Genomic DNA, 284,620 nt, shown 5'->3' on the forward strand with positions numbered 1-284,620 from the left:
CGGCGTGATTACGCTGCTCGTCTTGTGAATGGAATAATAGAGAGAGGCCGAGTCTGGTGCTAAATTCTCCTGATGGAGGCGAGACAAGAGTGTGTGGTGGGGAGGAGTCCGAGGCCCTCCCATGTGACCGGGAGAAGATTAAGGACCGACGATAGATAATTAAGGAAGTGCCAGGACCTCTTTTCTCTTCACACGGCTGTTTTATTAAAGGGGATTCTGTAAGGAAGAATATTAATATAAACTACCAGCCTGTGTGACTCAGTGATGAATATAAATTGGGAGCTGTGGGGGGAGGAATGCATTAGGGGGCGTTTATCAGGAGCGCTGGGGGGCACAGTGATCATGAGAACGGCTGTACCGAAGCTTTCGGCTCTGTTGATCTCTGCGGAGGAACCAAACCCATGTCATCAGCACCAGAACACTTCCATATACATATATTCAAACTGCAGGTCATACTGCTACACTGCTGTCCATTTCATGCTTCCTATTCCCTGTACTCCTGACATGTTAGGAGGAAAACAATGTTCTTTTACTTCCTTTACTTTTCTGACAGCTGTAGTTACTTTGCAGATTAAATCTTAAGGATTAAGACAAAATTTAGGTGCACTTTGTAGTTTTGGTGAAGAAATGTTAATCAGAAGAGAAAGATTTTTTCTAAAAATCATTATGTTATGATGATCAGGGCTCAGTAGTTGATGGCTGTCAGCCATCGTTGATGGACGGCCAACCCTGAACATACTGTTTTTACATACATACATTTTATATATGTACACACACACACATACATATATATATATATATATATATATATATATATGTGTGTACACATTATGTCACTCGTGCATTTGGAAACTGATGACCACAGCCACTGTAGTTTGCTTTTCTTTTCATTTGACTGTCGATATACGTATATATAAATGTATATTTTCTCTGTACTTTCATACTCAAGTGTGTCATATACTTTATATTATGTCATATAACTATATCATATACATTTTAATACTTTCTGCATGAAAGTTATAAGCACAAACTGTGAAAAACGTAATATGTGAACTTGTCAGACAAGACCGTGTACATTTATTAGACACAATTAATAGACTAATCAAGTAATAGATTAATAATTTTGTCTATTAAATGTCAGAAGTGGTGAAAAATAACAACTCTGCAGCCCTGATGTTGTAAACTTTCTCTATTTTCTGACATTTTACAAACTAAAGTAGTAGTAAACAGTTAATCTGAAAAATAATTTTCATTAGTGCAAACTGATTATTAGTGATCATGATTAAAGTGATTCTATTGTAATTTCACTTTAGATATAGAAAATTAGTCATTTTGAGTCATTTATCTACCAATACATCAGATCTGCAATAATAACAGCAAACAATTTAGAAACCTGGATGATAAATTTAATCTAACTTCCACGAATTTCTGCTTTTTCAAAAAATGAGGATTTGCTATTTTTCCCTCCTTTTGATAAAACTGAAAATTGAAACTATTCACTGTAATTGAGACTAAACAAAGAGGAAGAGGTCATTTGGCTCTTGAACGTTCAAATTAATCAGAAACTATTCAGACAGATTAAACAATAATTGTAGTTTTAAATGCCAACAGAGAATTTTAGAGTCAGCAACAGGTCTACGCTCTCCTGTACCGTAAATGTATCTTATAGTAAATACAGAACAGAAGCAGAACCTGCTCTCTTCTGTCAAACATATGGCTGAAAGTTGTAGGTTTCCATTATCAGTGCAGCAGGCTCATCAAATGTAGGGGTTGTTCAGATGTAAGTACCTCTCCACATTTCAAAGATAAGTGTACAGCCTCGTGCAATTTGGAGGATACTTTTACCCAAAACACCTCCCAGAACCCGCAGACGTATACATTTTAAATATGGACGAGCCCAGAGGGAGAAAACCCCACTGAGAGGGAGAAAACCACACTGAGAGGGAGAGTGACAGCTGAGCTTAGCTCACCCTTAAATACAAATACAATACAAATGTTCTGTCATCGAGAAGAGAACTGGATTTCATTAATGATCCATTCAGGAAACTAATTCGATAAAACTCAGTGAGCGTGACTTTAAAGAGAAGAACATGTCTCATATTTCTTTTGTGATTTAAATATTTTGTGTTCACATCTGACCCTAAAACAATTTAATAATATTCTTGTAGCAAACCTCCAAATTTGACTTTTTTCATATATCAAATTGTTGTTTTATGAAGGAAGAAAAAAATCCAGAAAAGTTGTGTTTTCAGTGGGCAGATTTCGTTAGGATCAGGAAAATATAACTGGGTCACAAAGTACCAAAAAACATTTTTACAAACACAGAAAATCCTCACTTTTGATTGGTGAACAGTTCTGGATGGGACCTTTCACACTGGGTGGTAAACTCACTAACATCTGACCAGTAGCTCGTTTGAATGTTTTGTCCAACAGAACCAGCGGTCAGTCGGTTGACTAACTGTTGCTGCTCCAAATGCAAACGGTAAAGCTCTCATAAACATGATTCATGAACCACTACTCGACTCCACCTGATACTTTTTTGGGAAGTGAGGTTTTGAAACTATAGTATCACATTTTTTGTTACCTGTTTTGCACATTTGAGCCAAAATTGAACCAAATCAATTGTGGGACACCTACAACAAAGTATTAGTGGCCACGATAACACAGTCCTGATTTTATAGCAGCAGCTGGCCATTATTTTCATGTTTAATTAATCTACTAAATGTTTTCTTGATTGTTTGGTGATACGTTCCCAGAGCCTGAGGGGCTATTTGCAAATGTCTTGTTTTGTCTGAACAACAGAACAAAACCCAAATAAATTCAGTGTTTTATCGTAGAACACCAAGCAATCATCACAACTGAGAAACAGGAACCAGTAAACTTCTTGCAATTATGCTGATAACAAAATTGTTGTTGACCCACATATACTTCAGTGTTAGAACGTGTAAATGTGTCCAAGCTCTGCACTCTGGTACAATTTTGAAGGTACTTCACTTGAGTGTTTCTGTTTAATGCTTCCAACACTTCCACTGCATTAGATTTAAAAATGAAATGGTAATAGTTGATGTGACAGCTACAGTTACTCAAACAAAATGATTCATTGCTATAAATTCAACTATGGATCAGGATATAAAGCAGTTTAAATGAGCGACCAGTGTCTCGAATGCTTGCACTTAATCACTTGCTTGCATCTTGATGCATCCTTTTTTGGCCGTTGCTTTGTCAACCCAGTGGTCAGAATATAAGTAGTTCATTTTTATGTTGAAACTTTAAGTTTGTTTAGGTCGAATTTTCTATTTCTCTCTTGTCACAACTCTGTGCTAATGCTCTGGTGAGGTTAAGATACAGAAACAACTTAGGGTTTGGAAACATCATGGTTTGGCTCAAAGCCCCCCTCCAGTGTATTTTTATATTTTTATGATATTTCATTTTTTTTTTTTTTTTTTGGTCACGATGATCACGGAGGGAGATGGTCCGACTTTCCTGTGGAAAATAGCTGGTTGTGTGGTCGCCACTCAAACGGCTGGAAATGTCCCAGGTGTCCTTAGAAATATCCAGTGGTGTGACATGACTGTTATGACGACACCACCTGATGTGCATCATCTGTGCTTTGTTTGAGCCGAGCGGTTTCTTCCTCACTTAAAGTTGAGCTTTGAAATATTAAAATATGATAATTATATAAGGGAGTGCATCTTTAATAGTGGTGGATATACTTCATTCAGCCCTCAGGCGGCCCATGTCAATCACATCTTTCCAAAAAGTCCAAAAGTCACAGACTCTTCTCGTCAAAGATCATTTAAATTTCAGTGTAAACTGAGTGCTTGACAAGTTTCTCCACCCAAACTGCTCTGCTTTAATTCAGTCTGCTTTTGTTTCAGTCACAGTCTTACAATTGTATTTTCTCTCTTTGTTAATTATAATGATACATTTTACTGCATGCCTTCTTGCAAGAAAAACATACCCAGAGGGACAACAGAGTCTTGACCTTGTTCTTGTAGCATAATAATTGGCAACTGGCTGCTTCAGCTCCTAAAGGAAACTTGTCAATACATGACTGTCTGTGTACCAGCACCAACAGAGTAAAGGGTTGTTTAAATGAGGAGAAAGACACGATATTACACTCGTTTTCATGGTCTAGTTTTTATTGTTGGGTAAAATGACAAGCGTGTTTTCTCTATATAAATAACAATCACATGAAGGAACATACAAGACATGGCTATATGGAGGTGAAAGCGGTGTGTGTTGTGTGTGTGATCACAATGAGTACAGGATGTAGATAATGACAGCTGTTTGTTTTAATTTCTTAAAAAGGAGGGTGATTACCGGCTCGGAAAATGACCAGAACCTGCGTGAATCTGTACATCGATGGGAAACTAATGGACTCACAGTCAGCCGCTATGTACAGAACATAAATAGAGAAAGGTCAGAGGTCGTCATCAGCAGTACAGTCGGGTTTAAAGGTCTGAAACAACATGTGACAGGGGAGAAAGGATTTATTAAAGTAAAATACATACAAGTTAACAGGAAAGACAGAATGATTTATATAATCTGTACACATCAAAAATCCGTACTAAATTTGAGATACAGTTGCCCATTGTGATTCACAGAGTCAAAGAGTGCCAGGGTGAAAATGCATAGAAATGTGTCCAGCTAGGTTTCATTGACTTGCCAGCTAGGTTTCTACTGCAGGAGCATTCAGAAAGTTTCGTATAGTCAGAGCTTATCCTCAAAGACCCTCTAGACAGTACATCTACCCCACTCCCCAGTGTGCTAGCTCATCATTACTTCACATTAAAACATCCACTTGGAACATGCTGTCAAATAGAGCAGACAATGCATGTTTTTTTTTTTTTTCCTCCACGGTTCTTTCTTTTATAGTCTACGATTCTTTTCTTCTCTTTTGGTCCAGGGATATTGAAATTATGAGAGGGTTTCTTCACGCACAAGTGCTCTATTGACTCATCGCTAAATTTCACAATGTGTAGTGTATAAAGCTGGTACAATTAACTAGTATCGCCACAGACTTTCATTTTTCTGCTTTGGACTAAAAAGGAAAAAAAAAAATTATATGTATGTATATTTCAAAAACCTTCCAACGCTGGTTATTTGATCAAAGGTTATAGATCGCACGACCATAATGAACCACTCAGTCTGCACTTCAAACAGGTTGGGATCACAGCAAGGGCTCGTTTTAATTAGACTGAGTCGGCTGCGTTGGAACGGACAGATAGACGAGAGCGGTAGATTTGTGAGAAACCACGCTCACCACGAATGGAGGGGTCAAAGGAAGAGGTGTAGTCAGCAGTCACACTGGGAATAATTACGCTAATTCCTCTGATGGAGGGGAATTTTCCTTGAAGGCACAGGAAAAAAGTCGGGGATGGGTAAAGTTAAATTACAAGAGTTAATCCGGACATATACAGTATATATATATTGAATTCTGCCAATTCACTTAATATTAGTTTTGTTCAGAGATTATCTACAGCATTCCCACACACTGAAATAATAATGCAAAGTTGCACATGGTTACGGATTCATACCAATTTTCCTGAAAAAGATTACCAGCAAGCAACTTTATGTCCACTTAAACTCATTATTTTAACTTGGCTTTCAGACAATATATAAATCAATTACTCCCTCACTGTTTTTTTTTCTTTTTTGGATTACAGCCCCCCATCCAATGGATTTTAAAAAATGCTCAATTTGGTTTCTGAATATGTGGTTTTCACTATTGCGCTCCCACAAAATTAAAGACTCTGCAACAGAATTCAGTGCAACAGTACCTTTTTGAGGAAAACAAAGCTCATTGTGTCTCGATGTTACGACCTAAGACTCTCCAACCCACACCACTACGTTGCCTTTGAGGACATCGGTGATCTCACAGTTGAGCTTGTTGAGCCGTCCGTCCAAGATGAAGAGGGACTCTCTGGACGGGGTCATGAGGTACTGTCCGAACAGTCCGCTGCCCGCCATTACCCTGTTCCTACTGCTCCATGGCCACTCGAACGACTTGGTGGCCTCTTTCAAGCTCTTGATCATCTTGACCTTGCCGCTGCTCAGCTCCACAAACAGAGCGTCAGTTTGAGGGCCGGAGCTGCCGAACACGTTGTACTGGTGGACCTCCGTGAAGGAGCGCTGGAAGGCCAGATCAGACAGGTGGAGGTTGGTGTGGATGTCGAAGGGCTCCTGGATCTCTCCCCGCTCTGAGATCATCTGGATCCTCATTAGGCCATCGCCATCGTCCACAGTGACCAAGTAGTGGCCGTCTGGAGACACGAAGGGAGTGCCGGTGACGTCGCGGTTTTGGCCGATCACACTGTCTGTCACACTGTCCAGGATGAGTTGAGGCTGTGTGGCTCCGGTGGAGTCGGGCCTGCAGTTGACAAAGTAGTAGCCGCCAAGATGGGTGTACGCGACAGACTTGGGGATGCAGTTATACTCCCGTAAGCTGATGTTTTTCACATACGACGTCGTCTCTAGGTCGATCTTGTGGAGAACAGGCTCATTTCGATGAAGGATGAGGCCGAATCTGTGGGCAATTTAAAGAGAAAAACAAAGAAAAAGATTGAATCAATAACACATTTTGACTTATTGTATTCTGCAAATTATAACCGTGACTCTAGAAACACCAAAGACGGTCAACCGGTCCACCACTCCAGACTGAATTATCTCAACAACTATAGGAAGGATTGACATTTCATTCTGTGCAGGAATTCAGAGCTCTTAGAGGATGAAGCTAATGAGTTTGGGGATGACCCAACTTTAATCTAGTGCCACCAGCAGGTCAGAGTTTTAAATAATACAGTGAAATATATCATCTGCGAAAAGGACTGATGCTAAATTTTCTACAGGCAGTGATGGTCAGATGACGTATCTTAATGACTTCTGGTTTTTAGTTAATTGGCTCGACAACTCGGAGGGATCGCCATCAGATTTGGTCGAAACAGTCATGAAGGCCTTGAAATGAATGGAATAACTGTGGTGATCTCATCACTCATCCAGCAGCATCATCAGGTCTTATTTTTAACTTGTCCAGTACTTAAAGTTAGGGAAGACGATTCTGGAAAAAAGATCTCATTCCCAGGACTTCAAAACCAACGCTGTGGGTTAGAATTTTGGGCTGAACACCGACCCATAGCGTTGGAGTTTGACGACTTGGGAATGAGAGTCAACATTCAATTATCTTTCTCAAGAATCCAGATTTCAGGACCAAATACCCACAAAACCTCCAAAACATAAGCCTAAGAAATGATTAGTGCTACTTTCTGGCTGAATCTGACATCCAAAATGATTAAAAAGATACCAAGTAGAGTTGGTTATACTTTTTTTTAACTGTCTGCAACAACGATTCAGCCTTTTCAGCTTATTCAGACAAAGTGAACTCTTAGAAATGCTGAGTAAAAGTAATTTTAAAAAGGTAATTTAATCACACACAATTTCTGAAAACTATTTTTCAAGGCTTTAAACTGATAATGGACTTATTTTTCTTTAACTTATTCTGAAGTAGATACTGACTGCACAGTGTGATGGCTGAAGAAAAATGTCACCATCAGTGTATAGATTGGCTCCCAATGAGAATCTCTTTTGTTTTGCTATTCAGTTGGCCACCAGGATCAATTTTTCATGGAAAAACGAAGGTTGAATTACAGCCCGAAAGAAGCACTTCTGCCATTGTGCAACCAAAACAGACGGTAGCATTGATTTTCCCAGCTGCTATCCCCTGCTAACGATAGAGCGACTGGAATAACTGCAAAAGAAAAAGAGCCCCGCTGATGGAGGAGGTGAAGAAGTTGAAGAAGGAGAGTGATAGAAATCGAGGTAACGGACGGTTGTTCACTCGATGGAGAACAACAGTGTTTGTTTCAAAGTCTGTTTCCCCGTTGATACGTGTTTCCTCTTACCACTGGGACTCGACGCGGTTCAAACTGGCATTCTTTCTACGTGATCAGTAAGCCACAAAAGCTGCCTACTTTTATTTATTTTACTCTGCCTTTCATGCTATTGCTGCTATTGTCTTTTTCTGCTTTGGCTAAGTTTCCAAGGTTCGTAAATTCTCAAACAGACAGTGGCAACATCTCGTCGTATCAAGATGAAGTCAGACTCGGAGAAGAAATATAAACTGATATCTACGGGGTAATTATAAAAACTGAACTTGCAGAATGTTAAAGAAATGTTCAGGATTAAAAAAGGTCCATTTAAGCACCTCAACAGCCAAATTCTGGTCCCTGACAATCTTCATATTGGTACTACAGCATCATCTACACATTCCCCCTAATAGGATGATAACAGTTTGACATGTGGGGCATTGATCAGTGAAAATGCTTGTCATTAGAAAAACCCAAAGAATCTGTTAATGGCACATTACGTTTTAATAGCTGCGCAGCGTAGAGGGGGAATATGCACGAAGCTGACAGGCCTCAATTAAATGTGAATAGCAGCTGATCGATGCTGACAGGCACTTCAATCTCGCAGTCATTCATCATCTTTTATGCCATTTGAACACCAAGCTCTCTGTACCTGTGAACAGAAAATGGCTGTTTGAAAGCCACAGACATGTTATCATCCCTGTGGTGGGAACCATTGATCCACAGACCGTTTTGTCCAGTGGGTACAGACCTGAGGTCAGAACAGAACAGATCTGTGCAGGCTTTTTAAAATGTAGTCATTGACACAGAAACACAAGTCTGTGCACACACATATATTATTTAATAGACAGAGTATAATGTTTTATTAAGAGTCGGGCAGACACTGTACATGCTCAGGTCAGTTTTTAGCCTGGCTTGTCTTGTGATCGAGCCAGATTTCTACAGACAGATTGTTGTTGACTCTTATAGCTGCCGGACAGCAAGTTTGGTTGGTTTTCTTGCAGTTTGAACAGCTCTGTGGTCAGATTTTGCAAAAAGATCCATTTTAAACTGTAGTGAGCTTGTTTGAACCTTTTTTCGGCTGAGGGTAGTTTTGACTGAAGCTTTGTTGTGATACATAAAAACTGAAATTTGCTGAAAAAAGACACATGTATGCAGCCAGCTGCTACAGTGTTGGTCAGTAATGTTTTCCCCTTGTGAGTCTGAACCCCTAACCCTGTGTCATCATGCTCCTGGAGACAGCTGTTGTAGCTGGATTTAACACTAAGAGAAGCAGTTATTTTTGACAGGTGTTTGTCTGTGGCCAAAGATTAGGGGGAAGCCCTAAGGTACGTTAGGATCGAAATGAAGGCCGAGTTGAATGTTGGGCGTGGTACCAAGGACATTATATTAATTGTAGACACAGCCTTATAGGTGGAGCCCTGTTCATTCCTATGAAAGCTGCTCAGTGGTGTTTTGAAGCCAAAACAGCTCAAGTTCACTGGTATGAAAATGATCAGATCTTCCGTGTTGCGCGGCCCATAGAGCGTCTGCACTAGAGACTTCTGCCGGCCGAGCCGGCTAACTTCTGGTTTAGCACCCGGCTAACTTGAATGGGGATAAAATCGTGCAGCTCTTCTAGACTTTTCAGATTTTACTGGACCAAATGCCTCAAATTCTGACAGTGATACGAGTCATTTCGAGACGGATGACGCTCAAAAAAATTTATTGACCAATTTACAGATGCTGCTTTCACAATGTTAGCTTATGGGAAAAGTATTTTTGGGTCGCAGTGCATCATATGATGTAGTTACACAGTTTGGCCACTACAAAAGCTTGGTGCTTTTCCTGGGGGCTTGGGTCCAACCCATGAGTACTGAGCAGTCATGGGTTGGAACATTGACATGTTGACGGGCGTCGTTGCTTGTGTGATCCCATTGCAAGATGGTCTCTAGTTTTTATTCTTACTTTCCGTTGAAAGTAGAATTGCATTTAAAAACTTACTGGGAACTGTCAATGTGCAGTACTGATCAGTGGTTTCCTGTTTACATTCGGTGTGAGTATAGAAAGTGAGTTATTTCCAGAAAAGAATAATAAAACCCAACCAATTAAAATGTACAGTGTCGATTTTAAGGAATGTCAAAGATGACACGTGGAAGAGGCTAAATCTGAGGTACGTCCATGTACACCTGTCCAAAATCTAAACAAAACTGCTTTAAACCCAAGCACCCCGTTTAGATTAAAATGTCGACGTCACACTTTGACTGTTCATCTTTTCTGTATTATCTGTTTTCTATTTTATTGAAAACTCTAAAAAACAAATGTCACAAAATTTCCCTCCACTTTAACTTGAAGAAGAGAAATGACCTCAGCCAGGGTACATTTATTTTATGAGTCATTTTAGAAATTAGTCTTATTAAGACTCATGAATGACTGACTGAGGTGAGATTTTTTTCCATCTTCTAATTTAACAGATGGGAGATTGTAGGTCTCAACCTGAACGTCAAACCAGCCAAATGGGCTTCATGTGACTTGGAAAGCTTGACGTGTTAGATTAAAATCAAAGGAAGTCCTCTGACACTAAACAGACTGCTGCTTGATCCCTCTGTGTCCCACCTGTATTAAGAGACAATCCGGACACACATCAGAGACGGGTGAGAATTCAGAGAAGAGTCATTTTTAAAATGTACTGTGCAGTTTAAACCTGAAAACAATTTTCCTTTCTCCTCCACTGGGAGACAGAGCTGATGTTATTAGACCAATATTACCACAGCCTGTCGGACACTGTTGAAGCTGTTTTGCTGTGGATTGTATTCAATATCGTCGCTGTTGTGACGGATCAATGGACAGTGCTCGCATACTGTGATGTGTTGGTAACATGCTTGGAAGATAAAGGTCAGCGGTGCATTTATCCTGTGATGAAAATATTTTCACCACCAGCAAGATATTTTTTTCATGATTGATAAATTAATAATCAAACATTGTTTGTCCTTGCCTGAATGTGAACACAGCTGGGTTGTTTTATTGGCAGACCCAGATTGCTCTCAGCCAAACTGACAGCTGCTGTTTGTCGTTTGTACCAATGATTAATGCATTAAACATCCACCCTGGTTCTGCACAACAGGATTCTCCTCAACTACTTCACATTTCATCATCTTATCTTCGTGTCAATATTTTCAGATTAGAGCTGACTGGGTCTCAACACTTTGCTCTGCATGTTCACTTGAACATCCCGAGGGTAAAAGTCACGATCGGGGAACAGAACAATGAATGCTGCACAGTAAAAGATATCTATAACACAGCAATTCTTGTCACCCGTCCTCCAGCAGAAACGCATCCAATCAACATCTCGCTCGGCTCGTTTTGCCCTGAAGAATGTGGGTAAAATAAGAAATGCAGAGTTGCGGAGTTGCCTGACTGTAAGTCGATGGTTTTAATGAATGACAGCCCCCAGAAGTTCCTGCTCGCTTTATAGTAGCTGCTGAGGGAATCCCCAGTCATTGAACAATCCCCGGAAGTTGCTGAATATATGTCGGCTGTTCACACACTGCTCACGCTGCTAAATCGACCAATCAATGCTGCGTTCCTGCCAGCAGACAAATGGCAGCGCTGGTACTAGATCAAGAAAAATAGATAAATAAATAACTCACAGCCACAAGGCAGCAGTTAATTTAAACTTTCCTAATATCTGTGATGAAACAGCTGTCCGAATAAAAAACATCACCCATGCGAATGTATAGACCCGAAGCTCCTTGTGTACTTCAGCTGTATACTGATTAATTCCCCTGTTAAACATACAGACGCCTGCTTCACAGCACAGTTACAGGCTGAGTTATGTGTCTGTAACAAAACTACATGGAGAGCCAACTGCGCTTCGATGTCTACTTCCATCTGCTCTCAGCTAAATGTAGACAATCAACTAATACATTGTGTCAGAAGAAACACACTGACTGAGCCGGACAGACAATCGAATGCAACATAACTGTACAGTAAAGGTAATATATATTTTAAAATGAATCAACACAATTAGTTTTATTATTACCATTTACTATTATTACAAATCAATTCATACCAGTTAGAGTTACATAAATGACTTTGTGTTCAGTAAACCAACAGTAGATGTGTCAGCTGTTGGTTTGTCTTTTGTTTGTTAACAAAAACTGCTGAACTGATTTCTATGAAACTTGGCCCAGAATAGACCACGTTCACTTTTGCTGTGGATAAAGGGACGGATACTGTAATTCTTTTCTTACTTTCTTTAACAAGTGTTTTTTGACATTTTTGTGATTATTAATTGAATAATTTGTAGTTTTAAACTGTTGGTTGGACAAAAGGAAGAAGAGGAAAACAACTTTGGGTTCTTGGAAGACTTTTATCTTTGGAAACACTTTTAGCTTTGCACACCAGGGTCAACTCTTAGCACAAGGCTAAGGACAGCCCTTGTGCTAAGAGTTGACCCTGGTATAGCTTAACACCTTTTCACCCACACTCTGTTAACCTAAAATGATCTTAAACCATGGGCACACTGCATCTCTACTGCATTTATTTGATACATTACGATACTAGTTACTTTGCAGAATCAGATTATTCAGTGTTTACAGGCTATTAATTGTGGGTGGGACATTGTATGAGAGGATACTCCATCAGAGCCAAAGTGTAGCACATTTTTAAATCAGTTTGTTTTATCAGCAATCTGACAGAAAAATCACTGATAATCGGAAAAAGCTGAATATTGGCCACGATAATTGGCCAGAGCCGATAATCACGACTAAAGTTTTCTTTTTGTTTTGATGTGTGATTACTGTGTTTTCTTTGGATCCGTTTCACACTGGCCCCTTGTAGCCCTGGGTTTCATTTTCAGGCGATAACCTCACAAAACTGAAGCTAATCTAGATTAAATGGTAAATGGTCTGCATTTCTATAGTGCTTTTCCAGTCCTCTCGGACAGCTCAAAGCGCTTTACAATACATGCCACATTCACACACACATTCATACACTGATGCCGGAGGCTGCCATGCAAGGCGCCAATTGCTCATCAGGAGCAATTTGGGGTTCAGTATCTTGCTCAAGGATGCTTCGACATGTGGCTGGGGGGAGCCGGGATTCGAGCCAGTGACCCTCCGATCGCTGGACGACCCGCTCTACCTCCTGAGCTACAGCCGCCCCATTAAAGTCAGGGTTAGCTCACTTTGGATTGTGCCAGTGTGAACGCTGGGCGACACTTTCAAGGCTTTAGAAGCATTAGCTAATTGGGCCAAGCAATACTAATGTTTAGTAGTGTTTCATAAAATCTCTAACCTAGATCTTCATGAATGATTGATACGCCGTACCAATCGCTCCAAGAAAGAGGATTAGCCTCCTGCTACCAAGGGAAACCCAGGTTCCAGTTAAGTGACTAGACGTGCTGGATGATGTGCCCATTGATGACATCATCTTTGACACATGTTGAGCATTTTTCAAAGTTTTTATAAAGAATTAATTGTCAGAATAATGAAAATAGCAGTGCCCTGTCCTAATATCAGATCTATGTAGCTACCTGACAACAGAATTGCAGATTTAGGTTGAGAAAGCATTTTACACAACCAGTGAGCTGCGTAACATGTATACCATGTGTCTTCAGGTTTTGTTTCATATTTTAGCCACGTGCACAATATACATCAGAAGAGGACCTGGCAGCAGCAGTAACCTACCAGAAGCTTCTTTATCAGAGCAAACTGGTTAAGCAACTAGTTGGCGAAGACGGTAATTGTCAAGCACAACATCGCAAAAATGCAGCTGAAGTTTCCTGCGATCTTCCCTGCAGGTCTCTGTGGATCTAATTACAGCTGTGCCAGCAGCCTCCACCTACAGCACACACACACTAGCCTGCTTACTCCCTCTCTCCAGGAGCCCGTTAACATCCTGAAATCCCCCGGACCTCCTGCTTGTTCCCGGCCTCTCTGTGACATTAGTCAAGCGCTTGGGAGCATCTATTCTCCGTCCACGTTAAGCCCGAGTGTGACAACTGCTCATGACTTCTAAAAACCACATCAGCGCTTGGACACATTCTGCATTCAGCACGTCTCTGCTTTGTTGTTGATTAACTGAAGTGTCAGAGAGGAGGAGAGGTGCCAGCCGCCTCCCTCTGACTGCCGTCTTTGTAGCTTTATGCAGATTTTTTAAGTCTAGCTTGTTGAAAACAAATAAATGAAAACAATAAATAAATCATCCTGGTTCAGGCGCACTAGTGTTTTTCAAGAAGAACCAGCCTCTTGTCCTGAGGAAGCCGGTGTTGTGACTATCAGTGATATTGTCAAAGAGAAAATGTCAGCAGCTATAAACATTTCAGCTGATTCAGGTTTTTAAAGTTCATGTGGACTCTGTGTTGGTTTAAATAATCTCTATTTTTAAGGACATACAACATGCAGAGCATTTAAAATGAGGTCGAGCTGAGTTGAGGCTGCAACCACTGCTCGGTCCAAATGATGGTCATCAGCATTTCCGTGCCATTCTGAATGCTTAGCAAGACAATTACACTGCCTGGCCTTGTTGCAGTGACACAACTGGTGCAAGCAACCTGCTCAAACATGTCCAAACATGTCCAGCCTGCAGGTAGGGCTGGGTGATAGGACAAAAGATATATAAGTTCATATAGGTTGATATGCATCATACTATATTATTAAGTCACTTTGTGTTGAGCTTCCTTTGAGCTTAAATGTTCCTGTTTGTACATTCAGAGGCAGACATGAAGGGAGGAGAACTGGTCATTTAGCTGTTTCTGTTCACTTATTGGATGATGATGCTTCATGTGATACGCGTTGTGGTAACTGAAGTCTGTGTTGGCTCTGGGTTTATGTCAGAGTAAACAAGACAAACACACCAATCTGTTTCCTGTCAGACTTTAAGTAGCCTTATGCCATTTGAGACAGTCTCATTTAAACTGTATTTTCATCAAGTCATTACAAAGTGCCACCTTGGACTTTGGCAACTTGTAACAGGTTTCACTCTTTTCTGGCATTTTATAGACTAAACCTACAAAATAAACGAGAATGGCACTCAGTAGAGTGCATACCTCCGCCAAGGCCCAACAGTCCCCGCTTGTACTCACTCATAGATACCAGCCACCAAAATATTTTGTCACTGAGAATTTAACAGAAATGCCTGAAAATGCCTGAACTCACAATGTAAAAAAATCAGAAAAGAATTCCTGTTTCCGTCCCTTTATCTGAGTCTATTCTGAGCCAAACACATCCTCCAACCATAAACAAACCAGCTAACAAGCAGGCAGGGTGAAAACAACCTGCTCGGCAGATGTAATAAACAGATGATAATGACAATAATTATTAGCTGCAGCTCTTGTGTTCCCTTCATGGTTTTAAGTAGCCAAAGAATCGTCATACCACAAACACACGATCAAGTCATTTATCTACGCAACCTCTTACATTTCAGGCTGTGTGACTGTTGCTCTCTCTGACAACACAAGGAAGTTTCCTCAGAAGCAGCATTCATTTCTCTGATCTAATTATCCGACTTCTGGTAGCAAAACAATAACATCTGGTGCGCACTGCTGTGTCTATGTGGGGAAATGGGCCGGTCCCTCCTAAATGACTGGCACATAATTGGCTTTAAATACGACCCTGATTCCAAAAAAAAGTTGGGATGCTGTGCAGTAATACTTTTTGACATGTGCTCAATTGGAAACAGTACAAAGACAGTATATTTAATGTTTTACCAAATCGACTTTCTGGTGTTTTTGGATCATTCTGCAACTTAAATTTGACAAAAATCAGTTTGTTACATTCCAACAGGTAAACGGGTTCAGTGGTAACAGGTGATAGTAACACGATTGGGTATGAAAGGGGCAACCTTGAAAGGCTCAGCCGATCAGAAGAAAGGACGGGACGAGGCTCTCTACTTTTTGAAAACATCATATTCCAACTCTGGAACATGTTTTGCAGAAATAGACAGAGAAATGGAAAAAAATTGATATGGACAAAGACGAACCTTATTTATCCACAAAACGAGTTCTGCCAACTTTTTATCACTGATCAAATGATATTACTACATGAGCTCAGGAACACTTTGTTAAACCAGAACAGAAAATACAGTTTGTTTGCAAATGACTGCATTCTGTTTTTATTTACGTACAAAGTTTCTGATTGTTTTTTATGATGAAATGTTTCTGTTGTGCTCAATGTTTGCTTAATTAATCTGATGAATTACTGATCTTTTAGAAACTAAATAAAAATGTCTGTGGCTTTTGGATTTATAAAGTCAGATCTGAAGAGTTAGCTCCACAGCTGATGTAACAAGGGTTTATTTTTAGATCTATTCCAGGTGATCTGCCACATTTCCTGCAGCACAGATGACAACCGGGCCTCCCTCCAAAAACCTTCATTACCACCTTAACAGACAGGCACTCACTCTCACACAAAATGTTCATCCAAATCATTATTGAGTGGAGGAGGGAGAAAAAGAGAATAAAATGCCGATGGGGTGAATTTAATTTGCAAATCAATTTGCATTAGGAGTGTTCTTGGATCATACTGGACCTACCTGATGTGGTTAATGATGAGGCTGGAGGCGGGAATGAAGAAGTCGTCCACGCGGTCGAAGCGCCTGCCGATCGGCTGTGTGTGAATGGTGTGGTGGGAGACTCTTCCACTGGCCTGATTGATCACCTGGTGAATACCAATAGAGGAGGAGGTGGGCGTTCAACATGAGCCTGATAAATACATTCAGTGCTGCTGGATTCTACCAATGTGGAGCTGAAGTTGCAACAAAAATACAGACAAGTTTTTTTCATTTTTCATGGAGTTTCATCTCATAAAAGCAGTGTACAATAAATAAATCACTTAATATGTTGCTATCATTTTTATCTTCGATGGAGTGCTTTGATTTGGGATACAGCTCCTCAGCGTCTTCCCTTATTACTGAGATGTTGGAGCTTCACAGTAGGAGGTGATGTGTGCCGCTGTCACCGGTGTCTAAATAATACTGGTGCATGCATGGCAGCGTGCAGACTTGTGCTTGTGTGTAGGCAGGGTTTGCTTTGATTGTGCCACAATGCACAAAGCAAATTACCACAGACCAAAGTCTGTTTTATGAATCTGTGTGCAGGGGATGACAAGCAGGAGCGTCAAGAGAGTAAAAAACACTCGAGATGAATCAAGATGACACAGAGGAAACAAAATCTACTTTAAAAAAAGTACTATTGCATTACATATTTGTTAATTCTATTATTCTTTAAATCTGTGTGCCGGTGACATGAAGTGTAACCAGTAAATATGTTGACAGTGTGTGTTGGTTTTATTCCAGAACACAGGATCTGAAATTAATTGTTGACTTTCAGCTTTAATTTTAGTATGTTTAATTGTCTTGCTGACAATAAAAGGGTTAAAATCTTTAAATGGATGTGACTGGCGCTAGACCAATAAAAATAATACTTTTACATTAAATGTTTCGACTGCTTCCCTTTACAGCTAAGTTTTAATGAAAAAAACACCAAGTGTGGATTTTTTTTGGCAGCAGCTTAACATGGATCAGGAGTACAGAAAAGAGACCAGCGGGATGGGACGATGAAAACAGAGGGTGGTGAGTGAAATTCATGATATACATTTTGTGATAGAGCCCCCGCTGCTAACTGCCATTTCCAGCTGCATTTATGAACACAAACTAGCAGTAAAAAGCATCAAACAGCCGGTGAAAAGGACACAAATAAAGGCCTCATCGGCTTTTGATTAGCAACTACCAAGGCTATTATTTGAGACCTGGCCATTATTTGAATACCGGCTTGTAAATGAGAATTCATGGAATATGTCAGCCAATAAGTGACATTAAATTGCTGTGCACAAAAGCCTAAACGTGTTTGAGATAACTGAAAAAGAGCTGAGCAAATATCATTGTCTTAGAACAAAGTCACGTTTATTATTAGCTGATATATTAATGTGGATCAGACTATAGATGAGTCTATGAGCCTATTTATTAGAAATGGGACCCTGATAATTCCCAGCAGTCCCGTACACCTGTATGCAACTCAACAGATCCATACAGGGTTAGTAGTGTAAAGCTGATGCACAAAGTTCAAGTATCAGGATCTGTATCATGGTATCGGTACATCTCTAATCATCGCTTTCACCAAATCCAGTGTGTTGAGTTCTGAGCCAAAACAATAGAAAATGTGTCACTGTCCAAATACTTTCACATTACACTGTAAGAGACTATTAACTGCCCGTCATCAAGCAAGACAAAACAGCTATTGATAATTCCAGAGAGGCTGAAGTGATTGATGTCACATTGATGGCATATTGGAGAAGGGGGCAGAACAGGACAAGTTGGAGGAACGTGCATTTAATAAGTTGTAATGTCCTTTCAAGATGTTCATTATAGAGGTTATTTACATTGAACTGTACAGGCTTCGGTGTGATTATGTTCTTTTAAGGCAACGACAAACTGCAGCAATAGTTACTTGATGTATTGAAGGTAGAATAAACTCTGTCACTGTGAGTGTGTTCAGTGATCATTGTGGTTTTATGACCTTGCATTGTTGACATACCTACAGAATTGTTCACGCTCTGTGGCCAGTATTCCAGCCTTTATAAAGACCCTGCATGTATGCTATTTTATATATAAACTGACATTTCTACAATACGTGTCATATTGCCTTCACATTAAATGTTTCTGACATGACTTTAATATCAGGAGGTGAAGGGAATGGTGCTGGAGTTCAGGGTTAGGGTTAGATTGAGAGGGCTGTGTGGCGACCAGAGCAGGTATTTAATGTCTTTTCAAGCAAAAGTCTTAAATGTGAGTATTTTCTGCTTTTATCTGTTTTCATATTGATGTTAACTGAGTTTTGGACTGTTGGTCGGACAAAATGGGCAATTTGAAGACATCACTTTGGGCTACGTTTCATCAATGAAAACAATAATACACAGGTTAATTGATATTTGACCAGAAATGTATAGGATGTCTGCAATGCTGCTTGCTGAGCTTGGCTCATATCCTGACAATACTGAATGTCTTCCTTTACATCTGAGGTCAGAGCTGACACACTATGTCTTGGTTGCCAACAAAGCTTCCTCAATCCCCACCATATTACACCCCTCTGATCTCTTTGCTTCTCTGCTTTTCTACTATCACACCAGGATGAATCTCTGCAGAAGAATAAATAACATTTGAGTGTAATAAACGGTGAATTGTGGACTTACTTGGAGAGTCGGGAAGTTCTCCTCCATGTCTCCCCAGCTGAGCAGCCACACCTGGTCATGAGATTTGTCATAGTGAAGCTTCACCGGATAAGGGTCGGTGCTGACCGTCTGCAGGGGGACAAACACAACCAACAGAGCCTTTAGAGACGGCAGGGCCACAGAATAACAACTGAAGGCAATCAGCTCTGCCTCTGCACAGATCCCTCTTTGATGTGCACTGGTAGCGCTTTTGAAAAGTTTCCTGCAGACTAAAGCATCGTCAGTTGACAGGAGCAAGTCTTCTTTTAACAAGGCAGACCGGAGGTGGGCTTTTTATGTATAAGGTGTTTGTGGTGTTGAGCTGCATTTCAAATCAAGTGGTGACAGACACGATTGCTTTACCACACTGAGGTAATTGCTTTCAGTCTTTATCCGTTTCTTGACACTTGGCGGCATTATTGCAAGTCAAAACAATAGATGAGTCGTATGTGACAGAAAAGCGCTCTTCGTGCATTATGTCCACCTGAGTGCAGATAGACAGCAGCTCAAAGGGAATAGAGGAAGCACAGGGGAGAAGAGATGCACGCAGCAGCTACACCCTCAACAGCAGCGAGGAAAAGCAATCATCTTTTTTCAAGAAAATTATTGCAACCCTGAATTCCCACAATCCCTTCTGACTGCAGCTTACTTTCCTTGCTATTTGTTTTGCTACGGAGCCCTAATAGTATTGTTTACCTAGGCAAAATATATATTGTTTCATTGAGAGAGCAAACAGCCCCTGAGAGGGTTATTGCAAATAAGATGAGAATATCTGTTGAATCCTAACTAATCTCTGAGCATGTAGTCATCGGAGGAAACAGGTGTTCGTGTTGTTCTTTTTCTCTTGACTAACAACTTCTTTCTGGCTGAGGAAGATTATCAAGATCCTCCGCCAATATGCTCGCACAGCTCTCGCGCTGACTGCGGATCTGTCAGAGATGAAGCGCAGAAAACATTACGGCGGCTTCAAACGTTCACCCGTGTGTGCTTTGCAATTAATTGGCTATAACGCACAAAATACAATCTGCTCATTAAAAAGTCTTCACTGAGTATTTAATTAGTAAGAAATTTGAAAATGAAATTTGCTCATTATTATTACTTCACTCACGTCAATCATATTAATGATTCAATGAGAGAATGGAGGGCAGGGAAACCAGAACTTTTGTCTCTTACGATTTATGACGGGTTCAGGTGGTTAATTAACAACTGATAATATAATGCAATGAAGCTAAACCTCCGGGCGACTGAATAATGAGCTTGTGACACCAACCTGCTTACTCGCAAGTCCCTGAGAGGCTGGCGAGCTGTAAACAAACATCACGGTGTCAGAAACATCTGCAGGGATCTGAGCAACCCTGGATTATCCTGACACACCCAAAAACCCACTGACACAGAAGATTTAACTCAACGCTGAGCAATAGAAACGGGCCGAATGTTGTCAGGTAGGAATTGTGGTACTTTCTTAGAGTGCCTGGCAAAAATAAATTCCCTCAGGAAAATAAATGGTCCTGCAAGGCAGAGTGCTTGAGGGATTGCCTTTTACACTATCTGCATGGAAACTGCAGGATTACCATGTTACAATATCTATGAAGGGTTTCCAGGTTACAGTATCCATGAAGAGGAGAGGCTCAAGGTAGCTCAGTCACCACGCCAGTGTAGCGGCTAAGCGTAGGCCGTGACTGTTGCAGAATGTATGAAGTCGGTCAGGTCAGGGGTTAGCAGTTGAAGTAAAGCTGAGAAAAGTGATCTTAAAGCTGAAGTAACGGCTCTTCAGATTGTCTGGCTGGTAGTGATGCTCTACCAAGGCTGTGAGAAAGTTAGAAAACAGTCATGAAGAAAAATCCAACACATGTGGAGCCTGTAATCACATGTTTGTAAGCACGTTATCGAAGCTGCATTACTGCAAATTGCTTTATCAAATCTAATAAACCAAGGCTTCGCAACTTTTGCAAATACAATTAGACATAATCAAAAGAATTGAGGTGTGCAATCGGCTTTTGTTAGCAAAGATCTTTTTGAATTGTCAATGTTTGATTAATTTTTACAACCTGGAGCTACAACCTGAAAATGAGATGAGCAGCAGCGGTTATGAAATGTTGATTAAATATAATCTGATACATTAAACTAACAGGTGTAACCTACTCACACCTTATTTTTCACAAGCTACTTGATTCTGCAGATGTTCAGAACGAGTAAAAATTAATAAACTCGTAATATTGGGATGATATCCATAAACATTTCACTGGGAAGCAGCAAAATCGTTTTTGTAGAAAGATCCGTTGATGGTCAAAGACAGATGTTTGTATCAACCCAGGACGAGCAGACAGCAGCTAGCAGGGAGCTAATATCATATTCTGCTGGTGATATTCGTCAGTTAAACCAACATGGGGAATTTACAACCCTGCTGAATCTTTTCTACATTCCTCTTTGTTAGCGTCAGAGCTAAAGGAAAACTGGAATTTTGCCAAAAAACAACCTGAGTCAGTGCTTGAAGTGGGCCGGTACTCACCGGTACACATTGGTACTAACAAGCTGCCGGTACTCTCTTCTGCCCTCTCCATGTCAGGTTTTCTGGGTGATTCATAATGGCCCCAAATAAACTCCATCACCGGAGACAACTACGTGGTGCTTCCTGCTCTCAGCCTCCTGCTTTCTTTGTGTGAGACACTAAAAGTAGGGATTCAGAGTCAGACTGGTCATTGGGAGAAATCCCAGTGCTCCCAGTGAGCTGTCTGTCTGTCACGACGGCGGCTCTGTAGGCGGCTTGTGCGGCTGTGAGCAGCCAACACTGATGTATTTTTCCACTTCAAGCACTAACCTGGTCAAAACTGGTTATCGTTACCCGATCTCAAATCAATCTGCTAATCAAATTGTTTTGCAGTTTTTGCCCTCAGTTGGGCCTTTGTGTCTTCTGACAGAGCAAACTTTTCTTTGACTACCGTCAGGTTGTGATTGGAGTCAGACTGGAGTCATTTTAAAGACATCGTAATGACACAACACTCTACACTTACTGGCTTTAAATCAGACCAGGCTCACACATCCTAAGCAATGCCTGTCTGTCTTTATGACTCGGTCATGTTGAGCACCAGTTGTCAAGCAACTAAGTGGCTGATTCACATTCACAATGTGCAAAGACTCTTACTGCAGTTTAACATTTACTGACTGACTGCAGGTGATTAACTCTTACTCAAACAGACAATGTGACTGATGCTGAGCTGACTGTGAGGTCATCGTTTTCTTCCATTACTGATAAAAGTCTTGTTCAGTCACATGCCTGTCAAACATCAGCAGGGCCAGTATCATCACACCACAGCACTCACTCTCGTGTAGTAGTATCCTATGAAAAATTTGACTCAATCAGAATATTTTATATCCTACACAGCAAAGGTACAAGCTCTTTCCAAAAAGTCTGGACATGCATCAAATAATTGAGTTTCTGGATGAAGGACGACGTATTGTATCAAACTGAATCGAAAAGTACGATTTGATGAAAAAATGTGTCCTTCATTCAACAAAGTAAATCATAGAAAAAACCCATATGAAGGAATGATTTATCAAAGGTTCTGGTGGAAGATGTGTTCAATCAATGTGGGAACATTTGGGTTTTTTTCTGGTAACTGTTGGACAAAATAAGTCAAAGAGGAAACTCTCCCTGCAACCTTGAGCTTGTTTGGTATGGAGGCAGATTTTCAGTTCTGTGAGAAAAAACTTTCAGAAAAGCACAAACAGGAAAGATTATTAAATTTCTTCCTGCTCGGTGTAAAATTGTTAACCCTCTCACATCACACATGAATGAACATGAACCCAGTTTTCCAGTTCAGCATGAAAACTACCTGGACAGCCTTCTGAGACTGGATGTCAACTATGAGCACTCGATCCAGGGTTGGCTGTGTCGCATAAATAAACTTGTCCTTGATGTTGACCGCTGACGACCACACACACCTCTGAACCTCCTCTCCTGGTGAGGTGGGGCACACCGCCTCCTGGAAAAAACACAAAACACACACACATTCATCGTTAACTAATTGTTTTTTCATATCACAGGGAAATACGTCTCATTAAAAAACAATTATCTTCGTCCAGTTGTTATTCTGTGTTGTTTACTACGCGCAGTCTTATCACCTGCGCTGATGTGAGTCGTGTTATCTTGGCAACTTAGATAAATGAGCTTTGCAAGGTCCGGAAAAATCTCTGTAATCGCTCCTATTTGTCCACACATAATCCACAGAACAAAGCCTGCAGACGATCTGCGGCTGTTCAGCTTCCAGTCCTGGCAGCTCTCGCCTTCCTGGCCAACATGAACCTTAACCGGCCGTCTGTCTCGGGAGCTTCCCCCCGGCCCTTCCAAGCCTCCAGGCTCTGCCCAGTCATCTGTTCCAAGCTGTGTGGGACGATTTAGGGAGCTGCTGGCCAGGAAGGATGAATGAAGGGCTCCGTCGTGGTGGGATGAACTCTTTCTCCCATATTTACAACCGCAGAGGCAGCCCATGACAGGTTCCTTCCCACAGGCCAACTCCTCTCAGTTAGAAGGGCATTAGGTAATGCATGAACTTCATTGAACTCAATCAGGGATGAGGGGGAGCTGCAGCATCACTGACATAATTTATCTCATCTCTACTCCAGCCCCACACTCATCCCGTCCCCTGTATTTTATCTGCAGAAAGGCAGGTTAATTCTGGGAGGCATGCAGCTATAAGATCTCGTAAAAAGGTTGTCTTCATGAAGCAGATGCTAAAACAATGATGACGCTGTGGCATTTTTGTCTCTGTAATGCTGTATTGTCTTTCATTGTCCAGTTGTAGCTCAATCTCTGTGTTTTCAATCTCGGAAAGTCAGCTTTTTAAAGCCAAAGATCCCTGCAGTTGCTGAAGAAATCGTTGAGTCATTGGTATTGAACCCTGTGAAACCCCTTCAGACCCACACTGTGGTCATTTTGTGCTACAGAGCTGTAAATATCTTACTTATTGCACCTTTAAGAGGTGAGAAAAATCGAACATCTGATGCCCAGCCGAGGGTGTGAATGGAGGCGGCTGTTATCATCCTTGTGTTTATGTGTTGCATATGTCTGTATGTGTGTGGGTGCAGAGCATGTATGTGATTTATGTAGAAGCTGACGGCTTCTTAAGACTGCAGATATATTTTTCTTCCTTCCCTTTTCTATGTAAATGCCCACACTCTCCAGATACAGAACAGTATACATTTTTCATGGATTCACTAAAATCCTCACTGCATAGAACATTGCAGCACTGGACCCACACCAGAACCAACACAACACTGTACTGTGTCTCTTGTAAGAAAAAAAAAAAGAAAGAAAGAAAAAACACGAAAGGATTTCTGCTCGTTTCACTTGTGAATGTGGATGATGACATTTAAAGAGCTGTGCTGAGAATTATAAGGGCTGTGGTATTCCCCAGTTCAGCCGTTGGATGATTTGTAGTGCTAATATATGTGACAACATCAGGCTGCTGGGAGAAAAACTGCAGAAAACATGACGAGGCGACACCCAAAGCCTCAAAAGAGGAACTTTTCAGGAAAGTAGCAGCACACTCACTATTTTCTCCAGGTGATACTCCAAGGTTTTCAAATCCAACGGCTGTTTTTTTCCAAGGACAGACAACTCAACAACTGGCACTTAACCTTTCACACTTCCACATCACATTTTGAAGTACTGATTCACCAAAGTACATCACGTACACACGAGGCTCACAGATTAGTTTAAACCGATTTTCCCCTAACCTCCCAGAGTTGCATTTCCTGCGGTACCAACACGTTAATCATCTCAGTTTACAGCGAACGCGGCCCTCTAGGAAAAAACTACGAGCTCAGAAATGCTTCTGGTGATAGAAAGTGCAAATGAGCTGTTGATTATGTACTCGAGTCCCTTTAGGTACGTACAAGAAAACACACAGCAAAAGGCCAACAAATGGGCTTTTTAAATGTTTAAAATAAACTAATTCAAATTGAGATTTTTCAAACCAAAAGTAAAGAGAATTATATTCATTATACACTGCCAGTATAGACCTGTAGTAGCCTCTGTACAGGTATAGATTTGGTTAGATGGACAATATTTCGTCAGCTCGATTGAAATCATTCTGATTAAAGATTCAACCCTTTACATGTATGTTAAATAAAGTGATCTGATAAGATGTTTATTTAAATGCCCCACAGCATTTAATCAGTATTAGGGTTGCCGCTGCAGTGTTTAAGTTTTCCCACCAACTAATAAACCTGTGACAACACCGGTGATACCCGGTACACCAGGCGTTATACAGAACAGACGCTGTGCTAAACTACTGCTAATGCAAACCGAACTGTTCCTACTTCTGCAGCTTCACATTAAAAGCATTTGACTTGTCAAGCACGAGGTAACCTTTATTTTGAAGAAGGCTAGTCACAGGAAGTACATTATTTGTGTAGTACAGCATTTACTGCCATTGTTTATCAAAAATAAGTCTACAGAGCAAAAGTTCTGTTCTGTTTTGCTACCGCCGTGTTTCTGTCCCTCCTGGAAGCAACATCACGTAATGTTTGTCCACCGTGAGGCGAAAACGTGGAGATTACATTTATTACAACCAGACAGAAACAATCAGATTTAGCATTTACATGGTTATCAAGTGCAAGTATTTTTCCTTATGAGCGTATTATTAAAGATTTACGCCACTCTTCTTGACCTGATTGAAAATTGTGTGAGATGGTGCCGGCTCAGATCAGTGTACTGTGTAGGGCTGTTGCTCTGATTATTAGTGGAGTCCATGTAAACACAGCATATGTTTAAACACATCAATACTTGAGAAAAACGCTCCCGTTCAGATTCTTCTCAGCTACAGAGGAAGGCAAAATAAAGATGCCTTCTGTACTATGCACCTCTACTACCCTTGGACATCACTGTGTTTTCCCAGCTATTGTGCATATCACAGTAAAACACTCTATATGGTAGTTAAGGATAATGGATAGGCTGTGCAATTACCATAAACAAATCAATCAGTGCTCCTCTGCGGTGGAGAAAACATGAGCGCTGTGCTGGGAGCGGCCTCGTGTGTTCACACAGCAATCCCCCGTGACAGCACTGGATTGATATCCTAATACAAACACACCTCTCAGAGGAATGCTGCGCTGATTGCTGTGCATTCATGGCATCGCTTTATGTGTAACAACCGTCCAATAGGCACTGGGATCCTGGATGAAAGGCAGCTCAGAGGAAGGCGTCCATTCGAGAACACATGTAAATCTACCAGGTATCCATCAGCAAGCCGCTTTGAATATTTTGTTGCTTGGGAGATAAACGGTGAGTCAGCGGGGGAGGCCGAGTGTAAAGAGTCCGCTGAGAGGTGCGACCGGCTCTGACTGCATGTGGTCTGCTGGAGGACTAAATTACACAGAGCGACTCAACACTGCAAGGTGGAGCCTGTTTCCACTGGGTGTCTTTCTGTAGCTTGAAATACCAGAGGTGGGAAGTAGCAAGTACAAATACTTTTTCAGGTATCTACTTGAGTTTTTATTTTTCTCACTCCTTTGATTTTTCCTCCCTACATTTTAACACAAATATCTGTCCTTTCTACTGCTCACATTTTTAAAACAGGCTTGTAACTTGGGTCTTAATGTATTTGAGGGGAACTGTTGATAATCGTTTATTTGCGATGCTTTACCAACTCAAGCTGTCGGTATTTCACGTCCTGAGACTCTTTGGATGACATTAATGACATGAGGTTTAGATAGCTTTGCGCAGAAAAGTCCTTCAGAGGGATACTAGATTACATTTCAGCCTGTACTTTCTTACTTTTACTTACAAGAAGTTGAATCTGTTCTTCTACTTGAGGAGAGAATGTGTGTACTTTTGCCACTTTTGAGCAACACTAGCTCGAAGAACATGTGTTAACTATATAAAAAATATATACTACTGTACATGTAATATGACCGGGGTCACACATACGACTCTCACCATAACTCCACACTTTATTTTACCATCTTTCAGATCGTTGTTTTTGTTTTACAGGCCACAACTTTGCTGCTCTGGTTCAGTCTGAACGCTCACATCTTCACAGTTTCCAACAGCAGCTTTTTCCAGCAAAAAGATCTGTGATAAACTCACAGTACCGCCACATATTTCCCTCAGGAGTTAGTGAAGACCAAAAACAGTTAAAAAAGGAGAGTGAATATTGGACTAAAGGACATAAACACAACTCCAAATGAATGCTAATGTTGTTCTGTGTATGCTGGATGTGTAAACAGGCAACCGACGCCATAACAACTTCATAATGTGATATTTCTGTATTGAATAGCTCTTTGCACAGCCCTTCTGTGGCCCTAAAAAAAATACAAAAACAACATAAAAACCATGAACGTCTCAACTCCTCTGCTTGAAGCTTAAACACACTCAACATTTCAACAACTTTTCATACATTATAAATATATAATGCCCTGTTTCTGATGGCGGTCTGTTACTATAGTTTATTTTTCTCGTCTATATTCTTCGTTGCTGTAAGATGTTGGATGAAAAACAGCATTTTAAGTTTTCCCAAACCATAAAGCAACATTTTAAATGCGATCCATTTTCATTCGAGGTTGTGTTCAGTGCCATCTGACAAATGTAAACTTCACTCTCCTCTTACTTCTGATTTGCTCTATTTGGCTCTTGGGCTGCTTAATTTTTGACTTTCTTCACAACCTGCTCTAAAACTCTTAAACTTGGAAAAAAAAAAAAAAAAAATGGAGATACAGAGTTTTCATATGGAGGGACCACAGGTTGTCTGATCTGTGTACATGTAGAAATGTGGACATTTCTTGATTGAAGATGCATCCTGATGCTTGGATGCAGTGACAGAACCAATCTGGAGTTTGTAGCCTAAACAAAATTATTTGTTTTTCTGGCCTCAGCAGGACAATAAAGTTGTAAAGTTACGTTGCAGTGTCGCTCTGTTGCATTCGACTGTGGGCGCATATGAGGCTAACATTACTTTGACGTGCTGGGAGACAGATGGAGGATCAGCAGCAGTGATGAACTCACACCTGTCATTGTTTGGGTGTTTGGTTTCTTTATTTCCTGTTTTATTTTGTAGTTTTAGCCCCATGTGTCTTGTGGCTTTTTCACTTCCTGTCTTTGTCTTTTCCCTGCTCTTCTCTGCGTACGCCTGTTTTATTTCTGAATCATTCCTGTGTTTGTAATCTAGTGTTTTTCCATCACTCTTTGTCAGTTCATCTGTTTTCATTCTGTCTCCTGGATCTCCTCCTGTGTTCCTGTGCCTGTTCCTGTTCCTGTTCCTCTTCCTCCTGTGTTCTTGTTCCCCCTGTGTTCCTGTTCCTGTTCCTCTTCCTCCTGTGTTCCTGTGCCTGTTCCTCCTGTGTTCCTGTTCCTCCTGTGTGCCTGTTCCTGTTCTTCCTGTGTTCCTGTGCCTGTTCCCCCCGTGTTCCTGTGTGCCTGTTCCTCCTGTGTTCCTGTTCCTCCTGTGTTATTGTTCCCCCTGTGTTCCTGTTCCTCCTGTGTTCCTGTTCCTCCTGTGTGCCTTTTCCTGTTCCCCCTGTGTTCCTGTTCCTCCTGTGTGCCTTTTCCTGTTCTTCCTGTGTTCCTGTGCCTGTTCCTCCTGTGTTCCTGTTCCTCCTGTGTTCCTGTTCTTCCTGTGTTCCTGTTCCTGTTCCTCGTGTGTCCTCTGTGGCTTCTGGTTTTGAATTTCTTTTCAGTTTTTTTCTTGGACTTTCATTTGCCTGCTTTTTCTTGCTTGCATACGGGATTTTTGGACTCAAAACAGACATCTGGCAACATTTTGGATTTTATGAATTTACTGGAAAGCATGAATGGAAAAGATGCACGCTGTGTGTAAAACCTGAAGCGCTGACAACTTAGTCATCCAATTCTGACAGAAGTGCGTGCAGCAGTCATGTTTGCCACATTTAGGAAGCCCCTCGTCTTAGAGCTGCTGTGTGAAAACGATATTTTTGTAGATTACAGCACACGTGTAACGTGTAACGCACTGCAGAAGGGTTCATGATTCGTTTTGCAATGTTTATGTCCGGAGGAGAGTCACACAGACACCGGTAGTGAAAAGCTGCAGCTTTATACATCGTAAATCTGATATTGGAAAAGAACTTTAAATAAATGAGGAGTTCAGATTTATCTGAGTGCTTGTATTTAGTGATGAAAAATGGTATTAAATGTGCAGTAATATGCTTTAGACAAATGAGGATGTGACACATTGGGATGCATCAAGATGCATCGAGGAGTGTTTATTTGGATCGTTGGCGGTTGAAGATTCACACCTCTAGTTACATGCCGTCTTTTTTATGTCATAGTGAGCAATTATCCATCCTAATGAGCAAATCTACTCTGAACCTTCAACACTCGGATTTCAGTGGTTGTAGGCTGTGTCCTCTAGATTTACAAGAGCCACAGTAAAGCCTGTTCTTGAGCAGGACACTGAACCTGTATCTGCTTGGCTACATCTGAATCTCAGCTAAATCCCAGTACAAACTATATTGACTGCTGATGATTGATTTCAGTCGCTGTTACTGGGTCAGGCAACAGGAAGCCTCAAGAGTGTCAAGACCAGCCGATAATAAATCACATATTAACACTTTCCTCTTTACTTACAGTGGTTCAGTGTTAAAACAGATGCATCATAAACGTTTCGGTATTTATAGTTTCATGGTGCAGAATATTCTAAAGTTTTTGATTTATGCCTGTCGAGGATTCAGAGGATCGCTGTTCAATGCCCCCTTTAAAATTTCTATTTCATTACATTAGAAAATCTATAGAAGTGTGAAAGGGAGCAATCAATCTTCATTCCGAGTTATGTTTCTGGCAATCTGACAAATGTAAGTCCAATATTCACTCTCCTTTTACTTCTGATTTGCTCTATTTGGCTCTTGGGCTGTTAAATATTTGACTTTTTTCACGAACTGATTACAACATTTTCTCTCTGCTGTTTGGTGCTGAGCAGGTCGTGCAGTAAGTTTCTGCTGCAGCTGGAAACGAGCTTGATGAGAGCTGTGTAGTGGGCTGTAAAACCAAAACAATGAGCTGAAAGATGCTGAAATGCCTCATAGAGCTGAGAGGAATTGCAGACTGGTGATTATTTTCGGGGGGGTTGCCACTATAAGCCACCATTTGATCCATTGTTAATTTAAAAAGGGAAGTCAGCTATGACTCCCAAGCAGCATTTTGGTTAAATAAAGAAAAAACAACATCCAAAGCAATTAAAAGTCGGTTGCGTACCACAACCACCAAATTTGTAAAAAAAAACCCTGCTATCCCCCGTCTACACCGCAGCCATCACGTCAGCCTCACAGCTGCTCGACGAGCTGCTCCTCAGGACACTGAAGCGTCTGTGTTCACTGGTTCTGTGTTGAGGAGCAGCTAAACGTTCTGTGCAGTAGTTTTATTTTGATATCTGGGACTATTCCTGATTTTTCAGTCGACACTGATGAATATGATTGTGTCAACTGATCATGATTGCAGAGGAAAAGGATGACAGTGAAGTTGTGTAGTGGTAGTAAATGGAGAGTGTAGGTTCCCTTATTCGTCTGACTTCCTGTTACTCAGATTATGAAAAATAATTAATAATTAGGGCTCCCATATAATTAAAGAGCATTTTTACCTTTTTTTAAAAACCCTTTTTTACAAAAAGTAAAACAGCATGAACAGCGATGCAGAGTATGGTCTTTTAAATGATTTAATTTTTTTGTTACAAACTTCTGGCAGGGCAAATCAAACATCATTGTGGGCCAACTGTAGAAAAATATGTTTATTCAGTGCCTCTTTGGGGGTATCAACCTCGTGTTAATGAACTGAAGTGTAAACAAACACTTGAGATGAAGACAGAGCTGCTGCAGGTGCTCGGATTAAAATTAGATTTTTTTTGTTGTAGTGTGAAAAACTCGTCTGACATTAAAACATTTAGCCGTTTTGATTAGTGTACTTTCATTTTCTAGGTCATCGTGACATGAATTCACGACCGCATGTTTCGTGGACTTGGCTCGAGCTGATTATGAGCCAGAATTCTTTCCATTGCAATAACAGCTGAGGTTCACAGGTATTGTGCCAAACTAAACCACACTGCTTGAAGCTGAAATAAAAAAATAAATATTGATCATTAAAACGTATCCTAAATTACGCAGGAGACTGCTGCATTTTCTATGTTGGCAATAGAATGTTTCTGTTTGAAAATCAGCGGTTTGCAGCACCGGGATCCTTAATAGTAGATAGAAAGGGATGATGTGTGCCAGCGGTGAGGCTCCGGTCCTCCTCCTCACAGCTTCCTCTCACACACATGGCTGGGATAGTCCAGTCCACCTCCGAATGAATCACTCAAACTGAGTCAGTGTTCAGAAAAAGCTAAATGTTTCCTTTGCCCGACCACTCACCTGCAGAGCCAGCAGCTTCTCACTGGGTTTAATGTGCCGTTGGATCTCACATGCCACAGGCTGAATGACTTTAATACCGTCCTCATAGAAAACATAGAACATGTTGCCAATGCCGAGACCTGGAGAGGAAGCAGAAAACAGCTCTGTTACAGTACAAACCTAAAATAGCTTATGAGTCTGCAGTGTGAACATTTGCAAAGGAAATAAGCCTACAACGTCGCTATCTACTCTCACAGCATCAAATCATTTAATCCTTCTCACCACAGTTCAGTAACCCTATTACAAAAATTCAATTAACTCAGTTTAATGAATGTTATAGTGAAGCAGGAGCAGTCTAGACATACCTTCTTCTCGCCACAAAATGTTTGCCACTGTGAGAGAGAAAAAGAGGAAAGGATGGTTGGAAATCAATGAAAGAATCAATAAGGTCCCTTTGTGAGAGTTAACACCCAAACACTAACTCCAATTGAGGCAAACAGGAAAGCAGAGCGCATGAAAGTTTTATGGAAACGGTCTCTCTGACACCTAGTGCAACAAATAATCGATAGAGCCCTCTGCTTGGAAATAATTTGATACCAAACACTGGAAAATGGAGTGCAGTCAACAAACTACAAGTGCTGTAAAACAGCTCATGATTTTTGGATGCTGCAACCCAAGTATGCTCACAGAGAAAGACCTAAAATACGACTAAACCCATCTCATCTCAGTTCAGATGATATGTGGGATTTTCTGTGTTACAGTAACATTTTTTTCCGACTACACTTGTGAAAAAAATCCTCTTTCCTCAGGATATAAATTTGAAACTGAAGAATTTCTTTAAAAAGTGAGAATGGAATAGACTCTGTCCTGAGGTCTGTATGCTAATGACAATGAAGATGTGGAAAAATGTTCAATTATTGATCAAACTGTTCTGATGGAGAAGCTAACTCTAGAATCAGCCTGTTAGAAAAGTTAGCAAAGATTTTAGCCTATTGGAGAAGCCAACATTGTTGTTGGTCTGTTAGTGGGCTAACATTAATGTTAGCCTATTAAGGGAAGCTAACACTGATGTTAGCTTTCTTGAGGAGCTAATACCGTTGTTAGCCTGTTGATGAAGCTATTGATATTGGCCTACTGGGGAAGCTAACACAGATGTTAGCCTGCTGGAGGGACTAACGTTGTTAGCCTGATGGATACGCTAACGGTTGGCTGTTGGAGAAGCTCACATCAAGGATGCAGACATGAGTTTAGGAAATTCTTCTGTCATAGAAAGATAAGAATCTTTGATGATTGACAATCATTTAGGACATTTTCCTTTAATGAGGCCTCAGGTCACCGTCCATCAATGTGATTTTTTCCCTTCTTTTTGTTAGGCTGCCTTTGAAACCCCTGAGTACTCCACATGTTTCAGGCTCCGATGATAATCATAAGTCATTAGGAGGGATTAGTGTGCTCTTCCTTCAGTGGCAAACCCAGTTATGGCTCCTACAACAGGTAATTTCTCACTAAATTCACTTAGTGGTGACTAATGACATGAAATGTGGAATGAAAGCCACAAAACACCCTGAGTGCTTTAATGGGCGACCTAAAACACAGACCAGCTGCTGGTTTTAAAAGCAGCCGCTGGGCACTCTGAGAGAAAAGATGCTATTACTTAAAATTACATGACTAAAGGGTGTAGCAAGGAGAAAATCTGGAGAAATGATAAAGTTATTTTCTATGCAAATATCAGAGCAACTTGCTGCTCATCATTCATATCCCCCAACCCACCGGCAGCACTACTATCCTCTCACACTGGCTTTTTATTTGTGACCTTCTCTCTCATTGTTCCTCTGTCCCCCGGTCTTCCCTCTGCTTCCACCCCATCTTCCATTTTCAGGCATTTTCAGTCTACAAACCAATCTCCAGCCCAATTCACATCCGATTCTAATCTAGCCTCTATTGCAATGCTCATTCCCGCAGCCTCTTGCTCGGGTGGACAGATGCAGAGAAAGAAAAGGAGGGGGAGACAAAGCCAACGAGACACCACTGTGCCGTTAGTCAGCCTTAATCTTTCAAAAGTGCTTTGTCGAGTGTTTCCTGTGCACTCTTGCATACCTTTTAGCTCATTAAAAGTTGCACAAAAGGAGTGAGGTCTATAGATAGAGGGACAAGGAGAGGAGGACAGGAAGGACAAAACAAAAAGGAAAACAATACAATTTATCTGAGATGTGCCAAAAATGGAAAATGGAGAAAATGGGAAAGAGGAGTTGAGATGAGATCTTGTGTGCCCCGGTCTTTTCCAATAGCCCACAGTATTGATGCTATTCATCACTTGGCAGAAAGACTGTGGCTGTTCTGCGCATACAAGGGGCCCATACATCAACTTCATCATCCATATAACAAAACAAGCCGGCTGCCACTGTAGGCGGTGAGTTCACTCTTTCTGCTCGTAATAACTGTGTTTCCACTGGGCCCCAAACATTGGGAGTGCCACGCTCACCAGCCAGCCTGGACTCTGCCGTTCCTACCCGTCAGCAAGGTTACATAAATTCAATTTGTTTACAAGAGCACGCTACTGCGACAGTGGGCCAAACAGCCTGTGGTGTTCACCATCGCAGCATGGCAGGAGACAGCGAATGCATAATATAGGTAGAGTAATTGGGTCACAGTAGATGGAAATGCAAAATTTAACTCTGCCTTGGGTGTGCAGGGTTTTGCTGCTCTTTCCAGCGATTATCCCAGAAGTTTCTTAGAAACATTGACCCCTGCAGTAAGTTCTGCTTTAATTATAAGCAATGCACGAATACTCCATTACCGACAAACTCCAAGTGTTGGGAAAATGCCGAGCGCCTGCTCACTGCTGTAGGCAGTTACAATGAGGAAGCGGAACATGAACGCAAATGACACAGAAAAATATTTCCCTCTTCTTGCTTTTTTCTTCATCTGCATTGACACTAAACAAATATCCTTTCAGTGCAGTGACTGATAACAGGGCAGGTACATCATATTTTCTTTACTGCAGCTGTGCCAGAAAATAACGTAGCTGCAGCTGCCAAAACCTGTTTTACAGTTCAGCCAGGCCTGGATCAAGATGCCTCAGGACCCCCTGGTCTTAGCCAGAGCCTGTAAACCTGAAGATCAGCACAAAGGTGTCTAAATCAACAGCGCCCTAAATACTATCCAGTACTTCCCCCTTTTTCCTTCTTTTTAAAATGTTCTTGCTGTTGATTCTCCACAAAGATATATCTCATGATTCAGTTTTTCTAATCAGAATAGGATTGTACTTCACTGTTTGTTTTAAGTGGGCGAGTCTCAGTTGGAAAAAGATGATGTTGCTCACTTTCATGCACCAATGAGGACTGAGCAATTTATTTAATGTACTTGGAGAAATGGTTGAGTGAAGCCTCATTTACAGTGAAGCCAAGATTACACCATGGTGAAAAATACTAATATCTAAATCAGCAAACCAATTAAGCTGAAGCAGTTGTCGTCATATGAAACCAGACAGATCAACAAAATCAAAATCAACGTTCCTAAAGTGTCCAACAGGTGGAAGAGTTTTCAGTTTTCACTGAGTGACTGCTGCACTTACACTACAAGCAGTTTTTCAGAGATCAGTTCTGGCACGAAGAGCTTAAAGAACCAGCCCGTCAGTATCAGAACAACAGCAGAGAAACCGTCTTCTGTCATCGGCACAGAGGGTCAACTCTCACATCACTGCCTGGCAAGGGTCCAACATACATACATCCCTGCGCTGGGTGGAAAAAGGTCTCCATCTTAGCGGTGTTCAGCCTCAGCTTGAAACAAAGTTAGCTGGCTAGCTAAACTGAGGAAGCTAAGCTAAGAATACAAATAATTAATAATGGCTTGATTGAGAGAAATACAGATGTCAGCGGTCAAAACGCTGCTGCCAGCAATCTAACCGAGTGTCTTGTGTTTAACTGAGCTTGTTTTAACAAGAAATAATGAGACAATGAGACATTTCTTCTTCTTTTCATTTTCTCACGTCATGAAGCCGAACAACTCTGAGAGGACACGACTTCTTTGCACTTACATGGGAACTTTATATCACGATGGTGGAGGGCTTAGTGATCAATGACGGCCATCACCGATGCCCAACCGCACGTACGACTGGCTCAGAAAGTTCCCATGTTGATTGTAAAGATGGGACATGGCGCCCAGTGCAAAGTGTGACTGATATGTTTTTAATCATTTTTGGAGATTGGAGCTCTGAGGCACAGAGGAATGACACATCAGGCTTTGGCTGCACAGGCAGAACCTGTTGGTTTGGGTCTTTTTCATAAGATTTGTAGATAATTAGAAACAAGTAGAGTGTCAACGTATCCTTTAAACAATGGCAGAATAAATATGGATAGTAGAAAACGTAACATTCATTATTCAGGGTAAAGACTCATAAGGCATTGTGATATATCTCTTTGCCTCGACTGCAGGCCGAGTGAGTTTTAGGGGGTCACAGAGAAGGTCATGAATCCTAACTCTCAGAAGATAAGTAGAGTTACAGGGTATATTTCTCTGGTGTGATTTGCAAAATGTAAAAGTAGCAGGGAAAAGTCGCAACAGGTCATTTTAAATGATAAGATCATTTCATGTCTAATTCAAAGTGGACACCAACTGATGGTGTCTCGACCTCTCTGGTGTTAGAGTGAATACTGATGAAGACACATCAGCTCCGCTGCTCTGTGCTTCTCACCTGGCTTCTTCGCTCTGCACTACACACAGTCATGACTCACCTGGTGATCCCACAGAGGTCTGTAGTTGTTCTCATTCATTCTTCAGCCAGATTTTTAACAGCTTCTTTTTACGTTGCTTTAAGCAACTCTGTGCTGCATATATTCAACAGTCCCTACAGATTGAGTGCTAACTTCAACAACAAGTCCCCAGCAGGACTATTTACATTCAGGTGGAGTGAGAAAGCTTTCAAAATAACAAGACTGACTGCACTAGAATTAGAGCTGGAAGCCTGTGGAGGACTGAAGGCTGGATCATCTCTTTAAGAAGAAAAGTATTCAAAAGACTTAATCCTTGGAGAAAAATCCATGAGAGTTTTTGAGGGAAAAGAAGCAGAAGCTTAAAACACGAAGCTTGAAAATAAATGTTAAAATTAAAGTGTTTGTGCTCATCACAAACAAAAACTGTGACGGGAGACATGGAGAGATAAATATCTACCTCTGCATTAAATATCAACCACCTACAGTGATGGATTCTTACCAGTTCATGAGCTAAACATGGACTTTTTAATGCTTTATCAGATTTATAACGGCTTGTAAAGTCACTTAGGGGCTTTACAGTCCATTCAGTTGCGTTTTTGTTTTTTCCTCTCTGCTCTTTGTGTTTTGAATGTACGCATTTAAAAAAGATCAGTTTCATTAATCTTTTACAGAATGCATCATCAGAAATATTCATAAGCTGTCATGTTGTAACCAAGGCTTAAAGGCGTTTAAACTTTCCACTGGATTTACAATATTCATTTCAGAAAGCCTTTAGCATGAAACCCAGTCGACAGGTAGTAGGCTGCTGACACTGTGGAGAGCGTCACTGCCTGGTTCGAGCTCCTTGTTGCTGACAGCGTGTCCAACACTGTGTGAAAGCCTGCTGTGATGGGGAGGGACACTGCTGATGGAAACATGGACGCTATTTTGGCACGAGCTGATCTTCTCTATTCAAAGGATACGGAGCAGACAGCACGGCACGCCGCACAGAATAAAGCAGCTCTGTGGACACTTTGGTGTGGAGCCGTGGTTCTCATCCGTGGGCCATCGAGGCCCCGGAGATTTCAGAGCTTTGTTCCAACCAGTCACTTCATCAGCAGGTTTTACTGATTAAATTCACAGATCTGAATCTGTGACATCAACAGTGCTGGAACAAACGTGTAACAACTGTTAGATGTCAAGAAATGGTTGAGAAAGACTTAAAGAGTAACGACAGCGGCGTATGTAGCAGACGGCACTGGGTGAGGTTCAGAGAGCACAGGACAGCCGAGTCTATAAAATGTAGACAATGAAAAAGGGCAATGAAAGGATTTACCAGATGAAATGACATGACATATGAAGTGATCAATAATAGTGATCAACAATTATCTGCCATTTGGATACAAATATAACAGGTGAAATCATCTCAGTGACTAAGTGAAGATGTTTTCACTGTGCAACATTCAAAACTCACTTTCCAGCCCACTGGAGTTTCAGGACTTTCTGTTCCCGCTGAGCTACGTGAAGGTCACACATTACTTTACTGTGAGTCATGATGCATTGAAGCATTGAGCGAAGAAAACAGAGTATGAAGTCGACTACAGTAAAGTACAGATACTGGAGTCGTGAGCAGAGATATGACAGTGTGACCTACACTCTCCTCACAAGTCCACCTGGTTCTCATTACCTCATAAGACAGCACTGTACAATAAGTCGCAACTTAGCTGTGATGTTGTTTTATAGTCCAGAGTCAAAGATACGTGATAGTGACTTAATATTTGAGTCATAATTGTTTACGTGATCAACTGTTTTTATGAAACCAAGTTTATAAAGACGTCTGTCCTTCACTGCCTCGCTCAGCTTCTAGTTTCTCTTCCTTTTGTTTCTTCCTCGTGGATTCAGACAGATCTGATGGTCGACACTGTTCAGACAAAACGTTACAATCAAAGAGTCTGATGGAACGACAGGACGAGAACTAAACATGAATGATGATCTGTTGCTATACAGACTTTTTTTTCTTCTTCACAAACTAGTAATTAAACATTAAATACATTATTTCCTGTCTATTAGTTTACGTACCTCTTCTATTAAAACATATAAAATACAGCGTTCTCTTATAGGATGAGTTCACCCAAAAATGAATCTTCAATCATGATCTACTCAAACTCACACTGATGGAAAGTCGGGTGAAGTTTCGTCGTCTACAGAACATTTTCTGGAGCTTAACAGCAAAACAGCGTTGCAGCATTCTCCGAAATGACTCAAGTAGATGGGGACTTTTTTTAAAACGTAAAAAAATAACTGAAATTAAAATAAACTCTGTACACGAGATCCCAAACTGATTTGAAAATACGTTATTTACACGCTATTTGAAGTCACAATCTTCACTGTAGCTGCTAAGCTAATAGTATAAGCCAGTCTGAAGAGGGTGCACCATGCATCGAGGTTGGATCTCTGCGTTTCCGGAGACTTGGATTTCCCATCTACTTCAGTTTTTTTCGGAGAATGCCGCAACACTGTTCTGCTGTGAAGCACCAGAAATGTTTGGTGGACAATGAAACTTCACTCGACTTTCCATCTGCATAAAGCTGAATAACTAAAGACTAGATTCTCATTTTTTGGGTGAACTTATCCTTTATTATTCTTTCACAAACTTAACTTAAATTCCTCCCAAAACTAAAGGTCATTTATTCATATTCAAAGTGGATATTGAAAGAAGATCTGAAAAACCAAAACTTTTATCTCTTTGTTGTCCAGAAGCAGTTCAGCAATGTCGTCTACCGTCAGCGTTGGTATTCTCTGCTGGTCCCACCTGATTTTATCATCCTGCTCTCTTCCATTAAAGTTATGTTGACCGTCTGCCTGAGTCCATGTGAATGCTGCACAAGTTACCTCTCTTTAGAGGTCACATCACTGTAAGCAATGTGTATCCAAAATGAAACTCTATTTATGAAATCCTGCATAACCTTAGCTAACCAGTCAACTGTAAGCCCATTAACATTTTTCAGCAACTGTGAGTGCAGAGATGTTAGTGTGATGTGGTGAAGCCATTAATTAGCTGTACAAAGTGATGACAATTTTAAATGTAAGAGATAAAAACGTCCACAATCTTATTAGAGTCTTAATAATAAGAAAGGGTTTAACAGTAACTGTAACAGCACAGCGACGGCAAATAAAACACCAGTGCTGCTGCCGAGTTGTGTCCTCTACGCTAATTACCTTTCTAATGAGGACCAATTAGGAAAGAAATGGCCATACAGTGAAACTTCATACAAACTAATCATGACTGCTCAGTACATCACAGCTCACATTGACTTAATTCAGCCGCAAAGATAACAAAGAAAGAAAAGAAGAAAGGTGCGAGTGGAACGTCTTCCTCAAGTCAGTCACTGAAAGATATAAGTGGCACTGAGGACGATGCAGGATGATTGTATAATTATTATCCCTTTATTTGGTCCAGAAGGGCCCTTCAGATACACAGGGCAAAGGGGAATCTGCTCGAGCTGGTATATCCACTATACGCTGCTCTGCAGGTCCCTGGGATGAGGCATGAAGTGCAGCATAATGTAGAGACATAAAGTGGAGACACTAACGCAACAAACGCTCATTGTGAGACCCGCAGATCCTCTGACATTGCAGGAATAATTGGCACATTGTGAAGGGCAGATATTTATGCCAGTTTAGCAGCAGACTGTCAGAGATGGATGGTGCTCTGCCTGCTGGTGACAGACTCCGTGTTAAAGACATCTCAGAACAGTGACTGCTCAGGTTTTCCCACACAAAGAAGCGCTTGGGTAAATTTGGGAGAAAAACAATTCACTTTAATGCTGCGCCCGTGAAGAGAAGGCTCTGACCTTCAAGCTCCTCTGTGGTGAATTCATCTAAAGAATATCATTCATGCCTCGCTCATGAAATCATGTTTTTCAGTTCATCTCCTGCTTAATACCTTATTCAGCCCTTTGACAACTGGCTTAGTTATTTATTCAGCTCTCTTATTCAAGTGTCTGAATGAAAAGCCTAAGGCAGGTCATAAACAAAGTGCTTTCACAGAATGAGATCATTACTTCTCCACAAAGTCAGATTTCTAAAACATTTCCAAGTATAATCACGACGTGTCATTTGAATTTGTGTCTGTTTCAAATCAATGGTATTAGATCAAGAGGAGTCTGGCGCCGCAACATGCCCACCAGCATCTCAACTTCTGTGCACAACTCTTGGTTGAAAGAGTTCTCGATTTTGCTACTTAAAGGCAAACGCCACCCGTTTTAATAATGTGCATATCTTTGCCCTGAGCCCGAAGACAATTAAATCAGCACTTGTGAACATCTAATGCTTATTGCAAAAGCTGGGAAAACCAGAAGGACTAGCAAAATGTTACAAAATGTGGAAAATGTGACAGAGGGAAGTAGTTAAAAGTGTTTTAGAAGTCGTATCTTCGTTGGGTCTGGTGGAAGGATGATGATATGCAAAAAGTTTCATGATCCTATTCATGATGCTGGGTTCAAGTCAACGTTTAGTCAAGTAAGGTCAAACTGTAGGATAAGATGCAGACGATAAGAAAGAATTCCACTTCCACGTAGAAACCCTGATCTCAGTGTGACGTAAAGGCAGTTAGTTTTACTGCAATCCTCAAAATCCAGCCTGCTGGCAGAATGAGTAGCATCGTGAAAGTGAGGCTTACTGAGAACTAATCTATACACGGATGTTGTCATTTTTCTGCAGTCATTACACTGTGCAATCAGTATTCACTTCAGAATGACACGTTAAAGCAAAAAAGTTGTTTTAAGTGTGATTGAAAGGTGTTGTATTAGAGATTAGATGTATTAGACACTTGTGGAGTGTGTTAGTCATGGTTTGGTTTAGAGATGTTGGGTTTTGGTGTGGTGAAGGTCAGATCTCCATTAATTACATTTCTCCCATCTTATTTTGTCCCTGTAGTCTCTCCCTGAAGCCAGGATGTCAAAACAGATGCTGATCCATAGACGGGTATTAACTGGGCCAATGACTTTAGAGAGCGTCTCTGGCCAGAACATGGTGCCATATGGAGCTAATCTGGTTTCACACTCTAGTTGTACTCCAGCCTGTGGGTTCGAACGAGGTGTCTGACATGACTGTGATTAATGTGACAAAAGTCGGGAACACACGCGTTTTAAATTCATGATTTTTTGACAACATTTTTGCAGGTCAACAACTTGTACTGTAACAAATGGCATACATGCAAACCTACAGCTGGTTGTACAGTGAGTATTTGCCCCTGTCTATAGCTGATGGACACCAAGTGTTGTGGCAGGACATTGGATGAGAGATGGTGAAGATGGAATAGAAACACAAAAAAACACTTAGAAGCATACATACAGATTTTTCAATGCTGTGTTATTGAAAAACTGAGTACTGAATGAAGGCATTCATTAATGTGACCTAGAACATAAGCAGTCTCACTCATACTTCATTGCTCAGGTTATTCTGACAAAGAAGAACGTACATACCAAGAAACATTCATTTCATATCCCATTAAAAACTACTTGTAGCTTTTGTTGTTGAAAATATGAAACAGATAAACGTTTTGTTTCTGTTCTTTTCACTGTTTTCTGTCATGTTTCTGTTGCCGTCTCATCTGTATTTATTTATGATCTTTGACACGTCTGCTTTTCTCTTTGTCTGGCTGAAGGGAAAATGACTGTCTCATGTTGATGTCGGTATAAAGATCTTGAGGTTTTTATTTAAGTCCATTCTAGTCTAAAAGATTTTAAACTTAAAATATGTGTATAGAAACGTTTAGAACAATATTTGCATTCATTAGTGAATAAGTACGTTTTTACAAGTCTTTGTCAAACAGAATTTAATTGTTTAAATATTTGAAAAGAAGCTACATAGAGTCCAGGATAAACATGCACAAATCATTTCAGTGTGAGACTCAGCAGTATCTGCAGCAGCGCCAGGCTGCCTCTCACAGCAGGTTGGGTGTAAACTGTGCTCATAAAACGAACACATTCAACAACTTCAGCTGAACGAACAGCCCCACATTAATTGCAGGATAATCTGTTTGCACTAAGCAAAATGTACGGTGTGTCCACTGGTGTTTTATTTTTAATATTTGCTGTAACAGCTGCTTGTTAAACATATTAATATCCTCTGACAGGACAAAAATCAGTCAGGTAGAAACAGTTTCTGTGCGACTCTTTTGCCTGATGAAGTTTGCTGTGTGAACACCGAGCATCACAAACACACACGAGCAGCTCAGCCTCTCCTCGTTGCTCTGTTCTGGCCTAATGTATCGACGGCAGCTGGCAGCTTTCCGAGGAAATATCACCCAGCCGCCCCCTTATTGGAGAGCCCAATAAGAACATCTGTCCATCTCCGGTGGCTAATCAAATGCCAAGATAATGCAAATGACAGGAGAGGGTCAAAACTCAAACCTGCAGCCTTCTCACAGACTTAATGAGTTTTATCTTTGTTTGTTTCACCGTCTTATATGAGCAGCACCTCAGCCATAAACAAGGCTGCAGTCAAATATCGCCCTGTTTCTCTTGTTGCCCTTCAGATTTAGTGTGTAGAAAATCTACCCTCCATCTACTTTTATTGGTTTCACACCTTTATCTGATCCTTTGATTAAATATTTACCTCAAAATTATTGATTAATAAGTGTGTAGCTATTTCACACATTGAAGAAAAGTCAAAGATGTTTGAACATTGATGAGTATTTTTCCTCAAACTGAAAACGTTCACACTCTGAGTGGACATGATTTTAAAAAAAATACTATACCATCTACTTTCTTTGTCACACCCCTCGCTCCCACCATTTTATACCAAATTAGTGTCTGTGCAGGTTTTTTAAATGCAGCTAAACTAGGTGATTAACTCTTTCTGTTTCTTTTCTTATGTGTCAGGAACAGGAAACAGTAGGAAGCAGCAGATCATATAACTCATCGCACTACGTTCATTAAGCTTGTTTTATAGTATTGTTTTATTTATTTAAGTCTTAATCGTTAACATTCTGATTAGGGATGTCAGTTTTGGTTCAACACAACCATTAACTGGTAACTAACTGGCTAATTATTGATGGAAAAAAAAACAAAAGCTAAATGATGTGAAATACAAGGAGCTTTCCTTTAATCTGGTGCTCAGACTCCTCGAGTGAAGCCGTAGCAGACAGTGTGTCTGTATGTAATTAATCTATAGACGGACATACGTAAAGTATCCTCCGCGGTTAACCACTGTGAGTCCTTCTTTCTGGAGATGATGGTGGAAGTAGCTCTGACATGACGACTCTCTCTCTCATCTCTGTTGAGATCTGCATCTGCTCAGAACTGATCAGGCAGCTGAAGCGCTCGAGTAGTGACACCGAAGCCACTGACAGTGTAACGGTTGCAACTTTTTTTTATCTGCTGACTGAACGATTGTTCGAGTGCTGCTTGAACAGGGATGGATGGAAAAATGTTAACAAGCCAGCAGCTTTAACTTCAACATGCGTCATGTCTGAAAAAACAGATGTCAGTGGGTGTTACTGTCTGTTTTGTCCCGTGTGAAAGAGTTTTCTCACAGACGGTTGTTCGCTGTAAAGATCTTTGTGACGGCCCTGTGTTAAAAGCACTTTTAACTACTGCAACACCTGAGAAATAATTTGACTTGACCCTTTCTGACTATTAAACTAATTAAACTCGTAAAGCTGGGCAATCTCATATTCCTCTTTCTTTGTCCTGTGATTTCTATGTGAACAAAGACAGGAGACAGGCTTTGAATACATAAACATGTCTGCCTTTGGCTTAAAGAGTTACTGAGTTCAGCCCTATGTTCTTTATTTCAAACTGGAGGTAAGCAAAGTGAAACTTCCTGAGAATAATTCACAGGTACAAACTGCTACAGACGTCAGTGATATTGGATCCAAAGCCAATTAACAGGATAATTTTTTCAGCTGCTAAAGAGACCTGAAAATAAAGCTTTTCCTTCTGATATGTAAGATAACAAAGAAACATGAGACAACTAACAGATCTCCAAAGAGACTAAATCATCTGCGATCAAAACTGCAGGCGCATCAGTACAAAGTAAAAACTGTAGAAATATTATCATTAATATTATAAGGAAACAGTCTGGAAAATCATGGCAACATATGCTGCACAAAGACGAACTGCAGTGACAAAAAGAAACAATGACGTATACAGGCCATTAAAAACACTGTTTAACTGGTAGTAAACCATATATGAGCCATCTTAGAGCATCAACAGCTCTTAAAGCTTAAAGCTCATTTTTTGCTGATTATCTCGTGTGGCCATCAAAACTCATGACTGAACTTATCTTACTGACACTTATCGTCTTCTGTGTCTCTAAAGGCTGCGATAACTTATCCTCTGTGCCAGAGAGCAGCGATTTCCAAGAAGCTGTACTTGCACCCTGCATGCATTTCTCCTGTTGCCGGGGTGACGTGGAGAGTTTGTAGAGTAGCTCAACTAATTTAGAAAAAAAATGATTTGATTTAATAATATCCGCCCACATATTGAGTCAGCTATAACAATTTAAGTGTTATTGCATTTAAGAGTGCTTGAAAACTAGATAGCAAGTGAGCAGAGAAGATGAAAATCTGCTGCTGAAAATAACAACAAACCCTTTTTATGTGTGAAAATATTAAGAGTTTACAATTTTAGAGCTCAAACTATTCATTGTATTGATTAATCTATTTGTCAATCAACCTAGATTATCTTTACTACCTGTCATGTGTATCTTTATAATGTGTATTTTTGACATTTTAAAGGCCAAAAAAACGTTACTTTACGACAATTGGCAGCTTAATCAATCATTACAAATATTTAATGGGAATTGTTACGACTACAGTAACACGAGCCTCATCCTTAAGACTTTTCTGGGACGTGACGACGTTTTGAAGTTATTATTCAGATAGACTCTGTGCTAAAATTCCTCAGCTGAAGAAATTCTTTTAAGAAACTCTTCCGAGCTAAATGACTTGTCAGGATGTATATTTTATATTATTATTGAGGCTGACAGAGAGGGAAGATATATAGTCAACTTCTATTTTGTCACGTTAGTACTATTTGAATAAAAGTGGTATTCTCATAGGAAAACTAGAGTGGGTCAAGTATATTCATGCCAGACTACAACAGTGTAGTAAAGTCTGTTTTTTTCTTTCTACATTTTATAACGTAGCAGTGTAGCCACGTCTGGCTGTCTGCTGACATCCCTTTGAACTCCTGTCCTGTGGGGTTTCTCACTCTAAAAATGTCTGCAATATCCAACTCCAAGTACCATTTTGGCCTGCAGTAGAGCTTCAAAAGCTTCAAAGCACACAAGTGACTCCTGACCTCGCCAAGCATGATCCTCTGATGCATGACAGGCTGGGTGGAGGAAGTGTCGTACCACGGGGATGACATCTAAACGAGTCGGGTCCAGCAGAGGTGTGGGACAGAGCACACGAGTTGTGTGACTCGACTGCAAAGTTGCTAAGTGTGCTGTTTGGGAAATCTAATTACCCCACAGGAAAATACAACAAACTAACAACTGGTCTTGAGCCCCAAAGACAGATTCTGACATTTCTGAGAAGGTCAAAGTTAATTACCGTGTGAGACTCTGATCACGCGGACGGTACAAGTGGAGATTGTTCGTGTCGAGAAATGCTTCTCAATTTGAATAAGAAGGTCACTCGTGTCACAACCCTAATGTTACACAGTGCGTATCGACAGGTGGCGACTAATGTCAAATATCACCTTAATCAATTAGTACAGCCCAAAATCACTGCGGTGGAGCATGATGGAGGGGAACGTTTGGAGAATAGAGTGTCAAATGATTAGTCTGTTCAATCAATCAATCAATTGATAGATAGTTTCTGACAATAATTTTAATAATCAAGTTTGTAATTTAAAATGCCAAACATTCAGTTGTTTCACCATAACAAATTAAATCATTTCCTTTTTCTCTGATTTATATCGTTGTCAATTGAATATTTATGGGTTTGGGACATTGGCTATTTATAAAGACGGACGACATGACAGCTCGTCCATTGTCCAAATGTGAAGCCAAAACATGCTGATCGCCCCCTGGTGGCTGACTGCAGTACAAGTCATAAAACCCTCCCCGTCCATGTCAACACATGGTCCAAACTAAAAACTCAAAGTCAAATAAATTATTCCCAGGGATGGTTTCTGTCATTTTAGGTTGTTTCTTTTAATCAGTGTGGATTTAATTAGTAATTTGATGTTATAAATGGTGGGCCTTTATACATGTCTTTATACATGGCCAGTCAAAATGATCTAATTTACAAGGATTAAAAAATGAATAAGAAAAGCAGCAAACCTCAGTTTGAGAGGCAAGAAACAGTGGATATTTGGCATTTTTGAGATTAAACTTATGTTCTGTTGATCGACTAATTAAAGCCGGGGTTGTTCAGATTGTTCAAGCTGGTTTTTACAAGGTACATTTGAAATATCCCATCGCTCCCTTCAGACTTCACTGAGTGTCTAACAAATACAGAAATAAACACTCATGCCCACAAGCAAAATAGCCGTCATGTTGACATTACAGTTGCTCTTTACTGCTGTAGGTTTGCGCTTTGTGCTAACTGGGTTAGCCACTGAGCAAGTCTGTTGCCACGGGTCTGTTCTTGGGGTCAGGGGCCAAGTGCTTCGTGCTACTTTGTTAGCGGCTGAACGACAGTCTGCCGCTGCTGCTGCTCACTCGTTCTTTGACAGGGGCTGTGTGCCGAGTGCTACTGACTTAGCCGCTGAACAGCAGGCTCAGTGGTTGTGTAGTGGGTCACTAATCATACACAACTACCTCATGTCTCTCTCACAAGTTAGAAACACCAACATTACCATCATTAACAATCAACATGGCTGTTGTGAGTACACAGCGGCGTCCAGCTGGTAAGATAGTATTGGCAGGTTTTGCCTGCACTCGCTGCCGTTCTTGTTCAACAAGCTAAAACAGTTTTAGTAATATATCTCACGGGCCGAATGAGACTCTCGGTTGGGCTTATTAGAGGCCTGCAACAGCCACAGATACTGGATTTTTTCCTTTTGTCTTACAGGGCATTTGAGTAATTCATTGTTGTCAGGAGATTTTCTACAATTATAACAAAAATGTCATCTTGAATGACTTACTAACCCTCGCTTTAATCAACTTATTATTTCAGCACTAACGAAAATAATTCTTAGTTGCAGCCCTTGTGTGTACCAGCTAGAATGAGATAAGATACGAGACACAAAAGACTCTTCCTGAGTGGACGGGAGAGTGCATCAACAGTTGTTCTGCTTCCAAACCAGGAGATGTGGAGGGTAAAGATAGTATCACCATTATTTCCCTGGCAGAGGCTCTATCACTGCATCACAGGATATAAACTATTAAGACTTGAGAGGATAAATTATTAAGAGCTCCATTTGCATGGCTCCATTATCTCCTGAATAAAAACAGAGACGGACATCATGACTTATACATACGAGTTTTTCGCGCAGAGTCCTCCACAAATAGCGAAGAGATGTCCTCGTCCACGCCAGCCTCATTTTTGGCGATGCAGGTATAGGCGCCGGTGTCTTCAAAGTGAACGTTGCTGATGTGAACCTCGCTTCCATTAGCTTTGAGGAACAACAGAGAGAATAGAAAAAAAAAAGTTTGCTTCCAGAAAGAGATAAAAGGCGACTTCCACTCTATCATCCTGTGCTGCCATTACTCTGTTACATAACAGCTCTCTAATATGTGAGGAAGGAAGGTGAGAGGTTTGTTTCGAGGAGAAATCAGAAACGTAGGAGTTCAAAGTAAGAATGTGGCACAAGTGTGTGTGTGAACACTGGGACAGGCTCTGATTTAACGTTTCTGTGTACAAACTCAAAGGAAAAGCATTTTGCTTTGCAGTTTATTGAAAGAACGTGAACAAACTGAAACAGAAAATAATCCTGGGGCTACACAATAAACCTCATTACCAAATTACATTACTTTACATTATGAGCCCTTTGATTACCTAAATTTACTCATTGTGCAATTTTATGTCAACATCTTTTCGATGAAAATACCTACAATGATGAATTCTGCCAATGAATGCAAAGTCTGTAGGCAAGGGACACCATCATTGGTTTCAGAAGTGTTCTGGTTTACATTTATAGTCCGTCCCGGGGACCATAAAAATTCCTACTGGGACACACATATATTTTGTGTAAACTTTGACATGGGTGTTATTTGCAAAGTCATTAAATAAGAGTATCTAGATGTTACTTTGTCGTTTGAATAACTTAATAACAACGTGTGAATGGCGAAATTATAGAAGGCTTATGTTCTCGCAGCACCTCGCGATAGGGCAGTCAGCCTGTTCGTGCAAATGCTTTCTACGTCATCCACTCTGCTGCTGGCCGCTGCCTGACTCGCGCCAATGCAACGTTCATAGAGCCAGAGCGATGGACCATCATTAACGACAGTTAAAAAAAGAAGAAAGAAATGCTGAGGTGGTTGAATAAACAGCCCCCTGATGCAAGCCCCAATCCTGCCGACTCCCGAAACGAAGACATCCCAAGACCTGGTCATGATTCATCGTCTTCCCCTGTGGTAAGTTAGTTGTCTTAACTGTCAGTGTTAGCTAGTGCTCAGCGATAGCTAACGCTAGCAACTGAATTGTGCTTATAATGCATACAGAGCAGGCAGTTGAGAAGTGGTGGCAAAGTGGCCAGAGAACACGCCGACGCATGTTCAACGACTCTGTGTGAGACCCTGCATGTTGAGAAGAGAAGTATAACACCTGAGATCGCGGTTGTATGACACATATCCCACCGCTTCACTCAAAAGCCAAGTGTCTGCTTTATCACAGCCGAACCCAAAAACCTATCAGCCAATCGTGTTCTTGCACTGACCCAGTTGAGACTCATGACCGTTGATGCGGCTGCAGATGGACTTCTAATAGGTACAGAAGACTTTGACCAGATTTGACTGTTGATCTAAACATGCAGTTTTATGTCAAGGTGACCATCGAAAGTGAAGAGAGGACTCTCTTTGTGTTCATTTGGACTGGGCCTGGATCTTGTTAGCCTAAAATAACAGCCTGACGTTGCCAATATGGCTGCCAAGTGGCAAGACTTGCCTGAAAAGACTTTGAAAAAGTCAGAAAATCTATTATTCATTATCCAGATATCTGCTGTCTTCACTGAAAGCCTTGAAACACTGGCGGTTGCCTCCAGAGGCTAAATCCTGTCAGACAATAGCCAATAGACTATCAGATTGCCAAAAATAAGCAATGACATCTAATCTGATCTTCAACCAACCAGTCACGCTGGCATCTTTCACTGCTCATGAAGTTAGCGAGCCAGACAAACATCTCTCTGAGACAGCATGAGGAAATGCATATACTTTGCTGTCACTTAAGGATATCTTAAATAAAATCTTTTTACACATCTACAGTTGATTATTATTGGCGGTGGCAGTATTAGTGAATAATTAGCAGTAACAGTGACATTCATTTTAGTGGTAGTTACAGCAGAAAGCAATCGTAGGAGCAACTGTAGCAGTAAAAGTGTCAGTAAAAATAATAATGGGAGCAGAGGGAATAAATATATACGAGTGTAAACTCTCGACTCCTCTTTACCTTGCAGGGTGAGCTGCTTGGACAGCTTGGTGGTGATGTCCATGCCGTTCTTCAGCCAGGCCAGCTGGGGGCTGGGGATGCCCTCAGCGTGGCAGCGAAGGCTGGCAGTGACGCCCGGCTCCCTGGCTTGGCTTTCTGGGTACACTCGGATGACAGGAGGAACTGAAAGAAGGGGAAAAAGAGGAGGGGGCGACAGGTGGAGAAATGAATAAATGTTATTTATGATATATTAGTACCACTTGAGGAGAGAGGCGACCTCATTGAACGAGAAGTTTCAGAGGAGAAGCCAAGTCCTGAACTTATGGTTTGGCTAAAGCATACACTATCAATAAGATCGAGTGCGTATTCAGCATTGCTGAATGCCTTTAGATAAGGTTAACGTGCTCTGTGAAGCCAAACAAATCAGATAGATAAATAAGGGAGAGCCCTCTGTTCGGACATTATCGATTTTGCTTGGTTGCTATTGATTTTATGTAACCTTTTGTCAGGAGGGAGATGAGGGAATAGAAGCAGAGAAAACGAAATGTGCAATGAAAGAAAAGGCAAAAACTAAATGCCGCTCTAATCTGCTAACTGGTCCAGAAGCTGACTGTCCACATTGTGTCACTGTTCCAGTCCTTTACCTTGCCCTGAAGCACAAACAAACACAATTCTCCCACATACTGTACGTCCAAGAAACTTAAATCAACATGAATCAATAAAACATACAAATACATTAATAATATGCATTTATGCATTGGCTGAGAGTGTGCCACAAGTTTTGCTCTACACCCGGGGGCTAACTTGTTAGAGTCTTGCTCCACAAAACATGGAAAATATCAAAAGAATGAATTTGAATAATCCTTTAAAGGGAGAAGTCGTCTGTGAACAGCATAACAATGATAAAACCTTTCAAAAGGATAGTTGTGAATCTCCCACAGAAATGTTGACTGAAACTTGGACAGTGGCAGTCGACTGTTTACAGAGTGACCGTAAAAAAGCAGCATGACTCATTCCACAACAGCCTGTCACATATAAGGATGACAGCCTGGCAGCAGTTTAAGTAGGAACATCAAATTTTGCTATCTTGCCATCTTGTTTTGAGCAATCCCTCGCAGCCTCTGTGGCCCAAATCAGTGTCCTCTTTTTTCTTCTTTCTGAAACAGACTTCAGAGACACGAGTGGAGGATGGAAGCGAGAGTCTTGGCAGAAGCGAAGAAGGCAGACGTGCTGCAGAGACCATTTCCTGTGGGCACTGGGTTAGAGGAAGTCTTTACTCAGCCAGGTGAGTGAAAGGACTGAGGATTGTTGCCTGGGCCATCTGGTAAGCAGGGCACTCCCTGGCTTGGAGCTCACGTCAACCTGAATGCCAACACGCCATCCGCAGTGGGCCGGGGAGGGCTCGCACAGCACCCAGGTTACTTTAGCAATTACAGTCGCAGAGACACTCCAGTGCGCCGATGCCTCTCAGCAGTATCAAAAGGTTGACTGAATAGGACCCACCGGGACAAATGATTCTGTCTTTTGAGTGAAGATGATTTCTCACGCTTAATATCCGCACACATGCTCACACAAGCATACAAAAGCTCTGGCCCCATTTCTCTGTGTGCTCATGTTCGTTCTGTGGTTGTAATTGTCCGTGTGTTTACTGTAAGTCACTCTGCGAAGGCCGCGCTTCTTGAAATTGTTGTTTGAATCGATAGCAGCTTCTGTAGATGAATATATATATATATACATAAACGCAGTGCTCAAAGAATTTCTACAGGTTTACATTTTAAATGTGTCTTTCACTTCAAAATGATGAGATCCTGCTGTCTGCATAACAAGCGTCCGGGTTTCCGATACGTTTCCTGCCATGCTGTAGGCGAGTCTTTAAAGCAACATTATGTAACTTTTTACCCTAAAATAATATAAAATCATTTATACATTGAATTGTAATATAGTGAGTGGTGTCTCTGTCACAGCCACTCCGCCGCATCGCTTGTCTCTGCACTGTGGGAGTCGCCAAATCGCACCAAATGCAAATTACTATGTAATTTTGCTTTAAAATTCACTTTTCAGGTTACGTAGTACACACAACAAAAATATACACACACTTTTGTTTTTGCTCTCATTTTTCAAGAGTGTTTGTGGTGACATGTTTGTTCAGTTCTTTTCTCCAGTGTTTTTGTGTTCAGTAACAAAACCACAAACAATCAAGTATTTATATAAAAAAAAGACTGCACATTTTAAAATGGACAATAATGGGGACCGGTCCACGGCCCGCCTGTGTCATCATCATATGCCACACCTGCCAGGTGGATGGATTATCTTGGCTCAGTGTGCTCAGGAAAACAACTTCTACAAATTTGTCCTCAAAGTTTAAGAGAAATCATCCTTTAGTGTGAACACAAAGTTCTTAAATCTTTTACTCCAACTCATTCAAAAGGGAACAAAAACATTTATATTTTTGTAAATGCAACAAGTGTAGTTGGTCAATAAAACAAGAACTCTGATGGAAATTTGATCAACTTAATGAAATGAAATCAAACGTCTGACCGTGAAAGAGGATTAGAGCTGAATTCATAAATTGAGTTGATTAGTAAACTGTATCTCCTGGAAATTAGCTGGAAACTGTTTGATAACTGGATTATTTGATGAACTTTTCAAGCAACAATGCCAATTATTTGCTCGTTCAAGCTTCTTAAATGAGAGGATTTGCTGCTCTCCTTTGTTTTAAGTGAATATTCTGCGGTTCTGGACTTATGGTAGGCTGAAACAAGCATCTGAAAACTTCCCCGTGGACGAGTAAATCTGCCAATTAAATTATAACAAAAACAATTTTAATTTCATAGCTGTATTTTTCTTCCTTTACTGAAGATGTAGAAGCTAAACCACACAGGGGATACACAGGATGTGGAGGAGGTAAAGAGGTAAAGACTGACCTGCACTGACGGAGACGGTCAGGGACCTGGATAATTAGGATCAAGAATGAATGGAGCTGAATAACCAGGTTCCTCTACGCTCCATACAAACTTAATATACCAGGTGATCTAGATCAAGATATTACCGTGCATATAAATGTGCTAATTATGGAGGCAAGGCAAACAGTCAACACTTCCCTTCTCTCAGGCTCAGTTTTCAATAAACTGATCATCAGGAGATAAATACGTAACATATCGAAGATTAAAGATGTAAACTTTAGGCTTTGTTTTACTGATTTATCAACTTTTGATCGCTGTGAGACTGAATGACACGATGTGTGGATACGTTTGTTTGTGTTTGTGTGTGGTTGCGGAGAGATTCTGGGGTCATGGCACACCTGGCATGTACCTTTGTTTCCTTGCCCAAAACCACAACAATCTATTAATCAACAGTCGTATAGTGTGAGCTTGGATCGACCAGGTTCCCCTGAGCACCTCATTAATAAAACCTCTCAGGCAATCTCACAAAGCTGCTTTAATTAGTGTGTTGGAATTAAAACATAATAGACCTGCAAGCCTAAAAAACACAAAAGCCCCCAAAAAACAAAAATGTATTACGACCACAGTGGTCAGTTAAAGTGGAATGGTGTCAGGGACGGAAACTTCACTTGAGTAAAATGTGTATAAAAGCAAAGTAAATGCATTGTGTATTCTGTAATCTGTATGCGTGGTGATATTTGCCCTGTTGAACTTAAACTGACATGATGGTTTTGCTTGAGAACAGTGATGGACAGCGTTAGTGGAAACAGAAGAAATAAAATGTCGGGACATATCTCCACCAGCTGCTTCAAGGGTGTTCAGTGCTTTACTACGCTCATCCATCCGTGCCGATGTTTGAGATGGTAAAATGTAATCAGAAATGTCTGTAGGCTTCACTTTGTTCACTAAAAAGGTGACAGGGCTGCCAAGCCAGAGTTCGAGACTGAGTTTCAACATTAGTGAGTGTGAAACCGCTGGATATCTTTGATGAGTGGCATTTCAACCTTTGTAAGCACGACACCACTGGATGTTTTTACGGAGACCTCGGGACAATTTCCAGCCATGTTTGTGGCAACGAAAGCAGAAACTTTAAGCTGAAACATGATCCTTACCTAACGCTGACCAAGTGGTTTCTGTGCCTCGACCTAACCAGGTGATAAACATAGCCATGACACAACATGTAATCGAAAATGTAACCTAAAGAAATGTAAGGTTGCAACTTTTAGAAAGGTAGAATTTCAACATCTCTGTGGTTTGCAGACGTACATCGCCAACATTTATTGTGGGTTGCTACAACACATTTTGAGATTGACACTCTCACTGAACAATTCAAGACGACGATCTCACATCACTTGACTTCACTGTGCAGGTATTTTCAGAGTGTTGTCCTCTTTTGAATTGTTTTGATTGCGTATTTTATTGCGTATTACTCTTAATATGAGTGAAATAAAGGAAATCTCAATGATGTTGGAGGCTTAAATTAAGGTGATTTAAAAGATGCCATATATGGTTTATTTTTATAACCTTCAGGCAGATGAGAGCAGACAGGATCTTATGGCCAGGATTGTCTCTTGTTTGGAGCCAATACAGTGTAAAGAAATCTCTTCTGATGCTATTGATAGAAAATGGATAGCATGATGTCGAGCTCAGATCTCATCTCAAAACCTTTTTGGGTAAATTGCCTGTGTGATTTGAGAAGATGGAACTGGTTGGTGCTGAAGATGTCAGCCTATGATCCAATCACAGCCGCTCACATCACTACAGGAGTCAGAAAGGTTACAGTAAAAGTGTGGGTGCAGCGTGTAGAGGTGTAATTACAGAGTATGTAAGTGGAGGTCTCATCAGTGCTGTGAATGGGTATATAGAGGTTGGGTGAAGTGGTGCAGAAGTTGAAAGTTGAGTCCTCTGTAGGTTTCATGGACCTAATTCAACCAAACATCTGTGATGGGAGGGACCCACTGTGAGCCAAAAACTTTAATAACCCAGCCTAGTTTCCTGAAACAGGCAAGTGATGTTCCTGTGCAGGTTTCACCCCAGTTCAGCGCGGCATAATTAACTACGCTGGGAAACACAGAAATGTTGTTCATGTATTTGTATGAAAAATGAGCATACAGAGTAAACAAATGGGCGTATGAATGGAGTGTCCAAATCGCAACAAGGCCAAGTGCAATATCCAAATCACAGAAGCTGATGAACGTTTTGATTGAGGTAAAATGTGTCACAAAACAGCATTATAGTGAAGTACTGCCGAGCTGCAGAGACGTCCTGACCGACAAATCTTGTTCTCCAGATGTAAGAAACCTGTTTGTTTGGTACAGACCTCAACAAACGTCACATATCATCATGATTTCTTCAGTGAAAATGTTCATTCCCATAAATCGTGAATCATATCACAATCGTAATATCTGCCCAAACAATCAAAATATGATATTTACACAATGTGGTGTATCAGACCGACTAAAGGGAAGAAGTATTAATACTATGGAATTAATTAATATCAGAAGATAACAAATTGAAATGTTCTTGATCCTTGGGTTTGGATTTTGGGATGGTATGCACAGAGGCACAGATGTCCGATGTTCAGTGATTGTTGTTGTGCCTATCGGTGGTTATGTCACGTGATTAGAGGAACAATTGACCAATCAGAGCTAAACTGGCGGGACAGGAATGAAGACACCATCTTCTTATTTAACTAGCTACATTAATGAAAAATAGCAGCAGAGCTGTCGAGGATCGTATAAGTCAACTCACAGAACATATTCAGTATAAAAGTACTGTTACCTGGCGAGGCAGCTGTGATCTCACAAATCACTCTTGCCAGGCTTCAAGCTAAGCGTTTATGGTGGACCACACAATGGTTCAACCAATCAGTGTCCTTCGAGCAAATACTGGCAGCTAGAGAGAACGGCTACGGTGTGGCTGAGATGTGACAATCAGCGAGAGAAGCCACTGTTCATTTGAAAACCACAAAGGTGGCTCATCAAGAGGTCAGTGTTGCTGCTGCGACATCAGTTATATCACCTGGGACATTTATTTCATGTAAGAAGAAGAATGGAGGAAGGGCACGGAGGGCTTCTGTTGATGGAAAACATGTCTGTCTCCTCCTGCCTGGCTTCAGTAACACTTTAAATCACCAACAGGCTTCACTGCTGGGAGCGCTCACCTGCTGTTGATGTAATTGGTTGAAGTTAGCCTTTTTCAAAGTGCGTGCCCTTTTCCAAACAGTCTTTTCCAGATGGTTCTGTGTAACAAACCAACAGATGTGTCAGGTTACTAGTACCAGAGCTTTCCTGTCAACTGAAAATATGATTGGCCGGTTGGATACGTAACTCTGTATTGATTAGTTTGATTTAGTCTGAGAGATTATCAGGCTAATGGAACTGTAGACTTTTTTTGGACCACCAATTTGCCTAAAAGTTAAGATTTAAAGTTTATCCTTGACCGTGGAAGACTTCACCTCGTGCTGAATGTTTTGTCGATTCTAAAAAGTATGAAAATGAGACGTATTAGACGAGCAGATGGAGTGCTGCCGACAATAATTTAGAAAAGACGGAGATATTAAAGGGACAATAAGAGACCTCAGAGCACTAATACCCAATTATTTCTGGTGGGAGCACAATATCACTGTTGATAAACATCAATGAATAAATGCTGTTTCACTAAGTGCTGAATTTCTGCCTTTCATAACCACAACAATAGAGCCCAACACTTCTCACCTCCTTCTGAAGCCGAGAAGCTATTTAAAAAGCTGTGGCACCACAGTTTGCATTGAATTAGCTCTTATAGATCTTTCTGTCAGGTATCCGCTCTGAATATCTAACTTACTTATCTCTACTGTGAAAATGTGACTGCTGTCCATCAGTTACTGCCCCCCTGTTGCTCTGGGGGATGGGAGCGACTGTCAGAGACTCGTGTAGGAGGAGCCAATCCTATCAATGTTGCTGCAATCCCCACCGGCCGCCCATAGAGCTCAATAAAGGTCATTCCTTAGTTAGAGGCCCATTATTTGAGAAAAAGCTCATGTCAGTGAATTCCCCCTGTGACTGTGAGAGAAAGTACATCCTGCGGGGGTGGAGACGCCTATTAATGCTGTTGCACTTCCAACTAGTCACTGATAGAGATTAATAAAGTGTTGTAAATTATTTTATCCCCCCTGAGGTAGAATGAAAGAATGAAAGTGTGTTAAGCCAATAGTGACAATCTATTTAATTAGAAGACAGTTTGGAAATGGAGAAAGGCTAAAAAGCCTGTGGATAACCGTCGATGCTTCACTGTTGCATTAGAAACTGAGAGGAATACTTCATGTATGTAATTAAGATCAAAACACATTCAGATGATATTTTCAGGAGAATTTGGATGATTGTTGTTAGTTTAAAATAAGCACTGACGACCATTAACGACACAGAGGGGTTTCTAAGTGAGTTAAGTGATAAAAATCAGTATAATTATTGATAAAATACATTTTTACAAATAAGAGTGCAGACTGTATGCAGGTATGACGGTGGTCTCTGAAACCAAAAGATCCACTGATATTTAAAACACATGAGCTGAGACAAAAGAAGCGTATTTGAAGTTTCAGGCTGTCGGCTTTACTTTGAAATCAACAGGAGCAGCTGTAGGTGGCTACACAACAAATGATATGACATTATAAAGTCAGTGAAACTGAAGTTGTCTTCATCTTTAGTTTGAAACAGAGTGATATGAAATAGTTACTAGAGGGATTTAAATCCAATCCCTCAGATTTGATCAGTCACAGGTGTCGTGGTTTAGTGAATACTGACACCTCCTTCACCTTTTTCAATCAGGAGCAGATACTTTATGACTCAACCACATTTTTTTGGAAATGTTCAATAAGTTTTCACCTTCTGAAATTCATATGTGCCTCCTTCATGAGACTGTGTGGTTTGATACATGTATGATGAACAGGGTGAACTCGTAGATCTCTCTCAAATCTACTTTATCTGCACAGAACATGTGTTGACTGATGTATTGCATCATGAACAGTTTTAAACATGGACTAATTAGATTACAATACGAAGGTCACATACATAATGATGAGAGGTTTTCTGTGTTGTATTTTGAGATACGTGTTTTCTGTTTCTTTGTATTTACAGTCTGTGTCAGGAGGATATAGTTTCCAGTATCCAGTCTCTGTTAATCAGCCTATTAAACGTTATCTTTGTGATATTACTCCTCGTTTCTTCTGACGTCACTCCTCCTTCAGTCAGGGAGGTGGTTCATTCACAGATGGCTTCTATCAGCGCAGACTGTTGAACCTCACTGAAATGTTGTCGTCTGTGCTGGTTGTGATTATGCTGATGAGGGTTCTAGATGAAGCGTATTAGTTCTTTGACTTGTTATCTGTGAGTTTTTTCTACTTTTGAGTCTTGTTTTTCAGGGTAAGCTAGCTGCCTCAAATCCAGTTAATCCTGTGCAATATGCTAGCATTGGACACCTATTCGATTCCAACTCCAAACAAATAGGGGTTAGCATATCACCATGGTAACCGCTAACTGCTGCAAACTGTGGCTGCTGTTAGCTAGTAAGCTCAGTTAACTGGGCAGCTAACGGTCTTATAAGCTGACTCTGAGCTCGAAGCACTGGGGGAGTGCTGGTGACCACCACCGCCTGAGGTACAAAGAGGCTACAGGCTAGCTGGTTAGCATGCTAACCAAGAAACTGCAACAAAATACATATATAATTGATATAAAACTGTTATTTCTTCACATTCTATTAACAGTGGGTTTTTTTTATGTTTTAAACATAAATTATTTGATATTGCACCTTTAAGGTTAAGTATTCTCTGGCTGTGTCCAAAATATATGTCAAAACTTCTTACTTCCTTTTACCTTCATGCAACTGTTGATACATTTGATGTTGTTTTAACTTTAATTTGTGGATCATTTTGGCTGTATTGAGACATATTGCATACAAGTCGGAAAAAGATTTTCATTTTTTCAATTTTAAATTTCAACCTCAGCCCACGTTTTTGGCCCACAGACACAACACATGCTATTTCCCTTGTGTCCTATAGGGGCCTGATAATAAAACTTGCATGGCATCGTGTTAACAAACTGGTTCAAACCCTGAACATTAATAAACATTTGGTAGATATTATCAGGACTGATGTTGGTTGAAAAATGTAACCCAGTGAAAGTTGGAAATGATATTAATATATAGTATTTCTTATGGCAGTTTTAGACATGGAGATGAACTTGTTCACATGACACTGAGAGGTGCTGATGGATGTGTGTGTGTGTGAATCATGCAGTTCAGGTGTGTGACATCATCAGCGTCTCTGAGTAATCACCTGACACATCGGGTGTTTGTTCGCTGTTGCTTTCTGACATCTCTCCTCGCTGTTAATGACGGTTTTCAAAGTAAAACCGAAGGCTTGGAAAAGCAGATACGCCTCTGGCTTTTCTTTTGAAGTGACTCTACTCGTATACTGATACTGAATGACATTACATGATAACTTGAATATATTTATGAAATCACTGAAAGCATCTTAAAAAGCTTTGGTCACATCCAGTTTTTTGCTTGCAGACATCAATAAATGTTCTTCCTACACTCACAGTAAATCTGCATCTTCCAGCAGCTCCCTAAAAGCCTTATTAGCTACACAGAACCATGAAAGTCTGCTTCGCCTTCTAAACAGGAAAAAACGGTTCTGTGCGTTTTGGAAATACTTCACTTACAAACTCCACCAATGTGCGAGCAAATCACCATTCCCTTTGCTTGGACAGTCATAAAAATGAAGGGAGCGAGACGGTTGGTGGGATTTTTCCACTCAAAACTCAATTCAGACAAGATGAGAGAGAAGTTGCATTCTGATGTGTTCCTGAGAGCGTCAGGAGAGCCACTGCCGGGAGAATGCGACACAGCAGGGCTGACAGCTCCATCATAAAGCTCCCCAGCCAGTCGTCAATCACTCAGCAAGGCTCCCGTCGGCCATGGCTCTGTAGAAGATGAGCAGGCGTGGAGAGACACACACCCATACACACAAGAGCACAGACACCGTGGCAGGACACCACTTCGCCATCACACTACTGGGAGATTTCCAACTAAGCCTGGCAGACTTGTTACAACTCTTCAATCAAATTGGACCCGTGGCTGTTGCTAAAAAAAAAAATGGCGGTCACAACGATTGGATTTTGTGAACTGACCGGGTACGTGTGAACAACACACACTCAAAATATCTCACATGATCCTGGATCCTCTCCGTCACATGTATTCAAACACTCCCTCACACAACCACCATGACGTACTGCCAACCCACACTGAGGTTCACAGACACACACCATGACAAATATACACACACCATGATGAAAGCCTCCTCTCTCAGTTGTGATTACACTCTCACCTGAGCTCCATGCCTCCAAGGGACATGTGGGAGTAATCCAGCCCAGACCGTTTTGTCCAGAGCCTGAATCAAATGCAATACATGTACATCACATAGCTGCTAGTTAAGCACTTTTCAAGGGTAAAACAAAAGAAAAAAACCTAAAAAATAATACCAGAGCTGTTCTTAAAAAGTTCTGCGACAGAAATTAAGAAGCGTAACGGATCTCCGGGGAACGCCACGGTGCCGTGTTTGCATGCTCTTTCTTTTCTGCCTCAAAAAGAAGTGTCATCTTGTGTTTGTGCTCAGGTTGGGCTCATTTTCTTCTTCTTCCTTTGTGTTTTTGTATGATGTATTATTTACTGCAAGGAGTCAGAACAGGAGTCAGAACAGTCACATTAAAATTTAGCAAATTGAGTCCACAGAGGATTCACTGCTTTAAAGAATCAAACGCTGTGAAAAAAACACTTTGCATTATACACCATTATTCGAAAAATTTAATAATTCTAAGAAAACCACTGTCAGAATAATTTTTTTTATGTATTCAACCAAAGTTGTGATATTATTTATACGTAGTATGAATATCAATTAAAAAAATAAATAAATAAGAGGGTGTTGTAAGATGTAGAAATCGAGGGCATGTCAGATGCCTCTATGGCCACATATCAACACATTTGTGAAGCTGGAACCATAAAATATTTAGTATATTTGCTTTAAAAACAACCAAAAAATATTCAGATATTAACAGTTACAGTGAAATTTTCTGTTGATCAACTAATAAATGAGTCAGCTAGTCTTTGCAGCTGTTATTCCTCCTAATTACTCCACTGCAAAGAGTTAATAAACTGGTGACAGAGTTATCGTAAGCAGTTTTATGGCCCGTTGAAAAATATCTTGCCTGGTAAGACCGAAAAGTTAATTTTGGACCCTGCACACACTCAAGAGTTGCAACCTGACACTCCAAGTCAGCAAACTCCAAACTCAAACAGGAGTTCAGAGTATATTGGCCCCTCAGTGCAGGAGTATAGAGCAAGAAAACTCTGTCAGAGGGTGGCTGGGGGGTTTGGATAGGTCTTACACCTGACTTTGCCTCAGGAGAGGGTCAAGTCAAGTGTGAGACCAAGTTTTAAGGGTGACTTTTTCAGTTATGTAACATAAGTCAGGTAACACAAGTAAACTACCTAAGTAAGTGAACTTATGTAAGCAACGTAGTAATTTAAACCCAAAGCGTGATCGTTCCTTAAACCTAGTCAAGTGTTTCTTGTGCCTGAACCTAACTAAGTCATAATATGACATTAATTGTGAAATGTTCGTGACCAAGGTTCATTTTGAAAAGTGTAACCAGTCTTTGCATATGTATTACTGCTAACTAGACTACAGAGCCCTGGGTGTGCAAATCCGATGCTGAAGGGGTAAGTAGAGCTTTGAAGCTTAAGGCCACTGATCAATCTGCCTTATTTGACAAGCTTGGAGTGAGAACGTGTTGGCACAGCAACAGTCAGCGTTGCCGCTCTCTATAAGATGCAGTCACATGTAGGCAACCCTCTCGCTCTGCAGGGAAAACTCCAACGTGTGAATATCCCCATAACAGCCCAGCCCCGATCAATTCTGCTTCCAGAGCTGCTGCTGTGCATCGAGGTGGGCTCAAATACTATTTATCCACTTGGATATATCTACTTGTAATGGCTCCACCTCTAGCCCCGGAGCCTTCCCACCAGAAATATGGCATTCCAGGTCCCGGGGGACAGTTTGTAGCCAGGGATCAGCACACCGCATCCTTTGCCTGCCACCTGCAGATTACAGTTAGGGCTTACATGGGGCAGTCTCACATTACTTCCTAACAAGGCCCCACAGGTATAGGCTTGGCCATCGGGCAGATCAGGTCTTAGTGTGCTGCTCTCCTCACTCAGGAGGCCAGGAGCTGTGAACCCTAGCAACATCACTGCCAGGGTCACCAGGACACACTACAAGCCACGAGGATACGGTATATTTAGATCATTAAACAGTAAAAAGGCATTCATGAAATGAGACGGACCTGCATAATTTGAAATACTGTATCATTGATATAAGAGATGATGCTGCCAGGCACAAGTAAACACGTTAGGACCCATTTTGTTACATCTTACCCATCAGAAATACTTAAATTTCAAATTATATTTTAAAATGAATGCAGCTTTCCAGGCCTGAAAAATAAATCTATTTTCCAGCAGCAGAAGAATTGCTTGGTGTATTTGACGATTCGACCAAGACTTTCATTAATTTACCCCAAACAAAGATTTGTTTTCTGCTAAAGTGGTCGGGAGAGTGGACAAACTTTGCAGCCACAGTACAAATTAGATGCAACTTTATTGATTTGTGTGGGTACAGTGAGGTGACTGCCTCAAAGAAAGAGCTATAGATCCAAAAACGAGGGCCGACACCAACATGCTGAAGATAACAAATAACCACAACAACACAAACATCTTGGAGAATATATCGTAAAAAGAGGACATCATTACTGTGTCGTCACAAAGAGACTGACACAAAATGCCTGTGATGAGTCAGTTTGGGTGTGTAAGGAAGAAAATAATCCTTTATACAAGCTCACAATGCAGGAGCTACTCTCTGACTGCCTCAGACAGAAGTCAGGCTGCTGTACGAGTGCCTCATTCTTCAGCTCTTCTGAATAAAACTAAAATACTGTAAATCTTGTCGTTCTCTTGTGGCCTTGGAGTGACGGACAGCATTCTGAATCCAGTTCTTTTTCAGCTGGTTCTTAATTGAGTTTTAGAAAATCTCAGTAGTCATGGCGGCTGATAGCTGGTCCCTGCAGACTCCAGACAGACTTAGAATGTGAAATCCATAGTCTGCAGTAAAAAGGTCATCTGGAAGTTTCAGTAACAATTACGACCAAAAGTAATCTGCCTCTTGAGATTCACTCTGTTTCCATAAACACAATACTTGGTATAATAACCTGTATATCGTTGCAATTAACCTTGGAGTAATTTTTCAGAATGATAATGAACTAACTGTCTGTCAAATTGAATGAAGATGTGGAGCTTATTCACATTCAACTCATTAGGACCCGAGTGGGAGAAAGCACACAGTCGGTCTCAATCCAGCCACTACACCTTTGCCCTCTCTGAACAATCTCTGTTTCAGCATTCACATGGCAGGTTCATCACACTGAAGAGCGCCTCAAACCAATTAGCATAAAGTGGCTTTTAAAACTCTTGACAGAAAACGGGCATCTGGCTTATCTATTGGTTCTCCAGTGGTATCTAATTCTACTGGTCATCCTATCTGCCAGCCAAATATCAAGAAGGATCTGCATTTGTTAAAATGAATGCAATATTAACAGATCTCGCTGCTCCTGAATTTCTTCAAATTTGTTACAAGTGTCCAGCATGACTCGATGATAGTTACGATAAAACCGCATCACAGCAGGAGTAGGAGTCACATTTAGCTCGTTACGTCAGTGAGATATTAACAATATTTTGTATTTAAATCAAATGCTAATATGGATTATCCTTTTCGCGGTCACTGGAGCCGATCCTAGCTGACATTGGGCAAGTGGTGGATAAGTCGCCAGTTCACATAGGGACAAACAACCATTCAAGGATAATTTAGAGATTAACCCAACTTTCCTTTTTGCATGTCTTTGCATTGTGGGAGGAAGCCGGAGACTGCAACATGCAGAGTCCGCACAGAAAGGTCCTGCCCCAGCCGGTCTCGCTGAACATCTTTTGCAGTACTAATTGTTACGACTGCCTCCTGAGAGCTGCATGGTGTCACACAGTTCCCCCATTTCCTTAAAGCATCAGCACTGATGAGGAGTTTCATCCACAGCTATTCACACTAACACAGGGGAGTGCTGGACCTTTGTGTCCTAGAAATAAGTACTTCAAGTAAACAAACTTGTGCTGTAACCTGCATGTCATGGGCAGACAGCGTGTCGTTAGTGGTACTGAAGAGTAAATACCACTCCAGCATCTGACTGGGCCAAAGTGACATTTGCAGGTACGCTTACATGCTGCACGAGCTATTTAGCCATCTAGCCTGCAAGCTAACGTTGGCAGAGCACATCTCTTCATAGAAGATTTGATTGGTCGCTCATCTGACAGGATATGTTGTACAGTAGGAAGAGACGTGTGTTCATGTCTATAAGTTAGATCAGAAGAAGCATTTTGCAGGAAACTTAGTGTTGTTGTTTTGTGTAGACGGCTGCTGTGCCTGTCTGCACCGTCTGTGACAGAACGCCAACGTTCACTGTATTCGTCTACGTTACAGTAATGACGGTATTACTGTAGCGGTGGCAGCTTAAACAAGGGGGCGCCATCGTGACACCATAGAAACTAAAAGTGACTTACAGAACAGACATGTTTGCCGTATCAGACGTAAACAAATGCAATTACTTTGAATTGGACTTTAAGAGTGAAAGGAGACTTTGTGTTTCTTGTGTCTTACCGTTCACTTGCAGAGTGTGGGTCTGAAAAAGTTTCTCGTAGCCATCAGCATGACAGGTATAATTGCCCATGTGAGTCGTGGTCACCTTGGTGATGTACAGCGAGCCATCATCTCCAAAGTCCTGCCAGTGAGAGAAAGTGAAAGAGAAAAACAAAACTCTTAATGACTTGAAGCAATGGTGATGTTGTTGCTACAGTGCAGCGGTGATGGTTAAAGGCATTTAAAGCTGGAAATGAAACGTTTCAATGGGAGTGCAACGAGCCTGCAGAGTGCAGAAGAGAAGATAAACTATTTCATCGCATAGGAAATGAAAAATATAACAATGTTACAAGAAGGCACATTGTAGAGCAATGTCCATCAATCTACGTCAAAAGTTAAAGCCATTTTGCGACGAAAGTGAGGAAAATAACTGTCAAAATCCCAGTTAAGAAGAATTGTTTTCTGGTACATGTCATTTTTCCAATCAGAGGAAAGTGATCTGATGGAAGGAGACCGAGGTATAATTGATTAGGGTGGAAGTTACACAGTGTAAGCTGCTCTCCAAAACAAAAACAAGGAAAAATAGAGCTGCAGACACACAGTCAATCAAAATAACAAATATCATCCGAAAAGGCCAAAATTGTTACGCTTTGGTTAACATGCACGATCCACGACTACACAAAACATGCTGCACTTCAATACTCGTATGGCGTATTAAAATAAAAAACAAACAAACAGAAGAACCTATCCATGACGCTAACTTACGTAGAGCCAAGTGAATTATGGTTAATTCATGCTGTGTTGTGATTATTAAGCAAGTGAACAAAGAAATGTGGTGCTAGACAAGAAAGAGAGCAAACAGAAGAATAAATGACTCTGCAGATAGAAGCCCCCAAAGCTAATGAGCCCGTCGACGCTGTTCCGGTGTGATGAATCCGTCTGGCCAACAGCGAATGTCTGCTATTTTGTTCAGATCATGCTGCAGTGAAAAGCATGAGCTTTTTGGATTATAGTCTTGAGGTGCTGTTATATTTTGAAATAGTGAATGAACTGTTTGAAAAGAGGGTTCTGATTGTTCCTAATAAAATGTCAACTTCTTTTCCTGTTCTGGGTCCAAACTTTTTAAATAGCTACAAGTTTCATTTTGGAAATTGTGAAAAATAAAAGTTAAAGTGTTTAACTTTTTTTTCTTCTCACAAACTATGAACTATTAACTTCGAACGAAATATAATTTACTTTTTAGAATCATATATAGATTTGCAGAATAACGTGTTGTAAAGTACCGGTGGGGCGGATGGAGGTTAATTTTCTTGTTCATGTTCAGGTGTTTATCACCAAAAATGCAACAATTAGTCGATTAATCGAATTGTGGATTAAAAGAAAACTATTTAAAAATAATTGAATATTTCTTATTCAAGCAAAAATGTCGAACATTCCCTGCGTTTGTAACTTACTGAAGTAACTGAAAAGTCTTTGGCTTTCAGACAGTTGGTTGGACAAAAGAAGCAATTTGAGGAGCTCACTTTGGGCTGACGAGTGTTTTTCACACATTTTTGACATTTTAAAGAATGATTAATCCTTTAATCATGAAAATAATCAGCAGATTAATCAATGATGACAATCATTAGTTGCAGCCCTAGCTATCACTTGAGAATTACTCTAAAAGGTTCATTTTAAACTTCACTGTAAATCAGAGCGAGACATTTAAAGTTCAATTTGTATTAAACTATATCAGAAATAAAAATGGTTCCCAAAGCTTAATTTTTTTTTTAATGAGTTAAACTTCAGACTCTACATTATGTGATGAAAATCATTTTAGCACATTATTAAATCAAGTGATTGTATTATAAATCGTCAGGGACCATTTATCACAGCCTGTGCATATAATATGTTTTCACCACTTTCTGATGCACAGCAGCTTTTCAGAAATGAACCTGCTGACATTTAGCATTCATCAGGGTTTTTTCACTGCCCACTAACTTGATGAAGGCCATGTGCCAAAACCTGTTCACTCCTGATCGCTGCCACGCATTAAAAAATCAGTCAGAAAGATTTAATTTGAACTTTTGCTGTTAAGAATGTCCACGAGTCTGCCCCCGTGCTCCTCGCTCTTTTACTCAACAGAGCAGTCTTTTATTAAAAAACGACTCAGCCCTAATTACCAGCACTCTTTCACAGTAGTTCATAACAAGAAAAGTGCATTTTCTCATTAAATAGCTTTTAACATTTCAATCACATCTCTGCTGGCTGTTTACATCTTGGCATTCAGCTTCTACTTAAATGTCTACAGACAAGCGAGGAGAGTCAGCCGTCGTGTTTACAGGAATACAGTGTGTTTATCGGTTCGTCCTGGTTTGCTGCGATCTAACCTACGAGCTCGGCAGCGGCTCGAGCTGAGTGAAGCATCAGAGCTTCACAATATGAGGGGAAATCGATGGTGCGTCTTGGCCTCTTGGGCTGAGAGCATATTGTGTCACCTTCTTAAATGAAAAATGAATGGGGGGAGAAATGAAACTCAGAGGGGTGGAACGAGCCACGGTGGAGGCTGTCGACATGATTCCTCCACCTCACCTCACCACCCTCACCTTAGCTATCAGCAGCACCCAGCACCCAGCTCTCTGCAGACAAAGCAGGCCGGCGTACGACTACTCAGAGGGAAGGGAGACAAGGGCAGGTAGAGGTGGATTTACAAATAGGCCATAGCCCTCAAGAAACTATAATTAATAAAGCTGTCAGTGGCAGGTCACCTCTGAAAGGACACTAAAGAGCCACCTCATTGGCTCGTTGGCTAACCTCTGGTAGTGACGAGGCATTTCAGAAAATGGCCTTTGAAGGAAGTTTGCAGCCTGGGCTTATAAAACTTTGTCAGAGGGACACAATATGCTGAGTTAAATGCCCTGCGGTGTGTACAAAGTAAGAGACAATGAAAGCACACTGAGGCAACAACTCAACGTAAGGGTAGTTCAGCACTAAAGGCGTGGTTCACCCAAATGACAAAAATCACATTTTCTAACTGAAATCCACCACAGAGATAGTTTCAGCACTTTCTGAGTGTTATCCTTTTTCACTTATGGCTTTTTAAAGTGCCATCTAAAAAAGATGCAGCAGCATGTGCTTTTTGAGGAACATTGTTCTCAGTCACTCGACATCATCTTCAGACGTCCCTGTCAACAGTTTCCACTGGAGCTACTTCTTACCAAAGAAACTGGCCAAACAAAACTTGTTGGTAGTGTAAGAGCACCCAGAGGAACAAGGACAGTTCCTGGAGCGAGATGTGCAAAGCATGACCAACAACAATCTGTTCACCTCCATTGTATTGAGGTTGGAATGGACATTTCAAAATCGAATTTCAAACCTCAACTCAGGCAAATCATTTAATCTTTAAGTGATGCTTTTATTTCCATAGAAACCTTGTTTTCTTGTTGAACTATACACCTTAGTCAACCTTAAAGTTAACAAAAAAACAAAAAACAGCTAGCGGTGTGTCTTTTGCTTCAGCATATGTATGTGTTTCCAGTAAAACAGGCAGCTAGTGATGGACTTGTAGAGTACAGTATACCTTCTCCATAAAATAAGATCTAGTTTGACCCAAACTGGTGAATAAAGTTAGAAAGTTGTGTTTTGTACAGTAATCCATGAGACCCAGCGCCCAGAAACACTCTGCTCTGGCAGCGGCATAAAAATTAACAAAGCGTTTATTGGATGAAAGATGAAGATATTCGCCCCCGAGTTCAGGATGAGTCAGCGCTTTCTTTTATCATTTTTCAGGAAATGTCTAACTCTAAAATATGTTTCTTATATAGCAATGTTTTTGCCATTATTGGGTCTGATACGCTGTTGTGTCGGATACGTTGTTGGGTCTGATACATTGTTGGGTCTGATACATTGTTGGGTCTGATACGTTGTTGGGTCTGATATGTTGTTGGGTCTGATACGTTGTTGGGTCTGATACGCTGTTGTGTCGGATACGTTGTTGGGTCTGATACATTGTTGGGTCTGATACATTGTTGGGTCTGATACGCTGTTGGGTCTGATATGTTGTTGGGTCTGATACGTTGTTGGGTCTGATACGCTGTTGTGTCGGATACGTTGTTGGGTCTGATACGTTGTTGGGTCTGATACGTTGTTGGGTCTGATACGCTGTTGTGTCGGATACGTTGTTGGGTCTGATATGTTGTTGGGTCTGATACGTTGTTGGGTCTGATACGCTGTTGGGTCTGATACGCTGTTGGGTCTGATACGTTGTTGTGTCTGTTACATTGTTGGGTCTGATACGTTGTTGGGTCTGATACGCTGTTGGTCAGCTTGTTTCTCTGAGTCATAGACCTCCACTGTGGTCCAAAAGATAAAAAAACACACTATGATGAATATGAGTGACATGTTGCTTCATTATCATGAACGCAGCCACTGATGTTTACTTTGCTCTGCTGGTTAGGAGATTATTAAACCTTTTGAAATATTGAGAACATATCGGTGGCCGGTGTTGAATGAAAATGCATGAGGCTGAGGAGCACAGACAGGCCGCGGGAGCTGAAGCATCGTGAAATGGACAAACAAATTATGTTTTTGGTCTTTTCACTGGATTTGTTGACAATAACAACGACACAACATCGGCAGTTTAATCCTTTATCCTTGGCTTTCACCAGATTAATTATTTTGGAAAAACAGTTTTGCATGAGAATGACAGTTGCTGTAGAATTAATTTGCAGGAAAAAAAACAAAAAACGAAACAATATCCAACTGATTTGATGTCCTCAACCTGTGCACTTTTTCATCGCATCATGCTTCTTTTGTAAGCTCCTCACTAGCTTTGTGGGCTTTTTGTGAATCAAACATAAGAGTGGGTGATGCGATGTCAATCTGTTTAGACAAAAAATTAAAAACAGCCTACCTGGGACGGGATCTGTTGGAGAGAGAAACAGGTCAAACATTCAGAGGTTCAGTTTGATTACAGCATTAAGGCATGAGAAATAGGCAGGCTGGTGTTGTGGTCAGAAATGAATCATATTATGTAGCAGACAAAGTACAGTATCCTGTACCTCTCTGTAGATCTACTGTCAGGATAATGCAGTAGGAGTAAGTATGACTACGAGAGTGTTGTTCTGTGCTCCTAAACCACATGATTAATTCAATAAAAACACTTCCTGACAGAAGTTCTCGATATAACACAACAGGCCTGTGAGTCGTAACATTCATGTTTTATCTGCTGTATAATGTTGCACAGCTTTATTTATTGATCCTGCGGACACACAGCACAAGCTGCATCATACCAGGAGGTACACGCTGATCAAACCTGAATGTAGATATTATATAAATCACATACATTTAATGTTTCATAAAGTACATCCTCCACAATGCTGAGATAACATGAAAGGCACCAGAATGAGGCACCAAAGCATTGGGAGATAAAAACACATATTCGGGTGGACAAGATAAGAGAGGAGAAGAAAGATTCAGCTCAGATTGTACTGCTTCCTGCATCATATCTATTCCTGTTGAAGCTGCCGCCTTCAAAACACATTTTCTATTTTTAATAATTCCATGTTTTTTCATGATGGAATTCAAAGATTTTTGTGCTAAATCAGATATATTTTTTACGGTGACCTTGCAACCAACCGGGTAGGACTTACAAGTAGCTGATGATTGCTTTGTACAAACTTCACAATATTTCTCCTAAATGCACTTTGACACTCTGAGGGAAACTTTTTAAGAATTAGGAAATATCAAATGCTTTTTCATCTTCAGAACCATTTGCGGGACTGCAGAATCGGCACCCCTAAGGGCAAACATGAATGTATACTACACACAAACACACACACACACACACACACACACACACACACACACACACACACGACTGTGTCTTTGGCTCGGCCACTCAGGGAGGATTGAAATACTGACAGCCTTGGATGATGATGCAATAGCCAGCAACTGTCAACTTCATGGAATTACAGTAAGCTGCTTTGTCAAAATTTAGAGAGGCTCTATTGAACTCCGGGATACAAGCGCACCACTGGGATTAATGCGCGATTCACTAAGTCTGAATGTCGACAAAATTTCTAAAATAACCACATTCTCAACTGGGAAGGCCTGCAAGATTAGAATGCATAAACCTCCCATGTGTACTCACAGGAATATGACTCTAATTAAGGCTGGCAGTGGATGCTCACAAATATTAACAGCCAGCAATTATATAGAAATTGTCTGCAAGGCAATTTAGAATTAGTCTGTGGGTGCCAGGTGCAGACGAAATCCATTCTCCTCTCTGGAAGGAACAACAATGATTGACTGGAAGTCTGAGAGCCAAAAATAAATCTGGATTAAGCCGCCGTTGGTGTGCCGCTCGGGTTCTGTCGGTAGTTTCTCTCCGTGCTGCCTGGTTTGCACACAGTTTTCTGATGAGCCACAAGAGACTCCCGTGCTCGTGCTGATTCACTTGCTGGTGGTGTTCTGTGTTAGTGCAGCTGCTCTGGAGGTAATGTGTGCAACAGCAAGAGGTTGAAAACTCAGGCTTTGTTAGACACCGACCAAAAAATCAAATCTGACAATAGCAGACCTCCAGGGTCAAAGTACAGCGAGTTCTCTCAGTCTGAAGAGACAGATTAGTCCCTGTAGAAGTTAAACTCAGTCTCACTTCATGAATCTGCACTGGCATCAACCCAAAAAGATGTTCGTACCAAAGAGACAGAGGGAAGAGTAATTGTATGCAACAGCATCAAATACAGACAATATAAAGGTCCTGGGGAGTACCAAAGTGGTTCAGGGTTGATTAAAATGCAAAACATTAGTTGCATCCTTCTTTCTGCACTGTCCTATCTATGATGTATAACTCAGGCTATGAGTTCTGTGGACTGAAATCAAATCTTGGATGTTTTCTCCAGGAGTATGATGGTTGCAAAACCCCAAAGGCCATGCTTTGATTGATTACCAACAGCCTGTTCTTCCTTCCAGTGTCTCAATAACGCCGAAAAATGAAGACTGTGTGATTCCACAGTGGAAAGACAAATTTTTGAAAAGAAACTGATGTAAAAATTAGAGCAATGCCGAGAAATTTAAAGGATAGAAAGTCCTTTCAAGTCCTTTTCTCTATCAGAAGTCATTATTCCATTATTCATACTAATCTATTTTCCCTTCAATGGGTACACTGAACAGCATTTGGCAGCAGAAGCTTTCATCCCTGATCTGACATTTGAATTGAAAATCCACCTGTGCAAGATCTGATATTAGTCACCAGGAAGCTGATGAGTGTGTGTGAAGTGCAGACAAAGACCACCCCTGGTCGGGACGCTGAACTCGGCTCTGTGTCTTCAGGCAAAATCAGGAGATGAAACAAAAACTACTTCTATTGAAAAAAAAGACAGAAAGAGTAAAGCAGTTTGGGGGAAAATATTTGAAAGATAGATCAAAGCCGGCTACGACCTTACAAGACCTTGTACCTTTTTTCCTCCCACAAATCCTCCAAAAGATATTCAGAGCGTTTTTAAGAAATAATCTGACTTGACATTTCTTTTCTGTTACACCCAGAACTTGCATACATCTTTTTTGAGCCGTGAATTGCTTAAAAGCAGTCAAACTACATAATGGAAAACGACTTGAAAAAGGGCAAATGGTGGAAAAGCTGTTAGTCTCACACGCACGACCTAAAAATCACCTCATAACGTCGACGGCACGCTTTATGGGAATCACACATCACCAACAACCAGAACCAGAGCTCTAGTTTAGAGCCAGTTGATGGTGCCAAGGATGGCTGGCGACAGCTGGGCGCCTCTTACTCATTTTAAGGGTCATCAACATTTAATGTTACATTAGTGGCTTCGCTGGGTCTCCCTTTATCTACTGCGACAGTGTTGACTTAATTATGCACAGCAGTATCACACTCATCTTGGTCAGCCCTGACACACAGAGGAAGAGGTAAGGCGAGGGAGGCCTGCCTTTTCTGTACCCGCCACAGAAGTGTCCTCGCTCCTTTTGATGTGGATGAAAGTGACACAGAGGGCTGTCTGAGGCCACGGCTGAGGATTAACACTCACACACATCCTCAGACACATACACACACATACAGTCTTTCAACGAGTTGTAAAAGTAGGTCCCTCCTCTAGGGCTGAACCCCTTCGGTATCCCCTTCATCTTCTTTCTTTGTCTGAAATCCCTGTCCCTCCCAGCAGTCTCTAAACACAGACACCAGGAACACAAACTGACATCCTGGATTACCGTCAGACCAACAATACAAAACCAGCACCAACAGTCAGATAAAATGTGCTGAGAATCTGAGCCACCGCCAGCAAAATAAAATCGAAATATGATGAGAAAGAAATATAGGGTGAAATTATCTGAAATGTACGGCTCTTACAGCAAAAAAGTCGACGGCTCTGAAACAGTAGTTAAGAAGTGACGTTGCTTCACAGCGTGAAAACGCATTAATTAGACCTGTGCAAACCCCATTATGTCTATCTATCTATATCTATCTACAGATTTATGCATCTACACGTATCTTTCTCTCCTTACCAGAAAAAAATTCATTTCCAATGTATGTTAAAAAAAAAAAAAAATCAATACAAGCTGTTTCTTCTTTGTAATAAGTAAATAAATCTTCCAATGGACCAAGTGAAAATTCTTAAGGAAAGTCTAACCTGCCTCACTGAAATGCTCCTTTTTAGGTGACTGTTTCCTCCATCGTATCCTCCCTGCATGTAGCTCGCTGTCCACATTTATTCTGCTCCATCATGCAAACAAACCGTGTACCTATCAGCTGTATGCTGGAGATCAGACTGGAGACTTGACCACTTAAGTAAAAGAAGCGTGAATTTGCCAAGGCCGCCCCTTTTTTCTTTTAACAGAGAACACACAGTTAAACTCTGATATTTAAACATTTCTCTAGTGGACATCAAATACAATATAGCCAACAGCAATAAGAGATGGGGGGTTTTCTGACCAGAAACTTTTAACTTACTGGCAATTTCCCTCCAGCCAGCCGGCTGGGGATGGGTACCGAAACCTTGTATTAAACGGGACCCGAGGCTGAATTAAGAAATGCTGTAGCATTGATCAGTTCTGACGTTAACGTTTCTTTTTTCTGTACTTTTTAATGTTTTGGTGTAATTTTTCTTCACGTTGTTGCAGCCTGTTACCAGTGACTCAGCAGAGGGAGGAGGACTGATACTGACGGATGTCTGTGTTCATTCTCTGTAACTTCACTCAGTATTTTGATGAATTATTTTATTGACAGTGTTTTCACTGAGATATTATTGAGTTTATGGTGATTTTGCTGTGTAAATATTATTGTTGCTGCTCCAGAAACAATTTATTTAATTCTGTATCTGTTCTGAATGTATTATTTTGTGTTACAATAATATTTTTCTTTTAAAAAACAATTATTTAAAAAAAGACAAATCCCTCCAGCTGGCACCTTCTTTAGGTTTTTGATGTAAAAGGAGACGGTACTGTTCTGATAACACGTCATATAAACTCCACGAATCCACCGTTCGTCATCCACGTGCTTTCAACGAGTGACAGAAAATAGAAACATGGCATCGGGCTCAAAATGGCGAGCCAGCTATGACTCCCCAACAGGAAGCAATGAAATCGAGCTGATTTTGCATTCAGTTAGGATGTGATGTTAAATCAAAGCAACAGTCTCTAACTGTATGTAGAGAAATTAAGTCTAATTGGTCATCAAAAATTGATTCTTATGGTTGGTGGTTCAGGACCGTCGTCAACCCGAAGCATCAGTATTTGAGCCCAACAATCAACTGTCTTCTCTACAGAAAGTTACATATTGTTGCTTTAAGGGTAATGAGAAATCTTTTAATAAAAAATATACTTGGTAAGATTTGGATTTTTTAAGTTATCTTCCCATCTAACGACCTGTTAACAGGTCATTAGAGAGAGTGAAGACAGCCAGCTCTTACATTGATGTCTTCCAGGTTCAAGGAGTTCAGGTACTGATTGTTTCTCTTCCACAGTATAGGAGGCCTTTGCTCCCCAGCGATGGCACAAGTCAACACGGCACTCTGGCCAACTGTCACAGTGGTGAGGCTCACTTTCTGGTCGTCTGGAAGGGTTAGCAGGTACACATCTGTTGGAGAGAGGAAAAAATAACCCAATGTTAGATGACGAGAAGATAATTTAAGTTTTGAGACGTTAAATGCTGAGATAAAGCGGCAAAAGTCTGGTTTAACTTTTAAGTTGAGTATGTTTGCTTGAACATGGAAAAATAACAGTTTAAGTCACTCACACTAACTGAAATTTGATGGACCTTTCTTTCTTGCAACAGCTCATAATACAGAGGAATAAACTCGCTGAGTTACTTCACAAAGCACGGATTCATGTTCTGCCCACATTTTTCTCTTAATGAAGTCTGAAAACAAGAATACAAAAACTCAAGAGTGTCTCAATTAGCTGCTGCTGTGCTATAGAGGCAGATGTTTTTTTAGTTAAAGACGCACTGAGGCAGCACAATTATTGCAATTTGCAAAGTAATGGGAAAGAATTAAGTTAAATGTTCTGTAAATACTTTGCATAATTTATATAATGATGCCATAATGGGAGTTCTAGTTTCTCTATCGGTCTCTCTGAGGACCCGGGGGCCACCACCATGTACCTCTTTTTTAGCTAACAGGACAAAAAAGACACCCTTGGGAAGCACCAGTGCTGCTGGTCTGTGGATGCTGCTTTGTAACTAGAAGTTGGGGTGTTTTTAACATGCTTAGAGTTCTGAGAGCTTCTAACAGGCTAGCCTCTCCATGTTGTTGTAAAAGCCCAGGAGTGCATCCGTTCTGAGAGTAACATGAAAAATAAAGAGCCTGCACTGCCAGAGAGGTTCTCCATGGAAACGCAGGCCTAGACCTTGGCCGGAGTCAGTGCTGTCCTCAATTCAACATTCCTCCAGAAAGTTATTGCATGTTCCTAGCGATGATGAGATCTATTTGTGCCCTCTGTGTTTAATTTTTACCCATTAGTGAGAGCAAATATTGGCACAAAGACAAGCTCGGGTGGGATGGTGAGAGGTCAGCGTGGCTTTGGTTGGTTAACGCCTTTTGTGCGTCCAGTGTTTTGATGAGACAATGAGCACAATGTACACTCATCCATTCTTTGGTGGCATTATGTAACATGGCCTGTGAGAGAATGCTTTTTAATCTTTCTCTTGGGTAATGAGCAACGGAGCAAAAGGAAACAGAGACTCAATTTGTTCTGCTCCTAAGGGCATGAAATACAAAACCTAATGAAAGAGCAGGTCCAGCAGACAGTGTTCACTTGCCACAGCCCGGAGAATAAGGATGAGAGCACCTTCAATTACAGCGTGACTCCGGTGGCCCTGTACCAACGGCTTCTGAATGCTTTTTTAACCTCCTAACTTATTTGCTGTGTTTGGTCCACTTGTTGTGTCTTTGAACTGTGAACTCAGCGAGCCTTTCAGATCTGGGCCAATCAGTCTGGAGCCGTGAGATACTTCTTTTCAGAGGGAAGCACCGAGTTAAGACTTCTAATCCATCATTTGACCCAATGAAACCCTGCTTAAGCCCGGCAAGATCTCTGCCAAGATTGCTTTAAAATTAGAGGATTAATAACAGCCGTGTCTTCTGAGTGGAGTACAACTTTCAGTTTAGATGATGATGATGATGTTAGGGAGAGTGGATCCAACTCTGGTCATTTATGGGGTTAGATTTTTAACACAACACCAGCAACTTAACGGTTTGTTTTGATGTTATTATTTCACATCTGTTTTTTGTTTTTATATATTTGCAACATAAAAACTCATTTATTTCAGTTTTTTCACATTAAGTGGGCTGCATACTCAGAAGGTCATTTGCATTTTCTAATCTTTGTGTTTCCCATTTGTCTCTTCACCGTCTGGTAATAGACTCAGTACTGGAAACTGTGGTTTTCAACTTGCTCTTTCAGCAGGAAATCCTGGATCCTTTCCCTTCCTCCCGGGCTGTCGGCTGGTCTGTCTGAATGGTCAAAGGTTATCGCCCCCAAAAATGAATTGTTACATGGAACCATCTGGAAAGGCGCCACTAGAAACTCGCATTTTTTTAAAATACCTAGCAGGTGATTAGATGAACCATCCGTCTATCATGGGCTAACTTCAACCAGTCAAATCAACAGCAGGAGAGCGCTGACAGCCGAACCTGTTGGTGAATCCATCTAGAGCCAAAGTCGGTCGAGAGAAGAGTGAAAACACGTTTTCCATCGAGAGAAGCCTTTAGTGACGTTCTCTGCTCTTCTTTCAATTAAATATACTAACTGTAGTACAGTATATACTACTACACTTCTGATATAACTGATGTTTGAGCAGCTACACTGACCTCGTGAGGAGCCACCGTAACTGCTACCACACCTGTAGCTATCATCATCATCATAGTTTGAAGCCTGGCAAGATGGTTTCGTGAATGAAATGTATTTCAGTAATACAGCTGGGAAAGAAGTTTGAATGAGCCATTGGCTCGCTGCATCTCACTGACACTGACAATAATTCTTGTTGGGTTTGGATGATACACTTTGTTCTGTGTTTAACTGTAGAAGAGAGATAGGAAGTTCAAAATAAAGTGTTTCAGTATTATTATGCATATCTAATCATCTCTCTCTGGCTCTCTCTCTCTCACACACACACACACACACACACACACACACACACACACACACTCACACACAGTTAGAGATGAGAAAACAGTTTAAACACTCACTAATGAGGCAATCAGTCTTTCATTTCTCAAAAGCAAACATGAACGTATTCATTCATTAGTCAGTCCCTTTCATTGGTTGATGATAAAAATGTCTTGTGATGGCCTGCACAGAGGGAGATTCATCTTGTCATGAACGTAACCCGTAACTAGAAAAGGGAGGTTTAAACGGTACATGAAAAGCAATAACCAACTTCATAAAGTGACTGAAACATTTCCCCTGTGCACATCATAATGTGACAGGAATCATTTGATGGAGCCCGTTTCATCAGTTTAGAGCTGCTTGTATGTAATAGAGGGGTGATATGAGCGCCAACATGGCCACACAGAGAACAAACGACTGGAAAGAGATGAAAAATGTTGAGGAACAGCAACTTTGCCTCATTAAAACTGTGTTTGATCTAGTGAGGCTAAAGTGGAGCAACTTTAAGTGTGTTAAAGTTCAGAAGAAGAGTAATTCTAACAACAAACTGGGTGACTGATGCTGCTGTCTTTAGCTGTGATTTTAAAACACATTCGCTCTTCACACCTTGACAAAGTGGATCTGAAGCAGGAAATTACAACAAAATGCCCGTACAACAGTAAGACACTGTAGAGCCGTCCTACTTCTCAATATCAAATTCTGGTGGATTTTTCTCATTTGGCAGTGAAACTTAAGAGCTGAAGCACAACGTGTCCTAAACTGAGGTGAGAGAGTGCCTTTCAGAGAAAGCTGAGCTAAATTGCTTGAGACCTTTTGACTCTATTATTTGTTTGGCATCACAGACCCACTGGGGGGGGGGGTATTGTGCAAGGATCGTTTACAATGGTGATGACGACATTAAATATGATGACAAACAATCAAACACTCTTCAAAGTATCTGCTGTGATCTTCATGGCGCCAAAAAATAGGTTCAGTGAGGCAACAAACAAAATGTACAAATTATAAACAATCAAACTATTTTGCAAGATTAGTTACCACTGATGTCAGAGGTAAAAGTGAATGCACCTCTAATACTGGTAACAACCTCTTATTACCTTCTCTCCTTCAAATACATTTGAATTTTGGCGTTAAACCTGTTCGAACTGTCTCACGTTTAAGTTGGGTGCAGATTTACAGGGTTTGAGGTTAAATGAAAGCTAGTATTAATAGTTAAATGTGGCAAGAAAATGGTGGTTAAAGGTGACTGGATTTACCAAAACAAATGCAAATATATGGAGATGTAAAGCAGACAAACTCTTAGGATGGCATATAAAGGCAAAAGAAGAACAGAGTGAGGAAATGTAAACACATTAAATCAGCCCTGATGCAGAAAGTGAAGAATCAAGAAAAGTTTATCTTCCACCATCACGCATGGCTAATCCAAGAGCCTCCTCCTCCACTGACACTATTAACACTACAGCCAGCAGATCAACACACCATGCAGCCACTTGGTGCTCCTCGTGGAGTTGAGGTGGTGGTGGGCAGACACGCTGACAAAAATCTCCTTCAATAATGTCCTCCCTAACCATTCAATTACAGCCCCCTTGTATCTTGATGCTTTGGAATACGCTGCAAGCAACAAACTCGATTTGCCGCTGATCCCCTGGGGAATAGAAAAGTGTGAAGTTATCGGGAGAATTCAAAAGAAGAAAGTGGGCAGACAGGCGGCCAGGCAGGCTCCGTCATAGCTTTGGCTAGTGGATGGAGGAAGGAGGGGAGGGAGGAAGGTAGAGAAGGCAAGTATCCGACCTGAATGAGAAACCCTCCTCAGAGAGATGGAGTCTGGGCTGTTGGAACTGACTCAAACACTGCGAGTCCAGCACCTCCTCTGTGAGAGATTTATCAGCGGAGGAAGTGGCCTTGGCTCCTCTTTTTGGTCTGATTTGAGGCCTGAGGGGACTCAGCCTCCTGGGAAGGATCAACCTTCACCGTCCAACCTGTAATTAGTGATTAACGGTGGAGTCCAGACTTTTGATTTACTCTGCTCTGCTCCCAGAATGGGATGTTGGTCAGTGCCACGGCGAGAGGTAAATCACCTATTGCACTGGAGGCAACAAGCTTGTCAGGGAAAATAGCCTGGGCCTGCAGGACGTTGTGAGGGGCCGGCTGTATGAAGACAAATTGCACCAAGGTTGCTTAGCCAACCCCCTTACTCCATCCTCTATCATGCTCTGTCGCTCTCTTTCTCCAACACATGCTCGCTCGCTCTGTCTCTCTTCACAAAGTCTCTCGTTCCTCTAACACACTCCCTCTCTCCCCTCAATGATGTTCAATATTACTGGGGCTGAACAGTTGTGTACCCCCAATTGCTTTGAGTTTGACATTTTGATGTGGAGATAAAAGTACTTTCCCTGATGCTGAGTATTCATAGCCCATACGCAAACACTCAAAGGGGAAAAAACACCCGAAAAACAGAATACACATTCATGTGAGTATTCTCTGATCTTGATGGTTGGGTTGATTTGTGCCAGCTCTCTCCCAAAGCAAGAAGAATGGAGTTTCTGTTTTTGATTCGGAAGATGAGCGACTCAGTGGACTTGAATGTTTGACAGAGAAAGAAAATAGTTTTGAGTGCTGAAACACACGTACTCCCTTTGTTTTCCCAAGGAAAATACTTATTTTTGCTTTTAATGTGGAGCTGCTGCTAAACAAAGTGTCTCCCTTTACAATGAGGCAACAATAACAAAACGCTAATCTGTGGATTTTCATTACCCATAAAGACGCACATGTTGCGTCACGTCTTCTTCGCACTGTTAAAGGTCGTATTTTTTTCTTCAGCTGTTAACAGAGACATGACTCAGTTTAGCAGAACAAAGATGTCCCCTGACTGTGATGTTGAGTGAGGAAACACAAATGGAAGCAAGTCAGACGAAGAAGAAAGAGAGGCAGTCCCCACATAAAGAAAATCAGGCCACACAGAACCATATTGTAACAGTTATAATGTATAGCTTATGTAGGTTACAGCCTTCTATAGGCAGTTATTATAGTCTGTCTCTTTAATTAATAATAATAACAATAATACAAGCGGATAATTAAAACAGAAACAGAAAACTTTTCAACTTTCCCTCCCTTCCTGGTGTTTCTCTGTGGTATCACTGCTTCAAGGACAGTTAGCAGAATGGCTAACACTAACAGCCTGGCTACTGTCCAAAGCAAAAATCAACCGTAAGAATCCCACTGTGGCTGAAAACCCTGATCTCAGGTCTATGAAAAGGCAGAGTGAAACACCGCGTTGTATTAATAAGCAGGCAGGTTTTGTAGCTTACTGATCTGGTAGAGTGAATGCTGGTTTTGAGGCGGTGAGGCAAAACATGAGCGGAGAAACAGACTTTGAAACAACAGCGGCGCTCTCCATCGAGTGAATGCGTGTTTTACTTCAGTTTCTCTCACGCTCCCTCTTTACATCCTTTCCCTCCTCCATCAGTGGGGTTAGGTTTAGGTTTGCACAGTTCCAGCCATCCATTATCTGAAACTGCTTATCCTTTACAGGGTCACAGGAGGGCTGGAGCCGATCCAGCTGACACTGAGCGACGGCGGGGTACACCCTGGATAAGTCGGCAGTTCATCACAGGGCTGACATACAGGGACAAACAACCGTTCACCCTCACATTCACACCTACAGACAGTTCAGAGTGACCGATTAACCTAACTTCTGCATGTCTTTGGATTGTGGGAGGAAGCCGGAGTACCCACAGTTATTCCAGTTATTCCCCTGGTTAGCTCCCTGGGGATAGCAGCCAGGGAAAACAATGCCTCTGCCTGTTTTGGTTGCACAATGGCCGACATGTTTCCTTTGCTCCTTAATAAAACCTTCATTAACTGGATGGCAAAGTGAAAGCAAGACTCATACGGAACCAAACTATTTGTTGATGTCTGAAAGTTTGACCTTGTTTTGTTTTATTGTGAAAGCCATTCATAAAACCAGTGGGGTTTTTACATTTCACCAGCACATTTCTTGTCTATTAGGTTTTATTATTTTATTACTTGCGCAAAAATAAACAATCTTAATACATAAATAAACACAGACACAACACCAGACAGGAAAATATGAAACAGATGTGACGTCGGAGGCTTGTTTTCTCAACATAACAGACTCGTAATTAAGATCGTCTGAGCATCTTTGAAGGTATTAACTTCAGTCAACATCTTCTGAGACAGTCATACTCCACATCTGCACCGCTGAATTGATCAATGTAAATAAATTCATGTTTGTTCACATGGAGAACTCAACAGCTCAACTTTAGGTCGAAGAGCTTTGGCATCATTTTGAGGGCAGAACAACCTTTGATGTTGATTCTGAGCTTTTCCACTTAAATGAGATTATTTTAAAATGCTCCCAATCCAGGAAAAATACCCTGGGCACGACTACAGTGACCAGTGCTTCAGGATCTATCAGCATCTCCTGCCTCATCATTCTGCCTCTAGAGAACCAGAAGAAATAATTGTGTTTCTGCAGAGTTATTGCTATAACACGTTAAAAAATGCAGAAATTACAGGTGTTAGGTAAAAGGCGCGAGGACAACAATTACCCTCCTTCTCTCTCCTCCCACAAACATTATAAACATCAAGATGGCTGTAAAATATTAACAAATGGCCTGAGTGAGTGCATTACCTCTGGCTGATCACCCTCAAGTCTGTTTCCAAAGCAGCTGTTGGGAGAGATCCTGAGGGACGGCCAGCATTAGTATGCAGCAGAGCCTAAGAGGAGCTCTAATTGGATTAATTTTATCACAGCTACCTTGTGGAAAACAACTAATGAAAAATCCCCTATCTCACTGCAATAAGTAAATCATAGAGCACTTAAGCTATAGCATAAGAGAGACTGTGATTCAGTGCTTCCATCATATTTCACCCACATACGCCCGCACGACTTTAAACTATATCAGATTGCACTGTTTTGTATTTTATTGAGAGTTTAATGTTAAGTAAAGCTTGTTCCTTCTCTACTCTGAGTAATATAAACCTGTTTGTGTGTGTGTGGCTTGTGCATGTGACAGCACTGGATGAGCTGTGATGTAAGTTAGCTGAGTTACGTAGCGTCTTGTCCATGAGTGGATCCTTCTTCTCAGTGATACGAAAATAAATTAGTTCCCATGTGAAACTGTTAGCAACAAGGTCTGTGTACAAGGTCTGTCCATCCCAATGCCGATGGGAAGTCAGGTTAAGTTTTATAGTCCATAAAATATTTCTGGAGCTTCACAGCAAAACCGCATTGAAGCATTCTCCTAAACAACTGAAGTAGGCAGGGACTTTAAAAACTGAGGAACAGAAGAGAACCAACGGCTCCGTAGAGCTCAGCCTTTGTAATCTAAATCTTTGTCAGCCCCGAGATCCCAAACTGAGTCAAAAAGACGTTATATACACACCTTTCATTAAGCCAAGCTCTCATTGTAGATGCTAAGCTAACCACATCTGAAGTCAGTGCATGAGCGTGACCACGCGTCTCTGTTGAAAATATTGTCTTTTTACATCAATTTGGGATCTCAGAGTTCTGGAGACTTTGATTATGCCACAATTTAAATTTTCTTTTGGTTGTTTAATTCACATATTAAAACAAATCCCCATCTAATTCAGTTGATTAGGAGAATGCTGCAGCACATTTTGGATGCGAAGCTCCAGAAATGTTTTGTTGAATACAAAAATTCACCCGACTTTCCATCCACATGGGGCTGAGAGAATAATTGCTACATTTTCTTCTTGGGTGAACTTATTGTTTACGTAAGCTGGTCATGATCTCTGCAAAGACACATTGCTGCTGAGTTGTTGAGGTATTTTTTGGAGAATGGAGCTCCACAAACAAAGTGTCATCTAGTTCCATTATATTGAAGATAAGGCAGACATCTCTGTAGCCATTACCTCAAAAACTGGAAACTCACACCAAAACAATCTAGATGTGTAAATAGTGTTACAGGTACAGGTAAGAGGAAAAACGTGGCTTTTTGATTGTGGGGTGAACTGTCCCTTTAAAAGGTACAGTACAGTCAGCTTGCATGGTCTACTGGTTTTTCAGCAGCTTCAGCATCACAACGCAATTGAATAGCTGCACGGCTGCAAATGGTGCATGCCAACACCTCCAGCTGGATGACAGGAGATGGTAAATGTTGAGAAAAGGGGATGGATGCAGCAATCTGTTTACACTGAACTGCTAAACAATCCTGACAGCCAGAAAAGCACATTGAACCTCGCTCAGTCAGAGGCTTTTTCTTACTGTGAATTTAAACCGGCCGGTCTGTGGTGTGTGAGCACTGCTGAAGCCTTCAGGCATTGAACCCACAAAAAGTCAGACCTCTGTAACCACATCACTGTCCGCAGAGCCAGCTGCCCCGTCAACAGCAGGACAGTCGCTGGACAAACGTCTTTAACAGGCTGAGTAAAAAAAAAATTAATGGACAAAAACAGCTTCCAAGTAAACTCCATGAAACGTATGCATTCACCTCGGCTCTGCATCACTGTAGTAAAAATGCAGAGCTCATACTGAATCTGGGGCTCTTAAGTGATCATTATCGACTTCGTTAATAAGTTCACCACATATAGAAAGTGTAACTGGGATCTGAGTGAGCTGAGCTGCTGCCTGCACAGAGCACACATTAAACACCTGCAAGCAGGAAAAATAACGCTTGGAGCTTTAAAGGATGCATGAGGTTTTTGCGGTGACGCACTTCTCTGGGGAGCGGATGTGGATTGCTGGAAAGACTTCCCCTTTATTCAGATTTATTTTTCTGTCAAACTATTTTGAGTTCCAGCATTTTCATCATTCTGTGTTCTTTGTTCTTGTCTACGGTTACAATGATGTGAGATTTTCACGATACAGTAACGCATAAAATATTATCAATTAACGGTATCAGGGTATATGATATAATATTATTATTATTATTATTATTATTATTATTATTATTATTATTATTACTACTACTTTCAGTTACAATTACATTTAAAGGAATGAAAACAGAATGGTTTTATTCTTGGTAGAACAAATACTTTACTATAATTTCACAAAAAAAAAAGACCGTAGCTGTCCCTCTACCATCACTGCTTAAAGTCCCTATTGGGCGACCTGCAAGATGTCAAAGACAAATCAAATATACTCTTATATTATACAAAATTTGGTTTTGCCTCCACTGATCTCTGAGAAAAAGTAGAGGGACATGGACCCAAAGCACGGCAGGACGTTCAAAAGAAGCAGTTGATGTGAGTCCGAAATGTCGGAGGTGAAGCAGCCAGTTTTTTTTTAAAAAGAAAAAGGGATGGTGCGACAGTGCTGGAGCTGAGGCCAGACAGATCATAGAAAAGCTTTAAGCCTCTGCTCCTCAAGACATGAAAGATACGAAAACAGCAAAAAAAACTGAAGATGTTTCAATCCAGAGTGGCAGGAGAAGTTCAGCTCACATTCAGACGTTTCCAGCAAAAGCATTGTTTTCCTGTGGTAAGTGAACCTGGCGTGTGCTCATCTCATGTGCTCCTCTCGTGCACGTTGCATCACTTTTTTTCTAAGAGTTTGTGGACTCATGAAAGTTATAATATTCCCATTGTTTCCAGCGCATGTCACTGTGCTGCACTACTGCTTTCACTCTCGGCCACAGAAATTTGTGCACGTGCAAACTGTTCTGCAGCATTTGTGAGAGCAGGCAGGACAAATCATAGGGGATCACAGCGTTTGTGCATTTTGCGTGGTTGAATGTAGATTACACGGTTTGTGGTTATCTTAAACATACTTCTGGTATTTGATCTATAACTCTGTAATATCAGTGGCTTGATTGGCTGCCCAAAAATTAGGCAGCATAAACTCTGACAGACAGACAGACATGAACTTAGATATTTTTTAAAACACTGAGTGTAATTCAATACCTTAGATATGCGAATGTACACGGTATGATAACCATCTTTTTTATCATCATGGTAAACCTTAAAGCTGGTTGACGCTGTAACTCCTGTGTGATGCATCTTCAACCTTTAACATTTATTTTAAGTCATTATTTTAACTGTCATCTTACTTAGTTTATATTAATTTCACAGTGCTGAGTTGTGAATTATTCCAGTTCATGCAACATAAATGAGGAGCTTAGAGTTAACTAAACCCAGTCAGGTTTATCTGTCACGACCTTGATTAAATTACACATTAGAAACAGATTAATATGTTCATTTCCAGGCAAAAACAGCTCCGTCTGCAAGTGTGGGTCAATATGTAATTGTTAAAAAAACACAAAGCCTTCACTTTGTCATCAAGCTGAAGAGGAAAGAACAATCGTCCTCCTCAGAACGGTTCAGAAAATTGGCTCGTGTTGAGAATCACTTGAATTAGAAAAGTAATTCAACTTCTTTTAAATCTCTCTAACACATTCTGTCACATGTTGGAAAATGAACCATGAATTATAAAACCATTTTAACACCACTTCTCACAGTCTGTGAATGGAATGCTCAGCAGGGGTTTTGACAAGTAAAAGCCTGAGTATCCATTAATTGTCTCGGTGCCACGAGTGCTGAATAACAGCAAACTTGCCTTAATGGAAGGAGCCTTCCCCGGAGGAGGCCGCCTGTTGGTTTGGATGACTAATTATAATCTTCACAGAAGTAGAGAGTGTAAGTCAACTCATTTCTGAGCTGGGCAAACTTTCTGCAAATGTAGGGATTACACCAGACTTGGAAACACACAATAGAGCTGTCTCACTTAAAACAAAAGACGATGAGAAGGACGACAAAATACACTGAATTAAATGAAACAAAAAATAGACAAAGAAATGCAGAAAAAATGCAGAAGAGCCAGAAGGAAATCACTAATTTATAGCCCAAATTATCTTGTTTACCCAAATTACACCCACTCAAAAGAGTTTACACATGCCATTTGTTTTCTTTAACCAACATTTCAGTATTGGCAAGTCAATGTGGTAATTCCCAACCACAGACAGCAACAACAGTTTCCTGTTCCCATCACTGTTCTGACCTCTAAACAGCAGCTGAGCAAATAATCTCACCACAAGGTCCATTTAGGGGTTTAACTGGATGCTCAACATACGACCCTGAAGAAGGCGCATGATGCTACTCAACTCATTTTTAACATGAACTGTGAATATTTTTAAGAATAAAGGCTTTTAAACCTTTTTCCAGAGGAGTGGCTTGTGATGTTTTAAGCTAAACACGGACATGAAGTCAGCTGTTGGTAGTTCACGTTTCTGCAAACATCGGATACGTTCACATTTGTGTCATAGGCTGTGTCATGTGTGTCATATCACATTCACATTACAATTATATGAGCTAAGATATTATACGAGTCCTGAGAAGGACAGGATGGTGATGGAGTTACAGCTGCATCAAACCACCGGATACTTTTAAAGGAAACCTCAGGAGAATTTCCAGCTAGAATTATAAGGCCATAAAAGATGTTGTCTTAATCATAACCAAGTGGTTTTTGTGCCTAACCCTTACCATTTAACATCTATCATCCATGACAACTGGACCCATGCAAAGCTATCTGCTGACGGGGATCGTGTGATAACACAAAAGCTTCACAACAGCGACTAAATGGACCTCGTGGTGAGATCGTTTCTCATTTCAGTCAAGTATTTTTATTATCCTTAACTTGAGTACATGTTGGTAAGTGACCAGCCCTGTCCTTTTTACGTGAAGTGCTCAAACACCCTTTATAAAATGACATATATGTAGTGTAGATACAGCATGTCTCGGTCTCTTTATCGTGATCTCAGGTCAAAATTAAATCCATCTCAAACCCTATATTTGATTTACTATAGACTTTTTCTTACTTGTTAGTTAAGTTGTCAAAACATAACCTTGCCTTTTGTAGCTACAAGAAGAGAGTGTGAGAATAAAATATATTAAAAAAAGCATAATGTTACTGTACGTTTGGATCAGGGATGATCCTCCCCGATCCAAACGTACAACATTCATGTTGTTTTCCTTAAAAAGACACCGTCAGTCTCCACCTTCAACTCCTGCAAACTGTTTGAGGGCCACATCAACATTACAACATGATGGATCACATTACAGTCTATCTAAGTTTCCCACCAGCCCCTCAGGAATATCGCAGGTATATAACAAGACTTGTAGCCTCAGCAGAAACCAAAGAGCTGTATCTCCTGGCTGTGCATTTTGTCAGCAGGTGTCAGGGTTCAGATCAATAACTTGGCACCCAAGAAACATCAAGCAGGAGTGAGAACCATCCCACGGTGCAGCACAAATAGCATTACCACTGCGCTTGATGGAAAAGTACAATTAAGGTCATCGCGGTGATTCAGCTAAATGTGTACTGAATAAATAATCTGTAGTCATAACTGCAGTACATAAAGTAGGACTGGAACTATGCTGTTGGCAGTGTTTAAATGTAGCTACTCTGAGAAATGAGGCCTTTTCACATGTGTTTGAAAAAAGCAAGGTGCACTGCAAGTCTGCTGCGTGTCCCCCAAGAAGAGGTTTTGTTGGGGATGAGATTCAAGCCAACAACTTGCCTGAGGGAGCATTCAGACAGAGGATTCTTTCCAAGCACTTGCACATTCATTTCATTGTTGTCTGTGAAGCAGCATGCCCAGACCCTTAGAAAATGCATTTAGTAGGTGTACCCAAACTAATAACATTAAACAGTGCGGTGCACAGGCAAAGCGCCCTGTGTTTGTCCAGCCAACTTCAAAGGGCTTAAAAAGCACACTGGCACACGGACGCAGTCACAGTCTGCCTCGTTTGCAGCAGCTTCTGTCTGAATGCAACCCAACCGAGATAATGCAAACTTACAGACACCCTTCATTCCTTCAGTGTCTGGATATGGTAGCTGAAATAAAATATATCACTGGTAACTCTAACATCAGGAGAACAATGTCCCCGTCTCTTTCCACATTCAGGTTGAGATATTACTTGTGGCAAACTGTGAGCGTGACCTTTTCCTAAGTTCATTTCGCAGTGATCACAGATGCTGACTGGTCGGCTGCAGATGACAGACCTCCCTCCCAGCGCTGACTGAACAAAAGTGCTTTTGACTATCTTGTTTTGCCAAAGTGCACAGCTCCAGAGAAACCAGCAGATGAAGCACATGTAAAAAACATGCAAAATGTGTTTGGTTTTCTTTTGAGTGCACCTGTATCACTTTTATCCACATGCTTTCTGAACTAATGCTGCACTTTTGTTCCATTCCTAAAATGTGAAATCTTGTCAGCTTTCACTGAGATAACAAGCTTAGAAATGTTACGTTTGTGTCTTTCTCTGTGATTTGTTCTGAGTCTCTGATTTGTTGAAAGCATTGGCCTGAACTGGGTGGAATTAAGGACGGTACGTACATGTTGAACATTCAATAAATCAAGAATTAAGTAACAGCTGAGGTTTTATTCTCATGATATATAATAAATATCTGGCTGTGCTGAGGGAAGCATTGAGTGCAGCATTAATGCAGAATGGATGTAGACTGGAACATAAAAACGTGCTACTTTTGATCTGGTGCAACATCCTCTCACACAATGTGCCGCCCACAACACTATGATCGGTAACACGTCACAATGAATAGCCTTTAAACACTGAATAATCTGAATCTGTAAAGTAAGTAGTAACTAAATGTATCGAATGAATGCAGTGGAGTGGAGCTATAAAGTAGCAGCAGTAGCAGTAACATACTTCTACTTGAGTAAAGAATTTACTTTTGCCACCTCTGAATTGTCTGAATGAATCTGCTTTGTGTGGTGTGTGACTGCACAGATGGTGTTCATCTTTCCTCATGTAAGTCATGTTTAGTAAATGTTATTGTGATCGAGCTGTTCTTGAAATTAAATGCTATTAAAAAATGCTATGTCTCATTATTTTAAATGTAATTGACGGGTGATAATAGATTATGACTAACTTTGGTCGACCCTGTCCATCAAAATGGACTCCTGGTGTTTGTAAATTATAGGCGGTAACTGATTCATGTAGTGAAGTCACAGACAAATTGTTACTTGAGTGATTAAAATCCAAGGCCCGTGATAATGATGCAGTATTGTAGGTTTCTTCAGATACTTTCCATGTGGACTGATTTCTGTCTTGTTGCTGCAGATAGTTGATGTTAATATCTGACAGTCGATGCCCCGACGTCTTGGAACACTCTCCGACCAAAAGTTAATGACACTTTCATGATAGATGACACCTTATCTGTTTACCCATGATGCACCAGGCCATCATTCAACAAATTATTCAACGATGACAAGGGGCTGACTATCAGTAGCGTGGCAGACATCATTCATATCTGTAACATCATCTAATTAAAAGACATCACTTCTGCCAGACAGCTTCCTTACTGCAAGCTGAAGCAAATTGATTCTCAACCCCCTTCTAGTCTATGCAAAGGAGGAATGAATAATGCATGGACATTAAAGTCTTATCTTCTGTCCTGACAAACAATGTTGCCACGCTTTGAATATTTCACAAAGGTGTGCAAAGGGTCCTTATTAGCAGAGTAGTCAGACAGGTGCCGTTTTCATGGGGAGTCATTCTGAATTTAGTGCTGCTCCGTTTCCAAGCTGCACCGTAATTCTGGACACACCGGATCAACCGATTTACTTTATGATGCTGCTCAGTTTACGAGGGCGCTTAAGGTATTTGCATAGATTTTTATAGCTGCCACTCACAGATTATGTTAGCAATGAAGTGAAAAACTATAACTTTGCATCACATTTCTGCCTCAGGCACTGTGAGCATGGTGTGTGAGGTCAAATCAATCCACAGATCTCTGACCAGGTTACTCCACCACACTGCTGGTGTCCTCACTCCATCCGCAACCAAAATGTCATTAAATTCATGCTCAAGCAGAGAACTCAGGTTATTATTACACCAGTATATCAACAGCTGTGCACCGGGCCCATCATATTAAAACAAAGATGCAGCTCTAACTGTGTCACATTATATGGCTGTCTATATCTTTATGTGGAAGAACACAAACAGCAGTAAAACAGATTGGCCATGCTCAGTAAATCTGATTGATAAGTGTTTTTTAGTCGATCCAATAACATCATAAAAAGTAATGTTTTCTCAATTAGAGTTTGTTTCCAAATGTGAATCTTATCGATGATGTGAGATGATTGCGGGCATCAGGCCAGGCTGCATGCAGCTCTGATCTGCTGGTGAACAGATGATTTTATACCTGGGTGAGTTAAAATCCCATGTCTGTGTGAATCTACTTCTCTGTGGAGCTGCAACGATTTATCGACGGAACGCTTTGTTGTCTACTTTTACATTAATTAGCAACTATTTTGATAATGGATTAATCAGTTTTTAGTATTTTTTTCAGGAACAAAAATCTAAGTTCTCTGATTTCAGCTTCTTAAATGTGAATATTTTCTGTTTTTGTTTTGCTCCTCTCGACATTAAACTGAATATCTTTGGGCTGGGGACAAACCAAGACATTTGAGGACAACATCTTGGGCTTTGGTCTCACTGATCAACATTTCTCACCATTTTCAGAAATTAACCAATCAATAAATCGAGAAAATGATTGACGGATGCTGACAGCTAGACAGGGCTGCCGAATGGCCGACTGCAGTTCGGGTCACACCAGTGGATGTTTTTAAGGACACCTGGGGATTTTTCCATCTGTTTTTGTTTGTGGGTGTTTGTTAAGGAGAACTGCGTAAACCATTTTACTATTTTTACCTGGAAGTCTCCATCCGTGATCATGGAGACCGATACAAGTATTGGTCTACGATCTACCTACATCTTTCTCAGGACCACAGGAGTGGTGAGGATGAAGTGGTCTTTTATTTTGTTTTTTAAGGCTTCAGCTCCTTTGCACCAGACTGTTATCTCCCCTTGCTTAGATGAATAGGTTTTATTGAAATTAAGTGAATTGAAATGTTCAATACAGTTTTGAGTCTCTAGAGGAGGTGAAGTTGTGACCTTATTATCAGCCTGCCTTTCTCAGCTGCCTCTCAGGCACACCGAGGGCCTGTCTTTGAAGCACATAAGCATTTAGAAGAGTGAAATAGATTTAGCGGTGAATAAAGTGGAGAAGACACCAGCTGGGAGCCACAATGACCTCCAGGTATGTAAAATGCTTCTCTTGTATTCAGTATTAGGTGCACAGGGGTGAAATTGCTTTGAGCGCTTCGGTAATGTGCATGACGTTCTTGATTGAAGTGGATTTGTTGGCAAAGACACAAAAACTACTCACAGGCACATTAATGCTTGATTAAATTCAATACATTTTAAATAGTTACCTAAATTAGCAATCTTCAGTCAGAGATGTAATAAAATGGCTTATGCATTTAGTCATATATTTGGCTGGCTATCAACTGTTGCAAAATAACAACATTAAGTGGCACAAAAGGATGAAGAATGGGAAAAAGAAGTAAAAGAGACGAGCAAGACAGGATGAAAGAAACTCAGCTACATCGGGGAGATTTACTAACATTAAATATCCCATTTCCCTGTGAAGAGTTAAGCCAGAAGCTCGCAAAAAAGATCTGAAAACTGAAGTGGAAATAGTTGGAGTTAGAGAAACTCAAGTCTTAAAGGAGCTGCAGCTCTCCCCAGATTGGCTGGGGTGACATTCTCCTCCTGATTTGCCAGAAGGGCTTTGCTCCCACACATCCACGCATAATGTGTAGAATAGTAGAGAAGATGAGACTCCCTTCACTTCGCCATTTGCTCTCGTGACTTTGCCTGCTCTAAGAAATGCTTCAAAGACAAAGGGCCTCTGAGATGAAGGTGGATTATGAATTCTCTCCCACTGCTAAATGTGTCAAGCCAGCCAAATGTCAGAGGATACTCCGTCAGAGGATATTGAGCTGACTGAAAATGTCAGACGGGGAGGAACCGTGAGAGAGAGAGCATGAGGAAACAAAAGGAGGAGGAGGAAAGTGGTGCACAGGTGCTGCTGTGACTCAGATATGGCAGAGTTGCTGTCATCATTATGTTGCCTAATGAGGGGGGATTTGGTTTGAACTATTGTTTCGCAGTAGTCTTGACCTGCTTCCAACTCCACGTTGATCCCCTTTATCCATCTTCCCAGGTGGACCAAACATTTTGAAGACTGACAATGCAGCGACAATCTGGAGTTCAGGCCTTTTATCAAACACTACACCTTGTTCATCACCGACCGCTGTAACTTTGCAATGATCCATGTTTCTCAGGGAACGACCAGACTGACGGTTCAGATGGTTACAACAACAGTTAGTGAGCTGCTCCTTAGATTTTAAAGTCAAACAGAATCAAAGCTGAATTAAACAAAGTTGTTCTTGTATGGAGCCCACAGGTGAATACAATGTAGGACAGATGACTATATTAACATGAAAGCAGGAGAGGGAGAAGCATGTGTATGTAAAGTCATTTATGATGTCAGGAGCTTAAACTGATTTGTGTTGCTCCGTGGTTTCACGTTACCTTTTCTTTTACAGTTTAAACACGATTACCAACAGTTAAAAACACTTCTGACATAAAGTCTATGGACACATATGATGTGATGACCACAAATCAACTCCAATACATCTAATAAATACATCAAGAGACATTAAAAGTTTTCACTGGTGGATGATAGTTTCTCTTGTGTGACATCTTATCCTCTGTATATTGGAAATTGTAGGCAGAAAATGTCAGATGCAGCACAAAGCCTAATTTTTCAGGGACGGCGTTAAGCCTTTTTAAACTTAGAAAACTTTCTTTGTGATGGAACAAAAGATTTAACTGAACTCACCAAAGGCTGTGTAAAACTCCTCTTTTGTCAGGTGCTCGTCGTCATTGACGTCGTTGTACTTGAGCAGGTCGAACAATGTGCACTCCGAGACGTCCTTGGACAGGCCTTCTTGCTTGATAACCTTGAATGAGAATTCATTATGTTCTGTTAAAGAAGGTTGACAATACTTTTTGTGTTTTTTCCATTTGTCAAAACTATTTGCTGGAAATTCCATTTATATTGAACTCATTTATAAAAGCAAATATTTGAAGTACGCACAGTAATGCCGTCGTTTTCTATCCACATAACGAGGAAATGTTGATAATGTGTCTGACCAACCTCAAAATGTTGATACTGAATGTATATGTAAAGTACTGACAACGTATTTAATACGTTTTCCGTCCAAAGAAGAAGTTACGACCACAGCAATTTATATTCTTTTATAGGTCTGTTTAGACACTGACAGCAGGTTAGGGAAAGATCATTCTCTGTTTTAATACAAAAAAGTCCACAACTGAAGTACAACCATAACCTTTCCTTCACCTTAAAGTACTTCACGGCTGGAAACACGGTCTTTTAATTAAATGGGACTGTCTATGCAGTAGAAAGACACAGATTTATTGAAATTGGTGCTTTATGTCCAGAGGAAACAGAGAAAAAGGGGCTGTGGTATCCTAAGCTACAACACCAGCACCTTGTGATTTTTTAGTTTAAAAAAAAACAAAAACAAAAATTCACAATGATTCAGCAAAAAAGACAACAAAAATATCTATCCTGATACAGTATCAGTGACACAGTGACTGTACAGGTTTTGTTTTTGTTTTGTACGCACATCCCTACCCTCCCGTACTTTTTTTTTTTTTGATTGCACCTCAAACCCACAACTTTCAAAAATGAAAAATAACACCATGGATATCTGTTGAAAAATGTACGGTCATTCATTCATTCTAAAAAAACACTGATGTAATGGGGGCGTATATGAACTACTGTCACCAATAATACAGTGATAAGAATAACACATTTCATCCTATAGATAGATATCGACCACTCAAACAAAATAAACAAAATGAAATATGTCGATCGGTTCTTTTTGTTCAAAAGCACAAAGTTAATGTAATCAATGATGGCTGCAGCTTAACAGCATTATTTAACACACACACACACACACACACACACACACACACACACACACACACACATATATATGTACACATATCTTTTAAGTAGGGTGCCCACATTCAGATGGTGGAATAAAAGCATAAAGCTGCATTTAATCGAAAAATAAAAATTGAGTGCAAGTATCTCAGATTTGTACGTAAGCGCAGCCCCTTGAGTAAATGTATTCACTTTGGGTACATACTTAAACTTACTTTGGTCCACTTTAAAAAGTTTGGATATTATCTCTGTAATGAGTCGATATTAACATGTTCAATCTAAACTCTGTCAGAGTTGATGAAATGCACACAGCATTAGCTGTCAGTTTATCGCAGCCAAGCTGAAGTTTTGTCACAATCGATGGTGAAAAGGCCCTAAACAATGTGCAGGTTTTCTCATCATCCTGCTGAAGCATGATCCTATTTAATGCCCTCTGCATGGCCCTGGCAGTGAAACATCCATCATACTAGATCAGCTGTCAAGATGCTGATCAGAAGGGACAGCTTTATACATCATGCCTCCTCCATCGGATCAGTGCACTTCCCTTCCCAAATGACTTGCCCAAAATTTAGGAGTCACCTGTGATGGCGCACCCTTAGAGCATTCTGGAAACAAAGTAATAAATAACTGTGGCGTGCACAATAAAACAGCTGCTAATGTCTTTCAGGTGTTGAACTATTAGATCTCATCTGCTGAATGTCTTCTGCTTTTGTCTTGTAAAAAAAAATGTACAGTTGATCTGCATCTAAACCAAAACTGAGCTACTGATACATGATCATATAACACACTCCACAGATTCCTTTGTTGAAACTTAAAAACATCCTTGAACCTCTGGTGTGCTTTGACTTGGAGTAATGGAGGTAGGCTTGGTGGCTCAAACACCACTTACCGTACAAATCTCAGGTTGTGATGCTTTCTCTCTAAATCTTTATATTTCATGACATGGCCGTACTCCCTACACAGACAAAGTTTTGATCCATCTGGCCTCTTGAGATTTGTAAAGTCAGTTTCAGTAGCGAGTGATTCACTATTCAATCACAGTAAGAGAGGACCACGGACATGTTCACTGGCTCCCAGCAGACTCTGTGAGCTAAATGAACTGAGACACATCATTGACAGGATAACCAGCTGGACTGTTTATTGAGAGTGCAGCTTCTGTCCGTTTCAAATCGAAGCTCAACCTGCACAGCCAATCAGACATCGGCTGGTTAGTCGGTTAAAACACATATCTTACAATAGGCAGCTACAGAGACAGTTAAGTTTTTAATTACTAGCACAGACATTGAAGCAACAGTATGTAACTTTCCACCCTGAAATAACAGCTTCGATCATTTTGATGTTACAGTTGGATTTGTGTTTACTTGTGGTTTTACTGAAGCTGTTATAGCCTGCTGCTACAACTAACATCCAGGAAAACATCGGATTCAACCTCAGAGAGTGATAAGGACGTCAGCGAACGTGACTGAACATGAAAAAGCTTTAATCGTTATTGTGGCTGTAAACATTTCTGCCCATGTTGTATAGATTTTTCATCGGTAACGGTGACAGTTTAATACAAAGGACAACAACTCCCATGATCCCACGCTAACTGTCTTTTGTTTCGTTTTAGCTGAGAGGCTCAGTCAGTTTACACAATACAATCAGGATCATTAAATCTAGTCCAGTCACCATTAGGAATTAAACTGCTCTGGACTGATCAAAATGCTGTGAGTATGAGCAGGTGTCACCTGTTCTCTAACTTAATTCATTATTAAAAAGTCTTATCCAAAAGATTTCCAGAACTGCATAATGAACTCTGAGTTAACTTCTGCCGGGGGACAAAAACAGCAGGCTGTGAAGTATTTAAATTACCTTGAAAAGTGGACGATCAGACAAATATATAAAGCTTTTAACACAACGCTCCCAACATAACCTTTGCCCGACAAAGTTTTCTTTTGTCTTTTTATGTTGCATCTTTTAGACACCACGAGGGCAGACAAGGCGGGTCCACGGTGGACAGGGTCTCACCTTACCTTCCTTGCTAAAAGGTATAATTTCAGTCGTTCTGTCTTTGGTCAAATGATAGGTATGAGCAACGGGTGAAAAAAATAGAAGTTTTGATTTGCCATTTTAAAAGGGCACCTACGACTAAAATGGCAGGGACAATTGCTCCCTGTGCCCCTTCATGTCCACACTCCAGCAAGTCAAGTAAGCCAGGGCGAAGGATTTCCATCCGAGAATTTCAAATGAGATCAGAGAATGCTCCAATTATAAAGAGCGCTTTGGGGCACGAGGGTGGCAGCCGTGGTTTTGGTACTTGGCACTTTTAACTGCTGATAACAGCGTGATGTGCTTGTGCAGCGCCCTTTTCGAGGCCTTGTCCACAACAAAATGTAATTTGCATGAATCTCTTTTCTCCTTTCACGTTCATCTCTTCAGCCCTTCAGTCCTACACCAGCTGGAGTGAGTGACTCTGAACTTTTATGTATAGTATGATATTTAAACTCACACCCTTTAGAGAGGAAAGAAAACTCCATTTTCTGAGCTGTTAATTACTCTGAAATTACGTTCTGAGACAACACTTAATACACCAACATAAAAACTCATTAAAGGCCCGATCCATAATTACATTCAGGCGCCCTTATGTTGAAGCACTGTCAACCCACAACTGCCTTCGTTTATTAAGTGATTTATCAGATTGATGAAGCTATTTCGCTGTGATATTTATCACGCAATTACTTATCATGCAGTCATTTTTTGTAGGATGAAAGTATGCAGATGCTCAAAAGTTTTCTCAACATTTTAAGGCTACAGGCTAAAGGCTATATTTATAATCTTGATTTTAAAGAAGACCAGTGCTCTTTCACAACTACTGTTTGTGTATCTCAAAGTCAGAGAGGACTGTGAATGCAAGCGAAAAACAAATTTTGGATTAAGCCGAAAACTCATCAGGGCCACCTGTAATCCACTGATATTCTCACCTCCCTTCTTTCTGTGAGAAAGTGTGTTGTGTTGCTGACACTATAAAACCTGCCAACAATCCCATCTGTGTCAAGGATAAAAGGGAGAGGAGGGCTAAAAGCAGCCATTGAGGAACCCCTAAAAAGAGCTTCTCCATCTGGATTTTAATTATTGCCGACTAGTTTGTGTCATTCAAACACCTGCGGAGATGTGAAGTGCTACAGCTTGGCCAGGAATAAACTAAATGGGATCCCCAAGAGGTTTGAAAATCTGTCCAAACTAATATTCAAAAGGTTTAAAGGGCATATTCAAATTCACATTCAGAGCATACTGACAGTATTATTCCATAAAACACAGCACAACATGTTGTGTTGACTGTGCTTTTCACTCACTGGGCATTGATTCCTCTCATGCTGGCACGGAGCTCCATGTTGATATAAAAACATGTAAAAATATGTAAATAATATGAAAATATGGAAAAAATATCACTATTTTTGAAGCATTATTTAGATGCTTTGAAGTCAAAATACTGAAATGTATTCAAATTAATCTAATGAGACCTCCCGCGTTGGGCAAGAGAGCACTGACAAAGCTAACCAAGGTGACCCCTGTACAGATGGGATATCCTACAGGATCAGCAGGAGACTGCCCTCAGAATAGCAACTGGTTTCATGGTTCTGAAAACCACTGCAGGTTGCTTACCCTTTCAATTATTCAGATACTTTCTATATTAAATCAGTCCTCAGGTACTGGGAGACGTTATTTGTTATGCACAGAATATCTTCTCTCCTCATGCCAGCCACAAAAAGCTCTTTATACAACCATCCCTCTTGGCAGTGCTGGTCAAAGGCTGCAGCCTCCCATGAGCACAAGACTCCTTTGACCCACATTGCTTTTCAAAAGATTTACCTTGAGCCACGCACCACAGCTACCACAGGGAAGGGTTAGAGGAGTAAAATGGACACAATTATGGCTGACATCAAAGAGGCTAGTTTAAACACCTAAGCACACAGATGGTTTGTTCATTTGTAGTCTCCTTTTGGATGGAAATTTACATAAAATTGACTCTGCTGTTTTGACAGACTTAAGTGGCGCTGTGAGGTGTCTTGAAAATTGAAGTGCAGTTACAAAATGCTGAACAGCCTCTTTTAAGGAGAAACACACTGACAATTAAAGGTCTCATGTACCTAAATACATTTCCATAAGATTGGAGGTCACTTCAGTCCCGGTTAAGTTATTATGTTGCACCTTCACACCAGCGACTGACTGAAATGTGTCGTTTTATTTTCTTAGGGTAACTTTAGTACAACTGCATGAGTGACAACGTAGATTACAGCCTGTCTTTGCTCCAGAGGAAGCTGCATGTAATCTGATACATTGGCTCCAGTGATGTCTGTCAGTGGCTAAGTTGCATTGTGGGTAATGTAGGAGCCAGGTTTGGAAAAGGAAGAAGAATACGATATCTCTGGTTTTGCTGTCCATAATGATTCAGTGTTACAGGAGTGCAATGCCAGACCAGTGGACTGCTTTTCCAAAGCTGGGGCCTACATTACCCACAATGCAACTTATTCAACTGGAGGAAACTGATCAGATTACATTGATCTTACTCTGACAGAACGGTTTATACTGCTTCTTTTACATATGTGGTAGTACTCCCCCAGACACACTTGAAGGCTTTGAACTCTGCCAGTGCCTACGTTGGTATTTTTGCTTATTGTGATGTGATTTGTTGTTTCATCAAATGCTTCATATTTCTGAAATATTTACAACCTAAACTAAAACGTTATGTAAGTTAACAAACACATATAAACTTGAAATAATGTCATAAAAAAAAAAAATAATTCAAATCAGGCATGTTTTTTCCATCAGCTACAAAATACAAAGACAAAATATATTAATCCAAAAGATTTACGAAAGGCGTGTTTTTTTATAATTTCCTCTGCAATTGAAATATTCCCCAGTGCCTCTGTGATATTATTGCTTATTGTGATGGCATTTATTGGAGTATCTTCAAACGCTCAACATGCTCATAACTACAAAATACAGCATGCTCAAAACTACTCTGACTGTTTCTCTTCATCACTATTGCACGTCACATCACATAATAACGTCATTTAGTGCGAACAACATGATATGACGGAAGAGGAAAGGCTTAGCGTACTGCTGCAACTAACTATTATGTTTCTTTTTTAAATTTTGATTTATTTCACCAGGAACGTGTCAAACACAAAAAAGTTTTTTTTTTATGTGTAAAACTGTTGGAGTCACCCTTTAATTAGATATGTTTTAAAGCTCATCGTTTGTTCAGTATCCGTACCTGTGAGAGTTCGCTGGCATCTATTTGACCATTGTTATCTGCATCAAAGCGTTTGAACATCATATCCACCAGTGTCTTCCTGGCAGCCATGTTGTCCTTGTGGGCTCCATGGATGTTAGACCCCATGTATCGTTTGTCGTGTGAATCCAGAATCTTGGTTTTCAGCCGACGGTAGTCACTCAGTCTGCAGTTATCATCTGGGAATGAAAAGAAAAGGGAGAAGCAGGATGTTAGGAGGGGGAGAGAATATGTTCCCCTGTGAGAGCGGGAGGAGAGTGTGTTTCTGCTGTTTGGCTGAATAAAAACATAATCTAAATGTTAAGGAGACGTCTTAAAACAGATTCTTCAAAAGTACATGAATGACTCCCCGGTGCTGAAAAAGGTGCATGATTAAAAGCAATGAAGTTGTGATTCCTAAAATTGGATGTTTCAAATCTTAGCCAATTAGTACCTGTGAAAACTAGAATCCCCCGCAAGACCAACATTATTAAACAATAAGCTGCTGTTTATATTCAGCAAAAACCCAAACCTGAGCATGTCTGTGATCGTCTGCATCACGATAACAAACGCTGAGGATGATTTTCCTGAGAGGAGCACAACAGTGACAGTCGGGCTGCATCCCACTGCCTCAAACTAAGAAAGCGGCAGCACCGTCAACACAAAGAAACTAACAAATCCATCACACAGGTGTCAACAGCTAACCCTGACAGCAACAGAAAGCATGATGGTGTTGTATTTACAATCCGCCATCAAAGGCTCCGGATCAAAGAAGTAACTACATGAAAGGTTCGGCAGAGTAGAGTCGAGGCAAAGAGAAACTAATGACTAGAACTACCGGTTGACATATGTCATATCAGCTTCTCATTGTTAGATCTGGAAGTGTTTCTCCTCTAATAACAGATATATTAGCTGATGTCAACCAACCCACGAGGAAAACTTTGTTGTTCACTGAGATGCTTTGTGAATCTCAGGGGAGGAAGGTGCCATTTCTACCAGATCATACGATGTGATCACCTACTCGGGAAAATATGGAATAAAAGCTGCTGTGTGAAGTCTTCTTGGAGACAAACACACTTTGCTGGGGATGATCAGGCGAGAATGATTTAGTGAGCGCAGTAATGAGATCTCCACTCAGTAGAACCGGCTGCTCGCTGGGAGCTGATGACTAGTTAAGCAGAATCAGAGCAACCCCAGAAACCAATGACATGTCATTATCGGGTGTGTGGGATTTCATTTTTGGCTTAAAGTTTCTTCCGGCATTCCTCCAGTGAAACAACTCGAGCAATCAGCGGACATCAGCGAAAATTTAAGTGATCGGTGTAATCATGAAGCTTACCGTCATTTGGGTGTAAGAGGCTGAGATTAGCTCTCCTAACACTCTGTCAACGGAAACAACGCGCTCCCACAGAGGCTATCAAGTCATTTTCATCTCAATTCTGTGTGACCTTGTCACAGTCCACCGATGTAAAAACCTTATTACCTGACATTAAATATTTAGTGTTGTGACTGAGGAAAGTCTGAGGCGCAACAGTTATTTAAAGTCCTTTTTTGGTTCAACCCCAAAAAGTTTAGGAAGCATTTGTGGATCATTTCATCTTCTGCCAGGTACAGACAGAAATAGTGAAAATAAAAGACTTGAGAGATGATATGGTGAACAATAAAAACTGGAGACATTTTCCCAAATCCTTTTCACTACGAATGAAGGAAAAAGCTGAGTAAATGAGTGGAGACACATTCAAATGCATCCACAAAGGGCAAGAAGAGTCACTGAAAGGTTGAATGAGTGTGAAGATGATGTGAATCATATGACATTTGCAGTCACCAGCTCTCAATCCAGTTACATTCATTTTTTATATCCGTTATCTCCACCACGGTTATGAAACACTGGGGAAACATATTTTGAAAGAATGGTGGCTTCTTTCAGTGAAGCGTCAGTAATACAGTTGTAGGTATTTTAGTTGGGCTGTGGGATATGATGATAAATGGCGTGACAATGGACAAATGTCTAGCAGTTCATAATATGCTCTATCTCTTGTTTCCTTGTGTTGCAAATCGCTCTCTTTATGGCGATATTTGTTGTCATTTGGATCATTTTTATACGCAGCACAGTTGGAGGCAGGAATCTGCCTGGAGACAACAGACAAACATGAAGGAAGGTGAACATGACGCAGAACATGTAACTCTCAACATGAGAGGAGAAGCTACTCCGGGGGCTTGGATGTGGTTTGAGTCTGTAAGGACCAGAAAATCACAGCGCCTACACAGGAACCATGTACTCTACTGAGAGAGCCTACAGCTGAGCGTCGACACAGACCGCAGACACAACGCTGGCTTGTTTTAACAACTATAGTTGAAACTTGTTTCTCATTTACTTTAAACATTCATATTTTAGATGTTGCTATACGTTTACTTGAAATTTTGTACAAAGGTCCTTAATCAATATGAGTATATTTCACTTTTCGTGTATATAATTCTTTTATATTTTTTAATTTTTTATGTGGTAGTCATAGAGAAAATATGTATTGTTTGTTGAATACCGGCAATGTGCTATATTGTGACATGAATCTTCTGTATCTGTATAAGAAATCACCAGTATCGGGATATGGGATTTTGTTCATATCGCACCCCCTGAAGTTTATGATATATGCCACAAAGCACTCAAGCTGCTCTGGAGACTCCAACGTCCCGCTGAGAAATGTTACGCTGGTTTTTCTTTTGATTTGTCGTCCATCCGTGTGTGTTGTGTTTTTACAAGGCGTCAGTTGTTTCAGCTCGGAGAAGAGAATAATTTAAAGCTCAAATAGCCAGGTGGAGAGAATTAAACATCAGCGAGAAGCTCCGGAACAATGCTTCAGTTTGTTCTAGCAGGTACACCTGTCAGAGAGAGGCTTGTTGACAGATGTTGGAGCTGCATGCTCAGTCTGAAGCTTCCTGCAACTATCAGGGTGTGAACAACAACAACAACAACAACAACAGCAGCAGTGGTGGCTGGTAAGCTTGTGTTTTCTACCAGCCACTGCATATAGCAAGTCAACTGGAGGACCTTATTTACAGAATTAGCACGTCTGCTGAACAGTGAGGATTGCTGGTGAATTCATGGGAATTGAAGGAGGAAGTTGAATTCTTGCCCTGGAAACTGCATCAGCTGTTAGAGCACATGTCGTTCAGGCTTCAGCTTGCTGCATATATCATGGGACAGGGTCTGTTTTGACAAGCGTCAGTGCCAGAGAAGCTGCCTTGGTCACAAATGGCAGAATGAATAAAAGATAAATGGCTGCTGGCATAACCAGGGGATATGAAGGTCAGCGACGTCAAAGAAACATGCACTGGCACATGCACACACAAACACACACATACACACATGCTCTTACATACAGTCTCCCCACCCTGAGGTATCTATAAAGTACGTGTCAACACAGAGAAATGTCAACATTAATTAGTAACTGGCTACAATTATCTCTCTCAAATGGACTATGCAAAACTGTCTTCGTCAAAACAGGCCTTCAAGCAACAAGCAGCAACTCAGCAGAAATATTTAGTATTTGTTCTGATCCCTTTAGTGGAAACAGAAGCTTTTGACAGGATTCTTGTAAAACTCAGCCTTTGGTTCTGGAGGTGTCTCAGCCACCCTAAATTGCTTTCCAGCTGTGTGGGACACATTAGAATACAATCAATCAAATAGCAAAAACAAATTAAGTGATTTTATCTATGCTGCTTTCTGGGCTGCCCCCTCAATGCTGATGACTCAAATCATCAGTCGAGAAGCCCAGATTTAAATCTCATGTTGTCAGTCAAATTATCTGCTGTTTCTTTTTGCCGTCTCTCTTTGTGCACAAAGCAACGAGAGAAAAACAGCGAGAGGCTATAAACTTTTCTAAAACTCGTCTCTGGGCACTTGTATCTCCGTCTCTCTCTATAGTATGTTTATACATAATTCAGTTAAATCTCCATATCATACTCCAATCATCCATATTTTAGAGCAATCTCTAGTTGCTAGATTTCACAATCAGGACTTTAAATGAAATGTATATAATTTCAAATACATTTGTATAGTTTTATAATGAACCAAATCTCTCATCCTATTGTGCAAATTGCCCACAAGTGTGACTACACACAGCAGCAATCACAGCGGATGTTTGTTATTGGTTTCAGTGGAACACTTAACGTTTTTGTGCAGCGGAGTCAGCATCACAAGGAATCTGATAATGGACTAATACTTAAGATAATAAATGGATACAGAGCAAAGCCTTCTTCTTCACCATTATCCTAGTAAAAAGTGGGCCACACTGGTTTTAACACTATGAACGCAGTTTAAACTTTTTGCTATCAGTTGATGGTTTTATAATACCTGGTTCTGCAGCCTCCCTTTCAAAAGTCCTGGAAAATTACGTTCTCTTAAAGCACTACTTCAATTCACGTTTGAGAAATCTTAAAAAGAAAACCTGGATGATAAAAAGTATGAACCTAAAGAACAAAATATAATTGAGCTGCTGTTTTGATGTTTATTGCATCTACACCGGCTCTTTGCTTTAAAATGTATTCTAAAAATCTAACTCATGCAATGGATGGTCTTGAATGTTTTATTGTTTCAACTGTGTGTTTCAATCACGTAACAAGAAAGAAGACATTTTTTTAAAGACTGTTTTATATGCAGGCATTGGAAATTCACAGTAGCTATAAATGCTGTGATACATTGATAATTATTCTGCAATTGTCTATATCTGAACACGCAGTGACAGTTGCTCACTTGATTCATCGTCTCTTTCATGTCATAACACCTCTACGTCTTCTGGCACACGGATTTAGCACACTTGATGGAAAAGTGTGGTTGTGCAGCAGTGATAAAATCCTCACATGTAAGTGTTTCCTGTGTCTGTTTTCTCACACATCCATCACTACAAAAAGCTTGACCTTCAAACAAGCTGCTCCAAAAGATCCAGAGTCCTTCCTCAGGCTGTGACAACCTCAAGAAAAAATGTTAAAATGTTAATGTGTCTGACGGTGGTGATCCGAATGGTGAGAAAGATGGGAAGTGGATTTGATTCGAACCACAGACAGTCTCCCTTTCATGTGTTTTGAATTATGGCAAATTAATTTCCAAACATGACCCAATCTTCCTTTTTTTCCCAGTGCAATCTTAAAATGTTCCTCTCCTTGTCTAAAACAGACTAATGAAAGCACGGTCTTTTTTGCAACAGCCAATTACAAGCTGAGCAAACACCATCCGAGGGTAACAGTGTTGTAATAGAACCATCAAGTACAAGACTCCCACTGGAACGCTTTAGTGTAATGCTGCTCTGTCAACATTATTCATGGATGAAACAAAACATTTTTCAGGGCCAAAAGGTTCTGTGGAAAGCAGCTGATATAACAGAACTGGATGGAGTGGAGTCGGGCCGTGAAACTTTTCATCCACTCACAGGAGCTTTAACACTCAAAATTTCACCATCTCTTTCAATATTTTGTGAGGTTTTATAAAATCTTTGGAAAAGTCTCTTCATAGGGGCTGTTAATCTGTCAAAGAGGCTTTTAGTCAAAACGCAGTGGTATTCTCATGGTAGGTGGTCATCATTTTTAACACTATTTGGGAGTACAATACAGCACACTGAGGATGCAAGCTTGTCATAGTTTGCTTTACTGTTCGGCGTTGACTGTGCAATGACCTTGCTTGTGACAAATGTCCTGGTCACATGGGCTCCATATGTGCAGGCGGCTGGCTGGGTTCCACGTGGAAAGCCATTGCCTCTTATTAATTGCCTTGAACTGTTCACATAATGTGGAGGTCAAGTCCCCAATACATGTCAGAGTGAGAGGACTCATATGCGCTGTATCGATTGGTAGCGGGTGATTTATTTGATTAAAACAATTTATCAAAAAGAGCAACACAGTAGCAGGAGGCTGCGCTCCTGTGAGTAAAGAGAGCTGTGTTATTAAAATCAGAGGAGTTTTAGCTATAGCCCCTGTTGACTGCTCTCACTTTACTCATTGTATTAGTGCTTCACTTGGAAGAAGCTTTGTTTGGTTTTTCAGCCTTTTCGAAAGTACAAGAGATGGTTATTCTTTGGGTGTAGTGTGTTGAAAGAGCTGTTTAAAGGCTCGTGACTGATAAATAGTGTTTGAAGAAAGATTTGGAAGTCCTTGCTTTCGTGAGCAAAGCATGTTGACGGGCTAGGAATTTATTTTTAAGGAGAAACTCCATGGATTTACACATCAATGTCTGTTTACAGATCTTGGGTAGTACTACTGCATATTTGGGAAAAAAATCTATTGACTCTTGTGGCTCCAGACAGAGCTGCCCTGGAGCCGTCCGACAGAACTTGAGTCAGTGTTGGTCAGGGCTGAAGATTACAAGTTGGAAAAAAAATAGAAATAAATAAAACTGTGAATGCTGAACAAACTGAGCTTACATGACCTCTGTAGCCCAATCCTCATCTCTTGCTCATCATCTGCTCAAGGCTACATTAGCCACTACTCACACAGACTCAGATCAAATCCAGCAAACCGTCAATGGAAGATCTGCATTGTGTGTAATGTAGGCGTCAGGTTCTGACGAAGAAAAACTGGACGATATCTTTTTTAATTTGTTTTTCAAACTGTCCATCATGAGTTGAACTATGCTGTAGGAGTGCAATACTAAAGCACTCTGTCTAAGTAGCTCTGATGTTGGATGAATACATAAAAGGGTCTATTTTCATGGCAGTGCCAACACTGATGCAAGTGACACTATAACTATATAGCATTTTCTTGACCTTGAAATTCCCTTTGTCCATCTGTTGGGTAAAAAAGTATCATGGTGAACAGAAAGACAGGGAGGCACAAACAGGTGGGACTTTAACTGAAATGACACGGTGCAAAGAGCTGCTGGTCTCTGGTGGAAATTGGGACTTGCAGGCTGTCTACACCGGACACATTGCAGGAGTGTTTCACTGGCGTCTGATGGACCAAGTGCTTGTAAGTCTTAAGCTGTCAATGGCTGCCAAATAACGTTTCGCTTTCCACTTGCTTCATGTGCAAAACTGCAACCCAAAGCTACGCAAAGTCTTCTGTTTACTTCATTTAGATTAAAGGGGTCATGTTTTCACCTGTGTTTGTTTCTTTGTTGACTGTCAGCAGGATTACACAAAAAACTACTAGACGTCCATATAACTTGGATGGAGGATGGGTCACATCCTCCCCATTAACTTTTGGTAGGGATCTGGATAAAGGAACAGATCAGCCCAGATAATCGCTCTACCTCTACTCTCTTCATTAACTCTGAACCACTGCAACTCTCTGACTCCCTGAGCTGGGGAGTAGGTGCCAACCCTGAGCAGTGTCCTTACAATTAGCAACCGGCAAATCTTGCATAGTATGCCTTTAATATACGGTTTAATAATAATTTTAAGAAAGCATCATCCTCCACCTCAAAGCTCATATCTTCCGCTGTAACCTACACGACTGCCTTTACTAATGGTGGGTGGGAGTGTCGATTTTAAAAACCCGGAAGAGACGCAGATGGACTCACTCTTTAATTAAACACAAAGCAAGTAATTAATTAGAGGTTAGAATCGCTTGACGGCCCTAATAAATTCACACAATTCTTAAATGAACTTGAATGCATAAAGTTTAATGGGACTTGTCAGGATGGATTTGTGTAGATGAATGTACTGCTAATACGTGACTCATAGATTATGTTTGTCTGCGGCCTCGTCTTTATTATAATCATGTTTATGTTCACAGCTGCGCCTGCGATTACTCTCCCATCACAAGACAAAGTCCACCGCTCGGACTACGTGGCACTGAAAAACTTCCAAACCAGCTCAGCAGGAAAACTGGAAGATAATTGCATTCTTCTCAGTACGACAGCACCCATTCGCAGGGAAAATCTGAATAGTGATGAACGAGCTAGATGAAGCATCGAGGCTAACAACAGTGTTTGCTCTAAAGTATTTGTTGTTCTACAAAGCTTTTTCAGATGTGTCAATAATGAAATCAGGGTGACATCAGCGTGTGACAGAACATGTTGAATATTGTTGAGATAATAACAACTGCTCTCAAAGCACCTGAGAGGAGCACCACTGTGCACAAGGATTCTGCAGCCATTGATGCGCTGTGCCAAGCAGCACAGAGACAACTCTTGCATAAACAGTCTCTCATATCCAGGTGGCACTCATTAGAGTCACAAGTTACTAAGAAAATCAACCAGCCTGGAGCATGCAGATTTCTGCTCATGTTGTTTCACTGTTCTAGTCAGTTTTTTGTTAGAATCCAGAGATGAAAAACACACTAATCACTCTCAGAGTACACAGTACAGAGTACACAGTACAGTCAGTGAGCTAAAACAAGAAAACCTCCTAGTGAGATAAAAGAGAAAACTTTCTCCGATCCACTGTTTACTGAGGCCATAACCACGAGTGAACCCGCCACCCTCGCCTCCTCCTGCCCCTTTAAAAGCACTACTGTTTTATTTATGTAAAGAAAGAGGTGGCTCAGCAGAATATCTGGACTCAACTCTGCTGAAACTGTCCCATCTTTGCCCTGCGGCGCCCGCCCCCCACCTTCTGCCCTGGCTTTTCCATCTCTGTCTCCAGGGCTCTGGGAACTGCCACAGCTCACAATACATCAAGACAGCACAGCGTGACAACTGGGTTACCCAAATCAGAGGTCACTGATTGCAATCTTTAAGAGCAACTAGAGGTGTCACTGCCGCAACACCTGACTGAATCTGAAATGGATATCTGGGCAGCAGGACCGCAAACTCCTCACAGCCGCTCTGCCAAGGATGATACAAATGCAAAAAACTCACAACAGACCTCAGGCTCAGAGAACAGACCTCTGCTAATATTCCAGAGTTTAGGATAAAACTTTCAGTCTCTGACTGTCACTCTGAAGAGCTGAGCAGACTGAAGACTCACAAAGCTTAGGTTCACAGTTGGTGGGAACATCCTTACCCTAACTTCCATTTAGTAGCTGTTGTGGATTATTTTATATGATTACAGATTAATATATTGTCGATTTTGTCTTTTTTTATTTTTTAAAATAAAATATTGCTTGAATACATTTAAATCTTGCACAGTCTCCCTCTTTGTCTAGTTCACTGAGCCTGGGCTGGGACAGTACGAAGAAATTATTCCATAATGTCCCAAAAATATAGTCCACCAACTCTGGCCACGCGACAGTGAAGTGACACTGTGGAAACCAGCCAGTGAATTCCTATAACACACAATCTCACCAGCTAGTTTGACATTTAGAGGCAGGATATTTGAAACAGCATGTAAAAACATCCGACAAAAATATGAGCAAGTCATTTGCTCTGTCGAATCCTCCTTTCTAGATTTTGAATAAAAAATGAACGACTTGTTAGATCCATGCAGAATTAATGACAGAGTGACAACCAGAAGTACCTTTTCTTCCTAAAGAAGACAACAACAGAAGCCACTGGTTTTCTTATCTTCCACCTTTGTGTTTAAAGTTTGTCCAGTTTTAGGCAACAAAACTTCTCCAGCCGTATCTGTGTCGCGGTGATTTGAGGTCATTTTAGAACAATTTGGTTTTTGTTCTGGAACAAATTTAAAATGTGATTGCAGCTCATGATCATAAGCTCATAATCACAGCTGTACAGTACAAACAGCTATACTGACTTTTCAAATGAGTGATTACAGAGAAGGATAGGAGCAACAAAAGGTGACAGCCATAAAGCATCTGTTACTTGATGCAGATGTATTTATGCTGTTAACACATGCACAAAGTGGGCAACACAACTCAAAACTTCATCATTAATGTCAGATGAAGAACAGACACCCCTCTCCAAAGAATGTGTCAAGGTTCAAAGAAACCAGTGGTGAGGGGATAGTGAACTGTGGTCTTCAGTGTCATCGATGTTTTTTGTTTTGGAAATGGAGACAGAGATTGTTCAGTCAGTGCTGCAGTTTTCTGTCTCTACACAACAGTTTCTTTGGGAACTTTACTTTGTTTGAGGACAGTTTGGTAACTTCCTGCATGTTTGGTAACAGCTCAAGACAGATTCTCTCCCTTCATTCAGTCTCTGTCACTATCGTTTCCTCTCTGGATGCAGGTGTAATTCTCTCCCTCCCATCTTTCATCAGGACCCCTGCTCTTCCTCATGTCTCAGTCTTTGATGTATTACGCTCCACCCCTCCTCTCTCACCGTGAAGGGGATCATTATCATCCAGGAGACTTTACTTGAACCTCAACACAAGCACCCAACTCAACCCTCCCACTTTCATCTTCTCCACTGGGTTCTGACAGAAGCCTCCAGAGGTTTTTCCAAAAATCCCAGTTAAAGAAACTCTCTGCCTCTGTGCCCCCTGCTACCATAAACTACAATACCGGCAAACTGGACCACTTCCAGTTCAGTGGGCTTTTGTTCTAACTCATGACTCATCTTGACTCCTGCATTGTATTTACAGCATGGTGTAGCAATGTCGTAGGCTGGAGCTCATAGTAAATTACTACAATGCATGCATTATGCAAGCAAGTGGGGCTGTAGATGGGACCAGAATTTCAAATTCCCTTTTAAGGCTTAACTTATTTATGAGCCATGTTGTTTTTGTTTTCGAGTCATTTTAATATCCAGATTTTATAATCCGATCTGAAGCCACCACCCAGCTGCGAGTGAGACGGAGGTAGAAAGTCAGGCAGAGAAAGAAGAGGAGAAGAGGAGGTGATAGCAAGAAGGGAGGCTTTGTTCACTTCTCAAATCTGATCCCAGTAGAGTTGATTACACACTGCTTACTCCTTCAGTGGCAGGTCTTGTTGATGACATGATAGAGGACAGTGACCCAGGGGCTGAACACACCTAGGCAGAGACATCAAATCAACACCCTGCAGCAGGTCTATATTTGGACTAGCAGACAGACTGGGGAACATTGTTTTTCCACAGTTGGACCATACGTTGGCAGACTTGGGATTTACAGTAGGCATGGAAACACTTTTCAGATGTAGAGTTGAGGCATAAAGTTGATTTAGAGACTTAATATGTTGGACTGAAGCTCAGTGGCGAAAACAAGGGAGTCCAATATTTTAAAGCATATTGCTCTTACTAAAAAAATATGCAGTCTTGCCATGATACATTATATGTAAAAACCTTGCTGATGTCCAGAGTTTAAACTAGTCATGCTGGCTCACAGTGTGGGCAGGTTAGCTAGCCTGAGTCAGTGGATATGAACTGCTGGGATAAGCCTCCCATTTGCTGACACCAAACTCTGATTCACTCTGCCCTCCCCTCCTGGGCTCTTTTCTTACATTTCCATGGAGCAAAATATTTACTGCCTAAAAGAGACATTATCTTAATTTTTCTAATGGTTATACTGTCTTTTGAATTGTAAATGTTCAACTCCTCCACGACACCTCAGCATCCACACTGATCAGCTGATTTGTTCAAAAGCTCCCAAACAAGTCAGTAAGTGTGTTAAGGCTGTTTTGTCAGATATGAATTGTCAAGCTCATTTTTTAAGCAAATGCGGACAAGAAGTTGAAACACCTACAGATCCACGACATGTTCTCACTCCCAGCTCATCAATATGGCAGATCTGGTCAGTGGCCCTAATCTTCAAACTTTGAAACTTGACCTGCTCCTTTAACTCACATTTCGTGGTCAAGTTTGCAATAATAAAAATGCAAAGACTGTCAGCAAGCTTTATTTTGAAAGTCTAACCAAACACCTATTCACATATTTTGGCTCTTGGAGTGTTAGTACTGTGTAACAGACACAGTTTTGAGGGGTACCTCCAGAAACGACTCCTGAGGGGTACCTCCAGCGTAGGGCTGGGTGATAAAACAATCTTGATTATTTTCATGATAAAATTCTCCACGATAACGATGATAAATTTATGACATTATTTATTATCATTTATAAAATGATTATTTTCGATAGTTATTTTTGAGTCCGTTTTCCTTTACCTAGAAAACACTACGCCAACAGCCAATCACACAGCAGAGAAACAGATGCACGTGGTTGATGTTTCCGGCCCCTCCCACTCACAACACCTCAGCGTGACGTCACCACCTGTGAGTCGAGCCGACACCAGACAATGAGCGGTCCGACTAGCGACACCGAGTGCGAGGAAACTGCGAAAGACGAGGATATTGTACCGAAGAAAGGTCATACCACTCCGGTTATTTGGAAATAGTTTGGCTACCTGAAGTCTGACAAAGCACAGACCAGCATTAGATGCTAAATGTGTCGGCCACCAGTCCTCAGCAGAACTGGAAACACCACCAACCTCCTCCATCATCTCAAAAGGTACCGTCCCAAACAGGACTCCGAAAGCATGAGTTAGCGCTATCATGCTGGCGTCAGCCTGCCCTCAGGTCGCCACCAGCCCAGCCCCACTGCTGCTACTAGTCAAACCATTTGATTGGTTGGTTCTGTTGGATGTTTGTCACCTATTCATTCTGACAATAAATAATTGTATTTTATAAACCATAATTAACCTTCGGGTTTGTTTTGGGTTCTGTCCTAAGGAAAATACTCTTAAAACTGTCAACTCAACATTATTATTGTTAAATATACTGTATATCGTGATAATTATCGACATCGGTCAATATAAAAAAAGGTATCGTGATAACAGACAGAGTGCAGGATACAGTGGGGCGAGGGGAGGTGGACTGATGCTTGGTGCTCAAACGCAGTCAAAGTTGATGGATAGTGTTTACCTGATGTCAACCTTTTAATGTGCAGATGCCAACTGTATTATCATTCGCTGTTTACATTCACCTGGAGGCATTTTTAAAAAAATGCACTTCAGAATAATTTCCTTGGTGTTTATGGATGTATGTTTATTTATAGGCTAAATCACTGGACGGAGTTACAAACCGTCGTTTCATTATGCAGCTCTGTGTTGTATCACGACGAATGAAGTAGCTCAATTGAACCGTGAAACCTAGCTGCTACTGACGACCATGTGATACATCTGAAAGCACGAGAACAAGCAAGTAAGTGCACCTTGAGTTGATGACATTATTTCAGCTCATGACAGTTTATTATTTACATCTGATAATACTGTCCAGCTGTCCTGCTAACTGTAGGAGACTGGTGACATTTACATTTTACCCAAGTAGCTTCTTTGAAATCAGAAAAGGTTTGCTTTTTTGAAGCAGCACATCAGTGTTTACAAATCAATGACTTCATTACTTTCCCCAGAGAAGTTCAGCCTTTTGAGAAATGTTTGCACTGCATGAATACAATTCCAGTCTGCCTTAAGTCTGTTTGGTAGTCTTTAGGAGTACAAGAACCTATCCAGCTTTATGTACTGGCTGGTATTATATTACAGACATTAATGGACACAAATGCACGCCCACAGTCTCCAACCCAGAGTATAAAGCAGGCCCTCATACTGACCAGCAGTAACGCTGATTATCACAGTGCCTCCTGAGACCTGCTTTTCATACCACAGTGGGGTCACCATTAGGTTAGAGGACTCTATTATCATCTATCTAGCCACTCGACCCATAGCTGGGAACCATAAAGAGTTGAATTCCCATAGATCGGCTGCCCTAGATATGGCATACGCAACAGCCTGTATTGATCTGGTCATAAAACATTCAGCTTCACAAACAAGGATGGAAACAAGACTGTTTTGTCACAACGTTCACCTGCCACTATTTCAGCCCTAACACGGATCATTTTTAGAGTTTTACAACATCTCATGATGATGTCTGGTTATGTTCCCGTGCAACTGAACTCCCGCCAAATATTGAGTAGCATTTTGCCATTTTGTCTCATGTTAATGTCCTAATCTATTCCAATAGTCTCCTTATGATGATGTAAAAATAAGAGGCTAATTTGGGATTTTCTGACCCTTGTAACCTTTCAAGATCTAATGTTTCTGCTTTATATAACATTACCCTGACATATTTCCATTCATCTTGTTCATTTTTTGTCTTTGTTAAGTGCATTGTGATCAGTACACAGAGTACACAGGTCCAGGTCAGCTGGATTGTAAAGCATTTCCTCTGTGTCCAGAACATGCATTTTTCTTGCTGATGGTTTGTCAGGAATGGGAATGTTTTCTGATGTATGGAGTAATCTGCCGTATTGGCAGCCAGCTCAGTCATTACTGCTTTTGACAGACTCTCATTCAAACTGATCGAGCTTTGAGGGAAAAAGTTCCTCGACTAAAATCGAAGAGGAGCCTTTATGTGCTGACCATTTAACTGACTTAACATTTGCTACAGCTATTTCCCAATCAGGGCACACAGAGAGGCCATTTCATCAAAACAACGGAACAAAAAACTACATTTTAAAAGTTGTGTTTATTTTGTCTTCTACTGAGCTACATAAGCCTTAATAAGGCATCATTTACATCATGTAATTCCTTGTTTTTTTCCTCACTGATGTAAGATATAGTAACATCAAGATCGTTTGCAGATTGCAAACAACCCCGTCGCCTCACCCTCCAGTTTGGTGGGCACTAAAAATGCCATTCTGGGCTACTGTAGAAACACAGCGGTGAACATATTGGAATCATTGGATTCCCATCAGCTTAGCAACGCTTTACTATGAATATCAGCAATTGTCTAGCTGTTCAGTCCACAACTATGCTGTTCCTTCACTGTCAATGGTCTTAAAGTGAAATTTAAAAAGCAGGCAGCTGCAGTTGAAAGTAGAGCTGCAACAATTTGTTAATTAATCGATTGACTGATTGAAAGAAAACCTATTGCAAACAATTTTAATAACAGATTAATCATTTCAGTCATTTTGTCAGTCAACGTTTGCTGGTTCCAGCCTCTGAAATATAAGGATTTGCTGCTGTTCTTTGTCATTTATGAAAGTAAATGAAGGGTCTTTGGGCTTCGGACTGTTGGTTGGACAAAATAAGCTATTTGAAGAAGTCACTTTGGGCTCAGGAAAATTGTGATGAGCATTTTTCACATTTTTTATCAAATATTTTATGGACAAAATAAATTATCATGATTAATTAAAGTCTTTAGCAGCTGTGGTTGAAAGCCCTAGAGAAGCACTGTACACTACCTGTGTAGTGGTAGACAGCTAAAGAGTTTTTCTCAGGAGTTGGTAGTGACTAAAAAGAGAGTGAATATTGTTTTTTTTATTTGCCAGGTTACCAAAAAAATGCCTCCAAATGAACATATCAAGTGATGGAGTTTCAGTGCACAGGCAGGACCACGACATCTGAGAACAACCTGATCTGCTAAAAAGACCTTGTGATGGTCCAAGGCTGCAGAACAAGTCAACAAGAGGACCTCGAGCAAAAGAACTGTTTCAAGGTCAAGAATGAAGAGTCAGACTTATTTTCTCACATGTGAAATCTCGCTCAGGTGAAGAGAATCCATTCCCTGGAAATCCAAGTTGGATGTCAGAGAAAATATTCACTTTTAATTATATTATATATTTAGGACTTTTTTCCAAAAACATTACCTTCAATTGTATTTTCTCCATTTTCCCCTGTTCTTCCTCAAGATACATTATTCACTTTATTGCACTGTCCAGCACCTGAAAATCCAGTACATTTGTCACGTCATTGGGTCGGATGGGTTCGCTCTATACATAGAATGAAGTCCACACTCTGATATTAGAAGACACCCACAACACTGCAACCCAGTCACCCCTCTCCCCCCTACACTCTTCTTCTCTTCATCTCTGTATCTGTGACTTACTTACAAACACACCGCTTCAAGCAATGTTGGCAGCTATTGTTCACTTTTATTTCACCAAATTGTTCAAAGGCTTCATGTCCAGGATATAGAAAGTGGGTGGACACAAAAGAGCGAGAGGAAGCAGAGAGCAATAAAATGAAAATATTGTAGGATAATGGCTTGTATAGGAAAATGGCTTTAAACCAATACTTTAATGGAAAGCCAACTTGTGCAGACTACAGAAATGGTTTTGGGCCCATTCACTCAAAGTAAACACGCTTACAACAGGATTGAATTGGCCAATTCATCGAGTCTAAAGAGCTTTCAAGGTTTTATACAGTATAAATGTGCAAACTCATTGGAAAGTTTAAGAGAGCAGAACAAACAGTAAGTGCAACAAAGTCTTCATTAAAGCCCCTGTGTTTGTCAAAAAAAGAAGAAGTAATTTTACTGACGAAAAAGGTTGAGAAAGCCAACAACCACTGTCAAGGTCTCTTCCATAAAGCATTGAACCTGCAGCTGCTCCTGCTCAGTGGAGAACAGTTGATAAAGTCAAATCTGTGGTGCAGCAGTGACTTGTGCAACTGTATCACAAAATGTAGACGAAAAAACACTGTACATATATTCACATATTTGACCTTAATACATTCAGTTTAAACTCCTTCTGTTTACATAAAATCCCTTTTAAACGTAGATACTCTGGTGTTTTTCAGAATTTCCTCTTGTGGACAGAAATGTAATTATCCTGCACACTGTCAATGTCTTATTCAGCACTACAGGGGGGAGCAACATCAAACATGTTTAATTGGCTAATTTGTCATATGATTGTTTTGGGTCTGTGGCCCAGTCCTCTGCACACACCTCTGATGGAATAATTGGCCATTTTAGGCACATAATGAACATGCAAATGAATATAGGATGCTTTGAAGCTGAGCAAGCTATAAATAAACCCATCGATCAAAGAGACCAGCTCCTTGTCTTTGAGTGTAGGAACCTGCGGGGGTTCTGGCGTCGTCTATATCAGATTGCACTCTACAAAAAATTACACTAAACAGAACCAATTACATTCAGCCTATACATAAATGTGCTTCCTCTGTAGGTGTAGGGTAGAGATGTAATGCATCATTAAATATTATTAAAGATATATTTTTAGATTCTCCTCTGGCAGTACAAGGTTCTGTAGATCAGAAATATTTAAGCCTTTTTTCAAAGGGAACATGTTCATGTTTTCATATCAAAGCCAGGCTCGTTGTCCTTTGAATCAATGCAGCACAGGGCTTTTATGCAATATTTATGATGTTCCTGTGGCTATGTTTGAAAACATACAGTATCTAAAAAAGTCAAACTTAACATGTCTAACATATCTATATATAACAGAACTTTTGACTGCTGTTAAACGTGGTGTTCTTTCTTTCAGTCGTTTTACTTTAGGTTCAAAAAGAAATGCTCATCACACAGATAATCGACTCAGACAACAGCTAACTGTAACAATGACACTAGACCACAGCACAAACAAATCATCATTCTCCATATAACTACAATAGCAATGAAATGTCAATGAACATATGGACTTAAACCAACTTTGATCCCAAAGTTAAAAAACCTTTTTTTTCTGCAAAGTCGACAGCAGGGCTCCTGACAGAGGCAAACCCATTCAAGTCTCCTCTGAGAACATGTGTGGATGAACGTGTAGAACATTAACTGCACTATTGAAACAGATGGTTTGTCATCGTCTCGCCAACGCTGTAAGATTGCTAAAAGTCTGTAGTAGTAACATACAGGTATAAGACTAAGAATCCTCTTATATCTGTGTAGTTTAGGTGAAGCAGCATGTAGGTCTAAACCCCAGATTCCACAAGGCCCATCTCAGCCATGTTACTGATTGGCTCCAGTGACCGTTTCGTATCGCATCGTATCTGAACAGTGTTCAGAATAAGCTCCATGTCTATTTGTGACGGAAGCTGACCGCAGCCACCTCAGTCTGCACAGAGCAGATCGAGCCAAACAGGAAGTCAGACAGCGGAAGAGTCTTTTTTCAAAATGAAACACCCTGTGCGAAACACACTTAAAACTGACAAATAAGGAAACGATTTCATTACGTAGCCAACTCAACCACTGTAGGAGCACAAGAATGAAGGACAATGACGGAACAAACACAATCTGAGCAACTAGACAATATCAGGCTGGCACGACGCTCTGCTTCAGAAACACTCCCGGAGGGATATGGAGACTCGAGGAGGACGGAGCAAAACAGCGTCGCACAACTCAGATTTCCCCAGTGGAATCGTAGGATTAGGCTCATAGGACATTGTAATATGGATGATAACTGGTTACCAATTTCAACCCTAAATGTCCAAATTTCCAGAGCCCCATTAAATGTACCTTCCACATACACCAGAACAGTCTTTGTCATATGCGTCTCTGCAATAGAAGGGGTAGTTTGTTACTCATGTACAATCTTAAACTGTGAAAACGTCACCTCTACATCCACAACACGTTTTTTGTTGTTGTTGTTGTTGCTGTTGTTGTTGTTGTTGTTGTATTTGCCTTGATGGTTTAATTTCTTACTTTCTCAACTTCTACATGTTACTGTTACAGTATTTTCAAAGTTGTACCTCACACAGATATCCCCCTTTGGTTTTATCCCTGATGTGAGACTTTGTGCTCACTGAGTCTAAACATGGTGGTGATGGATAATAGATTAGATGATCTACTTTTGTTAAGTATGTTTGTCTTGCATTTGAAACCACATAGGGTTATTTCTCTCCGTCTATTCCTCTGAGACCTGCTTGTAATTAAGGACTCTAAACAAAGAAAGTTAAACTTCCACTATCTCGCAAACTATATAGCGAAGCACACTTGCCTAGAGAATGCTTTTTTTTTGAGACAGCGCAAAGCAGCTGGTGCTAATTGTTCTTATAAATAGGGTAAATCAAGCCTCAGGTGTCTAGACTGTGTACACACATACAGATAATAAAAAATATGGAGGCACACCACCCATAAAAATGCACACTGAATAAATTAGGAGCCTCTCTGTGGAAAATTCCTCAAGGGTTGTTTCTTTGTGAGAAAAAAAAAACCCTGACACTTACTTATTTATAGATACACGTGGAGAGTTGGAGGTACTGGGACAAATTTAATCAAAACCGTATAATAATTTTGATAACACAAAGTGCATTCATGCCCACCCTACAGAGCCCCACCTCATACTTTTCGGATCAATGAACCATAAGTAAACAGCTGTTTTATTTACTTCTGTTAGTTTGTCATGATAAAAGCCAATATACTTCATATAGCTGAAGATCCTGACAATATGAGAACATAAGACTTCTTTAGAGCTAACAGAAGCAAAGCGAGACTATAACATGCTCTGCAAAGAATCAGCAGAACTTAAATCAAACAAATGAAAGTTTCGAATAATCGCACTGTGTGATGGTGCTTCCAGCTCGCTGCATAAGATATGATGTTGGTAAAGTGAGCGAATAACATAGTAGTGTAGTGGTGGGATTTAATCAGCCTGGTTGTTGTTTGAAGTAGATGTTGCAATTAAACACAAATTAATAACAAGCCTCAAAGTGATGGTTGTTAAGTTTCCTGAGTAGAAACTCCCTGAACAGTTCGTGCAGGTGTTATCACTCTGTCATCAAATCAACACTCCGCCGAGACCTCCATCTGCAAGTGGAAAATCTCTAACAGAGGGAAAAATTAACGAGCTGCACACACACCACAGATCAAGGAAGGAAAATATATGAACGCTGAAAACAAAAGACAGAGAAAGATGGGATTAACATCACATTAGCAGAACTACTGTACGTGCCCATCATGTATCTCAGATTCAAGGGCATGCTGACAACTATGGATCAGATTAAAATATGGGATGACATCGGCAATGTCCAGTGTCCTACTCATCTCTTCACCATGGAGCTGTGCAGTCATCATCATGACGGCTATGCTGCAGATGGTTGATGATAACTTTACATAACCAAGAGGAGAAGAAGGATGAGAACAGACGGCAGGATGGGGAGAATTCAATTCAGATCGATTCTGGTTTCACAGTGGGTCTGATTCATTCAATTGAAAAGGGATCTTAAGTCCGGTGCTTTTTGTTTAAAATCTTTTACTTGTGTTTTTCAGCTGATTGACATTATCAAAAAATGGTCGTGTTGATCCCCGCCTGACCAAACCACACACACACTGCAAATACAGTGGTGGCTTTCCTCAATGTGTCCCAACCTTTTGTTTAATCTCAATCCTCGTGTTATTTTCTTTGGTTGATCAGAATTAGGTGGAAATGTGTAAAGTGATGCTTGAGAAGAGTTTTCTAGCTCATTTGTCGAAGGTGGAATTCAGCGCTCTGCTTCATGAACATTAGTCTGTTGGTGATGCGATGAGTCCTCGTGTTTGTAGTACTCCAAAATACTCCCCGTTCTTCAATGTATTAAATTTACACATTGTACGAGTCATGCAAAGCTCCTTCTTCCCGGGAATGTGTTAAACCCAACATGTGCCCACACACTCGCCTGCACCGAAGACCTGTTGGCGAAACTCCTTTTTTTGTTCCGTGACTATAGAGGAGGGACACATAACATTAGTAACGGCCTTCAAAAATAGCTTTTTGCTTTTTACCGCGAGCATTAAATAGTGTTTCCTTTTTCCTGAGTGTAAAAAGTTAAACTTAAGTATTAAGTACTATTCATGTCTTTCTATGTTTGCCACTTTTTGACGTACAAGTTTTTTTTTGTAAGCACCACTTTTATTCACAGAGCACAAGCACCATGATTCAAACATTATAAAGGGTGAAAGAAAAACACACATGTTGTAGGTGTGTCTGCCTCTTGAGATGCTTGAGGAGGACGCAGACATTAATCTTAGATTCTTTCTGTCTGTCCAAGAACATATTTCATTGAATGTGATGAGCTTCACTGGTTTACATTTTGCCTAAACTGCATGTGATTGGTCTGTTACAAGAAACGTATACAAACACAAGTATGTATCGTGCAGGCCCTCGCCTGACTGTGTTGGCCTCGAGGTCCTTCTTGTTATGAGGTGACAGAACTGACCACCGAGCAACAATGTGACCACACTATTAAAGGAGCTGTCAGTCGGTTTCGGAGTGACAGCAGGCGCCACCTCTCTGTTTTGATTTTTGGGGTTAGGCCTATGCTTTGGCATCTGTATCACCATCTTGTGACCTCAACATGCTTTTGGGAAGCATGCCTTCAACATAACGAAGGGAAGCAGCTCAGGAAGCTGTAATTTACTGTTGATACTGAAGGTATCAGCCTGTAAAAAAGCCACTGATGACAGGAGCTGCCGTATAAACCTATAAGCAATGACTTACCAGCTAATTTAGGTGACATGTTGGGGGCTCAGTGTTTTGTCACTTTGACAGGAGTCAGGGCTGTGAATAAACAAACTGAACCCACAGCCATTAAAATTAGACCACTGTAGCTGCTCATCCTTGTCAAACAACACAAGGGAGAGCTGCTCAAGGCCGCGTCCTTCAGTAAATATTAACTGTCCTCGCCATCTGCAGTGACTTTTCACCCTCATTTTCACTTTGAAACCTCACTGTACACTAGATCCCCATCTATCTTGTGCAACTCAGCCTATGTTTGCCGGTTTCGGTAATCTTGCCTTTTGATCAATAACACAAGCAGGACAAGATGATCTGAGTGCTGCTGGTGACCGCGGTGTCCTGGGCAGGGTGCTGAAAAGTCCCAAGTCATTGAGCACAAAAAAACAAAATGAAATAATGCCTTTACACAGAAATAGAGCAGGAACTAATGCTTATTTCTTTATATCGATTATTCTGCCAATTATTTTGACAATTAATCAATTCCTCTTTTATTCTATAAAATGTAAAAAGTCCAAAGTAACGACAACCTACAGTCCAAAACCTGGAGATTCTTTACTTACTATCATCAATAAATGACAAAGACAAGCAACAAATCCTCACATGAAACAGCTGGAACCACCGAATGTTTGCTTGAAAAACGACCGATTAATTGATTTATTGAGTTCTGATTCCTGCTGTATCATTTCACTAGGGCTGCAACTACAGATTATTTTCACGATTGATCATTTATTATTTGTAAATGTGGAAAAATTGCAGAAAATGCTTGTCGTAAGTTCCCAGAGCCCAAAGTGACGTCATGTTGTCCGGCCAACAGTCCAAAACCTAGAGACTCTTCGTCTACTCTCATAAATGACAAAGAAAAGCAGCAAATCCTTAGATTTAAGAAGCTAGACCGCGCAAACGTTTGACATTTTTACTTGAAAATTTAGCAGCACATTTCTGTTAAATATCTTTGATACGAATGCTTTCTGAATACAACACCAAAGATGTACAAAGAATACTTCAGAGGGTAATGAGGGACAATGTCAAACCCTTCAAACCCCTCAATGTCAGACAAGTATAGATTTTTCCCTCTCAGTGAGGTGCAAAATCAGAAATGTTTTGTGTATTATTATCATTGGTAATTCTCTTTCCTCCTTCAATGCAACAGAATGAGAAGCTATTCCTGCAAGCAGAGACACAAAGAGCGATGAGACCATTGTGCTTTGAAATTTCCCCGACCATATCAGTTTTCAGCAAATGGGCCAGTGCCACTCCCTCCAGCTATATCATACATCTACACTGTTTTTCTACTGCATCTGTCTTCATTCAGCTATAATAAGCGAGGCTAACGGTGCCATGTACTCAGTGATATGACTATCGTTAGCAGATGCTCGTGTCAGAGGAAAAAAAGATGGAAAAATCAATGTAAAAAAGTGACAACATCTCTGTTTCATTGTATCGCCCCAGTGCTGATTTAGATTGCTCCAGACAATAGACCTTTTGAATGTCTCCTGTTAAAATATGGCAAAGTAAGTCATGGAGGCCCATTCATCCCTGTTCCAAAAAGTAATTTCATTGCGTTCTTTCAAGTATTATGCCATGGACCTGGCCTTGTATTTCTCTATTCCCTGCATTATGTCTAACATTAATTCTCTTACTGACCATTGACAATGGCAGAATGATGACTGACATTGAGCGTATGCAAGCCGATTTTCAAGGCTGAGGTTATGTTGCTCTCTTCGCAACTTTATCTTTCATGTAATGGCTGGTTTGCCCTTTTCTGCCTTTTTCTTGACTGTGATGAGGCGGCTGTTGACGGATGAATATCCATTTTTAGAGTAATAAACACCCAAAAATGTGTGTTTCAATTTGCACACACACCAAAGACAGTCGGCAGCGTCTGTAGCCATTATGTGTGTGTGTGTTGCTCTTCTTAGCACCAAGAAATACAATCTGATCCTGCATCAAGTGATCTGATACACAGCAGATGAGCACATAATCTGGATAGATTGAACTGGAACATTAATCTCTTCTGCTGAGAGTGCTGCAGAATTCAACTGGAACATTTAGCCAGTTGCCACAGTCTTGAGATTGTGTGTCCTTTTCATGACAAATGTGGAATAATGTGTAAGAACAAGTCATTTAAAGCACATTTTTCAATATCTCGAACATAAAAAGAGAAAAAAAATCACTGTCTTCTTCACCTCAAGTAGGAAGTCAGCTGTTCTTTCTATAAAAGTTTTATTTTTGTGTTATGTGAGTTGGTCTCATGATAATGATCATGATCATGATGTACACGCACTTCAAAGGTAACTGGCACCGAGACCTGCAGCTGACAACGGTTTGGACGTCCTTGCAAACTTAATGATCCACAGGTCTAGATTTTAATGAGGAGCTTGTTCTTTGGCGCTGCTGTCGATGACAATGCCAGGTCTCGTACAGAGGTCGCAGCATTAATGGCGGCACAGAGTCATTAAAATAAAGTAAGAATGCACAGGAGGTTCTGAAGCCCTTAACTGTACACAGGCTGATCTCGCTGGGATGCCTCTCTGGTGAGAATGACGCAGACACATCACTAAGGTAGAAGGTCCCTGGAGGCCGGAAGCTATGATGCTTCATGAGCATGTTTTTCTTGGCAGAGCCCGGGGGAGGCGTCCACAGAGAGTTTGTTCTACTGAGATGCCGGGGAAGCAGCTAACAACAAAAGCACTGCAGTTCAACAAGCCCTACTTTTATAGACACGGCCCAATTACAGATGTTCATTATTGTTGTGGCCATTCGTGCCTGGTTTGGTGTGATGTGCCACACTAAAAGAAAAGTGACTTCCAATCTGTTTGTGTTTTGCGTAACAGATCCAAACTACAAATGAAAAGAATATTCACATCACATACGTTCAAGTCTGAGCAAATTTGACATCAAAGACAACGTTTCACCACTTGCACCCTAACATGCGTCTTGACTCACATGTTAAATAGTCAGATTCAGAAATGTTTTCTGATTTTGTTCAAAGTGAGAATAACAGACTCTCAAAGAACGAACCATGACAAAATACATAGTGAGAGCACGAGTTCACTTTCTGTTTCTATTAAAAGTCTACCCACCCTCCTTTTCATAACATCCAAGCTAGTTTGATTATACAAGACAAAAGCTGAATTAGACCCTCTCACTGACTCTGAACTCTCTGCTTTCAAATTGTAAATGAAGATGCACATGATGGTTGGGTTGATGTGTCACTCCACCTCATACTGTACATCAATGTGAGGGACACGTCCCTGTCAATGTCAAGCGAGTATTGATGTATCCCTCTCAATGATTATGCAAAATCAGAAAAAATATCTCTCCAAGTAATTCTTCATCCAAAAAAAGGCTGACTCACCCTCTGTCTCTTTCTGTCCATCCACCTTACACTCATCATGTTCACTGTAACACAGGTACAGTAGATAGATATTAACCTACATTTGAAAGTGAACCTGTTAATCTAGTACCGGTGACTAGTTAACTCCAATTGGAGCCATAACTAAAACTAAAACCTCTCATTTTAGCATGTGAAGTTTGTGCAGCATTTTTCTAGTTTCAATTATATAAAATGAACTATTTGAGTTTTGAGCTGCCAAAAGAAGCAACATAAAGATGCCAGCTTGCAGTAAGAGAAGTGGTAATGAGCACATTTCAGGATGAGCAAGTTACACCATTATGGTAAAAAAAAAGTGGTAAAATGGACTAAATGCATTTATCTCAGTCATTTTCTACTGACCACTCAAAGCACTTTACAACGTTTGTCACACGCCATGCAAGGTACCAGCTGCTCATCAGGAGCAATTTGGGGTTCAGTATCTTGCTCAAGGATACTTCGACACGCAGCTGGGTTAGCCAGGGATTTGAACCAGCGACCGTCTGATTACTGGACGACTCGCTTTACCTCCTGAGCTACAGCCGCCCGTTATCTATATCTGTTCAACCACTTTAATCATCTGAAATATTATCCATGATCGGGATGAGTGGCACTTTAAGCTGTAGTGGGTCGTCCTTAGATGTAAGCAGGCGGTATTAATATGATTTGGTTAATTTAAGCCTGAAATTGATATGAGATGATCAGAAGTTACTGCATGTATTACTGATTAGAAAACTGTTTGAAGGACAGCCTTAGAATTGAGCTTCAGATCAATGATTTGGATCAGTAAGTGAAATATTAACAGAGGAAATCTGATATGAACTTGACTTAATAAACTTCAGTTCGCTTCCCAGTGAGGATTTCTACAGGTAGACACATTCATGATTTGTGCCAGATACTTGTTTCAGCCAAGTACTCACTCAACTCTAAATGTTCACTATTTTCTGATATACTAAAGACCAAACAATTAACTGATTAGTCGAGAACATAATCATGCGAATAATTAAAAATAAGAATATCAGTCAATTGCAGTCGTACAGAGAATAACTGCCTGATTCTAGGCGGCTCGAGCCAAAGTCACAAAGACATGAGCAGGTAGGATGCAGCCGAGATCATTAATATAGTGCAGGTAGTCAAGCAGCTGCAAAGGCATTGTAATTATGAAAGTGAAAAAGCTATTCTAGGTTCCAAGATATCACTCATTAATCATGTTATGGCAGTAATTCTAATGTATATTTAGCAACCTGCTCCTGATCGAAAGCCTCACTGTAATTAAAAATAACAACTCATCGGGCCCTTCCTACCCTTCCTCTGTCACACTACATCCTGTTGAAGGCCAAACTCTAACTTTACACATTTTACATAATAGTCACTCTAATTTAAGTCAAATAAAGGAACGCCTCCCTTTTTATCCAAAACATGTTTGAATGTATTTGAATGTAAAGTGTTTGTACATTCAGTGTCCAAGAGCAATGTCCCTAGTGAAAATCACCTGCACGCAGTGGCTGGTCTTCTGAAACAAACAGTGTGTGTGTGCGTGTGCGATTGTGCAGAGTACAAAAGGTATTTCTTCTTCAAGATACGTTGTTTTGGATTCGGTAGTGTTTAGAAAGAGAAGAGTTTGCCCTCCCCTAAAATGTCCAAACAATGTTTCATGTGACTACATGAAATCGTCAGCAGGCCGTTTTACTTTACACAGGTATGATGTAATCTAGCAACACCAGCTCATCTCAAATGTTGAAACAAAGCCTTTATAAAACTTTGATCCATGTTCCCCAACATCATGATGCAATAGCAGAGTAAATGATGCAGTGCAATCGTACAGTGAGTAGTAAATAAAAAACTGGGAAGCTCTGGCGCGGAAGGTTTTATTGGGAGCCAAATGTCTTCAGGTTTTGTAAATGTATGATCTCCCAGATAATTGGATGTGCTGAATGCACTGAAACCACTTGCTTGATGTGCCGCAACCTTAGCCCTGATTGTCTCCGCTCATGGCAATTGCCGGCTGCAGGGATTGCTCGCCTTCATGCACACATTTCCCTCCGCAGATTGGACAGGCTTTTGTGCTCCACTTAATTTTCAATCAGATCCGATCCAGGCTAAGTTGCCATGCAGTGCGAGGGGGTAAATGGTGGGTCATATGCTCTCCCCAGTGCTAATGAGAAGCTTCAGTCAACACATGGCTGTCATTTTTTATCCTGTCTTCCATAGCAGATGAGAGTCACAGAGAAGGTATGGCTGACAAGGCCTATCCATTTCCAACATAGACCCATTCAGCTGGCACCAGAACCAATAATGGCTCAACTTCTTTGCATATGGGTGTCAGTTCAAAAGCAATCATTTCATTTCCAGCGGCTCTGAGTTGAGCTTGCCCCAGGGACTAATTGTCTGTCTATCAAATTAATGTGAAGCAGAATATTTTCAGCGCTCATCAGATGCCCTGGACTTGTCTGTGGATGATACGTCGTCTCATTAAGACATCATTTGGACATTTGAATACAGAAGATAATGGTACAGTTTCACAGCTTTTGCTAAAGAATGAATCGATTGGCACTGCCGCATCATATTCTACTGTCGCACATTCATTCCACTTCCAAAACTGGATGTTAAATGCTAATTCTGAGTTGTGGAGTGCTACTATATCATAGGGTACCCGAGAGAAATCTGAATATGCAAATCCACTATTCAAGCACACTAACAGACATGTGTTTTGGAATATCACTAACACATTGTTTTCTGATTATTTACACTGGAGGAGGTTCTGTGTTTAATTCAACACTAGTGTGGCAGAGGACTGGAGGGTTTTGCTTGGATTTTAGCCGTGCTGACACCATATGCTTTTAAAATAAGATGACCGAAACTAACTGGCTGATAAATGATCTAAAGAGACCATCAGTGAGCGTCTGATCGCCATCTCATTAGCTTCTGTATACCCAACAAAAAGTAAAGTATGAGCCAATTTGTCGCAGTCGGCAGAGCATCAGCGCAGCCTGCATGTCATCCATCCGCCGCTGACAGTTCATTTATGGCATTGTGTTTTGATTTAACAGCCTTTGCTCATAGATACAAACAAGTTTATTATGTTGGACAGTAGAAAGACCTTATGCTACTTTAATGACAAGCTTCCCAAGCAGCGCCTGTGTCAGCAACTGAGGGCCCGATTTATTTATGGTTCTGGGCCTGTTGTCCAGGTGCAGATGTAACATTCTGCCCCAAACACATGCGCTGTGTTTATCCAAACGGATGCACCAGCCATGAGTTGCAGTTTGCATGCTAGTTGTGCGAGTTTTCAGTGTGTTGCTCTAAAGGAGGATCATGCAGATAATGGTTATTTTATATTCTGCTGAATTTATTGAGGTCATGCTAGGGCTGGGCGATAAAACGATCTCGATCATTTTCATGATAAAATTCTCCACGATAACGATAATAAATTTATGACATTTATTTTCGATAGTTATTTTTGAGTCCGTTTTCCTTTACCTAGAAAACACTACGCCAACAGCCAATCACACAGCAGAGAAACAGATGCACGTGGTTGATGTTTCCGGCCCCTCCCACTCACAACACCTCGGCGTGACGTCACCACCTGTGTGTCGAGCCGACACCAGGCAATGAGCGGCCCGTCTAGCGACACCGAGTGCGAGGAAACTGCGAAAGACGAGGATATTGTACCGAAGAAAGGTCATACCACTCTGGTTATTTGGAAATAGTTCATTCTCAACTTTACCTTTTGATTTTATTTTCTTTAATCAATGTTCAGTTCAGTAAACTACCTCTAAAATGTTTGAGACACGTTTGAAACAGGCAAGTTGTTGAACTCATTATATTTATCCAGTGTTTAACATGAAGCCATTTGATTGGTTGGTTCTGTTGGATGTTTGTCACCTATTCATTCTGACAATAGATAATTGTATTTTATAAACCATAATTAACCTTCTGGTTTGTTTTGGGTTCTGTCCTAAGGAAAATACTCTTAAAACTGTCAATTCAACATTATTATTGTTAAATATACTGTATATCGTGATAATTATTGACATCGGTCAATATAAAAAAACATGTCGTGATAACAGTTTTGGCCATATCGCCCAGCCCTAGGTCATGCTATCTGTGACATTGGGAAGAAGGCAAAAACACAGTTCAGGTGACAATAAGAAAGAATTGCTTGAGAAGGGATTAAACATAAATTATAAACGTATACACTGAAACTGGCTCACTAAACCTAAAATCTGATTATTAAAGACAAAAATAAAGCAATTGGGCTGTTATTAATGAAGTTTAATCATGGCATGGTGAGGCATGGTATGGAATTAGCAACTGTCACAGCCAGTGCTGTCATTTTAATGGTCAAAAGCACCAGAAAGTGTGAGCTAAAAATGGGAAACTCATCTAATTAACACTTCATAACGAGGAGAACATGAATGTCTGTATCAAAATTCATGACCATTGTCAATATATTTCAAAAAAGGACATAAATGTCAACCACATAGTTGCACTAGTATGAAGGTCAAGAGATGACCAAACTCAGTAGGCTTCATCATTTAGGGACCATGAACAAATTTCCATAATCCATTCAATAGTTGAGATATTTCGGTGGAGTGAACAACTGCCTGACTCACACTGCCATCCCATGAGCCAGCTGCTAGCGGGGCTGCGAGGTAATCACTTGCTTCTTGGCCCACGGCCTGACTTTCTAACATATTTAATTGAAATCTGTTAAATAGATATCCTCGTAAATAGCGGACAGAGACACAACTGGGACCCAAAACACAACCTCCTTTGCAGAGAGGTAACTAATATTGAACTGAAGGAAATCCATTATTATGCTGTGATAATGAGTATATATCTCCATATTGCCAGGTAAATTGAACCCATTACCTGGAGGAGAAATAATCAAGTGACACATTTAATGTGCCATTGAGGGCAAATCCCATTTTACCCACTAATAACCCCTGAATCATAATTACATCTAGATTTGGTTGTAAGCTCTATTACATTTGCTCAATTATCCGTTTCCTCTGATTGCCACGGTGCCTTTTGTAGTTGTAACAAAGAACAAATCCTCGGCAGCTCAGTAACATTCAGGCAATCCCTCTGTTTTCCTACATAAAGATTTAAATCTCTTAAAACAAGATTCTTTATAATTCATGGTCTTATTTTTAAATATTTTAAAGTGCTGAGAAGAAAACAAAGCCTCAAGCAGAGATCACTAATCGCTCCAACAGGTTGCCGTGGCCTCTCCCCGGAGCTCTCATCCAATGAGAAATTGATTACATATCAGTCACAGTAAAAAGAGAAAAGGTCTGGACTGAGCGAGGATAAGATGAAGGAAAGAAAGAGAGTTTGTGTTTTTCTTATTCCTTCTTTTGGCTCCTGTTGATCTGATATTGATTGCCTGACATTGGTCAAATATCCCACTCTGCATTGCGGATAGAGGCCGCTCGGCTGTGTGGGGGTGTCGGTGGGGTCTGACAGACGGTGCACATGAGAGAGGTTGATTAGGATTGTCACCCAGCAGGGATGAATGCCTTGTTCTGTGATTGTGACGAAACCTTACCTTTATGCCTCTGCACAGGCTGCTCTAAATCTATACAAGGCACGAGGCTGCCGTTTCAAGATGGTTTGTATGTTGGCTTTCGTATAGTTTGGGGAAATGTGTAAAAGCTTGCTCATGTTCTCCTCCCAACAGTGAGGCTTTGTTCATCTCTAAATTGAACATTACAGCAGTGAAAGAATGCGTACATCGTGAGACGGATGTGCGGTTTGTTTTTGTTTTGGTTTGTTTTGGTTTTTACAATCCGAGGATGTTGCCTCCAAAACGCTCTGTGAGGAGGACCACAGAGAGTTTCATCAGCAGCCGCATATAGATCCAAAGCCATTCCCAGTGTGCTGTGAAGTTACTTTACAAAGTAAACATGCAAGCAAAGAAACCCTGTCGAATCAATGCAGAGACTCAGTCAATCGCTCATGAATTTTATGAATATGCTGTCTGTGAGCAATATGCAGCTATTCCCCTCTGCCCTGAGGGGAACGAAGGTCCAGAGTGTCAGGAGCTCTTACTTCTCTGATGTCTCGCTTTACAAAAGGGAGAGTAGCCTTGTTTGCAGGGACTAAGACTAATTGGCATGTTTATACAATCAATGGCGGAGCGCAGTCAACCTTCTCTGGGGAAATATGAACAGCACAGCACAACCACCTGCTTCTGCCTGTAAACTAAGATGTGCATTTCACAGAGAGCTATATAATATTCCTCAGATTGTGTCCTTTGTTCTTTATGTTCCTCGCAAACACATTAACATGTTATACTCTGCTGCATTTGTTGATATTTTCAAACAGACACATTTCATTGGTTGGTGCATGTTCTATAAGGACAGTTGTCGTTTCATGTTATTTGTTGGTTTGTTTTGTTCTAGTGTGTTGACAAGTATCTAGATTTACAGTTCAACATGGATCTACTTCAGCATGTAAATTGCTTTGCAGAGAACATTGCTGATTACAATGCTGCTTTTCATGTTCTTCCTGGTATAATACGCCCACATGGATTCACCAACATCATTATCTTCTCTATGACAAGATGAAAATGTAGATGTCAGAGTGAATTCTCTTTTACTGACTACACCTGTACCAACCAGAAGCCTGTGTTTTTAAAAAGAATCTCACGTCAGGCGAAAGTTATTTGATTTATTTCACATCTGGCATCATATTAAAGGAGAAGTTGCACATTTTGGTGAACAAACTCATTTTCTTTCTGGCAAAGAGTTGGATGAGAAGTATAAATCAACTCTCCAAGTTAGAGGAGAACAAAATCCACCACCCAACACCTCCCAAATCTCACTAATTAACATCTAACAAGTTTGTTCACTCCGAGAGAGTAAAAATAACAATTCACCGGTAACAATGGGCCATGTGCCACACTATTCCTTGGCTTAATGGTAACTACCTGGAATCTCTGCTGGTTGCCTGGCAACTATCTAATTAGTGTGCTTTAAAGGTGCTAGTTGGTGTATTTTGTTTTCTTCAAACTTAGCCGGCTACTTGCTGTAGTGTGTGTCATTTCCCTAAGTGGCAAACTATAAGTCCCCCAATGGAAATTCAACCAAAGTCTCTTTAGATTATAGATTATCTATCTGTGTAGGTGTCTTTTGAAAACCTTTCCAATAAGATTAATGATTTATGGAGGCTTTCACTATTTTACGAGCTGAGCCTCTAACATGTTGGATGATAGTTACTAACCCTGCTTATGTCTCTTGCTCATGGATGTTTCATTTATTCCTCTTCGTCTATGTTAAAAAGTCTTCATAATAATTCCCTTTCATTTCCATATTCCTTTTGGTCATAAGTAACCTAGATCTAGTCCTGCGTGGCTCGCAGGGTCAGGCATGGCACTAACGCTGCCCAGGGACACGTCGTGTTCAGCTGGAGGTTCTGATAGTAAACTGTATTTCTTGAATAAAAGCATCCCTGATACAATATGCATTTGTAGGTCATTTTCCTTCATTCCAGTTAATATAAAGTCCTCGCAAATAGTGAACCGTTTTTGATTTTTGCAAGTTGCCAAAATCATAAACTGTAAACACACTTAATGCTAAATTGCATTTGGTGATATTTTTCAAAACCCTGCTTCAAAGACACATACTCAGAACCAGAAACTACTAATACTACAGGTGTATTAAATTGTTCTTGTATGTAGACATTTCAAGTACCTGTCAAAGCTGGAAGGTAACAAAGGTTCCAGGACCAACAGGACCGCACGTGAATTGCAAAGGTTACAGTGCAGGATATACAGTATCAACTGGGCCGCGCACATCCCACTTTGGAGAAAGATCACATGAGCTCTTACCTTTGTAGAAGCACTCCTCACTGTGCATGATGGTAATCCTGTGTCCTCTGAGGCAGGAGGCCCGGTGGAGCTCACAATGGTTCTGGTACAGCTTCCCATCTGAACCGCACACAGGTTTATAGTGCGGCTTACAGTGATCCAAGCACTTGCACTCTCCTTGTCCAGTCTCATGGTTGACCACACAGTGACGGCCCAACCCACAATACTTGTGTTCACACGGACCTGGATAGGCATTGTGTCCCATAAAACCTGCAGAAAACACACAGAAAAATAATTATTATATGACTGATATTTAAAATTTCTTTCATCACTTTTCTTTATTATTGTGTCATGCACAAAAATGTCCAATCCAAGGTGATGTCCAAGACATATTTACAAGGCATATTTAAAAAAGAGACCAGAAACCAGAACAGCAACATACATAACAAATATACTGAACGAATAAACCATCCTGACGGTTTCTTCCCAAGCTTTAAAAATAAAATGTAGCCAACTAAAAGGTATTAAAATTGAATAGCCATTGGAGTTTCTCATCATTTAGCTTGCATATACTGTAGCTGCCTGAACAAATGGACATCTCTCTTTACAGGTTGGATCTCAGGCTGTTTCAGTCCCCTCAACCCCGTCAGGGAATCCCCATCGATACTGGATGGTGTTTTTCTCAAATCACAGAGTGAAAGTCAAACCTATAAATTATGCAAGCCGAGTTAACTACAAAGCACCCGCAGAGGGAATGATTTAATAGTCTGTTCACTTCAACCCAAATGTCTTCAAAAATGCCACGCAAAGCAAAACATCTCCCATTTTGTCATTTGATATTTGCATGTGCGGAAGCAAGACTGCAGAGATGACATATACATGTAAGTACATTTTAAACTAATCACTTTAAATTCACCAGCAGAGAGAAACGTGTTCTGTCTAAGTGAGCATGTGTAACTAGTCTCATGGGAAGATCGAAGGCCGTCTCAAATCTGGTTAAATCTTATTCTGAGCAGTAAACACTCGTCGTATCTGCTCCACCGCGCATGGAGGCTTTCCAAAACAGTTAGTGGTGAAGAGAGTGCACTTTTTACACTCATTACAACAAGTGTGCAGCGCGGCTTAATGGCAGCAGAAGACACACTTTAAAATCCTGTGTTGGCACAGTGTTACATATAAAGTAACCTCTGCATTTAACTTTTTTATGGCAATTTAGAATTTAAAGAATGTGAAGTTAAGTTAACTTTAAGAGAAAAGTTAACTCAGGGCTGCAACTCACTATTATTTATACAGCAATGAATCTGCACATTATTTTATATACTTTGGTCCATAAAACATCAGGAAACTGAGAACAATGCAATATGCAGCATTTTGGTGACGTCATTAAATGTCTTGTTTTTACACCATCTTATCATTCATTTTCGTTTGTTTGACTAAATAATTAATCAGCTAATATTTGCAGCAGAACTTTTGTCACCAACATACTGAAACCATCCTGAATAACAATTTCAACTATGTGATTTTGGTTGTTTAGTTGTTAGTTAAAATTACTTGCAAACTGGATTTAACTGAGGTACATTAATGTCCTTTAAACCGGTTGTGAATTCAAACACTCCACCGAATAGACAAGCATCCCTGTGGACTGGGTGCACACTGCCAAACATGTACTGTTAGATTAATGTCAGTACTAAATGACAGAAAAGTCAATATTATGTCTTCGAGTCTTTGAGGGAAGAGAACGTAGAAATCATGCAATATGTATAGAACTGTATAGAATGAATAGACACTCCTGCTGGTGCTTTAGCTCTGTTAGCCATTTTCCGTATATAGCAAGGAGTGGTTCATAACCTTTGGGTGGGGATCCCCTAAGGAGGCACAAGTAAAAATCTCAGAGGTCGTACGATGATCAACAAGACATGTTTACAGAGTGCAGTGTGTCCCACAGTTCATTTACACTCTCCATCTTGCTGTGAGTGTGACTTCATGCAAATTAACCCCCCTGCAGTGAATGACTAGAAGGGAAGGAGCAGTTTGGGTTTTGAAGTAGCCAATACTTTCTCCCACAAAGTGACCTTTATAACGAAAAGGGCTAAAACATCATTGAGTATTCATTTGATCAAGGGCTGAGGAGTTGAGGGCTTGAATTGAAAATATAAAGTTGAATGAAATGTGGGAAAAGCGTCTTTGAGAAAGACACTTATTCCTCCTACTTCAGGGGTGCAGATCTTTATCAGACCCTGACCTCCGACCACTGTGTGGAGGAGGCAAGAAAAGGAGGAGTTCTCTATTGGGGATAGTGGGGGAGCTGGAAAAAACAGGTAAACACTGCAGCTTGTACCGTGTACAGCTGGGAGGAGAAACACTAAGATTCATCAGAACTGTGATAAGCAGGATTGTGAGGGTGACTTCATTTACAAAAGGTTCTCCTTTAAAAAAGGATCAGTGAGATTTTCTCATAAGACTGGATCCTGTTGTGGTCCGCTATTTCAACCTGCATGAACATTAATAAGTGTTGACAGGCCACAGATCAGTCTGTACAGTAACCCATGAACCATATCAAATATATCGGCTTTCTAACAGCAGCTTGCTCACTCTTAGATTGCCCTTTGGAATAGTCCTCCAGGGGTAGAGGGGTATGATGAGCAGAGAAAAGAGAAAAAAGAAAACCTTCATAACCATCAGAGCGAATGTTTCTCAAGGCTGCAACGTTACATAAGGGACTACCTGCGAGGACTACAGAGGAAATTATCACAGGTTTGCCTACCGCTTATTCTATTTGTGAAAAGGTCACTGCATTCAAAAGTGTTACTTTCCTTCAGAAAACTGCCAAAATACTACGATTACAATTTAAAATATATCCTATATATTTCTTTTTTAATCTCATAACAAGAAGACATGACTACTCACTAGGGTGGTGCCATCTGACCATTTTAGACTGTGATCGATCTTGAAGGTGTCCACAATTTACTTTTTAGGTGAATCATAGAAATCTCTGTTAAAGCCAAAACATCACATAACCTCATTGATTAACAGATCTGCACTACATGAATAAAACAATAGAGTGGTGCATCCAACTAGATGGCTATGATGACTGGACAATCTACTTCATGTGGCTCTTCCTTGGGTGAGGTCAACAGTGCAATGTGAGTTAGCTAGCAACATGGCAGATGAGGAGCTTGTGCCATGATTGAACTGTCTTGAAAGCAATAATGTCTTTTATTGGAGCAAATAGGCTATAGATTAAAGATTAAAGCTTGTGATTGCAATAAAGTAGATTGTGATGTTATTTTTTGGCCAGATCGTTTACTGGTTTGACAGTAAAAATTAGATCAGGGTGTCACACATTGGGCCTGAATTAATGTGTCTTGGCTTGGATCCCAAACACAAGCAAATACGAGTCCCACTATGAGTTTGCTTCTTTCCAAACTTTATTTAACCATGTCGAAAGCCTTTATCTGGACCCTCCAAAGTCCAGAAATGATATTTTCAATCCTTCAAGTTGATGTCTTGTGATAACCTGTGCGTACAGGACTTTTTAAAATCAACCTTAGTGGGCTCCTTACATTACTTATGTAATGCATCCAGAAGGGGGCAGCTCAGAGCCAAGGTCACAAGTCACAAGTCACTTTGTTAGCGGTCGTTCTTCGATAGTACTGCAGGGAAAAATGCTAAAAGTTCTATGTTTAAAGTCAAAGTAAAAAGAAGCAGCACTATTGCAAAACTGATTCATGATGCTGTCTATGTATTTCGTCCTGTAAAGAAGATTTTAAATGACTAGGTTAAGCAAAGTGCTTCCATACAGATGTATCATCTATAGCTTTGTTGTTTAAGAGAGGGGAAAGGCTGTATATCGGATCGGTGTCGGTATCGGCAGATACTCAGTGTTGTCTTATTGGTATCGTATCAGACATGAAAAAGTGGTATCGAACCATCCCTAGTTAGAAAGAGCCAAAAGTGGAGGGAGCACTGCAGACGGCAGTGATCTGAGAGGCCTATAAATACATAGTGATGTGTTGACAAGCGTCATCTCCATCGTTGAGTCCTATGGTCTTAACGCCCCCATTATTTCTGGTGGTACATTTCGTCAGCATCTGTAAGCTTTCAAAACAACATTGGCAAAACATTAGCTACATTTTTAAAATGTGGTATTATAATAATGGTTTCATGTTATGTTACTCATGATCCTCCTGAGAACTTGTCGGTGAGTTACTGGAACAATCTTGGGCTTCTAGCAGTTACGTTCATGTAAATGTAATTCCTTTGACTAATACATTATGTAGGAAACATAAAGCCGTCCAGACATGGAAGTAAAGAAGGAAAATTCATAATTAATGTATGAAGAAAGAAGCTTAACATCCTTCAACCGCTTCACATGGATAGGACAAACTGTCCGGTGCTCTCAGACTCGGGCATTCTCACATCAGGAGAGACTTCATGAATACAGTCCGGAGTCTACTGGAGCACATGGATTTCTGCAATAAACCTTATTTATGGACTAATGTTTGATGCCATGTGCGTCCTTGTGCTTCCGTACACTTTGGACTAAAATTCAGATGTAATTATAAATTCTGATTAAATTATGAATTATAAATTCTTCATAATTAATGTATCTGCAGTCAGGGATGATTGTAGTTCATGTTAAATATTGATCAAGTCAATCCAAACATGAAGCATGGGACAGGATAGGAACTCAAGTCTGCGGTTTTCAAGTTATGTACATTCTACACCTGTTACTCTTTGCTGTCGAACAATCTCATAATACATGTACGGACACAAAATATATTGGCAATGCAAAGGATAGTTGCACAGGATTGTAATTTGTGGTATACAGGGTTGCACTGCATCATTTCCCGATCACGGGCTGGCCTCAGTGGCTGCTTGTGTAGTGCCTGGCGGATGCGTTGCTGAGCTGCTGCTGATCACTTGCGTGTTTGTGTTCAAATAGGCAGTGTTGCTGCTGCAGCCGCCCTATTATCAATAAATATGATGTCGTGATTTTCCTTTACCCCTGTTGAAAGAGCGAGAACGTGGGAGGAGCAAAAAGAAAGAAAGGGAGGGAGGGAGAGAAAGAAAGAGCCTGTTGTGTATATTCTCTTCATGTCTTCATTAAAACTACAGTGAAACGCTGGTGCGATGTCGATATCACTGTCTACAGGTGGTTTTCAGGTCTATTTTTGCAGAGAAATGCATGTGTGTCACGGTAAAAACAGGCAAGACTCTGAATCTCTAGATGAAGCACTGATGCAGACACGACTCCCGCCGGCAGTGTGGCTGCTCTAACCTGTTAACATGGACACCGAAAGGAAAAGCAAGACGTTGCACCACGCATGCAGCCAGTGCAGCCAGAGTTTCCAACTGAACTGGAAAACTGTCATGTGAGGAAATAAAACAGCATACAGACTAACTTTACTCTCATGTTGCACACATTTTGTTTTTCACTACTGACCAATAAATATTGACTGGAGAGTGTTGCTTCGCTGCATTAATTACAATCCATGATGCATTTAGCTTTGAGCAGAATGGTCTCCTGATATAAAAACTTGCACGGAGAGCAAGGCAAACATGCTGTGTTCACACGGGCCAAAGCAAATGGTTATAGCAATGCACCAGAGAGGTGGCTTTGCTTCTAAGGTCAGATGCATTAAACATTGTGAAGTTTGTATCTCTGTCTGCCTTTAAAACCAAAAACAAATTCCAAACAGCAAAAACTTTAACTTTTGCTCTTGTCATTTTCTACTGAGGCTTGTGTACTCCTATAACCAGCTAAAGCCACATAGTGGAGGGTTTTGTTTATCAAGTGGAAGATGATATAATTACATGTTTAAAGACCACGAGAGTGGAGACTGTATTGTATAATTTCATAACTTCCTGTCCACCACTTCAAATCCCAATATTAAATCCTGAAATGTTGCTTTTGAGAGATAAATGGCTTTTAATTAAAATGTGCTCATGAGCCTGAGCCAAGTGCTGGACGATAGGGTAAACAAGCTGACTTAAAGTGTTAAGCCTCATTCACATCCCTAACATCTCCCGCACACAGTCCTGCATTATCCTCTAGCCGTCACAGAGGATTTAGACGCGATACAAGTGTGTACACTGTGACCTGATTGGAGCCAGTCAATTTGCTAGTTTATTAAATCCCCGCGGTGCCCTGGCATAATGATTATTTAGTGAATTTGTGTCGCACAGCCAGGCATCCTCTGCCACCAGCAGGGTCAGCGAAGGGCGCAGTCATTCGTTATCAGTATGCACATCCAACAGTCTGGTCATCAGCTGACATGAGAGACAAATGAGGGATTGTGCACAGCCATTCATTTATTGACGACCTCGTACTTTTTCAGAGCATGGACAGAAATTCATGATGCTCAGTGTTCAGTGTGAACCTCAGAGTTGTAGTAGTAGCTGTGCTTTTGTACTACGAGCATAGATCAGTGAAAAGGCAGAGGCTGTGTAATACAGTGTATTCAGCACAGTACAATGAGACAAAACAGTATGATAGATAACTGTCCTTAACGACTCTGTGAGGACACTCTCACACATACAGTAGGTTAAAAGCCTGCAACTCCCCTCCTGTTAGTTAGTTAGTTAGTTAGTCATCTTGGATGACTGAGAACCTTCATCAACGATATATAACAGTGTTATTTATGATGATACAGTATAAGGGCTGGGACGACATGCTCACCTCTCGATTCGACTCGATCATGATACTTAGGTGTCGATTCAATATGTTTTGCTTTATTTAAATATTACAATCCAATATTAAAATTGACTGCGACTTCCGTTTCCTTTTTGGGTAAAAGTTGAATCATACATCTCTAGTGATTACACCACGATTACAAGCAACACGGCTGCCAAGCAGCTGTCAGCAGTTCCACTCTGTGGGGATCCAGACGTTTTTAGGGGAACAAAAGCCGACTATCTTCCACAGGAAGGCAAAACATCTCCAGCCTTTTTTGTGGCCAAAAAATGGGTATTTTTTATGGAGACCTGGGTACATTTCCAGCTGTTTTTGTGGTGAGCAAAACAGAACAGTTATTTTAATCCAAACCATGTTGTTTTCTGAGCAGATCATAGGCGCAGTACTGTGACGAGAAGAAAATAGAAAAATGAACCTTAACAAATTTAAAGTAGCAACAGAAAGAAATGTTGAGTTTTAAATGATCTGTGGTTTTGCAGTAACATACTTGGCTAACATTTATTCTGGCAATTGGGTTGGTTAAACATGTGAGCTAAAATGGATTGTTTATCTAGATGTTATTGTCACAATGCTGATTTCTGTTAGCATGTTTATAGGAATTCCCAATAGGTGTTAGCATCGAGCTAAGTGAGTAAGTGCTCATTGTAGAAACATGTATTCAGGAATCAAACAGCTGATATTAGAATGTTAGAAGAAAAAAAATAATCATGACACAAGTGAATCAATCCTTTCCCCGTCCCTTTACAATGTAGTATGAGGCATGATGATGTAGGATGTGATGCCAGTTCTGTTGTTCTGCTGCATACAAGAAACTAGAAACTGTAAATTACAAAGAGTTTTTATCTGGACTGCTGCAGATCCAGCAGATACAACTGTACCGAGCATAATCAAACATTTATCTTGTTTTGACATGAGGTAATTCTTATGTTTTATTTGCTTATTTAGACATCAACAGACCTCACACTATCCAATATTTATGCAAGTGTACTCATCACATTCAAATAAAGCGTCATATTTACTGATAACAGCTGCATAATTAGCCAGTAAGCAAAGTAATGACAAACTGCAGATAAGTCACACCTGACAGTGTTTTGAGATGACTGACGACACCCAATTACGTTAACTTAGCATGAACTTAACTCTACCGTTGACAGCTGCCTGAGCAATTGTTAGTTTCACAGAAAGCAGGAGCTCCTTCACAACCCAAATGCCAGAGGTGAACGCTTTGAAGGTGAAGAGCTCACATTTTTATATTTAAAACAAACCAGCTGTCTGTCATTTACTTGATACTTGACAACTATGACACTGACGGCAGACAATCACCAAGATTATGTCAAAAAAGAGCTGCTGACTTAATGACTAAAGTCATAACAAACACAGGCAGATATAAACACATGCATTACTGCAACATTTACATTACTATTGCAAATGGCAATCTGCAAACCTACCCTTGTTAGATCAGGTTCTATAACAATAACAGATCAGAAAAAGCTTCCGGTGTGTAGAACAGGTTTAAATTAGTCTAATTGTCTCATTAAAACCAAAGCAGGCAGAAAATGTTAACCTTTAGTCAGAGCGTGCAGGCAACACCAAGGTCCTGACGTATGTGACTCCAGTGTGCACCATTTGAAGGGCATCATCCTTCGAAGCATGTATAATGAGCTGAGCACTGTGTAGAAGGATAACAGACGTACTTGGACATGGCCGACATGATCAGATTGTCATTGCAGATGGATCAAAGCCTCGCTCTCACAGAAAAAGACAAGCCTGAGAAATACAAAGCGATATGAAGGAAACTGCACACATTTGGAGCAACCTTCTCTCTTTGTAAAGCCGTTCAAGCTGCATTCTGACATCTCTGCTGCTCACGCTGAATCTGAATGCTCACAACCGCTTTAGGAATATGTCCCAATGTTTGGTAGCACATTCACTCTTGGACATGCACCCTTCTTTCAACAAGCTATACTGCACATCCCATTTCTGCCGTGGCATTTTCCTCTCTCCCTAAACTAAGAATGTTCGTCTGGTACCCATCTGATGTTTTCCATTACAGCAGCTCAGAGTCCGGAGGGAGAGAGCAGAGAGTGGTAAACAACAGTCAGAGGCTCAAAGCTCACTCGGTGCACCGAGTTAAGCTGGCCCACAAGGCCCATGAACGGGAGCAGGGAGCTGCAAATTAGAATAAACTACTACTAAAACAATGCTCAAACTTTAGGTGGCACATAAACATTGTCACATCCCCTCACACCAGCTGACACTTTCCTTGATTAAGTTCTTTCAAAGTCCCAGCAGACCTACGAGCTGGTACATAAGGCTGCATGGAGGGCTGCTGATACTGAAATACAGGAATATTGACGGAGGCAGCAGCAGTTAGGTGTATTTTTAGCTAACCTGTTGTCATGCAAAAAAAAATTAATGTATTCATGGCTAAAGATTTGACGTCATTCAATCTGCCACCGCGCAGGGTTTTCTCGCACAATGACTGAATTAAACTGTCACCATTAGCGGTGTCTCAGGAACAGCAAGCTCCTGAATGTCACCAATTTGTTGACAATAAATTATTTGTGACATATTTATGGAGAAGGAAATTTAATGGCCCGTAGCAAGGTTCGTTTTTCAGCCAGCTTGAGTTGTAGGTATGCACAACCATTTAAACCATTTCATTTTAGACTTGCAAAAAGGGCAACAAGCAGTGGTTAGTTTTTGGCTAGAGAACCTGTAACCATCAGACAGCATTTTGAATAAGTAGATGACCTGGCTATAATAAATTTAGCGGATAAAAACACTGCAAATTTCTTTTTTGAGGTCGCTCCAAATGGTTTTAGTGCTGATACTTCAGGGTACTTCAGGGTTTTCCCGACCATTATCAGGCTGAGGTGCAGCACTGAAGCCATTTTAGACACCAGATCAATGTCGAGAGCATCACAACCAACCAATTGGCTGCAGTGGGTGTTTATTTATTAACTGCTTTTCCAACTTTATGTACACAGATATGGTAATAATATAGTAATACTAATATATAAGAAAACATCCTGACTGGAAATATCACAGACTAGCATGGTTTGTGCACAGCCCAGGACGGGAAGGCTCTGCAGGGAGTGTTTAAAACCCATCTAGAGAGCATCAGCGACATCAGTGAAGTGAGATGTCTGCACAGAGCACAAAGGATACAAAAAGACAACAACCACCCAGCCACAGTCTGTGCACCCTGCTGCCGTGTGGCAAAAGACACAGATCCTGCTGCCATACCACCAGACTACGAGAGTAGCTTCTTTCCACAGGCTGTGTGACTCCTCAATTCATCCTCCGCACTCCACTCTATCAAATAGTTTGTTTTCTGTTTTTTTTTCTTCTGTTATGTAGAATAAACGGACTAAACCCAGTTTCGTTTTCCCACCTTGTTGCCGCCACCGCCAAACACATGCAGGTAGGTCTAACACAAACCTAGAACACTGCACACTGTTAAATTAGTGAAAATGTCCCTTTAAATTATTTCAACGTGTAAAAAATAATTCATTTTGTTTTGTTGGGCTCTATGCACTTATCCTTTGGCGATCAATTCAATGTTGCATCACAAAACAACTACACTGCCAAATGATGCTTTTCTATGAGTAAAATTAAGCTTAAAGCATTTCATCTGACATCTACATTTTACTTTGAGAGACTGCTGAGAGGTTTACTGAAATCTGCAGCTGTCACCACGTTTAAAACCACACAGCTCCTGTATCTAAAAGGAAAGTTTGCACAGCTTATGTTTATTCCTTGCATACAAGTGAAAATGTGCATAATTATCACTTTTTCACACTCAGCTGTCGACTCAGAAAGCGCTTCTGTTTTGATATATGGAGATATATGCAGCTGCTTCACCAGAAGTATTACAGGCAAACTTCATCATTTGGTTTAAATCTGTTGTCTGGTGGTAATGAATGTCAAAAAAAGCAGCCAGTTGTAGTAATCTTCAACTTTATGCATGTCAAGTCAAACACTCATTGCCGGCAAACTGCTGAGAGACGTGTATCCATCAGCAACGTGACGAAGGTGTTGTGTTATCACCTGCTTAAACGCACTCCCTCTCCTTCCCGCACCGTATGCTAATTGCCGCTCTGTGACAACACTTTTACTCCTGGTGGCATAAACAACTCGTGAACATTTTATGAGAAGCTATTTGAGGCCTAAGAGCTTTTTCAACCCCGTGGAGCAGAATAACCCACTATGTTTAAAACATTGATGACTTCCCTTCCACCTCAACGAGTCTGTTCCATAGTCCTTCCTCTGAAATGCAAAGCACTGGTTCAAAAGAGATGTGTCATGCCGTGTCTTATATCTAGTTACTTCACGCTTTTGTAGCCAGTAACAACTCACCATGTAACTGTCAGAGAACATGTGAAATTATTTTAGATGACGTTTCATGAAGGCAGGGTTGGACCGTCTTTGCTTCTAATTTGAGTGGCCCTGTCTTTTCTTACACCATTGTTGTTATGTTTAATGAATTCAAACTCTGCGTGAGCAGAGGTCAAATCCTTGGTATCCTTACAAAAAAACAGGGGGAAACCTATTCCTTTTTAATGAAAGCCGAGCTCTGCAACCTGCTGAGCTGAAACCTTGCCAGCCTTACTCTGCAATTCTGCTCTCCAACTATAAAAAATGTAACACTCGTGGTAGGAGACAGCATTTGCATTCACAGTTTGGACATTTCTGTCTTATACAAGATGACTGAACAGTGAAATGCAATTTCCTCTTTAACAGTATAAAAGCGGTCACTGTAAAAAAGTGCAAGGGTCAAAGCCAGAACATGTCGATGGGAGTAGCAGCAAAAACTAGTCCTGTGAGCCTCAAATTATCACGTCTGATAGAAAGGCATTAGATAAAGAAATACACCGTGGTGGGAAATGTATTACATTTAAACAAGACAGGAACATTTTCAGTGCAGGTATAGGAGGCAGATATGGGACAGAGGGGTGTTTACTACTGAACATCCATCTTGTAGCTCTCCACAAACACAACTGACAGCACATGAATAAACCGCACTGAGCGTTTGAAATTTAACAGAACGACGAAATCAAGTCACGTCCAATTTATTCATAGATTGCTGTCTGACACATTCATCACAAACCACTTTGCAGAGCACAAAAGGACATAGTGTAAATACAAATTAAAACTACATGAATAAACTGCATGTGGAATATTCTCCATCTTGTCATTGTTCACAAAGATATTAATAGCCACACCATGGCTGTCCTCTACAGTGCCTATTAAAGATACCCCCTCCCCACTTTATTTTCATTTTACTGTTTTACAACTTCGAATCACAGCGGATTAATTAGGCTCCTTTGACACTGATCCACAAGGAAAATAAATAAAAACATCAAATCTTTGTTTTCCCCACAAGGTTTCAGATTTATGCACAAAATAAGGTCTGCTATTTATGTAAACACTTTGTTCTAGGACATAAATTACACCCATTAAGCTTTCAATTGTGATTTCTGATGCAGTACAATGTTGTTTCCTGTTTATACTAATTGCACGTGTGGTTCAAATATGCCATTAGTGTGATTTGTGGAGATTATCGTCTTGAGAAAGGTGTGTCATTATGTAGTGAAGTGTATATTCCCCTCCCTCCAACCAGAAGAAGATAATGATAGCAAGGAAAACGTCGAGTACAATGACTACTCCATAACAACAGAAACAACTTAGTTTTAATTTGCTGCTAAAGACCAGGAGAAACGGTTGAAAGCTCAGAAAAAAGCTACTAAGTGGTCCTTACAGTAAGTCAAAAGTCTAGTGTGTAGGATTCAGGACTCATCTATTGGCAGAGATGGAATAAAATATTCACAGCTATGTTTTCATTACTGTATAATAGTCCTGTTCAACCTGGCACCCTTTAACAACCTCATTCTGGCCTTGTGAACACTTTATTAGCAGGTTAATTGGCCCATTCATTAATTGTGTCTGATGCAGAGCACAGAAATACTCTTATTTCATTAAAACGTTCTAACTCAGGCTGTTTAAACGGGGAATTCATGAGAATCAAAAAATGAAAGGGTGCACTGTATCTTTTAATGGCACTGGTGTGTGTTTAATGATTGTTTTTCCGTTGGAGATAAAAATAAAAGTTCATTGTTTTAACACATTATATTCCTGGCTTTACAGGTCAGACATAGTAAATGGATATTTTCGGCACTTTGGTAACAAAGTAGTTGAATTAGCCTGATGCCTGTTGCAGCTTTAAGTAAGCGCTGTCTTTACTTAGAGTGTGAAGTGGAGACTAAACCTAGTTGATACAGAAGCTGTGACGTTGTTTGGTTGCACCACTGAGACGTAAGGTTCATCTTAACTACTCTGGTGTAACGTCTGAACTAATCAAAATATTGTCACAGAAAATGATGTTTTCACTTCCTGTGGACAATAAGTCAAAAGCACACAGTGTTATCACCATGTTGTCTCATGCCCAACAGTCTTTGAACAGGCTAACAGCAGAAAATGACTTCGGTGAACCACCGTTAATCAACAAACAACAACAGAACGGTACATGGAATCGGACAAAGCAGTAAGATTTAGTCTACAACCTTAATCTACAGCCAGTGTTAAATAACAGCAGTTGTGAGACCATCAGCTTTATTATGTGGCAGATGAAGTTGTAACATACAACTATAAATTAGAAGCGAGTTGTTAATTAGTTAATCTGTTAATCTACTTTCATTTGCTTGCCAACACATTAGTGTCTAATGTCAAATTTATCTCCTGCTTTATCTTCCAGGCCAATGCTGTTTTACGGAGGCAGGTGTTAGATTGTTACGTTGTAACTTCTGCCTACGTTGAAACTATGTCAGTTGGTGTAACCCTTAAAATGTTAGCTGTCCTAAGTTGGAAAAAACGTTCAAACCAGGCTGCGTTTGACTTTACGTGTAGCTGGTGCAACCCAGTGCTGGTGTATAATCACCTGAACCTAAGAATACCTGTGTTTTCGAGTCCACCATGTTACACCGCCATGTTTCTACAGTAGCCCAGAATGGACAAACCAAGGACACGAGCTCTGCAGAGAGCCGTTCATGTTAAATGCTCCAAGATTATTTTGTCACTGAGAGTAGACACTGTTACCTCTGGCTAATTAACATCATTTTTAAGTAAGGCAAAGGTAATAATTCAAACTTTTGGCTATTTATAGTTAATGTGCACTCTGAAAGCCAGTGTTCATAGAAAGACGGCATGATTCGTCCTCTTCAGCAGAATGATCAGCTGATGGAATAACACTCATTTTAGGAGCTGGAATTAAACTTTTTTGTTATCAAAACTTTTAGCTTATTATTAATAGTTTTACATTACGGTCTTCACCGTTTCTCATCTTGTGTCGCTCCTTTCTTTTCAGTGTAGTTACAGGTTGTCAAAAATTATTAGGCTGCCTATCATCACTGGAGCGTTTCTGCCTTCTCAGCCGACAAAATGTGATTACAGATGCTAATTCAATATTTGAGTGTTATTTATAAATTTAGTCGCAAATGTTAAAAGCTAAACCTAATTAAATTCAATAAGAGCATGGAAGGAATAAAATATAATAAGCTGATTCAATACTGGATTTAGATTCAATGAAATGTCAACCTTGGCACTGGTTGTGTACCCTTTATAAAGAGGTATGGGGACTTTTGTAGCTAAATGTGAAGATAAAGTCTAATCTTCCTACAATATTCCTGTATTATCAAGTAAAAAACAGTTTCCATTTATGATTCAATAATGCTGTTTATCCGCTTTCTCAGCTACATGATATGTTTCATTACTTTTAAACTGCAGAAGACACATTTGTGGCTGCATCGGCTAACAGAATAAAGTCTATACTGCGTATCCATCACTGTAATGCACCTGCTTTTTATTAAGTTACCACACTTGTACTTTCTCCTTTCAGGTTTTACAATACGCTTTTATAAAGACTGTAATCTGAAAACTTAATATGCCCCAGCAGGTGCTACAATATTTACATGTATTCAGCTTCATGATGCCTACGTGGGGGTTACACTTCCCACTCTGCAATGGATATGATGTAAAATGCAGCCGTGTGTGATACTTGAGTCATTATCAAAAAAACGAAAACAAAAAATGAATTCAATTGCAGCAACAAGACTAAAAGAAATGTGTTACTTCCCCCTCTTACAGCCTGTGTGCCGGTCCCTGGCTGAGTGCATGTGCTAGAGAGTGGATATGAGAGCACCTGGCAGCCACTTGGCAACTTTCCGTCCCATTTCATTCCTTCGCCTAATGACTGAACGTGGGCCCGGCTCCTCTCTCATTCTGTCCACATCAGGATGCAGCACTGAGAGCGTTTCTACCAACAACCCCATTTATCAGAGATTGCAGACTAATTGTAAGCACCCCACGCTACTCCCATTACTACTTCACATTACAGTGAGTTGTCTTGTTGGTAGGCAAACGGCAGAAAGCTGAGCTGTTCCCCTTGTTGTATATCTAATGTTTTAGGTTTGCTTCGTCTTTTGTGGTTGTGGTTTTAATATGATAGTGTGGATGTGTATAAGGGTATTTAAGGATTAAATGTTAGGATACAACAATGAGGAATCTCTCACAAAGAAACAAGGCTTTATAAAATAATTAAGTTGAAGGATTTCTTTGAGTTTGTTCGGAGGATTAAGAACAAGTAGGTTTACGGCTGAAATACGAATGAGATTGAGGTCAAAGTAGTGGACAGACGACATTCAATTGGATATGAATTGCTTTGTCTGTTTTTAGAGATTAAGTTAGGATTAGAGTCAGTTTAGGTTAGTTTACAGCAATGGTAGGGTTATTATTGCTGTTATATTTAATTATTTGGGAAAGAAACAGACAGCTATGTGTGGCTGAGTGCGAGTTGAATACATTTAAAGGAAATCAAACCAAATATATATTCTGTCTACAATGAATTGGTTTGAAAGTTCTGTTGGTGATGGCTGAGATGGACTCCTGGGTCCTACTTCCCTGAAGGGTTAGAAGGGTTAGTTCTCATGAAGTCAAAATTGCTGTGTTTTTATCACATGTAATCCTCTAAATCTCACCTTTATGCCATTGTCAGGCCCAACAATGGTAAGAAAAAGTTTATTTTTTAGAGCTGTCTTTAAAAAGGGGGGGGGGGGGGCGCTGCCGTGGATGTCTAAAAAGGATGCGTCTCTGAGGGCCCTGTCTCACAGATTACTGTACGATGAACTTGTACGATTAAGAACTTTTCTCGCTTGTACAAAACACATTTATAACTTTATTCACTGATTTGGAAGGAAGTGGATCACATTTCATGAACAGAGACTTTCTGAGGCCTCCGGCTGCTCTGTCTCAACTCTGACAGATATCTTTACTAAACTGCTAACTACTGCTAACTACTGCTACTACTACTTATTGTTAACTGTCCAAATATTTGGACAAATTGTACTTTTATGCTTTGACAATATTGTTCTTGTATTTTCTGTCGATAAAGCGCCGGTGAAGTATTTTCAGAAGAGTAACTCTTAGAAATCTGAAAATAAACTGATTTAACACGCCCTGAATTGATGATGTAATTCCTGTTGTGGTTTAGAATATAAGATCATGTCTAATTCATAATAACAACATTTTTGTTCATTTTGTCTTTCTTTTCCCCAAAGTGTGGATATTTCATTTTGTAATGAAACTTTTATGATGCTTTGTCTTTCCCCCAAGTTGAAAAGCTAGAGAGAGGGATCAAGGCGGCTTTTCTTATATAGCCTCCCAAGGGTTGTACCTTTAAACTCAATAGGGGCCTTTTTCAAAGGGAAAAAAATAAAAATAAATCTGGTGTCACTGAAAAATAGCACATGAACTGAAAAGTGAAGAGATTAAAGCACGTACTCCTCCTGTCTGACAAAAAAACAACAGCAAATAGGATTTTTTCCCCCATGATGAAACACATAAAAGACCGTCTTAGATTTCAGTTCAAAAAAAGAACAGAAGAAAAACAAAAATTGCAGTTGTGTTTTTTTCCCCAACTGCAGCGATAAGCTAAACCCCTGCTGAGAACGAGCCCATACAACAAGTCGACTGCCAGTCAAACCGACATTTTATATCTCTCTACATGCAAACAGTGATACCAACAGCACAACAAAAAGCAGCTTTGAAAGATAATCTGTAATCTGTGATCGAGACACTCAAACCTTAGATGTTTTCACTTCATGCTTCCTAAACTTACCCCACACGCTGTCGTAGATATTAAGACTGTTGTCGCTGCTGTGAGGCGATTAATGTCAAGCTCCTGGAGGAAACTGGGTAAAGACTTCTGAGAAATCTTTTTATGCTTGCATTAAGCTTTAATTTATTTTGGAAATAATGTATAGCCGAATCGAATAGTTCACTTTTTAATGGGATGAGTGGATCCTTTTTGGACCCGTTTCATGTTTGGACACTGATGCAGTCCTGCCATTCAAATAAAAGGCACATTAAAGTTAATCTTGGCTGAGCGCAAGAACCGTCCTTCAAGGTAATGTTCCCTCCTATGATCACTGTGTTGACCTTCAGATGGAAAAAAAAGTACCTCTAATGCCAAGCCTTCATCATTATCCCCTGTAAGTACCAGGGGTTCATGCGGATCACTTAGAATTATTGATGAATCTCAATTAGATTCGTCTCACTCCATTTAATTCTACATATTCACGATATGGTTTGGCAAAAATTATGGGTATCAACATCCTGGGAGTCATTTATATGCTGAAGATGAGTGTTGATGGTAATATTGTTGATCTTGCTAAGTGTGCAGCACGTTATGCTTCCTTTGGCAGTACTGATGATCGCCATGACACCTATCACTCTCTTTTACCCTTGCGTGTGTTATTATTTTCAAATAAGCAGTTTAAAGTTCTTTGCAAGTTCATTAAGCTATTCAAAGGCCTGAAAATAAATTGCACACCATAACAGTTTATTATGATATCGCTCATAAACATTGTTCTCATGGTTTTAAACAGTCAATCAGCGAATGTTTACCAGCATTAATAACTCTCCATCACAGCCAGGGCCTCTGATAAACTTTTTTGTGTAATCTGGATTTAGAAATGTCTTGAATAAAAATCAGTTGAGTAAAAAGAAATGATGGCACCTCATCATGCAGCCAGAGAGGCTTTCTGTCTGTTGATAACAGTGAATTTCCAACACCAGAACAGATAACAGGACTGGAGAGTGAAGGGCATTTGGTTTTCAGAGAAATCAAAATGTTACACGAGTCCAAAAAATCACTCTTCCGTTAATTTTCAGTGGAGCAGCTCCAAACTACTCAACCAGATGCACCATTTCCTCCCAGCGAAGGATTGTTTTTACTTTAACTAGAGAGCAAAGCAGACAAACAAGCTAACTTGCTGTTAAAAATGTGTATCCAGGGCTGAGAGCAGCAGACACCTAATTTAAATCGGTATTTAAAGAAACTCTATTTGAACAATAATTTCTCACAGAGAATGGCTCATTAGAAGTCTGCGCTCAGGCAGGAAACACTTAAGTAGTTCAGCTTATGGTTCACAAGATGCAGAGTCCTGCTCGTGTACTTTCTAGCCATCTAATTAGGAAGCGACGTAGACCTGCGACACCAGGTGAGAGCAGTTAACGAGCGGGCACGATGGAAAACTACCGTGGGCTTCATCACACTACTCAAAAATCGAACTAATTTGTAATACACACCGACAGCTCTGGGGAAACTTTTTCAACTTAACGCACGAGGACACACAACACCCAGTTACAGCACTATGTAGTGTGAACGTGGGACAGTTAATTTAGCTAATTGGTGTTTTTTTGACCTGTCAGAGGAGAAAACGCACAGGTGCATTTCACATCATTATTAATGGTTTTGTTTAAGATATGCCGATAAGTTGAACCAGTGCCAGGGTCCGTGCACTGACAATTGCATTGAGACATATTAATTTAATTAGCTGCAGCTGTGTTTGTCAAATTCTCCACTGTGAGAAAGGTTTTAAGGTGTTTCACCTGCATTAAAGGGTTAGTTCTAGAGATCCTGGCCTATAGATATATTAGTAGTGGCGTATATGGTGGCCGATATGAAACCTTTTTTCTTTACAGAACATAATGCAGAAAAAGATGCTTGGGGTAAATTAAAATGATTAAATTCCCAGTGAAGTCGACAGTGAAAGTGAAATTAAAGTTAAGTGTCATTTTGGCCATTGAAGGTGATTGTTGACCTGTAAAATATCCTGCTCCATTACATATCTTTGTCTCAAGCGTTCCTCATCTGAGGGATCAGTGCAAAGAATATGTTTTTCTGTATACACTCTGTGTATATAAAGGTACAATCAATCACACCTGATTGAAATATATCATTTTAATCAGGTGTGTTGGAGCAGAGAAACATCTAAAACACTGTCAGGGATCAGAGCAGGAGCCTCAACGAGCAGGCTAACAGGAGAAAACACTGTCTTAGAAAATGTGTTTTACAATGGAGCTCAGCCTGTTTTAAGCTCAAGTCTATTGAAAATACATGTTCTCTGTCATATGGTCTTTAAAGTTCCTTAAATACTGCTCTATTGTAGTAAAAGTCATATAATTGCAGTGTAAATTAATTTTTAATTTTTAAGAGTATGAACAACAGCAAGAGTTGAGCATGAAGACCTGCAGTGCAAACAGCCTAATGCTCTTTGAAGAGCAGTGTGACCGTGAAAGGTATAGCCGGCTTTCTCCCCGGAGGAGGTGACGGAGTTGTAGCGTGCAGTATTTAGGCCGGACACAACCGTCCTCTTATGGCTTAGTGGGTCAAGGAGCGTAAGTGGCCTGTAAAGCGAACCAGAATCTCCCGTGGGAATTCAAAAGGAAAATCCAATAGGCTTTTTTTTTTTAACTCGGCAACTCATCTAAGCCTGTCAGTGGTGCTCATAAGCAGATGGTGCAGTGCAGTCCCACAGCCTCTTTAAAACTACTTCCCCTCCCTGCCCAGGAAGAAGACAGCTAACTCAGTGAAACTACAGTAACTTGATTAAGACTTACTGTATGAAAGCTATTACAGTTAAATAGTGGCAAAACAGTGAAAGGTTAGATCGAACAACAGGGAGTCTTTCAATAATTTTGTCTGAGAAAAGTGCAGTGCAACGCAGCATTCAGCGCTGCTCTGTACAGCTGTGACGACTTATTAAAAGTGTAACCCGGGCCCGGGGGGTGGTGTGTAATTTTAGAATTAATATACAATTTAGAGCTCGGTGTTTGCAGCCTCTGAATTATTCAAATGTACTTCTGCTATGGGCTCGGGTCTGGTGGGGGTAAGGCAGCCGCTATGCATACAAATTAAGCTATTATGTCAGTATATGAAAGAATGGAAGACGACATAGATTAGAGAAACATAAACATCGGTGCCAGGCAACAAAACAAGATGTTTGCTCTTGTGCAGAGTTCAAACCTCAGAGGCAGCACCACACTAATGGGAATAGTCCAGAATGTTCGATTGTTATTTGAGACTGATATTGCAGTCTGTCTGCGGGGAAATCTTTCTTTAGTGGTCATGTTTATATGCATGCAAGTCAACACATGTCCTCCAGTTATGAGAAATTTGATTAAAATGCTATATTTCCCCAAGATTAATACACAATCCAGCCCACCAGGAATTATAGGTATATTCAAAAACACACTGATAACAAGCAGTGATACCATACTCTCATTTTGCTTTCTTTGTGGTTTCAATCAGTCTTTGGCCGTCTCAAGGTGTTACAGTCTGCTTAATGTCATCACAAATGATTTTATGATGCTCCTCTTTCTGTTAAAGGTGACGTATTCTGCCATTCAAACGCTAAATGCAGTAAGTTTTTGGATGAAATAGAGTTATAACTATAATTAACTTTTCAGTATCCATTTTATCTTGTGAGAGAGTTTCAGAGTGTAATTTAGATTTTTTTTTGAATAAAAAAAAGGTAACTCAAAAGATCTGACTGGAAACCATGACAGACTGCTGAAGTGAAGTTACTGCAGTGAAGGTGATAATGCAAAGTCTGATTCACTGGACAGTTGTTATCTAGATAGATAGAAACTTAAAAAGTGAAATAAATAAAAATCACTTCATGATATCTTGTCCACTGGCAAGAATTTATGGAGGAAGGGTGCTCATTTCCTGTCGTCACTATGTGGGCCATGAGTGTTTAGACCAAACAAGCCTGTCTAAGTAGGCTAAGCCTATATTAGACCGCATTGAGAAGCAAAGACGCGCAGCTTTTCGTGGACCACCATGGGACCTTATTTTAGAAAACATATCGATGCAGTTAATGGTGAGAGACAAATCATTTTATCTGAGTTTGGCCACAGATCACACGTGTTTATCTATTTAAAAGTACTTTTTGTCATAAAACTGTTGAATTGTAAGACTTTGAAAATATGTCATTAGAAAGACTGCAACCGACACAACAGTGTCTCATTCAACATTCACCGAAACACATAACCCAAACCTTGTAGAGCCGGTCCCAGATGGTAGCTAGCTCTCAAAATGGACCAACTGTCATTAAAGTCAGACATGATGTGATTTTCTCATTTTTAATAAGTTGAGGTGGCAGCAGTGTGGCTCACCGAGCAGTTTTACACATTCAGGACACAATTCAAATAGGGTCAAAAAATCATGTCTTTAGCCATTAACCACTACACATTTTTATCTGAAACAAGGTCATGAGGGAAACCTGCTCAAACCAGCTCAGCTTTTTTGTAAATTCAAACTGGTTGAAAAGTTTCAGATTCATAAACAACAATTTGTTGTTCTCATTGTAAATTATATTCCTGTTAAAGTTGCAATTGAAAACAACAATACAGCGATAATGATGGAGGCAGTTGTCTCAGCTCACTGTTAGGATGCTCTGAAAATGTCATTGACCAACCAGCTCCAGTAATGTGAACACAAATCATTATTTATTGAAGTGATGAAGTTGGACTGCTCTGGCAGCGTCCTCGGGATCGGTGTGACCCGACACATCTGATCAACATCTGTCCAAAGCAGATTATGGAGAGCGTCTACTAATACTACGTGCCTTTTCTAGTTTTTCACCTACCTCCAGTATACCTGTTTATTAATATTAAACTAAAAAGTGTTCATTTTTAAAAAAAGCTGTACATTTATACTGATTTCCACGTTGTTTTGGAGAGGAATAATGTAGTGCAGTTATGTATTTTTTAAATTCTACGCTAATTACAAGAAACCTGGACTGCAGCAATGTTTTCTTAGCTTATTGGGACCTTATATGAGCAGAACATAAACAAATGTGTCATTTGTTGAAATAACCGCGGTTTGGATATAATGAACAAGGTCTGTAAACACCAGCAGTAATATTTAAGTCCCTCGTTTGCACACAATACCGGCACCAGTCATCCTTCATAACTATGTTGCCTCCGCTGACACTTTCTACATGTAACGAGGAAGGTACGATTATCTCAAGAAGTTCCATCAGGTGTTTTATAAAGCTAAATCAGTCTATTTATTTCATAAAATTGCATTTCACTGGCAGCCCAAGGTCTTGCTGCCTGCATAACAAGCTCGGTTAGTGTGGCACACGCTCGTTCTGGGAGTCCAATTACAAAGCATCCAGGAAAACGACTGTCATTTTTCTGTCTTTGTCTCTGCCGTGTTGACATTCAGTTAGAGTTTATAGGGCGGTGCATTCCCGCGACCTATAATTATTTTTTTGTTTTCTCATCCACACCAAATGTATTGGAATGGAATATCCATCCATCCATTTTCTGAGCTGCTCGTCCCGTTCAGGGTTGCAGCACACATTAGGTGAAAGATTGGGCGACGCACTAACTGGACAGGTCGCCAGTCTATCACAGGGCAAGAGATATTACAGTCTCAGACAACTGAACACATTAAGTGTGAACTGTATGTATTAATTCAGAGCAAGACCCAATGAAATGGACTATCAACTAAATTTTGATATTGAGGAACAAAATTATAATAATCGTATTCAGAAGAAGAGTCTTAAACCCTTCCTATTCTCCTCCAGAAATGATTTTTCACCTTTTAGTTGATATTAACTGGATCATTGTTCTCTGTTCACTCCCGTCTCCTCTCGTTTTGGTTTGTTAGACGTGCATTCAAAATGAGATCGTGACGTGGCTTGTAAAATTGACGTTTTAATGCTAAATTGACCTCAGTTGTGTAATAATGAGAAGCCTCCAATGTACGGGGTGATGGTTGAATTATTTATGATTTTCTCTACAGTTCGGTTGCCTTCTCGTTATCGGGGCTGGAAATGAGTTTGCTGAAAACTAGCCAAAGTGAGATCTCCCCTCTCGGCTTACAGAACATGGCGCATTAAAGTGAATCACAGCAGACAGCTGGGGCCGCCCTTTATGGTAATGCACCCTCTACAATTACTGCTTCGACCTTCCCCGGTGAAGAAAAATGGGGAGACGTCCATTTAGCGGCCCTTTCAAACACTTAGTGGCAGACATGTTGGGCAGCAGGACCACCTTTTGCCTGACATTGACTCTTGTTTAGAGGAGACACAGAAGACATTAGAAAGGTGACAGGTTGACAGATGAGATGCATCTGTCAAACAGCAAGAGGACCGTGGCGCATTAATGCCCCCACACCGCCCTGCACCACACAGGTAGATGAAGCTGCTTGGAGATAATGGTGCCAACTGCAGCTTCAACAAACGGCTTCTTCATTATCAATCAATCTTTCAAACAGTTTTTAAAGTAATCAATCTGCTTATAAAATGACAACAAACAGTGTCATTTTCCAGTGTTCAAGGTGACATTGAAGTTATTTAATTTGTCAAACCAATAGTCCAAAACTCAAAGATACACAACTCTGCTGTTATTGAAGGTCAAGCAGAGCTCCTCGTGTTCGGGAATCTGGAACGAGTTCCTAGTTTGAACTATTGTTAGGAGAGACTTTTCCTGTGGATGTAAGTCAGAGCTACAATGACAATTAATTGTTTCAATCATTTTTGAAGCAATATTACCAAAAATTCACACGTTACACCTTCTCACAGGATTTCATGGTTACTATCAGTCTTCTTTCATAGTAAACTGAATATCTTTAGGTCTCAGACTGAATATTTCTACCTGCTTCATCAATTTTTGTCCTCCCACATTTTGTAACTCAGAGACAGTTTGTGTCACACTAGCACAGATTTGTTTTCTGCCCTCCACTGAACTTAAATGTATTATTAATATTTTGACAAGTGTCCTGGCTGACTCTTACAAAGTTTAGGTTAAAGTACGGCTTCTGAATTTTTCGGGTTGCTGAACTTTAACAGTACAAAATGTTTTGTTAGCGCTGAGAGCTGAACGGCTCACTTTATATACATTTATTTAGCAGGTAGCTTGTGGTTGGGAAGTATAATTCTTACACTTTTCATGCTTGAGCACCTCCTGAGCATCTTAAGGCATTTTTGTTCATTCCACAAAACTTGCAAGTATAATATGAAATATAGAGCAATACCTACTACCACTGGTGCTGAGGGGCAAATACGTTTGAAAAGATGCTTCAAAGTACAAAATCTTCACCAAAATATATTGCACAAAACCTCTATTACTCAATTGAACATACTGTATTTCTTGCACAGACACCGCAGCAAATCTAAACCGAAACATGCTGTGGCACGAGAGAGTGAGCATACAGTATATCTTTTGAAGGGTCATGTAAAAACTCATTTTTAGGTCTGATCTCTCCCCTCTCTTTGACTTATTTCACAGCCCTTCGTACCATAGATGTACTGAAGTTAACACATTTCCTACCACACTTTTCACACAAATGCAAGACTTGGTTGATGGATAACTGAGGATTCTCTTTAAAATACGACACTGACGTTGAGGTGTTGGGTGGCTCGTTTTGAAATGGAACTTGCTTCCATCCAGAGGTTGAAAGTACTGTGAAGTGAAAACCAGAGACCACCACTAAAACTGTTTGCACCAGACCATGGTCGGTTGACTGTGTTAAATGTAATCATCTGGTGGGATCTTCACGTTGAGCCAAACAAAGTGGTTGAAAGAGGAGATGATGGAGTGCTGTGCTTCTAATGGGTTTCCTAGCGTGGATCTTTTTTGTTAAAGACGCCCTCTGTATTTTCTGCTTCTTTCTTTAAAAATTAAACACTTACATCCTTTACACTCTGGGTAATCCAAAAGATCTCACAGCAGATTCGCTTCAACCATGCTGTGACCTCCATCAGACACACTCCTACACCCAACCTGCACCATACAACTGGTTTATACACTGCATGTCCGGTGAGGAATGAAATGGAAACGTACCCTTTATCCTCAAGCTCTCCGGGATCCCATCCTGCAGAAACAAGAACAAAGAGAAAAAACCGTTACACCGTTATAATAAACAGCATGACAGAAAGCTGTTTTCATTAAACTGAATGAGATCAGTCCTTGGTGCTTGTAACATAGAAATGATATTTTATAAACCACTTGGTGCTCTTTGCAAATAGCTCTGTGTTCAATGGAGAACACATGTCAAAGCAGGCGTGAGGTTCAGGTCCAAGGATTTCACTCTGACCATGAGAACATGTCGTTATCATGTCGTGTTGCCTGTTTGAATGGCAACTAATGAGGCATTTATCAGCCAGATATTAATGTGCAATAATGTTAAGAGGTCATTTGCCTCACTTCCATGCACAATGATAAACCTTTCCACTGGTTACCATAGTCACATCCTTTATGGTTTCTTTTTGTGCATTGAGGATATTTTAATATTTTGTTTCCATTCCTGTTCTTCTTGAAGGATCTTGTTCGTGCTGTTTTTGTTTATCGGGGCTGTATTCACAGAGTGCTCTCAGAGGGCTCACAACTAAGCCTAAAAGTTATAGCATGGAGGCCTAGCTTAGGAGTGATTTAGGAAACTTCTCTGAGCTACTCTGAGCACGGAAGGAACAGAAACTTGAATCTTAGTGGGAGAGGCGAGATTACTGGGTGAGACGCCTTCTATTAAAAGCTGAAGAAATAAATAGGATCCACTGTCGACTCCAGGCCCAACTGTCCCCTTTAACTCAATTAAGCCAAATATCAAACCTGACCTGAGCCTTTTATCATTCTAAACTCTAAAGTTTTGGCTCACCACATCTAGGGTCTGCATCACATTGTAGTCACTCATACATACCAGCCACATAAATACACATTCATCAGGATCCCTGCATTATTCCCTGACAAATCAATGAAATTGTTCATAACGTCCTGTCTCGCAATGTTAAAAAATAAGTGAGAACAAATTCCTGGATCCAGATCCACGCTAGTTAAAAGAGTCTAGTCTGGGCTGAGACCCATCCTCCATCCACACAGCTCGCTCTGCGAGATCCAAGTATCCAAGTAAGTAATGTATTTTTAAATCATTTTGGGACGTGAGGGCTTCTGGAGCCTTGGGTTACGCAGGATGAGCTGTCTGGAGCCATGTTTGTTTTTCTACCTTTTAAAACAAGTCTCCATCTACTTCAGTTGTTTAGGAGAATGCTGCAACACTGTTCTGCTGTGAAGCTCCTGAAATGCTTTATAGACTCTGACATTTTTATTTTTGGATGAACTTATTCTTTAAGGCTCTTAATAGTCCTCCTTGGGAGCTTTCTTACGGGCTTTCTTTCTTTCTTTCTTTCTTTCTTTCTTTCTTTCTTTCTTATATATTTTCTTCATTCACAGCAAACCAAAATAAAACTGAACTGTATTTGACAAAAAAACTAAGAAAAAGTCGCTCCAAGTGTAGAGACATATAAAAAAGAGCAAATAACTGTGACCCCTGGAGTAGGTGCACTATTAAATCAGCTGAATTTAGAGGATGCATAGTGATGATGGTTGTAGAAAAAGCTGTTATCAGGACTACTATTCTGAGTACTGCTCTCCACAAACCATGAATACGAAAGAAAGAGGCATAAATATTTGATTTCTCTACAGTCAAATCTGCATAGCTCATCCTTCTCGCTCTTGTACAGAAAATTCTGACTCTGTCTACCAGCTCGAGCACTCTGGTGTTATGGAGAAGATGCATTATGCAACAGGTCTACAGTCAATAATGAACAGCGGTCCCTGACGGCCTGCTGGAAATAGAAGATTACCCAATTCCCTGTTTTCAAAGAGGATCTGCATACCGTCTCCTCCTGCCAAGATGTGCTCAATCGATTCAAAGTCAATTAATACAGCATGATATACAGTATTTCACACATGTATTGATAAATGTTTCCAATAGATCTCACTGGTTAAAAATTCATTTTGACAGCAAGAATAGTTTAACTCACCATCTTTCTCTGTTACATGCTGTATTTTAATATCTGCCATTTGTCATATCTCCATATTGTCATTGTTATACTTTCATTAAGGCTGTACTTTTCTGTACTGGGTCTGCACACTTGAATTAATAACTGCTGCTGCTGCTAATGAGACCCACACTAGAGGAAAGAACACCCACGTGAGTAATAACACACTTCCAACAAGTCCTGAGTTGAATATAACAGTGCGGCCGCTGTTTAACACAACTGTTGGTGTTTATGCACTGCAGCTGAAAAGTGACAACAAAATACCACCGTGTCAGTTATAATCACTCTCACTAAATCATCTTAGACAAGTTACGCTCATGAGGACACAGCGGCCTCAAAAACACTTTTTCAGAATAGCAATATTTACGATTTGGGTGAAACTATATCGCTGCAATTAACGACTGTTTTATTGATTACTCTCTCAATTATCTTTTTGATCAATTGATTGATTGCTGAGAGCATAAAATGTGAGAAATGTCATGAAGAGCTCAGGGTGGTGTCTTTGATCTGATCAATATTCTACTTCACAAAGACAAAGTGCAGAGAAAAATGACACATCCTCACATCCGAGGAGCTTGAAAGCTGTTTTTTGACTCACAAATGACTTTAACAGTTAATAGATTGAGGTAAATTGTCTGGTACATTGTTCTTGATTCCACGACCGCCAATCAACTCATTAATTAACTGCCTTTTGATTTCAGCATTAAAATGAGTTTGAAGATTAATGGTGGTTGTATATATTTGGGCAGAACCACTTCATATTCAGAGGAGAACTGAGGACCAGTCACAGCTACTGTATTTAACATTGGATGACTTTATGTAAAATCCTCTTACCTGTGAAGCCACCAAATGTCATTTAATATCGAATGGAGCATCAAATGTCTGACGTCATATTTTATATCATCACCCTAGAAAATGATATAAAACAAAATCTCAAACAAAATCTTCAATTTGAATAAAGTGATTCATTGGACAAAATGAAGCACCAAGCAAAAGTAGATTTATAATAGGATCTGTTTTTCAATTTTGTAAAGACTCAAGCAATTTACTTTGAAAGCGCTAAAACCAAAACTGATTTTTGTTATAGTGGTTATATAAATGTTATCTACGGTGCTCTTAGATTGCTGCTAGACCACCGCGTTAACAGGTGCGTGCCTCCCTTTGCAAGCAGGAGAACAAATCGCTTTTGACGGCATTGAAATTGTTGCTTTTGAAAGTCTGAACGGAGAACTGACGCAGAATATTTCATTAGACAAAAGAGTGATTAAATTTCTCTTTTTCCAATAAATTTTGGATCGGAAAAGTTTAGTCTGAACAATCCCACGCAGCCACCACCAGAGCTGCAATCATGAGCTGATCGCAACTATTTATCAAGCAAAAATGTCAAACATTTGCTGGTTCAAACTTCTTAAATCATCATCAACATTTTTAAGACTAATCAGTTGTGAAAATAATCGTCAGACTGACCGATAATGAACGTAATTGTTAGTTGCAGTCCTACCCAGCCCTGTTAGCTACTAATATCAGTGTAGCCTAATCTGTCTGCAACTGTGCAGAAACTCTGGTTTAAACAGAGCGAACAGACGTACAGAAAACGCTGTGACGCAGTTAAATGTTGATTTAGAATCTGAATGTCTGAATTAATTAAACTGTGAAGTTTCAGACTGTTTGGTACAGCCCAGCTTTACTATCAGCTTACCCTTTTCATTGAGATAAATTTGAGATGATGCTATGAAAATATAAAGTAAGTTCAACATCATGACCTGAATATAAGCTGTCCCTGCATATTATCCTTCTGGCTGTCTTGCAAATCATTGTTGACTAGCGACCCAGTAGGCCCAAATCACTGAAAACACCTGTGGCTCTCTGACATTCTTCGTATCCTCCCCACCCTCTCGAGGAGGTGACATTTCAGATTTCACTACAGGAAGGGAAGATATCAAATAGGGGCTTATTTGCATATGGCAGACAGTGTTCACACTTCATTTGTTTGAGGAGAGTGATTTCCCCAGGGCCACTGGCAAGCCTGTCTCTGCTGCTCTGAGACTCAGGGGACGGCGAAGCACCCAGCTGCACAACCTGTGGTTCATCTGCCCCTGTCACAGCTAGCTGGCTGACCGCCCACATCTCTCTCTCTCTCTGTGTCTCTCTCTCTAGCTTTATCTCTCACCCCCCCTCAATCTATACCACCCTCCTCCATTTCCTCTCTCTCCTGCTTCACATCTCACATCCCTCACTCCTCCACACCATCAACTTTCAAGTACTCTTCAACTTTTAACATATGACTGCAAATTGCAACGTATCTGTGTGACAAGTGAGTAGAATACAGTACATCAGTACTATCGGTCTGGAGGCTTAAAAGATGGATCCAGTCCTGCTGATAGCGCTGGGAGGAAAATAACACGTCCCTCATTCACTTCATTGTAACTACTGCTTTTAGACAGCAGAGGTGCTGATGCAGCATTTTGGCAATTAATATTACTGCAAACATACATCACACATTACAGTACATGTATATGAGCTGACAGTCATGTCAGGAGGTGGAAAGGATGGTGGTGGAGTTACAGCTAGGTTAGAAGGCTTTCAAGTGAGCGACCACTTTTCGAGACTGCGTTTCAACATCTTAAGTGTGAAACCACTGGATATTTTTACGGACACCTCGGAACAATTTCTGTCCATGTTTGTGGCGACAAAACCAGATACTTTAAGCCAAAACACGATCTTTCCCTGAACCTAGCCAAGTGGGTTTTGTTCCTAAACACCAGACTGTTCACCAGACTGTAAGCACAGTGTTGTCACAACATCACATGAAAATGAACATAAAGAAACGCTTAGTTTCATCATGTCCATGGTTTGCAGACCAACAGTCATCCCTGCAATATTTGTGGTAAATCAATATCAAGGTCTTTGGTAAAATAAATTGTGATACTTGATTTTGTTGCTCAGTCCCAGCATTTATGAAGTGCTTTTGAGGAGATTTAAAAATATTGAGATAAGTATTGCATTTCGTGATATAGCCTAAAAATTCTGCAATATTATTTCAAGGCCAATATCATCTGCCAGTATTGGCCCATCACAGATAAATCAGTATCTGTGTCGAATATGTGCTGACACTAAAAACTTTTTAAAGAGATTATAATGCTGAAAAAGATGCTTGAGGTAATTTATAATTATTTTATTCCCAGTCAAGTGTTCTGTTTCAGTGCCCTGATGTCATTTAAGACAAAGTTTATTATTAACTGTAAAATATCCTGCCTCCATTATGTCTTCGTCACAAGTGTTCCCATTTGAGGAATAATTGCAAAAATGTGCGCATATCTGCCCATATATTGATATCAGAAGTCAAAATCATATATCCTCCTGCTCTAATTTACACCATGATAACTTTCTAGAGTGTGAAATCCTTCTTCATAATATCAAAAATCTTGGTGCAGTGATTTGGCATGAGACTTTTTTCTTCATATGCTCTTTTTGACTGTGCAACTGTACACAACTGGAATTGAGCACATTTTCTTCTCTACCCGTGGCAACACGCCTGCACCAGCCCGATCCTAACCCTCATCAAGTCAATAACAAGTCACACTGAAATAAGTAACAAGCCAAAGAACAGCAAAGATGAGCATGCAGCAGAACCGGGTTAACACCAGCATGCACGTTGACATCTTGTTATTGTTGTAGCAGATTGGCTCCATACAGCGTCGGCTTCTTCGGCCCCTGTGGAGACTTCATAGAAGCTGGTTACCTCGGCCTCAGGCTGGCTGCCATTTGAAAGTAGACAGCTCATCAAGATGAGTGACAAGGGTTGGGGCTAAAACTGACCAGCTGAGGAGGAGGAGGGTGGAAACAATACAGACAGTAGTCACGTTTAAGCCAAACACTGCCGACCGAAGCTGAAACTGAAGCTACTGTGCATCAAGCTGTTTCCTGAGAATTTTATGATTTTTTCTTGTTATTTCTCCCTCTCTTTATCTCAATCTCATTTGCCCAACCCCCTTCCTACTCTCTCTCTCTCTCCCTCTCCCTCTCTGCTTATCCCCTGTTAATCTAGATTTGCCATGTGGCCAAGCCAGAGCTGGATGGATGGGGCTTTGCACACAGTTGTCCTTGCCTCCATTTTGTTTGTCCTGACATAACAGCTTGATGTCAGGGCGACAAACTCTCAGAAATTGCTTTTGTCCCCTGTGTCGAGCAAGCTTGGCCGCTATACCACAAATTTTACAAATTACATATCCAGTCTCTCCATCACTCTTACAGTGAAAGTCGCCGTAAAAGAGCCAAAGTGAAATAAAACTGTATGAAATAAAATCTCCATGCGATATAAGCCTAACTGTCACTTTGAGTGGTATTTTCCATTATAATTGGGGATGGATTCTGGTGGCCTGCATCTGTGTCCTATGCCTGACCCTATGTGGAGGATTTCACAGTGAATTTCTGAAACAATACCAAGGGAATTATGGGTAGAGCATGTGACCAGCTGTTTATGGCCGAGTGGCTCCTGGTGATTGAAGTCTTTGTGAGTAAAGCTTATAAAGGTTGCATCCGATCCTGTTACCCTTGTCAAACACTGTCCTTCAAAGCAAAGGAAAAGGCACCGCATTAACACGGCCACCGGAGTCTCACAGCTCGTGTTGGTGAGCTCAAAGGACGTTCAGTCCATTTCTCTGAATGTGCAAATGAGGAAATTAATGCAATTATGTCATTTGGAAAAATTAACATTGTTTTTGTGCTATCATGTTTCATTAATGATGGATGTGAGAGGAATTTAATTTAAAAAGTTATGCAAACTAGATTTTTTTTATGTTTAATTGCCGTAATTTTGTAATTAGGGACTGTGACAACCTGTCATCGTATATAAAAAGCACAAACAAAATTTAAAATGTGAGCTGTCAACCATGTCCTGAGACTCGGTATTGCTTTTCTAAAATCTGAGGATAACTCATTTTGAAACAACTGTTCTTTATCGCTGCTCACTCAGCTATATTGACGAGTGGATGACCCCGGCCTCTCTGCAGTCCAGCCAACAGCGGAGAAAATTCTCTAACAACAAAAAGCCTGTTGACATATTTTGGAAAAGGGCTTCCAATGTGACCGTTTTTCACCGAAGGGCTGTAAATTTCCACAGCTTATTTTGACAGGCAGATAGATGAGCAGAGTTTACCACTGTCCTCTCACAGGATGAATTGTAATGGTATGCAGATGCTGTAATGACATTCCTCTGCAGTGTAATCACAGCGCCTGGCACATTAATTTCATTGGAGTGGACAAGCACATACATCATTTTTGTAGTTTCCTGTCAAATTCCCGCTACATGTGGACATACATTACTTTAGTTATTAAAGTCACTGCGGTTCCAAACCAGCGCAATAAAAAGAGAGACAGTCAGAGAAAGCTAGTTTCAGCAAGAGATAATACACTGTTCAATACAAAAGGAGGTAAAGCACTATTACACCACCTGCAAAACATGCCGTTGGTTGAACTAAAGCTACTTTAAGACGGTATGTCTGCTTCGTTTAAATGACAAGACATTACAATAAAAAGCAGGAACAGTAGTACACTCTCGGTGCAGGTTTGTGAAAGCAGGGATAACGGGCACTGTGTTGGGAGAAATAAAACATTACAGCACAAACAGGAAAGGTTTCAGGAAATATTGCAATGCAAATTTTGAAGTCATCAGAAGGAGAGCTACCTCTAAGGTTTGTGTCCCAGTGCCTTTTAAACTACCACAGGAACACTAAAGCTGTTTCTTTCAACAATAAAGGTCGTGTGTCTGTTTCCAGAGATGTTTTCCACCAATATTCCAAAGCAAGAAATGAAGCTTCTGCTACGTTTCTTCAATTAAAAGTTCACTTCAGCCAAATCATGAAGACTTTCTCAATCAAAAAACTGGAGTGAAAGCCATAAAGTGTTGGGTTTTCAGAAACGGTGTCTGCCATTCCAGTAGACATTTAGGAGTTCAGCACAACATCACTGTGCTCTGGGAACTGGAGGGTGGCAGGTGGAGTCAGTGTGGACTGGTAGCTGGAGAGCTGCCAGTTCACCTTCTGACATCTCTCCATACATTAACGCATGTGTATCCGCATGTTTCCTGGGGAGGTTACTGTTGAAATGATTATGGGTGATACTTCAGATCACCATGAGTCATGATAACTGACACACTGTCAGCACTTTCAAGGCTTTAGAAGCTTTAGCTAAGTGGCCTAAGCAATAATAATAGTGTTAGTGGTATTCGCTCGATAAAGTCGCTAACCTTGATCTTCATGAATGAATGATATGCTGAACTAATCGCTCTGAGAAAGACGGTTTGCTTCCTGTTACCATGGAAAACCCTGGGTCCAGTGACTGAACATGCTGGAAGTCGTGTCTATACTTAGTGCAAGGTATCATGAGGACTAGGAACAAGGTGGATAGGTCCTGTTAGTGCACATGTGTGGATTTCAGGCTTGTATGTGTGTGTCTCCAAAATAACAAAAAAATATCAAAAAATCGCATTTCCCTGGCTTAGGGGATTAATAAAGTTTCTTCATCTTCTTCTTCTTCTTCTTCTTCTTCTTCATCTTCTTCTTCTTCTTCTTCTTCTTCTTCTTCTTCTTCTTCTATACACCCAGTTTATTAGGTAGACTGCATCTGTTCAATTCAATGTAATCCAATACACCATTCTGCCATAAAGTCCAGTTCATAATGCCTAGAGGTGTTAGTTCAATGACATGTTCGAGGTGGTGTTGCACTAGACTGCATTACATTATAGGTGTTTCATATATTCTGCCCATCTCTTGGAAGAACAAAACACTAGAGACACCTCTCTCAATGTTATGTAGTTACAATACACCTGTAACAGTGACACATTTCTGACAATGTCAACAAAAACTGATTTATTACAAGCTTTGTAAAAGCAGAATTTATGGGATATCGGTTTAACTGTATAGATTGTACAGGTGTATCTGATAAAGTTGCTGTGTATATTTTTTTTTCTATTGTTCAAAATATTGAAGATTTACCGGACAGGGTTCATGCTAACACTTATAGCTCAGCAGCTACAGTGAAGATTTCATCTTTAAAAATGGTTTTAATAACGTCCTTTCAAAGTGATTTGAGATCTTGGGGCTTCTGGAGACTTCGATTACGCCAAAGGAGCTGTATGAAGCCATTTTATGGGAGAAGGCTGCAACACAGTTTTGATGTGAATATCAGGAAACGTTTTAATTCGCCTTCAACTAAAAAAGTGATATGAAAAGTTGGTTCAGCAACGTCACAAAAAATCATTTAAACCAGCTCCACTTTTCACTCACTCAACATGTAACAGTGTCCCTGTTCATCAGGAATGTCCTTTCCTGTAGACGCTGTAGATTCACTATACTTTCAAAAATTCTGATACGAGGCCTCGATCAGTTACACTTGTTGACATAAAAACACTATCGATCCCTGAAATCTTACACCTTAAAGGATAAAACACAGACTAAGGAAAGACACATTTCATCCTCCACACTTCAGTGCGTCATCTTTACAAGATGAAACTGTGAAATCTAAAATACCTCCTTTCTCGTTTCTTTCCCAGGATATGTAGGATCTCAAGCTGTTGTACAAAGTATTGATAAGACAATGATGCAATGTCACACTGAACGTTATAATGGTAAAGAAAATACAGTCATCTTGTCCTTAAAGACTGAAATCCAACACTGTACAGGTAGGTCGGATGTTGGATTGTTCACTTCTCTCTTCCTTTTAGTATAAAGCCTCTCAGCTGGCAGAAGTGCTATCTCTGCACTTTACTGGGATCACACTACAGGATTTCTGGGTACTGAAGTTTAAATCTCTTTACTTCCTCAACGCAGTTTCCAAGGTAGCTGTGGCTCGAAATAAGCAGAACTCTTGCATAGCTGACATATTCAGTGCATGTGTTCAGAAAGCATCTCTTATCTGAATAAATCTTCAGTAAATTCAAAAGGTCAAAATGTGCTTGACCACCGCGTTGATTTGACATCTTTGCATGGCTGCCAGCTCCTCGCTCAACTCTCATACAGTCCAGTGACGCTCGTACCATCTGTCTCCATCTTCTTTACTTTGCAGCCACCTCTCACCCCGCCCACCCTTTAGCACCACTGTGTTTGCCTTTCGTTCTCATGCAGACGTGACCAAGGCTCACTGAAACAAATCTTAAACACTAATATTATATAATAATAATATATTAATGATATTTAGTCTGAAGATGACAGATTGCCTTGAAATAAAAGCAAGCATACAACTATTTTCTCTTTATTGTCACTGCTAATTTTTTTATCTTGAATTGGATAGGGAGGAGAAGTGTTTACCAAAGAACAGAACTGGAAAGAGGGCTTATGGGAAATGTGTTCTGAAGGACCACAATCCAACTAATGCCTCTTGATAAAAACACTTCGCTTTCCGCAAGTCCCGTCTGCCAAAACAGTCAATTTATCTCCCAGTCTGGCTTTAATTGATCCATCTCTGCTACTCTAGTTTTCTGGAAATTAATCAGACCAAAAAAAAATCAAAAGAGTTGAGAGTATGCTTCAAGTTTAGAGGGGAAAATGTAAGTCATTCCTTGACATGCAACATTAATAAAAGAGAGATTCTGCTGGTGGGGCCTGCCCTGTGCTGCTGGGTCAGTGAGCATTAAATGACATCTTTTACTTTAAACGTTCAGCTGAAATGGCATCCAAACCTCCTCACTTCATTCAAAGCTCATCTTCATCTTTGCTCAGCTGTGCCTCACATTAATCTGATAGTAGTCTGTTAAAAGACAGTCCCCTGGCAGAGAGGGAGGGATAATGATTCATCAAGTTTTTTTCAGTAGGCAAAAAAACAACAACCACAGGAGAGTCATCTGATGCAGGAAGAAAGTGCCACTGTAATTAGTTTCATACTTGGCAAAAGCACATAGTCCCTCTTGTTACGGACGGCAAATGAAAAAAGACGGCGATCAATACCTTGTGTCGGAATCTCACGACCGGTCGATAGGACGGCGACCTGAATTCCTCCTTGTTGGGTCTCCCGTCGGTGCCGAGCACAGCGAGCCCCAACAGTAGAATACCCGCCGACCACCATCTGGCTGTCTTCATTGGTCTTTTCCTGTCAAAAACCAAACAAGAATGAGTGCTCTTCTCCAACACGCTGGAGGTTCAATACTGGTTCTCCAAGACAATACATCAAGTCCGCCGTAATTAGTGTAGACAATGTGAACCGCAAAACTGTCGCTGGTTAAAACTAAAGCTATCAATACGTGCCTTACACTCGGCAAAGAGATTAGATCTCCTTTGAATCAATTAAAGGGAAATAGACGTCATGAGAAAATCAAGATAAAGAAGACAAAGAGCCAATATATTAAGGCAATTAAAGTGAGGGCTTTGGATTAATTAGGATGAGTGTCTAAGTCAAGCAACTGTGATGTGGCGGAGAGATTACATCTTAAACAGTTTCCTCACATCCACACAGAGATGCAGCCCAAATATATTTATTTAACGGGGGGGAGAATATTCACGTTTCACCTCCAATATAACAGCATTTTCAATAATTTATTGCACTGTATATGAACGAGTTTGACCTTTGCATGACATGAATTAAACAAAACAGTTGTTTGTGGGAGAAAAACACCAGTACCAGAAACAGCGATGTGACAGGAAGTCAAAATGCAGAAAGTACACAGAGAAGAGGATTTGTTAGCCGGTGCTCTCATATTGCCTGACACAAGGTTTAACCCACGCACACAAACACACGCACACATACCATACACAAATACACAAACACAAATGCACAAGCTTTATGTTAAAATCTGGATTGTGTTCTCCTTCTCATTTCCCTCTCTCGTCTTTATCTGTATTTATGTCCTCAGTTCTTTGTGCAGCACGTCCCCTCCGTTAGAAGCGCTTTATAAACACATTTGACTCGACTTGACTTGTTGATTTTCACAGGCAAACACCGAGCTGTACTTTCTAAGCCGTCTCAAGCCACCAGTGCCTGCTCATCATCCTCCAGTGGAGAGAGATGACTGACAGCAGGATGGTGACCCCGCTTCCTTGTTCTTCTGGAGTGACACTGAGTCAGACAACAATGGCACTGTTGTGGCAGCTCTGTGGGCCCACATGCTATTCACTGGAGGTCAGGAGGGCATGCCGGCAAAGTGGTGTGTCACTGTGATGTGTCGGATGAAGAGGGAGCATTAAAACTTTATTTTTGTGACTTTTATTGTCTTTCTGAGCTGCGTGACACCTGCAGATTTTCTGCTTTGAAACAAGTGTTTTACTTGCACATATAAGACTCTTGCTGACGGAAATATAAATCTTCAAGTAGAAGAACAACTACAGACTTGCAACGGTATCACACCACTGACAACGGCCAACCGGTTGTTTTATGGCTGAAATATTTCCTTGTTCATTGCGAGGTGTGAAATACACAACAATTTGGTGTGACCGGTGGCGTCATATCATAACAAGATGGTCCCTCGTTTTATCTAATGTCTTACAGTGGAAGGGAAAGATTGAAACTAGGGATGCAATTTATTGTCGGTAGGTTCGGTTTCAGCCGATGTGTGTGTGTCATTGCTATGAGCCCGGGGTCATGATTTGTATGTTAGTCCTGTTTGTATTTGTCTGGGTTGTTTCTCTCCCTCCCTGTCAAGAGGGGGTGCTGTGTTTGTTTGTGTCCCAAAACGTCCGTACAGGTGGAGGCTGCTGATTGGGCGAAAGCTGGAAGGCTGCTGATTGGTCAGATCCAGATGCTGGGACATTTAAAAGTGGAGCCTGGAGCAGACCTCGCTGCCTCGCCTCTCTCTCTCTCTCTCTCTCTCTCTCTCTCTCTCTCTCGCATGGCTTGATCATTCTGACTCCCTTTGTGATTGATATACAATTTGATGTTTGTGTTGTTGCAGAAATTTCATATCTCCTTTGTACATATTGTAAATAGTATTGATAACATTAGTCAGTCCAGTTTTTTAGTGGGGGTGAGTAGCCTTTTTCTTTGTGCACCTTTTCCTCCTGTTTGTTTGTTTGTTAGGGAGTGAGGTAAGAAAACCTGTTTTTTGTTGACTTTTGTTTTGGGTTAGGGAAGTGAGTTTTAAAACCCAGCTTGTTTTGTTTATTGTTTTAGGTAATGCTCACCCTGAAGTCTATTTTTCGTGTGGGTAAATAAATTCCCATATTTTGGACTTCATCCTTGGTTTTTGATGTTTTATTCTTGGGAGTGGGTGAAAGAGAGGGAAGCCTAATGTTATGTTCTGGTCGTCCCTAGGCCGGGCATAACAGTCATTCACTGACATCGCCTTATCAGCAAACATTCACCGATGCAAGTGGCCGATGTTGATCTATTGTGTCTCATTCATTTTGCTATCCAACCCAGCCTTCCCTTGGCCTGCAGGCATATACTGTACATGCATTACAATTCTGGCAACGTGCCGTGTGCACATGCTCAGTGCGGAGTGGAAAAAAAATCTCTTCTCTAATTTCTACCCCTCTACATCCAGTGACCTTGATAGGACCACACTAATTGTTGAAATCATTTGTTGCCTTCATTTTGATCTCAACAACACACCTGTAAAGTTTCAAGACTGCATCTTTAACAGTCGTGATGCTATTGTGGTGACAACATCTGTCCACACAGATAAATAGTTGCAATCAAAATTATTCAACCCCAACTACAAATTAGGTTTATTGGCAAAATGTACAAACTAGCAGCTGTTTGCAATAAACAAATCCAACAAGAACGATTTAAATAGCTCAACACAACTAATAGTACAAGTGGTTTCTCCAATTCAACACAAAATGCCACTTTTAATGACTACTGCAGTCTCAAAATTATTCAACCCCTTCATGACAAGCATCTTTACTACTTAGGAGAGCACCCTTTTGCTGTTATGACCTGCTGCAAACGTGATGCATAGCCAGACACCAGCTTCTGGCAGCGTTCCTGAGGAATCTTAGCCCATTCCTCATGGGCAGAGGCCTTCAGGTCACTATTATTCTTGGGTTTGTGTGCTGCAACCGCCTTTTTCAAATCCCACCAGAGATTTCCATGGGGTTCAAGTCAGGCGACTGTGATGGCCGCTTTAGTATCTTCCAGGACTTCTTCTGAAACCAAGCCTTGGTGCACTTTGAGGTATGCTTGGGGCCATTGTCCTGTTGGAAGGTCCAATGATGCCCAAGCTTCAGCTTCCTCACAGACGGCATGACATTTTCTCCCAGGATTTCCTGATACTTGATTGAATCCATCTTGCCCTCCACACGCTGCAGGTTTCCAGTGTCGGAGGAAGCGAAGCAGCCCAGAGCATCACTGAGCCACCGCCATGCTTCACTGTGGGCAGGGTGTTCTTTTCAGCGTATGCTTCATTCTTCCTCCTCCAGACATACCGCTGATCCATCGGGCCGAAAAGTTCCAGTGTTGTTTCATCGCTCCACAGAACAGAATCCCAAAACCTCTTTGGCTTATTTATGTAGTTTTGAGCAAATTGGAGCCGACTTTTCTTGTGCTTTTGGGTCAGTAGTGGTGTACGTCTTGGAGTTCGGTCATGGAGCCCTTCAGCGTTTAGTATGCACCTTACTGTGGAAACTGAAACCTCGGTGCCTGCTGCCAACAAGTCTTCTGCAGGTCTTTTGCAGTCAGTCGAGGGTTTTTGACCACCTGCCTCCTCAGGACTCTGGTGGCAGCCGTTGATAGCTTCCTCTTTCTGCCACGTCCAGATAGTGTAGCCACTGTCCCTTTAACTTTAAACTTGAGAACTATGTTTCCAACTGTATCTCTAGGAACATTCAGTGCCTTTGCTATCTTTTTGTATCCTTTTCCTTGTTTGTGCAAGGCAATGATCTCTTCTCTGAACGTTTTGGACAATTCTCTTGACTTAGCCATATAACATGCAATGAAACGTCACCGTCAACAGTCCAGGTATTTGAGCACACCTGAACTCAAGCACACCTGATGCAACTAATGAAGCGCTTGATTGGTTGCATCAGGTGTCCTTGAGACCACACCTGATTTGCAAATGTGTCTCTTATGAGGACTTCTGTTCAGGGGGTTGAATATTTTTGAGACAGCAGTCGTCATTGAAAGTAGGATTTAGTGTTGAATTTGGATAAAATCCTTGTAATATTGGTTTTATTTAACTATTTAAACTGTTCTTGTGTAATTTGTTTGTTGCAAACACCTGAAAAATGTTAAATGTTGCCAGTAATCCTAAAATGCAATGGAGGTTGAATAATTTTGATTGCAACTGTATAAACACCTGGTTAAGTGCTCAAAATCACTTCTGTGGTAGTTCCTGCAACAATATGTTGTGTGTCTCCAGTACCACATTTTGCTATGATGACACACACACACGCACACACAGACTCACAAGATGAAGACAATACCAGCCAGCTACGCTGTTGTTGCCAGTAAATATCAACAGCTGGGGTAGGCTTACAATTGTCTGGCAGATTCAACACCCAATTTGCAGACTACTTCTTTAACCTTTAGAGACATTGGCATTTAAAAACCAATGTTCTCTGTCAAACTCGGAGAAAACTTTTTTAGAATCTCAGCCCACCTCCGTCCGTTAAATGTTCAAGCAAAATTTTAACAACTGAAACAAACAAACCAGCTAAAATATTCAAAGGAATGTCTGCGAAGAAACTAATGTACAAGTTATATGCGACAAACCGGCATAAGGAGGCGTTGAAAGTGACTTGATAATAAAATGAGTAGGAAGCTTTGTTCTGAACCTGACAAAGTAATTGTTAAACGTGTGGTAATGACCAACAGGCTCACCAACCCCCTGCAGACAGCATGTAGTCATTTTGTGCTATGGGGCACTAAAAATTGTAGCTACTGCTTCTTTAATGTGATCATATGCATTCTCTGTGCATTTTAAAACTCTCCAGATCCAGGTAGGAACGCTGCCTGCAGCTGCTGCTGCTCCACTTCTCTGCTAACACAGTCTTTTCGCCACACTAGGTGGATTACCATATCTGCTAGCACAATCAATCAACTTCTTGCGGCGTCCCAGTGTTAAATGGGTTATTAATGGACTAACTTTTGGAGGATGCTGTGTCAGACACAGAGTCATATGCACAGTTTTTAGAAGTTTAACTGCATCATACAGCACAGTGACTCACTGTTCAACTCATTACGATCAGGCAAAACTGTAAACAACTTTTAATTTCTACTACTTTTACTGACTGTTGAATCATTAGTAAACTTAGGAGCTTTGAACAGTGTCTAAAGTGCCAACTATGCTGTTCTGTATTTCATTAAAAGAGCAAAGTCCCTGAGAGAGAAAGAGCTGTCTTTACTCTGGATTGAACAATGCACATTTAAATTGCTCCTGCTCCACACCACACAGCACACAAAGACGTTTTTTTTTAGATTTTGTGGCCACTGGTGAGTTAATTTTCTTGTCATTGAGTCTACTTTTCTTTTCATCTTGTGCACCATTACTGTTAACAGAGCTTTGGCACAATGACAAACTACACAGATCAAGGGGAAGGAAGCAAAACTGGAGAAAAAACTTGGACAAAACAAACTGCCACTGCAGATATCATTAACGGAAAGACTCAGCTGGTAGTGCTGTTGAATTGCATTGCATTACCCAGAAGTGTTTCTTATATTTTGTCCATTTATATGAAAGCGGGAAGACTTAATATTGGAAACATTTCACAGTATAATGCAATGCAATTCAACAGCACCAGCTACAGCCTCGAAAATGAGCATACAGTTAAAAATCTAAATTACAAAGCTGTCATGAAAGTAGGACTTCAGTGCTGTGCTATTAGACTGCATCAGTTTTAGCTGGTTGTTCCTTATACAAAGGAAACTCAATGTTTATCCACTAGAGGTGTGGACATTTCTCAGACCTGAGATGTGTTGTGATGTGCACATACTGCAGAAGATTCTGCATAGATGCAGTGACAGAGCATAATCAGGAGTTCGTAGGCAGTTGACTGTTGGGCACATGTCTGATTTTATGAATCTGTTTGAAAGCAGGAAATGTGTGTGAAATCTGCCTCACAACAATTGCCAACGTTGTCAGCTGCTGCTCTGCTGTCAACTTTGGGAGAGATGTGTGCAGCAGAGTCGTGTTTGTGATGTTTGCCACGTTAAGTAAGTGCCTAGTCTTAAAGCTAGCATGTGAAAATTATATTTTTATATAGTACAGTTCATGAGTTATGCACTGCAGACGGATTCATGTTTTGTTTTTGACACGTCACACGGATACTGATAGTGAAAAGGTGCAGCTTTTTATATTGTGGACTGTTGATGATTCTTAAAAGACTAAATAAAAAGGATTTTAGTTGGAATGATCTAACTGCTCGTATAAACTGATGAATAAGTAGTCGTGTGCAATAATGTAGAAAGTTTTAGGATGCCATACATTGAGATGCATCAAGATGTTGGGAATGGTGCATTGAAATTGTTGACATGTGAATTTTAATCATAATTGAATCAAATCGTGAGTCCAGTGAACATTCAAACCTCTTTCATTCACACAATTTACCCAAAGTGAAACTGGGGCTGCAGGTAAGTTTTCCTAATGAAAGCCTATACAGAAGGTGTATTTGGGTCAGTTAAGCGTTGACATTGACGGCCTAAGACATGAATAAGAAGTCAATGTCCCCTCCAGTAAAGAAAACAAGTGCACATGATGTCATAAAACCTGGAGTTATAATGGACAAGGTCAGGACTTTTAGCGAACATTGCCTTAATTTGACTGACATCAGCTCTTTTGTGAGCGGGTCATATATTGTATATTCACTCCTTTGTGTGTGTGAGAGTCAGAGTGCATGTTTGAGTAAATACTCAGTCTTATTTATTAGCCTTGAACGCACAGGAGACAGAAGCCGTCTGGAAGTTTTCCCTCAGCCCCCTCAGGGAATGCCGTCATAACTTTGGCTTGTGGTTTTAAATTCCCCGGAGCACGTCTAAGCTTTGGCATTGACTTTCAAATGAAGACTACCTATTTCCCACTATGTACACAATGCATCATGTCTTGACAAGCTCACAGCCGCTCTCCACTAACCCCCCCATCCGTCTCATTCAGCAGATTTTTGCCATTCAGTGCACTGGGCAAGCATAACAAACAAAAAAGTCCAGACAGCCGCTCCTACAGATACTGTGTGCATGTACTGTACGTATCCTACCTGCTGCAACACACTGCGAGTTAGCTTGGTTTGAATGAATGCACACATTGTAATTTACTATCAGCTGTCATGCATGTTTAAGCGAGTCATAGCCCTGGAAAATAGGAATACATTATTGAACATGCCACACATTTTCCTGACATTACACATGATTTTCCCCCAAAAGGCTTTGATTCAGGAATACTGAAGTCCCACATGACTATTAGTCAGCTTAGACTAATTCTGACTTATTGCTGATAACTCTTCAATTTACAGCTTTCTAATTACAGTCAGCTTGTCTCAAATGTAATTAAGCGAAGCCCCTGAGAAATCAGGAATTCTACATATGGCTGATGGTCCACTGGGAATACTGAATCTCCTCTGTTTTTTCAGTAGACAGTACAGTATGAGCATAGTCGAGACAAGTCCAGAGAACGTATAGTTTTTAACAATCACAGCAGCATATGGTGCCAGTTAAAAAAGTCCGGCCTTTTGCAGAAAGCCACCAAACCCTCTGGCAGTGTTCAAACTGTTTAAGCAACAAAAGCTGGAGCCAACGCTTCCCTCAAGCATCTGTTTTCCTGTGCTAGCTCCACTGTCTTCTACAAAGTTTCTCAGTGCAACTACAGATTTTTTCTTATTTCTCAACAAAGTGAAAAAAACAGAAGTGTAATTGTATAAGCCCAAGAGCCGATGTCATGAAATACTGTTTGTGAAAAGTAGTAGGTTATAATGTCCAAACTAGAAGGAACAAACTCACTCTCCTCTTCACGATGTCGATGTACAGATGCACTTCAACAAAACATTACTGTAATCCATATTTTATGTAAAACACACCTGTTAAGTCTAAACCATAGTGGGAGGCAGCAGGACAGAATAGTTTGCGATCCGCGAACAGAGGCCGAATAAATTCAACTTGATTTTCCTACATATGATTCTGTTTTCTGGCATCTTGACCTTTGACCTTTTGTCTGAGAAGACAAAGACTGAAGAGACTGAAATCCATTCATTCCCAACCTTTTGGCTTCTGACCCCCTCAAAGAAAATCAATGTCATTGTGTGACCCTCATCATCACTTTAATATTTGTTTCTACTAGTTTAATGAAAGAGTGATTTTCAGATACATGTTTAAACATGTTGTTAAATTCTGCATTAAAATGTCTTTTTAGAGTGAGAAAGAAAGGTGGTGACCTAACACGAATCAGACTTTAAAACATTACCTCATCTGTGAGCATCAGATGCACTTTCATCAGCAATGGTGATTGTTTAATGGTGCAAAGGGAATTTGACCATTTATGTTTATTCACGTTACTCGACGTGTAGAAGTGTTTATTCAGTCCAAACAGCCAGCTTAATTTACTTTACATTAGCTGTAAACTAATCCGTTTACCAACAGCAGGTCGGTAGGTAAATAGGCCTCCAGTCTGTGAAGGGATCAGAGCAGAAGCCGGTGTGACTCTGGGTGTTGTTCCTCCAGAAGGTCTGGCTTTGCACCAGACTCTCTCATCCAGCCTTGCTGGCTCTAAGCAGCTGCGGCGACTTCCCTCCACTCGGCCCGGCTTCCCCATACAACACTCTGCATATTGGGTCTTTTGTTTTGTTTTGATAGGGAGAGTCCTGGAGGCAGAAATGACATATTGTGCTTTTAACTAGTCACACAAGTCCTTGGTCTATTTTGAGTGAACATTAGAGCCCTGAAGAGGTCAAAGTAGCCCCTCATCTGCAAGAAAAGATTAGGTGAACATCTAGAACATTAAATATCCAGTTTCTGTTGCAGAAATATTGTTCCACTTTCCTCTCCTGTTAATTATCTTCCCAACCCTGAAACTTCTCTTGAACACCTGGTGTGGTTCCAGTCTACAGGTAGGGAAACACTGTCTTCAACGTGCAAAATTAACTTTTGTCCACCAGCCAGAAGGCTTGTGAATGTTCACATTTTACCAGCCACTAGAAAGATTACCATTGTTATTCTGGCAGGTTAATTCTCACTTGCATATTTTAAAGGCATTTGGCTGCTGCTGACTGGTGCTAATTTTGTGCCCAGACTGTCTCGTTGCAGCAGATGGATTCAGAGAATCCAGAGAAAGCTGACCTGAGTGATGTCTGATAGCTTATGCCGCTGTTCAGTTGAGTCACATGCTGTGTGCAGTGTGCAGACACTACATGATTTATAGCTATTTTAAATTGAAATATTTCATCTATTTCTTACTACTAAAGCTGAAAACATGCAAGGCTGCCATGTTGTACTCCTTTCAAGTCCTCATGGTGAGCTCCCCAATGAGCTGTGCAGAAACAGTAGAGAGCTGAGGATGTACTGTACAGCTCCGGAGTGTGAGCGGGGGAATGAATGAGGAACGGGGCAACATGTTCAGTCTACTGACCATGGCCAAACAACCTATTAAACACTCTCAATGTGAGGGCCGAGTCCTGTCCAAGGTCACTGTGCTGCTTGAAATTACATGAAAAGTGAACCGAACTTCCTTTCCACACAAAATAAAACATTTTTCCATGCATGTGACTTATTCATCCTGACAATTAAACTACTGGAACTTATCAGTGTGTGAAAGGTTATGTATTTTTAACACAATATATTTTTGGAAGCTTTTCATTCACTATCTTGAACACACAGATAAACCAGTTATATTAATTTTTTTATCTCTGTGTGTCACATCTTTCAAGCGCCAGATTTCCTGTTATGAAATACACAAGGTCACACTTCTGCCACATTAGCTTATCTTATAGCGTCTGCCACAAAACAAACTGATGACTGATAGAACAGAAACGAGGAGCGGAAAATGCTTTGACTTTCCCTCGCAGATAGCGTAAAAATCAAAACCTGTTCTGCAAGACACACGATTTTCTTTACACCAACATTATTCTGACTAGTTTCTTTAAATGCCATTTTTGCAAACTGTGTTTGAACCTTGTCAAGTGTTGAAATGACATTTGAAGAGTCATTCATCTTTTTCCTGTGGCAGCAACTTTTCAGCCCTATCGGCAGGTATATCCTATATTTCTATAGTATAAAATGCAAAGTAAGAAAAATAACCCCCTCTTTTTTCCCCCTGTTATTTTATCTGCTTTGCTGAGCATGCATGCAGTTATACTGAAATCTCCCTGCTTCAAAGTCAGCCAGACTTGCAGATTTACACCAGGGAGCGGTGCCGTACAATTAGAGGTGCTGCAGAGCTGAGCTGCTTACTCAAGCTTAAGTGCCTTGCTTAACAGTTCCACTGCGGTGTGATGGATGACAAGGTGATCTTAAGTTGCCATGAAGAGTTGAGGTTTTTGTTGCCCTTTCATAATTCTGCATTAGTAGAAGTAATATTGCTAAAGAGAAATAATCAGCCAAAGCATTATTTGAGCTTTTTCTTTTCCTACCTAGAGAAGGAAATTCAGTTTATTTAGACATAAGGCGCTCGGTCTGGATGGTAACAGAGCAAATGAGTTTAGATCAGAGTGCCAACTTCCATCTTCAATACGATAAAGTTTCCTCTGATTTCAATGAGTGAAATACAAGCCAATGTGTGTATGTTACTGTAAAAAACACAAATAAAGCATAGCCTGCTGTAACAAATATCAGCATTTTACTCTGAGTAAAAGTACGAAAGTATCAGCATCAGAAGATACTTAAAGTACCAAAAGTAAAAATGCTTATTTTGCACAATATCCCATTTCAGATGATGTTTATTAATGTGTGAGCGTCACTTTAATATTGCAGCTAATTTTTATTTATTTAACCCTACTGTATGTATATTTCATATATAACTTATATATATATATATATATATATATATATATATATATATATATATATATGTATATATAATATACATATATATATAACTTGTGGATTCATCTGTCTGGGGCCAACAATGTCTCACTGATAGGATAACATCCTGTTTTATGATAAATAAATAATTTTCGTTTATTAATTATACTGTACATACAGTAAACTGCAGGTCATATGTAGCCTACTGAATAAAGGGACAATGCGACATCTGGTGAAAACAATCTAATGATACCATAGTTATTTTTAACAATGCACGTAGAGCCTCTTTTGTCTCTGAAATCCATAATTTATGGAGTATTTCTCAATATAAATAAAGGCTTAATAAACATAGTTTTGCAAGGTTTCAGTTTTATTTAATTTATTCTCACCGTTCTATTCAGTATCCTCACTCTGTGAATTTTAATTCCATATTCTTGAGTTCGATTAATATTCCTACAGTTTCTATTAAATGTTGCATCCAGCTGGTGCCTGTACAGCACAGCTACCTGCAAAGTACCTGCAAAGTACCTGCAAAGTAGAAAAGTGCCATTTTTAAGGTGTGTGTTTTGTTTTTTACTGCTGCAGCTCTTGTAAGCATAAAAAGTGCTTTAAACAACGGTGAAATTTAGAGCAGGGAGTTGTTTTAACTCGAGATATTGGATTTGTTTTTATTTCTGCATAGTTGTCAGCAAGAGAAGGTCATGTATTTCACACTCTAAATTATTTTGCAAATGTTCAGTGACACTTTGTGTTTGTTTGTCTTAGAGACACAGGAAGTAAGGAGACAGTATGGGTTTTTTTTCTTGTTGATTTAGTGGAATTTTCTTCATGATTACTTAACCTCAGTCATCACAAACAACAAGGTTCACTTCATTTTTCATTGTATTTCTGTATGTGATAAATAAATATTCTTCTTCAAATTCTTCGCCATGTTTTCAAACTCTCCGGGTTGGTCCCTGCGGAAAAACAAAATCCTATCTTCACCAGACTTCAGTCAAAATGGACCCCTGCTGTGCAGCTGCGAAATTGGGATTCGGTTTGGGGCACATGGGCCTGTTTCAACTAGCAGGGATGCACTGGTGCTCCCAGTTTGCTCTGTAAACCAATGATTTCCTGGAGAGGCTTGTTTGAAATTATTCAAATTGTCAGCGAGGTCACTGGAGGGGAACTGGAGTCAGCAGATAAACTGCTCTGCCCCCCACAACACCTCGTTCTCCTCGTTCTCTCTCACATATGTCACAGCTGCCACATCCCTGACCTCCTGTGGGCAGATCTCTTTAAGCACGCTCAGCGGTATTTCTATGTACAGATCAATTTGGTTGGAGTACTACAGTTTGTCTCTGAGATATCTGGAGAACACTGGAGCATCTGCTGTGTGTTTGCTGCCCAAGCACCCTGCTGCAGCATGTCTTATTTGGCAGAGTTATCGTGGCACTTCTCATACTCATATATCCCCGGCAGCACTGTATACTGATAAAGGACTCCTTCAAGTTCAAAGCACGTCCAAAACCACAGGCGACACACTTCCCCCTGGGGTAGTGCTTCCGTTTGGTCCTTGTTCTTCCCTTACAAACGCACAAAAAACTGTGCCAATCTCTCAGATGGAGCAGTTTCCTGCAACAAAGGAACAGAGGGATGACTCTGAATGCCGTTCATGTCTAAATGAGTCTCCGTTATAGTATTCATGTTATGCCCCTGCATGAAACATTTTCTAGAATTCCTCCCACCCTTTGTCTGGTTTGCTATTATTTGGAGGAATCAAGCCAACGTCCGCTGCCTTTGTGGTCCACACATTTATGAAGAAAATGAAACACTTGATGCTTGAAAAGAATATGCTGAGAATGTTTTGCAAAAGTTGAGAAAAAAGCATTTCACTGTGGTTGTCTGACAGTTCTGGAGGAGTAAAAAGCTGCAACAACTCAAGCAGACCGTACCACATTTCATTCTGCAAGACCTGCAGTCAGTGAGTCAGTTAATAAATGGCAAAGTGGGTTCATAAAAAGGGGCAGCGCTTGCCTAGAGGTTAGAGAAGCTGGACGGTGAATGTAAGGTTGTAAGCTTATATGAAGCTCATATAAGCTCAGAGAAACTGCGTGTTTGAAGTAAAGGGGCAAAAATCTTTTCCTTTCAGAAAATACTGCTGTGATTTCTCCGGGGCAAAACACTGAACCCACAGCTAGTCAACAGTACAACCAAGAGAGCTAGTATTGCCCTATTTTCTCAGAAAGGAGATTACTGTGATGTAGAGAGAAAGTAGAGATTTGTACTTGTGTAATAACATTTCTTATTTCACATTCCTCATGACTTTACACTATAAACTGTGCATGTACAGTATGCAGGCTATAAACCACAAATCAAAATCAACTGATCGAAAGGATCTGATCTTTTATCCACCTTTTAAGAATGAAGCCATTCACAAAAGCTTTAAAGGAGCAGTTCACCTAAAAAATGGCGATTCAGGCATTATCTTCTGACCTATATACAGATGGAAAGTCAGGTGAAGTTTTCACAGCAAAGCAGCATTGCAGCATTCTCCTAAACTCCTGAAGTAGACAGGGACTCGTGTTCAAAACATAAAGAGACAACATAACCACACAACTCGTCCAGCGTAACCCAAGCCTCCTTTGTCATTGAAGATTTTCTTTGTTATGAATTATAAACAAGGAAGCAATAAGCAAAACGTATTTCCCTCCATCCTGAGGTCCCAAATTGATTAGATAAGACGTCATTTACACCAGGGTTCCCAACGACTGGGCTGTGGACTGGTTCAGGGCCTTGGGTCGTTCAGTGCCGGGCAACAAACAGACAATAGGAACTACCCTTGATGTACTGCATTGTGTTTTGGGATTTCTTTTCTGGAAATGGCAACCTTTTTATTACATATCAACAAGGCAAATCATCTTCATTTAACATTAAAATGTCCAAAAAAGCTGATTTTATTTACATTGTCATTAATGTACAATAGATTTACACCCCTGACGCTGGTTGATCTTGTACACACACTTCAGAGCGGTGCACACTTTAATTTTTGCAGCCTCAGTGACACTTTTGTCTTAAAAAGGGTGAAAATAATGTCTTTGCAAATCAATTTGGGATCTCGGGGCTCCCGGAGACTTTGATCGTGCTGGAGTAACTGAACAGAGCCACTTCATGTTTGTTTGTTTCTGTGATGAGTTGTTCCCAGCTCAATCGCAGTGATCCTCCAAATCTGTTTGATTTCCTTCCAGACCGGGCGAATCAAAGACGTTAATTAAAAACACTGGTAACCTGTGCTGGTAATTAATTAAAGGCAGGATAAATGTGAGATTTGTTGATTTCCAGAAAATCTGCCAACCTGTTTAGTTGGTTTCCCTGATGTTTGTACTTCCCCTAAAACTGATTGATTTCCAAAAGTCAGTTGTAGATTGTCACGTCTATTTCATTTTGTTTCATTCAGTTTTAATGTTATATGCATCATGTACACCAAGACAGTGAGACGATACTTTCATTTTCATTGTGTACTGTCAGCCTTTACTATTTAATTATACACGAGAGGCAATTATTTATTTTAAATTTTCTTTGTAATCTATTAATAATTATTATTCCCTTTTATGTCTTTTGAAACAAATGTCACTTATTACTTTGTCTTAGATGTTCTTGCGAGAGCCGTCACGTATAGAAATATTCCAACGACAAAAAGACAAAAACAATCCCGACTGGAGGTCCGTTCTTCTCAGAGCTTTCTATTGTTGTACGCTGCTCAGTTGTCATGGAGATGGTTTTGTTGGCGTGCGAGCTCAGCGGCTGTAATGATTTCATCCTCAGCACGTTTCAGACCTCTCATCCCCGGCTTACACAGGACTAATCTTTCAGAAAGTCCTTAAAGAACTGTGGATGAAATGAACCACATCAGATGTTTCTGAAGTAAGTCACTAGATATTGTATTGAGAACATTGTGATGCAGAAACAATTGATTTGTCTTTGTGATTCAGTGATGAGGTAAAGAATTGAAGATCAGCCATGTTGTTTTGCTTCTTTCCGGTTTTAATCATTGTCTTTTATCGCTGAGTTTTATGGCTGTGCAGTTAAGTGTAAGTACGGTGCTGATCTGCCATCTTTAGTTTTTTGGCAACTGCTTTGGGAGCTACTCAATCTTTGTTGCTAAAATTTCGGCGATCACTTGTCAGTCCAGTCCGGCCAAAACTGTCACATCTGTCTGTCACATCATCAGCAGGATGATGTCTGAGTTTCTATAGCTGTGCTGTTTCTGCGTTCAGACACGGGGACTGTCGCTGCACATGATAACTGCCCAGTCCTTCTGTTTATTCCAAGCTGTTGCAGCAGCTGTAAACATAAAACACATTACAGTTTGCCAGAGGATTTTTCTGAGAAAAAAGAGAATATCTACTATAAAGCAGGTGCTTTGAATCTTAAATGTGAAAGCTGTCGTGAAAGGATATTTGTTGACTCACAATTGTGTGATATCAACTGGCAATACAGAGTAAAACATGTTTTCCTTTTCAGCAGGAACCTTTCCATGAACCCAGGAAAAATATTAGAAACTTAAAGAAGATCTTTTCTGTTATTTCGACCGCAGGAACCTCTCAGTAGCTGGACTGCAGTGTGCGCCCTCCTAAAATTGTTTTTGCTTCCAAGGTAATATTTTGTGATGGCTCAGCTGCTAAAAGGTGAAGTTTGTAGTGGCAAAGATCAGTGACCGGTCAAACTCAAATCTAGAGGCTGCTCCAACTGTACAGCGTTTGTTCAGACAGCTGACAAACAGTTTGTCTGTGCAGGAAACTCTTTTCTTGTTGTTGATGTGTGAATTAAAGTTGTAAGGGAGTTCAGACTCCCTTTGTTCCTCTGCACATCTAACATTTACAGCCCCTCCTCACCAGAAAACTGCAGTATAGTGTGTCTGTGCAAACAGCTCGGTACGACCCATATTTATATTTAGTGTTAGGCAGTGACCTCAGGTGGCCTTAGTAACTATGACTGGAGCAAAGGAGGAAGTCAGGTTACATTTAAAAGCAACAAAGCCGACAGATGTACAAGGTTGTGGTGAACTGATGATTGAACACAGTGATGGCTCAACATTATACCTACACAGATACTGACAGAGCCTTGTTTCGTACTCTTTGTCAGTAATACTCTGGTATTTGTGGGGTGCCGTGTAGGAGTTGGTGAGAAGTTTTAAACATCTGTATGACGTTCCTTCGCCCGGCCACAGAGACAAACAGTTACTACAGAACAGCTGGGAGGAGACTGGAGGGTAGCGAAGGAAAAGTGAAGGTCCATGCAAAACCGATTTGACTGTGGTTGACTAGACTGTGGTCTAGTGGTTGTATTGCTTAACATCCATGTCAATGTGAAGGACACATGGAAGTGTGTGCAGTGAAGGTTATATCATTGGAAGACGTTCATCCAGGAGACCACCGTTCATGTGTCGTGTGAGTGTTGAGATATTACACTTACAAAGTGTAATTAGCATATGTCATCATATATGTAACTAAACTTTATACAAAAATAACATTAACACTGAACCATGATCTTTTCCTAACCCTAACTAAGTAGTTTTGTTGCCTAAACTAAACTAAACTAAACTAAACCAAACTGCAACCGTTTGACGGTAATAACAGTCCAAAAGTCATAATATGTCATAATATGTGAACTGACACCAGAGGGTTAGGTAGAGCGTCATAGTTTGAGGCTTACAACTAACTACCCCCCAAAAAACGGTCCGGTCCGCCTGTCGCTGGCCCTGTGTCATGGTCCAATATGTGGGTTTTGAAGTCATTGGTAATCGGCCTATTCAGCCGTTCAGGTTTGAGGACATTGTAACTGTTCTTGAGATGCTGATGAAACACAAACACAATTAGATGGATCATTTTTACAATACAATAACTTTTAGTTGTGACTTCAGCTTCCAAAACACATCATGTTAATCTAAATCTTTAATTATGCCTTTAACTGAACTAAACAAACTAAATGTTGGGCTTTTATTGGTTTCAAATTCTGCCATGAGACGTCTCATCAGCACCTCTTTCTCTCAGAATAATGCAGCAACATGAGCAGTCTTGTCACCCACCCAGAATTAGGTGGCTGGGAGCCACCTCCTGACAAAACCATCATTGTGTAATCACCGGCCATTCATCTAAAATGACATGGTGACAGATGTTTTGGTGAGAGGATGTACGGTGTCTTTTTGCTAAGAGAGCACTTCCTCCGCAGACGCCCAGCTGTGCTGGCAGCTGTATCTGCTGACAGCTAGCGTGGATTCTGCTTCGTGTGCAGCATCTAATTTTCCTGTGATCTCCATATTTGGAAAAACACATTTACATTCAACATATTTAGCTCATGTTTCTACACAGAAAAGCTCATATGTGACCTTAAGGCTATATTCTCTCTATAAGGAATTCCTGCTGATGTGTTGGAAACGATTTTAATTGATTGCAGCCTAAAGAGTGAAACATCCAGGTCAATGACCGCTGTGGAGTTATGAGAATTTTCCTTTTGAATAGTTTTGCTTTTAACTGCAGAATTAAGAGATCAGTATTTTTGTGACAGATTAACTACAGTAACTGAAGCTCACCTTAAGCTGCCTTTTTAACTGCAGCCTCTTATTCAAATGTTCAACTGGGTAAAATGCCAGCCGACCTCATTAACAGCATCCTGGTTTGTGCTGTTCAGGGTGAGATAATGAGCAATGGTAGCTGTGGCAAGAGTAAGAAGTTGAAAAGGGCTCCTTTTTAAAAAGTATGGCTGCGCTTTCTTTCTTTCTTTTCATCAGAGGAGCACTTTTCAGAAAGGGGATTTCTTTGTGGAGCTTAAATTGGGTCCAAATAGTTGAGCCAAACCAGAACCTGGCACAGCCTTAATCATCTCTCAGATATTCTGGATCAGGTCCAAAGCAGAGCTACTTGAGCTGCGTAATGTCCTTCCATAATCACCATGATACATTAAATGTGACCAGTTATGGTGATGAGCTAATTCATTAGGCTAATTAATGAATTACCCTAATGAATTAGCATTAATTTGTGTATATTTTATGTCAATGTATCGTCATCATACAGCATTTAGGTGCTTATATCAGCTCTGTGAGGCTGTGAGCAGTTAAACTAATGTGACTGGTAGGACGTAAAACACAGTGATCAGGTAGAAACCTGTTTGCTTCTGTTGACCACAAGTTAGGATTTTTTATTGATGTGATTTTCTTTTGTCATTGGTTGTGAGATCATCGATCGTAGTGATGAACCTTCGGAGAGTCATCACCAGAATCTGCAGCTTCCCTCGGCTTTACAGAGCTTCATCTCACCATTCAGCTGTCCAGCTCCAACTTTACTGTTTTGAGTCACACTTAACACTTATAGCATTGATTTTAGCTACAACCAGCAGCTCTTTTCAGTAAACAAAAGTCCTAACAATCCACTGTACACTACCTTCTCAGCACCAAAAACCAAACAGACACAGCTACCCACCAGCGTTTGAACATAGTGGAGCATTTAGCAGCTAAAGAGCCAGAAATTTCCCTCAGGAGTGGGTACAGAGACCAAAAGCAGAGCTAAATGAGAGCGAATATTTGACTTCTATTCACCACATGGCCAGAAACACGACTTTTAACATGAATGATAATGTTGCTTAGTAACTGTTGGACGTGCTAAAAAGTTCATCAGATCAACATAACGGTGACAGGATGTGTGCAGACTTCTCTCTGTCAAATGAAGACTATAGGACGAATTCCTCCTTCCTGTTTCCAGCTGATCCATACTGGTGCTCTTTGTTTTTCACATTTACCTGTCCGGGGAATGATCTGCTGTGAGTTTCACCCAGTGAACTCCTCATTCGTTCACTTTGACACAAAGTCCCACCTGGAAGTCGTCCACTGCAGCCACAGTGCTGTACGGGTCACTGAGCAGCGCCAGGCAGATAACTGGGAGTTAGAAAAATCATTCAGGCACAACACAAGGCCTGTTGTTGAGGAACTGAGGACACGTCACTTCTGAAAGTTCCCACAGATATCCCCGTTTAGTAGATAAATCCAGTCCAAGATTATATTGCAATCAGTGCAGTTGAAAGCAAAGATTATTCAATTATTTCATATAGTCAAGTGTTTGAACGGGGGCTATAAAGTCTCTGCTAAAATAATAAACACTAAATCTGACTATGACTGACTGACTGACTTGTCACCGCCTCATTACCCACTGTTATGGCGCACTTTACGCCCAGTTGCTCCACCGGGGCTGCTCAGTGGCCAGTCGTTGAAACCTGTGGTTGTTCAGGGCGGCTCTCAGGTGTGACTGTGCGTTGTGAAGCGTGGCGTTGCTGATAAATTGCACTTCTGCTCAGTGAACCCAGCTTGCATAAAAAAAAGTAGAGACTGCCAACGACGTCAGAAACTTGAAAATCAACAAATTATCAAATTCAAAATATTCAAGGTGAAAATGAACCACAGCAGCGGTCCTCCAGGCTCCCGCGGCTCCCAGCAGGCGGTATCTGTGAGTGGGAAGCCAGTGAGGGATCATGTCCTTCTAACTGTAGTAGCAGCAACTGAACTAGTGATTATTCCTCTGTTCAGCAGCTTTCTGTCAAGTCAAAGTCAAAAGTTTGGGCATCTACAGGGAAATCATACCATGCTGGAAACACACACACACACACACACACACACACACACACACACACACACACACACACACACACACACACACACACACACACACACACACACAGTCTAATGAGGATGAATTAAGGCGACAGAAGACATTTTAAAAGCAGAGAGTCTTTGTGGAATAACTTTCAAACTAAAGCCAGGCGTTCCTCTCTGGTGTTTTTAAAGCGCTGGTGACTGAACTGCTCAAACAAGATACTTGCAGTTGTTTTTAATAGTGCACATATGTGTTGAGTTATGGGCTTGTTTATGTTTGCATGAATGTGTATGTAAATATTAGGGATGCAACGGTAGAGTTTTCCCACAGTTCGGTATGCATCACAGTTTTTGGGCCACGGTACGGTTTCAATATCTTAATATAAAACTACTCACACTAGCAAAGGCAATATTGCATGTAAAAATAATTAAAAGCAGATATAGTCAAACCACAAACCTTATTATAAAAATGCAACACTTATCTTAATTGCCTTCCATAAAAAACATATGCAGTATCCAATCAAGTTAAACAGCCAACATTATTGTAGTATTGTATTGTATTGTTTGCCTTTGTGTATTGAACCTAACAGGGCGTATTGAACGTATTGAACGGTTCGATAAAATATTGAATATTGTTGCATCCCTAGTAAATATGTATGACTGTTGTATTTACAGATTTTCTTTTTTTGTATGTTGTCACAGGGCCACCCTGGAAAAGAGACTTGAGTCTCACTGGGTACTTGAGTCTCAGCGAGCCATATCTGTGTCCACTAACACGTCATGCCTGGAAGATGTGCACCACAGCCCGTCCTCTACAGGTCACTGAACTGCTGTCCAACCAGCCCAGTCACCAGGATGAAATGATGGCAGTTAGCATTTCTGCAAACCACAGATACGTTCACATCTGTATGTATCATAGGCTACATTCCATACTGATATTTCTACGACACGTGTCATATCACAAAAAACTTGATATATTTTACATTTTTGGTATTCCTTTGTGTACCACGCGAGGAAGCTCAGGTGTATGACCACAGCGTTGCACAGTTTGAAAATAGCGAGTTCAGAGAACACCAAGACCGAAGTTACAGAAGGGCGATGTTGAGAGAAAAAGGCACATCTAAAAATCCATCTGCTACTTCAGCAGCATTCACAGCACCATGGATTCATCAATACACAACACAGTTAGAGCTCTGATATTTCACAGCCATGTCATGGTTCAGGCCACAGACGCTAAAATGCACAAACCTCAGTCAGAGAAAGGATCAATGACTAACGCATTCAACAAACCAACCCTGTGCCTCTACACTCTCTGTCACTAGGGGATGGAGACAGGGCGAACAGGTTAACAACCCCCTCACATTGTCCACTGTGTAAAGTAAATGATTTGTACTTTACTAGCTAAAATATGCATAAACATCAGCACAGTTCTTTAAGGTTATTGAACCTACCAGTAAAACTGGTCCCATCATTCAAAGCCTAATCAGTCACATCTCAGTCTCTAGATCTGAGCCTCGCTGCATAATTGGCTCAGACTTCTTAGGTTTTGTGAATCCTCTCTTTCACTGGCCTTCACAGCAGCAACTTGCCGTCTGCAGCCCTGCCTCTGAACCCTGTAGGATACCACCGCTCTGATATCGCCGACTCATTAGGCGGCACGTACGGCTACAAATGCCAAGCGGATAACAGCAGTGCATCCCCCTGCCACCAGATGACAGATAAAGAAGGAGATAGGCGCTTGTGTAAATTTGTTGGCATTGTTGTGATGACATAATTCATTATCCACCATCCTTTTTATGAGGCTGTTATCTGTTTCATTCAGATATCTATCCAAGTGCATAAAATGTGATTACACTGAGCTTTGAACTTATGCTGGCGTATTGTGACACTAAATCCCCTGTGTGTGTGCACCATGGTTACATTTACACTGAAGGAGGAACTTCACAATCTCTCCCTGAGAGTGTTTATGATACAGTAACGTGATGTGTCTCCTCTATATTTATGCCTGCGTGACTGTCAATCATCTCTTCTCACAACCAGACCTCTAATTAAGTTTTGATATACTCCGCTGCCACTATCAGGGTCACGCAAACAGATCAAATTTCACATGTTTGGAATATCTAGTGAATGTGGGAATATGTGAGCCAGCCAGGATGGCAACAGTGGATGAGAAAAAGTTATTTTTCTGCACCGGTAGCGACTGCAGAAGCCGAGAGCTAAATCACTTTCAAAGTTAATCTGCTATAAATCCTGGCAGGCAGTCCAAATCTAGGCAGAGAAACTTTTGAAATCAAATGCAGAATTTCAATGATCCTCACACTCAGAGAGAGAAGGTGCTCGAGCAGAATCCAACAACAGCACCAGAAACAAAACCAGGCAGGCGTTCCTCTTCTTGAGAACACAAGCATCTCATCTAAGTCTCACGTGACGTTTGTACTGTAGATGAGATGTGAGAGGATTTCTGTCTGGATCACAGTGATGTCAGCAGTGTGAGACTGGTGCATACATCGAGAAGAGACGAGGGATTTAGAGCAGAGAGAAACACTCAGGAAGTCGTGAGGGTAACCAGAGTTCAGCTGGTCAATCACTGGAACGTTAATGAGCCTCTGATGTGTTTCTAACTCAGCTGCCTGCTTTGTTCTCAGCAGGACCATAGATATTTAGTGTTATGGACTGTGGGCTTTCAGTGAGCACTAAGACAGGCGGAGGGATCCTGCAGGGAATCAATCGTTAGCTCCTGAACCTGCAGACAGGATGTGCAATGATCAGTTTTACATTTGCACTGTTTCCTTTTTACACATTTTCTGTCTATATTACATATAATACCATACCATCAAGATATTGCACTGTAGCCTATATACTGTATGTAAATACTTGGAGTGGTCATTGAACACTTGAGATTGTCTACTTTATTATTACTATTTATATCTTTATCTTTATCTCTTGTTTCCATTCATGCTATATTTCTATTTCTACTTTGCACGGAGCATCTGGAACAAAAACAGTTTCCCCCCCGGGATCAATAAAGTATTCTGATTCTGATTCTGATTCTGATTCTGATGATGATGATGATGATGATATAACATGGAAAATAGTTTTGCAAGCGAGACACATGTGCTACTGACAGATCCACTCTTTCATGTCCAAATCACTGGATATCAATGATATAAGAACTGATTGACTACTTTTTGGAACTAGCATGGCCCCTCAAAAGAGCGTATACCTCTGCCAAGGCCCAGTAATCCCCTTTTGTACTCTCTCAGATAAAAGCTACTTGAATACACCTGTTTTTTTTCATTAAGATCCATACATTATTCCCTGAGAAAGTAACAAAATGTCATCGAACTTAAAGCAAGAATGTCAAGAAGGATATTCTTCAAAATGTCAAATGAGTCAGCGACTTCATGGACTTTGTGTTTCAAAGTGTTCCAGTTTTGCTTCTGAAAGTTTGTTCATATATTTTTGTAATGAACAGATAATATTTATTAAAAACTAATTTAAATAAAAACTAATCAAAGAGGATAAAAGTAACTTTGCAAAACACAAGAATTTAGTTAAAGCCTTTACTGTTTTCTCGCCCGATCAGTCCTCTAAGAACTGCCAGACAGCCCACTGTGACCAGTATGCAGCTGCCAGTTTGGACTGTATGAAAATTTGAGCTAATTCATCCTCCGAGAGCGAGTCCATTATTCATCCCAGCTCTGAATAACCACCCGGTGAGAAAATGATGTGATTCGACTGTATCTTTTGTCATGCACAGGATTTCCTTCTACGTTGGCACCACATCTGAGAACTATAAACAGCCTTCTGTGTACCATCAACCCAAATTCTACCTTTGAATTCATCCACAAGAATTATAAACAATTAGCAGCAGCAATATATAAAATATTTCTATGCACGACAGAGGTTTGGGACCTCCAGAGTCACCCATAAGTTGTGTATGACACAGGTTTGACAGCAGGGACTTTGGCATTATATGCTCCACATTACAATCATTTATGATCGCAGGAGTCTCCACATATGAGGCAGCAGCAGCAAAGACCTTGACTTTTCTTTTATAGCCATTTAATTTATAGACCATTTCAAATGTCGTGAGGTACAGGCCGTCGCTGCAGGAAGGAAAAAAGCCTGGCAGAGGCTCACTGAGCTCTCCCATTGTTAACAATCATTACATAATCAGACTGATCTGATCTACTGTACTGTGCCCGGAACAATGCCGTCACACTTGGCCACGGCGGCGGTGAACAGTGAACTGTGACCTGCGATGCCATTAAAATGAAACGCATGGTCAGACTGCCGCAACACCCGCCTCCTCCCCGAGTGTCTTCCAACAAACAGCACACAACAGCATTATTATCTCACAGGCAGACTGTGACGTCTCCTGTCAAGCCTCGCAACCAACACCATCGCCCTCTGAAAAACACCAGAACTCACAGTCTATGGGCGACAAAAGGCACTGGGGAAAAAAATACAAGAATTTGTGAAAAAGTATCTTTAATTAGAAAATACTTGATGATTTAGACTTAAACTGTGTCTTAGATGCTGTTACTATATTTTTTTGGAGCAATCTCTGGAACAAGAGTTACCTTCGGGATTAACCTTATCTTATCTTAGATGACAGTTACTTACTATCTAGTTACATACTACTTAAGAGCTTATTACAAGTATCTCTGGGTGACCCGTAGTCCAGTAACACCCAGTAACAAGAGGAAAAAATGAAAGCAACATGATTTCCAGGGATGAACTTTCCTGGTTTTGAACGACAGCCGTCCATCACTTTAAGAGGTCTTAAGCACTAAAAAGCTGCCAGTCAGCGAAGGCTAACAACTACAATTTGTCCACCCAATTGGTACCAGTAGGCTACGTTGAATTTTTGGTCTGGACCATCAAGCCGTGGTTTCCATCAGCTCACTTGCAGCACACTGGCAGGATTAGCTCATAAACCCGGAGCCTGTTGACCTTCACCCTGAAGGGTTGTGCTGCTTCTAATATGGTCTGACCGTCTGCCAAAGAGCACTGAGACAGAGACAGAGGTGTCTCAATATTTCACCCGGCCTCGCCTTTAAAAGTAACCACAAAAGCCTTGTTCTGCTGTACTGTACGAAATGGGTTATGACAATAACAATTTAACAATCCACTTGGAGTTCAATCAAGACATGGAGTGGAAGAGGTCATGCTCCAGAGATCGAGAGCTGTTTGAGAAGTCAGGAGACACAGCCTCATTCTGTTGCCTGACACCGATCTTTCAAGCAAAGAAATATGATCCAGTAGAGATGTTTGACTTCGCTGCACACTGAGCAGACATTCTCATACATCATTACAGCAAGTTAAGCACGTGCTAATAATCTAAATTACACCAATAAATCCAGTTTATTTGTCATGTAAGGTGCAATCTGCGATGAAATGCAACATTACAACTGTTCTCATCATCAAAAAGAGGCTTTCTGTTTGTTTGCATGCTTTCAGCAACAGTGGGCTATAAAGGAGAAATGCAATGTGCACAATGGAGGAAAAAACTGGTTTTCGCATCATCAAACAAACCCCCCTTCTTGCCAGGAGACATAAGAACGTCAGGAGGTAGTGTCTCTTAAACATGGCAGCAGGATAACATATCTCAATGTGTGTGGGTCCTACTGCACAATACAATCCCACATATTGAAGAGGGGAACAACAAAGACCGTCACAGAGACACAGATGGGAGCTGGCAGCGGTTACAGCTTCGCTCCGAGTGGGAAGAGGGGAGATGGAAGAGGGGAAGAAATGTTAGAAGTGTTATTGTTGAGGTGGGCTGGGGCTGAGCTATTGAGAGATGAAACATGAAGCCTTAACAATTGGTGAATCAAACCGTATTGAAAACATTTGAAATGGAGATTCTCACAGGAAGAAATGAAGCTTTCCAGCTACTGATTTTGATTGCTTCATTTGTTTTACATGCACAAATGATAATAATGATTTTATGTGTCCTGTTGGCTCGTGAATTTTTTGTCCCTGCATTGAAGGCAGTCAGCGTCCTTACAAAGAGCTGCTGGTCAACTGCTTGTGGAGTGTTCAAGAAGTAAATACCATACAAACAGCACTGATGGGGCCATTATAAAGGTGCTTTACTCTCCATATTGCTCCAGCGGAGTCATTGTGGCTGTAATGGGCAACTCCCAGGTGTTAATGTGTGTAACTGAATGTAAAACATGCTTGGCTTGCTTAAAAAATCGACTCTAAAGAGTCAATACAGGTAGGTTCTACAAAATCCAGATATAAATCCATTATTTGAGTATTAAAGGAATAGTTAGGATTTTGTATTAAATCAGCCAAGACCCCAGAAGAAAATATCGGTAAATGTTGCTGCAAACCTGGAATATGTTCAAATCTCTACATGTCAAATGTGCCATATTGACATTCCTACAAAATGTGTCATCTCACGTAAATCACATGTATATTAGCTTAGTTTCATCTCAGAGTCAGAGGGTGTGAAACCACTGGATACTTTCAAGGAGACCTCGGACCAGAACACTGATTTAAAGCCAAAACAAACCCTGACTAATGTTAATTACTAATTACCGGCTACAACATAAAATAGAAAACTTAATCTAAAGAAAAGTTTAGTTTCAACATATCCATGGTTTGCAGAAATGTACATTGTCAACATTCATTCAGGCGACTGACTCGGGTTAATACGCTTCTTCACTTTCTCACTGCAGGTTTGATGAAAGGATCGACACAACTCTGTCTGTGATTGAAGTTTAAATACCTCACTGCTTGTAAAAAGGAAAATCTGTGCAAATTTGCAGGACATGTGCTAACAGTTTGTTGGTGAACAGCTTGGCGCTCTGAGTCTTGTCATCACTGAGAGTTTGCCAGGGAAACAGTGGCGATCCTGTGCACAGGTGCTGTGTTGCTTGTTACATTGCATAACTTATTCTTTAACCATAAAAATATTATTATTTTTTTTAAATGTCTGTGTACGGATCAAGCAAATAACATGTTAATTATAGTGTACTTTAGTTTTTTAGGCTAGCTGTTCCCGCTCACCTCACAATCACCTTCCAGCTCTGGGCTCAAACGTGATATCACTGATACTGATGATTGGAAAATGATGAATATCTGCCCTGATAATTGACCAGGGCCAATAATTGGTCTACCCCTGGTCTGGACCCCCTCAGTAGCTTACCGTTGTAATCATATACCTTTAAATAAGATTGGGTCCCCCCTCCAGAAGCCTCACAGTGGTTTGGTCCACTGCTACCTGCACCTCCACTCACATTATGGCAGGTATGAGTGTTTGTGAGCCGTCTCCGGCGTGTGGTGGTGTCGGTGGCTGACCTCTGGTAGCTACTTAACTTAAGTGAAAATGAAAGATGTGCCTGACATTTTTATTTACTTCTTCCACTCAACAGAACAAAAAGACATTTACAGTTTTAACCAGACTGCATTTTCTTCGGTCCATTAGCTCACGGTTGAATCTTGTGCATCAACGCGCCCACAGTACTGGTGCATAGAAACCCTAAAGTACCATTAAATTCTCCACCATTGACATCCCCTTCAGAAATTGCTCTTGAGATTTTTTTCTTGTCATTGTTCCCTCAACAGTGAAATGAAATATCCGCCATGGACTACAGCTGTCTTTGTAAAAGTCACGTGAACAGTAATACCACAAGGAAAGTCTTTAAATAGTGTATTTATATCCATTCTATTCGGATTGAGAGACATTTATCTCAAAACCTGTGCAAATAAAACCAAAACCGTCTGCGTGACAGGAAACCCAGTGAGAACATGTTGTTGTTGTTGTAATTGTAATTACCCTTTATTTATCAAGAGTAGCTTTGAAAATATGTGCAACGTTATGATATAATGATGAATTCAGAGGGTTTCCAATGTGGCCAATGAGTTTCTACTTCTTCATCTGCAACGAACTCTTGTGTGTCCTTCACTAAATAAATGAAATCCAATAACTGCCAAACTGTAAAGAAGCAGTTTGGCACTTGTGTCCATTATGTTGTGTTCACATTCTAGTTCACACTATGATGGCAGATGTTACAAGGCACCTTAACATAAATACGATTGCATAGATCCCAGAGGAATGCGAAGAAATCTTTATGGGATGCAGTGTAGATGTTTGATCTCCCATGAGTCCCTTTAAAAAAATGTAGTGATATTAGAATAGATGGCACAGTCTCCGTAAGAGGCCCAGTGTGAGATCTGAGCATTTGTGTTGTAATGTAGCTCTCAGACGTGACTTAGCTGTGAAAAGTCAGCTGCTGAACTCGAGGATGCATCTCCCGTCCGCACAGAAAGCCACAGAAGTAACACTCTGAGAAAAATATGCTTCTTAACACTGGTTTGCTCTCCGAAACAGCCCCATAAAGAGATCTCAGAGGGTAATTGGTAAAGATTTTTTAACCTGCTGCGACGCCAGGACACCTGAGATCATTGTGAAGACCCTAAAACGGTGCCATTATCAAGTGCTATCGCAATTTTCCTGCCCAACATACAGCTTTATTGTCATATCACCCAAATCTGCCCCCTACTTCCAGCTGCCATTACTGGCTGCCCACACCTTCGCACAGAGTACTTTTTCCTGTCAGATCTAAACGCTTTGATCACATTTCTTGCAATTTTTTTCCTTCTTTTCTATTGAAAAGCATTACTGACTCACGAGCCTTTGCCTCCCCGCAGCGTTCCAAGAAAGTCATTGTAATGAAAAGCAGAGCAGCTCCATTAACACCACTACCTGCTCAGCTGGCAGCGTCTCCTACCTGTTGTTAAATGGCTTAATTGGATCTGAGACGGGAGAGAAAAAAGGAGTGGAAAGAATTTTCCTGGTCTTGGTGTGACGGAGAAATATCCTGAACGCTGCTGCGTGGCTTTGTTAATGTCCTTGTTGGTTTGAACATAACTGAGTGTATCAGTATCATTTCAGTGCAGAAAGCTACAGAGTCATGCTGAAAATGACGACTCCATTATCTGTCTTTCAATATCCCTCAACAGCTGACTGTCAGTTATTAAGACGAGTATCCAGTATCTTCACTATACTCTTATGAAGAGTTCACTCAAAAAACAGACAGACGCCATTATTTAAAGAATAAACCGACACCAGTTTGATTAATATTCTCTCGAGTGCACAAAAAAAACCAACATTCAGGATAATAAATCAGAAATGAATTTTCTCGATATATAATACAGTACAGTATAAGGCCCATATGAATGATACATTACTGGGTCCCTGGTTCGTATTCAAGTGGAGAATCAATTAGTGAGTGCAGCCTTGAAAAACAGATCCACTCATTCATCTAACGCACCACTGGAAATAGATTATATCTCGTGGTTTCAAAGAGCCTCCGCAGATAAAGTGAATGCATTGTGGGGAATAAAGAGACTGAAGTTGGACTGTAAAATGCGTACAGATGGCTGAGCGTTCAAACTGCATGGTTTCTGTAGCATCGCACTTCTTCTACAAGAATTTAAATTACTGCTGTAATTAGAGGAATGTGTTGGGATCGTTAGCGTCTGTGCGCCTTGTGAATCACAAAGGATGTCGAAATCGTGCAGAAGAAGCACAATAAAGAGACGTGGAGGGATTCACAGACCGTCGTTCTTCACTTGTTACTGTTGGATTAATAATGTTGTCAGGAGTCAGACTTGGTGTGACGCCATGCACACAAATAACTAGTCATAACGGACGCGCTTGTTTTTCAGCGCGCCTGAAGTAAAATTCACAATAACATACTTAAAATCATACTTAAAGGGCAACTCCACTACTTTTACACATGAAAGCGTGTCTGCAGGTCTTGTGGAGTACGACTGCACGTGTGAAAAATGTAGTATAAATCTTTTTGTGGCTCCAGAAGAAGCTGCATGTAGTCTGATAAATTAGCTCCAGTGATGTCACACAGTGGTTCTGGCATTGTGGGTAATGTAGGCGCCAGGTTTTCTCTTCATTCTCTCTTTATGAGCCGCTTCATAACAAATGATCAGAATCGATACGAGGAACAACAGACATGACCTTTTCTGTTCCACATATTCTTCTTCCTTTTAAAAACCCGGTGCCTACATTACCCACAATGCAACACAGCAACTGGGTGACATCACTGGAGGCGATTTATCAGATCACATGCAGACCTGTAAACACACTTTAATTTGTAAAAATTAGTGAAGTTACCCTTTAAGTAAAAGTGGAAACACTACACTGTAGAAAATACACTGCTCCAGGTAAAAGTCCTGTATTGAACATGTGTAATGTAACTAAGCATTAGTACAAGTACAAGTACTGTATTTAAGTACAATTTACAGGTACTTGTACTTTACTTGAATTATTATATACTTCACTACATTCTGGAGGGAAATGTACTTTTTATGTGCTATATTTATTTTTTTATAATTTTAGTTACTAGTTACTTTGCAGATTACAAGTTACATCAGAGCATACCTTTGATACTCAAGTACATTTATTGCCAGAAAATTACTTTTGATACTTAAGTACATTTAATATCAGATACTTTAAGACTTCTACTTAAGTACTATTTGTATGGGTGAGTCTCACAGTTACCAAAGTAATATTTTAACATTATATCTTAATTTTTACTCAAGTATTACTTTCGGGTAATGAAAGTACTCACTGCAGAGCATTGGCCCCTGTTAGTCTTGTACCATTGTGTAAATGAGCATTTTGTTGTTAGTGTTGGGGAGTGTAATCTATTACTTACATATTTCCCTGGATATAATGGAAATACTGAAGAAATGCACAGTAAAAAGTACTGAAATGTTACTCAAGTACCTTACTTGAGTAAATAGTTACATTCCACCATAGCTAACAGATAGTCTGACGTTTCTTCAGTATTTCTAGTGTCATAATTGACCTAATGTATTTATTTTGTGGTAGTTATTGTCACGTAAAGGAGATTTTTCTCCAGAAGGCTGCGACAGAACCGTCTCTAAAGGATCTCAGTCTGTGAATCGTATCGATGTCAGAACTTAATCTGCTTTAGGTTCAGCTGCTCTGACTCCATCTGCTGCATCATCGCGGCGATAAAACATGAAAAACACACATGACCCCAGATTTCACTCGCAGGCAGCACAGTAGCTCTAATGGCCATCCCGGGCGCAGGAGCCTGTCATATAGCGGCGGATGAGTGAGGCGCAGAGCAGAGGATGAAAAACAAAAGTATAATCCCTCTGCTGCTAACGGTGTCACTCAAGGATTAGCGTGCCAAGGAAAAAAATAACGCACTAAGTACCAGGCGGATAAATTAAAAGCTGTGGGCAACGTGGCGCGTCTCCAACCGCCTCAGAAACACTGACTGTGCCACAGAGGAGAAGCGCGTCCTGACACAATAACAGCAACCATCATCTCAACTTCACATCAGGAGCCTGCAGGACCTGGTGACGGCAAACTGGAGCGGTGACAGATTAAAGCAGCAGATTGTGAGATGTTCTCTGAGAGGAGGAGGAGGAGGAGGAGGAGGAGGGTGACCCGGTGGATCAGGAGACACCTCACCGATGATGAGGGTTAAACCGGCTGTCTGATCGCGAGTCCGGGCGGAGAGAGGAGACTTTTTCTGCTCCAACAACAAACTACACACGGACGAGATTCGCGTTTTCTTACCTGTGTGTCCAGACGTAAACCATCCAGGAGGATAATCCAACAGATTAGTGGTGAACTTCTCAACAAACTATTATTAATGATGGGGAGCTCCGGTCCAATCCACGGCTGGTGCTGCGCTGTAATTTCCGACGTGTGGAAAAGAGGAGAAGTTTGCACCTATAAGCAGTTAAACGGGACGTTGTTAATCCTTTCTCCAAAATATCATGAAGGTGGAGTGGAGCCGGTGGAGGAGCACGAAGCAGAACAGGAACAGCGGAGTTCAGCACCACGGCGCACTGGACAGCTCCGACGGCGCAGCGATCTCACCTCGGCCGCTCTCGGGTCTCGTGTGCGCCACCGAGGCAGGAGCCACCAGCCCCAACCTCACCTACTGGCTCAGTCCCGACCGGATTTACATACAATCACGAGGGAGGGAGGGAGGGATGGAGGAGAGCGAGGGAGGGTGAGCCAATCGCAGATATCCCGTAGTAGGCAGTGTAAGCAACAGAACCAGGACGGACGCACAGACGGAATGTGAAGCGGCTCAGAGAGAAACTGTCCTTGACTGAGAGGAAGCGAGAGGGCGAGAGTTTCTGTATGGCTGCCACACACACACACACACACACACACACACACACACACACTCATATATGTGTGCGTGCTCCAGTGATGGAGTGGTGAATAAAAACGTGCTGTATCCTCCATTTTATTCAGCTCCACATCACCAGTGTGACCTCCAGGTGAACATCAAGAGGGAACAATGACCTCTAATAAAAATACAGAAGTGCATTTTGTTTTTGATTTGACTGTTTGAGACCTGTTTGGACACAGTGTGAGGACACACAGCCTGTTAATTATGTTTTCAGGAAAAATAAATACATCAGTTTTTTATATATAAATGAAATAAATAACTATGTACATTTACTCAGTTACTGTATTTAAGTACAATAACGAGATTTACTTGAGTATTTACATGTTACTTTATACTTTCATTCCAACATGAGAGAGAAATATATGTATATGTATCTGACGTTTCTAGTTACAGATGAAATATATCTTGTTTGATCAAATATAAATATGATAATATATAAAATATGATGAAGACTAAAGATGAAGCTGCCCGACAGGACATTAGGTCAAAATCAGCTCCACACAGACATCTACAATGGAAGAGACTCAGGTATTACATCATGTGACAAACAACAATTTCATTCTACATAAACCGTCTGGACAGAGTAGCAGAAATATCCAGTCGAGTGTAGGACAGGAAAAGCTCCTGTTAGCCTGCATGTCAAGTAATCTAGAGAAACGTATCCAAGCAGAACCTGATGCCGCTGTGTTTTAGTTTGCACACGTTCCTGCACAGATTTGATTATTTCTTGTCCCATAAAACGTCAGAACTTCTGCATTTTCCAACAAGATCACAGGCAGCGGGTACGACAAGCCATCTCTAGAAGAGAAAATGATGCAGAATTATGATGTTGAGATAAATGAGCTCTGCTTTTATTCTATTACGACGCTCGAGGTCGTCACTCTGTCAGGAATCATCTCCTCTGTGTTATTTGCAGGACTTTTTTTTAAAACAGTCCAACTTTTCATCGTGTTTCAACTACTTTTACTTAAAGTTACGACAAGAACTCTGATATCTTTCATGATTTGAGGTGTTAAAGGGGCACTGAGGAGTTTTGGAGAAGAAATTCAAACTCAGAATATTAATATTTATAATATTAACTCAGAAATATTCATTTTTTCCATCAGTGAATAAACCAGCTGTTCTCAGAGGAAAATAAGGTCCCAGAACACTGTTTGTAGCTGGAAGGTGGCAGGGTCCGCCACATGAAGTAAAACAGGATGAAGTTGTGTTGTCCTTTAAGGTCAGTTTGTTTATTCAGTTTATTCAGTACATGAAGATTTTTCTCTTCTGATTAAAATGTCTTCCCCAAAGCTGCTTCGTGCACCTTTAAGTGTAACTACATAGAAAAGTTAATCTTCTCACTGACATGAGTTGTATAAAGACATTAGTTTTAAACTTCTTGTTGTAAGTTTCAGCAAAGGATCTGAATACTTTTCACCGATGTCCTGGAGGAAGTGGGCATTGTTTATTGTCACACACACTCGTGCTCAGCCCACGTGGACTAATTAGACACCAGAAATCAGTGAAGGAAGAAGATCCTAAAATAAAAGTTAATGTATTCTACTACTAATAAGTCCTGCAAAAAAATCTACATTTTAATAAAGTACAGACGTATTATTAGCACAACAGGCTTCTTGAAGTATTAAGTAAAAGTATCCATAGTGAAGAATGACACCTTTCCGTGATATATGTGATTATTACAGATGCGTCACCATGTCGGCAGCAGTTTACTCGTACGGCTGGTCGCTGTGTGATGAAGCCACGTTCAAATAAAACATCTGTTCCAATGCATCTTATATTCTAAAACACACGTTTGTGTTTTAAAAATGAATCCGTAACATGAAAAAGTAATACAAGCTGTCAAATAAACAAAGTGGTAATGAACAGAACAATGTTCCCCTCTGGAATAAACTGGAGTTGAGTAGAAGAATTAAATAACACACAGAGATTCACTCCTGTGTGCAGCACACAGTGACTCTGCCGGCACAGATGTTTGACCTTGTTCCCTTCAGTGCTTTTAAATACGTTGTATCAGGTCAGTACTATATAAGATGCATGACTGTGTGCTGTATTCACTGTGTGTAAAATACATTGTGTTTATCCTATGAGCAAATGCAGTTATTTATACATTTTGTCATTATTTATTCATGTATTTATTTCTGTTCAACCTATTTTTCCTCCTAGTTTCTGTTCGTATCAATTTCTCTTTCTCCATTTACACGTTAAGACTCTCAGCCTGTGTCCTGTACTGCAGGCTGCTCCTGTACAGTGATAGATAGATGGATAGATAACTTTATTAATCCCTCAGGGGAAATTAGGTAAAACTGTACTGAACGTTGCCACCACTCAGTTATATATGCATTTATGATCTTGTGTGTATTAAAGTCACTTGTTCCAAAATGTCCCAATACATGTTATACTGTAAGAATTGGAGGTGTGCAGACATTTCTGTACACCTGGATACATTTTTCGGGAAAGCAAATATTTGTGAGGTATTTGTGTTGCTGACTCATCGTGTTCTAGTCTTCAGTGAATCAGTAACCAAACAATGGGTGCTCCCTGCTGAACTGCAGACAGGTTTGAAGCTATGGATGTGTAAAACATAGAAGACGTGTCTGAAAACAAAACGTTTTCTCCCACGACTGCTTTGATGCTCAATACAAGAACACAAATATTGGAGGCTTCTGAGAAACCCCAGATTAAAGTCTCACTTTCTACAATATCTGCACACAGCAATTAAAGGTTAGGGAGGGACTGTAGCTTTGGCTCAAATATAAACTATGTTAAAGTGTCCGGTCACTAAAACAGCTGGTACTACTTCCTGCAGTGGTAATGAACGTGTCGTGAGTCATGAGGTGCTGAATCCTCCAGTATGGATGTAGTTTCTAGGGAAGCACATCAGTATCTCTCTCAGATTGACACACAAATGACACAATATCGGTGTTATTAAAATCACAATATGACCAAGAGGAATATCCAAATCACAGGAGCAGCAGTTTTTTGCTGAAGGTGAAATGTGTGATGAGGCTGCGTTAGAATGAATCACTGTAGAGCTGCAGAGAAGAAGTCTCGTTCTTCAGATGTAAGAAAATGAGTTTGTTTCATCGTGATTTTAATAGTTTTCGTCAGTGAAAATGAAAACATTGACACAAAGTGATCATTCCTACTAATCCTGAAACATTTCACAGTCATACTATCTGTCAAAATCATCACAAATTTGATTCTTTTTACCATATCGATGAGTAAATGTGTGAATAAGAATCAGAGGCAGTGTATGAAGACAGGAGATACAGTAAAGTATCTGGCCGAGGTTTAAAGGACCGTGACCACGGCTCTGAACTATCAGTAGCTTAACTGTGCTGTGTATTGATAAATCCATGGTGCTGAAGTAGCCGACAGATCCTGTGACAGAATATTCATCAGGTCATCGGGCCGTCCCAAAAAGCTCCAGAGAAGTGGACCTTGAGCAAAGTTTTTTGTATTTTGTCAAACTGCTTTTACTGTTTCATCCATCATCTCCTCTTTTCTCAGCTTTCTAAACCCAGCCTCACTTTCTCTTCCTTCATCATCACCTCTGACCCGCCTCATCTCTTGTCTCTTCTTCCTCTGTTTGAATGGCAGTTGAGTTGTTTTCCTGTTTGTGTTCAAGGTCTTTTTGGTCCGGAGGAAGTCTCGGGTCGACCTGTTTTTACTTGGTTGTTGCTCAGCGTCTTCCTGGATTCATATTCTTTATAGGAGAAGACTGAAGGCCGACAAAATCAGGAAACGCACTTTTTCTGTTAAATGATTTTCCTGGTCGGGTTTATCCAACTGCCGGTACAGAATAGCAGTTGTGGTATTATGTACAGATTGTAAAGCCCTTCAAAGCAGACTTGTGTCCAAGTACATTTCTGCAGAACCACAGATACTGTAGGTTAAAACTGGACATGTCTTTCATCCTTTATGTTTTCTATCTTTATGCTCTGGCTGGGTTACACACAACAAACACTTGGTTAGGCTTAGAATAACATCATGGTTTTGGGTTGATGGTCCGACTTCCCGTGAAAAATTGCTGGTTTTGGTCGTTACAAACACAGCTGGAAATGTCGGCACCTGATTGTGAATGGAAATATCTCCAGTCACTCTGAAACTGTCCAGTGGTGTGACTCAAACTGCAGTCAGCTGTTTGGCAGCCTTATTGTCTTCCACTTCCTGCCGCGACAGGTGGCTGAGAAGCATGTGACAGTGAAATGCCACAGTGGGACATGTCTACCGTGGACATCACTGTGGTCTGCAGAAACGTTAAATGCTAACAATGTATCCTGGCGACTGGGTTGAAACATTCTCAGGGGACCAAGAACCTTTTGAGGAACTCGGGACCGGAACATGAATTTTGACTGAGGCAGGTGGCTATTGAGTTAAATTCTTGTTGGATAGTTTCAGTTGGTGAGCCAGGTGTAGTACATGGTCTGTTGTGACTGTTTAAGTCAGTCACTGGTTTTCCAGATCCCTCCTTCCTAAGTGTTTATTTGCAGCGTTACCGTCCTTCTTTGGTTGACCGCAAGCGTTGGGATGACAGGCGGATGTGGTTGTTCCCTGGTAAAGTCTTCTTGGGTGATACAACCTGAACCTGACCGGAGACCAATCCCACAGTGTCTCTCTCTCCCGGCCTTATCTGTCCCTGTCCAGCCTGATACGATGCCTTCCCCTTCTTGCATTCATTCCTCACATCCACCTTTATATCGTTACAGTAAGCCTCTCTCATAAAGACTCAAATGTAATTAAAATCCTTATCGCCTACAATAAAGACAACCTAGCACAAAAGATGCTGCTGAAATGAAATGAAAACAAAAACCTTGGAGATTCCTCCTTAAATATCTGACACGTTTTCATGTAAAAGCTGAAAACAAGTCATGTTCTCGCCTCATGTGCAAATACACCACCAGAGTCACATCAACATAATCAAACATGATGTACGTGCTGACGCTCATTCAGCACATTTGCCAAATGTGCTGTTGCTCCTGCAGAATGAAGTTATAGCATGATTCATTAAGGCAAATGAGAGGAAGCTCTCCCTTGACATTCTCCCTGCGTTTCCAGAGATTACGTTGCCACATCTGTGCTTATAAACAACCCGCGTGTATATGTCACACGGGTGCTGCAGAGACGGGCTGCAATTCATCACGCAGACAATTAATGCCCTGCATGTTAAGTGAGGAAGACGAGGAAGGAACTGTCTTCAGAGCAGGTTGTAGCTTTGTCGTTTTGTTATTCAAGCTTGGAGTTCATTGTGCGTGTGTGTGTGTGTGTGTGTGTGTGTGTGTGTGTGTGTGTGTGTGTGTGTGCAGGCTGTTGTGTTGGAGAGTACAATAGTTTGTGGGTGTTCAGTGTGTGCGTTGGTTGGAAACACTCTGTATGCACAGTGGAGTGGTAGAAAGTCCACTTCTGCATTTGTGTGTGTGCATTTACACAAAAGACTGACAGTGAGGATAATCAGTGTGTGTGTCTGTGTGTGTTAGTATGTGCTGGAGACTGTAATAGACAGTGACACACTGTATGGCGAGCGTCGGCAGCAGATCGCTCACACAGATGTGAAATGTGGCCAGTTTCGCATCCCATTATCCTGTGAAACTGCACGGTGTCGTGCACGGCTCCAGATTGCGATGTCAACTCGACGTGCATTCGCTGCGACTGCCGTGTTAAGACTAAGCACACGGCTCCCACCACTCTCCGGGTCCCGGCTCCAACAGAGTGACACTAGTTTGGATCTATCTTCCCGAGCTGAGCCTTTCCATTCGACCTCTGTGAATTAATGCAGCAGTTGCTGAAGGATCACCCCAAGACTTCAAGAGCTCCGTATTCAAATAGAGATTTACAGTGATGGCCATTGTTACATACTAATTAGAATAAGTAATGGAAAAGGGATTTCTTCAAGGTCCAGTGTGCAGGATTTAAGAGGAACTGTTGGCAGAAATGTAATATAATGTTTTCATGAGTGTCTAATTAATGTTTAGGCACTAAGGGTGCGTTCACACCTGAAAGTCAGAACCAAGTTTAATATTTGTGTTACATTTTGAACATTTGATCTGGTTAGTTTTGGTTTCACGCTGAAATTTGCGAGCGGACTTAAGAACTTTCCATCACATATCTACATCCTGTCATCAGCACCTCAGTCGGCTGCGTCTCCCAATCCTCAGCGTGTTGACAGTTCAGCAGGTAGCTTGTTTTCAGCTCCCGTTTATTGAGAGAAATAAATGAACAGATTCATGTTGCTGCCACCATGATATATATATATTATGTTTAATTGACATTTGGCCCGAGTCAACTGGAAAAATTAAACTTTTTCATTGTTTTCCGAGGGGATGAAATAGAGGGAATACTAGAGGACGGGAGAGCAACGGCACCTGAGAATAAAGAAACTGATGCTGAAACGGCAGCAGTATACAAAGGTGCCCGATGCCATGAGGAAAAAGTAGCATTGACTAATACGAAGGACAAACTTCCCTTTTACGACCACCTGGATCTCATTCTGGGCCCGCGGCCAGCAGAACTCACCCTTCAGGGTGGCTGAGCTCTGATGTTAGCCTGTCATAACTTCCTGTAATTGGTCCAAAAGTCTGAACCTTTCAATATAATGTTTTCACACTAGGAGCGAACCGAACCATGATTCAGATTGATGCCGAATGAGACCACCTGTTTTGGTTGGACCCAGGTTTGGCTGCAGTCCAGGTAGATTTCACCTGTAATTTTGGTTCGGATCAAAATGAAAGTCAGATAGTCGGACTGAACGAGGTTGAAAGCATCCTATAACTAGTTGGATATGTTTGGGAAAGCATTGTGGCTTGGGTCTAAATAATAATCTTACGTATATATGTGATGTTACTTCTGGATAGCAGATCCTTCAGTATGTGAAGATGTCAAAAGAAAATGCTGCTAAAATTTGTGTAGAAATGATCGATCAATGAACAGATTGGTACATCGACGATAGACAAGCTTCTTAAATAAGGTTTGCTTCATTTTCTTTTATGTTCTTAAGAACTGAAAAGTCTTGTCAGCTCTGGAAAGTTGAGTTGAGCATTTTTCACTATTTTCTGACACATTACTGAGGCGGCGCTCAGACGACCGTCAGCACTTTGTCAAATTAAGGCCGCTCCTCGTTCCTTTCTGTGACATTACATTATCACAATGAGGATCCTGACTCTGCTGTCCTGATCTGCTCTTCACACAAAATGCAGGATTGTCCAGGAAAAGTTGAATCTGAGTTCTGGCACAACTCAACACATTATCCAATTAGCCAAAAGAGCTCTGGATACTTGACCAAATGAGTGGTGTGTTTCTACAGTTTACCGTCACTGTCACGATGGAAACAACTGCTGCTGTGGCAACTTCCAAGAGTTGTGACTGTTAAACAGTGTTTTACATCTGATTGCATATTTCTCCTGCAACACACCATCTCAAACAACATCGTTAGGCCTGAACACTGAAGAGAGCGTTCACTTTAAATGATTAACTGATGAATCAGAATAGTTATTGACTTATTACTTATATTTTAACTTCCACATTCAGTGTTTCTATATTTTTTCAACAAAGAGCATCTTTAAGGAACAGTTGACCCAACATCAGCCATTATCTACTCGAATCCCATGCTGATGTAAAATCAGTGAAGTGTCGGGTCTATTAAACATTTACTACATTTAGTAAATTGGGAGATACCAGAAGCTCCAAGATCCCAAGATGAATTGAAAAGATGATATTTATACCTTTTTATGACAAAATTGCAAAAGCTGCTCACCTAAAAGTGTCAGCAACCCAATCACCAGGATAAATGTGGGCAAAGTTTGTTTCTGCAAATCACAGTGAGGTGAGGAGAAAGTGACTGAATTTTCAGTTTTGAGTGAACTCTTCCTTTAACACCAGAACACACATTCTTATATAATCACGAGTCTCCCGCAGTAACAGTGGGAGTCGACTGAGGGCTCTCTCTAAATTCGGCTCTCTGTTTTGTGTGTCTGATGTGTTTCAGCTCTGCTAAATGCTTTCAGCAGGCTTCACTCGCGACTGTTTTGCTCCAGTCATTTAAGTGATACTTTGAACACGAGTGCAATACTTTGCTGAGTCAGTCCTGATGGAATACTCTGCTGGAACATTCATAATGCAGCAGTCACGGCACTTTGAGTAAAAAGCTTTTGTCTCTGGCTCGGAGGTCAGAGTCCAAACATCGCTTTAATATCTGAAGATGGGAACCCAAACAGCAGTCCAAGTAGGACACGCCACCACGCTGCTTCAAGGCCACCTCCACTTTTATTTGGGGCCAGTGTTTGCTACAGTGAAATGAGTGCTTTCTTCCAAAGGCGACAGTCCAGAATCACTGTGCTGAACACACTGAATATTTATTCTAATTAGGAAGCAAGCACTATAAAGGGAAGGAAACAGACATTTTCCATGCCGCTTCGTAATTAAAATGAGAGCACATTTTATTATTTTTGGACATCGTTATGGTTGCAGAGACATTTGAAAGTTCCTCACTGCAGCCAAACATTTCTCCCAGAGGACGCAGACCAAAAAGTGGATCACCACTGATCAGATCTTTTTGTACATGCTTCAACTGAGCGTTGTAGCCTTTTGAAGTGTTTCTTAGCCAAGCATTGTTTCCCAGAGGATGTGGAATAGAATCTGACTCAGCAGGAAGAAAAACATGAAACGCCTCTTTGACACAAAGAGACACAGTCCAGATTTAAAGCGGGTCTGCAAATGAGATCATTGGCCGGAAGAGAAACTCAGAATTTCAAGAGAGCGTGGACGAACTTTGATGACAATATTTCAATGCTTTTTTTTAATCTTCTGACAATGATGATCCTCAAAGTCATTTGTGGAAGTGATAGGACTTATTGAAACTGTCCAAGCATTATCTATAAATGGAGAGAGTCGTCACAGATTTAACTGCAGGAGACATTTTCAGGCTCAGAGGAGATAATTCAATGTCATAGATTCCTTTAAGATTTGGCATAACGTGTGCATAATGAGTGAAGTGTGTTTAGCTAGAGCATAGACTGTATATAAAGAGGATGAAGTCATTAACTACACAAATAAATGAAACATCAAAGTGTAAATGGAGCAAGTCTCAACATATACGGCAGAAAATACTGTATGAAAATAAATCATGATGTAACAGAAACAGGTGACAGACAAGATACTTGCACAACGGTCAAAAATGAACTGTCAGAATGATTGAGGATGGTGAAACAAAGCAAGCTGTTCAAGTTAGTGAAGGATGGATGAGTACATTTATTTCCCATCGAAACTTCTCTGGTACACTCGGTGTCAACGGAGAAACAATCTACTACAAAGCAGTGAACCAGCAGCAGCATCTGTCCTGCTCACGGCTTCACCCTCCTCTTAAAATATAACGGACGTCACAAAGACTCATTTCTCATCTGATGTTCACACTGCAATACATATTTCTTAATTCAGAAACAAAGTCTCTCCTGCTTGAACTCTTTGTCACCAAGCTTTATTTTAAAAGACTAATCAGACGTTGCATATTGATTATTGCTAACTTGAACGTGTTGCGACATTTAGTACCTTGAACTTTACATACCTACATCCTGTAGTGTAGAACAGTACTCGCATAAATGAACGTAGTTATTTTCCACCACTGCCAAAAAGTGATCCAGATACCGACTTCATGTTGAAGTCATGAAGCTGGAAACCAGAGGAGGAGGAGAAGCAGTGGGAGGTAAATGGAGGTTTGAAGAAGAGAAGAAGCAGATTTGGATCAGTACCAAACTCTGCCTGGAAGAGAGAGAGATGAAACGTCTCTTCATCGAGATGGACGAGTCAGGTTCCTCTTAACCACATTACACAGACCATCTGCACAAAGACAGACCTGATATATAAAATATTACTTGATTAAAGTGCTTTTGTAATTGTGCTGATGTCAAATTGCACAATATTTACACCCTCTCAGCACAAAGCAACATAATCAGTGTGCTGAGTAACGCATAGCAACAATACACACCTACAAAATGAGAGTTTTGAAATTTTTACTTGATGCCAATAATTGCCAAAAGAGAAAAGTTTGTGATGCATTTAAAATTTCATTTCAAAGACTTTCTTCATTAAGGACAGAAACAGAATCATCTCAGTTGTAACCAGACCGGCCGCAGTATTTTTAAATCATACTCAAGGCCCCTGGATTATTTTTGAAATCTCAATTTCAGTAATACATTTCGGAGAATCATTGTATTTGACATCAGATTATCCTCATGACCTTAAGGCCTGATTCTCATCATGCAGTTCAATCTATCTGAATCCTCTGTGAGGCTAATGAACAATCCAATCCTGCCCTCACACTTACAGCCATGATTTATATGCATGCCTGCATTCTGTCCATATTGTGATCAGATCTCATTATGCAAAGCAAGTGAACATGGCAGCTCTTGCTGTACAGCCTGGACTGACTTTACTTCTGCAGCAGACTGAGGTCATCTTTAATCACAGATGAAGCAAACAACAGAAGTGATGACACGGTTCCTCTAGTGTGGATCTGCGTTTCTTGAGGGAGATAGCGAGCAGCGGCCGTGTTGCAGATGTTTATAGTCGTACATTTTAAAGCAGCTGTGTTTCCAGGATAAAATGTCGGCAGCTCATGTTTCTGCAAACCACTGATATGCTCACATCTGTACGTGTCAAAGGCTGCGCACCAGACTGACATTTCTACAAAACATATCACGTTCTCATTGGATGTTTCAACGTTTGTAAGCCTCCACTGGATATTTTAAAGGAGACCTCGGGACGTTTCCAGCTGTGTTTGTGGCGACATAAAACAGGCATTTTAAGCCAAACCATGATGTTTTCCTCACCCTGACCAAGTGGTCTTTGTGCCTAAAGCTAACCAGAAAATAGTCGTTATACAACACTGGGCTGTATAACGAAATTAACACTTGTTACACAGTTATTAATAGACGGATATGTATAAACACGCAGTGCATCTTTTGAATCTGCGTCAGGGTGAATACTGTGGTGGAGACAGGTCTCTGTGGGAACAAGAGCCTCTGATTTCATGTTGTTTTGCCAGCATGAGTCCAATTTTGGCCATTTTCTTTTCCTGCCACTGGAGCAGCCTTAAACCCAGCTGGAGTAGCACGGCTCTTATTCCGACTATCTTCCTCCCTGGGGTGGTCCAGGCGGTCGGTTGGATGGTCGAAAGATGCCGTGGGCCGTGGTGGTCTCAAATTCCTCTGTTCTTAATCCAAAACACCTGCGTTCTTCTCCAGTGAAGATGACTTGCCATAAGCAGTGCGTGTTTCAGCAACAAAATCAAGAAAAATCCAGGTTAAAAAAACACAAATGCAGCATCACTTAGTGGAGCGACCGGCCGCTGTGTCTTCATGCTCTGTCGCTGACATGGAGAATTGGTCCCCAAAGTTGCAACACAAAGAAAGTTCAGTTTTGACGTATCTGTGGTTTTACAGAAACACACTTTGCCAAATGATTTTTGAATTCATTTGATTTGATTTGTGACATACAGTATATAGTATATTCTTTCTTTGCAGTTATTTCATTTTCATTTACATTTTTTGGAAAAGTGGTTTGATGAGAACTTCTGATATTTTGCTAATTTAGTCCAATATGTCAAATATCAAATATATTAATCAGTAGCCAGTGTGTGTATATATTCATGTGATGAATGTGTCCACGGACTCACGTGTCTCGTACAGTTTTAAGTCTTTGACTGGTTGAGTTTCAGTTATAAGTAATAATTGTAGTAAGTAAGTCAATATTTATGCTATAATTCCTGATCTTAGTGTAAATGTAACATCTTGAGTCATTAAGCTCTCACTGATTGGTGCTGCCCATCTGTCTCATCATTAGTTATCACAGTTAGTTCAGCAAAATATTGTTAATTAATGCCTGTAAGCGCTTAATTTTGTTGTGGCTACACCCATCTGCCAGCATCTTCATCATTAACAGTCATTGTCTATAGTTGAACCAGAACCAAAACGTTTTGAAAACAATATTTTCTTAATTATTAAATAAAATAATCAGCAGAACTTTATTGTCCTGCTGAGATATCCTCTCAGGAAGGAGAGATGGATTAATATGATTATGAGTTTATGAGATTAATAAAGTGACAGTGATACTACTGGAGTATCTGTGATGAATAATTCTCTCCTTTAAAACCAACACGTACAGAGCCGCTGACTCAATATCCTCTGAATCAAATTTGCAACGATTAGGCTGCTTTACTGCTTAAATTAAACATCCCTCTGAATAAAGATGAAATTTAACTAATCTCATACACACATCACAAGGTTTTTAAAATGTCAGATTCCCTTAAAGAAGCATTTATACACACTTTTTTTTATCATGACTGCATAGAGACAGCCGAACAATCATATACGAGGTTGTTGTGGTGGATGTGTTTAAAACCTTCCACATTCAGCAGACAAGGAGCAAAAAACTGAGTCACAAAGTGCTGAACATAAATAAAACACAGCAGAACAATGAAGGAAAATGTGTCTAAGGCAAAGTGAGTATTACAGCGGCAATTAAGACAATAGAGTGAATAAAACAGGTCAAACTAAAGTAAAACAACTTTATTAAAGCATCAAAAGCAGCTTCTAAAAGTCTGTTTGGAGGAGAGCTCCTTTCAGCTCTCCCAGCTCCTCAGGGAAATATCTGGCTCTTTAACGGCTAAATGCTCCTCTAAGTTCACCAGCTAGCTGTTGACTCTGTTGATCTAATTCCAGCAGGAAAGAGCAAATTCCTGCGCACACTTCTCACCACTGCACTGACGTATTTATTAAGAGAGGTCGGTGTTTTCTCAAGACATAACCTTTATATAACCTGAGGTTATCGTTTAGTGGGGTTTGATTCCCTGCACCATGAAAAGCGATGAAGCCGGTGGCGTGCGTGTCGCCTTCAACTCGACCTAATTTTGTCTGTCTGCCATTTGGTGCTGGGGAGGTGGTGGCTGTGGGTTCATCGCAGCTTTTTCCTTGGAAACAGCTGCCTGCTTATGTGGCTGAAAACATCACTGAAGAAAAAGGTGACACTGAACTGAAAACGTAAAGTCGTAGTTAGACTGAGTCAGGTGCAGCCTAGTCCTCAGGATATAATGTTAGCAGTTAGCATTTCTGCTAACCACAGATAAGACAAAGTTTGATGTGTCATAGGCTACTTATATTGTACACAATGTGTCATATCACATTCACATTACATATTTATCAGCTGACTTTCACATTGTGAGATGGAGGGATGGTGGTGGACCGAGGTGACCGCACCTCGAGTCTACGCAGCGTGGCAGCACTGGCTGTATTCAGGGAGAACTGGGGACCTTTCCAGTCGTGTTGATCACATGTGAAACCAGTCCAGCCTTCTCCAGCCGTATTTGTGGTGACCAAAACAGGTATTTTAAGCCAAATGAAGATGTTTTCCTGACCCTAACTATGTGGCTTTTCTGCCTAAACCTAACTAGAGCACAAGCACAGCATGGTGACAAGAGAGAAATAGAAAGTTGAACCTAAACAACGTAAAGATGTTGGTTTTGTGGCAGATACGAACTTAGCGAACATTTATTGTGGTGATTGGGCTCTCAGGTGATGTTCTCTGTGGGTTCATTATTTAAGAGTGACGCTGTCATTCACTTTTTAATCATCAGAGTCTGCTTACAGGCCTCATGGAGCGCTACTGAGCACGTGGACAGAAACATTGTAGAAAGACTTCTGTGGCTCCAGAGGGAGCAGTCGGATGTTGTACCACAGTGATGTCACTTGAGTCGGCATCAGTTGAGGCTGAAGTTTGACAATGAAAAGAGTAGAGATGTAGAAAGAACTGAGCTTAGTGGACCTCTGTAGGCTGCACCTCATCTTTGCTTGATGCTCGCAGTACAATCCAGTGAGTCCAGGGTACTGTACTGTAGGAACCAGGTCGAGGACTTCATGGAGTAAAAAAAGACTATCTTTGGTACTGTTGTAACAATTTTGATTGTTTTTTCGAGCTGTCCATCATGAGACAGACAATAAATCTGGGCAGTGATCTTTAACCCTGTGTTTTTATGAAAACATTGATTTGTGCAGTTTTAAATCAAGAGCTTAGTTCTCGCAGCCGTTTCGTTTTTCTTCTTCTTCTGTGTGCATTAACAAGACACACAACTTGCTGTACATCCCAGCTCTTAACATAATCTTATTCCAGTTTCTAACATTGATGCAGCGCCTGTGAGTTTTCCTAGAATACGTCTGAAGCCGCGGCATGCTGCACCTGAATCATCAAAGCTGATTTCTGGTGATATTTGGCTCTAAATGTCAAACCTCGGCCAGAACCCAGGCTGTTATCTTTTCACTGTTTCCGACTCTGAACAGAACATCAAAAATAAAATCTGGTTTCATCAGTCGGAAAACCTTTCCAAGATAAGCTCCCTCTTTATCAATCGCTCGGCAAAATTCACATCGCCGTTTAGTTTCTCAGTGCAGTATGTGGCCTCTGCAGCACTCTCTAAAACAGACAAGGTCTTTTCTTGTTTGCTCAGTGTCCCTGAAAGAACCATAAATGCTTTCTTACAAAGTTGTTGAAAATAAAGCAACAAAAATGTGATACTAGCTTTCCAAAGATGTACAGAGGGAAGAAGGCTACAGAAAAATGGTGACACTTCTAACTTTTTCAAAAGAATCATCTCTCGGGGACTGAAGACTGAACCATGTGTCAGAAAACTTTGCTTTTATCATCCATTTTTATAAAACGATATCTTCTCTAAACAAGCATTTATCTGTTTCACATCTCAGTGCCTCCTGTACCACTGATGTGTAAAATCACTCCACCACAACATTTTAGGCAAGTTTGTGTAAGAACAAATTTTAATTAGAGCAAGCTTATTTTCATCAGCTCATCATCACAGATTAAAGAGGCCTCATTAAATAAGATACAGTGTCGTAAAATGAAAAAGCAGGTGAGGAGAGAATGCGTTTGTTTTACCTCCTCAAACAAGTTGATCAGAGTCATGTGAGCAGAATAATAGACAGTGATGTGATTTCTTTCGGCTGATTTATCTTAATGACGGTGCAGACAGAGTGAACAGCTGCTAGAACTTTTAACCCGATCTGCAGAATAAATGTTGGCCGTGTACGTTTCTACGAACCACAGATCTGTTGCATCTTTACATTTCTTTAGGTTACATTTCTTGTCACAACGCTGTGCTTATGGTCTGGTTAGGTTTAGGCACATAGCTCACTCGGTTATGGTTAGGGATAGATAATGGTTTGGTATAAAATATCCGTTTGGTGGTTTCTCACTTACAAATGCTGACACGCCGTCACGTACTGTCGTCGCCGGCCTGTCAGCCTTCTCACCTGATACTCCGCCACCATCCCTCCTTCCACCTCCTGGTATAAAAGTCAGGTCATGAGTTTGTACATGTTATATGTACCATACATTACATTTTTGACAATACGCGTCACATCATGTTCACATTACATGTTTATGACCCAACTTTCATAATGGTGAGGAGATGTTGGAGGAGTTACAGGACGAGAAGGCTGTGAAGACAGCAACCACAACAACGACATCACTTGTTACCATCGAGGAGACGTCGAGGCAACTTTCAGTCGTGTTTGTGGCAACAACAAACGAATACAGCTGACGAGATGTCGGGACATGGTGACCAAAACAGGTGTTTCAAGCCAAACCGTGATCTTTTCCTAAACCTAACCAGATCCAAAGCACAAAAGGGTGTTTTCACAAGAATCTTCACATATTCACAAAAATGGCTTTTTCCACATCTAAATGAAAATTTCCACATAAGAAACTTAAATCTTATATGTGAATTAAATATGTTCATACATGTGGATAAAAACATACTTCCAGGTTCAAGCCTGGCACAGATGTATCAATCCTGCTCTTGATTCCTCCTGAACTCCATCTTGATTGTTTCCTCAGACCCATGAAAGTGAGACTTCAATAAGAACCTGCACACACGGAGGTGATTCCCTGGGATTTTACCTCCAATCTCTCTCTAATCACAGCTTCACCCTCCTGTGAAACCTCTCTTCCAGCTCTCCCTCCCGCCAGGCGCTACAGTATCACACTATCACTTTATTGCCTCTCCACACTGATCTTAAGTCTTACTCCAGGCAAAGCTATACTTTTATCCTACATCAGCCACCGACGTCTCCTCCTCTGTCTACCAGCAGATTACCCCGACCCCTCTCTTCCACTGTCTCTTGCCCCCCAGTAAACGTCTGACACCAATATCAGTTTCATAATCCACTTTAGGGCGAGCTGCTGTGAGATCAGAGACATGACACCCCCAAGCTTGCTATCAAATCCTCTCTGTTTAGATCACCTGTCCCAAAATACGCTGGGTTTTGTTTCCAGAGCTCTCAGTTTGTCTGCAGGCCACTAGGATGTACGATCATACAGCACTGCCCTGCATTTAGCTGGGGTGTTTAGTATTTTAACAAGCCATTAGTGATGTCTGCACACATGCCTCTCTGCATAATCTCTGTGTAATCTCTTCATTTGCATCTACATTATATGCTCTGGAAAGAAAAAGACATAATAAAATGCATGTTTATGATGATCTGAACTGCTTGTGCACAGGCTGATGAAACGCCAGGAGCTCGAGCTGCTTCAGTTTAATCAAAGGCTCATGGGGACATCTAGTGTTCACTGAGAGCGTTTTCATTATTGTCACTGCACGATGAGAAGAGGCCATCCTGTTAAACTATAGTTACAGCTGACGTGGGAGTACTCAATTCATCAGCATCCAGAAGAAATCGGACATAACTTGTCCAGACAAGCTGAGGATGGATGTCTGTCAGCACAGGATAAGAAAAGGGCCTGTAAAGAAATGTTTTGTAAGATTTCACTCATTTTTGGACAAAAAATGGCAAAAAGAGTAAAATAAATAAACACCTGAATGAGTATTTTGGATATTTTCTCTCCACTGGTCTGACAGGAGACGTGTTAAAGAGCAAAATAGCCCAAATTAAAATGATGGAAAACAATGTTATGAACTGCAGTGGGAAACACAGGAGACAGGTGTGGTTCAAGATGGAGAAGTGTATTCTCTATAACCTCCTTTAGATCATTTGTAGTTTTGTTTCTCTCATTCAGCCGACCTGTGTTGATGTAAGTTGGGCGGACAAAATAATAAAAACATCTCCAATTGATCATACGTCTGAATTAAGATATGGTTGTGTTATAACCTGCATGCAGGTTGGATTTATTGCAGCTCTGTTGTTTTGGAGCGCATTAGTTTTAGCTCGGTGTATCTAATAAACCAGCAGCAGAGCGTACTGTATATCACAGGAGTGGGATCATCCATCTCCTTCTCCATCTCTTTCCTCCCTTACTGCTCCCTGCTTCCCTCTGCTATGATTAGTTCCCATTAAGAATCCACTCAGCAACCCAACACATTTACAAGTCATGAAGCACCACAATCAACAAACTTACACTCGGCCAAAACTCTCCAAGCGCCCATTTGGTGACCGCCACAGTGAAACAGAGGATTTGAACGTCACAGTGCTGCTCGACACAGCTTGGGGATGATTGGAAGAGCTGTGGAGGATTTATGTGTCAAAAGCATCAAAGTCCACGCGAGGGAGAGAGAGAGACCCTGGGGAGGGACTGGAGCTACGTCCTCTGTCAAGACTGAAGTCCAAACTGTTTGGCTAGACGGTGCCGGCTGCTGCTGCAAGAGACCAAAACAACCAACAGCATTTGTCTGTAAAGAAACACTGCAGCTAACTGGCTTCAGGGTTTTATCCACAACTACAGGGAACGACAGGAAGTAAAAGCAACGGATTGTATTCACCTTGGATCTGCTATTGTCTGATACAGGAAATCGTGTTTGGTGCATTAAAATGTTGTCGACTTCACCGCTCGTCATTCTCAGAGCATCGAACGAGCAAGGACTCAGTAAATAGAAAGTTTGTGACAAATTTGATTTGCAGACAAAATATGCTTTGAAGAGAAACAAGACTTTGGATTTAAAAAAGAGAAGATACAAAGAAAGGTCACAAACTAAAAGAAAAATCAGGAATGGCACGGTAGAGTGCATACCTCTGCCAAGGCCCAACAATCCCCTTTTGTGCTCAGTCATACCAGCCACCTAAATACGGCAGATTTTTTTTATGTGCATTTTTCCCTGAGAAATGAACAGAAATGTGGAGAAATGCCAAATCTTGCAATGTTAGAGAAAATGAGAAAGAATTCCTGGATCCGTCTCTTCATCGAGATCAACCAACCAACAAAGGAACGGACACGGGTGGAAACAACCTCATTTCCTCCTCGGTAGTCGAGAAACTCAGAAATGAACTGCTGTCATACTTGTGGGGAACATTTCCAAGAATACTTTGGATCCACTTGTCTGCTCAGAGCAAAGGGTCCATGCAAACTAACACAACATCACATGAAGTGATGATCCATCATTTATCCTGATGGGACACAAAGACCAGGATCATTCACGAGCTTCGAAAATTCGGCTGCCAAGCCACTGATGTCTTCACGACCCCGACAAATTTAGAATCCATTTTATGATTTTTAGATCATTCAGACCTCTGAATGATCAGCGGAAAACTACAGCAGCTTTTCTTATGAAAGCTTCTGGTCCCTCGCTGCAGGACTTTACATGTGGACACCAGCAGCAACAGTTACTTAATATTCTGTTGGGTTTTTAAAGAGTTTCTTCGTCTTAAGAAGTAGAGATACTGAGATGTAGTTCAGTGCAGTTCCATTAAACACAATACATATCACAAGTAAAGTGGAAGTACCTCACATTTGTACTTAAGTACAGTACTTGAGTAAATGTACTTGTATTTCTGTTTTATCTCTTTTTAATGCATCGCTCTTATAATGCATCTTCATTGTGGAGCAATTAGTTTGTTCTTAATCGGTGCATCAATGAACTTTACCGACTCACTCATCTGTTTACACTGGACCACTGAATAGTCTGATGGCTATTTATTGTTATGTATTTATTTTCTGGGACATTGATCAACACTGCTGTAAAGGTGCCAGCTGTGTTAGCCAACAGGCTGCTGTCCCTTGGCCAGGTGTGAAATCAGCCGTTAAAGCAACAATAAAACGCACAGCATGAAAATTAGGAGGAAGCATCATGCAGAGCAGGACACACACAATGCAGACAGTTAATGTTAAGCAGATTAAACATGTCAATATAAAATCATAAAAAATGTGTGATTCATAAACTATGAACTCATCTAAAACCAAAGTGTCTGTGCCGTTCATGAACCTCAAGTAGAGATTCACAGACTTGTAGAATGAATTAAAAGGAGCATTACAGATGTTCTTGTGGTCCAGTTGTCAGAATAAAATGCTGGCATTGTGTTTCCACGCAGATATGTTACATTTACAAATGCTACATTTACAGTAAACGGATAGAAATGTCTGCCGGTCTCCTTAAAAATGTCCAGTGATGAGACTCAAACTGCGGTCGCCCGTTTGGCAGCTTTGTTGGCTTGTACTTGTTATTACACCACCACCATGCTCTCCATCTCCGGATGTAAAAGGAAGCTAGTATGAAGCATATAATGTGAACGTGATATTCCAGTCCAGACGTATCTAAAATGACATCCTGGCGACTGGGCTGACTAACAGAGACCCGAACCTAACCAGACCAAAAGCACGGTGTTGTCAGGAGCATAAAATTGAAAATGTAACTTAAAGAAACGTAAAGTTGAAACATAATAAATGGAAAACAGCTCAACACATCAGCGCTTTGGAGACACATACTGTACACAACAAACATTTTGATTCATAGTTTGAAACCTTACTGTAAATATGCCCAAACTGTTTCACCTTGACGCCATCACTAACCTCATGACAGTGCTGACCTTTTTTTTTTCAAAGCTGGATCACATCACATGTTAGAGGAGTGTGAGGTAAGTGAGGTAACTGAAGACACCAGTCGCACCAGAGCCAGCCACCTGACACAGCTGTGGGTGATCATCGTCAGTCAGATCATCACCCACCGCTGCGTCGAGTCAGATCAGTCTTGAAGCTGAATGACTGCTGCGAGCTGATGAAATGCAGCAGTTGGAATATTTTACTCCTCTGAGCTGAACATAAAAACGACTACATTGAAATGAAAGAGGCTCCTGCAGGATTTGGGTGTGCCCTCTCCCTTTTTTGTACTTGTGGGAAATCCCATCGCAGCAAACTCCAGCTTGTGCCCGAACTATTCTACTGACAGTTTCTTTCTATTGTATCATGCTTTGCTTCTACAGAGTTTAACAGTTCTGCTAGCGGCATGTGAGAAATCCTCCATCTTTACATCTATTTGCAGGACTTGTATCCAGCATTTAACCTGCCAGCACAGTAGACTATGTTTATTGGATACAGAGCTACATTTCTGTATTCTGAACATAAACTGTGGAATCACTCAAACAAACGATAACTTGACCTTTTAATAGAGCTTGTGAAACAGTTTGATTTGAAGCAGAGCAGCTGATTTTGGAGTCAAAGCACAACATAGTGCACCGACTAATGTATGCATTAAAATGTTTGAGTTATGGCTGTTTGAATAGCTATATAATTTATATACAGTATAAATCCCCTCTGAAGGCAGCAGTGTGCTCAAACATGCAGAGCACACCTTTATAAAAGGTAACGGCACTCGACCACATATACAACTGTGATTATGTATTTATACGGGTCATTGCGAAAACAAATAAAGTGCTGCACAACTAAGATAAATGCACATAATCAACATGTTTCAACCAAATAAGAGCACGTAGTGACAAAGACATAAAGTGTTAGGGTAAGATAACACTCATTATGGTTGTGGGGAAGTGAGGAAGGTTAAAATAAACCAGCAGAGCGGAATAATACCTGAAAATGAAATTACTTTAGGAAGGTAAATATTTCTTCAGTCTTCAGGAAAAAAAGCCTGAACTTCATCAATCCAGTGAGAACCTGTACTTAAAACATGTTTCTTTCAGGAGTTGAACTCTACTTCAAATTGTAAAATGTGATCAGGTGTCAGTCCACAGTTTATTTCTGCCGCTCCCGTGTTTAAATAAATAAATACATAAATGAATAAATCTGTTATTTTGATTTACATTTGCACGTAGCATGTAGATCCAAACGTAACTGACTGACAGGAGTCAGTGTTTTCCTGTAAGTTTAGATACATCGCAGGTCTTGGTCATTTGCAGTTCATTTAAATTAGTCATCAAGATCACATGATCATTGTCTGAAAACATTTCAACTACTTCATTTCAGTGTATAATGAGGACATGCTTCACATTGGGATGCACTTACCCCTAACCCCTAACCCAGTTATGAGAACATGTTCATATGTAAGCTAGACATAAAAACAGTTGAGTCACAAAGCACAAGTTAAAGATATGTGAGAGGCCTCGAGGTTTTCAGACGTAGATGATAAGGCTGACGGCTGTTAAAGTCTCCACGTCACACCTCACATCTTAACTCAAACTCAGGCTGATAAGCTGGAGGATAAAGATGTTGGAGAGGTTCTGTCACATTTTCAAACTGAGACAGAAACAGCCTGAGTGTCTCCTGACAGGGACAGTAGGTGGATATAAGTAGCTCTCATATCCTCTTCTCAATCAGTGAAAAGTGTACATGATATGGAACCCACTTTCACTCACTCATATTGTCAATGTGAAAATCCCACGTTTAATCCGAGTTTCTTCAAAAGGATCTCGACATGTATGAGTGATGAATACGTGCAAAAGGTACCAACGATCAAAGATATTTTACATTTCAAAGAAAATACTCCGACCCTCACTGTGCAGGCGCTGAAACAGCTGGTGACATGGTCAAAACTTTGCATCCCTGATCTTGACTAAGCTCCTCGCTCTGCTGCTCCTCTGCTGCATCTGTTGGAGAAAGTTTCCAAGAAACGCAGATTAAGAGTGATCCTTTCCTAAGAGCGACGTGTAGCAGCGCTAACACTGCTCATACCGCACAAGAGCTGCAGGAAGAACGTTTTCATTCAATCTCACTTGAAAAAGTTGGTAAAGATAAAAGATCAAATTCAACCATCGAGACAGAAATCTGACGATGTGCCAATTAAGCTAGTTGCCATGGTGACCAATTTATGAGCCTCATTAGAGAAACTTCTATAAGTATGAAATCCTATCTTATCTCTGTTTCGAAGGATTTTGGAAACATTTTCTCAAACTGCATTTAGGAAAAAATTCCTATCTTTGGATAGAAATGTAGTTATTACAGAGCCGTCATAACTGAAGAAGTCCCAAGTTAGGAATCCGAATTCAGTCTGACCCTGTGCTGAATTCAAAGTAGCTGCCAGTAACTGAAAGGCTACTCAAACTGTAGCTGTTGGAGAAGCTAACACTGATGTTAGTTAATTGTTAATTTTCCTACCCATGTATTAATGAGTATACTTTATTCTAGGACACAAAATTAATGCCTCCGACGCATCGAAATTGAATGCCCTTCTTTTCTTCTTCATTACAGCAAGCTAGCTAGCCACTGACATGAGACATGAAACAGCTGTTAGCATGGCTACAGGCCTGGTGCACATCCTACACACAAATACAGGCAGATTACAGGCGGGGGCCGATTGAGGAATGAAGTTTACTGTTCTAGTCAGGATGTCTTAAATTAAGACGAGATAAGAGATCAGAGACACAGAGAATCACCTCTGTAACAGTAAGACAGGATTTTTCCTAGGCAGTTAGGAGTATTAATGTAATGGCCCCTAATTAAATTCATTCATCTCGTATCTCTGAGCGAGCATCTCCACTCAGACTATATCTTCTACAACAACAACCGCTGAAGTCATTACAGTGTCCACTTCACGCCATGAGCTGCTGAGCTGCTGACAGACACTCAACCTGGCACAGATTTCCACAGTATACTTACAATTTTGTGTTTTTTCAGCTGTCAGAAACCTGCAGGATGTCTCCTCCAGGCCTGAACCAAACAGCGGGACATAATTATTTTGTGTTCCCTTGTACGTCACCCAGCTCTGGAGGAGAAGCGAGCTCGGTCAGCCTCACCGACTCCCATCAGCCTTACAGCTCCTCCTCGCCTCACACTCCAAAAGAAATGTGTGTGTGTGTGTGTGTGTGTGTGTGTGTGTGTGTGTGTGTGTGTGTGTGTGCATGTGTGTGTGTGCATGTGTTTCATACCTCTTATTCAGGAAGGGCTTAAGACTTTTGTTTACAACACTGGAAAAAGTGAAAGCGTGTATTTGTCTCTCACACTCTCGTTCTATTTGTGTGAGTGTGTGTGTGGATGTGTGTGAGTGCGTGTTAGTGCGTGTGTGGATGTGTGTGAGTGTGTGTGTGGGTGTGTGTGAGTGCGTGGATGTCAAACCAGACAAACCAAGCATTTATTCCCTCGTAGCAGAAGTGTGTGTCATATCCAGGTGAGTGTGACACATCGGGGGCTTCACTACAGTGACAGCGGAGCCGAGGCCATCTTGTTTGTATTATTCATGAGAGCCGGGGATGTCTCGATGTTCTCGGTGGCACGCTGCTTTGGCACAGTGCAGATAGCACAGCAGCAAAATAATGGGATGCTGGGACTCGCTGCTGTGTCATCAGCATCGCAGTCTTACAGCAGCACCTAGTGCTCACTGTATGAAACCGAGGGGCTGGCAGAAACACAGCGCCCTCATGAAGGTTTCTCTCCATCTGAACTGTGCGATCCTTCTCAAACACTAAACGGAGGATAATTGGTTTCTTCTAGTTGAAGAATTGATTTTTCTGTACTTAGTTCTCCTGGATTTAAGTGTATTGCAAAGGATCCTTGTTCATTGTGTTTAGTTGTAACTCTCACAGTTCTGAGTTCTGTCACAACACCACATAAACATCGTAGTTAAACTCGAGATCATTGTCTAAACTGGAATATCAACAGTGTGTAATCACCTGAAACTAAGAACTGTTGTGTTATCATGAACGTGCCGTGGCTGCTCGCTGTCCTCCCTCCTCCCTGTGTCTCTGTCTGTGCTGTGGGTGTGGACCTCCCCCCCTCCAGCTCTGCTCACCTGCCTCCCATCAGCTCCTCACCTCCTCCAGTATATTAACATTGGCTTCATTTCCATTCATCCCTGAATCGTTTTCACTGTAGTTGCCTCGCTGGTTCCTAGTCTCAGATTTAGTGATGTTTTGATGAAGTTTTCCAGGTTTATCGCTGTTTTTGATAAAAGGACACACGATGCTTCACATCAAGGAACCTAAAAAATAAGGAAGGTTCATTACGTCACTGACTCTCACTTTGTGGCCAGACTGTGGTGGCAGATGTATTGAAGTCAATGGGAGAAACACGGTAAAACCAAACATATCTACGTCAAATGACTTCTGATGAAGAAATGCCACCAGAAAATGAAGAACACACTTCAGAGAGCAGGTTAACCGCTGAATTATTTTTATTGGCATGTTTTCATTTATTCCTGAGGCTCCTGCTCACAGTGTAAGAGCGGCCTCATCAGCAGAAACCAGTCGGCCCTGCCTCGTTTGATCCCAATATCATCAGCCCTGTCAATCATTTGGGGTGTGTGTGTGTGTGTGTGTGTGTGGGGGGGGGGGGGGGGGGGGGGGGGGGGGGGGGGTGTCAGTGCTTAACCTGCTCTCTGAAGTGTGTTTTTATTTCCTATAGGCATTTCTTCATCAGATGTCACACAATGTAGATTTGTTGGGTGTAACGACCCTTCCCTTTCAGCTTTTCATGCTTGACCAACAGTCTTTTTTAGCTCCACAGTGTTCACCATGTTGCACTGCCATGTTTCTAAAGGAGCCCACATTGAACAGAACAAACACTGGCTCTTTAACACTGCGTAGGAAGGGTGAGATGAGGGTATTTCCTTTTATTGCAATCTGCAACCTCACCACTAGATGCCACTAAATACTACACACTGGACCTTTTAACACTGATAATAACCTTCAGCTTAGAGAACAACAGTGTCCAAACCAGCACAGCCTCTAGCTGTAGGTCAGTGTCTCAACCACTAACGAACTACTTTCCTGATGAACCCACATAGAATTAAATCTTTGTTTGCTTGGAATCAGTTCAGAAATATGGTTGACAATATTCCTTATGTGAGACGATCTGAGTTTGATAGCCAGCTGAAGGTTCAGCTTGTGGTGTACTGGACTCATATCCCTGTAACAGTAACAGTATGAGGTCCTCGTGTACGGAAGCCCCAAAGGGCCATGCATTCATACATTTTATTTCCTCTGTTTCCCCGTGATTAAGTTAATTTCATTTGTTTTCTCGAGATTTCAAGTTATTATCTCGAAATAACAACTGCCGTTTTCCCAAGATAACGGCATCATTTTCTCGAGATCTCGAGATAACGAAACTTTGTTTTCCCGAGATAACGATATAATTAATTTGAAATCTTGAAAAAACAAAACAATAGTGTAGTATATTAAATCATTGCAGGAAACATCATTCAGTGTAGCAGTGTCAGAGGAGCAGGAGCATATCGATCAAGACCTATAGCAAATAGCATTATGCCTTGCTATTACAGATAATATACACATTAGTGTGCGTAATCTAAAAAGACAGTTAGCAAGGCTTCAGCTATATCAGCGGCGCAATCTAAGTGAGCCTGATGACATCGTTAACTACATAGCTGACCAGCTACGAGGTCCCGGGCGTCTCCATAATCTCAGGCCTATCGTATCACAGTCATTATCTTGAGATCTTGAATTAATTATATATACACTGATTTTGATAATATTATATTATTTTAATAAATATTTAGAGACGTAACATGTAAAAACAAGAGGTGTATCTCATGCAGCCAGTGTAGTTACATGATCCCACCATGATTTTGAGTCAACTGATCACATGACCTGGAAGCTATTGAGCTAAAATGCTAATATTCACATATAAAAATTAATAAAAATTAATTAAAATAAAACTGCAAGCAGTGATGAACGGGCCTTCGCAGTCCACGCGTGTTGGGGCGTGCTGCTGTCGAGGCGTGCCGCTTATCCGGCCCCATTGCCCAATTATTGTGTATGCGTGCCTTAACTGTCCGTGTGTTAATCGGACTGTATTTGGTGAAGATATGCAAGACAATTGTGTTGACCACAATGTGCATGAAATTGTTGTTTTATATTTTGGGCGTTCTTTGGACTATCACAATTCCTTTAATACGTTTTTGTCAGCAGAGTCCACAGATGCTGTGTGCAAAGTTTCTTGCAAATTGGTGAAATTGCCTGGGAGGAGTTCGAAAAAGTAGGTTCGCGACATTTTGCGAATTTGTGAAAAAAAAAACGGCCGGCGGAAATGGGCGTGGCCTATATCAGGAGATTTAGCACAATTCACTGAACGCGTGAATATAAGGTTTTTGAATGTGTGACAAAGTATATGGGAGTTTTAAGCCAAAACGCACTTTCCTTGATTATAGCACCACCTAGTGATGGAAATTCACAACGACAACAGATTATAACATTTTTCGCCAGGTGTGACGTATATTCCAAGTTTGGTGAGTTTTGGGGTATGTTCAGGCAGTGGAAAATGCGATCATTTGGGCCTAAAGAAAAAAAAATTAAAAAAAGAATAATCACTACAAAAACAATAGGGTCCTTGCAGGTTCCCTGCTCGGGTCCTAATAAATAATCTGAGCAAATTCAATAGGGCCTCACACGAGATTTGTGCTCGGGCCCTAATAATTAACTCGTTATCATGGGAAAACAGAGGAAATAAAATGTATGAATGCATGGCCCTTTAGGGCTTCCGTACTTGTGGGCTATTTTATGGCAATATTGGATTTTGCATCAGAGTGAAGTACCTTTATTTAAAAATGCAGCAGAGGTGTTATGTGTCATACAAACGTACAACTCTTCTATTTAAAATGCTTTCAGTGGTTTGTCTCCTATAACATCTCTGATTTGATCCACATCATCCTCTCAGTTCAAAACATATAATACAATTTTGAGGTACCTGTACTTTAGTTGAGTATTTTCTTTCCATACTACTTGCACTTTTACTCCACAACATCTCAGAGGGAAACATTGTGCTAGTTACTAGTTCACTTACAAGATATTTGTAAAGAAAATGTATGAAGAGCTTTTAAAATATGATGTTTTCTTATGAATGAATCTACCCAACAGTAAATAAGAGTAGAGCTGAAACAATGAATCAGTTAAACAGTGAGAAGACACTAAATGACTCGGCAACAATTTAAATAATCACTTTCCATCCATTTTGTACTATTGGTTGGATAAAACAGGGAAACTGTGACGGTGTCGCTGGTTTATGAGTAACTGTTCCAGCATCTCTGTGTATAAACCAATCGAAGATGGATCCATAATGAAAACCTTCATCAGTTCCAGTTAACTCCCCTCAACCAACAGTTAAACCCGCTTCATGTTAATGCACGAGCAAGAATAATCCAATGATATGATACATAATTATTACATTTTCCTGCATGTAATTACATCGCCTACATTCACTAAAGTAACATTTTAATAACAGGATGGTTAGAGAAGGAGTAACGAAGTCTTAATGTTCTACTACTTTTTACTTTATCTGTCCTCTCCAATATTATTTGGAGGCAAATATTGTTCTTTTTACTCCACTACAGTAACTCCACTACAGTTACTCCACTACATTTACTCCACTACAGTTACTCCACTACAGTAACTCCACTACATTTACTCCACTACAGTTACTCCACTACAGTTACTCACTACATTTACTCCACTACAGTAACTCCACTACAGTTACTCCACTACATTTACTCCACTACAGTTACTCCACTACAGTTACTCCACTACATTTACTCCACTACAGTAACTCCACTACAGTAACTCCACTACATTTACTCCACTACAGTTACTCCACTACAGTTACTCACTACATTTACTCCACTACAGTAACTCCACTACAGTTACTCCACTACAGTTACTCCACTACAGTTACTCACTACATTTACTCCACTACAGTAACTCCACTACAGTTACTCCACTACAGTAACTCCACTACAGTAACTCCACTACATTTACTCCACTACAGTTACTCCACTACATTTACTCCACTACAGTTACTCCACTACAGTAACTCCACTACAGTTACTCCACTACATTTACTCCACTACAGTTACTCCACTACAGTTACTCCACTACATTTACTCCACTACAGTTACTCCACTTCATTCACTCTACTTCAGTTACTTTTCAGATTACATGCTGCATCAGAGCCAATGAGCACGTTTAATCAGCAACTGCATAAAATAGAAAAACACTGATTCTGATCATTTGGAAAGTCGGTCGACTTTGTTTCCTGTTCATGTAAATGTTTGAGTAATTTCACTTTTTTGTACTTTTGATTCTTGAATACATTTAATATTATATACTTTTAAGAGTTTTACTCAAATACTACCCGTATCGATGACTCTTGATACTTTTACCAAAGTAATATTTTAACAAGATATATTCTTACTCATACAGTACTTTGGGGTGTTTTTTACAACACTGGATATAAACACAACTCAGAATGAGTCAGGCATGTTGGGATATTTGAGTTTCACTTGATTGTTTATTCTGACATATCTGAATTTGTATTTTGCGTGTTGTGAATAATCTCTGGACAACATGTTTACAGTGTTGTCCTCAGAGGAATGATGTGTCTCCTTCAGATGTAAGTGGACAGCAGAGCCTCGACCTGAGGACCTGAGGACCTCCTGTGTTGGGGAGACACATGTATTATTACATTAGGGATATAAATTCTGAGTCAGCAGAGACATTATAAGACTGTAATAAAACAGTGAGCCTAAAAGCACCTTGGGTCCTACACACGCTGCATCAGGGGCGGTTTAACGTGTAATCATGTAATTTCCGACAGTCGTTGAAAGCAGCATCGGTTCCGCCAACTTGTTGCAGCAGCGGAGGAACCGCCCCCCCTCCTCTCTGCCTCTGCCCGGGTATATGAGCTGAAGCTCGGCCACAGTCCAGTCACAGCTCGCTGCCGATCAGAGCGTGAACATGGCTTCCCAGCGGGTCATCGTGTACGGAGGAAGAGGCGCTCTGGGCTCAAAGTGCGTCCAACATTTTAAAACCAAAGGCTGGGTGAGTTACAGCAGACCTCGAAGCTAACATGCTAACTCTCTGCTCTGCTAAATGATGAGCTAGCTAACTGTTGGTCACGCCGACAGTGGGTCGCCTGCATCGACATGGCTGCAAACGAGGAGGCGAACGAGAACGTGATCGTGAAGATGAGCGAGTCCTTCACCGAGCAGGCGGGACAGGTGAGCTCACCTGTCTGCGTCAAACACAAGTTGGTTTGTTGTGTGTCACTCACGTCAGACTCCGGAGCTAACGCAGCAGTGAAGCTGCTGACCTGCAGCTCAGGTCCAACTCGTGACATGAAAACATCAGCTCATAAAAATCAGTAGTTTCGTGTTTTATTCGTTTTCTTCACAATAGTTTTGCTAGAAACTGTGTATGCTAATGCTGCGTTCAAGTCGCATGGAAAAGAAGGGGAGAGGATACCTGGAAGCAGTGCTGAAACAATTACAGTCTAATCAATTATATTATATAATTCTTCAACATGATAGAGTTTGTTTGATGGCCAACATCCATATTTTGTGACAGCTAGTGAGAATTTTTGTCCAATTCAGAATCCAACGCTGATATTTTTCTGTTTTACACGTTGATCGACCTGTTTTCTGATGGAGCTGCAACGATTAATCGATTCACTGGCAACTATTAATGTAATCTTCAACTATTTTGTTAATTGATTGAATTGTCTGAGAAATTTAAAAAGAAACGTATCAAATTACAGCTTCTTAATTTTTAATAGTTTCTGGTTTCTTTCCTCCTCTATGACAGTAAATTGAATATCTTTGGGTTGTGGACAAAAAAAGACATTCGAGGACATAATGTTCCACCGTTTTCTGATATTTTATAGATCACACAACTAATCGTATAGTCAAGAAAATAATTACTCTATTGGTCAGAATTTCAGCCCTAAAGCTGGTCGAAAAGAGGCGTACAACCTGTACAGGTCGGCCCAAGATGAATAAAAATATATAAAACAACAGTTCATGTAACCATCAGTTCTTATCAGATGCAGGATGGTGTGTGACATGTTTATGTCTTTGCTTGGCCAGTTTATGAGACTTTGTTTAACTCCAGTAGCATATATCACATACTTAGTCCTAATAATGTATGTTTTATTACTTATCTGATAAAATGTAAGGGGATCTTCAGTGCCATTCATTAAAATAAAATGTATTATATTGATCGTGATTTTTATTATTATTATTATTATTGTTGTTAAGAAAGTGGTGTTCATCACTTGGAGGCTGCTGTGAATGTTTCTAAAAATACCCTGATTTTGTTTGTTGACTTGAACGCAGCATTCAGCATCTCCAGCTGGTGTGTGAGCTGAAGCGTAGTGAGATTTAAATGCCGTTCGCCTGTGGCGTCATGAGAAGGTGTTAGTTATCATCTGTCATTCTGTGCAGGTGACGGCAGATGTGGCTTCGTTACTCGGGGAACAGAAGGTGGATGCCATCTTGTGTGTGGCAGGAGGTTGGGCGGGAGGAAGCTGTGGCTCCAAAGGTCAGAGTTCAACCTTTGTTTGCTGTTACATTAATCATCAGCCATTCATTTCCTGCAGCAGTCCATGGTTAAATTTAAACTTGGCCTAAATAAACTCGTAATAAAATGGGTTTTATATAATTTGAGGATGTATGGTCATTCTTGACTTTGGGAACAGTATGTATTAATGACTCTTCTCAGCTAGGAGGCCCACTGCTAGCTTCTGCTAAATTTGGTCAGTCCAAAGAGTAACCACATTTTTATTCTTCCACCTCAAAGGTGGTTAGTGGTAAAACACCTGACAGACGACCCCCCTCACGTACATGTCACCAGTATTGGTCCTGTGTTCGTCTCTAATGCGTCGTACGTATATAATAACAGGGGAAATTAGCCTCTCTTCCATGTTAATAGTGCTGTTTCAACCTATCTGTAAAATAAAAATTTCTTTGCATTGAACATCAGGGTGTCTTCTCACTACCAACACATCAATGATAATAATAATAATGCAGCATGGTCAGTGGCCCAACGCTTCAAGGTTTGACACTATAGTTACCTTCCTAGCGTAGCGTCTTCCTCCTGTGCTGAAGCTGGGGCGTGGCCGGGTGGTTCATTCACAGGACTTTACCTCTGCAGACCAGAGAGTCAAGACTGATTCGTTTTTAATGTATTTAACATAAGTAAATGTACGTCAATGACATAACTAATGTGACGTACGTTATGTGAGTGATGTCACATATGTTACGTAATGTGATTTACATCACTTACGTTTGTTATTTTAACCCAAAATATGATTTTTTTTTGCCTAACCCTAACCAAGTAAACCTAACCAAACCGACCAGTCCAGTTCCAGTTCCAGTTAGTTTATTGTGTTTATCTTACAGCTAGCATTCAAAACCAACTGCATATAAAGGGAAGCCAGCAGTTCTGTGGTTAGTAATGAGCAGAAATGATATCTCATTGTGCAGCTTATTAGCATTTTGGGTTTGCTGTTAGTCATGTTTGACGAGAAGATAAATACTGCTCCATTGTTTGCACAGTAAAACGAAGCTGCCCTGAGTGGCTGGTTAGTTGTGCTAAGCTAAGCTAACCAGAATGCAGAGAAGCGTCTATTCCCCAAAACTATTCTTTTAAAGGCCAGCACTAAATAAGGTGATGCATCTATGGAATAATCATGTTGGATAAAGTATAAGACACCAGCATTGAAAAGAAGCTTTCCTGTTATTTCTGTCTTAGATTTATACAAAAACACAGATATGATGTGGAAACAGAGCGTGTGGACCTCGACCATCTCCAGCCGCCTCGCCGCTCTGCACCTAAAGGAAGGCGGACTGTTGACTTTGGCCGGGGCCAAAGCAGCGCTGTCAGGCACTGGAGGTAAGGCGCACATTTCTGTTTACCGTTCTCATTGTGATGACCCGGTTTGGCCGTGTGTCACGTCAGTGTTGCAGGCAGACGGTGATATAATGGAGACTCGATTGCGCAGATGTCTCTGTTGTCCAACCTGCCAATTCAAATAATGGAGGTAATAGAAAACGCTGCAGGGCTCGGACGAGGGAATTGACACACTGATCAGAGACGTGTTGGATCTCACACAGCTCCCAACAGCGCAGGGAAGGTGTCGATAAAATGGATCTGAGAAACAAAACAAGGAAAAAGATGGAATAGCTGATGAGGTCTGTTAAAGCTGTGGGGCTCGGTGGTTCGAGGGTTTCATAAACAACAAGTCAGTGGTTTGATTCCCACAACAGCCTGTTGGTCCGTCGGCAACCCTCTGCTCTGTTAGTGTCATTGAGCAAGTGACTCAACTCTGACCTACTCACTCATTATAACCTGCTCGATACAAGTCCAGATAAAAAGTTAAAATGTAACTGATTAGGGACAGAAGGTGATAACGAGAGGGCAACAGAACGGACATTAGAATAATTCAGCAACTTACTTCACAGTCGGTTAGTTTGTCATTTATCCAGCAGATGTTGATTGTTGCAACTTCTCCAACAAAAGAATCTTCAGCATTATTTGTCATTTATTATAGTCGGCTGAATATCTTTGGGTTTGGGTCCATTGGTTGAAAAAAAAATGCTAAAGAGACGCTAAAAATGATTGTTTTTAGTTTAGTTTCTGTAAAATAATGTGTACAGATTTATTTCTATTCTCCGGACTACACCACCGTCCTGAGTTGTTATTATTAACAATAATCAAATATCTCAACAGAAATTGTTATCAGTGATGATTTTTTTTATTGCAAGAAAAACCACTGACAGATAAACAGTTGATGATGTGAGTCCAGTGATGACAGAGCACAGATTGTTAGTTGCAGCCGTATTAAACGATGCATTTGTGTGTCAATATAAAACATGAATTAAGCAAATATACAGATTAACAGCCACACAGACATGTGAGACAAACACCTGTGATTTGGTTTGTGTTTTTAACCGTGTACACTACATATCTACAAAAATGTACAAAGTACATAAGGAGTAAAGGTATAAAGTATTAAACAATGGAAATACTCCAGTAAAGTACCTCAAAATTCTACTTAAAACAGTGCTTGAGTAACTTGTACTTAGTTATATTTCATCATTGTTTATTCTAAGTTTTGACACAGAAGGTTTAAATTTTTCCTGCAAACGTTTATCAGTTATTAGTCTCTTTGATTCATAATAATCAGTTTCAGTGTCAGCCCAGAAAAAGCCCTACCGGTCAGTCTCTAATCAATATCTTTGACTAGCTCTAGAATTGAATGAACTGAGGCTTCCACAAGAAACTGCCTGTTTTGGATGTTGTGCTGGTGAATTAAATTTGACCTACAGTCAGTCATTGTTAATGTGACACCCGCGGGCCTCATGCCAGCCTCTGTAGGATCCAGACAGGCTTTGGTGTGGTGCCATGTGATGTCCAGCCTCCTCTCTCTCTATCCAAGCCGGCCATGTGATTGGCTGAGATCGAGCTCTACAATACAATATAAAGCCCTGCCTCGGCAGTCAGCACAAAGCCCATAGACTCATTGGCTGCAGGCTTAGGAGGAGAATGACTCAGCAGTTGTGGCTCCACGCTCAGATGGACAGTGATGATGATGATGATGATGATGATGGTGATGGTGATGATGATGATGATGATGGTGATGATGATGATACAGTTCTGATATCTGTTGTTCTCTTTACTGAGCTTGTATTTGTACCAGAAGCTGTCTCACTGCAGAGCTGACTGTATTTTAAACACAAATGAACTGCGACAGTTTATCTCCAGAATCCTGAATCTGTGTGATCTAATTAAACGGGAGTCAGTATCTCAGTATCAAGAGCCACGTGTTAAGAAATGTAACGTAACTCTCGAGAGATGCTTGTGTTAACCCTTTCTGCTGCTTCAATCAAACAAAGTGGAACAAAGATTATTATTATTATAAAATAATCTGCAGTGGAAACAAGGAGGCAGAGTAACTGAAGATGTGGGAGGTCCTTTTAAAATGTCTAAAGATGCCTAAAATTCCATTTTTATTAACATTAGGTAATAAAATTAGTGCATACTAATTATGTCTTAAATTTTAGTTTTAAAGATCTCAAACCTTTTTATCTGATTATTTTTATCTCACACATTTCTTTAAACCTAACAAAGGAGCCTGATACTCACGTTTTTATTTTAACTTATGTTTATTTATATCCTGCACGTCAGTTAGCTCGGAGAAGGGGGCGAACCACGTGAAGGGCTTTTTAATAATCCGAACCCTTGATTTTGGATTTAAAACAGAGCTTGTACCACAGAGGGACTAAATGCAGGAGTCTTCTCTGTGTTCTCATGTGACTTGTATTTTTTTCCATAATCCCCAACCTGATTATCCTCCAAGATATGCAAAAGATATCTTTCAGTGTTCAGATGCACTGCAGACAGTGTTATTCACTCTAGTTTACTGAATTAAAACAGGTGGCAACACACAAACTGTTTCTGAAGTAGAGATTACTTGTTACGAAATATTTACACCTACTAACTAACTAACTAACTAACTAGCCAGGTCTGACATAAAGAGCAACACAGCTGTCACAGCACATTAAATAATGACGTTTAATGATGAAGACTGGGAGGATTTAAAATGACATTACACAAAAATAACGTAATATTATTCAAAAATTCCGCCCACTAATAATAATAATTGACTAAGAGACCAAATTATGCCAGTTGGGTCAAAAATATCAGAAAATGTCAGAAATTGTGAAAAATACTCAACACAATTTCCCAAAGTGCTGACGACCAGCTGTTCAGAACCCAAAGACTGTTCATCTACTGTCACATCCTGATGTTTGAGAAGCAAATATTTGACATTTTTGCTTCTGTATAGTTTGCACATTAATATAATTTTAACTAGCTAAGACGCTTTGAAACTAGTTGTTAAGAGTATATGATATATGTCTGATTATTATTACCAAAGCCAAGACTGATGCTTAAAGTAAGACGAACCTTCACCTCTTCACTTCTACATCCTGGATGTAAGCTGCTGCTGACGGACTTGATAATTAGCAGATCTTATTATTGATGGACGCACGTTGTCATGTGACCTGTCAGGTAGCTGGAGGCTGAACTGGTGCTTTCACACCAGAGCAGTGTTGAGTTCACTGTCCTTGGACTTTTGCATGACCGGCATCCCGAACTCGTGCTTCCTTTACAAAAGCTTGTGATAAAAGCCTTGTCACCACCCCTTGTTCCTATTGGTCAGTTCTTTGTAAGCCTGTCATAAGATTGGTTTAGTCGGGTGTGCAGATGCTTGGCATTCTTTAGAAACCCTCTTTTACATGTTTTTGGGTGGGAGGCGGAGGAACTTAATGTTTCCAGATGCTGAAGCTACAAAACAGTCCTGGAAGTTATCCAAGGCTGGAATCATGTGGAAACAAACTGACTAGAGAGAAGAGAACACGCAGTAATAATGTTGCACATGTAGTCAGTAAATGTGAATGTGTTTGTATGCTGCAGTTCTTTTATACCACACAGACGTATATCACAAGGACTCGGCTGCATTTTACCTGCTCACTGACTCAAACTCTCAGAATGTTCCCTCCACAGATTGTCCAATGTTTTACACTTGACCTCTCTCTACTATATCAATGTCCTCCTCCTCTCCTGGGCACAGTGTGTGTGTGTGTGTGTGTGTGTGTGTGTGTGTGTGTGTGTGTGTGTTTCTTTTGCAAACTGAATTTCCTCCAGGACACTACAAGAGATATCCTATCTGTGCTCCTCAGGTATGGTGGGTTATGGCATGGCCAAAGCTGCCGTCCACCAGCTGTGTCAGAGTCTTGCAGCAAAGAACAGCGGGATGCCGTCAGGAGCTGCTGCTGTGGCTATACTACCGTGAGTACTGCTGTGAAATGTTGTGTACACACTTGGATCATGATGCACAAACCATCTCAATGATGTGTAGGGGCTTTTCGCAGCAATAGTCCACTACAGATCTTTTTGAGTATTGTATCTGCTGCCTGCAGGCCGGAGAGCATGGTTGTGTTCTTAGACCTGGACATGGAGACTTTGTGTCCAGTTTTGCAATTATTATTATAATCCAGAATCCTTTATAGGGGAATAAAAATGTTGCTACAAACCAAATCTTACTAACTTTGTCTTCTGTTGGTAAGATTATCTACTTTACCCACCATTTAAAAGAACAACCACTTTATTAGACCTACTTCCACTCAAAAACTCTGTTTTAGTTTTAGGTTCCTTTTGCTTCTGTGGAGAATGGAAGGAATATTTGAGGGAATCATGATTTTATCTGTCCATGAATTTATTTGTTTTATCCACTATTGGTAAATGTGTATATAATAGTATTTTAATGATCTTTCCAGTTTTGGGCTGTTAACAGGATAACCCCCGACTTCTGAAGACGTCACTCTCTCTGGGAAACCCATGTGCATTTTTCACGGTTCTGACATTTCTTAGACAAAACAATCAATTGGTTTTATTGAAAAAATAATGGAAAGATTCATCTATGAATAAAAAAATAAGTGTTAGTTGCAGCATCTGTATTCTTTGGCATTTTAGTTAAAATGTTGAGCAAAAGAGAAGGAGAGAGTTTCATACTTCACCAGACAGCCTTGAATACTGTCGGCAAAGACAAATTATTAAACGTCCTCGAACTTCAATATCCTGAGATATTGTAACATGATGCTCGTAAATGACTCACAGCTCATTCATGTTTACCAACCTGGATCGTCTGTGATACTTTATGACAAAAGATATATTTTCCCCTGGATTCAGCGCTCACTCACCGCCCGCTGCTTGTTATTGGGTTGTTTTTTTTCCTCCTTTTTTATTAGTTATTGTTGGCAGCAGATTTTTATTAACAAAACAAGACAAATATGAAGGTCTCAGTTAGTGTGGATGGGATTCTCTTTCCTGTTACAGCCTGGTTTTGCTCTTTAAGGTTGATATTCAACACAAATGTCTTGCACAGTGCGGCTTTAAATAGCATCCAAGACGGCAGTAAAGGGAGTGAAGATGAAAGCTATTGTGCTGTAAAATGAACTGTGCTTCATCCTCCTTTGTGATGTTCGACAGATATGTGAAGATAAGCGGCCCGGATATACAGACGTGAAAGGCTGCCATAGATCTCTGCTTGTGCACATGATCTGTTTCAGATGAATGACGCACACTGTACCCTTTGCACGATCGCCTCGTCCGTCCGCTTATTAAATTTAAAAGCAGTGTTTTTGCATCGTCACCGTGAGAAGCTAGAAAAGGCTTTTCAGGGGTGTATCCAGCTCCTGCTCTCTGTTTGGTTGTATGAGGCTGGAGCGAGTCTGCCTCTCCAGCAGGCTGTCACATCTGTTCAGCATTAGCCCAATGACTTGCATTTCTGTTGCAGCCTGCATCCCCCAACCCCCCAGTGCTGCTGTGCCATCATATATATACCAACACTGTTCAGCGTTTGTGGACATTCACATGTGTTTTCCTGCAGAGGCCATGTGAAGATTGAACTGCAGCCTTTTTGTGTGTTTTTCTAAGCATGTACAGAAAGACAAGAAGTCATTATTGTAATTAAGGATGTGTGCGATTAGTCGACTAACCAATAAAACGTTGCTACCCGGCTAGTTGGCACCAGAAATACTAGTGGGTTAATATAATTTTATTGATGTACACATTTTAATTAGGCCTGCACATTGGGCTTCTGTTAATAATGTTAACCCTGGTTAACTTTAGCTATCGTTGTAAATACTGATGTGTTTATGTATTTGATGTGCAGTAACATTCACCACATGAATCACTCAGGCATGTTTCCAAAAGAGATTTTGTTATGTTGAATATAAATATATATAAATATTTTGCCTGTATTAGTAAGAGCGGTGTCAAAAAACGCTGCTTTATAATAAGATCTGTTTTTCTGCAGGTTTTCCTTTTTAAAATGATGAATACAGACTAACTCTTCCTCGACATATGGAGGGTTGTCCTCTCACACAGTTGATCGCTGGCTGTGGTCTTTGTGGTGTGTTCAAGTGCAGCTTTTTGGCCGAGACACAGGCAACATGAGGCGACTACAGTAGTTCTTTGATGTTGGTTTGGTGTGTCTGGGTCCTTAAATACAATTAGGTTATTAATGGAAATGGCTCAAAATAATATACGCAATAACTTTTCAGGACAGTGTTAAACCTAAGAGATTAAATTGTGTTCACTGTAGACTGTTTTCTGAGTCTGAATTGAATCATCTATAATGTCAGGGGAATTGGTTATTAAAATACTGTATATGTTCTTGTACTTAAGTGTAGCTAGTTCCATGAGGTCTCCCTAAAACACTTCAGTACACCTCAGGATGTTTTGTGGTTTATAAGCTGTTACACAGGGACATCATATGTTAACATTAACATGGTTAACATGGTGTAATATCACCACAGTGATATTTGAAGTCATGAATATGACAATAAAACAGAGGCATGATATAAGTGTCTCTCTGTGTGTGAAGCTGCTGCAGTCTGCCGGCTCGCTCTCTTCTCTCCTCGCACAGACGCTGCTGCTCACTCTGATGTCATCTGACTTAATTTGACAGGGTTACCTTGGATACGCCAATGAACAGGAAGTTCATGCCTGACGCAGATTTCAGTTCTTGGACACCGCTGGACTTCATCGCAGAGTGAGTGCTGAGGCCACTAATGGTTCTGTGTCTGTCTGCAGATCTGCTCTACGAACATGATTATATTCACAATGTTTTTTTTCTCCTGGTCTCTAGTCATGTTGTACACTGCTGGAGTCGGTGTTTATGTTAGCGATCATAAAATTGCGTACCTGGACTTTGTCCTTGATTTAATAAAAACTTTAATTAATTTAAGTAATGAGCCATTTCTTACAGAAAACAGTGTGTTTTGAGAGAACTAAGCTCAGTTTGTGTTTAGTCTCTGTGTATGCCAGAGGAGATTAGATGGGATTTGATCCACTTTGATAATCCCTGAGGAAACAGATGCGGGTCCGAGGACAGAAATAGAAATAATCTCAGTGGTGGGAAATGGAGAGAGTTGGCACTCAGTGCTTCGTTGTCTCCTTTCTGTACTTGCCTGGCTTTTAAATGACAAACAAATGACATTCTTTTTTTTCTTTTTTTTAAACCTTTATTTAATCTCGAGAATCATTGAGAGCAAGCCCTCATTTTCAATGATGTCGAGAGTACAAGTCAGATATTTACAACACAAAATACAAATAAGACAACAACAACACAGCACAAGTTAAAGAAGGAAAGAGCACAGAAGACAGTTTCATCCATTTAAAAAACAGTTACATTCATAGACAGAGGAGTTTGTTATCATAGTTTTAAACTGACCCAGAGACACACGTGTCTGTAGTTTTAATGTTAGTTGAAAATGATTCCAGGTGGATGCTGCAGAGAAACTAAAAGCAGTTCTACCAAATGAGGTGTTTGTTTTTTTGAGTGTCAACCAGTTACTTGGGTTGAGAATGGAGTATGAGACTGATTTAGCAAAGAAGTAATATATGATGGCATTTTTCTTATTAAAGCTTTATAAATAAATAAGAGCCAATGCCTGTCCCGTCTTAAAGCTAGAGGGGCCCAGCCCGCCTTCTCATATAAAACACAATGATGAGTCAAAAAGCTGTTACCAGTAATGAATCTAATCGCAGAATGGTAAATGGGGTTCAGGGCAGCAAGTGTGGAGGCAGAGGCATTCCTATAAATGACATCACCATAATCTAAAACAGATAAGAATACGGCTTCTACGATCCGTTTTCTGCTGAACAATGGGAAGTTGGTTCTGTTTGACAGAGTATCAATGTGATATTTGAAGGTGAGTTTTTGATCTAACCAGATACCCAGATATTTATATTCAGAGACTCTGTCAATACTGTGTCCTGTGAGAGCGGTGATAAATAACCCAGGGTCATTAATGTCTTTAACTTTAGAGAATAGCATGTATTTGGTCTTATTTGAGTTGAGAACTGTAAATGTGTCAACTGTCCGTGAACGCTCCTAAAAGTTGACATCCTAATACCAGAGGTTTTGTACTGTAGAACAATACTTACCTTGCGGTTCTGAAGTATAAACATGTCATTCAGCCCGTCATTACACTGTCATTGAAAGAGCACAGATTCATGAAACAACCTTTAAAATAACACTTTTTGACATTAACTGACTGTTTTTTTTACCCTGCTCTAAAACTACTTTGTCAATCAAGAGTATTACAAGCTCATGACAGGGATTTCATGAGCCAGTCTCTCATGAATATGCCAGCTCTAAATGTGTTGTGTCACATCATAGAAACACTGGCCACTGATGTATGTGAATGTCAATAAAGCAAATATTGGCTGATACTGATATTTGGCCAATATACGGATGCATCCCTGGTACAGTTACCACATGAGGTACTCGATGAATCCGTTAGTTTGCTGCTTTGAAATAACATAATGTTTCTTTGAGAGGGTAGAATCAACATGTGTTAAATATTGCTTTCATTTCCTTGTTTCCTCCAGATTGTTCTTCAGCTGGGCCACAGGGCTGAGCCGGCCCGCTTCAGGAAGCCTGATGCAGCTGCTGACCTGCGGAGGTGAAACCCAGGCTGTGCCCACACAGTAGAGACAGAGAGGAGCTGTGGAGACAGTGATGGGGGTTGGAAGGGAAGGAAGAGGAAGCAGAGAGATGAGGAGATGAAGGAGAGCAGAGATATAGACTGGAAGGGGGAGGATATAGGGAGGCGTGATGAAGAGGGCTGAGAGGTGAAGAAGAGAGATGGTGACAGAGAGGAGCTGAATGAAATGAGGAGGAGGAGGAGGAGGAGGAGGAGGAGGCTTGTGTTGCAACTGCTGCCTCACAGCGCCCTCTCGCTGTAAATCCACACAATATCCCACTGAAACAGTCAATCTGACATTAGCACAAACTGAACTGTGCAGGCTCCAGTCTGGCACACCGGTTTTCAGGACTTATCAAAAAGTATTTCATAATAAAATGTGTTTGTAGCTCATCTCTGCTCAGGACTGTGTGGAAGCTGACGCTGATTAAGATGCATACATGAGTTGTTAAACCAAACCACTGTCATTCTGTGTCATAGCAGTAAAAACTATTGCTGACACCTCAACTCTTTAACATCTGTGTCATTCAACATACGACAGTCTGATCCAGTGTGACGTGAGATCTGTAGACCTTTTAGTTTTTACTGTCTGTAGTCCCTGACGGTCCTCTGCCACTGCAGGACCTCAGAGTCAAATGAAGAAAGAAAGCCGCTGTCTTCTCTCAAACGGACAATAGAGTTCAAAGTGGAGTGGCCTTATTGTGTGTTTGTAGCTATCAAGTCAAAGTGACCTTGGTGTTGGAGGTATGACAAGGTGCTCCGTTCCTGTTGTGTGTTGTAACTGTGTCAAATTCACAATAAAATGAGTTTAAAAAAAAGAATAGATTTGAAGTTCAGAGTTCATTCTTGACCCTGGAAACAACCGTTCAGCTCAAAGTCCAGTTAGTAGTAACGATGCACAGTTCCACTTTTGTTCAGCAGTATTTGGATATCTGCCGTTATTGCTGCTGATAAGAGTTGAATATTACTGTTATTACCACTGTCACCAATACCAATTTTTAAATTCCATTTTTTATTTATGAATTCACGAATGTATTTTAAAATTATGGACGTATTGTCTGTTAAATGTTGTTTTTGTAAATCCCTTTTTAATTTGAACTATTTATTGATGGATTAATATTTCATTTGTAAATTCGATTCATAATTCCTCTTTATCACCCATTAAAATATAGTAGTTTAGTCTATTAATTAATAGATTAATAAATTATTTTTTAAACTAATTCATTAGTACAATTATTTGAATGCTTTATTACTGTTTCCATGACACTTGTGGTCCTCCATGTTAGGCTATAATGTCTCCACCACTGAGCGTCTTACTGCACAATTACTATCCAGGTTTCTATAAACTGATCAATGTACAAGTTGTAAAGTCAGAGTGAGAACAGTGTGTAACTAAAGTGGGCCTGTAAAGACGGACTAGTGAGGAGACGAGTCTCCGTGTTCGCTGTGAGGACGTTTAATGTCCCCGACAACCTCTGTAGTCTCATTCAGACACTTGTTAGCAACCGCTAACCGTTTTTAACACATGAAGAGCTTTATAATTAAGCTGTGGACATTTAATGATTGAGTTTATGTTGGAGAACAAAACGTGTAAATATGTTCAGCCTGTGGTAACTACACACCTTATTTCAGGCATTTAACCGAAAACCCAATTTAAAAAACTCAGACTTTGAGAAGAGGGAACTGGATTTGCAAAGACGCTGACTGATTTCTGTGTTTTAGGACTTCAAACTACACCGATGTGTACAGGATCTGGACCGTTCTCCATTAAATCAATTACATCAGCACTTACACACGATATGGATATTGGACTGGATTGATCCCAACTCTTTAGTTGCTGTTCTAAAGCCTTTAATTATCATACATGCTGTAATTTCTCTACACATTTACTGTATAGTGCACAACCTTTACTTGTATCTAATTCATGCACAATATAAACGGGAACAGTTTTCACGATCCTGAAAACTCAACCTGCTGCTTACTAAAGACTAACTATAGACTGTTATTTAAGAAAAAGTTAATGAACGAACATGAGATTGACTTTGAACTCGGCGATGGTCTTCATCAGCAGCTTTTCGTCCATAAAAAGAGAATTTTTAATTTTGAACTGAGCTCCAGAACCGTTACCAAATGGACCTTGAGGTGAGAATGGTGTAAATCAAAGGATCTCTAAATTGTGAATGCAGATTGGATGCTGGATGAAACATTGACAGAATGCACATCACTACTCAACACTGGATTTTTCTGAAATTTTAAGGATAAGTTTGGTGATATTTTATATTTTCTTACTGTCTCAGTACTTTTCATGTGTACAGCTCTGAGCGAGAGGTAAATCTTTAAAAACAGGTCGTCATTATGCGCTTTTATTTTTAAAAAGCTACTCAAACAGGAATGAATTGTTTATTTGTCGGTAGTGAGTGTTTCCAGCAGCAGGACGGTGCATTGGGAAACACCACAGTGACCATATTCATCATAATGAATGAAAATGTCACCCAGTGCAGCAGAGTGGCTCACTGATGTGTTTTTAATAGGTTTTGGACAACAATGGCACAGAGGAATGAGCTGTACCAGATTTTAGCTCTATGGTCAATACAGTAAAAGGATCAATTAACGAACGTGTTTCATCACTGAGCCTTCATCAGCGTGATAATACGGATTATACATGACAACAATCAAAGATGATGGAATCCATCTGAGTGTTCGCCTGAAGACGGACTCTAAGTGTTGAAGGGTCGTAGCCACAATACAAACTACCAGACAATAAGTAAGACCGGACAAACTGCATAAAACACATACAAAACTATATATTCCAGATACATCCAAAACAAACATACACAGAAAAAAGGGAACAGTTGTCACAAAAACATACATCAAATCTTAATGTTCAAAAATAGGAGAACAATTGTCCCCAAACTATAAATATAGATAAATAAATATTCTGTGCTAATAAAGGGCTCAATGTGCCTCAGAATGAAACTAAATGTCCCTATGAACACAATTCTATCACATTTTGAAAGCATGTAATAATATAGAAAAATGTAAGAAAATAAAATATATATAAGAAAAACACAGACACTTAAACTGAGTCATAGAAAATCTAAATGTAACAGGGACAAATAACATGGAAGAAAATGAAGAAGAGCTATTCAGAGCCTGTTATACACTTTGAAGAGTATCAAAAGAAAATTAATGTAAAGGAAAATATGAATCAAAACCTGGTCCATATGTGTCAGCACAGAAATGTCTCAATATAACGGTGGCCTCACAGAAGACTGGATCTCAATAGATTAAACATGAGAAGTATTACAGTATAATATTACCACATACACGTCAGTATATAAACAACCACTAGATGGTGCTCTCTAATCAGAGTCCCACTGCTGCTCTGCCAGTCTTTGTTTTTCAGTGGAAGTCCTTTTATTTTGAATATGCGCTGCCATGCATAGTGTGTGGAAACATCTTACAGAAGGGCCCTTTAGCATTCACTCTCCTGCACCGGACTGATTGCTGAGCATCCCGGCCTCTCACCTTGGCAAATGCAAATCTGTGTGGCGGCGACGTCTGCGGAGACATCAATTTAAAAGTTGGATTATGACGAATAGATTATTTCACAGGCCCATTCCTCTCTGCACAAAATGTTGTTGTTGTTCAGCCAACCCATATATTCACCTTCAGCGTGGACCAGGATGCACGTACAGTAAATACAGCACGGGGCAGCTGCTGGGCCTCATAGTCTTAAACTCCACTATTTCTCTGGGCCGGCCACAGTTCCTGGGGACTATATGGCTGTTGACAAGCACACTGCAATAAATCACCATGCTGAGGATTAATAGGAAAGAGCAAAGCGCCCCAGCTCACTGTAGCTGATATGTATTTATTCTAGGTGGCGTAGCAATTCATCTCACTGTGTGTATGCCCTGTGTGTGTGCGTGCATGTGTGTGTGAGGGCCCGAGGCGAATTCAACACGTCTATGCATACATTACCTCCCACGATGCCAGCACTATAGAGTGATTGCCCATGGGGATCGAGTCAATGTTTATCACAGAAAGCGTTTCAGCTGATCAAAGATTACCGCTGAGACAGAGCATGTTGTTCCTGTTTCAGCTGGGGCAGATAAGTTGTCACCCGGCGCCACAGATGCTATTGTTCTGTGCAGTGTGAATCTATGAGAAGCAAATTATTTGTATGTCGCAGGTGCAGCGGTGTGCTAAAGAGGATTTATCTGAGCTACTCTTCTTTCAAGCTGCAGCGCTGCGTCTCTCACATCTCATCTCAGGAGTCTGATGGTGGGGATGTAAATGCAGGATGACTGATGTGATTTAACAACGTTGTCTCATCACACTGGTGAACAAGAGGCAGAGTCACATGAGGTCAGCTGCACCATTAAGTGTAATAGGAGAGGGCTGTTAGGTGGATACAATCTATCACAATATACTCGACCACTGATTCATATCATGATCTGGTAAATATTCTGGACTGTGGGTTATGGTACTGGTCATGAACTGAAACTTCCCTGCTTCAAAGTCTTTCAGGTGACCTTTGCTGTGTGCCGTCTGCATGAAATAGAAATTCAGATCAGTTTATAACATGAAAACTTTATTATAACAGGATGTTCGTTATGTAATGCCGAGATATTTTCCTGTTATTATGACATACAACCACAGGGAACATGTTCCCACCAACTGTTGAAATGACCAATGTTGTCCTCATCACTTTGTAAAATATTATAAACAACGTTGAGCGTTCATATCGGGAGGAAATCGACAGTCTCAGAGTGGTGCACTGAGAACGATCTACTGCTCCAGGTCAAGAAAACCAAGGGTTATTAAATCCGCCCAGAACATCACTGGTACCATCCGCAGAGCATCAGTGACATCGATGAAGTCTGACAACAGATACAGAAGTGTCCACCTAAAATTAATGGCGCAGAACTCTGACATTATGTTGTTTTTTAAAACCCTAGTTTAAAACATGAACCCTGTACTTCTGCCTTGATCAAAAAAAGCATCATTAGTTAAAAAGTTGTGAAAAATAACTTGCATAAATAAATGTAAACTAACAACTGAGATTAAATGAATGAATGATCCATTCTGACCTCAGACGATCCCACAGTGCTTTAAATCGAATACGCTGAAGATGATTTCAAGCAACATCTTGTAGAAATTGTCATTTTGTGCGATCTGGCGCCTCCCACAGTTTCTGAGTGCAACACCACTGTCGTAAATCCAAATCCCAGACGTCAGATCTCATGTTGGTGCTGACTACAAGCAAAACTCATTACGTCAGAACAATGAATGATGAAGACTTGTATCTGGAGGTAAACGTGTGTAACGCTGAGGTCCTACACAATGCAGAAACACTGAACCATCAAAAAGATTTTGAAGCTGATTCCTTAAAGGGGCATTATGTAGTTTTAGAAGAAACTCAAACTCAGAATGTTAATATTTACAATATTAATGAGGTAATAATCAGTGAATAAACCAGCTGTTCTCAGAGGAAAATAAGGTCCCAGATCACTGTTTGAAGCTAGAAAAGTGGCAGGGTCCGCCACATATAAACAAAGTAAAACAGATGAAATTGTACTGAGGTGTAAGGATGAAGTGTAATGCCACCTACAGGTGTCATGGCTTTGATTTCTCTGAAGCCAAACGCTCGCCTCTGTTTTTACTGCACTCCTCATGAATCAGGACTTCACCATGTTCCGTTGAAAACCTCGGACTCCTGGTAAAATGAGATCTTTTCTTGTGTTGTCAAATACGCTGTCACTGCTAATGCTATAAGTACCCAGGTCTAGAAGAAGTAGTCAGGCAATTACAATGCCATTGTGCAATTAGAGGCCGATTCAGACACCTGAACAGAAACACTGCTCCCTCCTTTATTCAATGTAATCATGGGTTGAACAGTGGAATTTAAAAATGAGACATTTGTGACAGGCTTCATCAAAAAGGGGGAAAAGGGAGACTTGGAGTGAATTCCCCTCATTATACAGCACAACATGGACTGACAGTAAATATCAGAACACAGGCTTTGGATCAGCTCATTACAGCGGATCATACCTTAGTGTTTTATTTTCCATTGATTTGACTTTTATTTAACCAGGATGGTTCAATGAATAGATGGATTCTTTCACGAGAGTCTCTGAACCACAAATCACAAAGTATGCTCAGGTTAAAAATAATCACCCTCCATACGCTTATGTTTTTGTTTTTAGAGGAATTAGGAAGTGTAGCTACTGCTCACACGCCAGAAAAGGAAAAAGTAGATCAGTGTTGTGTTATTATGTGAAATGTTTATTGTTACACATCTTGTTTCATGTTATAACATGATAACTAATTGTAATAATATAAAACATTTCACAACATAACAAGATATTTTCACGTTTTATTAAATTATTATTACTGAAATACTGATATCATGATAATAATGCACATGTAAATAATACAGAGCCTCTTAAATCATAAATCATTTCTATTTCTGTCCGTTCCCGTGGTGTTAATGTGCCTTAAAAACAGAAAAAATAATTAGAAGAAGACGCAGTAACTCGCTTGCCAGCTTCTACCACATTACCAGATGTTTGGGTAGGTATCGTGATGATATCGTTACTGTCAATTCTTTTGGACATGGAAATCCATTATTATCCACTGATTATTGGAATCAGTGTTTTGACAATAAAATAAATTAATTTTAAAATGTGCTGCAGCATGCAATCTGCAAAGTAACTCGTGGCTAAAAAGTTCAATATCGGCCCCCAGAATAATGTGAGTGCATCGACTCATGGCCAGTCCTGGCTAACTCAGCTGACTGAGCTAGCTAACATTACAGCTCAGTTCAGGAAAACACCATTTCCTTCTGCACGGTGATATTCTGTAGTTCAGAGACACAAACTAAGAATCTCTAATCTCTAAAACTCAGCAACTCACATCAAAATGATCTCGATGAATAAACAGTACTGCGGGTAGGAGGGAAAACATGTATTTTGATTTTGGGGTGAACTGTCCCTTTAAAATGTACTCTTCATGTTAAATCTGTATAATTAGCGATGCTACTTTTCATCTCAAACACTGTCGGCTCTTCCACATGCTGCATATAAACCCATAGAATAGATTTCAGTGCACACTGTGATAGCATTAGTTTTATTGACGGTGGATTGAGGCTTTCAAGCACCGGCTGTCTCCGTGATTCATTGTGTGAAGCAGAGAGAAGAGCAGCGTCCAGTCCTGCTTACATGAAACCCCTGGAGGTGAATTTCCTGATTAAAGCCCCACCACCACCACCACCACCCCCCCCACCCCTCACACCCCCACCCGCCTGCCTGAAACCCCCGCAGTTGTGTGAGCGGATGTGTGTGTGTGTGTGTACACGAGCTAACATGCATATCTTTGTATGATGGGTTGTGTGTGCATATGTTAATGTGATAAGGATGCACGCTGGTGTGCAATGTGCATGTATATATTTATGTATTTTATATATTTATGAAGCCAAATTAGTGCATGTTGCAAGTCAACATTATTTAACTCTTTTGTGTCTTTTTTGTTGATCGTACAACTTTAGATTTTGTAATCCGGACACATTTTTGTCTGTAAAAACTGTTGAATATGAATTAATACATTCTCTTATATTTGTGTAAAGTATGTGTATGTGCCTGAACAGTATGTGTGTCCACCTTGTGTGTGCACCAGTTTTATGAAAGTGTATCCCTGTGTGTTTGTGTGTTGTCGAGGTTATGTCTGAGATGGCGGGGCGCCATGTGGAAGCCATTGAGACCTGAAGCAGCAGTGAACATGGAAGGTGAGGCCAGATGGTAGTGGTTAGCCCTTGGCTGCTCTGGGTAACCTGACCTGCAGGGGAGGACCCCTCCACCTCCCGGGGACCAGCCGACACATGTGTTGCGTGAGAGTAAGTCACCCAAAACCCAGGAACCGCCTCTGAGGCTTCCTGGCGGCCTGTTCTCATAGCCGAGGTTGTTTTTTTAAGCGAGGATCTAAGACAACAAACCAGGAACGGGCTCAGACAGGAACAGTTCAGAGACGGGATCATGGAGGATCCTGAGGAGGATGAAGGTGTTATTAAGAGTCGGATTCATGTGTTTGAACATTAAAGATTCTCCTCCTGAAGACACTTTTACCTTCAACACAAAACTGTAGAGACCAGGTCTGGAATGCAATGAAGTACATTTACACAAGTACTGTACTTAAGTATAATTTTGAGGTACTGGTACTTTACTGAAGTGCTGTTGTGTTACCTCACACTCCACTTCATTTATCTGACATCTGTTGTCACACTCAGAGTTGAAAATGCAACACAACTTAAATGTTTTTACCTGAAGTGTTTAATCATCTTTACTGTATTTTTACAGCTGTATTATAATTGTATTCTCCTTTTAGTCTTTCTTTCTCTTCTTCTTTCTACTTTTATAATAATAATAATGATAATAAATATAAAAGCCTCCAGTGGACAGGTGTGATAAATCAGCATCCTGTTAAGTGCATCTGGTGCTTGTGCATGATTGTATGTTGTGTCACACGTCCACAGCAAATAAATAAACCAAACTAAACTCTACAATATCAAATATTACTCTTTGCTTTGGATTAAACTTTACCCTGTAGCACATAGAGTAATTCAAACTGTTTATTGAATAGACTGCTTAAGAGTTAATGCATCAATAATATTATCCATTATGACAACATATAAATATAATATCTTGTTACTTTTGATACTTTGCTGATTGAGATATTTCAAATAAGACAACGCATCAGCTTAAAGAATGAATCCAACAGTATTATCACGAGCTCAGCCAACTACAGCAGTTACAAGTTGCTTCCACAATAATCCAGTAATATATGACATCACACGTTCACAAACAGACACACTTACCTACGTATACTCACATATTTGCTAATCAAAAGTAAGCAGATGCCAGCACAGGACGAGCAGGAAGTTAAAAGCAAACACAAAACTTCTCCTCAATGCTCAATGCAAAATAAATGTGATGGAAACAAAGTGAAAGAAAAGGAAACGTGAATATGTAAAAATATAAATATGTTTTCCTGACAATGACTCTGTACTCTGCTTGAATAAGATTTAGAATGTGGCGTGTAATGACTTTTACCAGTAAGTCAGAGTAGTGCAGTACTTCTTTTGTCTCCTGTGAGAGAAACTTGTCCCCCCTCATGTCCAGGGGACAGACATCACAACGACAACACACGAATAAGATCACACGTGCAAACAAAAGGTCACAGTTGGTCACAAAGTTAATCACACTGTTAGAGCTCATCTCAGCACACACACATCTCAGCACACACATCTCAGCACACACACATCTCTGCACACACATCTCACCACACACATATCAACACACACACATCTCACCACACACATATCAACACACACACATCTCAGCACACACATATCAACACACACACACCTCAGCACACACACCTCAACACACACATCTCAGCACACACATCTCAGCACACACACATCTCTGCACACACATCTCAGCACACACATATCAACACACACACATCTCAGCACACACATATCAACACACACACATCTCAGCACACACATCTCAGCACACACACATCTCAGCACACACACATCTCAGCACACACACACCTCAGCACACACACATCTCTGCACACACATCTCAGCACACACACATCTCAGCACACACATCTCACCACACACACATCTCACCACACACACATCTCAGCACACACACATCTCAGCACACACATCTCAGCACACACACATCTCAGCACACACACATCTCAGCACACACACATCTCAGCACACACACACCTCAGCACACACACATCTCAGCACACACATCTCAGCACACACACATCTCAGCACACACACATCTCAGCACACACACACCTCAGCACACACACATCTCTGCACACACATCTCAGCACACACACCTCAACACACACATATCAATACACACACATCTCAGCACACACACATCTCAGCACACACACACCTCAGCACACACACATCTCTGCACACACATCTCAGCACACACACATCTCAGCACACACACATTTCAACACACACACATCTCACTCATCTTCTACAGAAGGATCCCCTGCAGACACGTTTTAAGATGTACAGTATAAAAATACTTTTCTGGTGTTTATTATAAAAGTCTGATGTGGTTTTCTGTTTTAAAACTTTAATTCCTTCTTTTAAAATTCTTAAAATCTCATCTTCTCCTTCTACCTCATTGAAAAATCCATGAAAGAATCATGAATATGCAAATATTTTGTGCTTCAGAAGTTCAGCTGCTGGACAGAAGATCTCTCCTGCAGTACTGGAGCTCACTGGAGGTTTTCTGTATCCACATCACATTTGTTTAAAGGTTCTACATGTGAAATTTTGAACATGAATATAGCAACAAACAACTATTTGCTATGTACAGATATTTTGGAGTAATGGCATCCTGACCAGAGAAATAAGTCTCTCTTCTTCATGTGATCCAAGCTTCTTTGTTTTGGCAGCCAGGTTGGCTGCGTGTCCATGTGAGTGCACGTGAGTTACAAGCTGCTGAAGGACTCCAACTGGACTCAGAGCTGTTTTTTCTTCTCCTCGATCTGCAAGTAACTCGATGGGTGCATACTGTTACAGGCTAGAGTAGGTGTGCTAGTTACCGATACTGATCTTTTCTGCAAATGTTGCGATCACAAGATGTTGCTGAATGTTGTATATGGCACCTTTAAGTTGTGTACTGGTCCATAATTGGCTTCCTGTGATGTCACAAAATCATGCTAGTAACATCCACGTGTTAAAGATTTTAAAATATGGTGAGATAATCCTTTATTAGTCCCACAATGGGGAAATTGACATTGTTACAGCAGCAAAGGGGATAGCAAAATAGAGATAAAACCAAAAAATAATAAAGCAAGATATGAACTAGAGGAAAATAAAACAATAACAACAATATAAACAGTATCAACTGCACAGTTGAAAGATATTAAACCTGTTGAAATATCAAGTAAAAATATCAGTAAGTTGCTCCTTTCAGCCGCTGAATGTGAAAACAGCCTTTAGTGTCATTCTGTAACAATGAGCAACATGTCTGAGGAGAAATGCTGAATTCTGCAGCAGCTCCGCTTTTAAACTTTGGTATTTTAGGTTGAAATGTCATAAAATGCACTGAAATGTTCCAACACAGGGCGACACATTAATTCAGGTGAAAATATTAGTTTACACTTCCATTAATAAACAGTTTTATTTCCCTTTAAACCAAACTCCTTCTGTGAAGGCATAAAGAAATCAATCAAAGTGTATTCAAACAGTCATAATAAGCTGTGTTGTGCACGATGAAGACTAATGTTGCTTTCTCCTCCGGTTGTTCCCACCTTGGTCTCTAGATGGCACTAAGTCATAAGTGAACATGTCTGAGGTAAATGGGAGCATAATTAAAATTTGAGTGATACGTTTTTGATTTAATTAAATGCCCCTGAAGCCAGTAACTCACAGCACAGGGTCGGCCATGGATTGAGAATTTCTTTTTAAACATCAGGTCCAGTGTCTCTTCAGATCAAGGCGGCTCGAGATGGTACTCAACATCTGCTCAGTGAGAGGTGAGCCACTGTTTGAAAAATCCATGTCAATGAATAAATGATGGGCTGATGAAGACCTGCTCCAGATACTCTTTCAATGTGAGCAATAATGAAATCTCTGAAATTATTCAACTTAAAAGAAAAAAAACTGCAGGGTGGAAAAAAATGCAAGAAAGTGAGTTTGAGGATTCCTGTTGCTGAGACGTAGAATTGAATCACTGTGACACACAGGCAGGAACAACAGAGGCTGCAGAGCCTCTTCGAGTGTTCTGATTTGTGATTACACTGAAGTTTTGTGGGAACATGTTTTTCTGGCTTGTCAGGTACGTCAAGGTGACAGCAGCGACTCGGTCTGCACATAGTTTCTGTCAAACCTCTGCTATATATATTACTGTTTTCTGTCTGAGCTGGTACACGGTACGTACAGGAGAGGACTCTGTGAGTCACAGTGGAAGATTTTGACCTAATTCACCATCCATTCAGACTCAGAGGGACGCTGAGAGACAGAGTTGTGAAGAGCGATGTGTCTTTGTGCAAAATATTAGGGATTTGAGAAAAGTGAGATCGTAAGAAACAAAATCTGCTGCAGTGTGTAGATTAAAGATAATATTGTAAATCTGTGCATGTGCCCAAGTTCAGAATCAGAACCAGAATCATTTTTATTGGCCAGGTATGACAAAGACAGATATACAGCTGGGAGGACAGTAAGAGCTGAACAGAACCGGAAGAAAAGGTAAAGAAAGATAAAAAATATTGGTAAATGGTCAGGCCGGTACTGTAAATTATCATATGAAAAGATAGTAGATGTGTGACCAGCACATTGAATACCATGGCCAACACCATAAAACTGAAAAATTAAATCTAATCCAATATCGAATCAAACATGTTTAAATCCAGTAGATCTGGATTCTTGTCTGGATCCACATCAAATTGTACTCGTGGATATGATGATTTTTTTTTTTTCATCAAGAACCATGCATTATTGAAAATGTCGAAAACGCTCCATCTTGCCGTGTTAAAGAAAGTGAGAAAATCTTTATCGGATCCCACCAAAAGTTAATGTGGTCTATTCTGGGCCGAGACCCATCGTCCATCCAAGTTGCATGGAAATCCATTCAGTACTTTTTGTGTAATCCTGCTGACAAACCAACTAACAGACAAACAGACAGGTGAAAACACGACCTGCTTGACGGAGGAAATAAGTTGTAGGAATATTTTAAAAAAACAAAGAATGTTAAATGATCAGGACAGTACTGAGCAACAGCAGGTGAAAAGATGGTAGTGTTCAGTTTGTTAAAAACACCACGAACAACACTATGAAAGCCAGCTGGTCTGTATGCTGTAGACCAGAGGTAGCCAACACGGTGCCCGCGGGCGACGGGGACCAGGTGAGTCACCTGCATGGCATGTTCTAAAAATAGCATTAGTCACCATGGAGCTCCGTATAAAAAATGTTATTTAATTGTGTTGCTGTTCTTTTTGAATCAATAACACTTGCATTGATGTAGATTTGAAAATGACAATATTGAATAGAAAATCTTAAAAACAAAAATGTTTTCTGTATATATGAACTCTGACCTTCTCTGGGGTCAAAGTTCAATTTGCGCGCAAAACAAACCTCCATCTCAGTCTTTGCTGAGACAAGCAAGCGGGCACAGCTACGTTGGAGAGCATGACGCAGTTTTAACCTCAAAAACTAAAGAAAAACATGTCAGAAGTGAAAGAAAACTTCACAATGATTGGGAGGAAGAGTTCTTTTTACGACAGTGAAAGAAAAGTGTGTGTGTCTCATTTGAGACTGTGGCGACGGCAAAGCGGCACAATGTGGAGAGACACTTCAGTACGTGTCACAAAAGCATCCATGTTAGCTCCCCACCTGGCAGCGCACCACGGGCAGAAAAAGCCTGCGAGTTAAAGGCAGCTTTGGGCAAACAGCAGTCTTTTTTCACCAGGCCAGGGAAAAGATTCACAGAAAGCAACTGAAGCGTCCGGTGCTATTGGAGGAGCTGTCAGCTGACTACGTTGACCTGTTACTACACACAGAAATCCGACGGCTCAGCAGGGGACCAGTTTTGCAGCGTTTTTTGTCACTTTTGGGTGAAATCAAAGAGTTCATGCAATCCATGGAGGGAGATGCCTCGCTGCTCGAGGACACCGAGTGGATACTTTACGTTGCATTTTTAACGGACGTAGCTGGGAAACTGAACCATTTGAACTGTGAGCTGCAAGGTAACGGCTAAATCCCACAGATGTGTGTCCGGTCTGGCTCCACTCCGTCACGGCTCCAGTCTATGTGTTACCTTCCACCGGCTCCGCTGCGTTGCGTATCTGCTCCGTTCCAGCTCCGGCAGTCCAGACAACTGGAGTTGTGAGGCTGAGGAGTTCCTGCGATAATAAATAAAGAATAATAATAATAAAAAAGAGACCAATACAAGCTCATCTTCTAATCCTTCGGTTGGGAACACTTTGTGTTGTTGTGTTTGTACAGATACCAGACCGCAGTTATAGGTATGTGTGCATGTCTCTTTTTTGTTTTATTCTGAAAATTAACCGGATATTATATTGTTGTTTCAGTGACTGACTTCCCGTCTGCTCTGTGCTGAATTCGGCTGAATTGCTGCGTCGTGCTCCAGCATCCGGCAGATATAGAAGTCCTGCGTATCTGCTCCGGACGGCTCCGGACTGCTGGAGCTGGGACGGAGCAGATACACAACGCAGCGTAGCCAGTGGAAATTAACACATAGACTAGAGTGAAACCTATCAGCTCCGCTGCCGTGGCAGAGCCATGATGGAGCAGAGCCTGACCGGCCATGTAGCTGGTGGAATCTAGGGGTAAGACAGAAAGTGCATCTGAAGGCTCAGATGAGGAAGGGTTAGGCCTTCAGTGGCCAGGTGAAGTTAGCGGCGGAGGTCCCTGCTATCGCTTTGGCCTCCGGCACAGACCCAATGGCATTCCTACAGGCTGAGGTAGATACGGAGGACCTGAAGCTGGCTCTCCACATGAGAGAGGTCGAGCTTGAAACTAAAACCCGTGAGGTTGAGCTTATGCATCTGCGCATAAGGGCCATGGAGCTGGATCGACCTATGCATCAGGCTGCATCTACCCCTGTGAGTATGCATCTTCCCACTTCTTCTCCCGAGCACTTTGATGTGAATAGGCATATTGCCTTAGTTCCACCATTTAGAGAAAGTAAAGTGGATTCATATTTCAATGCTCTTGGATGCAGGAAGGGTGCTGAGTCAGCAGGTGAACGCAGAACCTTTCTCACGTAACACAAAATAAGTTCTCGCTCTAAGTGAACAGTTATAGAAAGCTCAGAAGAAGCAGCTGTTTTAATTCTCAGAGAAATGTATTTAATCTATTTAATGCTGATGTTAAATCACTTAATCAATTAAAAAACACAATAAAATAAATACAATTCTTCCTCCATTAACTCCAGTTAGTCCAAGTGGCCTAGCGTCACGACACCAAGTGCACTGGGCCACGTTGGGGAGTCCGCGCACCACGCAGCAGCTGTGGGCGCTGTGGGAAATCTCCACGTCACAGGCCTCAGACCACTCATCTGTCATCACGTCGTAGTACTCAACACAGGAGGTGGTGAAGCCGCTGAAGCCACCCACATCGTAGAGCAGATCGTCGATCACTTCGATGCCGTAGTTGCTGCAGGCGATTAACATGGAGGACGCTTCCTACCAGGTGTTGGTGTGGGGATTGTAGGCCTCAGCGCTGCGCAGAGAGGATGGATGTTAATACCAGGTCTGAATTCCCTCTAACTCTTGTTCCAAGCAGGTAGAAAATCATATCAGCAATGTTCCAGTCAGCACCATACATCCCTCTGTTAGTCCCAGCTGCTCTTTCACTTCACCCACCTTGTCGTTGAGTGTTGTGCAGCTGGTGTCGCTCCTGATCTCGTGCATGGGTGCAATGACTTGTAGCATTCTGCAGTCCTGAGTCGTACATGCCCATCACCTCCCATTGCATAGATGCATCCATTCAACGCAGTGATGAACACAGCAGCGGCGGAAGTGCATGGGTGCCACGTCCTGCCAGGTGTGTGTGCTCACATCCAGCTGGCGAACACTGTTGAAATACCGACACAGTAGACGCACCCGTCGAGGAAGGCAGTGCCATGAAAGGCACGAGGGCGCTCGGATGTCATACGCGGATGTCATACGCCTCAATGGCGTTAGTTGGATCACCTCTCGTCCAGCCTCCGATGGCCAACAGGATGGCGTTAGGCAGGCAAGGACGAGCGACAGAGTCACGCATGACGAGGGCAGGTGAGGTGAGGCGGTCTTTGTTTTCAATGACCTCTTTGACCATTTGAAAGCACTCAGCGTTGATCTTCACCAGCTCATTGGACATCACAGTTCTCCCCAGGTGATCTTGACTCATCAAAGCCAGCCAGACCTACACGGAGAAAACAAGAGAAAGTCTTTGAATTGAACTACAGTGGCTTCACCTTTCCTACCCAGAAGCTCTGCTCTCTGTATACAGTCTGTGGTCTAACATGACTTCAAGCTTACAACTCTTAGTTTGTTTGTAGTGGAGCTGCAGGTTTGAAAGCACCCAGGTGATCTTACAATACCCATGTTTTTGCTGTCAGATAAATCCAAGCTAAAGCTAGTGGCAGAACTTACCATAGACAAGAGTGCAAGCAGGTGTCCTTGTCTTTCTTCAGGTCTGTGGGTGATCCATTGAAGGATGGCCTCGCACATAGTACTCTCCTCTCTCACATTGAGGTCATCGCTTTTTAGGATGTCAGTGAGTTCCTGAACAGTGAGATCCTGAAACTCTTCACTGGAAACCACCTCCTCAAAGTGATCAAGGATAAACTGGTAGGCCTTTCTCTGCAGCTCAAAGCAGGGGCAGATGTTGGTGAACTGCCACATGCCGATGCAGTTCTCTGGGCTGAGCTGCTCCGCCAGGAAGTCGCAGCATGCTCGTACTATGTCCATGATGTTGAACTGATCGGCTGCTATCAGCAGCTCCTGTACGTTGTCCTCCGTCACAGAGAGAGAGCCAGTAATGCAAACTCAACGATCATCTGCATCATGTCAGGAGACAGGCCTGGGATGTTGAAGATCTTCTTGTCTGGGGCTGACCAGCGTATGAAGAGAGCTCTGTGGGTCAGGATGAAAACACAGGAGACGATTGAAAATTAGAAGTATTCAACATCTTTCTCTCATCCTCACACTGATTTATAATTATTTAAATGCAAGTGAGGTTTGCAGCTTCAGTGCACTGATGTCATTTTGGGCAAATCGTTTGCTGTTAAACTGTCCAACATCCTGCCTCTGTTACTTGTCTTCAGCCCTAGTTTTACCTGGGGACCTCAAATTGCGGAGATTGTCTGTGATCGTAATCTCATCCAAATCTGACAAGTCCATCATTGGTAAAGTAAAAAATCCACCACCAATTTCCTATCATATTTTACCAAACACAGAATTCCTGTAATATTAAATCTGTTCGGTTCCATTTGGCATCTCATTGATTTTGAAATTAAATTTGATTGTGGCTCATGAATGTTGAACAGCAGTCAACAGCTGTGAGATCGACCAGGATGACGTTTAAAAGCAACGATAGAGAAGTTAGGAGAAACACAAGGCTGTCAGATTCAAGTACACGTGTCTGTTTCTTGATCTAAATGGGCTGCACATGTGTATTTATGCTTGACATCATGATAAAATACAGACTTTGTTTATCCTGTGTGAATGTGTAACACAACACCCAACGTGGGGAGGTAATGTGATTAAATCAACTTACTTGTATACTTGTATTAACTGGAAAGTATACATGTGCTCATGGACATCATTCTTTCTTTTTTTAACCACGCCCAAAATATTGTTCTGTTTTTTTTGCAGCTGAGAACAGCTTTCCATTTATTATATATTATTTAGACACTTTTTATCCAATAATTAAAAGTACTGTTGCAGGCACCGAGAGACAGGATGTAGAGTCAAAATTAAAAACTCATCTTCAATCAATGTAAAACTGAATGGCAGAAAAACCTTCATTTAAACTTATGTGTGACTGTGTGGGCGGACAGGGAACCTGCATCATAATTAAACTTATACTTTTGAATTATCTTTTTAAATATGTTGTCTATATTCTCCATCAGGTCGTTCATGTCATAACTTCTCGGTCAACTTGTTTCATCACAACTGCTCATGCATCAAACCAACTCATTGCTTATTGTGATTAATCATGAACCTAACATTTTGTTTTTCTGCTTATTTAAACGGATATTAATTATAATAATCTTCCCCCTGATATCAGATTAATGACTCACCGGACGTACGTGCTGCAGTTACAGAGGATCAGCTCGTGGACTTGAAACTCTACATCCTGGACTTTGATGACTGCATCACAGAAGTGTCTGTCCAGACGGAGATCATTGAACACTGAGCTTGGCTGGTGTGAAGATGTTCCTCGGTCACTCATCTTGAACTTAGTTTGAAGTTCAGTTTAGTTTAGTTTTCCTCAGTATCTCGGTTGGATTGTCTTGAGTGCCTCAACAGGTTTGATGAGCGAGGACAGAAATCTCTACACACATCATGATGGAATCACAACATCGTCATGACGATGTGTGTTATGTTACAACCATTCAAACATTATTTCATTTGTAAATGTAGTTTTTATTTAAAACAGTCCAGTTGAACAGTAGCTGGATCATGTGGCCTCTTTAGTGGGTTGAAGGAAGTTCACAGATCTCATCATCAACATGGCTGCTTTGTATTTATACTAACACACACTGTCAAAAGTGGCACAATTTTGCTCATAAACACAAATAGGTGTAAAAACCCTGACTATGATTCATGTGATGAATATTTTAAGTGAAGTAAAAATTTAAATATTCTAAGTAGATATTTTGTGTAATCAAATTACATTTGTCTCTAGTTACTGTTCCTAATTTAAGCAATTTAAAAACTCCTCCTCATGGAGGTATACACACTAGCCCTTTTCACACAGAGTCGCAGTTCGCCAATTCTCTGCCGTTCCGGCCTAAAGACGAACCATCATGATGATGGCGGTACGCGTCATGATGCTGACGGTGCGCGTCATGATGATGGCGGTACGCGTCATGATGCTGACGGTACGCGTCATGATGATGGCGGTACGGGCCATGATGCTGACGGTACGCGTCATGATGATGGCGGTACGTGTCATGATGCTGACGGTACGCGTCATGATGATGGCGGTACGGGCCATGATGCTGACGGTACGCGTCATGATGCTGACGGTACACGTCATGATGATGGCGGTACGCGTCATGATGCTGACGGTGCGCGTCATGATGATGGCGGTACACGTCATGATGCTGACGGTACGCGTCATGATGCTATGCTTACGGTACGTGTCATGATGATGGCAGTACGCGTCATGATGCTGACAGTACGCGTCATGATGCTGATGGTACGTGTCATGATGCTGGCAGTACGCGTCATGATGCTGACGGTACGCTTCATGATGCTGGTGGTACGCGTAATGATGCTTACAGTACGTGTCATGATGATGGCGGTTCGCGTCATGATGCTGACGGTACGCTTCATGATGCTGGTGGTACGCGTAATGATGCTTACAGTACGCTTCATGATGATGATTGAGATTAACAAATAAATAATGGTGCATGTTTAAATATATGTGTTTCCTACCATGGGAATCATGAACATTAACGTGATCAGACAGTCTCTTCACATATATGAATATTTATTGATAATAATAATAATAATAATAATATCATTAACCGTGCACCTTTATTTTATTCAGGAAGTTTGTATTAAACAAGTAGCCCTTCGTATCACTCCGTACCCTTGAAAATAAACACTGAATAGATATGGTGTGGATGGATTCTGTAGATTCAGCCACAGGCCAAGCTGCTGAATTTGACACGTTGGGAGTGAGAACACGTTGGTAGATTACATGTATGTAGTTTATACATACAGACAAATTATGTACACTGTGTGCAAGGTGTGAAAGTTTTAGTCATGTATCACTCTCCTCCGTAAAAACTGTCTTTCTAAATCTTAAGTAAATAGACAGCTTTTTTATATATATCTTGTTTCCCCGAAGCATTTGATAATGTGCCTTTGATTCGGCCATAAACACACTGATGTGGCTCAGGGTTGTCATGAAGGTGCCGGCCTCGCTGCCACCAGAAGCTCTGCTTGAGGACACTTTGACAGGTTGACACGAGAAGCCGCTGATCAAACCACCAATTCTGCAAATTAATGAACAATCAGCTGTATGTCGTGATCCAAAACCGCCTCACAAGACATGAAACACATCATCTGAAATGTTTTATTTAAGTGCTGAAATGAAAAGTTAGGCTAAAATGGCAAACATTAAAAAGATCCAGCTTCAAAAATATGGTAATTTTGCCGCTTTTACCTGTTTAATATCATTTCAAATGAAATATATTTGGGTTTTGGACTGTTGGTCGGTTAACAAACGTATTTAAAGGTGTCACTTTGCTCGCTGAAAACTGGTAATGGAGGTTTCTTTTATCTTTTCTGACTAACCTAAACATGCAGTTCCAGACCTTAATTATCCATCTATAATCCTATTTGATCATATTAGTTCTCCATCATCAGCACCACCTGTCATATTCCACGTGTGTTATGTCTAAACTGTTATTTAATGCTGTCGATGATATGAAATGGTACAATAATGTTTTTAATAGAAGATGCAGTGAATTTCTGTGCTTAGCTTGGTGTCTTTTTTATTTATTTGCATATTTACTGCTATTTCTAGGAGTAGCAGAGGCATAAATCAATATAGTTTAGCTCTCAATTATCACTTTCCAGAGCTCTCAGTTTCAGCAGGTGGTGCTCAGGTCGGGTTGAGGTGTGTCTAGTTCTAACTGGTTTTATCGTGACTGGTACCGTTTTCTGGCTACTGTGACAATTAATAAGCCAAGAGCAGCCTTGCACCAATTTGTGATCTGTTTGTGAGTTTTATACTCTGGTCTTCTTCCTCAGCCTCGCCCCAGTGTGTCATCAGGGGAGGCGGTGACGGAGGAGCAGCAGACCGGCAGTCTGGGGCCCGGGGCCTCAGGGTGGAGGAGCCAACACTGACTCTGCTTGTCTGTGTTTTCTTCCTCCTCAGCTCATATTTCCAGAGAAGCTTGTCTTTGTCACATGTTTTAGCAGTTCTGGTGTATCTCATACAACTGCTCTCGTCCTGTTGTTGGTTACTTCTTCCAACAGCAGTGATATAAGAATGTATTAGACTGTTGCCCTTAAATAGTCTGAATGTCCCTAGATAAATGCCTGAAATGTAAATACATTGTAAGTGCCTCTGGCCAAATTGACAACCTGCAACATCAGAGGGGATGACGGCAGGCTGCCATTAAAGGTATCAGCCTTGTTATTAGGCCTGCGGAGGGGGCGGGGTGAGGGTGCGGAGGGCCGGCATCACATGTGATCCATCTAATCACGTCTGTCACTTCTGGGACCAGAAACATCCAACAGGTTCTTGTTCCCGGTTGTAGTTTCATAACAAAGCAGGTGCAGCATTTGTTTTTAAATTAGGGCTCGACACAGTCTGTGACGACGGCAGGGGATCGTTAGAGGAAACACAGAGCTGCAGCACATAATCTGCTGCTGCATGATACATGTCACAGAGTAATGTTTAGTGACATCTTCAATGTATGTTGACGAGAGAAACAGCAGTTTGATGTCTGAACATCTCCCCTGAGAGGCTGCTGTCTACGTGCACACACACACACACACACACACACACACATCCTGAACACACAGGAAACTGAATGGCTTTACAGTGATGTTTTAATTATAGTCTTGATTCTAAAGTTTAAAAGTTATTTACGCACTTTGACTTCATATTTGGGAATTTGGGCTTTCAGCATCTGTAATAAAATGTGTACAGTAAATAAAAAATACATGTGTGGCAACTGGAAAACAAGCCAACACTGTTAAACGCATTATGCAAAATTATGCATTTATTCCATATGCTGGTTAATCTACATTTTCAGGTACAGTATGTATTTACATATTGTAAATAAGGTGGAGTACTAATACTACTATCCGACATTGAGTAGTATACTTCTACAATTGACTTAAACTGCTTTATTTCTGTATTTATTTAATAGCAGTTCTGTAAATGAGCAAGACAAGTTTAAATGTGTAGCACTGTATAATACACAGAGGTGATTCAGAGTGATTTACAGGCAAAATCAAATTAAATAAACAAACACATAAGATAAATAAAAATACACACAAGATCAATAAAAGTACAGACAAATTGAAAATCACTGTAATAAAATAAAAGCGCCATAGAACTGAAAAAAAAAGTTTAAGGTTTATCATTTTATATTACTTTATACTTCTACTCCGCTACATTTCAGAGTTATATGACATTTATCAGACAGCTGTAGTTGATTATTATTCTTTAGGGGGAGAATTTGCAAAAGAAAGACTCCTTCCATCATCACGTAGCCATTCACAATATGATGCATCTCCATAGATTAAACTACCCAACAATATATAAAATATTATTTGGCTCCACTCGACCAGCTGCAACAGTTAAATGTTGCTTATTCATGAATCATCACAAAACATTTTTTTTTTTAAATTGAATTTTTTTGATGCAGGCCTTTTACTTGTGATTATATTTACATTGTGCTATGTAAGTACTCGTCCCAGCAGCATCACTACGACAGTTCTTGTACTACAGGCTGCAGACAGTTACATGACCTTTGCTACTATTAGTTATTTAACTCCCACTAAGTTCTGATTTGGTGATCTGGAGGTCAGAAGACATGCAGTCCATCTGGGTCAAAGCTGGATTACATTTATTTATTCAGACTTTTGCATGTTTTTATTAAAGCTGATCTAAACTACCTGTTGAAATATAGTCATTTAAATAGTTATATGTAACCTACGTATATAAATACTCACAGCTCGTCCTCATCAGAAAAACTACCACACAAGTCGACTGTTAAAGCAGCTAATTACAACAAATATTTACATCTCCTGTTAGGCAGCAACCTCTAGTGGCTGTAGTCATCATCACAGGAGCAAAGCAGGAAGTCATGTGATGAAGTATAACGAGTCTGCACAGGGAGCACCTGGGGATGGACTGATGGGTCAAACAGCATGAGACTGAAACCAGCAGAAGGCTGTTCGGGTCCAGTGTGAAAGGGAAAGTTAACGGTGAGTTTAACTTTGTAATGTTGTTAATTTACATCATGTATATTGTGTAACTGAAGTTGTGTATGTAATGGAGTTATTTGAACTCAAACTATGAAGTTTTCTTGCCTAAACTTAATGAAACTGCGAGCGTACAATGAGTGTCTGGTTCTGTTGCTGCATCAGTCCAGTCGTTCAGGTGTGAGGATGTGTTGATACCTGTGAATTTAGATTCATCTGAAAATGTCTTGATAGCAACTTAATCTGGACCAAATTCAATTCATGTAGTTTCTTGATATAGAATTATTGCTCAGGATCATCAGACATGTACAGTCTGATGAAGACCCTGTGATACATTTGAAAGCTCCAGAACAGAAACTAAATGGACCTTAAAAATGAGATTTTGTCAGAATTTAACAAAGACGTCATAATGTCCTTACTGTTCCTACACAGCTAATATCACCACTACTAGAAACTATTACTATTACCTCTGCTGCTCTCACTGCTCATTACTGCGTCTACTGTCTCTGCTGCAACCACATCACTGCTGACTCTGTCGTCACAATGCTGCTGCTCATACTTTTTATCCATTAAAAGAACATTTATAAAAGTATTTTAATAAAATAGTTATTTCCCTCTGAGCTAAAACATCCAACAGCCAGTAGGCCCGTCGGAGTCAATGTGGGCGGATACCGCAGGCAGCAGCCAGTCAAATCCAGGTCAGTGGTGGTGGTGGGGGCGGGAGTGTGTGTGTGTGTGGGTGGGGGGGTGGACTATACACTGGACGAACGATGTGACCGAATTGAGAGTTTCCACACAAGCAACAGGATCTGACCAAGATAAGCCTCTTGGGAGTCGTGCAGTCCTCTCTCTCAGGGCAGATTAAGCTCACACACACACACACACACTTCTCTATCTGCCTACTGTACACACATCTGTCCATATGCCCGTCTGTCAGTTTCTCTGTCTCTCTGTTCCTGCCGCTGTTTTGACTTCCCAGGATGGCGTCTCACGCAGAGAAACAGGTCCAAAAGATCCAAGTTTGGGGATTTTTTTGGTTCCTCTAAGCCTCAGGTCTTTGTGGAAACACAGTCTCCTCAGTGCCCCCCCACCGCCCTCCTACACATCTGTTTCTAATTTACATCCTGGGTCTAAGTTCAGTAAAAGAAGTGGGGGAAGGTGGGGGGTTCGGGTGGGTGTTGGAAAGCGAGGGGTGGGGGGATCAGAAACATCTCAAGTCGTCCACATGTTTTTCTTTCACTATAAATAAAGACTGTGAGATACAACATTTTTAAAACATGGACGCCTACTCTAAAGGATGAAAATCATAGATTTACAACAAATGAATGTGGCTTTTAAAAGGTGACTGCTAATGTGAGACCTTTGTACCAAAGCAGTTACACTGGAACCTTGATATTTGGGAGTAATTATTGTATAATAAACATCAGTGTGGAGACCAGCTGTAACTGAAAGTTAAGATATCTCCACTTTAGTTCTGGCTGGTCAGGATTTCAATAAAATATATCCAAAATATGTTTCCATAATCAAAAATATGAATAAAGGAAGCAAAATGCAGTTTTTCCCTCTACTACGATTTTTAGACAGAGATTGCGCAATACGGACTCAATGAATATCCGTCATTACCTGACTTTAATTTTACATTGAACAAAACAGCTGCACCAAGCTTCTTCTGCTTTCACCAAGCAGAAGCTGACATGTAATCAGCCTTTCAGACACAACTTGATTTGAGCTTTGCTTGACGAAGTGAAAAGTTGTTGCGTGTGCAAGTCATTGGAAATAACAGGTTTCAGAGAGCAGCGGCGCCGATGTCACACTGTGCCTGAATCGACCTCAAAACAACAGCGTATGGCGCCGAGTGTCTTCTAGACAGCGGCGTGACGTGGCAATAACAATCATTTACCGTTTCTGTTATGTGCCGTTTGTTTTCGTCTTCTGCTCGGGTGGTAAGGAGCTCCCGGACCTTGTTGTCTCCGCAGGACAGATACTTGCTAGTATTTTCTGTTCTTCTTCTTGGATTTAGCAGCTAACTGCTGCTAGCTGATTTTTTAAATTCATGTGTTGTGTGTTGGGGGTCATCCCTATGTTCCCGCAGCCCAATAGTCCCACAGCCCTATGTTCCCACATTTCTAAGAATTTTGGGTTAGGGAAGGGGAAGAGGTTAGGGTAGGAACATAGGGCTGTGGGAACATAGGGCTGTGGGAACATAGGCACGCTCCCGTATGTTGCACACATAACACTTGTCAAACATTTCAATACAAATTAGTTTTTTCTTCAAATAATGGCTGTTTGAGTTAAGACAGACAAAAGCAGGCTTCTCATTTCTAGCTTGTGACCTTTGATGCCGACAGCTGAAAAGTCAAATATCTCCTGCAACTCTTTCTTGCTAGCATGTACCATCAGTTTAAGCTAATGTTAGCTCCAGGAGTCGGTTGAAAATACTGTCGGTGGATTTAATTTTTGATTGACTTTGACTGAGGGCTTATATCCGAGACAAAGATTTAATTTGGCTCTAATAGCATTTATTGAGTCATGACGTGATGTAACCAGTGAGAACGACCAACACGCTCTTACTCTAAGATTCCACTGGATGCATGTGCGTTGTGTTCTGGCTCCGGTACGGTTTGGCTCCGTCGTCCTCGTCCTTCAACCCCCACCGGCTGCGTTCTGAGTCCGGCACGGCGTAGCACCACCGAACAGCTGGAGTTGCGAGACTGAGGAGTTCCTGCTATAATTACATAATCACGCGCGACTGCAGTTATACGTATGTGTTATAAACACAACAACACGAAGTGTTCCCGACCGAAGGATTAGAAGAAGAGCTTGTATTTGTCTCTTTTTTGAGATTCTTGTGCTGTGGTATCAACACGGGGTGTTTTATTTTTAAAATTAACCGGATGTTGTGTTGTTGTTTCGGTGTCTGACTTCCTGTCTGCTCTGTGCTGAATTCGGCTGAATTACTGCGTCGTGCTCCAGCATCCAGGAGAAATAGAAGTCCTACGTATCTGCTCCGAAGGGTCCGGACTGCCGGAGCTAGGACGGAGCAGATAGGCAGCGCAGCGGACCCGGTGGAAGTTAACACATAGACTAGAGGGAAACCTGTCAGCTCCGCTGCCATGGCGGAGCCGTAATGGAGTGGAGCCGGGCGGACGTATCTGGTGGAATCTAGCCGTTATCCCAAAACCACTGAATAGATCGACTGCCAGTGAAACCTTCGCCATACAGTTGCAGTTTGGTTAAGTTCAGGCAAGAACACGACTTGTTTAGAGACACGTCATGGTTAAAATAGCTACATTACTTCTGTGACTTCTGGTAGGAAAGTTAACCCTCACCTTATGTTAGTAAGTTAGAAGAACGCAGTCAAATGAATTTGACTCTTTGTCTTTAAACTACTTTACTTAACCTCCACTTTTTCTGTCGTAACAATTACTTAGGCCACTAGAGGTCAACGTCATAAGCTGCTTTCACAGTTGACCTACATGGTCACTTTCCTAATCAGGAAGGCTTGATTGACAATTCAACACATAAACAATCAATCAACAATTCAACAATAAAAATCGGACTCGTAAGAACCTTAATTGCCATCGTGATCTAACGGGATAAACGCCACTTCTACAAACATTTTGCATGTCGTTACGCATTTTATTAAAATCTACATTTAACTGCGTGAGTTTTGGGCATCCAGGAAAGGACGGATTTAGGTGACCTTTTTCTGTCATGGTAACAATAACAAAAACATGGTTAACATTGTCAAATGTTGGTTTAGGCACCAAAAGCACTTGGTTAGGTTTAGAAAAAGATTAGAGTTTGGGCTAAAATAGTATGTGGCAAAAGTTAAATACAATGAATAAGTTAATTTATGGACCTCAGTTAAAATAAGTCAACTCTCACATATTTCTCGATCACATTCATGCCTAAAATGACACGAAAAGCATAAAGAGGCTGTGATAACACACACAATCACTATAAATGTTAAGTGTTAATTCATATGTCATTTTCTGAGACCAGGCTGTCATTACTGATATTACCAAAAAGGAAAACACATCAGTTCACATACGTTTTATCCAAGATGACGTCAGATAACTTCATTTGATGATTCACAAATAGTGAGAGAAGAAATGTGACATTCTGTCATTTCCAGACATCTGACTCAGAACTTTGACTAAAACAAATCAGTGGTGTATGACCCGACTCTGATGCAAGCCTTCGCAATGACCTGCAAGGCGAGACGATGTTGATGATGATTGAAAAGAAAATATTGGAGGAAAGTGATTCAAAGACATTGGATTCTTCAGTGAGTGACAGCTGGACGTCATAGATAATTAGTCAAGACATTTATTCTCTCCAGATGCAGAGCAGGAACTAAACGTGTGCAGGTTCTGAGCTGACATGGCGGTCACACCACATGGTTTTAACTGCCTTTGTTCTGCCTAATAAGGACCACCAAGTCAGGTTCAGCAGCAGCATGGCTTCATGTAAAGTGAACATTCGCTTCGTGTGTTTGATATCTTCAGTGTTTTTTGGTTGGTCAGAACAAAATGTAACAAACTTTAACAGTGCGAATAAAGTATGTGAATATCTGAGATTCCCAACATGATCGACGCAGATGACATCTGTCTTGTAACAAACCTCTTTACAGAAACTCATAACTGTTTTATGGATATGTTGTAACAGTGACTCAGAAGATATCTCTACTTTACTTTCAAACAGTCTTAACTGTTCCAGACACAGTATTTGCAAAGTGATTGGTAATATCTTAGATTTAGAGATCAGTGTAGATGCATTATAATGAACTGAGGACATCCTTGATCGATATGATGTCAAAATAAAGTTTAAATGTCATGAACTGATTTAATTATGGTTCAGATATGCAAACAGGAAATGTGCTTTTGTACCTAATTTACCAACAAAATGTAATTACAGGTGTCTAACATTCAAATAGTTGAATGTTACGTATGTGTTAAATAATATCCTGTGTATCTTAAAGAGGTATTACTTTGACTTGGACTTCAACCTTGGAGATATTCTACAGTAGACTTTAATACAAAAACCCACAATGCCACTGACACTCTGCTCTGAAGTAATTAGTCCCTGAGACATGAATCTTTAAAGTTGCGTCACAGATCATGTTCAATAGTAACAGATTCTAATTTATTGAGAAAAACAAGCTACATTTGATGTGTAATTAGATTACAGCTACATTGTGAAGGATTACTTCTTTACATTTTTGATTACCTGAATGATTGATCACAAATATTGTACTTTTTACTCCACTACATTTATTTGACTTTGCAGTTTTAGTTAAATACAAAATATAATCAAGGAATATTTCATGATGTAATATTATAGATTAATGAAGTAAAACCACCTTTACCAGCTTCATGCTTCAACATTAGTGCAGCAATAGTTTTAATCCAGTAATATAATGGAAAAATTAAATGACTTGCTTGTTAAACTCATTTGAGTATTTTTATTGGATTGTTGACAAAAATCAGCAGACGAATCCTGTGAATTATCAGACATAACTGCACTACTCAATATCAGTGAGGGATACTGGTGCACGGATACGCAATAAAAGTCAAGTGTGTTATTATATCACAAAACACAAAAATAAAAATTCTGAATAATCAATCAAGTGAAAAACTAAAATATCCCAAACTAATGTTCAGTAGTGTCTATAAAAAGGAATTGTGTATTTTTGGTTTTTAGTTAATCACAAACATCAATCTGAAATGTTTTGAAACATAAAAACATTAACACTGCAGACACAACACACGTTGACTGTGCGCAGTATATTATTAGTCTCTGCAGTAACTTCTTGTTACCAGTTCAGTTGTTGAGGACCTCGTGGCCTCTCTGACCACACAAAGACATTTTTCTCTTATGTTCCTAAATGAGTCATTTCTTTGAATCGGGACATTAAAGGAGCCCTCGTCCTTCATTATTCATGTTAATTTATGCAACAGAATACCCAGCTAATAAAATTTTGGAATATTTAAGTGTGTCTTGGTCTGGGGTAATGAGATATGCCAATAATAATATGTAAATTTGGTGAATTATTGAATAGGCATGACTGAAGATTTCTTATTAGTTTGCATGTTTATCTCAAAAAATCCATCAATTTTTCAGAGTGCTCCTCGTGCCCCGTCCAATAGGTAAATCTAATCAAACACTGAAATCAATAATTCAAGTGTTTATGTGCTGCTGTGTGCATGCATGTGTGTGTAGTTTTGTTTTGGGTCTTCATTTACAGGACACAGCCTCCAAACTTTGTGAGCCGGCTGCCTCTTTGTTGACTTGGCACAGCTCGTACTGTAATAAACTCATGACTGATCTGAAATCAATACAGTTTCTCATCCGCTAACGGACGATTATTGCTAAGTGCTTATTTTAATTACTCGGCCCCGTCATCAGCTGTCGCAAGAATACTGCAAAACAGTAAAAGCAGACAGCAGGAGCTGTAAATGTATATGGTGAATGTATGTGATATATCTGGTGAAGAGCTGTGCCAAATGTATATTTCTCCTTCTTCTTCTTCTTCTTCTTCTTCTTCTTCTTCATTCCCCTGCCTCATTTGAAATGATTGTGTTATCAGGGCAGCCAGGCAAAAGGGTGGAGCAACCATAATTTCTGTGCGGGATTAGGCAGAAATAACGAGGTCACCAAGTTACAGTTGCCATGGCAACGACACATCCAAGAACACAGGATGCCATTGCTTAAAAAAAATAAAAAAATAGAAGAAACAGGGCCCAGGATTTTTCCTCTCTCTCTCCTCTGCCTCTTTTTTTCATACCCCTCCCTCTCCATCTCTCTCTCGCTCTCTCTCTCTCTCTCTCCCATCCTCTCCTCCCCCTCCTCCCTCCCTCTCCATCTCTCTCTCTCTCTCTCCCATCCTCTCCCCCTCCCTCCCTCTCCTCCTCCTCCCCCCTCTCTCTCCTCCCTCCCCCTCCTCCCGCTCTGCTTTCTCTTTTTCCTTGTGTTAAGGAGCAGGAGGGGAGCAGTTCACTTTCACTCCCTCTGTTTTCCCGAGCCTTTTGTTTCTGAACATATTCAGAATAATAAATTCACTGTTGAGTACATTTGCATCTTTCTGGTATTCATATTTGGTGGGAGGTCTGTTTCCTCTCGTTGTAACGTGGCTGTACTCGTTCTATAACGCTCATTAGAGAGCACCCCTCTTCACCCGCCTCATCCCTTCCCCCCTTTTTTACCTCCCACAGTCTTTTAGAAAAGAGAAAAGAAAGGACTCAAAGTTCCTGCATCTTGTTGGCTGGTTTTTGTTTTAGGGGAAAAACTCTGCGAGGTGATCGAAGTCAGGAAAACTTGGAAATAAGAAAGAATGGCTCCTTTTTTGAGGGGAAATATTTTATCTGGTGCCCTGGCCTGAGCATTGATTTGGATTGAAGTTGCCAGAAGCTTTGGGCTTAGATTCAAACAGATATCCATTCCCATGTTACACCTGGCTGCTGGTAAGACCAGAGCCCAGAAAACCGACTCAACACTATGCAAAGTCCAATAGTCATCAGGCCTGGAGATAGCACCCAGTCCAGGGCTGTAATTTTGTAGCACTATTGATCGTCGTTGGGATGATGCCGATTACTCAAAGGCTAAAAATAAAAACCGTGTGGGGGGACTGTGGATGATACAGGGACACTGGCTGAACCCGGCGAGGTAAACACCAGGGAGAAATTAAGCACTGATCTGTGATCTGTGTGTCCAGTTCAAAACATATTGACAGTGAACCTCAGTGGACGCTTTTAAAACAAAAAGTCAGTTTACTCTTATTCTTCACAAGCAATTTAACCTACTATAGTGTCATATGCACCTAATTGTACATTCAATATGTTCAAACAGAAATATTCAGATCCTTTATTTAAACATACTACAGGGAGGTTTTAACCGTTTAATGCCTCTATATGACCAACACAAGCAAACAAGACCGTCAACGAAACAATGACTATTTCTGGATATTTATTATAGCTATATTTAACGCCTCTCACCATGATGGATTCAGACTTATCCATGTCGAACAAGTCGTGAAATTAAATCTATAAATCATGAGTGCTGAGGATGAACTGAGGAGTCTCACAGCCTGAAGCTGCTCTGTAGTCTGGTGCTACGTCTCTAAAACAAAGTTTATTTTGTTTTTGTACTCAGCGGCCACAAGAATCAACAAGAAAATAGTCGAAAAGTCAAAATGAAACCATGTAGAAATACTCAATTACAAGTTAACGTCATGCATTCAAAAGTATTTTCTGCAAAATATCATGGAAAGTTTAAAAGTACTTGTTCTGGGAATGAGACCTCATGTAATCTTATATTATTATACCGTGTATGGGATAATTAACGGTTAATCTGCTGATTATTTTCACAATAAATCAAATTAATTGTTGAGTCTATAAATTTGTGAAAAATGCTCATCACAATTCCCCAGAGCCCAAAGTGACGTACTCAAATTACTTATTTTGTTCAGAACCCAAAGAGTCTTAATTTACCGTCATAAACAACAAAGAAAATAATTTTTTTTACTGATTACGATTAAACAGAGTAGTCAGCAAGTACTTACTTAGATCGACTATTCGTTGCAGCTCTAGTTATATACATAATGTTATTGGATAACTATTCTGAATTAACTTGTAAGCAGCATTTTAATGTCATTTGGTTAATATGACACCAGTTTAACACTGGTAGGTTTAATCTTTACCGGTCAAATAAATGTAGATATTAAACATTCCCCTTCAAAGAAATCAAAAAAGAAGCATAAAATGTCAATACTCAGCATACTTGGTTACTTTCCACCGCAACATACACAATAATTACATGTCATGTAGGCTCCTATATTATATATGTCATATATTTTATCACGTTTTAAAGGAGATAAATTAAATGTCGTCCCACGAAACGATTCACAGATCAACAGGAAAATAACTATTATTTGGATTAGTGATTAATCATTATAGTAACTTTTGTTCATGCAGAAATGGCAGACAGTGTTTTCAGCCTCTCAAATATGAGATTTTATATGTTTATATCATATTAAACTAAATATCTTTAAGTTTTGAACTGACAAAACAAAACTTGTAAAGACTTCACCTTGGACTTTGAGAATCTGGGATGGACAGTTTTCACTATTTCTGATATTTTAGAGACTAAGTAATTAATTGAATAATCTATATAATGTAGAAATTGTAGTTGCATCCAATATATGACTTATATGTGCATGGTATTATACATCATTACACACAGGCCTGTGGCCAATTTAGAGGCTTTTATGTATCGGAGTTCATCTGACCTGCATGTTTTTGGACTGTGGGAGGAATTCAAAGCACCTGAAGAAACCCACACAGCCTCAGCAGGAACAAAGTGTTCACAGAGCAGCGATCTGCACCAAACAACAGATTTACTTCATTATGATTATAGCTGCAAACATATACATGTATCAGTAACAACGAAGCAGAACTAAAAATAATACATACATCAGTATAGAAGTAATGAAGTTACAACTGATTGTTTCTTTATGCTGCAACATGTTTAGGCTGAATTTTGTGCTTAAGCTCAAAAACACTTGTTAGGGTTCGGAACACATCACGGTTTGGATGGAGACGGTCCGACTTCTGGTGAAAAATAGCTGGTTTTGTCCTCAGGTGTCCTTAAAAGTATCCTGTGGTGTGACTCAAGCTGTGGTCGGCCGTTCAGCAGCCGTGTTTGAGTGTACAGAGTGAGAAAAGTCCAAGATGAGGGCCGGTCGGCTGTTGGATGCGTCAAACACTGGATTTTTCCTCCAGAGATTGGTATTTGCACCCCAAGTGTGATCAGGTGTGAAGATTGATTTGTTTTGAAGTTATGAATTAAGTTAGATAATGTAAGTAACATATGAGACATGACTGAACCCAAACCTTGATCTTACCCTAAACCTAACCAAACTGCACTTATTTCAGACATAACTGTTTATCAGCAAGCCTTTATTTTTCAAAGTCTAACCAGATGTTGTTTATTACGTGTTACTGCTAACTTGACCATGAACCCGTCATGGGCAAAACCAACGCTAGAGGAGGAGGTAGAGCGTCATAGTTTGAATCTTAAAGGTCCATTTTGTAGGAAAAGTTGATTTTTGAGTCTCATTCCCAACTCAAACATCCAATAATGACGCTCTGGGTCAAAATCAAAAAGTCGGAGCTTGAAGTGACGGCAGGATCCTTTCATGAACATTCAGCGCCTTTGATAGAGATGAAGTTTATCGTGTTGATAGAAAACAGCGTCTCGACAAATACAACTTAAAGGGGCATTATGTCGTTTTGGAGAAGAAATTCAAACTCAGAATTTTAATGTTTGCAGTATTAAGGAGGTAATAATACAAACTCAGAAATATTCATTTTTCCCATAGTGACTAAACAAGCTGTACTCAGAGGAACAGTATTTGAAGCTGGAAAGGTGGCAGGGTCCGCCACATATAAACGAAGTAAAACAGTATAAATTGTGTTGTCCTTTAAGGTCAGTTTGTTTATTCAGCCATGAAAACAAAGAGAGTTTGTTGATTTAGTTTGTTTAGACATAAAAAGATCAGTCAGTGAAGATCTTTCTCTTCTCATTAACATTTCTTCACCAAAACTACATAATGCTCCTTTAAATGCTAACAGAACAATATTCACGAGTAAAATAGATCCAAATGTATATGAAAGGTAAGTGAGAAGATGAAATGCAGCATATAATCCCTTAAAAAAGCAGACGTGGCCACGCCTCGCTAACTAAAACAGAGCGTAGACATGATGAATCCGCCTCTCAGCCTCATTATAGCTACGCTGAAAAGGACCATAACTGTGCTTCAAAATGTCTTTTAAATGAACAAATCTGAAAACTGTCCAAGATATAACCTTGTGCAACCAAAATGAATCCGCCCTGAGCTGCTGTGTGAGTGTTACGAAGCTGCAGCAGGACCACCACAGACCACCACAGCTGCTCTCCGCCTTCAAACACCGCTCCAGTCTGCCTCTTAAAACACTTTATTTATTCAGCACTGAAGCTACACCATAAACTTTTCTCCCTCCTCCTCCTCCTCCTCCTCCTCCACTCTTTTTTTTTTATTTTTTTATTTTTTTTGTCTCCAGCGGTTTAAAATTGATCCTTGAGACTAAATAGAGCAGCTTTAAATACATGCGTGGATTTAATTTGAATTAGAGACCATCGCAGAGTGATTTTCTGTTTTGTATGAATAGCGGAGGAACATTCATTGTGTTTGGTTTCTGGAATATTCTTTTCTGCCTCACATCAGGTAGCAGAGAGAGATGGGCTGTGTGTGTGTGTGTGTGTGTGTGTGTGTGTGTGTGTGTGTGCGTGTGCGTGTGTGTTTGTGAGTGCGTTGATGTATGTGTGCTTTGTATGCATGTGTATTTGTGTGTCCATGAGCAAGCGTGTGTGTGTGTGTGTGTGTGTGTGTGTGTGCAGGCGCATGTGTGCGAGGCTGCTGCCATGCCTACGAGATGGGGGATGGTAGCAGCACAGCCAGCTATTTTTCTTTCTTTCTCTCCTGAACATCAAGTTTGGTCTCCCATCAGCCTCGTCCTCCACAGAAAATGGTTGTTGGTTAAAGATGTGGTGCAGGCGTCTATCGATAAACCAGCATATTAGACGAATCATTATTGATTAGCTCAGGACGGTACAGATGTGTATTGATCCCTGAAAATAAAATACATGCCGCTAAAACTAAAAACTGGTGGAGAAAAAGATCCATAGATACAGATGTTCATTAATTAAATAACACATATATGAACCTCAGCTGACGGGTGCAGATGTTTCTTGACTTGAATCTGTCTGATGCAGGTTTTAATTGATAAATCTGTTGATTAGCTCAAACAGAAGAAGACCCAGATGTTTCATTCTTACAAAGCAGATGTTTCATGACTAAGTAAAATATTAGAAATTCAGGTTTTTATCAGCCGAGATGATTGACGCTAATTGCCTGCGCGCCCCGTCCTCACTGTAAACAGGTTGTCTCCTCCTCGCTGTACTTGTGTTCTTAGTCTGTTGAAATGCTACACAGAAGTTACCTCAAACTGCTAATGGATGCTAATGCTCCCTAAAGGTGCAGTTCATAAGATATAAAATACCCTTCTATTTTCCTTTCTAAACAGAAAAATACAACAACACCTTCAGAGTTCAAGTGTCTCTTTTTGACCAAACTAAAACCGACTTAATTGTCTCGTTAACTCATTGTAAGCCACACTTAAATACACACATTAACTAAATAAAACTCACAGACCTGGCTTGTTTTTTTCATAATCACCTCCAGTTTGGTTGAACTGATCCTCAATTCACAGAGTGAGATGTGGAAATGTTCCAGCTGCTGATGTCCGACTGTCTCTCGCTCTCCTCCCGCTGCACGACTCTCGCCTCTGGTCGTCCCTGAAGTCATAGTCTGTAAATCACCTCTGTGCTGTATCTCACCTCAGATCCTAGTCCAGATAACTGAGCCATGAGCTAATTAGCTAACTGTAGCTAGCTACGGCCAAGGAGAGCTAGCACAGAGCAGCAGCTGTCGGTTACTATGGTGACATGCTGCCCTACGTTTTTGGAGCTATCTTTGAATTCTTGTTGTTTAATTGTTGGTTAGTGTTTAGTTAGATCAAGCACATGGTGATGAGTTTGATGACAGAGTTAGTGTCTGGATAAATGAGCACTGATAAAATATTGCAAATAAGAAAGCTGCTTTCATTTTCGCCCTATATGGTCATTTTTCTGAGGACAGGCTCAACATGGCTGCCGCTAACAGCCTGGCTACAGTCCAAAGCAAAACACCACCGTGAGAATCCCAACTTGATCTGAAAACCCTGAGCTCGGTGCTATGAAAAGGCAGAGCAAAAGGTTGTATTAATAATTTGTTATTTAATAATAATCTAGTATAAAGAATGCTGGTTTTAAGGAGGAACACATCACAGAGGGAACAGACTTTGACACAACACGAGCGCTCAGCATCAAGTGAATGTGTCCGTTCACTCTTGTTTTAATGCAGTTTCTTCACCTTCTTCATCAGTGGGTTTCTGTTTCTTTTGCAGTTCTTTTGCTTCCTTTTTGAATTAATTCGATCTTCATTTTTTGGGGAAAAATCCAGCCCCCCAGAACAAAGAGCACGAAAGTGGGACTCATAGCTTTCTACAGCCATTACACTGCACTCAGTATTTACTTCAGAATGATATGTGAAAGCAAAAAAGTTGTCTGTTGCCAGTTTAACGACATGTATGTATCAGTATTGTGCTATTCCATCCCCGACAGCGTCTAAGACATATCTGCTCCATGAGTGCAGAATAATTGTCACCGAACAATCATCGCTCAGAAACTTGAAGATTTGTTGTGTGGAGGGGAAACACTGGGAGCTGTACAACAATTTTCTCACTTTTTTCTTTGTCTGGGGAAAGTTTTGCACCTGACTTGTTGTGATGCCACCGAGCAGGCGAGCTAATGAGCTGGCCACTCCATCCAAACCCCAAACTGAACCTGAAATCCCTTCAGCAAATGTTTGCCACATTGTGGTGCAAATCCCACAAACACTGGAGCCCCGAGTGTCCAAACACAGCTCGTCGACACAGAGATAGGCCCTTGCTTCTGTTTTTAATTACTTTATTCATAAAAAAAAGATTCTCCTGACTTTAGTGCTCACAGGTTGGGTGATTAGGATCCTGCTATGTGCACGTTGGCAGCCATTGGGGCTAACCTCTGCACGACCTCTCTCCGTCTGAGGAATGTTGGCCGCCATTCTCGCTCACCAACTGGTTGGCCGCCACCATACCAGCGACGGCAGGAGACCACCGAGGGGCATTTTGTCGGCACTTGGCAGTTGGCGCAGCTTCCTCGCTAAGAAAACATATCCAAAACATCTGCAGCGGAGTGAGCAGAGAGAGGAGAGGGGAAGGAGGTTGGATGGGGGAGGATGGGGGGAGGGGTGGTGGTGGTGGTTAGAGGGATGGGGAGATGTGGTGAGGGGGGGCAGAGATGTGGGGGCGGCAGGCAGCAGAAGTACGTCTGCGCTGCAAATCTGACGAGGACTTTTGAAAGGCTAAATCCCAAAGAGAGCGCTGCTGCCTCGGCTTGCTGCACTACAAACAGCCAGAGCTGAGACAGGCAGGGCTGTTTCACTGGAGGTGCTCCACGAGAGACAAGAACAAATAATTATAATGATAACCTCTGTGTGCTGTACCTGACAAATGCTGCAGATGGGAAATATTTACAATGAAAAAAGTGCAGAATATTTTTTATGTAAAGTGTCGGTGTTGTTATGTGAAACGTTTTCATGGTGTAAATGCTGCCTTGGCTTCAGCATTTCATGGAGAGGCGCTCATTGAAGGTTGCATGTGTGTGTGTGTGTGTGTGTGTGTCTCTACATGGTTATCTTTTTTTTTTGCTCCACCATTTCCACAATTTTTTCCACCACTGTCATGGTGTATTTGGGAGGGTGGAGAATAACATTTAGTAAGAAAAAATCTCATTTACAATTAGGGGTGTGTGTTTTCACATTACAACTCGTATCAACTCCTTTATGAATATTATTTTTTGTGGATTACATTTCCGTGTTGAGGCGGGAGAAAAAGTAGGAATCGTCGTGTTTGTGATTAGGTCCAAACCACAGTGAACACAGACCATAATTGCCTCTTATTCAAAGCTCTCGCACATTTTTGTTTGACAGTGAGGAGACGGGACGGGGTCTTGTCTGTGAACAATTCAATCCTGCAGCGACACTGGTTTACAATCTGTGTGACTGCTAATCCCATTGGAACAGTGGAGGTAATCTACACATGAAGGTGGAGGGATCTCTGAGACCGGCTGGACACATGCCAACACCATGAAAATGGGATTGGATCCTTTTCCTTCTTTTAGAAAAACATCCTAATGACGATCACTGAGCTGCACACTGTGGTTATATACGTTTAATTTGACGAACACATCAGCAGAAACATATTCCTCTTCTCCTGCGTGTTGTGTTCATGCGCCGGCTCAGAGTATTGTTTTTTTCTGAGTAAATACAACCCTGTTGGAGGCATGAATCATACTCAGCATCGCTGGGCAACATGATTCATCAGACCTCTGTCATTTTGTCCTAAAACTACGCTGTCTCTCAAACCAAATGGGTCACATTTAGAGACATTTTGAAAAGCACATGAAACACATTAAAAAGAAAAAAAATTAAGGGTTAAAGGTCAATGCGAGAAGACATTTATTTCTTTTTGCCCCTGTGCCATTAAGTCTGCGTTTTTTCTTCCAATACAACAAACCTGTTTGCAGCCACTCTCTTTAATTTACATAAAACATGAAATAGTTCCCGGCTCGCTGGAACGGTGATTACAGCATCCGATTGAATCCTTTCCAGTGGCTCTGTGTTTACTCTCCATCGCCTACAGACGTCGACATGTAGCGCGGGGACGCCGATAGATGGAGCTGTGGGTTTGAGGAGGAATGAAAGAGAAAGAGGAGGAGGAGGTGGAGGAGGAGGGGGGTGACTTTCTCAACACTTGAAGTTGAGACAGAAGTGTGGAAAAGCCGCTGTTTCTAAATCTACGGGGCAACTCATTAGCGACACTGTACCCACTGATGTCCCCGTGTTCGTAGCCGTGTGTGTTTACATTTGCCGGAGTGAGATGGAGGCTTTTTGTGCTACACACACTATCACCGTGTGTCCCCGAAGACTGTGTCGCCATTAAGTTAATGATGGCTTCTTGATGATTCAGGGGGAAAATAAGTGTTTTTCTTAGGTAGTGGTCACTTTACTTAAAGGGACGGGGGGAGACGTCACAGGAAACACTCTCTCGGGATGTTTGTATGTGTGCGTGAGGATGTTTGTGGGCTGATTTGCAGCACGTGTGGGCGTGCACGCTCATGCACTTGCGCGTGTGTGTCTGTCAGGTTTCCTGCTGCGCGGTGCGGCTGGGAGCCCTAGCGAGGGTAAAATTCCATTCTCTCGGCGGAGCAGCATTCTGCATGAGCCAATTCCCAGGAGACACTGCTCTGCATGTCCTCCAGACAGCCAAGCTGAGGCACAGGCTCAGGCTCGCTTATTAACTGACCTGAGGGGGGGCGGCGGTGGTGGTGGAGGAGGAGGAGGAGGAGGAGGAGGGAGGAGGAGGGAGGGGGAGGGGGGCAGAGATGGAGAATGGAGGAGGAGGAGGAGGAGGGAGGGGGGGTAGGGTGAGCCCAGGGAGGCAGGAGGAGGCGGTGGGTGAGGAGGGAGGGGGGGCGGTGGTGTTGGGAATTATGGGTTTGTGTGTGCATGTGTGTGTGCGTGGGAGTGTGCGCGAGTCTGAGTGTGATCAGGGGTGATGGGTTGTGGGGATATAAGCGTGTGTGTGTGTGTGTGTGCTTGCGTGCGTGTGTGTGTGTGTGCTTGCATGCGTGTGTGTGTGTGTGTGCTTGCGTGCGTGTGTGTGTGTGTGTGTGTGCTTGCATGCGTGTGTGTGTGTGTGTGTGTCAGAGGCAGAACTGGTTGAAAATATTAACTCTTTGCTCGCTGAGCTGCTTCGCTGCAAAAATTCAGCATAGCAGAAGAAGAGTGTGGATGTCTAACAAGCTGCAGTGTGTGTTTGTATCCGAGGACGTGTTGCCACCTTGTTCACAGGGCTGCAGGTCTCACAGAAGTCTGCTTAATCACTTTGAATATGTAGTTTGCCTTTTACTGAACTTGGAAACATGTCATCTTCCCAGCTGTGTGTGTTCCTCAGCATCTTTGTCTGTTTGGTGGCCGCACGCTCCATCGCTTCACCACCACAGTTCAGGATATCGGTGCACTTTTGCAAACACAGCCTATTCCAGAAATAGAGCTAAAGGCCTCCACTTCCTGTATTAATCTATTTACACTAATTCGTCATCCCTGTGTGCAAATATTAGTTTGTAGTTTTGTGTGTCTTCCCATAATTGCTTGACACGACTGTAAGACTCATTTGTCACTGGCACGAGGAAATAGCATAATTGAAAAGTGCTTTTCAATTACAATTTGTTTAACTTAAATAATGAAATAAAAAATGGTGCTTCAAAGTTTTACTTCTTTTTTTTATTATTATTCCATCCAGCAGTGAAGAGGAAAGAGAGAAAGAGAGAGGAGAAAAAAAAAATCACTCACGGCAAAATGCAAATGAGCCTGGAAGCTATTACGATGCTAATGAGATTCCACCATAGAAGTTGCTGCTCCGGCATCCGGGGTATATTTCATCCATATTTGGAAAACAATCGTGTGCTCAGAATAGGGGACACACTTCCCAGTGTTCACAGTCAACTTTTACTCGAGCTGGAATCTGGTCAGAGTTGCATAGGAGGTGGTTTCACTTGAAACAGCAGACTACAGCGGTTTATTTATTCGCAGTCTTACCATCGTGTCGCACTGTGAGATTCTGCTCTATTTTTAGCACTTCTTCTGTCAATCACCAGCAAAAAATCCTCTTGTTAATATCACAATCAAACTCTTCCTCTTGGCTTCAAAATATCACAAATAAATCTGCATGTTGGCTCATGTTTCACTCTCAGATGTGTGATTGTTTACAGCAGCAGCAGTCACATCAAACACAGCGACAACTTTACATTTTCACGCTCGGCTGTGAAACAGGATAAGGCGTGTTCCGGGTTCTTCCGAACAGGAGCGGCACCGATGCGTTCAGGTGCAAAACCTGTAGCACGGCTGCTAGGGTGTGTAGTTGGAGCGCTAAAGGCAGGCAGGTAGGTAGGTAGGGAGATAGGGTATGTTACCATAGTAACACCAAGAGGGAACGCAGCAGAAGCAGAGTGTCTATATGTGTCCTGACCCATTTCCATTCTCTTCCACAAGTGTTTTGTCTCCCTCACCTTGCTGGTTAACAACTAAAAGCACCTCTCCTTCATCCTTGATGCATTTTGTGCATTTAACAAATGGTTGAGGCTGGAAACATTCAGCGCACACGCGCCGGATTCACCGCTGCAAACTCTCAAGGTGCATTTGGTTTCCCTTTCAGTTCAATTCAATCCAACTCAACGTTGTGATCCCTGAGGATAAAAAAGCTCCGCTATGAAGAGGAATAAAACATAAATACACAAAAGTATGGAAAACAAAGTGGAGGATAGTGAAGTAATACATTTTCATCTATTGAACTGCGCTGCAGTAAACTCCTTCACAGGGAGAGCACAGACCGGAGTTAAGCTAATTAATAGCTGCTACATGAAAGAACTCCTCAGACAAATTTGAATATTTAGTCGACTAAACCTTCTGCAAAAATGTGGTGATGAAGGTCAGAGCAGAAAACACTCCCGCCTCAGAGTGAAAATGATCATTCTGGTCACTTCAGATCATCAGTGATTAACATGTCAAACAGCTTTAATTGGTTTTGCAGAATTCTTCATTTTGTGGATATTTTCTTGATTGTTTATTTGAGATCCTCGTCAGCAGCAGCTCCTCTGAGGAGGACAATAACTGACACAGTTCAAACTACAAACGCAAAGGAAATCTCAATCCATCATGATCTAACATAAATTACATGACACGCCAAAGAATACTTATTGATTACGTATGCACCTTTAAGAGTTTCCTCTTAAAGGTGCAGTTTGTAAAGAAACTGAATGTGGAGTCTCATTCACAGGTCGTCAAACACTGACGCTGGGCAGCCCAGAGCATCAGTATCACTATATTATCAGTATCACGAGTATTATACATGATGTACTACTGTATGGTCTGTACGTATTCAATGATTATAAATATATAAAGAGAAATGCCCTATTGATGATTCCTGAGGTAGAAAGTGATTAACAGTTGGGAGCATCAGCAGCGTCCTGGGGGCTGAACGGTCACGGTGCCACATGGCAACGTCTCAGGCTCCGTTCTAGCCAGGGACCTTTGTTGCATGTCGTAATCTTCTCTCTCCATCATTTCCTGTCTGCTTCTGCTTTCCAATAAAGGCAACAACAAAAAAACCTGCCCAAATTTAATCTAGAAACTGTTTTGATTGATAAATTATATTATCACAAGATTCAAACATGTTAATTCTTTGCTTGTATCGTTGTAAATGTACCATGTAAAGTACATTTCAGCTGATGTTGTAACGTCACATTTCTTTTTGTTCCAGCTTAATGTTTCTTAATGTTCACTTTAATTCTGTGTTGTGACAACGCTGTGCTAATGTTGCGGGTAAGTTCAGGCACAAAAACCACTTGGTCAAGGTGAGATCCCCTTAAATAATATCCAGTGCTTCCACGCTTACAAATGTTTAAACGCCGTCTCAAACAGCCGTCTCTTGCCACTCCTTCCTCCTCCTGACATGGAAGTCAGCTCACATACAAGTAATGTGAACATGATCTGACACGTGTCATCGAGGTGTCAATAAGATACGTATGACACAGACACATTTGAATGAATCAGTGATTTGCAGAAACGTTGCTATTGCTCCATATTTGTATTACTATCAACAAATCCCATGAAAAAACAACAATGTGTCAGTCTGTCTCTCCATACTTCACAACTTACCTCCCCTCTCTGTGGAAAGGACGTCTATCTTTAAAAACTACTCATACACACATTTAAATACACAAATAAATAATTTCCAAAAACAGCTGGGCGCTGTCGCTTTTAGAATGTTAAATAAAGTGCATATGTCAAGGACTATTTTTAGCAGCGGATTAATACACATTTGCTGCTCTAGTGGGGATTTAAGGCACCAGACGGGCGTTTGGTGGATTGATACAGTATAAACTAGTGTCCATGTTCATATACTAGTGAAGGAACAGTGTTGCCGGTACAACAGTGTTGCCCATTGATGTGTTTTTAGTAGTTTTTGGATGACGAAGGAGCATTATGGTGCAGGGGATTAAGATATATCAGGCTTTGGCTACACAGACAACACTTGGTTTTGGTCTTTTCATTCAATATCATCAATCAATCAATCATCAATACAAATGTCAAATGATCAGTGGGCGTAATTTTAACATCACACTGTTGTTGCATGTCAGTGATTTCACTCGTGACCTTCCTGGTGAAACAGTTCATCTAAATTTTTATGATTTTAAAAGTAAGTTTTGAAACAGAAAATCGTCTGGTGAGTGTGGTGAGTGTGGTGAGTGTGTCCACAGACAGACGCTCTGCTCTGCATCACACACATCAGAGGAGCCTCACCTGACACACACTGTAGGTCCTGTTTACCATCCTCTGTACAATACAACTACATTTATATTGAAATCTGTTAAATGAGCTGTTCACTTCAGTGTACTGTATTGCAGCCACACTCGAGTGGTAAGCGCTTTAGGCGAGCAACCAAATCCTGTTAGAAATGTCAATTGAAAAGGTCTTGAGATATTAAAAATGTAGTTTTTAATTAAAGGTTTATTAATAGATTTTTCAAACTTTTTTTTTAATTACCCGACCGGATGCCTGAGGCATTTGGATTACAACTTTTATCTCACTCGATTCAGACTGCCTCTCCCCATTCAGCCATTTTGGATTAAAAGTCAGACTTCATAAATGCTGTTCATTAATTCCCAGTGCGGGCAGTTAATGTGAGATTCAGTTGCAATGTTACGGCCGGTCTGAGTGTCTGTTTATTTTTAGATTCTTGTGGCTACTTTGCAGCCTCGGCCTAATCTGTCACAGAGGAGAACATGGAGGAAATCTTAATCGGTGTGCCAAAAAAAGATTTTCAATGCACTCTGAGGTGCCTGGTTTGGAAAATCAACATGTTAGTGACACAGACTGTCACAGTAAACGACGTTATTGACATGTGCTGCGTGGAACAGAGTGTAAAATTGTGGGAATAAATTAGAAGCAGTCTGTGTTAAAGCTGTTTGCATGCAGTGTTATTATCATGCAGAGATGTCCATGCGTCATAATATATAGACTGTTAAGATTTGTATTATTGAAAGTTGAGAACACAAGAAAATAATGTTTTCTGATCTTAGATTAATAATCATTAAAAAGGCATTCATGTTCATTCAATAATAACTATGCATTAAAGGAGACGTAGTTTGCTCATGTCAGGTTCATATGTTTATTTTAGGTTACTACTAGAACAGGTTAACATGCTGTAATGCTCAAACACACATCAGTGTTCTCACACTGTCCAGTGCTGCAGCTCTGTCTGAAACACTGTCTCTTTAAGGCCCCTCCTCCCAAATAGACAGTCTCCTCTGATTGGTCAGCGCACACATGCCTGAGCCAGCACCGCTAACAACAACAAAGCAGCTGTGCTAAATCAATTCTTAGGTGCGTAGCTAGCCATGAGGCATAAATTATGCAAATGTGTGACATGGTGACGTAGTCACATAATTAACGGTGAGACTACTGACGAGGCGTTTCAGGAGCAGTGTTTTCTGTGGGAGAGAGGAGCTTCTGTTGGTGCTGACTTTGAACTTTTTAGATTAAAGATTTTTTACATGGAAAGGAAACAAACCAGTCTCATAATAGGTTTTCTTTAATAAAATCAAATCAAATTAATCACAGGCAATTACTGAGATATTGTTCACCCTGCTGCCATCTGCCAAAACATACAGAGGTATCCGCTCCCCTATAGTTTTTCTTGTGTAGCATGAAGGGACTACAACTTGCATTTTGTTGTAGCATGACAAATAAATGAACCTTGACAAACTGAGTGAAAACCACTTTGACATCTTTGTTGTTGTCTCTTTCTGTAGGTGGCGATCTTTACTTTGTGTGATCAACTATAACAAAAACTGATATTCTGAAACTGCTCCAATGGTAGAAAACAGTTCACTAAATGGGAAAAAACAAAACAGTGTGTGAGTCTTCATGACCAACAAGGCATCTGCCTCGGGGCTCCAGCAGACCCAGATTCACTGCATATAATCTGGTTTTGATAATCTGATTAACTGCAAATTTGTTCGGGAAATTTTGCAACCAAAGCACACATCATCTACGGCTGGTCATCCTCTATCAGCTATAGTTTTAGCTCATATTGTGCAAGTTATATTTAATCAAATAACCACAAAAACACACAAACTCAAAAACATGTTTGTGTTCCCGTTCCTACAGTTGGTGTTTGAGCTTCACTGTGTACAACGATCGATGTGCAGTGAGTTTGACACTAGAAGGTTGTTTTTACATTCAAGTTAAAATTTTCTGCTCTTACAGAAAATCTGATTTTACGAGGTGTACGAGCGTGATTTGTGACATCACAAATAGTTCTGGTCCAGCATTCAGCAGACACAAGTGTGATGTGGAAACCTGAAGCCTCCTAATACACAAATACTGAGAACGGACTTCACAGTGACGTAGGAAACATCTTGCATCCAGCAAAAACTTCTGCATATTAACATATTCTGTAGGGGAGCCACCGTTTTGATTTTAAATCAAAAATTGATCAAAATGCGCCTTCATAGTCATCAATCAAAATCAAATGCAGTATATATATATTGCATAATACTTATACATATACCAATATTATATGCTTCATAGATTTGTCTACGCTTCTCTCATATGAATACTGGTTATACTGGATTTAATGGGAGCGTGGAGGTGACAGGGTTCACCGACACATTACTCACAAGGGAGCAGGTACAGGCTAACGGGCAGCAGCATGTTTGCCTCAGGGCCCTTAAACAGGTTAATCTGGCCTCTTAGGTTAATCTGGACATGATGACAATCAATTATTTAACAAA

The 284,620-nt window shown here is 40.7% G+C and overlaps 2 protein-coding genes and 1 pseudogene across 4 annotated transcripts; 1 reads left to right on the top strand and 2 right to left on the bottom strand.

Moving 5' to 3' along the window:
• Positions 1-4,115: 4,115 nt before the first annotated feature.
• Positions 4,116-198,698, bottom strand: fstl5 (follistatin-like 5). 2 transcript variants are annotated; one of them, XM_084353822.1, is made up of 17 exons: positions 198,138-198,697; positions 166,998-167,139; positions 156,062-156,092; positions 131,185-131,433; positions 99,019-99,215; positions 92,628-92,748; positions 74,239-74,405; positions 69,222-69,233; positions 64,352-64,472; positions 49,643-49,804; positions 47,517-47,651; positions 31,750-31,776; positions 31,406-31,524; positions 22,885-23,034; positions 19,034-19,141; positions 16,380-16,504; positions 4,116-6,529 (listed from the first exon to the last, which is right to left on the bottom strand). In XM_084353822.1, exons 1-17 carry the CDS (start codon positions 198,158-198,160, stop codon positions 5,827-5,829), a joined length of 2,592 nt encoding a protein of 863 aa, XP_084209948.1. In that variant the 5' UTR covers positions 198,161-198,697; the 3' UTR covers positions 4,116-5,826. The 2 variants fall into 2 exon arrangements, with proteins under 2 accessions (XP_084209948.1, XP_084209949.1); XM_084353823.1 differs by lacking the exon at positions 69,222-69,233 and having other exon boundaries at positions 198,138-198,698.
• A 28,878-nt stretch (positions 198,699-227,576) lies between these two features.
• qdpra (quinoid dihydropteridine reductase a) lies at positions 227,577-240,095 on the top strand. The gene is made up of 7 exons (XM_084353801.1): positions 227,577-227,762; positions 227,849-227,941; positions 229,163-229,259; positions 230,472-230,612; positions 234,464-234,572; positions 237,256-237,339; positions 239,184-240,095. The coding sequence occupies exons 1-7, from the start codon at positions 227,679-227,681 to the stop codon at positions 239,284-239,286; spliced, it is 711 nt and encodes a 236-aa protein (XP_084209927.1). The 5' UTR covers positions 227,577-227,678; the 3' UTR covers positions 239,287-240,095.
• A 14,361-nt stretch (positions 240,096-254,456) lies between these two features.
• On the bottom strand, positions 254,457-257,389 carry LOC311257869 (kelch-like protein 10; annotated as a pseudogene). The gene is made up of 4 exons (XR_014624889.1): positions 257,143-257,389; positions 255,491-255,973; positions 254,720-255,260; positions 254,457-254,576 (listed from the first exon to the last, which is right to left on the bottom strand). The product of XR_014624889.1 is annotated as a kelch-like protein 10 (transcript).
• Positions 257,390-284,620: the final 27,231 nt, after the last annotated feature.

Source organism: Pagrus pagrus, assembly GCF_965226575.1.
Source record: "Pagrus pagrus genome assembly, chromosome: 5".
NCBI classification, from domain to species: domain Eukaryota; kingdom Metazoa; phylum Chordata; class Actinopteri; order Spariformes; family Sparidae; genus Pagrus; species Pagrus pagrus.

Coding starts and splice junctions, on each gene's coding strand:
- fstl5 (XM_084353822.1), bottom strand. CDS start 198,160: ATGGTTTACGTCTGGACACACAG. Junction 92,749..99,018: donor ATGCCAGCGAACTCTCACAG/GTACGGATACTG, acceptor TTCTCATTCAAG/GTTATCAAGCAAGAAGGCCT. Junction 31,525..31,749: donor CATTTTGTGGCGAGAAGAAG/GTATGTCTAGAC, acceptor CTTCCTCTCCAG/GTCTCGGCATTGGCAACATG.
- qdpra (XM_084353801.1), top strand. CDS start 227,679: ATGGCTTCCCAGCGGGTCATCGTGTACGGAGGAAGAGGCGCTCTGGGC. Junction 227,763..227,848: donor ATTTTAAAACCAAAGGCTGG/GTGAGTTACAGC, acceptor TCACGCCGACAG/TGGGTCGCCTGCATCGACAT. Junction 230,613..234,463: donor AGCGCTGTCAGGCACTGGAG/GTAAGGCGCACA, acceptor TGTGCTCCTCAG/GTATGGTGGGTTATGGCATG.